The following is a 239,813-nucleotide window of genomic DNA, read 5'->3' as shown; positions in this document are numbered from 1 at the left end:
CACAGCAGCTCACACCCGCCACCTTCTCTGGCCCCACGTGCCGCCGAGCTCCGGCCCTGCAGCCTGGCACCAGGAACTCAGTCCTGCCTCCTCCGTTGGCCCGGAGTGGACGTCCTACCAACCTCTCTGAGCATCCGCTTTCTGAGCAGTGAAGGGGAGTCACAGCCCTGCCTGAGATCATGCCTGAGGGACAGTAAATGGCAGCCGTGCTAATTTTATTGATAATGGCAAACTCCTCCCAGTTTCGGGTGGAATGGGAACCTCGCATCAGAAGGCCTAGATTCCACGTGGCTGTGGCGTCGCCTCTCTGGGCTTCAGTTTTCCTCTCTGTACATAGGGTCTGGCCGGTGAGGGGTGATGTTGTTGTCCTGCCCCTGCCCCCGTCTCCCCACTACCACCCCCACCCTTGGAGCCACAGAGCTGCTGTTCAGCCTTTATTGACAGAAGACAGTTACTCAACACTACGCTTACAGAGCTCAGCGTCACCCGAACACGGGGTCTGCAGGAACAGCTCAAACATCTTAACTTATTGGGGGTCCTGGCACATAAAGCAGCTGAGTGGTGCTGGTCAGACGGGCAGCCCTGGGCTGTGTTTAAAGAGAGCGATGCTCGGCAGAAAGTTCCAGAACTCAAAAGAACTTAAAGATGGTTCTTCAACACGGGGCTGAACACCATGTCTTCCAGGTGGCTGGTGGACCTGCTGATCAATCGGAAAGTTCTGGCTCTAGGGTTGGGGACTGCTCACACACAGGAACTCTTAGACACATCCAGGGGGACAAGCTGCTGCTGTTTGTCCCCGCTCAGCTGGAAGATCCCCAATCACTTTCTCTCTTCTCTGGTCCTCTCACCTGGCTCCCCTCCGACCCAACTGTCTGCAGAGCCTGCCACTTGGAAAGTCAGTAATTGGCAACAAAAGAAAAACAAACATCAAAACGGCCACAGGACAATGAAGTAGGCAACAAGTGCCGACAAACACTCTGCGCTGCAGCTTCATCAGCCGCTACGCACGGCATGGGTCACGCTTTACGTGGTTCGGTTTGCTTTCTTTCCACAGGGGAGTCTTAAATTCCAGCGCAAGAGCCCCTTCGCCTTTCCTCAATCCATCTGGTTTGCCCTTAGAAAGCCCGTGGGACCCACAACTAGGGCCCCTCCCGTCTTAGGTCCATACAGGGAGAAATTTGAATTATGACTGAGCAGCTAAAAAACTATCTGGTCCCTAACTTTAAAAAACAGGGTGCTTTGCAGTACCAAAAGTGCTTGCTTGTTCTAGAAAGCAGCCCAGGGCTGCAAAGGGAGAAAAGTCAGCCGGAAACGTGATTCACGGATGATTTTGGCATTAGGATTGTTGGGATGCAGGGATGGACCAGCAAGTCTTGTTCCAGGGACTGCAGGTTGGATTTGAAGAGGTTGGTTGGTTGGGCTCCAATAAATATAAATAAAAGTATACAGGGTCAGTGTGGCCGGCATGGCCTGGGGATCTGCTCTGTGCACTTCTAACGGACCACAGCAGGGGCGGCCTGGAGGCCGGTGGGCCAGGTACCCATGTCAGAGGTCAGCCTGCCCCAGTGCAGGAGAAGCTAGATGGGTGCCAGCTGTGCTCTGGGCCTCAGGCCTGTCCCTAGAGGCTAAGGCAGATGTTTCCTCCAAGGAGAATAAATTAAAGGGCCTCCCCTCCCCCCAGGGTGTTTCCAGGGAGTGCCAACGCATCCCCAAGAGGGCTGCAGGCCGTGGAGGGGAGCCCAGCAGGGAGGCGGGCTGGAGGCCTCACGTCTCAGGTCCCGGGGGAGGTCAGGATGCTTGTCCGCTGTCCTCTCTTTTTCTGACCTGGGAGGCCCCACAGGCTTCCCGTGGAGGCTGTCGGCTCAAAGCAGGGCTATGGGCTTGTTCCCTGGGGCCCCCAGGTACTGAGAGGAGGAGGTGGCGGCTGACGCGGCCACACTGTCCGGGGTCGGGTACGCGGTGTACAGACCCGTCACCTGCAAGTCTGGGAAGGACTGATCGCTGCTGCCAGAGACGGCGGTCAGGCCCGAGGCCCCCAGCTCGCAGCCCAGGGGGGAGTCCCCGAAGGCCCCCAGCGTGTCCAGGCTGAAGCCCTCGTCCTTCATCTCCTCCCAGAGGTTCCCTTTCAAAGACAAAAGCACGTAGGTGAGCTGGCTTCATGTCAATCAGACCCGAGTGCGAATCCCCACTTTGGGAGGAGGCCAAGACCACGTGTGGGATTTCAAGTCTCATGTTGCGGGGCGGGGCCTGGGTGGAGGTGGGCAAGGGGGGCTAAGTGGGGACCTCTGTGATAGTGTCAACAATAAAAATAAAGTTAACAAATAAAATTAGGAAAAAAAAAAGTCGCATGTTGCAGGAGAACAGCTTAGAGGAGGCAGAGGTCCAGCCCCAGCCCTCCCCCTCCCCCTGGGTCCTTGGGGACGTCACTTCCATCTCAGAGCCTCGGGCTCCCGGAATAAAGTGGAGCGATCTGAGAACCCACCCCCAACGCTTCAACTAGGGCATGTGTGGAAAGCACGTGACCCTCATTAAGTGGCACCGTTGTGGTCAGACCAGAGGCCAAACAACAGTTTTCCTTTCTCCATTACAGTTAACAACACGATTATTCACGGGGAGGAGCAGGGAGGTTCAAACGTACCCATTTCACAGCTGTAACCCGCTTACTAACTTGCCGACTGACTAACCCACTAACTTATCCGTTTTCCTCCCTAGACATGCCTTGGGGGCAGAGGCTATTGGCCTGCACGTAGTAGGTGCGCCCGAGTTAGTGAATGGATGAAGCACGAGCCTCCACTGAAACCCGAACTTCCCTCGTTCATTCGTTTGTTCCCAGGCAGCAAGGATGACCATGTGCCAGGGAGAGCGGGTCAGTGTGACCTGGCGCGAGGCTGGCACACGCAAGTGGAAGCAGTTACGTTTGGTGTCAGATGGACGTGGGTTGAACTCCTGGCTCAGCCACTTACTAGCCAGGTGACCCTTGGCCTTCTCTTTGCCCCAGTTTCCTCTTTGGCGGAACGGGGACAGGACACAGCGGCGTCCTCACAGGACTGTTGCAGGAAGAGGCGCGACACTGCCTGTGAAATGCTTGGCCAGGGGCCTGGTATACAGTGAGTGCTCATTGAATGCTTGATGTAATTTGCTGTTTCTAGGTGGTTGGGAGGTGTTCGTTGGAGGAATGAGCCGGAGGTAAACGCAGATGGCCTTCCCCTGTCTTCCTGGCCCCCCAGCCTCCCCACCCCCGGCTTCTGTTCCATCACCCAGCCCTCCGGCCTCACCCTGCAGAGCAAAGTCCATGATGCTGGGGTCCAGGGCGTCCACCTCGGCATTCATGTCGGTGCTGATGTTGACGAAGTCCACAGGAGCCCTTCCCAAGGCGGGGTGGGGGAGGGGGCCAGGGCTCAGGTCCGGCAGGGCGTGCAGGGGCGGGGTCTGGGCCGGGGCAGGAGAGTCTGGGGCCAGCTGAGCCCGCGGCTGGGCCTGGTGGTGCAGGGGGACTGACTGCAGGGACAGGGTCATCAGCGGCTGGGGAGGCAGCTGGGAGGCGGCCAGGCAGCCATGGGCCTCGGGCTCCCCCGGTTTGCCAGGGCGTCGGCAGCTCTCAGGCCGGTCTGAGATCAGCTTGTCCAGCTCCTCTGCAGGCAAGCGAGAGAGGTCACTGAGAGGTCACTGGACAGTTTCAGGGTTCAGGTCCCAGCATTGTCACTTGTGTGACTTTGCCTTTTGGCCTCTGTGAACCCCAGCCTCTTCCTCTAAGAGATGGCAGCACAGACCGTACAGGGTTACTGTGGAAACGCAACAAACCCCAAGCCGCATAGGAACTCTGAGGAATGAGGGGAGCCGCGGGTAACAACGTGGGCTCCTCTCGCGGGGACAGGGCCGTATAGGATAGTCCTGCAACTCGAGGACTTCACTTGAACCTCCTAACAGCCCTGCAAGAGGGAGCGAAGGCAGGGGTTACAAATCCCGTGAGGCCAGGACAAAATTAACACACACAGGGCCCTAGCCACTCCCTGCTACTAAAGAGACGGTAGGAAGTATTGCTGTGGGTTCAGCTGGATCCTCCTTCCTGCTGTTGGATATAAACGAGACTGAAGTTACCCTTCACTTATCTTTGGTTGTTGGCTTGTGACTGCAACACATTTTGAGCCCAGACCATGAGGGTCCCAAGATCCATCTGGGTTGCACCCATTTTAGAAACAAGAACACTTAGAATCTAGGAGTTGAAGTGGCCTGCCCAAGGTGTCACACTGTAAGTGTGTCGGGGGGGGGGGGGCCCTGGGTCTCAAGCCAGATGCCAGAGCTCTCGGTGGGGCGGGAATCGCTGGATCCTGCTGTGCTCCGCACCCCATTCTCGTCTCTGAGCCCCACCCCCCCCACAGCCACACCCCAAGCAGGACCAGAGCCACGGGACCAGGACAGACCTTCCCAAGGCTGGGTGGGCTTGGCCTCCCCTTTCCTATCCTCCCCTTTATATCCGTTAATTTTTAAAAATGCAGATGCAATATTTTTTCTAATATAAAAGTAATTCACAAACAGGGTAAATATTTGGAAAATACAGAAACATGAAGAATCTAAAATTTATCAGTAAAGATATATATATGTCATATATCGAAATCTTTACTCCATTCACAGTAGAGATTTTGGTATATTCCAGTCTCTCTCACCCTCTCTTTGCATTTAGATATAGTTATACAGGTGTTGTGTGTACACGTACATACGATACATATAAATGAGTGTGGATATGTACATAGGTGTGTGTTTATATACACACATACCTACCTGTCTTTGGTTTCTTCAGCCTACATCACCAGAAGGAGACCAACCAGACCAGTAAATGGGTACGGCGTGCGGGGCTTGGAGCTCTTGGTCTGCCCTGGAAGAGCTGAACACCTCACCTTCCTATCCATTGTCGGTGCAGGCGCCTGTTTCTCCACATCCTAGCCCACACTGGCTGTGGTTATTTTGTAAATCTGTGCCAATGTGTTAGGAAGGGGAGACAGCCACATTCTCCCGCGGTTGTTTAATTCAGCCTTTCTGAGCGAGAATCTAGGGATTGCCTAGTGAGATTCCAACAGCCCTTCACGCTTCTGACCAGGCGTCTCCGCTGACCAGCCACTGGGGAGCAGAGGCGGGGCCAGTGTGCCTCACAGGGGGAGGGGGAGAAGTTCACCAGGCGCCCGTCTGTCTGGTGCGGGGGTCCGGGTGGGGGGCGGGGGTGTGAGTGCGGGGCCCAGGCCTCACCAGGGTTAGCCATGCTCCGGTGGATGGCAGCGAGGTCCTTCCTCTTCCACTTGTGCATCTCCTCCTCCATCTTGTCGATGCGCGCCAGGTTGAGGGCCCACAGGCAGCCCTTGCGCGAGGACCCGCTCATCTTGTTCTCCACCTTCTCAAAGCACTTGTTCAGGGACAGGTTGTGCCGCACTGAGTTCTTCCAGCCATCGGGCGCCGTCTGTGGGGAGACAGGAGCGCACGGGAGAGCCCTCCTGAGACCTCCCTGTAAACCCCTCCTTCCCCTCCGGCGGGGGGATCCCAAACTCAGGCCTAGAGGCAGCAGGGGTCAGATGACGGTGTCCGACACTCAGCCTTGAGTTGGGAAGACGAGAGAGAGTGGCAGGGCCTGTGGCAAACTGGAGGGCCTCTGCCCTGATTAAAGGGACCGCTACAGTTCAACTCCCGCCTTTGGTTACTACATGAGAACAAGACCCAGAGCTGCTGGGTTTTCCACTGTTTCTCTCCCATGTAGGAAGCAAGTGAGCGAGATGATGCTAATACATGAATAACTAGTCAAGTGTATTAAATGCCAAATCTTTTTAAATGCTTTTACTTTATTGTTAGGTAACTAGAGACTGTAATGTACCTCATACCCTACCCTATTCACTCTCCTCTATCCCCACCCCCGCCCTGCCCCGCTGCCCTTCCCCGCCACGCACATGCACACCCCTATGCTACAACATTTCTGCTAAGGACACCGTCCAGGCTAGGGACCCCACAGCTTAGTACCCTCTGACCTCCTGCTCCTTTGCTGCCAACTTTGATGCCAACAAGGATAACATTGCTGACGGCCAATCACGTGCCAGGAGCTGCAGGCCCTTTACGTGCAGAATCCTCACTAACTGCGCCAGCTGGGCCTTATCCTCCTCCATCCTCCACGTGAGGAAACAGGCTCAAGAGGCAAAGGCTCTCACCAGGTCTGTGTTTCGCATCATTGTTACCTTTCATCGAGTCTGTGCTGAATAACTAGGTGGACCCCTTTGCCCCTGGGATGCCTAGTGAGCTCCTCTTCATTCATCAGAGCCCAGCTCAAAACCCCCTTCTCTTCCTGGACTTTTTGGCCCATGTCTGTGAGTGCACACATGCAAGCATCCTTCCTGCCAGGCCTGCAGGCATAGCCAGGGGCCTGAAAGGGTGGCTCAGTCCGGCCTGGCGAGGCTTCTGGGTCTGGCAGTGTTCGGGAGCGGTCAGAGCAGCCCTAGCACCCCTACCCAGGGCTGTGGTCCCTCACCTTGAAGTAGGGGAAGTGCTCCTTCATGAAGCTGTAGATCTCGCTCACAGGCAGGCTGCCAGTCTTGCTGTTCTTCAGGGCCATGGCGATCAGACAGCTGGAGGCAAAGGGTGGGCACACCAGCCATGAAGGAGGCATCTCAGGCTGACAGGCCAAGGTGGCCTCTGCCTGGAAGCCTGCCCTGCTTGCCTCTACTGGTACCAGCCCCTGCATTCATACAGGGTTAACTATAGATACCTCTTCATGGCCCTACGTCTTCCCAGGCCCTTGCCCTTTTCCTTGACCCTGAGCTCAGCTGTTGGTGTCAATTCGAGAAACCTCATCTTTTCCTTTCTTTACCCCTTTCTCCTTAATTAATAAATTAATTAATAAAGTCTATGGGCCTTTAGACTTTAACTAGGCTGTTTACCAGGCCCCCCCCATCCCACCCCATATCTTGTGAGGCACACAATGCTATTATTTTGATGACTTCAGACATCAGAGGGAACTGAAGCTCAGAGAGGCCAAGCCACTCCCCCAAGGCCACACAGCTTGTGTAGCCCTGAGCTCAGCTCCGCAGTGGATTCTCATCTCGGGGGGTGGGGGGGACTGCCCACATGATGGTCCTTCCTGAGAACATATCCCACCTGGGGGTTCCCCAGTCCCCCAACCTCCCCTTTGGGAGTCTGGGCCACCGTATCTCGCCGTCCGAGACGCTCTGAAGGCATCCTTCACCCCGCTCCTCCTCAAGCCCCTCGGCCCGGCCCACCCTGGACCTCACCTGTATGAGTAGATGGGCTTGGGGTAGTGTTTGGGGTGCAGTTCTTGAGCTGAGTGCACAGCCATGCGGGGCTGGGGGTAGGGAGGTCGTGCCCCAAACGGGGAGCCATACAGGCCCACAGGAGGGCCCTTGCCACAGGCAGGGACGGGGCACAGGTAGCAGAGAGAGAGAAGGTGAGAGAGAGCGTAAGTCACTCACAGTCACCCCGCCCCCACCCCAACCTAGAGAAGCAGATGAGACGTGGGGTTCGCAACCCCGGGAGACGGCGTTGTCTCCTCTCGCAGCAGGGCTTCAGGGAGAACCGAAGGAGGGACCCAGGCCATGGACTCAGGGACTCAGTGGAGAATGGTATCCCCATGTCCCGGGTAGGGAAACCGAGGCTCAGAGGGGTCCCCAGCTGGCCACAGTCAGGGGTGCCTGCCTCTGAGTCCCTGGTACCTGCTGGGCGCCTGGGAGGAGTGGGAACCGTGCTTGAGGAGCTGGGGGGTACATCTGCGGGGGGTCCTGCAGGCTGGAGGGGGGCTGGCCCCCCACAGGGAACTGGTTCATCTGCTGGGGCAGAGAGAGGAGGAGACAAAGGGTCAGGGGGACAGAAGAGTTGCCAGACTCACAGGCCCCCCCCCACCCCCGTCTCTCCCCGCCCCATGCAGCAGCACTTACGCTGGCTCGGTGGCCGGCCAGGGGGCCCAGGCCCAGCACGCCTGGGGGGGCCATGCCAGCAGGGCCGTGAAGCAGGGGGCCTGGGGTGGCTCCCGCGTGGAGGTCTGCCACCCCAGCCAAGGAGCCTGCAGGAGGGAAACCGGGAGAGGCCGCTGAGCTGGAGGAACTGTGGCCGTGGGCGCCTCCGGAGCACGGAGCGCGGCCACACCGCGGGGGCCAGGCACGCAGCAGGGGCCTGGCAGGTCGCTTCCTTCGGGTGTCGTTGTGAAAAATGGGCTCCTACTGGCTCTGCAACCTTGGACCAGCCTCAGTTTCCCCAACCATACAATAGGGCTACTGACATTACCTACCTATAGAGCTGTTGTGAGGGTTAAATGAAACAATGTCTATAAAATGCTTAGCACGTTGCTGAGCATGTGGCAATATCTTAGTAAATATGAGTCACAAATAATAATCATGGTACTAATACAATTAATACCTTGGTTTCTGTCCTTCATGAAGCTAAAACATCAATTCATTGCTCATTTTTCTCCCTCCAAAGCGTGCCTCGGTTCCCCAGCGCCTCTAGGTTTAGGTCCACGTGCTTTCATGCCTCCTCACCCCTTTGCCAAGCCCTGCTCCTCTGCTGAGGGTCAGCTCAGGAGTAGCAGGTGTGCACCCCCGTCCTAGGCTGGGCCTGTGCAGACATTGCTAATCTATCACAGATTTGCACTGCACCAGCCACCTGCAGTCAAGCAAAGCCCAATTATTGACATATTGTCAGTGGCTGGTTTTGAACTGCAATGGCCGTATGACCTATAGATTCTAAAATATTTGCTACCTGGTCCTTTTTGGAAAAAGTTTGCTGACCTTTGCTACAGATATTTTGGCCAAGAACAATTTGTCCTTGAAAGAAATACTCCTAAATGTTCATTTTTCAACTATTAACACTTTCAGTGTACTGGGATGATTGCTTTTGTTGATTGTTTTTGTTCAGCACTTTCTGTGTCTCAGGCATTTAATCCACTCACTATAAGTGCACCCAGCTGTCATTTATTGAGGGCACCTCCTGGGTGGGGGTTAGGGCCGGTGCTTAGTGCTCTCCGTTTCTTAATCTCTAGATGGACAGGTCAGTCAACTTCTCTAAGGGGTCAGGTAGCAAATATTTTAGACTTTGCCGGCCATATCGTTTTTGTCGTCGTCGTCTTTTTTTTTTTTTTAACAACATTTGAAAAATGTAAGCACCATTCTTAACATAAAGGTTGTATGAAAAGAGGCTGCAGGCTGCACTGGACCTGCGGGACATAGTTTGCAGGAGTGGCCACTGGTAGGGGTGGCTCTGCCTATTTTCCACTGAAACCTGAGGGGGTCTGGCACATAGCGGTGAGCAAAAGAATGAACCACATCCCTCTGAAGAAGACAGGATTAGTCGCCTCCGACAGCGGTAGGGACAGGCCCAGGGAGAGTGACCTGGCCACGGCCGCACAGTGGCTGGGTGGCATTCCTGGGTATCGCCCCGCCCAGGCCCACCCTCACGCTGTCCCACCTTGCCCCTGAGCCTACCTGGGTGTGGGTGGGGCGCACTGGGGCTGCCCAGGTCCATGCGGCCACTCGCCATCTGCTGTAGCCGAGGCACGTCCACAGCCGTGAGCCACGACAGTGATTGCAGGTCCCCGGGAAGGTCTTCATCGCTGGTGGTGGCCAGGAGCCTGCGGGAGGGGCAGGGGCTCGGGAGGGGTGGGGAGCTCAGGCTGGCTCCAGGGGTCTCCCCTACCTCTGGAGTCGCCCCCTTAGCCCCTCCCCTCCCCAGCCACCCTGACTCTCCGATCCGCCCCTCCCGGCCCCAGGGTCCCCTCTTTAACAGCCAGACCACTCTTCCTCAAATCATCCCTTCATTCACTCTTTAAACATATGTTCCTTAGCCCCTACCCCAAAATAACAAACACTGATGTTTGTTGAACACTTACTATGTGCCAAGCACCATATAAGAGGTATTAACCCATTTAACATTCCCAGTTGACCCATAAGGTAAGTATTAGTATTACTCCCGCTTCACAGATGGGGAAACTGAGGCACTGGGCGCAGTGCCCAGAAAGCACAGTCCCATTCGATCCCCCGAGCCACCCTGAGAGGGAGGGGACACCCATATGCCCCCTTCACAGACAGGGAAACTGCGCTCAGAGCACCGAGCCCCTGGCCCACGGCCGCCGCACGGAACAGGAGGTGGCGGGGCTGGAACCCAGGCCACGTGGCCTGAAGCCCAGGCTCTTCACTGCAAGCCCAGGCGGCCCCTGGAGGCTCCATGCAGGGTCGTGCCCCCCACGCTGAACAGATTCACGAGCAAACATCACTTTCCATGGAAGGAAAAAGGCTGCCCACGGAGGGTGCCAGGCAGGTGCCCCGATCTGCGAGAGCACTGGGCCCCCAACAGCATCTCGTCCAGGTTATAAGGGGGCTGCCAACCGGCCCAGTGCCCACACTGCACCCCACCTCGCCTGCCACCGCCCCCTCCACCCGGGGCTGTTGGGTTTGCTGCCCTGAGGCCCGTGGTCCAAATTCTAAGCTCCAACTTTTAAAAACAGGTGCCTTGGGGCCTTGGAGAGCTGAGAGGGGGAGAGGGAAAGAGAAGAAACACAGCCTCTGGCTTTGCGCTTGCGCTCGGGGGCCCCAGAAGGGCATTCACCTCTCCCCTCCCGCCATTGGGGCCCCTCAACCCGGGGTTCTCCCTCCTCTCTCTCCCTTTCTTTCTTCCCCCTCTTCTCCCCATCTCTCCTGCTCTCTCTTTCCTTGTGTTTTAGGGCCACAATTAGCGTTGCCATGGCCACTGCTGCTCACTTGTCGCGGCGGGGCCCTCAGCCCACCAAGCTGGCGTCAGGTGACCACCCCGCTGCCCAGGCGATTGGCTGCCTTGCGGGAAAACAGGGCCTGGAAGCGATTTGAAAACTCAGCCGGCCCGTGTCCACAGCAGCAGTTGGTCCAGGCTGCGGCCCATTGTGTGACAAACGACTGTTGCCCCCATGGCACGTGGCCCCCATTGTCCTGGGGTCTCAATGCAATTGTTTCTGCAGCACCCCCCGCCCCGCCCCGGCTGCCGTCCCTTCCGCCGGCTTGTAACTCATGTGGCCAAGTGACAGCCATGGCCCAGACCCGGGCGATGCCATCTGTCCCCTCGGGCCCGTGGAGACCGTGGACGGATGAGGAGAGCCCCATGTGCCACCCGCTGTCGGGAACGCCTGTCTGGCCCCCCACCCCTCCCACTCCAAGGCCAGCCAGCCTCCCAGCACCTGGCAGTTCGAGCCCCGCTCCTGCTCAGCAACCTGCTGTCGCACCTGCTGCCCCCACCCCTCGGCCCGGTGCTGGGGCCACTCGTGGGAGTGGAGGTGAGGCCCCCACCAGAGCCCCAAATGGTGGTGGGGTGACTTGTGAACAAACCAGGTGGAACAGAACGTCTGGCAGCCGGGAATCGTACAGGCTGTGCCATGGTGGTTAAGAGCGTGGGCTCTGGGCTCTAATCCTGGTCTCCACTTCCCTGTGTGCCCTTGGGCCGCTGACTTAGCCTCTCTGAGCCTCAGTTTCTCATCTGCGAAATGGGAACAAAGGTAGTTCCTATCTCATAGAGCGTCATGAGGATTAAAGGTGTTATTGCAGGGCAAGCACTTGGAACAGTGTCTGACTTAGGTGTAGATATTTGTATCAGCATTAATGTTAACGATAACCTTAGTCAAGCCCTCAGGGGATTGGAAGAACTTGGGAGGTTTGGGCTCTGGGGTCCCATACTCCTGTCCCTGCTGCCGCCGCCACTGGTGGCTTTTACTGAGCTCCCGTTATATGCCAGATCCTGGGCCACACACTAACCCCATTTTACAGACAGAGAAGCTGAGGCCCTGAGCCATCCCGGGATGCTGAGCCCATTTCCCACAGAGCGAGGGTCACGGAAGTGACAGCGTGGCGCGCGGCTGACTCGCGGCAGGGGCTGAATACTTGGTGCTGTCCTGACTTTTTTCTCGCTATTTGTGGCTTCACCGGCTCCCCGCTGCTTCACCCCCTCCCCCTCCCAACACGCACGTGAGGAGCAGCCGACCCAACGCAGCCTGACCTCGCCCTTCATTGTACCCATGGGGAAACTGAGGCCCGGAGAAGGGAAGCGGTGTGTTCCCACTTTCATAGTTCAGCAAAGGAACAGCGCTGGAGCTCCTGGCTCCCATGTGGGCACCTCCCAGCCCAGGGACCTCCTCTGGGTGGCCTTTGCCACCCAGACCCCAAGCTCGGGGCAGCCCCTGCATCCTGACTGCTCCCCGGCGCCACTGAGCCCTGTCTGGCACCTCCCTGGCCTTGCCCTGCCTCTTGCTTCACCGAGGGCCGGCCTACCATGTCCCGCCCACAGTGGTGCTACTTAAATGTCTGCTTGCGTGACCCCAGGCCACCAACACAAGCATGGACTGACAAGGGCCGTCATGGTTAGCACTCCAGTGCTCACAGAGCTGTCCTGTCGCCTTGAGCTCTTGTGACAGCCTCAGGGGAGGCACAGGGAGTATGCAGCCCCACTTTACAGCTGGAAAAGCTGAGGCCAGACCGGTAAAAGCAAACTTGCGAGCAGGACTCAAACCGGGTCTGTCTGCTCCAGTCCCGGGGTGTTCCCACAGCACCCCTGGCGGAGATGCGGACGTCCTCCCAGGCGACGCCTGACCCCGAGCCTGGGGCTCTCGGCCAGGCCCGTGGGAGCCAGCCCTCCCCAGGAGCCAGTCCCGTGCAGGGTCCGAGGGCTGGCCCAGACTCTGGAGTCCCGCACCAGGGCTGTGAGGCCTGGGAAGCTATATTTTATTGCCTCCCAGCAGCTCTGGGGGGTGGGGCAGGGGCTTGGGCACAGCTCAGGCTCTGACTGGGCAGACCTTGGTTTAAGTCCTTGTGAGTGTGTCTCTGCGTGTTTATACATGTTCGTCTCCCTCTCTTTCTGTCTCTGGGCCTGGGGGTCCCTGAGACGAAGTCATGACCCTACTCTTCCTGTTTGGAGACGTTAAATGTGCTTCCGACCCTTCCTGAGCCTCAGCTTCCTCATCTGTAGAATGGGGGTAACAACGATGGAGGCAAAGCCCCGCAGCAGGCTCTCCGTAAACACCTCTCCTCTGATGGGCACCCGGGGCCTCTCCGCCTCCCAGACCCACCTCCATCGCACATACCGCATGTCCTGCGTCCCCCCGCCAGGCTGCCCAGAGCCACCGAGTCGGGCCTCCTTGGCAGGAGGCCAGTAGCTGCATTTAATGCGTCCCGCACCCCATCTGATTCCTCTGTGACTGGGGCTGTGGCCCCACCTGCTCAGGTGGCCCCGCGCTCTAACACCACATGACCGGCCCTGCAGCCCCAGGTGCACTGCAGGCCCCAGGCGGGGCCCAACCTGACCGCACCCCCGCCTCCACTCCCCCGGGGCCTTCCCCTCGTCTCTGCACCTCCCGCTCCCTCGCTGAGGGCGACTTCCATCCCCTCTCCCTGCACCCTTACTGTCCCCCGACCTCAGCCCCCATTTCTCTGAGCCCCGTGGAACACCCTAGTCAGACACAAAGCACCACCTTCTCAGCACAGCTAACGCCCCCAGGTGGACACGCGCTGCACCCCCAGGTCCCAGGGCCCCCCAGGTCTGGCAGGGAGGAGGCCAGGATGGGGCAGAGACCCCTCTGGGTGCAGGTGGCCCAGGACCCCTGATGCTGAAGCACCCCCTGAGGGAGGAGCCGTGCCCCAGAGCCCCACCCAGGGCTGGGCACACAGCAGGTGCTCAGGAAGTCCTCACGCTCAGAGCAAACAGTCGCAAGCCTTCCAGGTGCCCTGCCCCCCTCCTCCTCAGGGTCAGATGGGGTGAAAGCCTGTGCACAAAGCTGGGGGTGGGCGAGCCCCGGGCGTGTGGCCAGCCCTGGGCTCAAGTGGGTTACATGTTTGGTCTCATGTCAAACTCACAAGGGCCTGACCGGGCAGCTCTTGCTATCGTCGCTGCCTTCCCGTGTGCCGGAGGGAGCCATGGAGGCCGGGTGGAAGCAGGCGTGTCTAGGACGCCCCAGCCGGACACGGGGTCAGTTACAGCCCCATCTCCTTCTCCGCTGCCTGACAAGGGATGGTTGCAGATAGGTGCTCTCCAAGTTCTAGAAAATCCTAGTACTGCGCCAGCCAGTAGGTAGCCACAAGTCATGTGTGGCTATTTAAATTTAAAGTAATTAAAATGAGAGGCTCAGTCTCTGCATCGCACCAGCCACAGGTCACGTGCTCTGTGGCCCCGCATGGCCCGTGGCTGCCACAGTGGGCGGTGCCGGAAGTTCTGCTAGGTGGCTGTGCTCTAGAAAGTTCTTTTCAGTCTTTATGGAAAAAATCCTGTGGTGTGTCTGCATCGCCTTGTAACAAGTATACATCTGATTTAGGTTGGGAAATTTCAGGAGCTGATTTCTTGCTCTTCTGATTTTACTGCGTTTCCTTATAAAAGGCCCCTCGCCCACCCCGGCAGGGCAGAAGGCGCAGGGAAGGGCCCTGTAAAACTGGGGCTGTGCGCTGAGAAGATGCACAAAGCAGTGGGTGCCCTGTCCCCAGAGCATCCAAGCAGGAGCCAAGGGGCCTGTCAGGCCCCGCTGGGTGAACCATGAGCCCAAACGGTCGCCAAGGTCCCTTGTCACACAAAGGCACTGGAGCTGATGGCAGCCCGGCGCAGGTAAACCCCCTAATGGCACTTCCAAAGCTTTGTCCTCCTGGGCAAGCTCCTTTCCCTCCCCAGGCCTCAGCTTCCGTCAACAGGGCAGCGGTGGCCACGTCAGGGCGCCACTGGCTCTGGGCTCCAGGAGGCAGAGCGGCACAGCGGGTGGGCGCAGGCGCGAACCCCAAGGCAGGCCAGCCTGAACGCCTCCGGGCTGTGCGACCTGGGGCAGGTAACTTGCTTTCTCAGGCCTCAGTTGCTCCATGTGTAAAACGGGAACAATAATGGCACCTACGCTAAATTTGGCATCTAGTCTTTTGCTGAAAAAACCAGGTTAAGCTATTAGTTCAGGGTTTCAACCCCTGCCAGTGCAGCTTTCTCAAACTTAACTGGAGGATTTGTCACCAACAGAGCAGGTCCTCATCAGTGCATGGAGAGCTTTTGGGGCAAAAAGAAAAGAAAAAGACATATCGGGCGCTCCCGCGTCTCCTCCTGAATTCAGTGGTTCTCCCATGGCTCTCCCATGGCTGCACACTGGGGTGGGGGGGTGCTTCTTTCTTTTCGAAGCTCACCCACCTTTTCCTTACACACGCGCGCACACACACCCCTAGAGGGCATCACCACCCCCTTCACAGACAGGAAAGGTGAGGTCGAGCCAGGTGAACGTGCTTCTGCAGCTGCCTCCTCGCAGCGGCCGCAGGTCCCTGCCGCAGCGCCTCCCCCCTGCCCACCCTCTCCAAGACTCAGTTTCCCCATCCAGAACGCAAGGGGTTGAGCGCCATCCATCTTTGTGGGGCTGCCACCGGGACCCACCGCCTGCAGGGCTGCCCCAGGTGGGGGCTGTAGAAGCGGGCCGCCCATGTCTGCCGGAAAACGGGGGGAAGCTTAAGGGTACAGGCCATTCTGAAAGGGTCGGGGCATGGAGTACCCGGCGTGGGGGGTGGGTGCAGAACCTGGGTGGGAGCAAGATGGAAAACCAACACCGGAACGACACCCTCACCCGTGTCATAACCCAGCCGCCCTCTCCCAGTGCTTCCCATGCGCTTATCACCACGCACGCTTCCTATGTGCCCTTGCGAGTTTTGCTCAGAAGGTTCCAGGCTCATGAGAAGGCCCAGACCCTCCGCCACGTGACCTGCTGAGCTCACTGCAGCTGGGGCGCCCAGGTCACCCCCCCCCACACAATGCGCTCTCTGTGGCATTTCGGCGCAGGGGTCAGGAGCGTGGGCTCTGGGGTGGGCCAGGTCTGGGTTTGAACCCCATGCAGCCACTTAGTAGCTGTGAGCCTTGTCTGCCGTCATCTGCCTCCTGAACCTCAGCTTGATCCTCTGTAAAATGGGGTGCCAACGCCTAGGCCATCTCATGGGGTGCTGGCTTTAAGGACTGAATGAGACCATGCTGGCTGGTGCCCAGCTCGTCAATGTGCATTGCATGCTAGAGGTTTACATTCTTGCAAACATTCTCCGAAGAGGAGGGGCTCAGCATCAAGTGGCCTCCACGGGGATGGCCACCGGCATGGTGTGCGACGCTCAGAAAGCATCTGCTTCATTCCACAAATATTTCCCGAACCTCTGCTCTTGCCAAGCCCTATTCTGGGAAGGAGACAAAACTCCTTCTCTCCAGGAAGGTCATTTTCTAACTGACCTGGGAACGCAGAGGAGGGAGAACCAGCCCGTGGCACGCCACCCTCCTGCCCGTCCTCCTAGTTCTGCACCGTCTTCATCTCCCGACGGCCTGGCGGGGGCGCTCCTTCTCATACCCATTTGGCAGGTGGGGTCGCTGAGGCCCAGAGAGGGGGAAGGTTGCCCCTCAGCCAGCAAAGGAGCTGGGGTTTCAACCACATACCCTGGAGACTCCTTATTCTGCCAGTTTGGCTGAAATAAGTCAAGCCGTGAGCAAGAAGGGCTAGCCATAATCACACTAGTTTTAGAATAATCTTCTAGATGCTGCCAAGGAGACAGAGCCATGGTCAGGAGACCCTGTGGTGGCCCTGGGCGAAGTGAGACACCACTGGAATCCATGGCTGCCCTCCTACACTGACTGGGATACCAACCTGATGTTAATTAACAATGTCCTTGCTCAGTCATGTTGCCCCGGGGATGGAAGATAGGCCAGGGGAGTAGGCACTAGAGGGGTGAGCCCAGGGAGACCTGGATTCCAGGCCTGGCTCCGCTCCTAATGGTGGGGGTGGGGGGGTGCAGTGTTTGACTCAAGTGCTAGAGGAGCATTTGTGAAATACCTAGCAGCCAGCGTGGCCTTTCAACAGGGACATCAGAACCTGGCTCTGCCCTTAAAATCAATCAAGGGAGTAAGAGCCTGGCTCCTTGCCATGGCCTGGCCCTTGGCTACCTCCTTCCCATCCCCTCTGCTCTAGGAACCTGTTTATCTTTTAATTCCTCAAACATTCTGAGTTCTCTGTGCACAAGCTGTCTGTTCCTTCTGCCTGAAACTCTGTTCCATATACTCATTCCTGGCTGGCTTTTTCTCATGCTTCTGGTCTCAGCTTAAATGTCCCCTCCTCTGAGAGGCTCATCCTGGCCATCCCCCAGCCCTGGTGGTCCTTCACGCTGCAATGAGCTGTTCATTTATACCTGTCTCCTCTCTTTCACTCCAGGAGGGCAAGGATGGGAGGCCTTCCATTTCATTCAGCACCCAGAGCAAGGCCTGGCAGCCCTGTGGGCATGTATTATACACCTGCTGGAGTGGAAAAGGGAAGAAGGGTCCCCCACCCCAGCTCCAATATATCTTGCATTCCCCAATCTCTTTCCATTTGCTGCCGCACTTAGATACCACTGCCTCCAGGAAGCCCTCCCAGACCAGTCCCGCATCTCCCAGTCTCTCATCCCCTGGAATGATTTGTTCTATCAGTGTCCACACGAAGCACTGACTCCCAAGATCATCTGTTAATTTTACTCCTGGAAGACAGGGATAACTTTGCCTTACACCTGGATGCAGACTCAGAGCGACCAATCCAGACTTCTATTCTTTTGTGTGACAAATACTTGTCCACTCATGATGAACTGGACACCACGGCCACTACCCTATTTGCAGAGGTGAGATGCGACGATGTGCCTGCCAAGGAGCTCGGCAGGGGCCTGCACAGGGCCACGCATATTTGTGGATGGATTACAGTGTCTGTGGGCATCTGCCCACAGAGCTGAAGTCTGGAGACCGCACTGAACCCTGCAGATCTTGGGGTTCCTTAAAGTTGATATAGCCATTGAGCAGTGGAAGGAACTGTTGTTTGGGGTTTGAATCCCATCGGACCCTGGGCAAGTCACTTCACCCCTCTGCACCTCAGTCTCCCCATCTGTAGAATGGATTAATAATGATGATTACGGCGGCAGAGGGCAGACAAACTGTAAGACAGTACCAAGCATACAGCAGGTGCTCACACTGGTTCATTCTTCCTTCCCACTGCGCTCTCTCCCCTTGCCTTGCACAGTCACAGGGGGGTCAGATAGCCACCCCAGCAGAGCAGCAACACGTCTGGCCCTCCCTGGGAGGTCACCTCCACTGATGTTACAAGAGGAAGTCTCACCTGCCTTCTCCAGATGTGGTTGGCAAGAAACTGTTACATCCCCACAAACTGTTCTTGTTGTTAATCCACCCTTCACACAAAAGGGATTAAGCATTTCATGGAGGTGTTTATTTGGCTGATGTATCTTTTGTAACCGTTTCCAGGACAAAGAAAATCAAAAGCAATTTAGCAAGCTCAGAAATGCCCAGCTGGGCCAAGGGTGAGCATGATGTGAAGTGATTCTACTGGAATTTGGAAAAGAGGATCTTCCCTTTCTAGAACTTGGTTTAGGACTCTGTGTGTGTGTGTGTGTCTGTCTGTCTGGGGGTGGAGCCACAAGACGCGGAAGTGGGGCCAGAGCTCAGAAAGCCTGCCCCTCTCCCCAGCCCGCAGTGTGGCAGAGGGGCTGTTCTGGCACCATGAGGGCGAAGGATTGTAAGGAAGTTGGGACGGTCCCCATCCCTGACAGATGGAGCCCCCACACCCCCTGCAAGGAGGTTACAACTGAAGGGCGGAGCCACGCTGACGTGGGGGTGCAGCCATCCCCACGCACAGCTCAGGGGGAGGCTTGGAGGGAAGGCAGGCAGTGTCTGCCTGTCCTGGTCCACATGAGAGGGCTTTGTCATCATTTGAGCATATAGCCCCTGCATTTCCGTGGACGTGTTACATCTCACGTGCTAGTCACCCAGCCGTCCATCCCCCCAGTGAATACATTATCTACCGGGTGTCCCGCGCTGTGGCTCACAGGTGAGAAGACCACCGTCCAGAGAGGAGAAGGGGTTTTGCCCAAGGCCGCTTAATTTCTTAGAGGAGGGACGGAGGGTCTGGCACAAGGGTCGTGAGGAGAAGCACTGAGCTGCGTGGCTCTGGGAGGCGGGGAGGATCCGAGGAGCCAGGAGCCAGCCTGCTCCCGCCTCTCTGGGACTCAGTTTCCCACTCTATAAAAGGAGGTTACGGGACTTGACCCCTAGCATAAATTCCTGAAGTTGAGGCAGGTGGTTAGAATCTGCAGTCTGCGCTTCCTGCACACGTGCCTCCGGGCAAGGCCTGGCTCTTGGCTGCTGCACCCTTGTCTATAAACTGGGGCCCTCACGGCTGTTGCCATAGAGGTGAAATGGGATGGCGCACCTGCTGAGCTCAGCAGGTGCCTGGCACACAGTAGGTGCTTAATAACGCTCGTTCTCAGCACTTCCAAGAATGGACTTGCCTCTGAGCCTTTGACACAAGAGGAAAGCAGCTAACAGCTCACGTTGAGCGCGCACTGTTTGCCTTTGCCGTTGCCGGAGGTCAGGGTCGCCCCACCCCCTGGCCCCCGGCCCCCCGCCGCCCCCGCACTGCGGGCGGGGAGACTGCTGCCAATTTGCTGTCTGGACCCAGCCACTGACTCCTGACAGCCCCCTGGGGACAGGGCAGCCTCCTCCAGCTGCTGCCCACGCCCCCACCTCCCCGAACACAGTCATTGAAAGTTAACGGCCAAGCTCGGCCCCTGGGGATGGAGGGACAGGCGGCCGCGGCGAGGGCCGCGTGGGGGCTGGAGCCCGGCTGGACCAGCAGCCCGAGTGGTTCCCGGAGGCGAGGGGTGGGGAGGAGAAGCCCCGAAACTTCTCCAGCGCTGTGATGCAGGCAGGAAAAGTGGGATTGGTTGCAGGGGACGTGGGATTTGCTGTATGAGCATAAAACCTCCTCCACGTGCTCTGTCCCAGGCCCGGCTAAACCCTTTTTCCAAATGGAGGCTCAGAGGCCTCCCAACAGCCTGCGAACTGGGTTCTCTCACTGCTGCTTTGCACAGATGGGGAAACTGAGGAAGAGAGAGGGGCAGCGACTTGGGCGGGGTGGCACAGCTGGGAGGTGGTAGGGCAACTTAACTCTGTTCCAGTGCCTGAGCTCTTCACCAGTGGGGCGGGGGCAGGGTGGCAGCGACAATACTCTCTGGGTGCAGTCGCCTCAGGTTCAAATCCTCGCCGTACCCACGCCTATAGCTGCACATTCTTGTGAAGCCATTTAACCTGGTTGAGGCTTGGTTTCCTCATCTGCCAACCAGGCGCAATAGTGCCACTCATGGGTGGTTGTGGCACAGGTCAGGCAGGACATAAAGAGTTAAGAAACCACAAGTGATGATGACTAGGATGATGATATTCTGCCTCCTGGATATGCTGGCCGTTTAACACAAGAACAGCCCTGATCCCCCGTGAATAAGAAAGGCCAGACATCTGCCTTCCCAGGGCCCAACAGCTGGCAAGTAGCAGAGGCAGAAATTGTTACTTAATCTTCATAACATCGCCATGTGGCAGGTGCCATTTCTATCCCCACTTAATGGATGAGGAAACTGAGGCTCAGAGAGCCCCCCAGAGCCAGAGCAGCTGGGATCCTGGCCGACAGCAGAGCCCAAGCACTGAGCCCTTAGGCTGTCCCCGCCCTGCCTTTTGTATGATCTCGGGAGGAGACGTTTCACTTCCCTGAGCCTCAGTTTCCCCACCTGTACAACAGAACTCATCAGAGCCACCTCCCAGGTGGAGGTGAGGGGCTGGCATACAGTAGGGGCGCACAAATTGCCTTGTGCAGGCCCACATCTGGGGTCCCAGCTGCACACACAGCAGGTTCTCGGCAAACGTGTGTTGGAGTTTGTGCCTCCTGGGGTCTCAGAAGGCAGCCTCCCTCTCACGGGGGTCTGCAGTCTCCCCCCTGTCCTGTCCCCACTCCATCACTGGGGCTGTCCCCTCTACCCTACTCATCCATGGACATGGCGCTTGCCATGGGAGTGGGGCTGGGGACATGTCAGGCCCTCCCACAGCTCAAGGTGGGGTAGGCGGGGAGGGGACTCCAAATCCTTCCTTTTTCCTTCTGACCCCTCCCATTTGCTGTGTAACCTGGACCAAGCCCCTTCTCTCTTAGCCTCAGTTTCCCCAGCAGTAAAAGAAGGGGGCTGGGCTAACTGGCCCACCTCAGGGCCTTTCTAGGTCTGAGGTTGGAAGACAAAAGGTGAAGTCCCACCCACCCACCCACTTGCATTTCACATCATTCTGTATCAAGAAGTCATTTCTTTTGGCCTCGGTCTCTCTCTAATTTATTCTTTAAATACGTGAGACCTAGAAGGGACCTTAAGACCGTTTCACTCAAGAGCATCATTTAACTGACAAGGGAACGAGGCCCGGAGGGGGCACAGGGCTTGCTCAAAGCCGAACAGCTGGGCCCAGAGCCCAGGAGTTCACCCAGGGAGTGCGGAAGCCACCCCCCAGCTTTCGGGGGACATTTCCTGGAATGCTGCTGGGGCCCCGGAGGGGAAGCAATAGCTGCTTTTGTTATCGTAACATTCACCAGGGTGCCCAGTCGCTAACTCAGGACAGGACTTCTCTTGGAAAGGACAAAAGACTACAGACGTTTCGTGGCCCCACTGCCCCAGGCCCCCAGCCGGACACCCTCAGAGAGCCCAGCTTTGAGACTGAGACTCCCTAGCGCTCCTACAAAGTCACCGAATTTAACGTAATGGTAGTTTTCATAGACCTCGCGCAGAACGTATACACTTGAAACAATCCCCAAACCGTCGTTTGTCATTGCTGACGCTCTCACCTGTACTCCTGGGGAGCGGGGTGGCAGCGTTGCCCCGAGTTTCGAATAATTCCGGACATGGATGAGATGTCACTTTCTATCATCTCCTTGGAGAGAAGACAAGCAGGAAACAAAGCTGCCGTGAGCACCGGCGTGGACAGGGCAGCAGCCCTCAGCTTTCCCACAGTTCGGGAGGACCAGCTCAAACAACCAGCAGTACGCCGAGAAAAGAAAAAAGCAAAGAAAAAAAAGGAAGAAAGAAAAAAGTACGAGAGGATTCCTGGGTGTCACAGGTCACTTTCCCAGGCCAGTTCTACAGGGTCTTCGAAGTGAATGGAGAGAAAGGAATGAAATTCCAGGTTCTTTCGGATTCAGGGGGGGGAAGGGCAAAGGAAGACTCTAGAATCTAAATGTCAAGGCTGGGACATTGTGGACTCGCAAAATAGAAATCAGAAAAACGCGATTCCCTGCCAAGCCTAATGTTTTCAACCGCAGTTCAGTTTTGATCACTTTGAAAATAAAAATATCATAATCATAATAAAAGGAGAGCTCGATGTGTGGTGCACGCTTCTCTGGGGGAGCCAAATTCCCACTCGCAAAAGGAATAATCCCCGCGTGGCTCCCGCCCTGGAAATGCCGTCAGAAATGCCACACGCCCTTGTCGGAAAACCGATCCGGCCCCCCGCCCCCCGGCCGCCGCACACACAGCCTTAAAAAAAGGAATCTTCCCTAAGTTTCTCAAACTCCAAGCCTGAAAAGTACCCAGAAACCCACCAGAGACTCTCAGATCCGCCCCAAAAGTCATTCAGGGATTCCCAGGAAGAAAAAAAAAATGGAGCAGAGTAAGGGAGCCCTCGCAGCCCTTGCGCCGGGGTCCCCAGCCCGGTAACGCGACGCGGGGCACTCGCCGGGGAAGGGAGGAGGGAGCAAAGCCGACCTCGCAAGGCGGTACCTGGAGCCGATCCTCGCCGGGCCGCCGCTCCCGTGCTCCCGGGGCGGGCGGGGGCTTCGGAGGGGGGACTCCCTCGCGCTCGCCCCTCGCGTTCTGCAATTTGGCCGCCGTCGCTGCAAGAACCGTTTTTAAATTTCCCTCTCTGGAGCTGTCCAGCTCAGAGCATGCGCAGTAGCCGTGCGGGGGGCTTTTCCCGAGGGTCAGTTACCGGGCAGGGTCAAGGGGATCGCTGCGGGCGTTTCCCAGCAGCAGCTGCGAGCCTCGCCCGCCCCGGGGCTGCAGGTGGGGTGGGGCGCAGGCATAGGGACACCCCTCTTCAAACTTTGCCCACGGTGGCAGCAACCACAAGTCCGCGAGCCTGCGCTAAGGAGCAGTGGGAGGGCGATTTAGGCCAGAAGAATTAAATTGCAAAAGGATACTGGGTGCATTAAAACTTGCAATCCGTCACTGCCCATCAGGGTAGGAGGTGGGTGGGTGGGAGGATCTGTTGCAAACCCTTCTATCCCCTAATCGGGGGACGGGTCAGGAGGCCGAGTCGGGGCCCCAGGTAGCTGCGGATTCCGGCCACCTGTCCCTTTAAGAAAGTTGCGCCCGCGCGGGCTGGCGCGCGGCGCCGGGCGGGAGGGGACCGCGGGCCGGGAGCGCTCGCGCCGGGCGCCTCCACCTGCTGGGGCCGCGAAGGGGGGCCGGGCTGAGCGCGGCGGCCGGGCGCGGGGGGCGCCCCGGGTCTGCGCGCTGAGCCCCCCTGGCCCGCGAGGAGATTGAGTAGGCCCTGAGCTAGCGCCGCGGCTCGGCGGCGGCCGGGGCTGGCAGCTGCGGTAGAGGCTGCGGTGCTCGGGGTCCGGAGCTGCGATACGAGCCGACCGAGCCGTTGGGGGCTGCGGCCCGCCGGTGCGCCCGCGCTCCCGCCTTCCCGACCGCCGGGCCCGCGCCGCCGGGCGCCCCGCCCTGCCCGGCAGCCGCCGCGGGAAAGGTGGCGCGGACCGCGGACCGCGGACCGCGGGCGGCGGGCGGGGCCGAGCGCGGACAAAGGTCTCCCCAGCCCCCCTTGGAAGGCTTGATTAGTTTGATCCCCTGAGAAAGTTTGCGTTTCCGGCCCCCTCCGTCTTGAGCCTCTGTTGGAATAATTTGCCATGGTCGCACAAAAATGTCAGTCTTTATTTATTTACTTATTTCTGCGGCCTCGTTTATTCTTCGCACCAGCCCCTTGGGAGCCAGGATGGCCCCCTTTTTGCCGATGGAGAAATGGAAGCGTGGAGCCATCATGAGTGGGCTAAGGGTGCCCGGCCAGGAGCCACAAGGGTGGAGGCGGGTGGTCTCCAACCGAGGGGACGGCCGGGCCGTGCGCCTGCGTGTGGACATCAGGCCTCAGCACCCACGGCATCTAGAGTTTTCTGAGGCTGTCCTCACGTCCTGTATCCCCTGGCGGGCAGGGGAACGTGTCTCCGCATCTGTGGTTGGGAAGCCTTCTCTGGCCAGTGTTTAAGTTCAGGCAGGAGCTGGGGATACCTGGGTTTAATTTTTCATCCAGGTGGGCCGTTCCCTTGGCACAGGTCCATGCCCTGAACGGTTTCCTTGTAGCACCTGGGCGCCCTTACCCCTTTCTTCCTGGCCAGGAGTAAATAGATCAGCGCCCTTCTCTCGGAGGGGTGGGGTGAGGGAAGTCATTTACAGATGTTAATGACAGCTTTCTCAGTTTTTCGCTCTCTCTGACCTGCATGTATTTAAGTTTGTAATTCGATCCATTATAAAGGTAGTTTACAATGCTTCGAATGGCCCTGCATGACCTATAATTAATGCACCGGTGTCAACATACAAATTCAAAGCATTGGGTTTATTTCTTTTAATCTTTAATGGAGTTGTAAGTAAATGGGATGACTTGACAACCTCCTTTTGAAGTAACAGCCCTTTTCATTACGGGATCATTTTGTATCTTTAGAGTGGTTTGGAAAGAAAGTCTTTCTTCTGAAAGCTGACGGATTCCATAAAGCTTTCAAAATAAAAGGCATTCTGCCTGTGCGTTCTGTAGACACATGTGCTATGGAAAAGAATAGTTAGGACCTTTCACTAAAAGACAATTTAAAAAAAAAAACAACAGAGTCAGGATGTCCCAGGCAGCCCTTAAAAGCCGCCTTTTCCATGTGAATTTTTCTTCTCTGCATGGATTTTTGGCTGGCGAGTGTGACCATTTCACTACAGATTGAGATTTTGACTGCTTTGCTTCAGGGTCAGGTGGTGAAAATATTGCTACTCAAGCATCTTCTCTTAGAGTTACTCAGAAAACCCAGGCATCTTGGCAGAAGCCCTTCTTTCGTAGATTACGTGCCACCTTTCCCCTCTTTTATTAATGTATGGAGTTCTCAAGCCTGCTGAATTACAAATCACCTGGGGCGAAATCAGAACCATTCCAGGCGAGAGCTGAGAACCCTTATTTATTTATTTCTTCTCATTCATTTGCAGCCTGCTGGTTGTGCAGGAGTAGCCGGTTCAGAGGTAAACTATCCGTGTCCAGAGGTAGACACTCTAATCCCTTTTCAGGGGCAGGTTGATCAAAACAATCAATCACATTTAAAAGGCTTTTCGGCAAAAACATGGCAAAGTAAGACAATACAAACCCCCAAACGTCATTTGGCGCACACCGCCGTTTCCTGGTAGGGACTGGCATGAGGCGTCACCCGGCCCACGATTAGGAAAACACAGCCGTCGCGGCAGGAGCAATCGACAAAAGGGCACTTGGTGCCAGGATGAGTCGTCATCCAAAATCCTGCAACTTGTGTCTCCTGGTTGTCGACATAAGAAACATCCAAACCTGGAGAGAATTGTTATGAGTTTATGGGAGCCAAACTGATGACAGTTGCTGGGAAGCAAGATCTCGGATGCTCCACCGAGATCCATGGTCATTTAACAAGCGTCTCAGGTGATTCTAGGGCCAAGGACGTGGGGGCACCTGTACCAGGAGATCCCCTTACTGAGGCAAACATGGCCAACACCTTTTTTTCTTTTTGAAATTAAAGAAGGTGGAGTTCACCTGTTTCCATAGCTAAATAGCACCTTAACATTTGCTGCTAGCAGGGGAGAGTCTCAGACGGGCCCTGATTTTGTAGAAGCAGCTGCTGGCCTGCCAGCAAGGTGTCTGCAAGGCTGCGTAGGAATCCCAGTCTCCAGGCCTCAGCCAGAGGAAGCGAAAGCAGTAAGTATTCGGCTTTTCTGTTCGCTCTGTGGTTCGATGTAGCAGAAAATGCTCTCATCTGGGCCTGTGTTTCTGAAGTTTTGATAGCTGAGCGGTGCAGTTACCTCCGCATTCTGCTCAGAGCTAGGCTATCTGTGGTTTGGTAAGAAGGATTTGTTTATGATGATGAGGATGAGCTTAAAACAACTCAGCTATAAGTGGGAGGACCAGCGCATTGTGTCGGCTCAGTGTTTGTATTGCAAGGTTAACAACGATTATACTAACTCGCTTAGCAAGTTTCAAGCAGGGTTTGTTTGATAAGAAGCTTGATTTTATCAGAGACCTGAACCATTTCTTTTTCCAAAGTCCCTGACTTGGGCTTTGCTTATTGTTCTGATATTCTGGTAATGAGGATGGGACGAGAATAATGGGGTCAGGAATATATGATTTGCGGCAATAAACGAACCAGTCTCTCTCTCTCTTCATTCTGACCGCTGGCTGGCGTAGTGAATGGAAGGCCATGGCGATGAAGCAGAACTATCAGAGTGCTTTTTCGTGAATGATTGTACGAGAGCACACGTCTGTGTCTGGCATAGACTAGAGCCTCTGGAGACTAACAGGCTTAAAACAGTTTTTTTTCTTGCTCTGTCAATTGCTAGAAACCAGTGAAGTGGCATTTTTTTCTAAGAAAGCTCTCAGCAGAAAGCTTACCAACCGTTCACTCTCCAAAGTTCACGCCACCTCTAAGCGGAATTTCTGGTTCTGGTTTCATAAGCTGTGAGATCAGAAGCACCGTAAAGCCACTGCGGGGTGTCAGACGCAGCTTCTGGAGAGGGGGCGTGGACTGCGTCCTTTCCTGTGGGAGAGCATGAAAGGGTGCTGGGTGCTGGGTGCTGGCCGCTGGCCGCCTTTGCTCCAGCTAGCATGACTGATAAGTGTGCTATGGTTCTCCTTGGGAGTGCATTTGTAGAGGAACTGCCACTTAAAATTGCCCGACATCTTATTTAATAAAAGGATGCTAAACCCTTGGATATTACCGAGAAGGGAACGCCATCATGTTTTTGATTCCTGATGCTCCCCCACTGCCGCTGCCCACATCCAGTTCGAACGCTGTCTCACCCTCAGAAAAAGGTGGTTAGGAGACTGATGAAATTAAACCTGTTACAGAGCATGACCCATGAATGTGCACGAGCAGGTTGGAGGAGCTTTTGTTTTCTTTCCAAATTGTCTTTCTCTGTCCATTTATAAAAACCTCATTTTGTTGTCAGTTTGGGCAGTATGTCCAGGCATTTCTTTATGAAAAGATGTTTTTTTCTTTTGTGGATTTTTTTCTTTTTTAGTAGAGAAAGAATAAAGACCAGAGGCTTATTTTGGTCTGTGACTCCACAAAACAGGATTAAGTTCACCAGGTTGTAGATTCTGGCACTTATTCTCGTTAATATCAGGAGCACCTTTCTAACAGAGCAAATCCTGGGCTGGCCTGTCTCCTCTGAAGGTAGAAAGTGCCCTTGACCAGCGGAGAATGTGCACAGGTGAGGGGGGTCAGGGGGGACAAGCCGGAGGCAAGCTGGTCCCCTCTGAGGCCCACCCGGTGCGGGAGTTCCATGGTCTACAGCTCATCCTTGAACTTCAATGCCAAGCCCGTGTGTATAAATAGCAAACTCTCTTTATAAAAGCTTTACATCTTACTTACACTTGACATCCAATATTTCATATGAGTTTCAGGCGTAAAACACAGCGATTGGACATTTATGTAATTTGTGAAGTGACGCTCCCTGGCCCCGCACATGGCTGCCGCAGCGTCACTGCCTGTGCCCTCTGCGCTGCCCTTTGCATCCTCGCGATGGTTCCGTGGCTGCCGATCTGTACCTCTCAATCCCTTCGCCTTTTCCCCCTGCCCCGCAGCTCCCTCCCCTCTGACAGCCACCAGCTTGTTCTTTGCATCTATGAGTCTTTCTGTCTTGCTTGCTCATTAATTTTGTTCTTTAGATTCCCCATAGAAGTGATACCCTATATTTGCCTTTTTCTGACTTACTGCACTTAGCATATTACCCCCCTAGGTCCATCTGTGCTGTCGCAAATGGTAAGGTTTCGTTCTTTTTCATGGCCAATATTCCATTTTATATATGTCGCACCTTCTCTGTCCATTCAGCTATTGGAGGACACCTAGGTTGCTTCTCTATCTTGACTATTGTAAACAATGCTGCAATCAACATAGGGGTGCATCCACCTTTCTGAGTTAGTTGAGTGTTGTGGATTTCTTTGGATATATACCCAGAAGTGGAATTCTTGGGTCGTAAGGTAGCTCTAGTTTTAATTTTTTGAGGAACCCGCCGGGGCTCAAGCCTCAGCATCCTCCCTCCCTCCCCCGCCTTGGCCGGGGAGCTCTGAGCGCGCCGCTCCCCGCCCCTCTGTCTTCTCCTCTCCAGAAAAGGAACAGCAGCAGCATCTTTCAGGCTGCGGGAGGTGCAGGGGTAGCGCCGCCACAGGCTGTGTTTCAGGGGGGCGTGCGCTGCTAAAGGCTCTTCTCCCTGTTCTGTAGGGAGATTCTCCTGGGGAAAATAAGGACCCAATCTACTTTGCGAAGCTGTCCCGACCTTTTAGACCAGTAGACTTTGGGTTCACCAAACAACTCCCTAGCCGTCGGGCAGGTTTGAGGGAGCCTTTTCCTGGCATCCGGGGAGAAGGGAGCTTCTGCCCGCCGCCCCCGCCCCAGATGGTGCAGTTTTGTGTGAAATCAATATTCAACGTCCTTATCCTCTGCCCCAGTCCACAGCTGTTCTTAATCTAAGCTTCCCTTTGCCCACCAGGAAATGCCGCTCAGCAGTCCCCGTTTGGGGAAAGCAGTCTCACCCCCGCATTCTGTAACGGACTTCCCCCGGCTGTCACGTGTACAGGCAGCCCTCGTCTGGGTGCGCCTTGCTTTTTCCTGCTCCGCAGATGTTGCATGTTTTACCAGTGGACGGCGAGAGCCTTCATCAGCAGAAAGGGTGCGGCTGGCTTTACGCAGAGCGCATCGTTCCAGCCTCAGACCTGTGCTGTGGGCACAATGTACATATAATTCCACATCTAACCTGAGTCTGCATTGTGAAACAGAACAGGGGCTATCAATCTATTCTATATTCTGCTTTCCTTGTATCTTTTTCTATTGGTTTCCTCTTCTTTTTTAATTGATGAAACACACACACACACACACACACACACACACACACACACAGATGGATCTGTTGTCCTGCTTGTCTTTGCGTTCATTGGTTACTTCCCGCATGTGCTCTGATGGGGACGGAGCCCGCAACCCGGGCGCACCCAGACGACGCTCCAGCCAACTGATCGACCCGGCCAGGGCCCTTTTTGCCTTGGTTTCTATCAGGAATCCTGAACCGGGGTCTGCAGGCCCCACGCAGCCACTGACAGGCTTCGTGTGGCTCAGGGGCTCAGACAAGCAAAAACCTTGAATTAGAAAAAGCATTTAAAAATCCTTTGAACTTGGATTTTCCCCAAAATGTACAAATTTGCCCGCGCCAGGCCTGCCCTCCTGTGGCAGCCATCGCGGGGACTGACGCAGCTGCCTGGGGAGGGACTGTCCTGCCCTCCTGTGTGTCATGGGCCCCACCGCCCCTTCTCACCCAATCCTGGTGCCTCAGGCTCCACCGCTTTGTCTTTGAACGTGCCTTGAATTGGTGTTTGTGTTCTTCCCATAATAGAATGAAGACAAAAGTAAAGTTTTTATGCCTCTGTTGCTAGCAAAACCTCAGAAAGATCGTAGGTAGCTAATACAAATAGTAACAATCCTTTTGGACAATTTACTCTGTTCCACAGGGTCCTAAGCGCTTTGCACATCTTGCCCAGTTCTTACCACGCCCTGAGGCTGGCGTTGCTGCGCCTATTGGAGAGAGGAGGCACCTCGGACGTGGCTCACTTGCCTTTCCACCTGGTGGCATCAGGGGGTGGGGCAGAGCGGTGTGGGGGGGCCTCCCTCCTGGGTTCCTGCCCTGAGTGGCTTCAGACAGGCAGGACACTTGAGGCATCTTGTTTTATGGTGCATGGCTTGGGACAAGGTGGGTCCCACTGACAAGGATGCAGCTCTGTTCCAAGGAGTCATCGCCTCCCGCATTGGCCTTGTAGAAGTCCCACGTTTAGTTCCTGGGGTAGATTATCATTTTAAAAATGGAGTTGAACAAACTGGCCTGGGCAGACCACTTTAAAACTCTTAAGTAACCAGATCTAACATCTCAAGCATCTGATCCGTGAAAAGGAGCATTTGAACCCCTCATAAAAAAGTTGGGAAAATAAAATTGCTGTATTTGTTTTCATCCAATAGTAAGGCTTCATTCTTAGTAAAGTAGGTGAAAATGTCTTAGTGTTTGGTATCCTTTGTTATGTTGGAGTTGGTTTCAAATAAAAAATACTCTTTTTGGATATTATGTTTTGAAATTCACACAGTTAAAACTTTTGATTATAGTGATATCTTCTGTGGCATAAACTAAGATGTGTGATGAGAAAACATTTCTGAGATGCTCTACATCCTGGTGGCCTTAGCCAGGTAGGTAGTGTCATTGCTTAGAATACCATCTGACACACCATGGCTGTGGGTTCAATCCCTGATCAGGGCTTGTGCGAGAATGAACCAATGATGCAGAAACAAGTGGAGCAAGACATTGATGTCTCCGTCGCTCCCTCTTCCTCTCTCAAATCAATAAATTAAAAAAAATTTAAAAATTCCATTAGCCGGAGAGTGAGAGAAAGAGACAGAACAGTTAGCCTGTTAATAGCTGTAGACCAGCTCTGACAAAAGACCACTCACATTCCTGTAAATCTGTTGGAATTTAGGATTAACTTCTCGGTGGCTATTTCAATGATTCCAAAAGAGAGAACAGCCAGGCAAGCTGGAACCCCAGAAGCCTGACCCATCCCCACCCCGGGAGCCTCTGCTTCTTATTTGCACATGAATTTTCCAATCTGCTGCCCACAGCGAATTCATAGACGTAGACACGTCTTTGCTGACTCTGTGCCTACCCCAGACCTGGCCCCACTTCACCTGCTCCCACCTCCTTTGTCTAGAGCCAGTATAAATTCTTTTAGAACGGCTTACATCTCCCCCCCATCTCGCTCCCTCCTGGTGTATAAAAATCCTGTACAATTCCAGGACGACAGATTCATCTTTTTACCTAGCCATGTTGCTGGAAGTTCAGGCTTCATGCTCTTGGACCTGAACTTTTCCTGCCTAACCAATCCTTTCTTTTAGAAAGAGACGTTTAGCGGTGGAAGTTAATTTTTGTGTAATACGTGTAGAAGAAGAGTGCCTTATGATAAGGAATAAATTCTTTGCATGCTTCAAGCTGCAGAGTCTGGTTTGGGGGGCTCCTCATTTGTCCACAAAAAGGCTTTTAACAGTTCTTTGGTCAACAAAGTATCTGAACTCAGATTTTTCACTGCAAGCAGCTTTATCCTGCAAACCCCAGCCAGCCAACCAGGAGTGGTTTCAAAACACCACTCAGAGAACTCTGTCTTATCACCATTGCACTTTGAGATCCTGTTCCTCAGTAACAAAAAGCAACTTGTTTGCTCACTAAGACCCCTCCTCAAGGTTCTGGACTCTTTTTTTTGTCTTCTTTTTTTCTCTGCAAAACAGTAATACAAACTTGTTTCAGTGTAACGTTCCCTGGATACTTGCCCTTTGCAAGGTAAAGATGCAGGCTGTTTGTTTTAGAAATGGTAATGTTGTATCATTGTAACAAATGATACTTAAAAATCATTCAGTGTGAAATTGCAGATTAATCCCATAGGGACGGGGTATTAACAATCACCCAGCCTTTTGGAGCGTACAGATGGTGAATCTGGGACTCACAATAGGAACAATCCCTGATTACATGCCTGGGTGTAACGGACAAAAAGACCTCCCCAACTTCAGCTGGAGAATACAGTGGAGGTCCTAGTGCCTGACTTGTTTGAGCCGCTCAGGGCCCTAAGAATGCCTATATTTCACCCCCTACCCTCTATGAGATCCTGCAGTGCCTTCGGTGGGCTTTGAAACCTACCAAGGGATGTGCAGGACGTGTATCCTCAGTGTACTTAGCTGACCCCTTCCAAATTCCACGAGACTTTGTTTCCGAGGGCAGCTTCCCAGCGGTGCAGGCGGTGCGGGTGCAGCAGCTGTGCCCAGTGCAGAGCACTACTTAGCAAAACCAGTATCTGCTGTTCACTAATCACCAACAAGAAAGGTAGTCGCTGGCTGGGGGGCTGGAGAGGTCTTTGCGAATTAGAAGTTAATTTGCACCTGAAATGAACAATACAATGCCCCTGATTTTGAAACTCATTCCTGGAAGCCACAAACCCCCAGGCCGTGCTTGACTTGGAGAACGAAAATCGAATTCGGACCAGGTCACAGCAAGGGAGCAGCCAGCGTGGGCCTGGGGCTCTGAACGAAGCAAACAAGGCTTTTCTCTTTATGTTTTTAAGTAACTGTTCAGTGAAATTTTAAATCAAAGAATAGCCATTTCGATGGTAATTTAGACATACGTGCAGCTTCTCTCTACATCCAAAGGTCTTCCTCCAATCAGTGGCTTGATTTCAGATGTAAATTAGGTGAGAATAAATTGTCTTGAAAGAGAACCAAAAAGCTAGGCTGTTTCAACGAATTTAATGCAATTGTCTTGGCTTTTTAGGGCATATTTCTCACAAGCAAAGCAATCTTTACCTACATGAACTGTTTACCCTGAATACCCCCTTTGCAAACACTGCTTTGCTGTAGAGCTCACACATGCACAGGGGGCGGGTCTGACTGCAGACACTGCCTTGCTTTCAGCGTACACAGACTGCCCTGACTTTGTGCGTCCTAAACCCAGGGACCTGGGACAGCGATGGGCCAGCTGAGTGACAATGATCATGTCCTCTCTGTTGGATCAGTTAATTACCCTCCCGGAAGGGCTTCACAGTCCTGTCCTGAGGGGTGCGTGTAAGCTTCTCAGGATTCTTCCAGAGGTGGTTTGTGACTGGGCCTTATGTCTGTCTTCTCCCTCAGGTGTTAGGATATATACGTGTATTTCAACTTGTTTATTTTTGCACTTGTGACCTTTGCTTTTGGTGTCAAATCCAAAAAAAGTCCTTGCTAAGACCAGTGTCAAGGAGCTGGTCCTCTCTCCCCCAACCCCTGGCCCAGGAGTTTTATGGTTTCACATCTGATGTTCAAGTCTTTACCTATTTTGAGTTGATTTTTGTGTATGGGCAAGATAATGGTCCATTTTCTTTTCTTTTTCTTTCTTTCCTTCTTTTTTCTTTTTTTTTTTGCATGTGACTGTCCAGTTTTCTCAGCACCATTTATTGAAGAGACTATCCTTTCCTGTTATATGTTCTTGTCTCCTTTGTCATATATTAATTGGCTCCCTTGTTGCAAATTATTTAGGCACGACTTTCTGGGCTCTCTATTCTGTTCCATTGACGTATGTGTCTGTTTTTATGCCAATACCATTCTGATTTGATTACCATTGCTTTGTAATATAGTTTGAAATCAGGACCTGTGAATTTTTTGGCTTTGTTGTTCTTTCTCTCTCTCTATCTATATATATTTTTGGCTATTTGAGGTCATTTTGGATGCATGCAAATTTTAGGATTTTTTTTGTATGTCTGTGAAAAATGTCTTTGGAATTTTGATATGGGTTGCATTGAATCTCTTGATTGCTTTAGATAGTATGAACATTTTAACAATATCTAATTCTTCCAATCCATGGGTATGGAATATCTTTCCATTTGTGTCTTCTTCGATTTCCTTCATCAATGCCATATTTTTCAGCATACAGATCTTTCACTTCCTTGGTTAGATTTATTATTTTATCCTTTTGATGCAATTGTAAATGGGATTGATTTTTAATTTCTTTTTCTGATCATTGTTGAAAAACCAGAAAAGTTAATTTTTTAAAAATTTATTTTATTCGTTTTAATTTATTGCTTTCGGGGGTCGAGGGGGGGGGAGAGCGTGATGTATTCCACTTATTCATGCATTCTTTTGGGTGATTCTCATCTGCGCCCTGACCTGGGACCAAACCCACAATGTTGGCGTATCAGGACGATGCTCTAACTAACTGACCTACCCAGTCAGAGCTTACAAATGTTTAAAAGTCTCAAAAAAAAAAAAAGACAAGTAAATGGAGAGATTTTGTGCGTGTGTGTAGATGAACTAATTTTCTATGGCGGTAAAATATGCGGAACATAACACTTGCCATCTTAACCATTTTTAAACATGCAGTCCGTAGCGTTAGGGGCATGCACAGGGTCGGCCGCCACCCCCACGCCCCACCTGCAGAACCGCCCCTCTCCCCCAGCGGGCGCTCTGCGCCCTCGTGGGCTGGCTCCCACGCCCCTCCCCTCCCAGCTCCTGGGAATCGCCGCTCTCCTTTCCGCCCCACCGTTGCCTGGAGAGGCTCAGCAGCCTGCGTGGGCACGGCCTGCCCGCCTGCCTCTGCCTCTGCCTCTGCCTCTGCCTGTGCCTGTGCCTGTCCCGCTGAGCAGTTCCGTCACCGTTCTGGCCGCCCAGAGCCCCGCACAGGGTCTGTTCCTGCGTCACTTCGTGCCGCCTCCGTCCCCGCCACCGCCTCGATTCCATCGCACACTCCTGGTCTCTCTCCGCCCATTCCCAGGCTCATCATCTGAGCGGAGAGTAATGTCAGCTTCATTTCTTAGTTGTGACAAGTGTGCCAGGTTATACGTAAGACGTTAACACTCGGGGAAACTGAATGAGGGGCACATGGGATCTCTGTACTGTCCCAGCAACTTTTTGGTAAGTCTAAAGTTATTTCAACTAAAAAGCATGTACACACACACACACACACACACACCCCCGTGAAGTCAGCCACACCTCTTCTCCAGTGTCTTTTAAAACAATCGTTTATGTGCTATGGCCATTATTAGACCGTTTAATAGTAATACACAGTGTGGCTGAGAGCGCGTGTCTGAATGGGGCCGAGAGTAAGTGGCTGGCGGGCAAACGTCTCGCGGGGTTATTCCTACTTCCTTATTTAATAACTGGGCTCGTAAGGGTTTCTTAAGCCTGAGTGACCCAGGCGGTGTCGCCAGGCCTATCCCAATGACCCTTCCAGGACCCCTGTCCCAATTCGTCTATCAGAGAAAAATGAATCTATTTCAGGAGCTATCAGTCCTCATTCCCTCTAATTGGGTCTGGCGGCTGGAGACAGGCCTCATTATTTTTAATTGGGGCCCATCGTTCTAGAACAAAACGCCACCCAGTTTCATGCAGATCATGCCTGGGTATTTGCTTGCAAGTTCAAAGCGAAATTGCATGGTGGGATTTCCAGGAAATCCCACTGCAGGCTCTCCTCTCGTTTCACCGAGCTTCATGGGCACAGTCTTGGGTTGTGAAACCACAAATAATCGTTGATTTGGGCCTGTCCGTGTTTATGTCAGAGGGTGTTTGTTAGCGTGTGAGTAATACTTGTATGTTTTTCTTTCAAAATGAATGAATATTATAACACTGGACATAATTCAACAGATTGCTCCCTTAGGAATCATTTAAATATGGCTTTGGCCATGGCGTTAAGCCATGGATCAATTTTCCTTGTTTAAAGGGACTCATGTTTGCTAATGATTCTCATTTCCTCTAACACAGATAATGTCACAGATCATATTCTTGTGTGTTCCTTTATTGGCAGCCTCATGTTTCCAAATCATCAGTTCTGTCCCCACCTTCCTGAGTAGAAAGTCCATTTTGGGAAATTAATCATTAGAGCATCCATCTCTGCTTTTGGTTTTTAAGATTTTCAGTTGCCCCAGATTTCATAAGGGAAACATCATTGCTTCTTTGACAAGCCTGAATGCCTTGCAAGGCTCTTCAAGAACGTTCCACTCGCGCCAGGAATCCTGAGATCCAGCAGGGCCACATCCTCAGGGCGAGTGTGCCCATGCGGGTGGGGTCTCCTCGGACTTGACAAGCATTTAGATGCAAAGTCTGGGCTCTACTTCGAGGCAAGACCTTGTCAAGAAAGCAGAGCTTCCTGGAAGGAGAATTCTAGAAGCTGCTGCTACTTGCTTGGCCCCCTCAGGGAAACTTTTTAGACCTTTCAGAAAAGAAGAAAAGGACACGGGCAGGTGCGCCACAGAATGTGAAAGGCTCCACAAGTCGGGGTCAGCTGCTTCAGCTCCCGGGCAACGATGTCTCCCTCCCGCACTCAGCTTCTAAAAATTAAATGTATTGGGGTGACACTGGTCAATGAGGTTGCATAAGTTTCCAGTGTGCCGTCTGTAGTACGTCGTCTGCATAGTGCGCTGTGCGTTCACCATGCGAAGCCCAGTCTCCTTCCGCCACCGTTCGTTGGGCCCCCTCTGCCCTCTTCCTCCTCCGTCCTGACCCCGCTTTTCTTTGGGGGCTCCCGTTCAGTTGTCTGTATTTATGAGTTTTTCGGTCTGTCTTGTTGGTTCATTTGTTGCTTTTTGTTTTATGTCTCACATATAAGTGGAACCATACGGTTCTTGTCCTTTTCCGTTGGAGTTATTTAGCACGATGTTCCCAAGCTCATCCGTGCTGTCACGGTGCCAGGATGTCGTCCTTTTACCAGCGAGTAGCACTGCATTGTACACACGCGCCACATGTTCTCTGCACTTAGGTTGTTTCCATGTCTTGGCTACTAGGGGTAAAGCTACAATGAACATCGGGGTTCAGTATGTATATCTTTATGAATAAATGCTTTCAAATTTTTCAAGTCGCCCTCATTTTTACAGTGTAGCTCCTGCATTATAGCTGGAAATGCATTGCTTTTGTTTCATTTTCTCTTAATGCTTCCCTATTGAGTAGCACACTAATCTAGCAGGGATTTGTCTACCCGCCCCTGCCCCCCTCCCCCATCATTGTCTGTGGTTGGGTTGAGATTTCTTCCAAGATAAATATATATATTTTGTTTCTAGTCAAGATGTCAGAATCAGTGCTGTCTTCGATGACGGATTCCCCACATACAGTACAGGGATGTCTCGCAGGTCTCCCCCAGTTACTCCTGGGCAGCGGTGGGCTTCTCCCCGACCTTCTCACGCAGGACAGCCCTGTGTCTGCGGCGCCTTTGCCTCGCGGCCGCTCCGGCAGCATTTACTGAGGAAGAGGAGGCGGATGTCCGAGAGGCAGTCCTGAGCTTCGTAGCGCAGGCGCTGCCCCCGCAGCGTGTCTACGACATGTTTATGGTTCTAAAAATAAGCTCGACGTGCCTCTTGACCCCTCCTTGAAGGAGGAAATTTGCCCCCTTTCAGGGCGTTAAGGCCAGTATCTGTGACCTTGTGAACCCTCCTGCCAACTTGGTTCATTGTTGTTGGGGAGAGAACTTGGGCGGGGGGGTGGCAATCGTGTTTTTGTCGTAGTGTGTATGTTTGTAGGAGGCTTTCAAAATCTTGTATATTTTTCTCTAAAAGAGTGGTTTGTTCGTAACACCTCATTGTTTCCAATGTAAATTTTCAGGGGAAGGCAGGCAGCCACTTGCCCATCCTCCTACAGCCAACAGGGGGCGCAGTTGGGGTACTCGCCAGCCAATGGGCTCTTAACCATGACCTCATCGCAGAGGCAGGCTCAGGTTGGGGGCTCGTGGCTGACAACGAGGGGTGGGTGGTTAAAGGGGAGGCGTTGTGAAGAGAAAGAATACAATTTGACAAGCACAAGTTAGTTCCTGTTCTGGAAGGGGCCAGCTCTGAGCCACCTGCTGTTATACCGCCTCCAATGGACATTTTTTTTCCCCTTTAATCTACTGATTTTAGAAAGAAAGGAAGGGGGTAGGGGGGAGAAGAAAGGGGAGGTGGGGGGGGAGAGAGAGAGAAAGAGAAAGAGAAAGAAACATCGATTTGTTGTTCCACTTACTGATGACTTCATTGATTGACTCTCCTATGTGCCCTGACCGGACGGAAACCGCACCCTCAGGGACGACGTTCTAACCGACTGAGCTACCCAGCCAGGTCATGCTGTAATTTTTTAATGAGTAAGAACACATGTGCTATTTTTGCATCTGAAAATTAACAATAAAAAATGAAGGAAACCTCAGAAAGCAGAGCGTTTATATTACAAACCTTGAAGTTGCCAGTCGATTTGCTTTCCTGCCGTTTGAGGCTGTAAAGTTTTCCAAAGGGACCCACAGGATGATCCCAGGAGGCATTCCGCTGAGCTGGGTCTTGGCTGAGTGGTCAAGAGAATTTTAATTTTTTTGTGCATAGCTCACAGAGGGTCCTGGCTTTAATAGATGGTGACCGGTCATGAATGTAAGTGACTAATCAAAGATCAGCAGTGACTGTAACGTAATCTTGTGGGAGGTCCGGTTTCCAGTTCTTCTCGCTACCAAGCGGCCCCCAGCGCCCACAGGTGGGAGGCCGTAGGATGCAGTGACTGCCTCCCTGGATGAATTTTTAATGCTGCCCCGCCCAGCGGGCTAGAATTGCCTCACACCTGGCTGCTGAGCGTCCTGCATCGCAGGATCATAAGCCAGTGAGAAGCAGGTTTTAAAGGGCTCAAGTGGAATAATTATTAGCAACGCACTCTCTCTCCACGTGCGATGGAATCCAAGGTAATGTGACTCGAAGGTGGCCTCCCTCTGGCATCTTCTCTTCTACCTGGAGGCTCTCAGTGATCCCAGCAGCTGAGCCGCTGGTAGGCCCCGACAGAGAACTGGGCTCGTGGATAAGATTCTGAATTTGGGCAAAGTTTTACTTAAGATGATTTTTAGGTGCCTCCCTTTTTACTGGTTGGAGACAGTGTGATCTTTAGAACAAAGCTGTGGGGTGGTCACAGTTCATTTCGAGATGGTCTAGAGCAGCGTTCTCAGTGAAGCGCTCTGTGACTCCGGTCTGTAGCCTCAGTGTCCCGTGCAGCTGCTGCAGGACACAGGTGACTACTGAGTGCTTGACCTGCAGCCCGTGAGACCGGGGAACCGAACTTTAAATTTTACTTAATTGGGCTTAATTGCAACAGCTCCTTGTGGCTAGTGGCTGCGGTGCTGGGCGGCGCAGGCAGAACCTTAAATAATAGATGGTGACCTAATGGGAAAGAAAATCGTAGGTAGTTTTTGCCCTTTGATGTAAGACTATTTGTAAATTGTCTTTTATTTTTTTAAAGTCCCAAATAGAGTGAGTTTACTTTTAGATGCGGTAGCTCCAAAGTGACCCTGGCAAAGCTCGCCTTAGGAAGCTAAAATGGAGGAATTTTTTACGGACATATTGACAATGACAAAATTCTCTGGGGCCGCGGAAGACAGATTTCAGCGTCAAAGCTGGTGTCTTTTCCCAGGAGGTGATTAAAGGCGTAAAGAGCAAGGACAATTGTTTTCTGTTTTATTTATTTTTAGCATAACCATCTCATGTGCGATCTATTTAGAAAACATTATTAATTGGAGGGTCCTCTCTCCTCCTCTAGATAGCTGAGAGGTTACAGAAGCATTTATATGTGTAGTTGCTGGAATAATTTAGCAGTCAGCCACAGAAACCTCGGGCACCATGAAGAAACTCTAGCTACGGCTTGTCATCGATCCATTCAGCCAATTATCCATTTCTAGAGCACCTTGGCAACCGATAACTCAAAGTGGCACTGCTCTTGACAGAAATGCTTTTGAGCACCCAGAGGTGTAGGTTTTACTTGCCATTCCTGCATTACATCCCAAAATAGTGACTCTAGGAAGCAGGACTCACTGGGAGGAATGAATCCGGTATCTGACGGAGAGGAGCGGTCACATGGCGCCAGCCTTGCAGAGGAAATGCAACGGGTAGGCCTGTCCTCAAGCAAGGTCTCACGTGGCATTTTCTTGTCATCGTGGTGACATGCAATTTATGTAGAAGTATGCATGCATATTTATCTGTATGTAGTTATCCTTTTTTTAAAAAGGAAGGGAGCTGTTCTTGCTTAACTTGTGAATAATTCCCAGATTGCCTTGGTAAAACATTATCTGAATGGAATACGACTCTAGAACATAAAAGAACAAACTACAGACACAGCCAACAACCTGAAAGAGTCTCAAGGGCATTATTTTAGTGAAGAGAGATGTCTAAAGGATATATACTGTATGACTCCATGTGATTATAGAAATAAAGAGCAGATCCCTGGTCGCCAGGAGTTAGAGGGTGGTTGGTGAGGCTAGAAAAGGTAGCATCCTTAGGAATGAGGGGGGCGATTCTGCATCTTGATTGCCATGGTGGTTACATGAATCCATACACATGGTGAAATTACATGGAAACACACATACACAGGTGTGCATGTAAAAAAAAACTAGTGAAATTTGAATCAAGTCTGGAGATTGTCTCAATGTCAATCCTGTGGAATTGTAGTTGTGTTACTTTGGGGAGAAGCTGAGTGAAGAATGTCTGGGACCCCCTGTGCTATTTTTTTACAACTTCTTGTGAGTGTATGATTATCTCAAAATAAAGTTTTTTTAAAACCCCTATTTGGAAACATCAGAAATGGAGCCATTTAGAAATAACCTTCAGAGGGAGCTGGGATTGATGAATGAAGCAAAATGAAGACTGAAAGCCACACACATAATGATCCCGATATTAACTGAGTACTTCCTGCCACTTGATTGGGCATCATCTGCATGTTGGCATAGTTGGTTCGAGGGTGATTCATTCAAAAGCTCACTTGATGCAGATCATCCAGGCAGTTGCCTTTTTTCTCCAAGTTAGTTGGAGAAAGTAGGGTCTTGGTCAAAACCAGAAAGCTCCTGTCCTAGATAATGAGGAAGAAAGTCCTGATTTGTATCCATGTTCAGTGTTTACAGAGGATGGCTTCCACCATGTTTCAAATATGTACTTTGCCATGGTTCAAACATATTTTCATGACTTTGTTTTTGTGACTTTATAACACACCAAAGAGTCAAAAAAGCAATAGATAACTAAAAATATTCTAAATAATTTTACACTCAAAAAGCTGCAAAAATAGTACAATGATGTCCCATTACCCTTCACCCGGTGTCCTTCAATGGTTACATCTTACACAGCTGTGGTACAATATTTATGTCAGGACATGTGACGCTGATGTGATGTGTGTGCGTAGTCCCATGTCATTTTATCACATCTGTAGATTATGGAACAACCACCATAGTTGAGAGTAATTATTTTCACCGAGTGTCTTAAGTGCTAATTAATTAAGCTCATTAAGCCTTTAATTGTCTTATTCTCATGTTCGGTAAAGAGGCAGTTTCACTAAATATAGGTGAAGTGGCTTTCAAGTCACATATATGTTGGATTCAGAGAATAATTGGGTTAGATAAGCTGCCTCTTGGATCTCACTTCCAATACCTTCATTTTTAATTTTGCAATTGATTTTTAGTATGACTAATTATTTTAATCCTCACCTGAGGATATGTTTATTGATTTTTAGAGAAGTGGTGAGGAGGAGAGAAAAAAAAATCAATGTAAGAGAGAAGTGTTGATTGGTTGCCTCCTGTTCACACCCCGACCAGGGATCGAACCTGCAACTTAGGCATGTGCTCTATCTGGGGATCGAACCCACAAACTTTTGGTGTACAGGACAACAACCAACTGAACCACCCAGTTAGGGCTAATTCTTTTATAATCATTAAAAAAAAGAAGTGATACCATTTTAAAGAGCTATAGGCATGGAGAAAGACAGAAACTGTATGATCTTACTTATACAGGAAACTAAAAATAATAATTGTAACCAAGCTTGTAAATATTAGAGAATAGGTTGCTTGGTGGTTGATTTGAGGTGGGGGGTGGGATGGGGTAGCAGTGGGGCAAAACTGAGTGAAGGGTCCAAAGGTAAAAAAGTCTAGTGAAAAAATAAATAAACTCTGGGGCTGTAACGGGCAGCTTGGTGATTATAGTTAATAATATCATTCTGTATATTTGAAAATTGCTAAGAGTAGAGTTTTAAAGTTCTCATCACAAGAAATTTGTGATTATGTGTGGTGAGGAATCTTAACTAGACTTATTGGGGTGATCATTTCACAATATATGCAAAAATGGAATCATTACGTTGTACCCCTGAAACTAAGATAATGTTACATGGTCAATTTTTAAAAATATGTATGAGGGGGCAAAGACTAAAAACTTCCTAAGATCTTTTTTCCTAACATTTATTTATTTAACATATTTATTGTTGGAATGTAGTGAGAGAAGTCTAAGCCTTGTGTTTAATATTTTTTAGTCCTTGCTTATGCTGAAAAATACGGCCATGTAACCGCAAAGCTTTTTCTCCACCTGCAACTCCCATGGGGCATGTAAGACGCCATGAACTGCTCTAACTCTTATGAGGAGACCATCTAATCCCTAAGGTCGTTTAGAAGCATCATTCTGCCTGCTGATATTCATAATTCTACTCATTCAGCAGTGATTAAGAGGCCGCAGTTGGATAATAAAATGCCAACGGTTTTGCTGTTGTTAAATGAAAAGATAGTCCCTCTGTCCAAGTGCTGGGCTGTCAGTGCCGAACAAATCAGACACTTGAAAACTTGCAATGTGATAAAGCTCATATAGTTCAAGTTCAGCCCTTGTCAGTTCCACAGCTAAGACCACTTCAGTCACAGTAATCAGACCATGCTCGCTTGCCTGATGTACGTTCGGTTTAAATTTTAGCTGCTCCTGGGTACTGTCGCGGAACTGGGGACGGCACCTTGGGAAGGGCTTTCCTGGAGAGCCAGACGGGTCTGTGGAGCAGACTCTGGTTACATTCTGTAGGACCAACTGCTGCCGGCTGTTCGCATGGGTCCGTTTTGGTTCGGGTTGGGTGAGCAGGGAAACAGCCATGGGTCTGGAAAGATAACGTCCCAACTCAAGTTCTAAACGACCTTATTTTTCAATACTTCACAATGCTGGGGATAAAGACGATCTTAATGAAGAAGTGTCCTGACTTCAAATTCAAGGAATGTATCATATAACATAAACCATTTGACATTTTGGAAAGGGTTACATTTGAAATCCCATTGTGCATCTCTTGGTGCATGCGGGTTTTAAACAGCATTGATTCAGAAGTCTGGGTCCTAAGGAAAAGAGAAATAGGTGCTAAACAGGATGTAGAGCAGAGGTCGGCAAACCTGTTCTGTTAAGGTCCAGGTAATAAGCCTTTTAGGGTTCATGGGCTGTGAGGCCTCTGTTGCAGCTGCTGGTCCCCGCTGCAGGGGGAAAGCAGCCGCAGACATCCGTAAATAACAAGCACGCTGTGTTCCAGTAAGTATTTATGGACACAGATTTGGATATCATTTGATTTTCTCATGTCACAAAATAATAACATTATAATATATTATTATATAGTAACACATAATTTTGTTATACATTAACATTAATAATATTAATATAACAATAATTTTTTTTAACTTGTAACAAAAACGTGCAGCTGTCTGGACTCAGTGTGCAGGCCACTTGCTGTTCCGTGACACAGAACACAAAACTGTTGGTCTCAGCCCTGGCTGGTGTGGCTCGGCTGGGCATCGTGCCGCAAACTGAAAGGTCAGGGGTCCCATTCCCAGTCCGGGCACATGCCTGAGCTGCAGGTTTGGCTCCGGTCTACGTATCTCTCACAGCGATCTTTCCCTCCCTCTCTTCCCCTCTCTCTAAAAATCCATAAGCATGTGTCTGGGTGAGGATTAAAAAAAAAAAAAAAAAAAAGGTTTGCTTTTAGAATCCTGTTGACTGCTGACCGAGCTCCTACCGCTGGCTCCGTTATGAATTCTGCTTCCTGCCCCAGAACCCACTGATCTCCCTGCTTCTGGCGCCGTGACACACCGCGGCGATCACAGAAGCAGGTGTGAACGCGCAAGCATGAGGACTGCTGTCATGGCAGTAATGACGATGCAGTGTGACATAGCAACCCTTTTTGAGAATCTATGCAAGCCAGCACCGATTTGTGGCCACTGTTTTTGTTGTTGTTGTTGTTTTTGTTTTTTTTAAGAAACCAGGGTGTTCTGGAAGCAGCTAGGCGGTGTGTATGCTCCGCCTCATACAGTGTACCAACTGGAAACCATACCAGCAGTGTTTCTCTGAACATATTTGAGCATGCTCACTTGCATCCTTTAATCTGGCCGGACGTTCACGAATGTTTTCCCCACCACTTTAAGGAAGGAGCCTCTGGTGTTAATTTCATTTACCCTGCTGAGAATGTCTTTAAAAATGGCGCTATAACAACGATTTCCCAACCTTTCCTACTAGTAGGCTTCTAGGTCTTTGGGTCTGAGTTTTCAGCTAAATTTTAACATGAAGGTAGTAAAGGAATGTGCATAGAGCCCACTGGGAGTCGGCCTGTGGCCCCTTGCTGATGTAGCAAACGTTGCGAACTGTTGCTATGCAGGATGGTTTTTGGTGTGTGTGCCCTGGAGGTGGCCTTTGCTCCAGGAGGGTGGGAGGTGGCTGGGGAGCTGCCCCGAGAGCTAACCGAACTGCGGGCCGGATTTCTGGCCTGAACCCAGACGTTTGAGATCCTCGTAGCTCCTAGGGAACCTGACAGGCAATTGTATTATGAGAGCTGACATGCTGAATGGACCGCTTTTAACGATATTCTTTACCTGTCTCTTTGTGTTAAAGTGGGAACAAGCCAAGTAGCAGCAGAGAGAGTCGGCGAAGGCGGGAGGGAGATGGCAGGTGGGATGAAATCCTCTGGCGGCTTCATGCGCGGAGCTGATGTAGACTGCGTAACAAGAAAGGGGTGCACAGAACAAATCTCTTTTGTTCGCTGTCATCTTTAAATGAGTGTCAAAGTAGGCAGGGGGGCTTTGACCGTTAACCGCACAATTTAGCCAGCCTGTTGTGTGCTGCGGCCCCACCTCCGCGGAGTTTCTCAGATTAGAAAAGAAGGCCCCAGCCTCTTATAAATGGGCCATCTCTTGTTCTTTGTGTCCAGACTGCCCAGTGTGAAATCCACAGTGACGTTAAATGTTTTCTAATGAATAATTACTGAAAGGAAATGGAGGACTATATGTGTAATGGATTGTACCGCATTAAAATGTTTTATTTTGGGCACAAAAATGTTGTCCTTCACAAGCACCGTGATTGTTGCAAAAAGGCCTTTGTGCGGGACCTGTTTCAATGGATTATCTGCAAGCGCTCCCATCCCCAAAGGGGCTCAAAGGCCGCCTTCGGCAAACTAATGTTTTTCAAGATGGCAGCCATGAGACACATTCAGTATTTCAAGTTGCGGGGTTTAAAGGAATGTTTGAACTCGGGAGATTTTCTCACTTACTTTGCCCCCTTTTGATTTGGGAAAGTGAAGCAGCTCCCCCCGACCTCTGTCCTGTTCCAGCGGCCGGAGGGTCAGCCTTTACAAGACTCTAGGAGCGCATTTCTTAGAAGGAATCAAGGGGTCCCAGGAATGGATGGTTGGCACTTTCTCTTGGCTAAACTTCATCTTTCTTTCTTTCTTTTTTTTTTTTTGGTCTGAATGTGTGTATATAAATATGAGCGTGCAGAGAATTTTGAATGTCACCTTGTCGTTTGCCAGTGAGTTTTATTGGGAACACCGCTGGGGTTTGAGGGGCTATTCAGCATCTCTAAGTACTGAGACCCTTGGGTTTGTGTGCCAGCTCTCATCAGTTTGTGACAAAACAAATGGGTGTTTCTGTGCTTCTTGGATCCGCGCAGAGATGTCAGCTTCAGAGTTCAATGCTGTTTTGTTGCCAGTTAGACAGCCACCATAGCAAAGTGCACGCATGTGCTCTCTCTCTCTCACTCACCTTACTAATAATGTTAGGTACCCGAACACAAAAATAGCCGTGATTTGCTGATGCTCGTAGGCTAAAGTTTCCTGGAAAGTGTCGTTCTCCAAATTCTTGGTCATCTGCCTTCATGGGTTAGAGGGTAAATGTGTTTGTTCCCTGGAAAAAGTCTCTTTGGTCCTTGCGGAGGATGTGTGAACTGTCGCTAAAAATACCCACAATCTTGGGTTTTGTCACAGGAATAATCATATCGAAGTATTGCACTAAGAAAAAAAATCAGATAAACATTTCTCGTCCGTGAATTCGAGCTGTTGACAGTCCTGCTTGCAGGAGTCGGCCTGAAATCCTTGCTGGTTTTCAAGCTTCAGAAGTGAGACAATGGCAGGATTCTGCGTTAGAGGAGAAACAGAAACGAAAATCAACACTTTCTTTTTTTAATCCTTGCCCAAGGATATGTTTATTGATTTTAGAGAGAGAGGGGAGGAGGGAGGAAGGAGGGGAGAGAGAAACGTCAGTGTGAGAGACAAACATTGATCGGCTGCCTTCTGTAGGTGCCCCAACCAGGGATCAAACCCGCAGCACTTTGGTGCACAGGACAACATTCCCACCAACGGAGCCCCCTGGCCAGGGCTGCGTTTCTTTCATCCCTTGTAACATACATGTTCCCTTGCAGTTTTCTTTAACAGAGTCTTGATCAGATAGGATTGACTTGTTTTGGGAAAAAAAAAAACTTCATAGACAGTATAGTATACGAGGTCTGTCAGGAATTAAGTCCAACCATTGTTAATATAAGGAGAATGGTTTGCACAACATCAGTGTAAGCTGGCAGCCAAGGCGAGTGGACTGGAATGCGCATGCGTGAACAATGACGACTTCACTGTACTAGTCAGTGGGGGTGGCAGATGCCATTGAGTGAGCATCTGTACTGTGTGGCCCTCGCATTCAAAATGACTGAGCAAGTAAAGCGACAAATCTGCATCACATTTTGCATTAAGCTTGAACGTTCCTCCATGGAAACTGCTGGGATGATTCAGAAGGCTGCAGCCATGGGCAGCTGGTGATTGGCAGCTTCATCACGACAACGCACCTGCTCATGCATCATGTCTTATGCAGAGGTTTTTGGCGAAACATCAAATCCCCCAGGTGACTCAGCCCTGCTACAGCCCAGATTTGGTGCCCTGTGGCTTCTGGCTTTGCCCGAAAGTAAAACTGGCTTTGAAAGGGAAGAGATTTCAGACCATTGATGAGATTCAGGAAAACATGATGGGGCAGCTGCTGGTGATCGGAAGAACTGTGTGAGGTCCCACAGTGCCTACTTTGAAAGGGACTAAGGCGTTATTGTCCTATGTACTACGTTTCTTGTATCTTGTATCTTCTTCAGTAAATGTCTCTGTTTTTCATATTACATGACTGGATTCCTTCTGGACAGACCTCGTGCTTCCAGCAGGAGATACACGGGTCTGGCTGTCTTTTCAAATGTCAATGTTCTTATACAGGAGTTTGCAAAAATGATAATATTCTAGTTCTATTATTCCCTACTCACAGATTAGCTGGGACCTTTCTATAAAAAGAAGCTTTCCTTAGCAACTATTTAGTTGCCCTGAGATAGAGTTTGGAAAGGAAAGGCAAGGTATATGCTTGATTTACCGGTTTTCAGAATTTAGAATTGTTTCCGTAGTATCCTCCGAGGGCAACAATGAGTTTTTAATATAATGAGCTCAGGTTTAAATATGTCTGTTTTATTCCATGGTAATTATCATTCTTATTGATACTCAAACTATCCCATTTTTTTGGCCAGTGGGACCCTATTAAGTGGGGCTCTTGAGTCCTTTTGACATGGCCTTCATAGTCTTTGATAGCTTCCCTCCTGATCAGGGTACCAAGCCGTCTCTGGTTTATCGTATATATTCTCAACCTGGACCGTGAATTGGCACAGTGAGCCTTGGTTTCTTTCATGAAAGGGTGCTAGGTGCCACAGTGTGACAGTAGGGTGCTCATTACTAACGGGCTGGTCATGGTTTCAAAGCCTTTTGGTGGAGAGCTCAAGAAAGTATGTTTTATGGAATCATTTTATTCATTCTTTTTCCAGATAATTTGTTGTTAATGTATAGAAATGCTGCTGACTTTTGTGGGTTAACTTTCTATTCCGCAACTTTACTTACTGTGTTGGTTAGATCTAACAGTTTTGGGGGGAGTCTAACATTTTCTCTATATGTCATGTCAGCTGCAAATAGGGCCAGTCTTACTTCTTTCTTCCCAACTATGAAGCCTTCTCTTCCTTTTCCTTGCCTTACTGTTCTGGCTAGAACTTCCAGTACTACATGGAGTACGAGTGGGGAGAGTGGGCACGCCTGTCTTGTTCTTGATCATAAAGGTAGGAAGAAGGTAGTCTTTAAATAAGATATATCATGAGTTTATTCTGATCTATCAATTCAAATACATAACTAAGGAGGTTTGTACTTAACCTTGTTTTTCTTACATCTCTTTCTTTTTCTCCTATCCAGAAATTCCAGTTCAATAACACAAGCAATTCTTCATTTGCTTAATTCCACAGGACACACACAATAGTCTCCAAATAGCAATATCAACACTATCACCAACATAATTACTGAAAACAGTTAGAAATTTTTTGAATTGTCCTCAAAGTGTACTTCACTTGGGTAGTATAGGCACATTATTGTGTTTTTAAGGTCTCTTGAAATAGTTGATCTCTATGTGGCTATACCAGCAACTAAATAATGTATTTAGGTTCATTTCTTTCATTTTACTCCTTATTTGCAGGGATTAAATTTTAAATTTTATTTTATCTTATGATTATGTAAAATATTTAATGGTTCTAAAGAACAAAATAAGGCATCTTCAAAGAACTACTAGCTTTATTTCTGTCCCTTCTACCCTACTCCCTTCCTCCTTCTATAAATAGCCATTTAAAATGTTACAGTGCTAAAATTGTTTCATTTCTTAAGTATAAGCATATACACATATAGATGTGTTTCACTCCTTTTTGCACATTTGCACCCTCTACATACAATTTTTCACCTTGTCTTTTTACTGGGAAATCCATCCTGGACGTGACTTCGGAGTCATTTATAGCAACACTTCCTCATTCCTTTTTGCAGTTGCAAAGAATTCCATTGTATGTACATATGGTGCTGTAATTATTTTATGACAGTTTCATAGTGGGAGATCTTAAACTAGCCTCTCTTAGAAACTGACAGGCAGCAATGGCAAAAAAAAAAGATCAGTAGGGCATAGAAAATTTAGACAACACAATTAACTAATACAAGCATAACCTTGTACCCAACAGTCACAGAGTTTACATTTTGTCTCAGATGCACACAGGGCATTTACCAAAATCGACCACAGCCTGGGCTGTAAAATGAACCTGAAATTTCAGAGGATTTAAATCATGCACAGCCACATCAAGCTTGTAGGCCAGTGCTTCAGTATGACCTTCCAAGGTCATGCAAGTGTGGTTTCATTGTCTGATACAGCAGCCACCACCCACATATGTTTACTGATTTTCAAGAAATCCAGGAGAAAAAAGAACATGTTAAATGATCCCACAAGAATGCAAGCAGAGTCTGGAATGTGGGAAATTCTGTAGGACAAATTGTTCAATTTCTTCAACAAATAAATTACAAGGAAAAAAGAAAAGAGAGGGAACCTATAGAACAAAAGAGACTTGAGAGAGACATCAGCTAAATGCAATGTCTGGGCCTTGTTTGGGCCTGATGTGAGCACACGAAGTGTAAAAAATGTTGTAAGATAATTAGGGAAAATTTGATTGGGTATGATCATTAATAATAAAGAAGTATTGTGAAGTTCCTAATGTGTGGCAATGGGGTTGTGTACATATATTTGGAAAAGGGTTCTCATCTTTTAGAGGTGCCTACTGAAGTATTTGTAAAGTGACAGGATGTTAGGGACTTGCCTTGAGGGACGCAGGGCAGGGAGCAGGGGAGCACAGCTGAGACGGGAGATGCCACAGCTCGGGGCTTTGGAAGCTCGGTGACGGGTACATTCGGTTTCTTGTGCTCTTGATGCTTTTGTGTGTGAACATTTTTCATAATACAGTATCTCACTGTATGTATTCATGGGAAAAAGTTACTTGAAGAAACATAGTAAGTTAGTAATGGTACAAGTGGCTGCACAGATATGGTTCTGAATGTAAACGAAATACAGAAATCGTGAAGCTTGGGGAACTTGATTCAGGGAAGGCGCCGCGGTTGGCAAGCCCTCCTTGCCTGAGGGCTTTGCTGGACTCTTCCATGTGTCTGTGGGCAACCCAGTGAGATTTTCACCTTTCCTTTAATCAGGAAGGCTCTGCTCTCCTTAATTTTGTATATTGAAGCTTCTTATGATTTCATTGTTGCATTCCTTAATGTAGGCGGCTTTGTCAGCTCACTCTGGGCTGCAAGCGGCCTAAGGCCCTGGGCTGCCTGCAGGGCTCTCGCTCTGGCCAGTCAGCAGTCAGTGGGCACACCGCACGCGCCCCCGCCCCCCCCCCCCACCCTCCTGCTTCCAGGGGAGGCTCTGTTCCTCTCTACACCCCCCGCCTGCAGAGACCTGACGCAGGGGCTGTAGCTCTAGATACTATTTCAGACTCCAGCCTGCTCCCAATGGGAGCTTGTTGACTGCTAACCAACAGGTTTTTTGCTGTATTATATTCTTGTTTCTGATAATCGTGTTATTAATATGAGGACAGAGGCAAGTGCTGACATTGTGTCTGACACTGTTCCAAGTGCTTTCCATGGTTCTGTTCAAACCAACAACCCTGTGAAGTAGGCACAATGGGTTCCATTTTATGGACAAGGAGCAGAGATGGGGACTCAGACAGACGGAGAGACTTTCCCAAGGTTGTGCCGCCAGGAAGAGACAGAAGTGGGATTTGAACGTGGACAGGTTCGTGTGCCAAAGTCCTTGTGCTTAGTCGCTGTGCTATACCATCTCTCTTATAAAAACCAAAAGGAACAGAACAAAACTTTAAAATGGGGGTATTTGGAATCACTAAAATAGTGTTTGATCTAAATGCATTGTTTCCAACCTAAGAGAGCAAGTGATTGTTTGTTCTTGCTCCATTTGGCTAGTGTAGGGAGACACCTGGTGGCCATTCTGTTTTTTTAAAAACGTTTATTATGGGAAATTTCAATTATATACAAAGTAAACAGAATAATAGTATGATAAATCCCTACTGTACACAGCTTCAACAATCAACCCCGCCATTCAGTTTTCATTTATACCTCCACCCACTCTCCGTCCCCTCCCCAACTGTTTATTTTTAGGGTTCTTTTTAAAATAAAGTTTACATGTGTCAAAATACACACAATCTCAACAAGTATCTTGACAAATAGATACACCCGTAATTCACAGCCCTATGGAGTTAGCGAATGTTTCCTTCGCTCCGAAAGATGTCCTTTGCCGGCCAGTCCCCTCTAACCAGGCAACAATTGTTCTGATTTTCACTGTAGATTAGTTTTGCTTGTCCTAGAGTTTATATAAACGGAATCATATGGCGTGCAGTCTTTTGTGTCTGAGTTCTTTCACTCGGCATAATGTCCGTGAGAGTCATCCGTGTCATTGTGCGTTCCAGCCACTTCCTCGTATCGCCGTACCCATTCTATTGTATAGATGGCCCACATCCATTCTCCAGTTGATGGAAATTTGGATTGTGTCCAGTTTGGGGCCACGACAAATAAAGTTGATGTAAACCCTTATGTTCAAGCCTTTTTGTGTGGGCATATGTTTACATTTGTCTTATGTAAACACCTAGGAATGGAATTGCTGGATCAAAGGGGAGGGGCATGGTTAACTTCATTAGAAACGCCAAACTTTCTCCCCAAGTGCTTCCATGGCTCTGCGTTCCTGCTGGCAGCGCGTGAGTGTCATCTGCTCCACATCCTTGCTACTATTTGATGATGTCCGTCTGCTATATTGGAACTATTCTGGTGGTATCTTGTTGTGGTTTTAATTCACATTTTCCTCATGTCTAATGATGTTGAGCACTTTTCTCTGTGCTTCTTGATCATTTGTCTATTTTCCTTTGTGAACTATTAAGGTTTTTTGCCCAATTTTTATTGAGTTTGACTTTTAATTATTGAGCTGAAGGAGTCTTTCATTCTGGATATAGATCCTTTACGGGTATATATTTTGTGAGTATTTTCTGCCAATGAAACCTGTGGCTTGCCTGTTCATTTTTTTTAACAGTATCTTCTGATGGAAAGTTATATATTTGATGAAGTCTAATTTTTAATTTTTTTCTTTTATACTTTCTTCCTGTGTTCTAAGAAAATTTGCCTTCCTCTGGGTGCAAAGATATTTTGCTCTGTTTTCTTATGATAGTTTTATATGGATTTTGCCTTTACATTTAGATCTGAGATCCATTTCAAGTTAATATATATAAACTACACATAATATAATGTACATATAAAATTATACATTATATAACCACTATGGATAATACATTACATATTTAATATATAATATATGTTATGTGTGTAGTGTGAGGTAGAGGTTCAAAGGCAGTTTTTTCCTTATGGATATCTACTTGTTCTTGTGCTATTGGTTGAAAAGATTTTTCCTTTCTGCACTGAATTGTTTTGACAATTGTCAGTTGTCAAAAATCAGTTGACACACACTTGGTTTCCTAAAGTGTGAGTCCTCTTTTTCTTCTTCAACTATTCTGGAGCCTTTGCCTATCCGAATATGCCAACTGTTAATTTGTCCTTTCTCAAATCCAAATTCACCCTTCAGTGCTCACCCTGTGATAACGAGCGCCCTCACCCCGCCCCAAGCATTTCTCCCTGATGCGAGAACTGTCAGTAGAGGGCGCTGCAGGGACAGTGCAAGAGCAGGAGGTTTCTCTTCGTGGCTCCCTTTGCTTTGTTTTGCTTTTCCCTGCTTTCCAGCCGCACAGTGTACACGGGTGGGACATGCACTGTGTGCCCCGAGCACAGCGTCCCTTGGGGACCTCAGAGCCGTGACCAGACATTGGTGGCTACCTTGCCGCGGTCCTCCCAACACAGACATCGCACTCTCTGGGCCTCTTACTGTCGCTGTGACCCCATTCCCGCTGCACGGGCTCCAGCCTCCAGCCTCAGGTGGCCTGAGTCCTGGAGAGCTGTCTCCCAGGGTCTTCCCAGCTCGGATGGTGCAGCGCCAGGTCCCCTGCCCGGCAGTGGCCTGACTCCCTTTGCTCGCCTGTGCCCGGGAGAGTTGTTCTGTCTGGTGACCGTGGACCGTGGGCCCTGGTAACCCAGCGACATCCTCCGCCATGCAGTGGGATGCGACCACACCTTCTCCACAGAGGTCTGAAGCCCAGCCTTGGGGAGGGGACAGTCCAAATTTGTCCTTCTTTTGAATACTTGTCTGTAGCAAGAAAATCCCTTTCTGACCAGACTCCTCAGCACTCGTCTAGGAAGTAACTTCTGGGGCCACCGTGGTTCTGCCTTTGGCAGGTCTTACACATGTTTTATAACCTCTCTGTCCCGAGTTCCCTCATCTGTGGAATGGGCATGGTAAGAATACTTACGTCCAACGGTCAAAGTGAGGATCAAAGGAAATAACACTGTCAACCGTTTAGTGCCTAATACAGTAAACGCTCAGTTCCCAGCAGCACCTGCTGCTGTTACTGCTGTTCCTGCTTTTACCATCATCCTCTGTACCCCTAACCAGGTGTAAGCTCTTAATGACAACAGCATGATGCCATCTTGGCTCCCTCCTGACCCCAGGGCTTAGCATCTTGCTATTCCACATTAGACGTGCAAAACAGTTCAGAGTAAGTGAGCTGCTGAGGCATGTTCTGTTTCCTGCAGAAAGAAGCGAGGAGGAGGCACATTCGTCTGCACATGGAAGGTGCGCTGACCGCCCGGGACAAGGTCGGGGTGCAGGATTTCGTGCTCTTGGACGCGTACACCAGCGAGTCTGCTTTTCTGGACAACCTTCGGAAGCGCTTCAGCGAGAACCTCATCTATGTAATGTAGCCCATTTCTCAGCTGTTCTCCTCCAGGGGTGCTTCCCTCCCTGACCTCACAGCTTTGACGATTGTGAACAATATCACTGTATTAGGTTAGCCAGTAAAGGGAGGTGTGGAGGGGCCGCTACCCGATGCACTTTGACCCTTTGGGTTTGAGACCTTCATGGCAGCCAGTGACAGAAACCCAACTGAAACCAGCCTTAGCACCAAAAGGGAATATACCGACCTATGTAATTTTAAGGTCTGTGGATAGATCTAGCGTCTTGGGTAATGTCTTGAGGACTCTTTCTCCATCTTGAAGGGTCTTTTCCACCTCTCTGCTTTCTTTTGTCTCAGTTCCCTTCTGGGGCAGTCTCTCTACAAGGTGATAAGATAGCTGCCAGCAGAACCAGGCTGACATCACCTTAGTGTTGTTCCCAAGAAGAAAGCAAATCTTCCCAGAGACACAGATATTGGTTGACCAGCTTGGGTCATGTGCCTTCCTCTGAACCAATCCCAATGGCTAGGAATGAGGAATATTCTGATTGGACAGACTACTCCCCCAAGCCCACCCCTGGGGACTAGGGGTGAGGCCAGGGCTCTTCTCTCCCTGTGATGTGGACAGAGAGCTGGAGAAGAGGGTTCCTTAGAGGAATTGGTTGGAGGAAGAGGACCTAGATAGCAAGGAGGCAAAAATAAGAGAGATCCACCACATCCCCTGGATCTTCAAGGGTCAGGGACAGTTCCGATTGGTCTGTTGCTTCTAGTGGTGGCCAGTTGTTATTAAGTTCTCCATTTATCACCCCACCCTAATTTGATGGGTCAATTTTCAGGTAAATTCTTTTAGGGTAAACTCTACAGTGTCTCTGTGTACTTGTATATGATGGAGTATCATTAAGTTTAACTTTACAGAGATTTTATTAGCTTTTGCTCTGAGTACATTAGATGATCAGAAGCAGCTTTAAAATACTAAAAAAGTGAAAACAAATTTGTCTTGTAGTTATTTTGTTTGTAATGGTGCCTGTGACTTAATCTACATGTTGAAACCAAGATTATCAGAAGAAGTAAGCCAGGTGCTTCTCAGACTATGTGTTTTTAATCATGGAAATGGATTTTATATATAAATTGCTTTTATGTATAAGCAAAGTGGGATGATAGGATCATCATGAGTAAATGTTTTCAATGTGAACAGATACATTTCAGAAATTACATTCTATTCCTGAAACTTTCTACTGATTGAAGCAAAGCATAATTTTAGTCAACATAATCTCTGTTTTGGTCCTCTGTTGGACTTTGTCCTAGAGACTGGAAACAATAGTAGGAATGATTTTAGCATACCTTAATGTAGGCTTGAGGGCCTCCAGTATTCGAGACCCTTAAATGAAAAGCAACAGCAAACCCAGAATCTGAAAGTACCTGGTGTATTTTCATAGGAACCAAATATGTATTTTTTCTGCGCAGGCTTAGAGCTTTGTTTATTCACAGTTGTATGCCCAGCAATTTTGCCTTCGTGGTTATATTACAAATATAAGTCCTTCCAAAACGTGACTATCCATAGAATCCAATGTTGAAATCTAGTGAAGTAAATGCCAGCGGTGGGGGCGTTTCCCCGGGGGAGGTGGCTGCCGTGAGCGCTTGCCCTGCCGTCCCAGTCTCGACGGCGGGAGAGACAGGATGAAACTCAGTCAGGGCGTGGCGCTTCCCTCTTACAGTCATTCCCATGTTTTACCTAACGCTGCAGGGCAGGCGTCTCTTTCTGGCAGGGAGAGAGGCGGTTCTGCCACCCATTACGTTTGGAAATAATCCTCCAATGCCTCCTGCTCTGTGTGACCTGAACTCGCTCCCTCTCCAGCATCACCTCTCACCTCTCCCTCCTCCCTCCATCTGCCATTGGTGGCCTCTGTGGCCTGAGTGGCCTCCAGCCCGCCACGCCCACGCTGGTTCCCTCCGCCTGCCACGCCCTTCCTGCTGACTTTTTCAAGGCTTCATTCCCTGTCCCTCAAGTCTCAGCTCAGAAGTCACCTCCTTAAAGAAGGCTTCCCTAAACCCTCTAGCTGAAGTGGCCTTCCTGAGTCATTCACTCTCTAATTACCCTATTTTTACCTTTCTTATCAGTTATCTCTAACTGAAACAGTCTTGATCCCTTGGTTGTTTATCTACCCCTCCCCACCTGCCTTAGTCACTGTGTGTATCCCCAGCGCTGACTGAACGCCTGGGGACTGGCCCGTAGCAGGTGACGGCCTGCCTTTCCCCGCGGCCACTGGCACCCCGGAATCCTCACTAGCACTTTGGTCTCTTCCTCTAGACTTACATCGGCACCCTCCTTGTGTCTGTGAATCCGTACCAGGAGCTCGGCATCTACACCCTGAGCCAGATGGAACTTTACCAAAGGGTCAATTTCTTTGAACTCCCACCACATGTGTAAGTAGCACCCATCGAGTCATCAACATATTTTTCTATCTTTTTGTCTCTTTTCCCCCCCTCCCTCTCTCCCTTCTGAACACCTACCCGCACGCCCACCCGTGCATTCATTCATCCATCTGTCCTTCTGTCCATCCCCCCTCCCGTCCATGCATCCAAATCCTTGACGCATACCCGTTAGGTTCTGTATCTCGCTTATACTGCTGTTGCCCTGCAAAATAAGCCTTTCAACACCGTTGAAAACAACAGCAAACCATTGTCGAATCTCAGCTTAGATATGATGAGAGGTGGAATCTGTTGAAGTTGCTGAGCAGTCTCAGAGTGGCTAGAGGCATCTTCTCTGGGAAGTGGGCAGTTGTTCCATCCCCCGGGGCCTGGTGCCATGGCAGCTACGGGGAAGCCCCATTGGCAGAAAACTTACCAGGGCGCAGGTCCATTAAAGACAAGCGATTTCCTGTATGATATGAGCTTTGCTAAATTTCCCAGTTCTCCTTCCTGGTTGATTTCTGGGCTGGGATTTCTGTTCTCCCTCCATTGTTCTTGGTGACTCATCTTTTCACCTCCCAAGGCATTTTATAACCCTTTCTGCACCACTACCACTCATGACATCTGATGTAATTAGCTTGCCAGCTCAGCCACGTGCACAGGTTATAAACTTCATGCTTTGGTTTCTGCCCGTGGAGATAAATCCCTCGTGAGTTTTAGCTGTTGTCCTAAAGCTATCACAGAGGTTTGAAAATCCTTTTTGGTTTCCTGTCTACATTTTCAATACCCTAGGTTTTGAGAGGAAATGTGAGATCTCATTGTATCTATTGAATTATTTAATATTTAGACAAGATGTTATTTCCACCTACAACTCATAGAACATCTCTTAGGGATGTAATTTAGTACCTGGATTATTTAATAAGAAACATCGATAGATTTTAAAGATAAATGTGTTAAATTAAAAATTATTTCTGTGACTGCTCAAATTCTTCTTCATCTCACGTACTATTTGAGCTTTGCTATCTGGTACACTCTGTGTGCGATCCAGGACCGGGTCATTGTGGGGTTTGATCTCTGTCTGAGCTCACTGTCCTCGTACCACGCTCTGGACATGGCTTCCTGGAGGCAGGGCACTTTGTCCTTCTGTTCCTGTGAGTGTCAGAGCCTCTCCCCGCCCCATTGCTTCCCTCCCGCCTCGGCAGCTACGCCATAGCGGACAACGCGTACCGCATGATGTGCTCGGAGCTGAATAACCACCTCATCCTCATCTCTGGAGAGAGCGGGGCAGGGAAAACCGAGGCCTCCAAGAAGATTCTCCAGTACCTTGCAATGACCTGCCCGATGACTGACTCCCTAGAAATAGCCCGGGACAGGCTGCTGCTCTCCAATCCGGTGCTGGAGGTAAGCAACCTTTCAGGACCTGCGAAGGCGAGTCCAGGATGGCCTCTGAGTGACAAGGGTCCTCTGTTTGGGCAGGTCAGTCACTGTCTGGCAGTAACGAAGAGGGTTCTTCAGGGCGGTATTGCAGTTAAGGGCACGACCTTCAAGTCCAGCAGGCATGACGATCGTTCCAGGCAGCGTGGCGCCAGCTCCTTTCAGCGAGTCGCCTCGCGCCTGGGGCGCGTTTTTCCCTCTGTGCCCTGGGCCTGCCCACGGTGCCTGCCTCTTGGGAGGCTTCGAAGGTTAAACAGGATGGACACATTAAAAGCACACAGCAAAATTAAGAAGCACTAAAATAATGCTCGATTATTTGTTAATGTTTTTATTGTTAATTAAAATCATTTGGATGGTTATTTCTACTCTTGAAATTCACTGACTTGCTGGGTAATTTTGAACAAGTTGTTTTCTCCTGTGCTTTTGTTGCCCTTTGTGTAAAAGATGTTTAACATTGAAGGAATTTTTCCCAGTGGACCTTTGGGCGGAACAATTTATCTCTGTGATGTAAAATGAAGGGGCCTGGTTAGGTGGGCCCTCAACTGTGCCTTCGAGAACAGCAAGGAAGGGCCAAGGGTCCCATGTACCCTCCTTAGGCCATTTCCTATCTATTCCTGAAGTGGATTCCAGGGAGAAGATGCTTTCCCTTTTTTTTTCCTTTAGGTCCAACCTCTGTAGTTAGTGATTCTTTCTTAGGAGATAAAGTATAGCTTTCATCCCTGGCTCCCCCTCCCTCCTGTTTTCATAATATGCATGTCACTTGGGGTCAGGAATATAGTGAGTTTAAACGACAGGTAATGACAATTTGGTTCAGTCCCTCTCCTCTCCCCTACTTTGTGTTCCAAGGCTTTTGGAAACGCCAGAACACTCCGGAATGACAACTCCAGCAGATTTGGGAAATACATGGACATACAATTCGACTTCCAGGTACACTGAAGTTCCTAGTGCTGGTTCACGGGGGCCCCTTCACTCAGCAGCGACAGAAACCCAATCCAAGTCACCTCAAGGGAGGGAAGGCATTTATTGGCTCAAATAGCTGGAAACTCCAGGATCAGTCCTCATTTTAGGAAATGCAAATAAAGACCCCACTGAAATAACCTTTTATACCTTCAAGATGGGTAGAAATGAGGAAGCCTGAGAATACCAGGTGTTGGCAAAGATGTGGACCACTAGGAACCCTTACACATAGCTGGCTAGGGGGACCTTGGCACAACCCATTTGGAAAGCAGTGTACAGCGCGGGGCAAAAGTAGGCGTACAGTTGTTCATATGGATAACCATACAATAACTAACAATAATACAAGAATGAACTCTGCGTTTCATGTCCCCACAACTGCCACCTCCTTTTGCCCCACCCTGTATCATCTTGTGAAGCTGAAGTCACACAATCTAAGGCAGGGACGTTCCTCCTGGAGCTGGCCCCACAGATGCGCAAGCACGCCCACCGCAGCGCTGGTCAGGACGGCCGAAGCACCGGGAGCAACCGACGCAGCTGGCGAGGACCGGACGCCTGTCCGCAGGAGGACGGCTAGCTGTGTTGTGGGCTGTTTCCACGAGGAGGGCTGTGCGGCCGTGAGAGCCCCTGACTGACAGCGACACGGGGGCGGGTCTTGGGACCGTGTAGCAGTGCGATGCCGGTTCTTCCAGAGCTTGAAAACGTTCACAAGCAAACCGTGTGTTGCTTAGGCACGTGTAGTTACGTAGCTGACAGACTTTTCAGATAGGGCCAAGCAGTCTCGGTGGCAACCCCTCAGCTCTGCTGTTTAATGTGACAGTGGCCAGAGATAATAGGTAGCGAACGAGGGTGGTTGTGTTTGGCCCAGATTTAAATGGGGCTAATGCAAGTGCAAGTTCTCAAGGACATATAATTCGAAGTGACAAAGTGACACCGAGCCTGGAGGCCAGGCCCCAGCTGAACCCTGAATGTAACAATGAGGACGGACTGTCTCCAGGTTTTCCAGAGGCTGGTGCTTAGACTGCTGGTGATGTGTGCATACACTTTGAAAAAAAATTTAATCGCTATGTATATTTTTAAACTTTTTTTGAAATTTAACACATGTCCTGGAAAGGATACAAATCATGACTACAACTCAATGAACTTTTACCTTATGCCTCTTCCTGCGTAACCACCCCTCAGATCAAGATATAAAAATGTCGAGCATCTAGAAGGTTCTCCCAGCCTTCTCTGGCAATGCATATCCCCCTTCCCAAAGGTGATCACTGTTCTCACTTCTCTGATCACATTAATTTTGCCGGTTCTTGGGCTTCACGTACATGGGATTATATAGCACATGCTGTCTGTTAAGTTCATTCATGTTGCTGCATGTGGCGGTAGTTCAGTTTTGATTGTATGACTTTGTCACCATTTGGCTGTTCTCCTGTTGATGGGCCTTTGGGTTGTTTCCCGTTTGGAGCTGTTGCAGACGGTGCTCTGGATATCCCTGTACACGTCTTTCAGTAGATGCAGGCACCCATTTGTGTTGGCCATATGCCAGAGGTGGCATTGCTGGGTTCCTGCTGCCAAGGTCACGGGAAGTGATAACAGCCCCAGTTGCTCCACACCTTTGCCACCGCTTGGTATGCCAGTCCTTTCAGCTGTAGGCGTTCTGTGGGGTACAGAGCTCACTGTGATTTGAGTTTGTATCTTCCCGGTGATGAATGACATTTTGGTCATTGGTATGTTGGTCCTTTCAGTTCAGGGTTATAGTGCTTTCTCACTGTGATTTAAGTTTGTAGCTTCCTGATTATTGATGAAGTTTTGGAAATTGTTAAAGTCTTTTGCTCATTTTTAATTGGGCTTTTTTTTTCTCATTGATTTGCGAGAGTTCTATATATGTTCTGGAATACAAATCCTTTGTGGGATGTAATATTAAAAATAATAATTAAGACATTGTGATATTGGCACAAGAATATATAAACAGAACAATGGACCAGGACAGAGTCCAGAAAGACCCCATGTATAGGTCACTTGACTTACAAAAGAAATGCCACAGTGGTTTAGCAGGGATAGGATTTTTAATAAATGGTGCCAATCAATTGGCAGTTCGTATGGATAAAAAGACCTTTGACCCCTTACTTCACTTCATATACGAAAATTAAATAGTAATCAATTATAGACCTAAACATGAATGGTAAAACAATCACGCTGCTAGATGAAAACATAGAAAACTTCTTCATGGCCTTGGGGCAAAAATCATTTTAAACAGAGCCCAGGAAAAAAAAACACTGATCGCAGAAGGCTGATAGACCCGACTTCATTCACCTTCAGAATTTCTGTCCCACAGAAAACACCAATAGGAGAGTGGCTTGGTTATTGCTGTGTTGCCGCATTTTTTTTGTCCTGTTTTGAAGGGCATCCCCATAGGAGGGCATATCATCAGTTACTTGATAGAAAAGTCTCGAGTTGTTTATCAGAACCAGGGGGAGCGGAATTTCCACATCTTCTACCAGCTTCTAGAAGGTGGCGAAGAGGAGCTCCTTGCTTACCTAGGATTGGAGCGAGACCCCCAGCTGTACAGATACCTCTCACAGGTTGGAAGAACCAGCCCCTGGCTTTGGTGACCGCATGGAGGGGGGATCAGGGGTGTTTGTGGGGCCTTGTGGGATGTCCTAAGAACTTTCTCATACCATTTGGGAGGTATCCTGCTGACAGGTTTCTTGACACGTACCAAAACCTCTCCTTTTGTGTCTGGCAGGCATATCATCTCAGTAAACTCTCCAATATCTAGATGGATGGTTCTCAGCCCTGGCTGAAATTAGAATCACCCAAAGAGCTTTATTTAAAAAAAACTTATTTTGCCCTGGCTGGTGTGGCTCAGTGGATTGAGTGCCAGCCTGGCAACCAAAGAGTGGCCGTTCAATTCCCATTCAGGGCACATGCCTGGGTTGCAGGCCAGGTCTCTAGTAGGGGATGTGTAAGAGGCAACCACACATTGATGTTTCTCTCTCTTTATTCTTCCTTTCCCCTCTTTCTACAAATAAATAAACTCTTTAAAAAAATAAAAAATTTTTTTAATCCTCACTCAAGGAACCACATACACAATGGTGTATTTATTGGTTTTTAGAGAGAGAGGGGGAAGGGGCAGGGGAGAGAAATAGACATCCATTAATGTGAGAGAGAGACATCGTGATCGGTTGCCTCCCACACTTGCCCTGACCTGGGATCAAACCAACAACGTACGGCGTGTGGGGTGATGTTCCCACCAGCTGTGCCACGCAGCCAGGGCACCCAAGGAGCTTTTTAAATGCCCGGGTTCTCTACCCTCCAGGGGTTCAGATTTAATCGGTCTGGGGTGGGACCTGGACATCAGGGTTGTTTTAAACACCTCCCTGTTATCATAAATGTTATTAAATTAATCCCCTGATGATTTCAGTGCTCAGCCAGGTGAGAACTGCTGGTCGAGGTGTGATGGAAACTTGCTGACAATCTGTCCCCACAGCTGATGCTACCTTGTCTGCTTCCAAATCTAGTTTGGAAAAGACTTCTTGCACCTTCTTGCCGTCCATTCTGAAGGTTGTTAGCTACAAAATGAATATGCTCCCTTAAAAAAACAATAGTTCAGACCATTCCTATAGGCAATCTTGAGATCTGGTGTTATAAAACTGACTCAGAATTTAACTTCCCAACACTGATTTTTTTTTTTTTTTCAGCCAGCACCTAGGATTCCTGAATGCCCAGAATGCATAGCACCTGTCAGTATTTATGTCACTAGCACTTTTTTGCCCCCAAGTGCTTCTTACAGGGCTTGGCTTTGTCTTCTTACAGGGCCTGGCTTTGACTGGAGGAGGTCACTTGGCGGGGGGCATATAGTGATGTCATCTGAGAAAGTAAACGTGGTCTTACAAAATGAATCCTGTAAAACAAGCAACATTTCATAGTAAATCATAGCAGGAAAGATGATAGACATTTATCTTGAAAAATAAACCTAAATAATGATGATAAAAGAATCTTCCAAGCTTTTTAACAAGCTTTGCACTAATTCTTAGAACAAAGAATAAATTAAAAAATTCTCTTTCTGAGGGCCTAATTTTTCCAACAAAGCTGTTTAGTAGCATTGCATTTCGCTTTTCCTAGCATGGTCAAAGAGGATCAATTGTAAAAATATTGAAGAGTTTCATTCATGTTCCTAGGGCTTCTCCCAACCTTTGACAATCCAATTATTCTCCTTCGGAGTATAGTATCATGTGTTTATCCTTTTAAATTTTTTCTGACCAGGTTAATTTGGCCAGTTCCTGCACACCACAGTGGCTTTTGACAGTTCAAGAATTTGCATTATCTTGATTCATTTCATGATCTCTGTAACTTTGGCAAACTGTGGCTTTACTTTGCAGTCTATTTGCATTGCTCCCAAACCTCTAGGTGTCCTTGAAGGACTCACTCCACAGGCCCTGTCCTTTAGGGGAGGGGAGTGGAGCAGAGGCTGCTGGGTGCGTGAGAAGGGATATTTGAGGGTCTGTAGGTTTCACACTCGCCAGTTCCCTGGGGAATATTTTCATTGTATGAGACCTTTGGTTTCCCTTTGCAACTAGGAAATCTTTTAAAATAATGAATCTTCAGATAACCAGGAAGCTAAGAATACCCTGTTCTCCAAAGCCAAAATAATCAAGAAACCCCCACCTAGAATGCTTTCTCTTTAAATTGTGATGTTGATCTGATACTTACTTAAAAGACAGCTTCCAGAGTTAGTGGGTGAAGTCTTATCACACTTCCGCTGTGATCATTCTCATACAATCTGTGTTTCTCTCTAAATGCCAAACATTCCTTGAGTGACGGCCTCCTTGCATCAAGTTTCGGCTGGCGGTTGCTAAGCGTGTCCAGATTGTTTTCTGAATTTAAGGAGTCATTTCCTCCGTGTTTCAGCAGATATTTATTGAGCTATATCTCCAATTTTTTTAAGCAAAAATGGGAAGAAAATCTCTTTTTAGAAATATACAAAAAGATATACCACTAATATGTAACTTTGAAAGTTTTTCCAGGACAGAGCTTTTTAAATAAACTTCCAAGTAAATTTGGATAAAATGGCAGTTGGCGAATCATCCTAGGCTAGATGATTGGAGTAAAATATATTTTTTCCACAATTCAGAACATCATATAGAACTGGCTCGTGCATGCTTGCGGAGAAAACCATTGTGATTTAGCAATAGGTATTCCCATGACCCGCTGTCCTTACAGAAATTCCAGTAAGCAACCCAATTTTGTGTCAATAGGGTCATGGTGCCAAAGAGTCGTCTATTAATGACAAGAACGACTGGAAAACCGTTTCCAATGCCTTTTCTGTCATCGATTTTACAGAAGATGACCTGGAGGTACGGGCCCCGAGGGCAGAAGTGCCAGTGAAGCCTGGAATCGAGCAGACAACCCTGGTGTTTTGTTTTGTTTTCAAGGAATTCATTTATTTATTTGAGAAAGGGGAGGAGGGGGAGAAAGAGCAGGAGAGAAACACCATCAATTGGTTGCCTTTCGTAAGAGCCCCTACCGGGAATTGAACCTGCGACCCTTCTGTGTGCAGGACACCGCCCAGCCAGTCCCAGGGCTACTCCTGGTGTCTTGGTGATTGCGTGGTGGGGTTGCTAGATTCAGCCAACAAAAATGCAGGGCGCCTAGTTCTATTTTAATTTCAAATAAGCAATGACTGATTTTTTTTTTTTTTTTTTTTTTTAGTATATTCTAACGTGGCACGAGACCGATTGCCACTAAAACGTTAGTCGTTGCTTATTTGAAATTCAAATGTTAACTGGGTGCTCTGCATGTTCCTGGCAGCCCTGGTTTTGCCAGGGTTGTACGGAATGAGGAGATGGTGTTTATTCTTCCCCTCAAGTCCAATCTTTAGGATCTTATTGGTAATGCATTTCTGTGGAATTATTTACTCTTCTATTTTGAAACAAACTGGAACAAATTGTAGGATTTGTAAACATTGTTTTTACATCCTTTGGTCTTTTTTAAATTATTAAACTATTGACCTTTCTAGAACAACAATATGATTCATATGTGTGTGTGTGTGTGTATGCATACACGTACATACACACACACACATTTACACATCTGGGACCGTGGCATTTGAACATTAAATGGTTCATTGGGTGCGGGCAATATAAAAACAAGAGTGTCCTGTGCAGGAGATTGAGTGAGACATTTCCCCCACCCCGAACCCCAGTATCTGAAGTGAATAAGAGAAAGTCGGACCTGTGAGCTCAGGGCTGGAACGGGGGTGGGGGGCGGCTCTCCCTCGAGGATCCCCTCTGATGACACCTGTCAATGAGGCGGCTGCCGTCTTCTCTCCCTGTCTTCCTCACCGCTTCCCACATTCCCAGAATCTCTTTGGAATTATTGCCAGCATCCTCCACCTGGGGAACATTTGCTTTAGAGAGAACCACCAAGGCTGTGCGACTATACCCGTCATCCAGGAGATCAAATGGATCGCCAAGGTGATGTTTACTTTCAGAGGCAGCCATGGGGTCAGGGGGTGGAGGGCAGAGTTGGGGGGAGAGGGGAGCGAGACCGCTGGATGCTCACATCCCAAAATGGCTGGCACCACGTTCTCCCTGCTTAGGAGCTGTGAAGAGTGTAGGGGCAGAGGAGGGCGTGGGTAAAAGCCAGTTGGTTGAAAGATCTAATGTGGTCTGTTTTGCATTAAAGCACAACTGTCAGCCAGGACAGATAATGCCTGAGCCTGGAAACTCCACGAACTCTTCATAAGCCAGCGAGGAAAATCCAGTCACTGAATGGCATTTTGGTTTTCATTTCTGCAGCTCCTGGGGTTCCAACCATCAGTGCTTCTGGAAGCTCTCACCCATAGAAAGATTGAAGCCAAAGCTGAGGAGGTAAAAATGGCTCTGGGTGGAAATGCGCCTGTCACCCCCACCCCTGCTGCCAGCAGGGAGGTGGCCCTGGGACGGGCAAGCCCCCAAACGCTGCCCACCTGGCCCCGCATGGCCCAGCTGCTGCCAGTGCCTCCTGCCGTGACTCCCTCATCCCCCAGCATCGCACCATCACTTGCTCTCCGTGCCTCCCGGCCGCCGTGCCTCCCTCCACAGGGCCTTTGCATATGCTGTTCCCTCTGCTTGAACACTCTTCCCTCTGTTTCATCTACTTGTTCTTTGTCCTTCAGTTCCCACCATCCCTTCCTCAAGGAGCCTCCCCATTCACTTAACCCCTCCCCTATAGCATGTGCATCTTCGTACAGCACTTGTCACTCTCAGCTTGAGAACAGCATGACTCTTCTTTGTGTGACTTACTGAATGTCTCACCACCGCTCCAGATGTGAGCCCAGCCCACAAAGGTTGGGACTCTGTGTCTTTTTTTTTTAGATTGAAAGAGACACATGATTTGTTGTTCCACTTATTTATGCGTGCATTGTTCGCTTCTTGTACGTGCCCTGACAGGGGATCGAACTCGCAACCTTGGCCTGTTGGGACGGCCAGCTGAGCTACCAGCAAGGGGCAGAACTGTTTGTCTTGGTCATGGTTGTATCTCATTAGCTCAGCACAGTGCCTGGCACTCAAGAAAGAGCTACTCTGTGCACAGGTGCAGGGGAGAAAGTAGCATCTTCCCAAGGAGTCATCATTAAAGGGTAATTTGAAAACTCAGGAGACATTTTTTTTAATCTCTGTAATGGCGCACCTGTTCTTTTCAGGTGATGTGTCCACTGACGCTAGAACTCTCTCTCTACGCTAGAGATGCAATGGCAAAAGCTGTTTATGGACGAACATTCACTTGGCTGGTCAACAAAATCAATTCCTCCTTAGTGAACAAGGTTAGTCCACACACTTTGGATGACTTGCTCTCACTAACATGGTTTTATAATTCACATGTTATTCTGAACAACTTGTGAAAATTAACCATAAGCTCCTGATGGGTAGGCTCACAAAAATGCCTGCTAACTGATTCTCCCAGCACGCCCCAAAGCATTCAAAGTATCCCAGCTGGCTTTAAGTACACACAGAAACTTGTAATATTCACAGGAGTATATTTAATGTGTAGCAAACAAAATACGACTCCTTCGAACTCACCCTATGGACACATTTTCTTTTTAAGTGGAATTATTTAGACAGAAGGAGAATTTACTCAAAGCTAGAAATTAAAGAAATGATTCAAGGACTCCAGTTACGTGGATGTGGTGGAGCTCATGAAGGTAGCGTGCAAAGGGCAGGTTTGGGAGACATCAGCTCAGCGCGGGCGCAACCTCGGAAGCACTGCGGGTTCATTCTAGACCACAGTAAAGTGAAGCAAGCTGTAATCTTTTTGCTGGCTGATGGTCTTGCCTTCAATTTGTAAAAACGCAACATTTGTGAAGTGCAATAATGCTAAGCACAATAAAATGAAGTATGCCTGTACACCATACATAATGTTAAATTTTGTCCCTTTTTCAAAATAGGGAGACGCTCTTTAAACATCCACCCTTGCCTGACAGCACTTGGCCCTTTACTTAAAATGATATCCGTCGCACCCTCTCTCCTGGATAAATGTCTCCTTGGCTGGCTGTCTATAAGTTCCCTTCCTCCCTCCCTCCCTTCCTCCCTTCTTTTCTTCCTTCCAGATTGAACGTGGGCGTGGGAGGCTGAGGAGGGTGAAGCAAGGGAGTGAAGCAGGAGGGGAAGGTCTGGCCACTCGGGAGGAGGGCATGGGAGCTGGATGGGATGGGGCAGGCGGAAGGCGGAAGGCGGAAGGCGGAAGGTGCGGCCTGGGGAAATTGTTTCCACCCCCAGGTCCTTCTGCGAGCCCTTGCTGGAGAGAGAGGGCATGAACTTTGTAGCCAAGGCCCCGCTTCGGGGGCAGCTACCAGATTTCGAGTGTCACAAAGTGAAAGAGCTAACAATGAACACTGTGCGTTATTTTGACTAGGAGTTCACCAAGAAAACTGTGATTGGACTGCTGGATATCTACGGGTTTGAAGTCTTCGACAAGAATGGGTGAGGCCGTTTGTTCAGCTTTAAGATCTGAGTTTAGTGCGCAGCGTCTCTCATATTGTTGGAGTTGATTTTCCCATTCCCAGAAAGTCTCCAGAATTGCATAGATTGTTTTAGAAGTTGAATAACCAGAAAAAAGGCAAACATCTTTTAGCTTGATTTTGTGATCTATTTAGTAAATTATTTGCTTAATAAAGATTTTGATTTTTCTATGTTAAAAAACATCCTTAAAAATTAGTAAATATACTAGAACTGAAAGCAACAAATGAGCAAATAAAACCAACAAGCTTTTTGACACAGGCAACAGTATGGTGATTACCAGAGGGGAATGGGGGCTTGGGGGAGGGTGAGGAGGGTAGAGGGGGGCCAATATACGGTGACAGAGGAGACTAGACTTTGGGTGGTGAGCACACAATGCAACATACAGATGACGTATTATAGACTTGTACACTTGAAACATAATTAACCAATGTTATTCCAATAAATTTAAATAAATGAATACAATTTCGAAAAAATTTAGAAAAGATTTTATATATTTTTTTTAGAGAAAGGGGAAGGGAGGGAGAAAAAGAGGGAGATAAATGTCAGCCAGCTGCCTCTCCCACGCCCTCCTGGCCTGCGGCGCAGGCATGCGCCTCGGCTGAGGCCGCGCGGGCGGCGTCTCGTTGGGCGGGCTGTGCTCACGCCGCAGGCCCCCAGGGGCCAGGGCATCATAAAGGGAAAAAAGTAAATACAATTTTTTTAAAAATTGATCTACTTGCATAGCTTTAGCTATTTAAATCTTTTGCATCTCTAGTTTTGAACAGTTCTGTATAAATTACTGCAATGAGAAACTTCAGCAACTCTTAATTGAGAGAACTCTAAAAGCGGAACAGGCAGAATATGAAATGGAAGGTATAGAGGTAAACATTTTGATGTTTTATCCTCATTTGACTTCTTAATCTAGTGAAAGATATTTACCTGAGAGATATGATTTCATTGGTGATTTTCCCTGATTAGTACTAAGAATTGTTTTTACTCCTTCTCTGCTTATTTCCTGGGAAATTATTTTGATATTCATAAAGTATTTTTTTTAATGTTAGAGATAAAAATCAAATTTTGGAAAAGATGTTGGAAAATCCTTTTAAAAGAAATATATTTTCTGTTCATCAAAACCCTTCTTGGAGAAATCTTTCCTCTTTGTCATTTTAGTGGGAGCCGATTCAGTATTTCAACAACAAGATCATCTGCGATTTGGTTGAAGAAAGACACAAAGGAATCATTTCTATTCTGGTGAGAAAGTTAATGTTGACTTTAGAGCCCATTCATACGGTATTTAGGACGCGTGGAAGAACTTTTCCCGAGGTTAGAAAGGGCTGGGAGTAGAATCCAGTAATGGTTGAAATATACAGATTGAGCTCTTTTGCCAAATTCTTGCTTGGAGTCTTAGGCTGTGCTTCCCCTCTCATTTCAGTTTGGAGACCTGTATGATAGGCCGCGGGGAGAGGGCCAGGAAAGGCCTTTGAAATGAGGGCATGCGTATCTATCTTCCACAGACATGGAGGGATGAGCTGGAAACCCGGGGACCCAGTGGGGGTGGGTGTCTGGTGGCAGCTGAGGAGGGGCTGCTTTCATGCTTAGCACTGAGCAGGAAGCCAGAAAAACATAAAGGAAGGCTTGATTAAAAAAAAAAAAAAAAATCCATTGAGTCCGAGCTGAGGCCATGGGGTGGGCCTGTGGCCTTGTTTTGGACTATTGGGTCTTCTGAGAACATCAGCGTCCTCAAATCCACAATTGTTCCAATTTCCAAATACCAATTTTTAAACCAAATTCTGCAGGCCAATGAGAAATGATTTTCTTGCCTTGCTTTTCATTCAGGACTGTCTACTCCACTCGTTGCCTCCCTTTTAATGAAATAACTGGCTCCCTTACCCCCCATTGCCCCACCTAAGTGCTGTGTGAACCCAGCATGGAAAGGTACAGCAGGGACATCAATGAATGGTGACTCTAGTTGCCAGGAACATGGGCACCACCTGGGTTCAAATCCCAGCCCCATTGCTTACTACCTGTGGAAGCTTAGGCAGTTCTTAACCTCTCTGAGCCCCGATTTTATCATCTTGAAGTGGGTAGAGTGATAACAGCGCTTACCTCAGAGAGGAGCTGCACGGACAAGTTCAGTGAGATGATGTACGCAGAGGGCTCAGCGCTATGCCCACTCCGTGGTACGCATTCAGACTGCATCCAACAAATACCAATGGAAATTACTTTGTGCCAGGATTGTGCGCGGTGCTTTGGGACACAGCAGTGCACCAAATGGATCAAAACACTCACACTCGGGAGGCTTTAAATCTAGCGTGGAGAGGCTGGCAGCAAATAGGTGAATGGGAAAAATCTGTAGGCTTGAGCAATGGAGAAAGAAGATAATATCAGATGTGCTGGGGAGGGGGCTCCATTTCAGATCAGATGGCCTAGGGAGGGCTCACTGAAAAGGAAAAGACCTGAAGAAAGCGAAGGCACCTGCCACATGCGCATCTGGGAAAGCGCCTTCCAGGAAGCGTGGGTGGAGATAAGCTGGTAACTGTGCACTCGATGCTCATATGGATTGCTAGGCTAGCCTTTTAAGATATTTAAGTAAAAAAAAAAATGCTTATTTCCATTGAATTTTCCACAGATGAAATCAGAAAGCATAGAAATACTATTTTATAAGAGTTGTCTCACCAACTTTAACCAGGTTTTTGTTGTTTTTATTGTTTCAATGAAAGCTACAGGCTTGATTTATCCTTAACTTTTTAAAGATGGTCAATTAAATATCATCGCTCTTGAGGACCCCAAACAGGAAATAGAAAGGCATAGCTGGTTGTATAGCAGGCTCTCCATGAAGGCTTTGCTCCAAGTAAAAGGGGGTATGTCCTTGGCCAGCAATGTGTAGTTAAGGCAAAAGGAGGCTGAGTGTTCGATTCAGCTGGGCCTGGAAGCTGTGAGTGTCCCTGGGAAGGCTTTGGAAATAGGCATCAGGTGGGCGACAGAGTTGAATTTTTTACATGGCGTTTCCAGGCTCTCTGGTTCCGTGGGGCCGTTGCCAAACCTGGAAAGCCGAGCACTTGTGATGGGTTAGGCGCCCTGCCCGGAAGTGTGTGCCTGCACTTGTGTGAGATGACAATATTTTGAGAGCCCAGTACACTCTGCCACAGCTGGTGAAAGCAGTTAGGCTTGGATGTGGAGGAGTCAGGGGCTATGGGTCGAGGCTTCTCTCTTTCCTTTGAAGGATGAGGAATGTATTCGTCCTGGTCCTGCTACAGACTTGAGTTTCCTGGAGAAACTGGAAGAGAAAGTGGGGAAGCACGCGCACTTCCAGACGTACGTATCTCATTGGCCAAGCTGTTGCGTGGAGGAAGATCGTTGCGTAGCCATAGCCATTTACCTGGGTATGTGGACAGTGCCCCAAGAGTCCAGCTCCGTCTTCATAATAGAAATACTGTTACGATGCACCATATCACGTGTAACAGGTCTCTGAATAACGTCATTTTGTTATAAGGTTGATGAGATGCCTTAGGAAGTTGACTCATTTGTATCAATTCGCCTACGGTAAAATCGGTTTTAGTGTATGTTGTTTTGCCACCATTCCAAGAAGCTATTCATTATGTTAAGTGAGGGCTTCCTGTATATGCATACCTTCTGTTAGTAAAAATCAAACCCAGATTCCAAGTCAAATCTTAAAAAGATTTTTGTATCTTGCTGTATTCATGATCATTTCATTTGGGATATAGCCATATGCATATGAAATAGTCTTTTTAAAAAAAAAATCAGGTATAACATACATATAGTGACGTATGTAGATCTGAAGTATACAAGCTGATGGATTTTTATATTTGTGTACCCACATATCAGCTACACAGATCCAAATGTAGAGCATTTGCAGCATCCCAGAAAATCATCTAGAAATTTAAGGTAGCCTTTGAGATGCGGAGAGCATTTCGGACGTATACTCTGGAGTCACAAAGGCCTTGCTTTGAATCCCAGTTCAGCCATTTATTAGACACTTGACCTTGGGCCAAGTAACACTCCTGCGTCTGTGTTTCGCGTCCTGCAAGGTGGGAATGTTAGGATTCCTACCGTGTAGAATTATAAATGATGGCACAAGTCACCTTGTGCAATTTCTGGCCGGATAGCTGGACTTCAGTAAATGGCAGTGGCTTTATCAAACCTGTTCTAGAAGGTTGAAAGGATACGTATGTGGAATTGGATAAGTAAATGAATCAAGAATGGAAAAGTAAACTATGGTATATTCACAAATGCAATCAAATATGGCCGTTAGAATGGCGATAACAATCTATAACTCCCCGCAATGATGTGTAAGAGGAATCATTGAGCTGTATATACTTAGGATATGTGTGTGTCAATGTACATATAGACATTTCAGGAGAACATTATTTAAAAATTCTGAATAACCAGAATCTGAACAATAATATTTCATGACTCTTTTCATCTCTTGACACCATAACAATGTGAGGGCGTAAGAGTGTTTCTTAGTTGTCACCTAGAAAATTGGAAGTTACTTCACAGTAAAAATAAACATGTTTCTGTGGTTCACGTATGGTTTTTTTCCCTCAGTGTTTTTCAGAAGAAGGGTCTAATTTTGGACCTTGGTCCCTAACCCGTGTGAGACAGGCAGCCAGGCTTCCCGGCCGCTGCCCCACGCACTCGGCCTTCAGGGCCGGCCCCCAGCTGACTGTTAGGGTCCTGCCCACCTGCCAAAGGCTCCTCTCTCTTTGCTCCATATTTTGGTGCATTTTGTGGCCGTGAAGTAGAAAGGTTCAGCTCGTGTCTGTTTCTGTCTCGCTGTAGCCGGAAGCTGGCGGGTGCAAGGGGCCGAAAGCGGATTGGCTGGATGGAGTTCCGCCTGTTCCACTACGCGGGAGAGGTCACATACTGCACCAAAGGTGAGTGCCCGTGGGGCGCAGGTCAGAGCCATGCAGTTGCCTCCGCGTCCGCTGAAGAAATGCCGCACACCCGTCTCACTATTCCCTAGCCCCATGTGCAGGCATGCTGCGTGAGAAGTCTTTTTTAAATTTATTTACTACACATATTACTATACACACACACACGCACACACACACACACACATCCACTTTGTCATAATTCACACATCATATATTCCACCCGTTTTAAGTGTACAGTTCAGTGGTTTTTAGTGTATTCATTTTGTGCAACTAGCACCACAGTCGATTTTAGAACATTCCACGCCCCGCAAAAGAAACCCCACACACAGTAGTGATCACTCCCATTTTCCCTGAGCCCCACCTCCCCGCGGCCCCAGACAGCAAACTAATCTGTTGTATTTTGTATCTCTGTATATTTTGCCTATTCTGGACATTTCATATAAATGGCATCACACGATACGTAGTCTTTTGTGTCTGTCTTCTTTCACAGAGCACAGCAATTGTCAACATTTTTCATCTCCGGGCACACATAAACTAATTAGTAAGATTCTCCAGCACACCAAAAAATACGTTTTTTTGCCAACCTGGCCACAATAATGTGACTGTACTTATGCCCCTGGACCATGTACTGAAAAATAGTTAAAACGGTAAATTTTATGTTATGTATGTTCTGTCACACTGAAGATGTTAGTTTTGATACCTCCCAATTGTCACCTAAAAAGGTTGTATCTTAGACATTTTTGATGCATGTCTTTTTTCTGATGCATGTCTTTTCAAGCTGATTTGGGCTTTACAATGACTCTTAGTTACTAATTAAATTATTAACTGATTAGGTTTTAAGTGACCCATGCCAACTTTTAAAACCGGAAGTGACATGTCTTCCTTCATATGAAGATGCCATTGGGCACCACAAGCCCTGGTGTTTGGGCTTTGATTTTTCTCAGTGGTGGAGCCGATTTTCATCCTTCTACGTAGTCTCCCCGGCAGCCCTTGAAGTTCAGTGCCCCTCCACTGTTTCAAGGTCATTCATCGTTTGCGCTGCTCTTTACTGCGAGACTAGGATGCGCATACAAGGCGGCACATTCATGTAGCTCATCAGGATTTAGAGTGTAGCCTGTGTGCTGTCAGCTCAGTTCTGAACACCGAGTTGTCCCGATGTCTCCCACAGGGACATCTGGCAGTGCCTAGAGACATATTTGTCACAACTGGAGAAGATGCTGCTGGCATCTTCTGTGGGTAGAGGCCAGGATGCTGCTTAATATCCAGGAATTGTCCAGCCTCAAATATCACAACGCCAAGGCTGAGAACTCTTGTTTAATCTTGAGGTTATTTTTAGGATTTCCTTTTTTTTAACCAATTAGGATGGAATTGCATTTTTACATATTGACTCAAAAAAAAACTTCTACTTGATATTTTGTAGGATTCGTGGAAAAAAACAGTGATATCCTCTACAGACACCTGAAAGAGGTAAGTCTGAAACGTAACTATATGTTTCTGATAGGAATGAACTATCACCTGTGGCACTGATTTTGGGTTGGTGTGTTCTGGATTTTCCTCTCCAGGCACTGTGTTAGAGCTCCATCATGCCATGGCTGGAACAGGCATTTAAGATCATCCATGTGAACCTTTCTCTTAATAAACCCATCCAAGTGTGTGTGGAGCCCTCCTGTGAGCCAGGCACGGTGCTAGGTCCGGAGTTTCAGGCTGGGAGGGGGAACAGTGGCCAAGAATAAATGCATATGTACGCCAATAAGTTACCCATCAGTGGCAAGTGCTGTGAAGAAAATAACCAAGGAACTGTGATTGAAGGGGCATTTTTAATTTCGTTCAGAGGATCAGAGAAAACCCCCTGTGGAGGTGACTTTGAGATGAAACCTGACCTTTGCCATGGAAAGATCGGGGTCACTCCAGGCAGTGGGACCGGCATGTGCAAAGGCCCTGAGGCCCAGGCAGCCTCAGTGCGTTTGGTGAGGGGTAACGCTAGGAGAGGGGGCTGAGAGCTCAGCAGGCTGAGGTCCCCACGGAGGAGCAGAGATTTTGTTCTGGTGCCATGGTAATACACTGGGGTGACATGAACTGCAGATGAGGAAACTGAGACCCAGAGAAGCAGTGACTTGCTCCAGGTCGCATCCCGAGGTGGGACTAGAGCCAGGAGTAGCCCCTGGGGCTAAGCCCAGTCTCCTTCCATATACCCTACCAGTAAGAAAAGCCTTGGGTTTTTAAAGCCTTTATTTTATGTTGAAATAGTTAACTATTTTGTACCGAAGTATATTTTAATACAAAATGAATTGTATTATATTTAATGAGCTTGGTTTATAAAAACCTTAGAGCTAGGGGCAACATCATTTGTGTGAACATGGAAATGGTTCGTCAGGGGAGTGTTTTCTGCCCTTCCCGTTCTTTCTCGACCACTTCTAGGATCCCCTGTTCCAACCTCAGGGATTCAGGATGGAGAAGCAATCCCTAACTTCGGATCTCTGCTCCAGGCAGGTCTCTCTGGGTCTAAATGTCAGCCCAACACTGTCCTGGCTGGAGGTCTCATGACAGATGGACCTGCCAGTGAAGTGGGTCCGATGGCGCCTTCCTCTAGAAGTCCCCTTAAATGACACAGGAAGGAAGGGCCTGGCTGACAGATGGAAGATATAATTTCTCTCCCAATTTCCCCCTGTGGGCCGGGCCTCCTCTCTGCATGAGCCCGTCCACAGAGGCGCTGCTACGGGAAGAACCACGGAGTCTGAAACTCCACCAGCCAGACAGGTGCTCCTTGTACTTTTTGTTTTTAAAGATTTTATTTATTTACTTTTTAGAGGAGAAGGGAAGGAGAAACAGAGGGAGAGAAGCATCAATGTGACAGAGATACATCAATCGGTTGCCTCTTGTAGGCCAGGAATCCAACCGTCGACCTTTTGGTTTGCAGGCTGGCACCCAATCCACTGAGCCACACCAGCCAGGGCTTCTTATTTTTTTCTTTTTTCAAAATTTTGAGATGGGTCACTTCTACTTTTTTCTCTTCTCTGCAGTTTACTATTTCATGACGTTGTAAGATTAGAGTTGGAATTAAACAAGAGAATATATTTTTTATTTAAAAACTTTTTAAATTGTGACAAATCATATACAGGGTGGGCAAAAGTTGGTTAATTATGATACTAAATACAATAATTAATCATATAATAATGTAAGAATAAACTGTGTTTTGTGTAACTGTAAACCTACTTCTGCCTAACCCAGTATAACAAAGTTTACCATCTCGACCATTTCAATTGAGATATAATTGATGTATAAGAGTGCACTAGCTTTAGAGGTACAACAGAATAATTTGCTATTTGTGTTTATTGAGAAATGATCACCACAAATTTAGTCAGCATCCATCACCTCACATTGTTACAATTTTTTTTTCTGTGAGAAGGGCTTTTAAGATTGACTCTCTCATAGCAACTTTATATACGCAATGCAGTTGTTTTAACTGTGGTCACCCTGCTTTAATGTCACGTCCCCGGGACTTCCTTGTCCTAGGACTGACGTCTGCACCTTCGACCCCCTTCATCCTGTTCACCCACCTCTGCACCACTCCCTGCTGTGGGCGGCCTCCAAGCTGTTCTCTGTGTCTGTGAGTTTGGGTTTCTTTTTTTTTTTTTTTTTTAGAGTCCACATATAACTTAGATCATCTTAGCATTTTTAAGCGGTCAGTAATGTTAAACACATTCACACTGTTGTGCAAACATCACCACCGTCTGTCTCTAGAACTCCCTTTATCTTGCAAAACTGAAGCTCTGCACCCATGGAACCCTAACGCCCCGTTTCCTGCGCCCGCCCCCGGGGGCCCACCCTTGCGCTGTCTGACTCTATCGGTCTGACCGAAGTGGAACCGTTCAGTGTTCGTCCTCTTGTGAATGGCTCACTGAGCACAATGTCCTCAAGGTTCATCCATGTTGCAGCACGTGTTAAAATTTTCTTCCTTTTTAAGGCTGAATGATATTCCATTGTATGAATGTAAGGAACACGGTTTTTCGTGTTGAATGAAATCCTTTAAAAATTAAAGACTTTTGGTAATAGAAATTATTTTGAAATAGGGAAAATAATACAGATTATGTTGCACAGGGGGAAAAAAACCAAACAGAACAAAAGCCGGTGTCCTTGGCCCCGCGCCACCACGTGGGTCTCCCGGAAGCCAGCTGGTTGTGTGCTCTTCCAGAGCTGGTACTGTGTGTGTGCGTGTGCGTGTGCATGTGCGTGTGCGTGTGCGTGAGCGTGAGAGAGAGTATCTCTCCCATCTCCATTTCTCCTCCTCTTCACACAATAGCCGCACACCGTGCATGTGGTCCTACACCTTGCTTTTTTCACCTAACACCATGCCTTTTTTAAAAATTAACTTTATTTGGGCCACATTGGTTAGTGACATATATACACATTTCAGGGGTACAACTTTATAACGCAGTATCTGTCGCCGCTATCGTGTGCTTGCCACCCGAGGTCCCGTCTCCTTTCGTCACCGTCGTTTCGACCCTCTGTGTCCTCTTCATACCCCCCCCCCTTCCCTCTGGTGACCACCATGGTATTGCCTGTGTCTTCAAGTTTGGTTTTTTTGTTTGTTTTCTTTATTCATGTATTGTTTTTGTTTGTTTTATATTCCACACATGCATGAAGTTACACGGTTCTTGTCCTTTTCTGACTTATGTCACTTATAATGATACTCTCCGGATCCATCCCTGCTGTTGCAAATGGCAGTGTTTCATTGTATAGACGTATATACCACGTCGTTTATCCACTCATAAGTTGAAAGACATGTAAGTTATTTTCCGGTCTTGGCCACTGTGAATAACGCCGCAACGAACATAGGGGCGCATATATCTTTACAAATAACTGGTTTCCACTTTTTTCAGATGGACACCCAGAAGGGGGATTGCTGGGCCATACGGGAGCTCTGTTCTTAATTTTTTGGGGCAGCCCATACTGCTCTCCATAGCGGCTGCCCCACCAGCACCGTGAGAGGCTCCTCTTTCTCCACATCCCCCAAACGCTCGTTATTTCCTGTCTTGTTGATAATGGCCATTCTAACCGGCGTGAGGGGGCATTGCGTTGCAGTTTTGATGTGCATTTCCCTAACTAGCGCCATGGGGCATCTTTTCCCATGTGTCATCTGTATGTCTTTGGCAACCATTCTTAAAGAGCCCACTTATCCCGGAGCAGCGGGCTGGACTGGGAACAACTATGGCTTCATTGTGTCAGAGGAAAAACAGCCAGAGGCCTCGCCCAGTAGGAGGAGCAGTGGCTATAGTATGGGCACATTTCCTTCCCCACTTGATTGTGTTTTTCCCCCTCTTCTTCAAGCATTCCCGAAGCACATGGCTCCGGTCCGCCGTGCACACTTACGTGAGCTTTTCGGAAGGCCCCGTAGTGATTTCTGAAGCAATGCACATGGTACTCACCTTTCTTTGCTGACAGGTGCTGTGCAGGTCCAAAAACAGCATCCTGAAGGAATGCTTCCGGGTGGCCGAGTTGGAAAACCGGAGAAGGTCGCCAACGGTGAGTAGGAAAAATGCGCACGTGAAATTGGAAAGATAGCAAAAATCACCCAGAGGGTGCATGCAATTCTTTCCGCTACCTACCCCTTTGAACGCCTCCCCTTTTTCTGGAAGCATCACTCTTCAGCAGGTTCTATTAAATATTATTTTCCAAGGTCAGCGATCATTTGCAGACTTTCACCGATCACCTGCTGGGTGAGACACTGGGCAGAGCACAAGGGACACAGCAGGAACAAAGCACACTAGGTCCCCGAGCTCATGGGGCTTACGATCTAGTGGAGGAGGGTGTGGGAAAGTGCCAGCTTAAGTAGGGTGAGTGTCCCAGAGGAAGCTCCGAAACAAGGGAACAGGAATCGGGGCGGGGCTTGGCAGTGCGGCTGGCTCCTGCGAGGCGCTAACTGTCGTACTTGCTGAGTGAGTGAAGCATTCTGGGTAGATGCTTGTCCAACCTCTGCTTACCCAGATGGAGCTTGGACTTCTCAGGCCAGGACATCCAAGGCCTTCTCTTAATGGGTGAAAATCTAACAGGTAGAACAGTCTGTTGAGAGTTTGGGTCTAAAGGGCCAGAGTCTTGTGCCCTAACCAGTCTCTTTGGTATTAATTGGGAGCAGCAATGTCTATTCAGCTCATTCTCTCTCCTTGCAGGTGGGGACTCAGTTTAAAAACAGCCTGAGCAGCCTTCTGGAAATTCTCATCTCCAAGGAGCCTTCGTACATCCGCTGCATCAAGCCCAATGAGAAGAAGGAGCCCAGTGAGTTGTGAATCGTTCTGAACACTGAGCTCAGGGACATGAGGCTGAGAGGAAAACCGAGACGGCGGTGGGTTAAAATCCTGAAAACCCCCACAGGCTCATCCTTGTCCTGTGGACATAACTTGTTTTCATTTTTAATGATAAAAAGTAAATAAATGGGGGTGGAGGGGTGATTCTGAGTAGGCACCGCTCAGATTTTGGCCCATTTCAGGTGCAGCACAGCTGAGTCAGCTAGTGAACAGTGTTACAAAACCGTCTATGACTCGGCTGTTTTCTAAACTCATGCCATGGTCTCTAACAGAGTCGTATAGTCAGAGGCTTACAGGGGCCAGGCAGGCAGAGCAAATGAGTGAAGCCGACTGGGCATGAGGCGATAGGGAGTGGAGGGAACTGCGGCAAACTGGAGAGGGCACACTGTTAAAGAGGCAGCACTGTTCCTTCCAGCTCTTGTCATGTGGGTCTCTAGGCCAAAAATAGCCAGATCTTAAGTTTTTCAAGAGAAACCAGAAGCCCAGGTTTTCCTGTAAATCCCCCATTAAATAAATCTCAATTAGGGCCTGACAAAACCCGCCGTGGCTAGACCCAGCTCACAGGTCGTCAGCCTGTAGCCTCTCTTCTGGCCTCTCTCGGTTGAAATGGACCCCTGGAGGGGGGGGTGTCCTTCACTGCCACTCTCCCTTCTGTGTTTCCAAAGGCAAGTTTGACGACTTCCTCATAAGGCACCAGATCAAGTACCTGGGGCTGATGGAACACCTGCGTGTAAGACGGGCCGGCTTCGCGTACCGGCGGAAATATGAGCATTTCTTGCAAAGGTGAAGTTTGTTTTGGTGATTTGAAGCCAGTAAAGTCAAACACCTGGGGTTGTCCCTCCTTATCCGTGGAGGATACATTCCAAGACCCCCAGCGGATGCCTGCAACCACAGATAGTGCCAAATTTTATGTATATGCTGTTTTTTCCTAGACATACATACCTATGATAAAGTTTACTTTATAAATTAGGCACAGTGAGAGATGAATGATGATAACTAATAATAAAATAGAACAATTAGAGTAATATACACAATAAAAGATATGTGAATGGGGTCTCTCTCAAAATACCTTATTATACTGTACACATCCTTCTCCCTGTGACAATGTGAGATGATAAAATGTCCTAAGTTAAGAACTTCCACGTTTTCACTTAAAGGAAGCTTTTTGTGGCTTCCCTTTGGCACATCCGAATTGCCATCGACACTCCCCTTGAACAAAAGCACTGCAACGCTGTGACGGTGATGTCATAGCTTAGAGGGCTACTAAGTGACTAATGGTCAGATAGCGTATACAGCCTAGAGACAAAGGGATGATTCACATCCTGGCTTTCTGGGTGTGCCTGTCCTCCCTCCAGGTACAAGTCCTTGTGTCCAGACACCTGGCCGCACTGGCGGGGGCCTCCAGCAGAGGGCGTAGAGCGGCTGATCAAATACATTGGCTACAAACCGGAAGAGTACAAGTTAGGGAGGTAAGTGGCTGGGAAATCCCTGTCACAGTATTTCAGTTGTTGAGCCATATCCATCTAGAGCCCAGAGATTCACTTTTCAGGAAATTGTGTAGATATATAAGCAGATACGTCCATCCACTCAATTTAAATGCAACTCTTTTAAAGAGAGAAACTCTCCTGTGTGTGTCTCCCTCAGTCGCAGGATTTAACCTACTCAGCACACCCTGCAACACTTCTGACACCAGCTGGTGTCGCGTTTAACTCAGCTCTGACACTGTCCACCCGGAGATAGTGTCCGAGCCCACAGGTGATGGCCCAGACCTGTCAGACAGCTCCTTCCCCACAGCCACAGCAGAAGCCTATCCCAAGTCCAGGCTGCTACCTATGCTTCTGACTGAAGGCTGCTACCTATGCTTCTGAGTTGGAGGTTCCCACCGGTCCCTCCTTGGGTTTGGATAATTTGCTGGAGCAGCTGACAGAACGGAGGAAAGCATTTCACTTAGTACATTACTGACTTATTGTAAAGGGGTGTAACTGAGGAATGGCCAGATGGAAGAGATGCACAGGGCAAGGCCTGTGGGAAGGGGCGGAGCTTCCACACCCTCTCCAGGTGCACCCAGCAGCTCTCCAAACCATGTCCTTGTGGGGTTTTTATAACAAGGGTTTTGCGAGCTGTGACACTGGTTTGGGGCAAAGATCAAATATGCACTTCTTATAATCTCTAATATCATAGACTCGAAATGCTCAGAAGGGCAATATTGTCACCTGTTGGAGAAGATTAAGTTATTATACAGGAGCCCTGTGTTCTAAACCTCACAGAGGCCTGGAGTGAACCTCTGCTTGAAAAATGAGGAGGGGATCAGGGTGGTACCCTAACCTTTGCATGTTAGAGTCTCACTGTTCACATTAGAACAGAGCTTCTTGGAGGGGATATTAGAACTTCTGTGACATGGAGGTTCCTCCAGCTGGGATTGTCCCGAGCAGGGTAGCTTCTGCACACATTGAAAGCTTCGAGGTAAAGCGCATCAGGGTGAACCGGGAAGATTTGCGCCTGTTCTCTTAGTCATTTTGGTTCATTTGGTTGCAGGAACAGTGCCCAAGCATGAAGAGGGTCCATTCCCAGGCCACTGAGATTCCAGCTTCAGGGGTCTCTCTCTGCCTTTGAATGTACCAATAGGCTTTCCCGGTCACCATCAACATCCACTTGCACAAGGCTGTCTGCGGCCACTCTGGCCCCTCTCCATCTTCACACGTCTGTTCTGGACCCTGCTCCAAGAAGCAGTTGTTTTTTCCAAGCCAGATCCCCGAGAGGAATGGGGCTTAGCACATCCTGAGGGAGGCAGGCCAGGGAGGTCAGAGGGCGGGATCAATCCTGGTCTGTAACTGAGATGGTGAGGTGGGATCCTGTGGCTTGGCAAGCTGCTGCCCCCAGTGGCTGTCCTGGGAAGTTTCCCTCCAAGGGTAGGTGGGTGAGGCAGGCATTGCAGGTCCCTGTCTACAATTGATCTCTGCTCATTAGATCCATATTCTTTGTCATCACTTTAAAGCTCAGGAAAGTAACCGCAGGTGAGGATGATGTATTAGTTTTCTAGGGCTACAGAAAAAATGAGCACAAACTAGCCAGCTTAAACCAAAAGAAATTCATTCTTTCGCCGTTAATTCTACAAGCCCAAACTCAAGGTGTTGGCAGGGCCCTGCTCCCTCTGAAGACTTTGTGGGAGGATACTTCCCTTCTCTCAGCTTCCAGTGGCTCCTACATTCCTTGGCTCGTGGCCACATCCCTCTAGTCTCTGCCTCCACCTTCACATGGCCTTCTCCCACGGGCCTCTCTGTGTGTGCTTTCCTGTCTCCTTTAAGGACGCTCTTGGATTTAGAGTCCACCCTAATGATCTCATCTCAGTCCTTCCCTTGATTACATCTGCAAAGACCATATTTCCAAACAAGAATCATCACATTCTGAAGTTCTGAGTGGACATGAATTTGGGAGAAACACTATTCAACCCACTACACATGTTAACTGACCAATTAATAATTAAAACTCTTCTTTTTTCACTTCTAGAACCAAAATATTCATTCGTTTCTCCAGAACCATATTTGCTACTGAAGATGCCTTTGAATTTAGTAAACATCAATTAGGTATGGTTTGTTTTTTCTCTGGCCTGACTTTAATAGAATGTGAAATGAACAAGATTAGCTTGGGATACATCTTACACATGGTGTTTGCTCTAATGTTAGGAGCATTGGCTTTGGAAAGCAAGGACAAGATACGGGATTATGATAAAGATACATGTGAATTTATGCGTTAGTGAGTGTTTGGAGGTCGTCGTGGATGCACATGGAAACAAACACTGTAGTGTCGCCCAATTCTAGTTTGGATGGAACTCTGTTGTCCCGTGGGAGTCTGTCCCCCTTAAATGAAGGATTTAAAAACTTCATTTGTACAACTCTCTGATGTTGGATGGTGTAACTTCAAAGCCTACAGCCAGGGTGTTTGTTGTGAACGGTAGCTGAGAAAAGTTAGATGATGGGAAAATGCAAACAGTGAAAAAGTAAAACTGCCGGGGTGAGGGGGGGCCAGGGCTTCTTCCTTGAAACTGGCCTGGTGAGGAAGGCGCCGCATGAGCAGTCTGGGCGCTCGCTGTGAGCCGGTGCGTACTGAGTCCTTCATGCTCATGATCTTGCCGTATCCTCAGAACACATCTAGGGACTGAGACGATCACCTCCACTTCCCAGTCAGGGTCACTGGGGCCCAGCGGGGTCGGTCCCTTGCTAGAGGCCACACAGCTAGTTAGCAGCAGAGCTGGGGTTTGAACGTGGGTGTCTGGCTTCAGAACCTAGACTCTGAACTGCTGTGCTGAATGGTCTCTTTTCTTGACCCTTACACAGCAGTGGGCCCCGATCGCTGGGATCTGGTTGGTGGGCAGGTGCTGGCTGCGGGGGGCCTGAGCCAGCGTGTCGCACCGGCTCCCCGGGGATGGGACAGGAACGGTTTGTGCGACCCTGGAGGAGCTTGGCCCGCGGTGGGACCTGTCACTGGGAGGAGGTGGGTGGAGAGAGGAGGAGCTACAGGAGGAGGGTGTGTGGTCCTGCAGCCCTGGGGTCATACCCTGCTGTAGTAGCTGCATTGCCTTGGCAGCTAGCAAGTTAGCAAGTTAGCAAGTTTCTTCGCTGCTTGACCTGCATGCCCGTTAGTAAAACATGCTGGTACCCGCCTTGCGGGGAGGTGTGGAGCGGTTGCGGTGAGGATAAAATGTCACTCCTGACATGGAACCAGGGTGCTCTAGATGGTGGCTCTGGCTCTTCCCTGGGGGGACCCAAGAGGAAGGAAGAGGACACTCCAGTTACTGGACAGCTCTGGCAGCCAGGCTTAAGGTGACCCTGCTGAATCGGCTTCCTGTCCCCTCAGCGCTGCGTGCCCTGAAGGTCACTTTTGACATCCCCCATCGAGGTCACAACTGCAACAATGCCCATGAAAAGTCATTTCACCAAAACTTTTGTTTTATTTTAAGTTGCAAGAATTCAGGCCACATACAAAGCCTGCCTGGAAAGAAGAGCCTATGTGAAAAAAAGACAAGCAGGTAAGAATTAAACAGAAACTTCCCAGCTTGCAGTGGGCCCCGCAAGTTCTCTCCTTTGGCCCCCGTTGTCCTGGAAACACAGTTCCCTTGCGCCTCCGCTCCCCCAGCCCGTCCTTGGGACCTTGGTGTGGGGCGGCCTCGGGATCCAGTTCTGGTGCCTCTTCTCATAGAAATGGACCGGAGACTCTCTCGACCAGAGATTATAGCGTAGTGGTCTGTATTTGTTCCATGGACATGTTTTATTTGACCCACAATATATGCATATTTAAAGAAAACGTTTTTAAAGTTTACCAACACCATGAGTGCCCTTGGGGTCTCCTTTTCTCTGCCCCTTCCCAACCACTTCTCATCCGCCCCCTCCAGTCTTCTGAATGCTGCATTTATAATTACCTTGGGTTTTTTAAAATAGTTTTCCCATCCATGGATGCACCGCTCAATGTAATTATAGGCTGGCATGATTTGACCCTAATAAAATTATACTGTATTTTTTGCAACATTTTTGTGCTCTAACCTGTTTTGCAGATTGAATCAGTAAATGTTTAGTTATTCATTTTCATAGTTGCATCGTCGTCCACTATATCAGAGGTCTGTGAAGTTTTTTCTTCAAGGGCCAGATAGAATTTCAGACCTGTGGGTCATACGGTTTCTCTTACAGCTCTCTCAGCTCTGCTATCGTAGAATGACAGTAGCTCTACACAAACACATAAATGAACGGGCAGAGAAGTGTTGCAGTTAAACGTCATTTCTAAACAGGTGGTCACCCCGAGGGCCATAACCTGCTTTCCCCTGTGCGTGTAAACGAGTATATACAATTTAGCTGTTCTGTTGGTAGACATTTGGGTTGTTTCCTGTGGGTGGGTTTGTTTTTGGAAAAAATGAGGAAAAAAAAAGCATGCAAAAAAATCTGGATTAACTGAGAATAATATGAAAAGCATTTAAAAATTGGGCAACAAGCCAGAAATCACATTTTTGAGTCCCAATTTGTTTATGTATCCCAATTTTTAAATGTGGACAACTAAATCAAAGTAAACATGGAGAAACAAACCACACACAGTGGTAAGACAAACGTATGCCGTCACAAGCACCAGGCCCTCGTCCCTGAGAAGGACCTTGGGAAACGAGGGCGCCTTCGTGTAACTTCGGCCTTCCCTCGAAGCTTCCCATAGCGCCCCGTGGCCTTCTGCCTTCCTAGTGCAGGGTCCCTCTGAGCAGCCCCAGGTTAAGACCTGATGACGTTCACCGGGCTCGCCGAGGGCCATGGCGGGCGTGTGGACGTCTGTGCCATGGATGGCTAACTCTGAAACAGCCTTTTGCATTTAAATACGAGTGCACCCACCTTCTAATGCTGGCAGTGAACTCTTTCAGCCATCAAACTGGAAACCCACTGGCGTGCAGCCCTGGCTCGGAAGGAGATGGAAAGGAGAAAGTGGGCCGTGCACACTATAAGAAGGTAAGTTCTTGGGTACAGCGCTGGGGTGCTGCAGAGCGTTTTTGGATTTGTGCAGAAACCTTCCTTTGGGGCGGTCAGCCCTCAGGAATTGAGTTCTTTCCTCTGTGCATCCTAAGTTGATGGCCATCACAACTCAGTGCATTTGTAGTTTCTTTTAGTTGAGTTCAAAGGTCACAGAGTCAAATGCCTTCTGATGCCAGGCAGGCAGAGTAAGTGAGCCTCATGAGCTGGAATAGTAAGGCTCAATGGGGACCGCAGCAAACTGGAAAGCTCGCTGCACCTCGGGTGACAGCCTCCGGGGAGAAAGGCCAGGCAGCATTGCCAGATCTTCTGATTTTCCAAGGAAAGCTGGAAATCTGGCTTCCATGTAAACCTACTTTTTGTTGTTGGCAACTAATTGAAGCTCTTCAAAACAAAACCAGAAATAGTATGGGTGGAACAGAACAAATCCTTGGGGCAGATTTGGCCTGTGGGCAACATTACGGGCTCTGGCCGACAGGACCACCTAAGGCAGGGCGTCCAGCCTTTTGGCGTCTCTGGGCCACACTGGGGGAACAGTTGTCTTGGGCCACACATAAAGTACACAAACACTAATGAAAAGAAATGAGGGGGAAAAAAAAGGTTTTAAGTAAATTTATGATTTTTGTGTTGGGCTGTATGTACAGCCATCCTGGGCTGCATGCGGCCCGTGGGCTGCGGGTTGGACACATACTCTCCACCATTTGCCATCCTCTGAATCAGGTGAATGAAGAGAACCCGGTGATGAAATAGGTTGGAAAAGTAACAAAACACTTTCCTGTGTAGGTTCATAAAGGGATTCATCAATCGAGACAAGCCCCTCTGTCCTGACAATGAGTTGTTTATCGTGTTCATGCGGAAGAATTACATCTTGAATCTTCGGTATCACGTCCCAAAGAATGTCTTGGACAAGAGCTGGCTGATGCCTCCCGGCATCTTGAGAAACGTAAGCACTCCACGGGGACTCCCGTTGCAAGTGACGTGGGCGCTGATGGAGCTTTTGCGCTTCTTTGCGCTGCCGCCCTTGGCCTGAAAGGGCCGCCTTAACCAAGCACTGCCTCGCAAGGGCGTTGCACGAGAAATTTCTCTCAGAACCCACAGTAGCCTTACTGCGAGTATAAAGCCGCCATTGCAGGTCTCTACATGGAGCACTTTTCAGTGGTGTCTAGCCTTCCAGAAGGGTTAGGTGACTGTCACCGATAGCAGTGTTTCTCTAAAGATGGCCCGAGGACCCCCTGTGTACTGTATGATTCTCGGGCCCTGACCTGGCCCCACTGAGTCAGCATCACAGGAATCTCATTGCAGACAGCTGCCGGTGACTCAAAGACACCCAAGAACCACTAGCTTAGCAGTAGCAAAAAGCTAGCACACAAATGGAACTGAATTCAGCTATGCTTGGAAAGCTTCTGTTTGGGTGGCCACAGCCTAAGGCAGGGTGTGAGCGGGGCAGGTGGAAAAGCAGCGCATGCTCCACGCAGGCATCGGATCTGCTCAGGAAGATGTGCACGAGGAACCTGGTTCGGAAGTACTGCCGTGGGATCACCGCCGAGAGGAAGGCGCTGGTAGGGACGTGGGCTGCGTGTGGCGGCAGATGGCTGAGGGGCGGGCGCCGGACTAGTAGTTAGCAGGCCCAGCCACCATTCCACCTGTAAGCCAGGGGTCCCGCCAGGCCCATGCCTTGTGCACACACTGACGATGAAACACGTAGGCCACTCAGCACAGAGCCGGTTAAATAGCATCGCTCACGTCACCACCACCGTGGGAAACTATTCAGATGGCCCCTGCAGGGCAAACACAGGACCCGTCAGCTGGAGGTCTGGTTTTGTATATGCTTGTCTGCAGGTCAGCAGGCTTTTCCCAAACAGAGCTAGAGAGTAAACACCGCAGGCTTTGCAGGTCACAGGACCTCTGTGTTACAATTACTCAATGCTGCTGTTACAGCCCTCGAGCAGCCAGAGACAACGTATGCTGAGCAGCATAGCTGTGCTCCAATAAAACTTTACTTACACACAACCAGACAGGATGCTCGAGTTGGCTCGTGGGCTGTAGTTGGCCGATCCCTGACCTAGAAACTGCTCCCTGAAATTTTGAAAATCCCACTCCCAGAAGGCCATTGCAAATAGGAAAAAAACAAGCATTAAGTATCAACTCCGTTTAGGGCATTGGGCCAAAGCCAAGATTATGTTCTGTTTTCCGTGTGGAAGTACAACAAAGTTCCCAGACCTCACCCAGGAAAGTGTGCAATGCTTGGGCCTCCAAGCCCTGCTGTCCCAAAGTCCTCTGGCTACCATTTCTGTGCCGGAATTCATCTGAATTATGTGTCACCAGATGCAGCAGAAGGTGGTCACCAGTGCAGTGTTCCGGGGGAAGAAAGAAGGCTATGCAGAAAGTTTAAATCGACCCTTCGCCAACAGTCGGATAGGTGAGCACATGTTTCCATCTGTGTACTCCTGTTCCTATTTTTTAAAAAAGTCAAAGGAACAATGTTGAGCTCTGTAGCACTTCCTGATGGCTCTTCCCCAGCTGAGGTCTTGGTCACAGAGGGGCACAAAGCCAGCAGATGCCGGTGGCCTTTGCCTTGGGTGGTATGGGGCGATGACTCACTGTGCCCTGGTTCTCTCCCTAGATGAAGGAGACATTAATCCCAAAGTGCTGCAGCTCCTCAGCAACGAGAAGATCCAGGTAAGGGAGTGTGGGTCCAGGGGCCGACAGGGGTCCCCCGCGGCGTCAGCACAGGGTCTGCCCTCAGCGTGGAGTCGGGGAACGCTGCGTGCCTGCAGGGGTGCGTGTGCGTGCGCCGGGCTCGTGACTGAGACACTCTGGGTACTAGCTAAGGTTTGGGGGCCACGACTGTTCGATCCCCGTTGCTGTTCTCATGGTCCTCATCAGTCCCCCAGGACCTGTTTGGTTTTCTGGGAAGCTGAGGGAACGACGGCCAGGAGCTTGATCATTACGTGGGCCCTCATAATGGGCCATACGGCAGGGCGCCCGGGAGCTGATTGGGCTTTGTCACGGAGTAGCTGTGTGATCCGGAGAGGTCAGGGAAGCTCTAGGTGGCAATCCTGGCTGCTCTGTCACTTTTGGTCCCCTGGAGAACAGAAACCTGAGTGGGATCAGCCTCGGGCTGAGGTCTCTGTGAATGCCCACAGAACGTTCTAGGGAGGTCATCTTTGTTGCCCTCGCAGAGGAGACCTGTGAGGCAGGTGGCCGTCACCGGGACCCCCTCAGAAGGGCAACACCAGAGGCAGAGCTAGGGATCAAAACCTACCTGGCAGGGGGCCGGGGTGCCAGAAAAAAACGTTTATGCAGAATGTGGCCAAGCCTCGGAGCGCAAGGGTTGCCCGTGTTGCCGTTGGAGTGACCAGGAGCTCCGGGCTTTGCCCCACCCCCCAGGAGGGACCCTTCCCCTCGTAGTGACCGTAACCTCCTTGCAGTACGGCATCCCGGTCATTAAATATGACAGGAAAGGCTTCAAGGCGCGACCGCGGCAACTCATTCTCACTCAGAAAGCAGCTTATGTGGTGGAGCTGGCCAAAATCAAGCAGAAAATAGAGTACTCAACGCTCAAAGGTAAGATGCAGGGCATCTTCAGGCAATTCGCTGGGCTGACGTAGGTCCTGGGCATGCCCCCCGCCCCCGTGACACCGCCCTTAACTGGGAGACATCAGCATCGGGGGGCTGCCAGGGGAAGTATCCGTGTCCCCCTCACTCAGGTACCCAGGCTGGACAGCAGTCACCTTTTACAGTGACCTGGTTTTTATTCAGGGCACGACCTCTACTGCCCAGCAGCACGCGGGCTGTTGGGGCGGCCCTTCACCCCACTGGGGCCCAACGGGGAGGGGAGCATGTGGGGCGGGGGAGCCTCGGTGCCCCTCCTCTTTTAGCTGTATCAATGTCAAGTTGTCCGGCTCCTGGCTCCTAACTCTGCGTCTGTCTTCAGGTATCTCTACTAGCAATCTGAGTGACGGAATCTTAGTCATTCACGTGTCACCAGGAGCCAACAAGCAGAAGGTAATTGACAGCCACCTGTCTCTGCTACTGCATGTTGCGTGGATTACTGTGCAACCGCAACACTGGAAACATGTTCCTTTAAGTCGCCACCTCTGAAACTGTCCCGTCCTGTCCTTCCCACCTCAGGGGGACGCCGTCTTACAGTGTGAACACGTGTTTGAAGCGGTTACTAAGCTTGTCATGCTGGTTAAAAAGGAGAACATTGTAAATGTTGTTCAAGGAAGGTAGGTGATTTCACCTTCAGCCAAGGAAGTTAACTCACTGTTAAAGCGTTTATTAACGAGCCAAGGAACATGGGAACATGCATTGTCTTACCCATGCCTGCCTCCCAGTAGGGGGCGGGGAAGGAGCCTCTAGTGGTGTCCCCTTGCCCTGCTGAGGAGGAACTTCCTCCTTCACCCCATGACTGGGATTCCGGAGACGTGGAGAAGATGGTGCTCACTCTCCAATCTGAGGGAGCAGTGGTTTACCATCCCCAAAGGAGGGGCTCGTGTGCTGGAGGGAACTGCCACAAGTGAAGGCTGGACCTTGGGGCCAGGGCAGGTGACAGCCGCACCTTTGCCGTCGAAGCCTGTTTTTTGGGGACAGGTGGTTAAGCACAGCGGGGCCTCCCTTTTGCAGGCCGCATACAGGCTGATTAGGGAAAAGCGCTAACATTTCTTCAGGATACAAAAGAAAAATACCAGGCACATAGAGTACTTAATGCCGTTCCCTCAACAGCTCTGAAGCAGGTGGCACCTTGGCCACTTCACAGGCCCCAGGTGGCTAACCAGCATGTGGACTGTCACACAGCTGGTCAGGGACGGTGCACCATGTCCTAAGGCCACGCTTCTCCTTCGGGGGCTGAGTCAGGCACTGCGCCCCCAGCCCTGCTTCCAGAGCCCCAGGAAAGCAGGCTGCTCCCTCAGACTCCTGCTCCTATTACATCCTGGTCTTTACAGCCTGATGAGTGAATTCCCACGTGGAACAGGGAGCGCTGCCTACGCCGGAAAGTGGTATCTGTGTTTTATTCTACCTCTGGCGGCAGACCTGGCCCCCTACGAGAGCTGCAGAGTGAGGATGGATACATAGTTATTCAGGCATCAAACTGGCCCTTGGACTGAATGTGCCATATGCAATAGAACAGGAATTCAATCCTGAGTCTAGTAGAACTTCGTTAAGTAAGTCCCTTTTTGCAGACCAAAGGCTGAGAGGAAAAGAAAAAAATAGACTCTGTCAGTAATTCATTGTTTTGTGTATTTTAAGTTTACAGTTTTATATTAGTCCTGGAAAAGAAGGCACAATAGTTTTCGACACCGGACCAGAAGAACAAATCCATAAAGATAAAAATGGACAGCTAACAGTGGTGAGTGGCCGTGTTTGGGGACGGGGTCAGCAGTACGAGACGAGAATAAAGGTTCAAACTCCACAATCTCAGTCCTTCTACAGACTGACTAAAATCATAAGCTACTTCCTCTCTTTCTGGTCCTGATTTTACATCTGGAAAACAGGAAGGAATAGAGTCAAACACCGAGTGAAAAGGGAGAAAAAGTTGACTCACATTTCACATGAACCAGAAGATGGCATGAAATCCTCCTTGGTTTCCAGTGACAAAGCAGACTTGTCACTGGACGGTGAGGGCGTTATGCCCCATCACCGTGATTCTCAGACTCCCAATTGGAGCTTCCTGTTTGCATCTCACCCCCAGACACTGCGATGAGTTGGCAGGGGGCGGGGCCTGGGTTTTGGAACATAAGCACTGCGTGGTCCGAGGAGCCGAGGCCCGGGCGCCGCTGCCATCCGAGGAGGAGGTCGAGTGCCTGTGCTTGGCCCTCGCTGGCCAGTGGGGCACAGAGCTGGTTCCAATCCAAGCCCGAAGATCAAGTCTCTGAGGCACCGAGCCCGCCTTCCTGCCTGACCGTCTCGGGCTGAAAAGCCTAACAGGCCTCAGTGAGCCCATTTCTAAATGTGGCTTCTCGAAGCGCCTCCAAACCTACCTGGATGAGGTCGGGGTAATAACCGCTTCCTTCTGAGTGAGGCAGGTGAGAGGCCTCAGATCCTAAGCGTGGACTCTCTTCCAGGTGTCTGTCTGCATGAAGTCCTGATAGAGGAGGACGTCTGGTGGAGGAAAGCACCCCGGAGGCGGGGATTTGATCCAGGAGGCTACCTACACCTTCCAGGAAAGGTGACAGCAGCTCTAGGAGAAGGGGCCTCTCCGCTGAAGGCATAGAGGGACGGCTTATGCCAGAGCTGCCCCCGCCTCTCGGGCGCCCTGGGCCCTGAACTGAAACGTCTTCTCCAGGGAGTCACGCCACCCATGAGGGTGATTTGAAATGTCCTCAGTAGGATATACACTCGATGGCACTTGAACCTGTCATTGTAAGGTAGGCAACAGATCTCTACCTTTGTCAAGCTGCCTCCAAGGCACAGTGCAGTGTTATATGTGGTCTGAGAGTAAGTCAAATTTCATAAAGCTGTAAAATTTGAATTTTGCTTTACATGAATGGAATTTAGAAATGGACCCAATTCCTTAATGTTTCTGACGAGCTTTTTAGGTCCCAGGTGGTGAGCTGTGTCTCCCCGTACACCACCTCCCCAACATTCAATCGGTGGCACCGGCTGATTTTCAGACGCTCAGCGGCGTTTCCGTCCAAGACTTCCTTTCAGTGTTTAAATTCAAGCGCTACATACACGACTCATCTTTTCCACCCTGAGCAACTTCAAAGCAATAAAGCAGAAGGTAGGCTCTGCCTCGCTCTCCTGCTGAAAACCGCACTGCAGTGGCTTGCATTTTAGTTTTTGAAAAGACCCAGAACACAGGTTTAGGTAGAAGCATTATATAACTTTTATTTTACATATGTCCACAAATGCTTGTACAACACACAGCAACTACTTCTAAAGCTCGTAGCATTCTTTTTCTCCTCGTAGCACAAAGAAAGGTCAGTGACACACAGAGGGATGGGCAGTCAGGGCTGAGTGCTCACACCGGGCCCCGAAGAGTGTTCTCAGGTGCAGACACACCGAACCCACGGGAGGGCTGGGGACCTGCCCGGCGGCCGACCTGCGAGGCCACCGCGGGAGGGCGAGAGGCGGCTCGGCCAGAACCGTCTCGGGCACAGGCCCCAGTCACCACCGTCAGACAGTATTTGAAAAAACATGATTACAAGGGACCAAAGCTGTTCCACTTTTTTAATTGTAAGCTATTACAATGAAATAAAATTTTACTCTTTACCAAATCTTAGGCCAGTGTTTACTTGGGTGGTTCCGAAGGGTAATACTGACTGTTGTTTAGCGCTAGCGTAAGAAAAGTCAGTTCCTTGCGGACTATGTCTAATGACGGCGGGACCAGCCGCTGCTTCCCGTCAGCCCAGGGCTAAATGCAGCCTCGTCAGCCTGGAATGTTTCAGGACCAGGGAGGCAAAGACTCACAGCTACAAGTGCAGCACTGGAAGAAAAGTGAAGGGAGAGGGGGAGACTGCCAGAGACATTAGCTCATAAGGTGTAGAAGCCCAGACAAATCAGATTGTTCCACAAACGTACTCTTCGTGTAAACATTTAAAAAAACAAGTATTTGATGGCTTTTCCATTCCTACAGAAAACATCAGAACTGACATTCACTTTAACTTTCTAAAAAAGTTCAACCCAAACAGCAGGGTTGGTGTTTGAAACTCAAACAGTATAAAATATTTTAAGAAACATTTTTTTAAGCCCCCCATTTCCTTTGCAGTTAATAAAATCCAAATGGCCTCATATGAAAATTAACCACACAGCAGTTTAAAAAGCATCTACCCAATTTCTGGGTTCCATCCTGATTGTTTTAAAGGTTTATTGGAGGCTTTGCTGCTGGATACAAAATAAAGGCATACAACTGTCACAAGGAGGGCAGTACGTACACAGTCGAAGCCATAAAAACCATTTCTAAATATAAACTCGTTTTTTTGGAATACACTGTGTCAGACGCTGCCCATATTAATACCTTTGGTATGAACAGTAACATTTCCCTTGAAAAGCAGACAAGATCCATCCATTACCATATACACATTCATATCGCTTTGTAACTACTCTACCTAGTCTAGTCTCAACCACGCATATTAGTCACAACTCACTTCTGTCCCTTGACAGGCGCAGAAGAGACTGGGAGGTAGGTAACTGAGAACATCCATCCCTCACGAGCACCTGCGAGCTCCCAAGCACACATCCCCGTCAACAGTCACACACGTCCCTTAAACACTCGAACATGGACACTAACTGGACCCCAAAGGACCTGCACAGCCTCTCACTGCTCACTGATGGCCACCCGATAGTGGGGCAAAGACAGCAAGGCGATCTCTCGGTGCCGGCTCCGCTTCCAGCAGGCAAGCTGCCCGAGGCTGCTGGGGGCGGGGGCGGGGGCGGTCCTGCGCAGACGCCCGCCGGGAGGACAGTCAGGCCACCCAGGGTTTCTGAGCGAAGGGCAGGGCATCCCCTTGCAGCAGTAAGAGCGGCTTAACAGGGAAGAAGGCCGAGGGGGAACTGGATGCCTCGGTTTGGCGAGCCACCCCGTACCCAGGCCAGACGAACTTCCTGGAATGCAGTGAGTCAACAAGGGGGGCTGCTGGAAGGGGCAGGAGTCAGGGAAGGAGCCAGGCACGGAGCTGAGCGCTCACCACCAGGGGCAGCTCTGCCCTCCGCCCAACATGTGGCGGGCCCAACAAGCACCAGACCCAGACCAGCCAAGGCGGCAATAGGCTTGCCCCCTACATAGAGCGAGGCACCCAGATACACACAGGAACAACAATTTGGAGGCACAAAGCACACCAGGTGCCACCTCCAGTGCTACAAGCTGCAATTAGTTACCAATAAGCCCTAGCACAGAATCCTGCTGCAGGATGGACTCCAGCAAAGCCAGCGCGGGAACCGAGCTGGCGGCGCACTGGAGCCGGGGCCAGCGTGCAGGCTGGAGGAGGGGGAGGAGATACGGAGCCTGAAGACACCGGGGCAGCCACCAGCTGCAGGGTCCCTCTCCGAGCGGTCAAACCGAATCCCAAAGGCAACACCACCCAGGAAGCTCAAGTAGGTAGTCAACATCCACAAAAATAAATACTGCAAACGAAAGTTCTCATGTACACTGCACACGCATTTGTCCTTTTCCTGTGAGAACCAACAAGCTTGGCTCCAAGGCCTCTCACAGAAAGGAGGGCTCTTGGACACAGCTTATCAACAACAGGGGAGCATTCACCTGGGTAAAAACCAATTCACCTTGTTGAGAAATATCAAAATAATAATCTGGCTTATTACAAAAGTATCTCCAGACTCGAGGGGAAGTGGAAGGTGCCCGGAGCCTGCAGATGATCTGAGTGAAGAACGGGGAGGGGGAGGGGAGGAGGGCAGAGGCGGCGCGTCCACCTGCCGGCTCACTGGTGCAGGTGGGCACGGTCGTCAGGCCGCTTGATGTGGATCCGCCGCACGCGCTCGATCCGCTCCCGCTCCCGCTCCTCATCTTCATCCAGGTGGTGGGAGCGCCCGGCCGCCCCGCCTGTGGCCTCCAGGAGCGCGTTGTCAGGTCCCCGCCCATCCTGGGCCTCATACAGCAGGATATTCAGGGTCTCCTCATAAATCCGAGCTTCAGGGAACTCCACCTGCATCCCCACGACATACAGGGCCGGTAAGTTAGCCTCAAACGCAGCCTACCACCTCCACCGCCACCCGGACCCCTGGGATTCCACTGAAAGCCCGCGGGGAACAAGTAAATAGATCTAATGGCCGCACAGTTCAATTAACGGGACCAGGTCCGTGACAGCACTTGGCAGCGTGACTTAGCTCTGTGTAACGGCGGAGACAGAAGTTGAGAGAGAGAGAGATCAGGTGTGTTGATCTGGGCCCACAGAGTCCAGATCATTCAGGGAGTCATGTGCTTGGAAGGAAGCCAACAAGGGCAGGTGCTAAGGAATGCCACGCGGGCCCGGGAGGGTGCAGGGCCGCTCTACGTCAGTGGGTAGAAAGAGGAGGACGGGCAGATGGCAGTGAGTGAGAGGTACTGAAAGCATGTACCTTGACCTAGAAAGTCAAGGTCAAGATCCTGAAAGTAGCACTGCCCCTCTGACGATCAAGACAGGATGGGGCCATGCTGGTGGGGAACGATGTTGCGTGGAAGGCCAGGAAGCACCCAGCATGGGTCCCATTGCTGAAGACAGGAGGGAACGCCGGCAGCCGGCAACACGCGGGAATAAGGCGCTGTCTGAATCCACATTTAGGGCAAAGAACTTGGATGCAGTGTGAGTATCTCTCCTTGCTGAGCGTCACAAAGGGAATGCCATTCTGACTCTGAGGCCTACATTTGGACCTTACCAAGGCCTGAAAGGCAGCGAAAGCTGTCCCAGTACAGATGTCAGGCTGCCACCCAGAGCGTCTGCTCAAAGCCCTCACCTTGGTCTGTTTCTTCTCAGTGGCGTAGACGATGGAGGTACAACAGACTTCGGCAATCTTTCGGCCCTGACCATAAAAGGACCAGCAGCAGATTTCGTCCCCGATGACGTCCTTTATGAATAGGACCCTTCCGTTAAAGCGCAGAGAGAGCTTATCAAAAAGTTCAATGTTTTTCAACATATTGTCGTCAGAGTTGCTGCAAGAGAGCATTTGACAAGGTGACCACAAGCTGGGAATGACTGCCGCCCCTGAATGACTGTTTCCACGGGCTGGCCTGTTTCTCCTCCACGACCCCACCCCAACCTCACCATCATCCCGTGGGAGATGGGCCACTGTCCCCACCGCTCAGAGAAGGAAAGTGAGGGTCAGACACATCAGGTAATTGCCTGAGGCCAAAAATGAATAAACGGCAGAGCTAAGGCCTCAAAAAGGCAGCTCTCGCCGCTCAGCCTCTGCCCCCGAACCAGGCGCTGCAGTGGCTGCTCTACAGTGTGCTATGCGGAGGCGGCAGGCTGGGGACAGGGGGCCTGCGCGTGCAGGGCCCCAGGTGGGGGCAGGGAGGAGCGCCCCGCTAGCCACCAGAGCGGTGGGACGGAACTGCCTGAGGGGAATTTTTATCCTGGTCAGATTACAGGTCTTCGGTAATTTTACCAAGTCCCCCTACATCCCTCATGCTCCTGGTTTAGAGTTGAAAATTCCCAAGAGCCACAAGGCATCCCAGACACCAGCACAGGACGCTGGTGGAGATGTGAAATGGCGCAGCCAGCACGGAAACCAGTTTGGCGGTTCCTGGAATGCTTAAACCTAAGTCAACACAGGACCCAACAGTTCCACTCCTAGGTGTATATCCAAAAGAAAGAAAAGCACATGTTCACAGAACCATGGACACGAACGTTCACGGCAACATTATTCATAATGGCCCCAAAGTGGAAACAACTCTAACTGTCCATCAACTGGTGAATGGATTAAAAAAAAAAAAAAAAAAAAAAAAGATGAAGTCCTGACCCACGCTCCAACATGGATGCACCGTGAAACACTACACTACGTGAGAGAAGCCGGTCCCAGAAGGCCGCACATTGCATGATTCAACTTCTACGAAATGTCCAGTGCAGGCGAATCCAGAGACAGAAAGCAAAACAGGGCTGCACAGGGCTGCGGGGAGGGGGAGTGAGAGGGAAAAGCAGAGTGACTGCCAGTGGATGCAGGGCGGCTTCTGGAGGCGATGGAAAAGTTCACAAGTTCAGTGATGGCCGCGCAGCTCTGGAAATGCACTAGAAACTGCTGAATTATATACTGGACAAGGGTGAATTTTATGGGGCACATGAATTCCATCGCCTGTCATCTGCCTTTCTCCCTCCAACCCACGTGGGCACCCTCCTCTGAAAGGAGCGGGAGGGGCAGATTTCCCAGCGAGCACAGGGGTCTTTTCCAGCTGATGCCTTACCTGGTATATGAGTATTTGTTGTTACTTCTGTTGTAGAGCAACTTCACGGCTGGCTGTGGGTTGTTTTGGAAAGAGAAGAGGGTTACTTGGAGTGCAGATGCAGGAAGCCACTGATTTCCCATCGGTTCGGCCCGCCACCAGGCCGAACGGGCGGACGGTGTAGCTTGCTGGCAGGGGCGGGGCTTAGGATGGAGACTGCATGACCCAACAGCAGGGACAAGAGATGAGCCAGGGTTCCCATTCTAAACCCCTTCTCAGGTCATCTCCAGTTTTCATTTCAAAACCTATTCAGAAGAACCACTATCATCTCTGATAGCAAAAAGAATGCCACAAGGGTGCCTCCGACATACCTTATTTGACGTTGCTATAAGTTTCTGTTCTTCTTTGGATGAGGTGATAACAGGAACTTTGCAGAAAGGCTCATAAGCATCTTTGTTCTGCTGGAACAAAACATGCTTTCAGCCTGGGAGGCGTGCCCTGCACCAGGTTGTTGAAACAGGGCTGCCGGGCAAAGGCAGGCTCTGGCGAGGGCAGACGGGCAGCCATGGATGGGAAGAGAGGAGGATTCTTACCACCTGTGAATTAGGGTGGGGGGACGGCCAGGAGTCGAGTTCTCCAATATGCCAGGTGCTCAGTAAATACTAACAACGATGACACATTTCCACAGCCTAAGGAGCCACTCAAAAATAGACCCTAAACATGGTAGATGAAATATGATTGCATCAAAGCTCCCAAAACCCCATGGCAATGACTATAGAGGAACAAAAAAGTGTAAGCCCAAGAGGGGAAAAAAAAAAAAGAGAGAGACGTGAAGTCAGAAGACAAAACACATCAAAACATTCAAGGCTGGAGAAGAGGCTGCAGAAGAGTGATAGCCCAAGTGGAGGAGGAAGCTGGAGGCTGGGACCTAAGTCAGCAGCTGGGAAAGAACCCGGGGGATTTTCAAGGAGCAGCCGCCAAGGCTGGTGGGCGCAGGGCAAGAGGAGAGGATCGCCTGCCAAGTGGCAGGAGCGCGGGAGAGACTCCCAGCTGGACTCCTTCCCCGCGGACGCCCACTGGATGACAAGGGCCACCCCCCGCACAGCTCTTCAGAGCCTACATTTCAACAAGCCGACAACCATCAGATGATATGTAGACAGTTTCTGAAACGTGAGACAAACAAAGAAAAGTAAGGGAAAGAGTCAGACGATGAGGGCAGCAGAAAGAAAACGTCAGATGCCGGCATCATCAGAGAGACGAGAGCGGGTATCGCAATCCATGAAACAAGATCGGCCTGCGACACCAAAAAGGCGCTCAGAGAGCAAGGAAAGGCTCTGGGGGTCAGAACTATGATAGCAGAAGTCAAAAATGCAATGCAAGGGTTGAAAAGATAAAACAGAAAAAAAGAAAAGAACAACATACTTCTGAGGAAATAGAATAGGAAGAAAAAGTGATACAAACTGGGAGAAGGTCTTGGAAGTTTAACTCAGACTGACAGAAACCACAGAAAGGTAACCCAAAGGGCACGTCTCCAAGACAAAGATGAATCAGAGGTCCAGTGACGTGTCGAACCTACCAGCAGGAGACTGGCCTTTCTGAGAATTTAGGCCTTTATTAGGGATATGTACTTAGAAAACAAAATAACGTACAAACAAAAACAATGAAGCAATCCCTAATTCTGGCAAACTGAAAAGTTACATAAGAAAGAAAATAGATGCCTTGACTGGTGTGGCTCAGTGGGTTGGACATCATCCTGCGAACTGGAAGGTCACCAGTTTGATTCCCGGTCAGGGCACATGCCTGGGTTGCCAGCCAGATCCCCAGCTGGGGTGCGTATGAAAGGCAACTGATCGATGTTTCCCTTCCCCCCCTTCTCCTAAACATAAATAAAATCTTTAAAAGAAAGAAAGTAGTCATTGTACACTCTGTGGCTCAACTGGTCACATCCCATTGTAAACCCTGAATACCGATTTACCAAACCTGTGATAACCTACGTGGGGCGAACAGAAGAAATATGTGTGAGCTTGGCAGTGGCTGGGGATGGTGGTAGTGCATGAGCTACAATTTAAATTTTCTATAATAATCCCATAGATAATGTCGAGACTGAAATGTCAATAAATAGTAGTATAATAACTATGAAAGTAAGTGGGTGCTGAAAGACAAAAGAGGCTGCCTGGGGGGGGGGGGTGGGGAGAGGGCAGAGTGCGGTATTTTTGACACCAACCTTGTAATAGTATTATGCCTGGCTTCTTAAATGGTATATGTGTATTTTCTTAATAACCATAAAAAATGAAAGAAAAACACTGCAGTAAAGGCTACAACATTGGGCTAGATGTTCAGTGAGTTCACGGACTCTCAGGGTAGAGGCGCTGTGCGCGAAGAGCTCCCCGAGGAGCTAGGCGTCGTGCGTGCTGCTCCAGCAGACGGCCCGAAGGACACGCGTCTTGGGAGAGGCCCAAACAGGAGCTTCACGTGTACAGACCCAACTCCTGAGATGACCCAAAGGGACTCCCCTGGTCCTCTGCCGTGCTGGAACTTGTCTGACGTGGATGGCCCCTGGCTATGTCTAGAAGCATTTTGGTTTTAGGGATTTTGCTGTCACCAGACTGGACTCTGGGGTCCCTGCCCCAGGTCCAGCTGAGGAGGGAGGGGTGTCTGAGTCTGCAGAGACTATGCCAGGCTCCCAAGGATGACTCGTGGGGTGAGAGTAGGCCCCAAGGTGAGTTAGGAAACTGCTGCACTACTGGGACCCGTGGTTCAGCACTGAAGGTTTCACCCTACACGTGAGATGACCCGACACCACGGAGATGGAAAGAAGCCAGAAAGGAGTTAGGTGGCTTACACATGACAGAAAAGCCCTTCAGGGGCCACTCTGACCACAGGGGAGGGGCTCCAGGGCTGGCTCGTTCCCTCTCATGAGGGGTCAGGCAGGGAGGGGAGCCCGCGGGGGCGGAGGGGGCGAGGGAGGCAGGCGGGCGGAAGGGCGATGCCTACTTGCAGGGCGGCCTGGCACTCCTCCACCAGGCCCTGGACCAGGTAGTACTTGGCTTCTGCCAGCAGCTCCTCGATCTCCCGGCGGCTCTCGGGCAAGGGGACGGCCCCGTCCCGCAGGTAGTTGAGTATCGTACCAAAGTGCTTCCCGCAGCGGTCAATGAGGATCCAGCCTGCAGTGGGAGGAGGAGGCGGGGAAGGCTCGTTCCACGGGCACACCTCTCTCGGAAGGCCCTGGCGAGAGCGGGCCCACAGAGAGTCACCAGCAAAGGGCTGACCCGGCCCGGCCTGAGCAGCACTGTCGCAGCCTCCGGGCCCTGTGGCTGGAAACCACCACACCCCGGAATCAGCTGGTCTCAGGCTCTTTGGGACGCCAGGGCCCCTTCGGCTAAGGCGTGTTTCTGAAGTGCCCTCAGAATCCCTCGGACAAGATTATCTGGAGGCCTAGCCCACCACACCTGGATAAACCACATCCAAATGACCCCAATAACAGGGAAAGGCCTCTGAAGGAAAACCGTCTACGCCCTCCTTCTTCAAGGCGTCTTCAGACTTCAAAATAACAGCCATTTCTAAGGAAGCAGAAGGCTCCTCCCACAGACTTTGTTTGACCCCCGGTTCCTGAGGGTGGCCCCCAGGCACTCGCCAGCACCGCCAGGGGGCATTCCATCCCTAACTCCCCAAACATGCACTTATTGGCTACCGACAGCGATCAGCTGGAGATAAAATGCCGAAGGAGATAGCAATCGAAGGAGAGGCAGACCCTGCCCGCAAGCAGCTCCGTCTAACTGGGAGAAATGGAACTTGCTTTGATTAAACATGCGAATACCCCTGCTGACCAGAACCAGGCACAGGAAAGAATTCTCAGGTGTGGGGCCAGGAAGACAAGCCCTCCCAGCGCTCGGTGCCCTCCCCAGTCTCAGCACCGGCCTGCGACTCCTCCGGCTCCTCCACTAGAGACGCGATGGGGCTTCAAAATCCCTCTCCTGAAAGAGCGTCCCTGGGAGTGGTGTTTGGAGGAGGAAACAGGACGGGAACCTGGGCATAGAAGATGGTGCCGATGAGGGAGGTAAGAACGGGACAAAGACCATGTGTGTCTGGATAGAAAATGGGAAGCGCTAGAAGGAAGCCAGAGAGTCCTGGCCTTCCCGACCAGCAAGGCCTCCTCGGGGGAAGGGCTTCCCCAGGTCTCCCGTCCCACGTTACAGGTGAGAAAACTTCAGTGCACAGGGCCATTGGGGGGTTCAAACACGAATCAGCAATCTTATGCCCCCATTTCCACTCCTAACACCACGTGCCCTGCCCCATTCCCCCTTGGACACCCCCCCACCCCGGTCCCTGGGTCGGCAGCAGAGGGCGACCAAAGCCGAGAATAACGAATGTACCTCTTTCGCATCCGGAGTCACACGTCCGCTCACCTCCCATGCCCCCTTGTGCCCCAGCCCCAGCCCCGCCAAAGCCCCTCGGGGGCTACACTGGACAGGTTGGTGTTCTCTGCAAGGCGCACCAGGAGGAGGGTGGATGAGAAGGCCGTTTCTCTTCTCCCCGCCTGCAACCACTCCTCAGCCCCCGCTTCCTAGGCCTTGGTCTCGTCTCTCCAGAGCCTTCCACGTGGCACTTCCTCACAGCTATGGCTTTCCAGGTGGGAAGAGTAACTCCCAATCAGGGCAGACACAACGCGAACGTGCAGCCTGGAGCCACACCCCGGCTCGGAGGAAGGGGCGGTATATTCCGTGACCCTGCCAGTGTCTGCTGGCCCTCATCCCACCGCTTCTTTCTACGATGAAGACAACAAAGTAGGGGCTTGGTATCTGTTATGTAGCTCAGATGCCCACAGGGGCCATGAGCAGGCTGGATGAACGCGTGCAGGTGGGCTGGGGTGCTGGGGAAGGAAGGGAGGGTCTTCCCGTTCTTGCCAAGGGCGGCCAGGCAGAAATATGGGTCTAGGGCTGTGTAAGCATCTGATGTTCTCAACAAAGCCAAAAATGCAAAGATTTATGAAATCTCCTGATTTTTAAAGAATGGTAAATTAATTCTTTAAAAAACTTGTCATCAACTCACTACAGGGCACCCAAAACGGATCTGCAGGCTGCACCGGACCTTGCGGGCCACCGGCTTGCACCCCTGTGAGACCTTGCATCTAGTGCTTTTCTCCCAACAAGCGGACAAGGTATGGAGCGGCAGTACTCTCTTCCCAACAGTTCTTATGCAGGGGGTCTCATCCACTGAATTTTCCACCGATGAACACAGAAGCTCAGAGAGGTTCGGTGACATTCCCAATTTGGGAAGGCAGAACTGGACCACAAAGAACAAGAAAAAACTTAGGGAGACAACTTTCACGGGAACTGAGAAGAGGGGAGAAAAGACAAGCAGAACCTCAGTCTTTAGAAGAAACAGCAACCACCTCCGCACAGCTGCTCTGGGAAGAAAATGTCCACATTCTGTCTCTGACGCATAGACAACTCAGCTGCCTGGAAGGAGCAAGGGCTCCTGAAATCAATTATTCAAGTGATTCCAATTACCCTGGACTGTTGCAGAGTTTCCATCCGTGAACAGGCGGACCGTGACACTGGGCTCCAGCTCAAGAATGCTGTCAGGAAATGCTTGCGGCGAAGGAATCATGCTTTGGACAAATAAGGGCAAAGGAGCCAGGAGGACTTTCCATGAGGTTTCAATTAGCATTTTGACTTTAAAGTCTTTCAGTTGCTTTCAAAGCAGGAATCTATCCCTTTGAAACAGCTTTGCATGTAGAAAAGCAAATGGAAGTCAAGCTCGTGGGGCATCTTTCCTGCTGCCGCAGAGCGCATTCAGGAAAGCTGTACACGGCAGGGCAGCATGGAGGGGGGGCTGGTCCCTTCAACAGGCAGGAGAGAGCAGGCAGGGTGCAGAGCAGACGCTCAGGGGCGGTGTGAGGCGCAGCACAGCACAGGGGTTACAGTGTGGGCCTGTGCTGGAAGCCCAGCTTTGCCTACGTACTGGACAACGTTAGCGTTTCACTCAACCTCTCTGTCCAGCAGCTTCCTCTTCTAAAGATGGTGCCTCACAGGGCCGGCATATAGGCACAAAGAGAGAATTACGGGAAGCATGTATAGCACAATGCGGAGTCTACTGGCAGAGCTCAAATTAGGTCTTTGACGATGAGCCCCTTCAGCAATACTGCTTGAGAAGGAAGCCACAGTAGCATCCAGGAGGCACGTCCCAGCCCCCAGGAAGGAATCTGGGTGACTTGCAGGGTACCACGGAGGTTTCTCTCAGGGTTAGAGGGGCTGGGCCGCCAGGCTGGCCTTAGAGGAAGGCCACAGGCACACGACGTACTTCCTCTCCCCGTCCCCAGCTTCCTACAGGGAGCTGTCACTGACCTCTCCTCACCATACGAAGGTATTTGCAATCTGTATTTTTGTGGTTCCCAGACTTTCCTGATCATAAGTGACCGGAGGTACTTGTTACTAGTCCAGATACCAGGAAGCTGCCTCGTTCCTGAATCACAATCTCTAGGGCAGGACTTCCAAGAGCCTCAGCACTCCTGGTATTTTGGGTTGGGTAATTCTTTGTTATAAAGGGACTGTCCCGTGCATTACAGGGTATTCACCAACATCCCCGGCCTCTACCCACTGGTTGCCAATCCCACTCCCACCCCCTAACTGTGGCAACCAGAAATATCTCTGGACAGTGCCAAGTGTCCCCGGGGGAGCCAAGCCATCCCTGGTTGAACACCACCGAGGTAGCTAGGAGACCAAAATCGAAAAAACAACATGAAAACTGAGGCACCATTAAAAAGGCTATAACAAGTTGGGCTTATGCTGTTTATATTTACAACATAAAAAACCATAAAGGAATAAAATCTAGAACAGATACTTCTTTCTACAAAGCAAAAACGGGAAAATGCATGAGATGCAATCAGGCACCTATGCAATGAAACACAAAGATAAAAAGATGCTCAACCTACCAGAAATAACAAGAGTACCACATGATAACCACCAAACTGGCAATAATGGAAAGGTTTGATAGTGCCCAGTATTACACCTCTGTGGGGTGTGTAAACTGACACAGCTGCTAGTATCTGATCAAGCTGAAGATGCCACCCCCAGCTCCTCTCCAGGGAACAAACTCTGGGCTAGAGCACCCGAAGGTGTGTGAGCTCTTAATGCCGCAGCCCAGGCAGCTCAGCAGGGGCTGGGGAGCCAGAGCCCCTTCATTTACCACAGCAGAAACATGACTTTTGGGGCGAGCCATGATGTGCCACAGACTGGGAAGCTCCACCCTAGAGAAACACACACGCCAGGGACGGTTTTCCAGAATGACTGATATTCCTAATGGCGAACACCATCCGCAGAATATGAATCCAAAAACTGCGGTATATTCCTAGAATGGGACACTCTGGGTCAGTGACCTGTTTGAACTAGAACTGTTTACTAATGGCTTGATCTTACCAGCATAGTGCTAAGTAAAACAAAAGCAAAAAGGCTACAAACAGGGTAACACCATTTATATGATGTTTAAAAGTACACCAACACTGGAAAACATAGCAGATCTACCTAATACACATAAACTAATAAAGAGAGGCAGCCAAAATGGGGAGACAAAGAAACATCCCTCCAAATGAAAGAACAGGAGAAAACTGCAGAAGAAGCAGTAAATGAAATGCAGGCAAGCAATCTACCAGATACAAGTTTGAAAACAATGGATACTCAAGAAACTTAGAGGAAAAATGAATGAACTCAGTGATAACTTCAACAAGGAGATAGTAAACAAAAAAAAAAAAATAGAAACCATTTTAAAAAAACAGTCAGAAATGAAGAACACAATATCTGAAATGAAGATTATACCAGAAGGAATCAACAGCAGATTAGACGAAGCAGAGTACTGAATCAACAATTTGGAAAACAAGGTAGCAGAAAACACCCAATCAGAGCAGCAAAAAGAAAAAAGAAATTAAAAAAAAAAAAAAAAGAGAGGATAATTTAAGGGACCTCTGGGTACCAGCAGGAGAAGAGAAAGCAAGAGACTGAGAAGTTATTTGAAGAAATAATGATTGAAATCTTCCCTTATCGGGTGATGAAAAAAGACACACAAGTCCAGGAGGCGCAGAGAGTCCCAAACAAGGTGAACCCAAACAGGCTCACACTAAGACACATCATAATAAAAATGGCAAAGGTTAAAGACAAAGAGAGAATCTTAAAAGTAGCAAGAGAAAGACAGTTGCCTACAAGGGAACTTTCATAAGACTGTCAGCTAATTTCTCATCAGAAACATTTCAGGCCAGAAGGGATTCGCACAAAACATTCAAAGTGATGAAAAGCAAGGACCTACAACCAAGACTACTCTATCCATCAAGGATATCATTTAAAATTGAAGGAGAAAAAAAGAACTTCCCAGTTAAGAAAAACAAAAAACTAAAGGTGTTTATCACCACCAAATCAGGGTTATGAGAGATGTTAAAGGGACTTCAAGAAAAAAAATATGAATAATAAAATGGCAATAAATATGTACCTATCAATAATCACTTTAAATGAAAAGGATTAAATGCTCTAATCAAAAGACATAGGATAAGTAAATGGATAAGAAAACAAGATGCGTTTACTCGCATATGTTGTCTACAAGCAACCCATTTCAGATCAAAAGACAAACATAGATTGCAAGTACAGGGATGGAAAAAAATATTTCATGCAAATGTAAATTTATAAAAGAAAAAGCTAGGTAGCAATTCTTAAATCAGACAAAATACACTTTAAAACAAAGGCTATATAAGAGACAAAGGAGGACACTACATAATGATAAAGGGATCAATCCAACAAAAGGATACAACCCTTGTAAACATTTATGCACCCAATGAAGGAGCACCTAAATATTGTGTTGGCCAAAAAGTCCTTTCGGCTCTTCCGTAAGATGGCTCTAGCAGCACTTAGTTGTCTTTAACTTCACTCAAAACAATTTTGTTAGATTGTATTGTAACAGCTGTCATATCAGCATGCATTTTTTAAAAAACTTATCAAAATTGGTAAACTTTTGTGCAGCCATTTTAATATTGAAGATGGAAGAAAATACACATTTCCGGCATATTATGCTTCATTATTTCAAAAATGTAAAAACGCAATTGAAACACAAAACAAAAAGATTTGTGCATTGTATAGAGAAGGTGCTGTGACTGATCGAACATGTGAAAAGTCATTTTGTGAAGTTTCATGTTGGAGATTTCTTGCTGGAAGATGCTTCATGGTTGGTTAAACCAGTTGAAGTTGATTGAATCAAGACGTTAACTGAGAACCATCAACATTCTGCCATGCAGGAGATAGCCAAATCAAGAAAGTTATTGGTGAAAATGAAAAATGTGTCTTTTATTTTACGGGAAACACCATACAGACTTTTTGGCCAACCCAATATATAAAGTGAATATTGATGAACATGAAGGGACCAACAGTCATAGTAGGGGCCTTGGCATCAGTGGGTAGATCCGCCAGACAGAAAGTCAACAAGGAAACAGAGGCCTTCAATGACACATGAGACCACATGGACTTAATTGATACTTTCAGAACATTTCACCCCAAAGCAGTAGACTACGCATTCATTTCAAGTGCACATGGAACGTTTTCCAGGACACACCATGTTAGGCCACAAACCAAGTCACAACAAATTTAAAAAGAATGAAATCGTAGCAAGCAAGCCCTTCCTCCATCCACAATGGTATAAAAAATAGAAATTAGTTTCAAGGAAAGAGCTGAGAAACACACAAATACATGGAGGCTAAATAACATGTCACTCAATAAAGAACGGGTTAACAACAAGATCAGGGAAGTAACCAAAAAGTACCCTGAGACAAATGTAAACGAAAGCACAACCACCCAGGATCTGTGGGACACAGGGACACCGGTCTGAAGAGGGACACTCACAGCAATGCAGGCCTGCCTCGCAAAGCACGCTGGGATCCCCTGAAGAGCTCTCAGAAGCCCCAGCGCCCCACCCGCCCTGCCCACGGTGGTGGCTTCAGGGTGGCTTTGCGCCGCCACGGCTGCAGTGTCACCTACAGCCCAGAGTCAGGCCCACGGTCACCTCTGGAAGGGAGCACAGCAAATGGAGGGTAAAGAGAGGCCTCATTGGTCCAGGTAATGTTTTATTCCCTGCATGTGCAGGGCACAGGGGAGTTTGTCACATTATCAACATTTTGAAGCTATCAGCGTATTCAGGATTTTATAAAAGGCAGGAGGCCTGGAGCCCTTGGGGGAACCCCCGGGCACTGCACTTCTCACAGCGCCCCGGCTTCCCTGCGGGGTTTCTGGGAAACATGTGCTGTAAGACTGACGACTCTCTTCTTCCATCCAGTTTATATACTCCCTTATTCCAAAAACATTCGCAAGAGCCCAGAAACCATTTTCGAGGGGAAGTACTGTACCAAGCAACAGGGATGACACGGGCAACTACAGGCGAGAGGCACGCAGGACTCTTATTCAGAAAAGCGACCCGTAAACCATTGGCCGATGGCGACACTGACAAGAGCTCAGGGAAAAGTTCTTGCTTTGCGAGAACTGAGCCTTTCCGGGAAGGAGCCTGGTGAAGGAAGGCCTGCTCACTGCCACTGTGTCCCTGGCTTCTCCGGAAAGCCACCCCGGGGGAGCGCCATGGCACTGCAGCTCACTGCTTGCTCACGGCCCAGGTGCCCACCTCTCCCCTACACCCTGCTAAGGCCGGCCTCACCCCACTCCTCCCAGCGCCCTCCGCCCCGCCCCGCCCCGCCCCGCCCCGCCCCGGCAGGACCACAGCCACAATGAACACTTCCCATTTTTTGAGTCTCCCCATGTGTCAGACACTCTATCAAGTGCATTTTAATTTCCTCATTTAATCCCCATAACAATCTGAAAGGTATTAACCTAAATCACAACTTCGCAAAGAGGAAACAGGTTCAGAGGGAAAAAAAAAGCACTCACCCATGGCCACATTACCAGTGAACAGCGAACAAGTCTAAATTAACACAATGCTCGATACACAGAAATCACTCCGTACACGTCAGCTGTGGCTGTTAGCAGGACTCAAGCGCAGGCCCGTCTCGCTCCAACGCCTGGGTTCTTTTCTGTTTAGGAGTTACCCGCGCATGGTACAAAACTCCAACGGGCAAAAGGGCACGGGGCACAGGGGAGCCTGCCAGCACCCTGGGCTCCAGGCCCTCTCCCCAGACGCAACCAGTTTCTCAGGCACCCTTTCGAGATTTCTAGCAACAGCAACACAATTGATCTGATCCTTCAGAGCCCCTGCCCTTGAGCCAGAGGCTCTGCTGCCGGATTCACTTGCCTGGCTGAGCCGCACTCGGTGTTTCGGCCCGTCTGTGGCAGACTTCACTGCGGCTGACAGCCGTCCTGGGTGAAGCTGTGAGATGCAGGACATCCCGCATCTGTGGGCACACCTGTCTTCCTGAGGCAACGTGCGGGCCCCGGGCCAGGCCATGCAGCGCACTCACCAGCAGGACCGCTCTGCCAGGCGTGGCGCAGGCCGGAGGACAAGGCTCCCAGCCTGGCAGCCCGGGCCCTCGCAGGGCACCCAAAGGGCCGCCGCCCCAAGCCAGCAGTCGAACCCTAACGCTGCCATGCTCAGGCAACCTGGACAGGGCTGTGGGGCCACATCAAACCGCAGAGAGCAGATGGTGAGAGACAGCAAGTCCTGGGTTCGGTAGCTTTTGAAAAAGCATTTCACTTGAGATGTGGATTTCTTCTCAAACTGTAACAATGGAACAGTACCCACCCCTCAAAGGGTTAAAGTGAGGCATAAATGAAATAACACCCATCAACTGACACACTGGGGACTTTTCATAGGATGTAAAGGCTGCCGGAGCCCGAGCAAAGGGAAAGCGGCCGAGGTTCGGAGCGTCGCAGCCAGCGCCGCGTCCCCCAGACAGGCTGGGCTTTCCAGGACGGAGGTCTCCAGCAGCAATTTAGAAGCCTCAGCAGCCCCCTGGTACCGCTCTAAGTTTGGGGACATGGGAGTTTGAGGACTCTGTCTCTTCTGGGACAAGCGTTAAGCCACCAAGGCGAAGGCTTTTAAGGTCCGTCTTTGCTTTCAAAGCGACGCAGGGCTTTTCCTGAGCCCCACCGGAGACTGGGCAGGGCGGAAGCAAAACCCCAACAACCCTGGGTTCTCAGATAAGGTCTGCTTCTTCCTGCAGCTGGGGTGCCATTGTCTTGATTTCCACAAATACTCTGGGCAATGCTGGGTGTGGCGCAGCAAAGGAGATCCTCCCACTCATAAAAAGCTTTTTTTTTTGGTAAGGCAGAAGGCAGCTCTGGAAGCCGAGTTCACAGGAAGCCCAAAGAAGTGGAACTGCAGCCCTGCAGCCTGGCCTTCTCCAGGACACAGAGGGCAACACCCCAGCTACGACAGTCCCCTGAGGATCACAGAATGCACTGTGCGCGCCAGGCCTAGCAACCCCACACCTACCCGCCGCGTCAAATCCAGGGAGCGCCGTCCCTGGAAGGCCGGGCACCGGCCCCGAGGCCAGCCTCAGCAGCAGGGAAGCTGGGTCAAGGCGGGCCACGGTCCGGCCCGGCCTCAAACAATCTCGGACCAAGGAACGTAGGACGGGGCCCCTTCCAAACCTCCTGTGACCTGCCCCCTAACCCCAGCCAGGTGAGGACGTTCTCCTCTGTCAGGGGCTCTTTGTTCCAGGTAGGTAGGAAGTAGTTATAATATGACTTTAAACAATTCTTTGCCTTTTACTGACATGCCTTTCCACAAGAAAAAGGGAGAAAAAGCACTGAGTATACACATGCTGAAACGCACTATGTGCCAAGAGCCCCATGAGGTGGGGGTCACGGTGCCCCTTTCAGCAGATGGGAAAATGAGAGTCAACAGGATAAACAACTTGCTTAGGATCACCAGCTACTACTCGGGGAGCTGTGGCTCGGTTCCACGTCTGTGAGTCTTTGTCGGGACCCCGTCCTAAGAGGACAACTGTCCAGAGAAAATGCTGGGACTCACACAAGTTTCACTCTGAAGTCAGAGGCTCGTTGCTGAGAGACCACAAAGGGTAGATAGATAATCCAGCCTCCATTTTCCAGAGCTGATGCCCAGAGTGGGAAAGTGACTTTCTCAAAGTTACAGCAAATCCACAACATCACACAGCAAAATCAACAAAGTCAAGACTGTGAGTCCCTGTCCAGCTGACTCCTACTTGTCTTCAGGTCTCAGCGTAAATGTCACCTACTCCAGGAAGCCCTCCTTGACCACACACCCCAGACCAGATCCAGTCTCCCAGTTATTCATTCTTGGGGTTTCTGCACACCATGAGGACACCGAGCACAACGGGGGATCTGTAGCTGTGGGGGCAGCTGCGCATTTCATGGCGGTCTTCTGAGCTCAGTGAAGCCCCCGGCCACAAGCATGTCCCCAGTGCCTTGGGGGCGGGCTTACCTTCACTGTCGGTGAGCACTTCCATGCGCCCACTGAACATGGCTTTCAGCATGGTGTCCTGCTTGGTCAGCGTCTGCATGGTGGTGTAGTAGAGGGCGCCGCCCACGTTCAGCTTCACATACTTGGAGCTGGGGCTCGTGCCCTTGAACGAAGTGGTGCGGGTAGCAGCCGCTGGCACCGCTGAGCTCACCACACTTTCTCCTGACATCTCTTCCTGCCAGGGAGAAGACACAGGGTCACCAGGGTCACAACACCCGGCCTGCTTTACTTCCTACAGCCTCTGGGCTGAATCTGGCCTCCAGATCTGTTTGGCTTAGTCCAAGTATCTACTGCATTTAAAACAAGCTTCACTCTCAATGTTGACAACTCAGGAGAGTGCACAGAAAAATCTCGATTTCTGGCGTCTCTTAAAACCAGAGGCCAACTTGGCCAGCAGGGCAACAACTGGTAGAATCTGGAGTATAGGCTGTCCCGTGGCTGTCCCCTGGTGAGGGGCATGCATTCCCCAGTCTGCTCCCCACTACACCCAGAGGGGCTCATACACTGACCTCACCTATTGATCCCGCAGGTACAACTTTGCCACTGACTCCTGCGTTACGAGGACTTCCTCTCTGCCCACTACCCATGTAAACAAACTCCTTGGCTGCAGCCTGAAGCGCTGCCCCGGCTTCCTTATTGCCATGTACACTGAACAGCTAATAAAAGTGACACCTTTTCGCTTAATTACAGACGGAGGAAGCTTTTATGAAAGTAAAATCCCAACTACCATTCCTAATACTTCCTATAGGAAAAAAGTGTTTATGAGAACTAAGCAGCAGATGTAAAAACTACGGGAAGCAAGCCTTTGCAAAATTAGAGGCTTCCTGTACGAACATGGCCCAAAACAGCAAGATGTGATGTCTCCGACACTTATCACAGCTAACTGACAACACTGCGACACCGCCAGCTGTCACGCACACATCCGAGGAAGGAATGTGGTGTGCAGATTTGAGCAGGTGCGGGAAAGGAGACTCGTGCCTGGCACGTGCGTATTTATTGATTTTAGAAGGAGAAGGGGAGGGAGGGGGCGGGAGGGAGGGAGAAGGGAGAGGAGGGGAGAAGGGGAAAGCGGGGAATAGAGATAGAGAGAGGGACAGAGAAACATAGATTGGTTGCGTTTCGTATTTGCCCTGACTGGAATCAAACCCGCAATGTTTTGGTGTCCAAGATGACGCTTCAATCAACTGAGCCATCCAGCCGTGGTGAAAATCATTTCTTGAATTAGTAAGCAGAATTCTGTAGCGGGAGGAGATGCCCAAGAGTGGGCTGAACCTTTACTGAATCTGCGACTCAGCACTGAGAAGGCGGCCCCTGACAGCCAGGGCCTGGCCTGGTGTCACGTGAATGTGAGTAATTCCACAGCCCCGACAAGGCCACTCGGCAGCTGATGGATCAAAGACACAAATAAGACCGCTCCGTAACTGTCTGAACACAGAGAAAAACAAAAACATTGTCCAAAACACAAAAATCACTAGACGTCCCCCCTTCCTGGCTCATATCCTGCTACCTCCTTCCCATTGAGAGCTTTAGTCCCATTCCATTCTTCCCTCCTTCAAAACAGGAATTACAGATGCCCAGTCACAGAACTAGCCCTGCTTCCTGAGCAGAGCAAAGCCCCACTTCTCTGAATCCTCCGCAGAACCGCTCAAGGCAAGGCCAGATGCTCGGCGATGCCCCGCAGTTGTCCCTCGATGCATCAAGGAAATAAACAGCTCTGACTACAGGTATGCTCCTGGTGGTACTGGCCACGGCACGGAACTTTTAAAAATACCAACATGGAAAGAGAATTGTTTTTTATGAATAAATTCTTTATGCCTTTCTGTCTTTTGTAGATCTCCCACAGTGAACTTGTGTTACACTTACAATTGTTAAAACACAAATGTTATGTTTTCACTGGAATAAGGAACTAATGGGTGGCAACCTGCCTAACTGACCGGCAAGAGCAGAGGCAATGGCCAGTCCTCTCAAGCTCGGCCCGCTTGAGAGTGGCCTGGGAATCAGCCACCGGGAGACTCACGTATGAGCCCTGCAGAGTCGGAGCCTTGCAGAGCGGCAAAGAATGGCTTCGGGAAAGACAAGTGGTTCCTCAAGAAACAGTTTCCGGTTCATCCAGGAAAAATGTCACAAGAAGGTAAGTTTTCAAAAGCTCAGGCTCAGCTTACCTGGGGTCTCTGTGGCCTGAGGGCAGACATAAAAGAGGCCACGAGGAAGTGGTGACCTCGGCTCTAGTTCCCCTTTGCAATCAGTCCCCAGAGACCAGACACCAACCATATCACCAACTTTCCCCCCTGAAAGTCTCTTTGTTCACTGGAAGTTAGAAGTAACTTATCCCCCCCAAAAATAAGTTTTGGGGGTATGGTCTAGCATTTGTAAGGCACCTACCACGAAACAGACAAAAAAGGCACAAAGTACACATTATGTACTTTTTTGCTTTTGCTATCCAGTACCTTTTTCGAGATAATTTGCATACAATAACATTAAGTGCACAGTTTGATGAGTGTTGGTTAACAGCTGCAGCCGCGCAGCCCACTCCAATCGGGAGAGCACTTCTGAGGCTCTGGGAGCCGTTGCCTGTCCCCTTCCCACTCCTCCCTCCCAGGAGATACCAATCTTTTCATTTCTACCTCCACACACAACCCCTCAAACTCCAAACGACGCCCGGAGACGGCTATGGTGATTCCCATTTTGTGAATTCGGACACCATGGCCCACAGCTCAGTCGCTTCCCAAAGTGAGTTAGTGACAGAGCAAGTGAAGGACGTGGGCAAGTCTTGCCTGGAGCCCAGGATTCTATCAACGGTCGTGCTTCATATGTACAGAGCTTTGGCATACAAACGGACAGCGGAGGGCCCCGCCCCCTTCTTTAAAAAGTACAAGCAGCAGCTCTGAAAAGACAGGAGGCAACGTGTGGCTATGGGCTTGGGTTTGGAAGTCAGACCCAAATGAAGTCCCCAGCCTTGCCATTTCCCAGAGAGGGGAGCCTGGGGGAGTTACCTGTCTGAATTCAGCCCCGTCTATCAAATGGGGACAACACCGGCACCTGCCTCCGGGACTGCTGTGAGGTATGCCACAGGACACTCAGCACGGTCCCTGGCTCAGCGCAAACACTCAAACATGAAACGTGCAAATGATGACTACTTGAGAATGCTCTCAAAGTCTCAGGTTATCTTCTCTTTACCTACGGATTCCAGCTCTATTGACACCGACTGAATTGCTAAGCGATAAAGGCAGAAACCATCCTGATCGGCACTGAGACTCCAGAACAGACAAAGCGAGCTCTCACCCTTTCTGGACCCTGCTCCTGCAAAGGTCAGTCACCTCACTACTGGGAGAGGTCCCAAGGAAAAAAGTTCTGGCTGTGTTCACGTCCCAGAGCCCAAGTTACAGTGAGCTGAGGACACAAAGCAGGAGACAATAAGTCTCTCTCAGCGAACCTCTCCACAGAGGACTCCCCAGCCATCCTGCTTTTTAACTTGTTTCAAAGGTTTGATCCCACTTTTAATGAAGTTAGGGACATGGGACAGAAGAGAGCAAAATCAGGTACAAGAAAGAGAGGTGATTAATAGTGGAGGTATGGTTGCTGATTCCATTCAATCAGGAAGAGAAGTTTATTCCAGTTGGATGGACGGGTAAGTCAGGGCTCCTCCCTTCCACTTCCCGAGTATACTGCTGCTGATTCTGAACGGTGGCCTTCTGCTCGGTCGCCCACCGGAGTCCCCAGGGGAGCTGAAGGTAACACTGGTGCCTGGGTCCTAGCCATGGAAATTCTGATGTAACTCGTCTGGAGTTGTGGCACAGGCGACAGAATTTTTAGAAGTCCCCCAGGTAATTACAATGTGCAGCCAGGACAGCAACCCACTGTTCAAAAAAGTTCAGTGCGCCTTAATTAGGCTACAATTAACATCATGGCCTTGGCGAACTTCCCGGACCTTTTGCTCTATTGGCCCAGTGAATTCCTGACCATACATAAAAACAAAGCATCAAAAATAAAAGCAAGCCCCTGCTTCCCAGCGTCCCAGCCACAAACGGGAAGCTATTGTATGCACGCTTAAAAAAATGAAAGTCAGCTGAAGGGGGTAAAATGCTGAGTGGAAAGGGGACCCAGGCAAATACAGTGGGGAAAAAAGGCACCACATCCCTCACCCCTAGATGTTTTCTATACAACCCTCGGAAGAACTGCCTCCTCTGTATGTGTGTTGGGGGAGGTTTGATCAAGAGTTTGGTAGACTACAGTCCAGATTCACTACTGCTTATGTGATTCTTAGACAAGCTATTTCATTGGGCCTCAGTTTCCTAATCTGTAAAATGAAGTTAAAACCATACTCATAATGACCCCCAGGAATGAATGCTAAAGTACTTGCCACCTGGTTCTCAGTGTAGTTTTTCTTCTGCCCCTCAAGGTCTCCTTAAGGCCAAAGATCATGGCCCTGGCTATATTGGAAGCACCTGTGAATGTTTAACAAGCACCAATACCTGGGCTTCGCCCCAGAATCAGTAATCGAATTTGGGGAGGGGCAAGGAGGAGCATGGCAACTCAGAAGCCAGTTTAAAAAAAAAAAAGCTCTTCAGCCCTGGCTAGTGTGGTTCAGTGGGTTGAGTACCAGCCTACAGACCAAAAGGTCGCCAGTTCGATTCCCAGTCAGGGCACGTGCCTGGGTTGCGGGGACAGGTCTCCAGTTGGGGGCATGCGAGAGGCAGCCAATCGATGCTTCTCTGTTACGTTTCTCTCCCTCTTTCTTTCTCCCTCCCTTATCCACTCTCACAAACAAACAAACCTCCTCAAGTGATTGTAAAGTGTGGCCAGGGCTGAGAGTCACAAAGCTGTGTTTTTGTTTTTGTTTATTTAACCAGTTATATCTAAGAGTCACTGCCTTGAGGCTAATTATACAACTTCCCCTAAACTGAGGGCATTTCTACAACTCAAAAGTCTGTGATTCCACTGCAACCAAACTACTATATTTTGCCGTGTTTACTGCACACCTTTTGGCCCAAATTTTAGAGGGGAAAAAAAGGACGTTCATTATATGTGGGTGTAATGATTACATATCATGGTTATAATCCAGTGTATAATGTAAACAAAACTATCGGTGTGCATTATACACGGGAGTGCATTATACATGGCAAAATATGGTAAATTCAATTAGCCACCCAAGTGTAGCATTATTTTGCACACAAAACCTATAGAACAGCTACTGCTATTTCCTAGTGTTCTGCCGAATTACATTCTCTCCCTGTGTTTAGCAAGCAAACTATTGGCCTATTTCTCCCCACAGTCTAGAGAGAAAAATGTTGTCATCAATCCCACTACTTAGGGGAGAAAATTAAGAATCAGAACTATTATGGTCCTCTGACGCCCATTCTCCTTTTCATTATATAGCCCAAATCAAGAAATCCTCGTTCTAATCCCCTGCAGGGCTTATTAAAATAGACTGCTGTGCCCCACCCCATACTGATTCAACGTCACAGGACTGAAAATTTGGCTGAAAAAGTTTCAGCTGATGCTGCTGGTCTGGGGGACCACAGTTTCAGAACCACTAGTTTGTGCTTTCTTCCCTAGGTGGTCCTTATTTTACACAAAATGGAGCACACGAAACTCAGCTACAGGTTGACTCATTTTTCTTCAGCAGTGTTCTTGGGACTGATCTTCCCTAAAGGCCGTGCTTTCCAGGGAAGAGACACTGGCAAACAAGTAAAAAGAGGGTATGGGCTGAACTTTGCTCATTCTTTCTTATCCAAGAACAAAGAATTGTTCAAGGAACAAACTTTTGAAGAAACCCCAAACACACCGAAACTTCCCACAGTTGGGAGGCTGTATGTGAGATATCCCCCAGCTCCTTAGGTGTGGCTACCTTGGGCCGCAACGGAAGTAACTAGATAGGTACCCACACCAGTTCAGGCGCTGGTCCGCGGCGAAGGTACCCTGACCCCAGGCCCCTGGCATCCCTCCGCGGAGTTCTACGCACGGAACGCACACCCGCCGGCCGGCTTCTTCTATCACTTTCGTCCAATCGCCTGTGTGTTCAGACGCACCTGGAAGCAAGCCGCTCCCCCTTCCCCGAAACCCAGCGACTCCAGTTACAACTTCCAAAAGCCCCAAACTCTCCGTCCCAAGGAATGCCACTTCGCCCTCTCATAGCTTACTCATTCTCCTTAACAACTCCCCAGATCCTAATTTTCTACCTCAAATGCCCGTCTTCAATGACATCTCTTTGTTCTTTTCACAATCACCAATTTCCATTTCTAACAAGCACTCAAGACTCAGAGACAACCACCCCCGTCTCGCCCATCCACATACGTATCTACTCTCCGAGCCCAAATGCCCCTTCCTGGATTACCAACAGCCAGGGTCCTCCCCCCCACCCCGCCCCGTCCTCAAATTCTCCACTTAATGCCCTTCCCCCACCGTCGGCCTCGCCCCCATCCTATCCCCCAAATGCCTTTTCCCTATCGCGACAGCCGCTATCGCACCCCTTCTTGTTGGCCCCTTCCCCCTCTACTTTGGCTGTGCCCTGCTCTCTCGGCCGCCCGGAGCCCCCGATCAGCGGGCACCGCCGTCCCTACCATGAAAAGTTGGAGAACGCCGGAGCCTCCAAACCCGGACTGAAAGAGGCAGGAAACACCCAGCTCGCGTGAGCCAGGGGCGGAGGCGGGGCAGGGGCGGGAACTTCCGCCAGCCGAACCCCACTTCCGCCCCGCAGAGGGCACCTTCCTAATGGATCCGTTGTGTTCCTAGACGTTAGCCTCTCTCCTTCCAACATGCCTGGCTGGAATGGTCGCATCTCCGCTGTGCTCTGTCAGGCATTTATCCTTCTCCTGAATGCTCAGCTTTTGCAGCTTCCAGAAAGGAGGAAAAGATTCATGGAGGTTGTCATTCCCCGGCGGAGAAGCTCTGCGGAACTCTCACTGGCCGGAACTGGATAGTTGTTTCCCGGCGGAGGTATGAGAAAGAACACCCCGGGGCAAAATGGCGTTGGAGTCTCGATCGCTGCCCCGGGTCTTGCAGAGCTCAGGTGTATTGGGTTAAGGCGGCAGTACCTTCGGCTCCGACCCCGAGCGCTGGGGCTTCTAGCGGAAAAAGGTCTACATCCTACGGGTAGCGAGTGGGAACACGGTTGTGGGTTCACAGGGTGGTGGGGCCGGGGACTTGGAGAGGTGGCCCTGGGGCCGGGTCCCTGCCTCACCTGGTCGGAGGTGCAGGTGCTAGCGGCTGGCATTTACGTTTAAGGGTAGGCTCTCCGTAGCCTTTTCCACCTCTTTTCATTTCTGGGCCTTTATAAACGTACTAACTACGGGTGGAAAATATTTGTTATTGTGGTTGTTGATACCAAGGCAAGACGCCGGGTCTTAGGAGCCACCGAAACCGGAGTTCGAATCCTGTTTTCTCGCTGTGCGACCTTGGGTGAGTTCCCTCGCCTCACTGAGCCTCAGTTTCCTCCTCTGTGAAATGGCGTAATTATCTCGTTCCACAGAGGATACTGTATAATGCAAGTTTTAGTACCGTGCCAGACACTCAGCTGTCAATAAAGGCAGCTGGAGTTAGTGATAGCAGTAAAGAAAAGCCTGTTCGAAATTTGACTGTAACTCAGCTTCACGGGCAGCCTTGCATTCTCAGCTTTTCTTTGCTGTTCTCTGAGTGAGGGACTCTCTGGGTCTTGTGTGTTTCACTTACAAACAAGTCATTGCTTTGGAATTAGACTTGAGTTCAAATTCATGAACCTAGTGACTTCTGGCAAGTCCTGTCCCCTCTCGGTCATTTTTTCCCTGTGAAGGTGGCATTGATAATAGCGCGTACCTAGGTGGAGGTGGTCGGTAAACCTGGCTGCCCACCTATTCCCATCATATAGGGAGAATCCTTTTGGGCTCAGTCAGCAGTTGGTATTTATGTTGCTTGACCTTTGAACAATACTCTTTGGAATCTCTTGCCCTTTCTTAGTTCTTCATGGAGTTGGCCTTATCCAGAAAAGACTGATTTTTGAGCAGGTCTCGTGGGAATATTTAAGTAAAGGAAAGACTGAGGGCTGTCTCTTCTAATTAAAATCATGGCTCTGACCCTTACTAGTGATCTAACCTGGGCTATGGAGATACTAAACGATCTCACAGGGTTACTATTCTTATGGGAGGAGTTCACTTAGAAAGGATTTGGCCCATAGTGGGTACTGAAACATGTTTTCCTTTTGCTTTTCATAGGATCTTGATCATTACCAACCTCTTGTTTCCTATTCTTCCCACCTTTATCATGGTTGTTTCCCTAACTGGATTGTAAGCTGTTCAAGGACAGTACAGTAAAACTCGCTTATACACTATTTGCTTCCAGATGCTTTTATTAGTATTTTCCCATTTAATGCTAATTTCAGTGTCATGATAAGTAAATTGAGGTATAAGAAGGGTAAAAGTTTCATTTAATTCTTTTAATTCTTAATCCTTTCAGCAACCCTAGGAAGTATTAATTATTACATTATTAATATTATACTCAATTTACACATAAGAAAACTGAGGCCCAAAGAGGGTAATTTGGCCAAATGAGGTAGAATCAGAACTAAATAGAACCAAGGACTGTTTTCTCTGATCCAAAACTTTCTCTGTGACAACCTTTTCTTTGATTCTCCATGGTATTTAGCAGAGTAAGCACTTAATAAGTACTTCATGATGTGTTTTGTTTTATTGATGAATTGTATTATAGGAGATACAATACAGGTAAAAAGGTATATAAGAATTAGAAAAACTGCAAAGTATAGACTCTTGTTTTGGTAAACAGAAACCAACATATAGTATTGCTGAGGGGATGGTAATCTCAAGGAAGAGATCTTATCCTGAGAGGTATCCTGGGAGAAGTGAAAGTTTGAGATACAGCAGGTCCTCAAATAACTTTGTTTTATTCAATGTTGATTCATTTTTAACATTGATGAGTTGCTATAAGATCTTAACTCTTGCTTATATCAATTAGCCTATGGTAAAATTGGTTTCATTATGTGTCATTCTGCGTAGGTTCCAATAACCTATAGAAGATGTTAACCAAGGGCTTGCTACAGTCCTACAGGTACTTACAGTTTGCGTGCAGCACCCTATTTTTCCATTGGGACTAGGCTCCCTTTTCTGCTTCTCTCCTCCTCTACATATGAGGGACTCTGCATGTTAAGGAAGGAGCATACCACTGTGCTCATGGCGTGGCCCCAGCTCTTTTGCAGCTCTCAGGGGCTCAAAGCAGTTAGCCAACCTAAACAGGGCCGGGGTTCATCGCCCACATGACAGCTGTGGTGAATCTTAGTGCACCCAGGGGTAGGAAAAAAATCTAACCTGTAAGGAATGTAAGGGCCCCAATATTATTTTGTATCCCAAGAGCCTCACTGATAACAGAAGCAATTGAGGAACACATTTTTGTATGTTTTATATACTGTGTTCCTACAATAAAGTAAGCTAGAGAAAAATGTTGAGAAAATCCTAAAGAAGAGGAAATACATTTACAGTATTTATTGAAAAAAAATTCATGTAGAAGTAGACCTATGCAGTTTAAACCCATCTTCAAGGGCCAGCTGTATTTTAAACAATTCCCTTTAAACTGTGAGGACTGTGGAGATAAAGTTTAGCATTTAGACCAGGCATTAATGAAAGAGAACACAGTGTTGTTGAAACCTGAGACACTTTGTTTATTACCTTTACTCAATGAGGCGGATGTATGGTGCCCTACCTATAAAACTTAACCTCACCTTGGGTGGTGTGGCTCGGCTGGTTGGAGCATCATGCCATACACTGAAAGGTCAAGAGTCAATTTGCAGTCAGGGCACCCGCCTACGTTACAGATGCCGTCCACAATTGGGTGCATACAGGAGGCAACCAATCTGTTTTCCTCTCACGTCTATGTTTCTCTCTCCTCCGCCCCTACCCTTCTGCTTTCTCTAGAATCAATAAATATATCCTTCGGTGAGGATTGTAAAAAAAACTTTAACCCTAAATCTGAATTTTTTTTCTTCTGCTTCTGCCAGAGAAGACAGGCACCTCTGGAGTGAGAAGCTGCCCTTGGCAATGAGTCCTCTGCCAGATCACTAATGGTTACTTGGCATTTCTGCGACACAAGCAGGTCCTCAGGTGAGCTCTCTGGGCTTCCACCGCTGGGGCTGACAGAGTGAGTGATTCCGAAGACCACTTCATCTCCAGTCTTCTTACCCTCTTCCTGCGGTCGGGCGGACTCTGCTCATTTGTTTTGAGAATTATTGATGAGAGACGCACGTGTTGGAAAAGACTTGCCGTTTAACAAATGTGGGACAGTGATGAAAAGAGGCCACAGAGGTCCTCCATATGTCGACATGGGAGGAACCTCCCATGAGCCTTTGTTGTAGGTGATGTTTTCATGTGGGTGCTGCTCTGAGTGAAGTAACCTAGTGAAGAAGTCATTTTCCAGAAGTCTGGATTTATGACTAACATTTCAGCGCTTGCATCAGCTGGACTGATTGCATACTTGGGATAGAACGACAGAGTTAACAAGCACCTAAAGAAATCATCTCAGTACCAGAGGTTCCATGGACCAGTACTGTGTGCTCTAGGCTGCTAGCCAAAGTTATCCCTTTGGGAAGAGTTACTGGTGATCAAGATAAAAGCGTCTGATGGATGATGTGTAGCCTCTTCCCCAAAACATACCAGTCAGTGAACGGGAGCAGTTCTGCTCTGAAGGCTTCATTGCTCCTTGAAGAATAGGGTCAGTAAGAACAACAGAATGAGTTACACATAAAACAAAACCTATTCCACTTAATGGATTACCTTGCATTCTAGAATCAGGTACCATTAGCTTTTTTAGTGTTAAAATGATCCTTTGAAAAATGGAAGGCTTTTTTTTTTCTGTGCTGGACACAAGGTAGGTACCAGCTATCAGTAAATATTTGTTAAATATTACTGAATAATATTTACTGAATAAATATTTACTGAATAAAATAATGGTGACAGTAAATACTCAAGTTTAGTTTTTGCCTCAAATCTTGGCTTGGTAAAATAAAAGTGGCCTGCTTGGTGCTGGCTTCCCAATATTGTGGACTTCTCCAAAAATTCAAATATCTAGGAACTTTGACTTAGAGGGTGCCTGGTTTGCATCAGAGGTTTACGGATGGGATTGAGGCATGCTTTGTTCATTCCTTAAATAATCAAAGAACCCATACCCTATGCCAGGTGCAGTGCTGTTTCTCTTCAGAAAATGTGATTATTTAATACAAGAAAAAAATCTCTGCTTTTGGTGAGTTGCATGAAAAGAGCCGACAGGAAGTTGGGACTTGTGCCAGGAGAGCTCTTAGCACTTTGGAAGGTGCTGGAGGGCCCTGAGGAGCGCTCTGCTGCTGCCCATATCCCTGCCCACGCTTTGCTCTTGAGCCTGCTTTCTCTGTGTGTTTTGGTATAGTAATCTGCACTAACCAGTCGCCATTTTCCTTGCAGGGTTTGTGCACGTCTGCAAACATGTTCACCGTTTCTCAGACCTCGAGAGCATGGTTCATCGATAGAGCCCGGCAGGCTCGAGAGGAAAGGCTTGTGCAGAAAGAGCGGGAGCGCGCAGCCGTCGGGATTCAGGCCCACGTCCGGAGTTTCCTTTGTCGGAGCCGACTGCAGAGAGAGATCAGGTAGGCGCCAGGGATCCTCAGCACGTTTTCTCCTGTTCCCAATTTATAGCAAGAAAAGATGGCATTTTCTCTTACAGTTCTTAAAAAGCCTTCGAGCTGCTCTGAGCTCCTAATTAAAAATGTCTTTTTTTTACCCTTCCCTTCCTTAGGAGAGAGATCGATGAGTTTTTTAAAGCAGATGATTCTGGGTCCAGTAAAAGAAGTGCACTATGTATTTTTAAGATTGCCAGGAAACTGCTGTTCTTGTTCAGAATTAAAGAGGATAATGAGGTAAAATAATAATAGCAAATATCCATCGTACGTACTGTCTGCCAGGTCTTTTGTAAATATGAAGTCATCGGTCCTTACAGCAACTCTCTGGTACTCCCGCACCCTGCCCTCTTGTCTCCTTGGGGCCTGTCTTGCAGGGATCATGCCCAGTGCTTTGGGGCCGCCTCACAGTTTTTTTCTCACCAAATATTACAAGCACTTGTTGGACTCAGATGCATACAGGAGCCAGGCAAGTTACGTAAACGAGTGAGAGAAGCCATTTATGAGGCAAAACGTAACACAAGTCCTAACAGCTGGTAGCGCACAGTGACGGTCAGAGCATCAGAGGGAGTGACGGGGTCCAGGTGCGCCCGTCCAGAGGGGGCGGCCGCGACCCGGCTTCAGCTGGTGGCGGACTCTGGTTTTTTTTAAAGAGATGCCGCACTTCTTTATGCTCAGTTTTCAAATTTCTTTTAAATCCTGCAAACCAAAGGAAACGTGTTGGTTGTACGTTTGGGATTAGAATTAGCCCAGAAAATATAAATCCCAGGAAACAGCTAGTTACTTGTAATAGTACTAGCGGTCCCACTGAGGCATGCCTCTGGGTGGTCAGGGGTTATGCGTTCGTTGCTGCTGAGTCCCACATCGGGCCAGGCCCTGTGTTAGGCACTGGGGCTCCAGGAGGAAACAAGGTGGGCAAGGTCTCTACTCGAGAGAGCTGGGAGCCCAGCAGCAGGTGGGGGAGTGCACCAGCAGTGACGACAGGGTCACGCAGATGAGGACAGACAGGCTCGGCGCAGTGGGCCCCTGTTCACAGGGGAAGAAACTGTGGTTGGCAGCAATGGGGTGGCCGCCCAGGGCCACGCCCCTTTTAGGGGTAGGTCTGCGATTGGCATTGCTGCCGCGTAGCCTGATTTCCAGCTTCCACTTTTCTTCCTTTTGCATTTCAAGGTAAAAAGTGATGATACAACAGTCTGTGAGGCGAAAGTCAGTATCCATGATGCTCACAAAATGGCAGGCGAGAGCCCGATTCAGGAGATAGCAGCCCGTCCACAGGAATCCCAGCCAAGCTGCCAAATTGTGTTTTTCAAAAGGAGCCCCAAGCTGCATTTTTATATGAAATATACCAGTTCCTAAAATAAATGTAGGGCTCATCGAGCCGCTGGGCTACCAGTTTGAAAGCCTCTCTTTAACCTTTTTGATCCTCTGTTCCCCTACCTGTAAGTAGGACTTTAAAATGATCCTGGGTGTGAGTCTGCTGGAACAGCAGGCATGCCTGTGCCAGGGCCCACCGAACGTTTGCTGCTTTCCCGTTCTTCACTAGTCGCAGGAACTTACAGCCCCCATTCTGCCTCTTTCCAGAGATTTGAAAAGTTGTGTCGATGCATCCTGAGCAGCATGGATGCTGAGAATGAACCCAAGGTAAGTGGGGTGGGTTTAGTGTTCGAGTAAGTGTCATTGGCCGCTTATTTGTCCCTTGAGCCTCGCTGCCTTACCCGGCACTGAACTGAGCTCATTGGCCCATGCCAGTCGCTAGAACTTATGTACTTTGTTTGATCCCTTTAACTGCCCATTACATTTCTTTTCCTCCTCCTTGTAGGTGTGGTATGTGTCCCTGGCTCTTTCTAAGGATCTCACCCTCTTGTGGATTAAACAGATCAAGGACATTCTCTGGTATTGCTGTGAGTTTCTTAAGCGGCTCAAGGTAAAAGTGAAGCACTGTAAATGTATCCTCCCCATTTGGGGCCTTTAGTATGTATTTGCAGAGTCCTCATGCTTCCCTTCATAGGTTATACCTGTGGAGATTTGTCAGTCAAACCAGTGAAGAATTATCAGAGCCCTTGTTCTAGGAGAGAGCTAGTTAGATACTGTTATCAACATGAGCTCTCCTTTGATTTACGCATTTAGAACATTGACCTGTGTTTGCCACAGTCGCAATGCCAGGGAATCTGTCATCTTTCTTCCCATACTTTTGATATAATGGATACTTTATCATTTATATTATTAGACTAGTCAGGCTTCTTGTTATAAGTGCAGAAACCCGACAGGAGCACAGCTAATAATATACACAAGCGAAGCAAGGAAGAGAATATTTTGTTAGAGAATATGTTCTGCAGCATGGTAGCTGGGGGTGGCTAGAGCCAGAGGCTTCTGGATTCTCCCCTTCATTCTTTTCTCTCATCTCTAGAGCCTGGGGAGTCGCCTTGTCTTTTGCTGCTATAATCCTGGCAGCCAGCACTTCTGGCCTAACATTCTTACTCTGTCTTGACCAAAGAGAAAAGGGTGACTCCCCGACCTGTTAAAAATCTGGGAGACCTCAGTGACCCCATGGGATCCTGGTCTCAACCCTTACCTGGTCTCAGTGGTGAGCAGGATGGGACACTGCCGCTGGCCCAGCCCAGTCTTGTGCCCACCCTTGTGTTGTGAGAAGGCGGGCAGAGGTGTGAGTAGGTGCAAACAGCAGCCATGTCCACTTTGTGCCTAAGGAGGGAGAAGTTTGGGGGACAGAGGCTTGGCAGGGGCTCAGGTAGCAGCTGAGTGAAGGAGCGATGGTCAGCAGAGCTCCCAGTGGCTCCTCACGGCCATCTCTCCCGAGGTCCTGCTTACCAGCTCTCTTGGCTGCCCCGGCTGCAAGCCACAGCCCAGCTTGTCAGGGGAGGGAGGCCCTGTGACACAGAGCAGCCGTCATCTCTCCTGTCTGCCTTCTGTGTCTGCCTTCCACAGCAGGTCGCTCTTCGAGAAGAGGCTCTTCTGCTTTGGAAAAAAAAAAGGTTTTAAGTTTATGCAAAGAAACACACATTAGGAAACAAGAACACTGGATCTGGAGCCAGGAAGATCTAAATTTAGTCCTGATTCTGCTGCTGATTTCTCGTGTGGCCTTAAACAAGTCCCTTCCCCTCTCTCACTCTCTTTGAGCTTCGGGGTTTGAACTAAACGGTCTCCGGGGTCCCTTGCAGGGGTGCATGCTAAAAGGTCTCCAAGCCAAAAAGGAATTGGGCCTTTTCCCCAGCTGGCTCCTGTGAAACAATGTATAATAATAGCCAGTATTACAAAGAGTTATCTTTGTGCTGGACACTGTTCTTAGTGCTTTATGGACATAGGTTGTTTATCCTTACAACAACCATACTAGCTGTAGTCAACAGATGAGGAAACTAAGGCACAGAAAGGTTAAGAAGCTTGCCCAAGGTCACACAGCTAGTAAGTGGTAAAGACAGAAGTCTGAAACCATAGTGCTTGTTAGGCTCAATTGCAGTTTCATTCAATTGCTCCAGTGCCATATGAATATACCTGTATTCTTCAGTGTACACAAAATCAGCACACCAGCTCTGGTCATCTTGTTTTCCAGAATTCTCAATTCATTTTTTTTTTTTTTTTTTTTAAGATTTTACTTATTTTTAGAGGGAAGAGGGAGAAAGAGAAACATCAGTGTGTGGCTGCCTCTTGTGCGCCCCCTACTGAGGACCCCAGCCCTAAACCCAGGCATGTGCCCTGACTGGGAATTGAACCAGCAACCCTTTGGTTCACTGGCCAGTGCTCAATCCACTGAGCCACGCCAGCCAGGGTCAGAATTCTCAATTCTCTATTCCCAGAAGTACTTTAGACTCTATAGTCAATGACTAGTGGGTCAAAATCCGTGTCATTTAACTCCTAAAAGGGGTCATTTCCCAAGAGAAAAAAATCCTTGCTTGTAACCCTGACTCACTTATTGGAGCCTAAGAACACTCAGAAAAGTTATAAAATATCTCTGGGACTGGAGGGTGTGTGTCTTATTTTACTCTCCTCATTGTTTCCAGCCCGAAATCTTACAAGACTCCAGACTCGTCACGCTGTACCTCACGATGCTTGTCACCTTCACAGACACTTCAACATGGAAAATTCTCCGGGGAAAAGGTCTGTGGGACCTGCTTCAAAGTCTTTCCAAAGTAGCAGAGCTTGGCACCTTTTTGCCTTTTAATTTTTTTTTAAACTTTTTAGATTTATTCATTTGAGAGAGAGAGGCATCAATGTTGTTCCACTTATTTATGCATTCATTCATTATTTCTCATATGTGCGTGACTGGAGCTCCAACCCACAACCTTGGCACATCGGGACGATGCTCTAACCAACTGAGCTCCCCAGCCAGGGCCCTTTTCACCTTTTTAAGGAGCAGTTTCCCCATCACAAGCCTCGGGGAAGGCCTGAGACCACGTGAACAGTGGTGCCCTTGGCGCTTTGCACCAGGTTGCACTGTGTTCAGAATCGTGTGTTACAGTCTCTCCCTTTTTGGAATTCATGTTTAAAGCCTTGGTCCCTCTGATCTTATTTTTTACTACTCCCACAGCACCAAGTGACAATATTTGCTTATATTAAACCCTGCTGTTTCATTTGGTGAATCATTCAGCAGCAAATAATTCTCTTTTGGCTGTGAAATTTGCATTGCGAAGCTGCCTCCTTCCCTGAATGTTACACTTAGCTTTATGTTTTTCATACGGTCACTTCATCCGTCCATTCAGCAAGCAGCCTACTCTGTGCCATGCTCTGTGCAGACAATGCTCTGTGCCCCCCCCGCCCCGAACTTAGAGTCTCCTGGAGGAGGCAGACACTAAAGACAAATCACATGCCTGTCCTCTACCATGGTAATAGTGTGAGAAGTGGTGCTCGGAAGGAAGAGTACAAGAGAAATGAGGGCCAGGTGGGGTAGGGACAGCCTTGCCTTGCTCGTGCCGGCGGTCAGGCCTCCCTGGAGAAGTTCTGTCTGAGCTTAGAGCAGGGGGAGAGTTAGAGTCGCAGAAGGAAGAGGAGAGACAACTCGGAAAGCAGAGGAAACCGGGTGTCTAAAGGCCCCCGGTTAGGAGGAGGGCTTATTTTAAGGCATTATCCTGGATTCTGGGCAGGATTTAACATGTGGTGAGTTCTGGGTCTACCAGGGAGCTTTTCTCTTTGGAGAGAGGAGGCAGCGTCAGAGAATAGAAAGAGCCAGGCCCTGTTCCTGGGGGAGGGGTGGGCCCATCACCTGAGGGTGACACTTGAGCCGGGCCTCCCAGGAGACAGAGGATTCCGGATATGCAATATCTCTGTGACTCTGCTCCCAGACCTAAGGGAGGGAGGAAGGCAAGCCAGAAAGTATCTCATTTCCGGTCGCCCTGGGCATGGGGCATGATTTTCTGTCCCACCTAAATAGTTCACATGATGGCCCGAGATTTTTTTTTCCTCAGACTTTTTTCTTTGTTTAGGTGAGAACCTTCGACCAGCCATGAACCACATTTGTGCAAATATAATGGGACACCTCAACCAGCGTGGATTTTATTCTGTGCTGCAGGTTGGCGACCCAGTGCCCTAGCATGTCACCTTACTCTCCGAACCTGAACCGGGATTTTTGTGTTTGGTTTTGGCGTATCTGGTGCCCTCCTCACAGAGACACTTTGCAGAAAGAGTTGAATGCCCAGTGTCCTCCCCTGCACCCCCCACCCCGGGCCTTGGGTCACTAGTGGTTTGTGTAAAGGGAGGCATGGCACTGGCATCCCTTTAACGTGCCGCATCTTTGGCTCCAAGTGTAATCCAGTCACTTGAAATTGAAACTCGCAGGGGTTGGGGAGGCCTCGGGGCATGTTCTCTCTGGTTCCTTCTCGGTTGGTATCTGGAATGAATTTTCTAGCTCTGTGTCCTCAAATAGCCTTCTGTCCCCACCGCTCCGTTAGTACCAGCCCCTACAGCTTGCAAATGGTCAGGAGCCTAAGTTGCTGTTTAGAAGGAGTACTTTGGAATTCCTCAGTGTGGGAAGCAGCGTTGATAGGGCCCTTCCTCCTGCCGGCCCTGAGGTGGGCTCTGTCCGGACGTGGCTCGTGCTCCCCTCAGCCCTGCGAGTCGTGTGCCGGCCAGAGCCCGTCTCCAAGAGGAGGCGTCTGAGCGTCTGTGTGGCCCCACGGCTCAGCACTGCTTCTCCTGAAATTTTAAGTCTGGTGTTTTTACCAGCTGTTAATTTTTTAACTTTATTATTTTAACAATTAAACGTACCATTGAAAGGTGAGAGAGGGTATAATGAATCTCCTTCCCCATCACTTTTCTCTCCCCTCGTTTTTAAAAACATTCCAATTTAGTTTTTTTATCTGAGGGGGCCCATTTTACTTTTATGTTTCTTTCTTTCTTTTTTTTAATGAACAAATGAATGCAAGGTTGTCATCGTCCCCTGACCAGTTAAAATGTTTTTTCAGATACTGTTAACCCGTGGCCTGGCGAGACCTCGGCCTTGTCTGTCCAAAAGCACTTTAACAGCAGCCTTTTCTCTAGCGCTGCGGTAAGTCGGCAGCCGTAGCTGAGGGCTTCCTCCCTGGCTTCTCTTTCCTCTTGTTGCTCGTGTCAGGCGGGCTTGCCCGCTCGCTCAGTGTCGACAGGAAGTCCTGGTCTTGCTGAAAGGGGCGCGTCTGTGGCTGTCCTTTTGCTCACCTTCTGTCTAGCTCCCTGAATGTTTTTCCTCTCAGTCAGCCAGGGGTCAAGATAAAATCCCTTCTCCCTTTGAAGTTTTAGTTGATAAAGGAAACCTAGGAGCTGGAGGGGGGCCAGCAGAGGGTGGCATCAACAGATGGAATAGTGTTACAAACACAGGTTTAGCATGTTTGAGGGCCAGCCCTGACCGGTGTGGCGCAGTGGGTCGTGCGTCATCCCGCAAAGGTCGCCGGTTCGATCCCCCTTGTTTTCATCTCTCCCAGTCACTGCCCTTGTACTTCTTCCCATGTAGTTTTTTAATCTGCCTTTTCTTTTTAAGTTTACTATGTACCTTGGGCATTCTTATGTCAGTAAAACTTCAAAGCGGATTTTTCATAGCTGTGTCACGTGACTGTACTGCCCTCGGCTCAACCCTTTCCTTAGGAGGTGGCCCCATTTTCATTCTTTAGTCTTTCCAGAAGTCCAGTGACACATACTCTCAGGGGGCCTGGGGCGCGGGTGGGGCGGCTCTTCGGTTCCAGGCTCACAGGCAGACCTCCCTGAGTGAGGTGACCTGTCTCTGCCTAGCCCTGTGGTTGCTGCGCAGTTTTCAGACAATCTGCTTCGGCCGTTCCTGATCCACATCATGTCTGTGCCTGCTCTCGTGACTCATCTTGGCACAGTGACCCCCGAGGTAAGTGTGCTCTGTGAGCCCCCCCCGCCCGCAATTCCATTGCTGCCTTTCTTCTTAGAAATTAGACCGTAAAGTGTTTTCTCTGTTAATTCCCACCTCTTCCCCTGATTTTTCTTCTAAATCAGTAGCCGCTGTGGACACACTTCTGTTAATAGCCCAAAAAAACAAGTTCTCATCTTTGTTCCTTTTCTTTCGGGAGATCAATGGCGTGTTGGGCTACTTGGGGGTGACCTGCAGGTGGTCACGTTCATGCTCTAGTGGGAAATTCTCCTGTCAGCTCTCACTCTAACAGTCTGCAATTGTTTGCAGCGCCTTGCTGTTCTGGAATCTCATGACATGCTTCGTAAATTCATCACATTTTTGAGAGAGAAGGATCGATGCCGTGATGTCTGTGAAAGTTTAGAAGGATGCCATACGCTTTGTCTAATGGGTGAGTGTCTGCGGCTGGAATGCGATTGTGTTCCGGGCGGCAGGAAAAGCCCAAGTGTTTGATTCGCACCGTTCCGGTGACTCTGGGCTGTTTTCAGTAACGACTAGCAGTGCTTACAGTAAGAAACATGCCATCAGATGGACAGTTAAAGTAGACGTGTGAAATTGAAAATCACACGGAAAATAAATCAACTTGGCAAACTGGTTGAGTGACTGTAAGTGAATGTTTAATTTCAGCCCTTAGCTCCCCGGCAGCCCAGGGAAAATTGAAAACGTGATGAGTGGCCTGGATAATTCTCATCTTGGGAGAAGGGAGGGCACGGTTGGGTGGGGCTCTGAGTAGGGCCTGCATCGTCTGCTCTACTGTGTTTTCATTATAAATGAAAGGGTTTGTGGGTAGAAGCATTTGAAAACAGCAGGCATACATAATTCTCATTGCCTAATTTATTTTACATAGAAAAAGGTTCTTGGGGCTATATTTTAAGGGAGTCTTCACCAAGACATGTTAAATAACTTTGGTGAACTTTGGCTATCTGATTGCTAGGAAATTCAGATATTCCTCAAAAGATTATTTCTTATGTTAACCCTTAGTTTTAAAATATTTAAAACGCTGAGTTTTATCATCATAATAAAATGTCACGCTACCTAAATACCACATACCTGTGTGCCTGATACTTTTTTTTTCTTTTTTAAGATTTTACTTATTTTTAGAGAGAAGGGAAGGGGGGAAGAAGGAGAGGGAGAAAAACATTGATGTGCGAGAAAAACATCAATCATTTGCCTCTCGCACAGGCGCAGCCAGGGACCTGGCCTGCGACCCAGCCATGTGCCCTGACCTGGAGTCGAACCAGCGACCTTTCAGTTTGCAGGCCAGTGCTCAACACACTGAACCCCACCAGCAAGGGAGGGCTCAGATAGTCTCCATGTTACTTCATACAACCTTCACATCAGGGCAGGGGTCGTTATTCCAGCCTTACAGTTGAGGAAACAAGATTCAGGAGGCGGGCTAAGGGTCACACCACTGGTCTGTGGCAGAACCAGACTGGAAGCCACGTCAGCCTATTTCCGAGCCCTGCATCGCCCTGCAGCCCCAGCACTGACGAATGCCCCTCGGCGCGGCCTTTCTTGCTACACACGGACATGGCTGCCTGGGCCCCAGGCAGGGAGCAGGGCTGGGCGCTGACGGAGCGTGTCTGTCTGGCGCACTCAACCTTGTTATCTCTTCGCAGGCAACCTCCTGCACGTGGGCTCCCTCAGCCCCAGGGTGCTGGAGGAGGAGACAGACGGCTTTGTGAGTCTGCTCACCCAGATGCTGTGCTACTGCCAGAAGTATGTGTCCCAGAAGAAGTCCAACCTGACCCACTGGCACCCTGTCCTTGGCTGGTTCTCCCAGTCTGTGGACTACGGGTGAGTCCCGGAGGCAAGTCATTGTCTCTCCTGCCTCCTGCTGCCCCCTCCTCTCACCTCTCCCTTCTTCCCTTATTTTGGCTTATGTCGTTTTGTTTCTTAGTACAAAACTAACGTATATTCATCGTATAAAGTACAGATAGGAACAAAAGAGAGTAAAAACCATCTCGTAAGGTCATTATCCAAAGATAACCTGGACTCCCATCCTTTCAGTCTCGTTTTCTACCCGTTTTTTTGCAAAAATGAGATCATGTTAATTTGTATTTTGTTCTTTTCATGTAGTAAGTTATGAATCTTATCTATTAATGTTCTCTTTTCTTCACCAATATCATTTTTTTTAAATTGTCTGGACTGCCATATTTTGGAGATCCTAAAATAAGACGCATGATTCAAAGGGAATAGAAGTCACCCCAGATCCTTTTCAAGAGGTGGAATATAAATTTTAAAATTTTTAATCAGAACTTAAAAATACTAAAAAAAAAACACAAACCACTGGGCTAAAAGAGAGAGATTAAGCTAGGTGGCGTCGCAAAGGTAAAAACGTGCACCCCGGGCTGAGGTGAGGCGGGCCTCGGGATGCAGGGCGGCTGTGCGGCTCGGCCCTTCTGGGGCCCCTGGCAGGTGCTCCTGAGGCAGGAAACTGAGGGCCAGGGAAGGAAATCCCCAGATTTTCTCCCTTTTCCTTGAACCTGGGTGACACGCAGTTAAAAAGGCCCCTGGCCAGCCGATGGCCAGTGGGCCGGCCCGGACTGAGGAGGCTGGGGGAGCGTGCGCCGGCCCCGGGCTGGCGCGGGCAGAAAGCACAGTGGTGAGTGGCCTGGCCTCGCTCGGGGGGCCTTGGACAAGTCGCTTCACCTCACTTGCTTCGTCTGAAATATGGGGGTAGGGGCACCTCTACGGATTGAGTGCACGTCAGCGCCTGCCTTAGGCCGGCCGTGCTCAGTGGGCAGGGGGCGGGTGGGGGACGAGGTGCTGGACAGCAGTGGGAGCCGAGACAGCGTCCCGAGCAGGGAGGCGATGAAGGCGGACTTCAGGGCGTGAGTCGAGGCTGCGGTTGCGGTGGAGGCGTGCGGGCCAGGCCTGAAGGCTGGCTGTGAAGGGGAGGGCAACGCAGCAGGCGTGAGGTGGCTCTTGTCTTAGCAGTAAACAGGATGGAATTGGGATGAAGCGCGGGTGACGGCTGCCCGGGAGATGGCGGTGACGTGCGGAGCCTGGGGACCGAGGGAGGGCAGTCGTTCTGTGGGCAGCGCAGGAAGTCTGGGTGGAAGTGCCTCCCACGTCCAGGCCTCGGCAGCAGTTTGTGGAGCCCCTTTTAAATTATTACTGTCTTCTGACCATGGTGGGGGGCAGATCCTAGCTACACTTGCAAGCAGGAGACCACTAGGGAGCCGCAGGGACTCTCCCGGGCCGTGCGCCGGGTGGAGCTGACGCGCCCGGTCTCCTTTTCTCCCCCAGCCTTAACGAGTCCATGCCCTTGATCACCAAACAGCTGCAGTTCCTGTGGGGGGTGCCTCTGATCCGGATCTTCTTCAGCGACATCCTGAGCAAGAAGCTGCTGGAGAACCAGGAGCCGGCGGCCCACGCGCAGCCGGCATCCCCACAGAACGTGCTTCCCGTGAAAAGTGAGTGGCTGCGGCAGGCCTGGCCCGTGGCCCTGCCGGGCTGAAGTGCACCTCCTGGGCGTGCCAGGGTGCCAGTCCCCTCTGTCGGGGGGTGTCCTGACCTCTCCCGCAAAGAGCTTGAGACTACTGAAGTAATTTTACTCTTAGCAAAACAGCGACAAAGTCCTAAGGGATATAATAAAGAAGGAGCTGGGAAATAGATAGAGGTGAGTGAAGTCGAGGTCACGTAGAGAGAATGTCCACTGATACATGTTCCACGAGGGCTGCTATGGTTTTCTTGGAACTTCCGCTTGGCTCTGGATTTCTAATAGCCAACATGAAAAGGGACTTGTGGCCCTTCCTTCTCAGAAATGGGAAGACCTGTTTCTTAGGGGAAGTGGAGGTTTTCTGAGTGCCTAATCATAAAAGAAGTCTCCCAGGTGGGCTTCTGATAAACGGGACGCTGGGCCACCAGCTCAGCGGAGACCCATTGCAGGGGCAGTAATGCGTTCTGTGGAGAGGTTTCTCGTTGCCCACGCTGATAAAAGTTAAGGAAATGCCGCTAACACATAAATCAGTAGAGTTAAGGGCCCGTGGCAGGGTTCAGGTTCAGGGTGGCTTTTCCCCTGCTAGCCAGCATGCTGCAAAGTCCCATCCTGTAGCTGTCAGTGAGCATGGGCTCAGTGAGTACCATTTCAGCAGGATGCAAATGGGGAAGTTCATAACAAAAATAGAGCACGACCCCATGCTGAATATCAGTACTTGAGATTCACACTCCTTCTTCCATCTAAAAGCACAGAGAATTGGGGATCAACCAGACCTCCCCAGCTTTTCCCCCCTTTCTCCTAATATAGTCCTTAGAATTTTCACCTTTGTGAGTTCTGAAGTTAAGTGATATGTAAAAGGATCCCATGTAAGAATTGGATTGCTTGGCTTCTCCTTAGAAATTTTCTGATTCTGAAGATGTCTTTGGGTTTTACCCAATAACCTATTATTAACGCACTTCTCATTTATCCCAAAGAAATGGCTTGAATCAGGCAGCAGCCGCACTGTCAGGTTGTGGCTGTAAATTAGGAACTTGATTGAAATGCTCTTCTAGTTATAGGGTGGGAGTTGGCAGACGGCTGAGCTTCTGCTTACATGTTCCTCCTTCTCTCCACCGCCAGATCTCCTGAAGCGCGCATTTCAGAAGTCTGCGTCAGTGCGGAATATTCTCAAGCCTGTCGGGGGTAAACGTGTTGACTCTGCGGAGGTACAGAAGGTTTGCAACATCTGTGTCCTCTATCAGACCTCACTGACAACTCTGACCCAGATCCGGCTGCAGATTCTCACAGGTTTGGAAGCCTGAGGCATCCTCTGTCTCTCACGTTTGGCTGACAATCTTGCTTGGAACAAGCTGATTTTCTTCTGGCTTCCTTGAAGAGGAGTAGGGTATTTTGGAGCCATTCTTAGAGACCGATTAGTCAGACAGCTCAAACTAACCTCAGTCCTAGCACTTCCAGTTCGTTCCTGTGACCTGGCCCTTTATTTTAATTATGAAGTACAATTTGCTTTTTAAAAGTTACTGGTTTTTCTGAACAGAAAAGTAGGAAAGACAAGGAAGCAGAAAAAAGAAAACTTAAGCCGCTCTTAATTCCACAATCCAAACACAACTACCGGTGCCTGGGTGTGCTACTGGTGTATATATTTACATTAGCTGAGCAAGGAAGAAAGTCCCCTCTCTGAGCAAAGAGCTGGGCGTTGGGGACTTTTAAGTGGCAGTGCAGGAGGTAGTATGAATTGGTACTGGTGTTATGGCCCATGTGTCTGAGGCCTTGTAGCCATCAGGAAGCTGACTTGAAATGTCCTCACCCGAGGTGAGACTTCTGTGTGACACCGGAGAGTGTCTCTGCTATGAGCATTCGTTGCTTTCCCATTTTTTAACATAGAATAATGGAAGTGGATGAGAAGAAAGCTTGGCTAAATGTGGGTGAGAGTGTAAGATAGTTTAAAGAAGGGCTTGGTAAACTACTGCCCGTGGACCAGATCCAGCCCACCACTTGTTTTTGTAAATAAAGTTTTATTTGAACAAAGCCACATTCATATTGTCTATAAATTGCTTTTGTGCTACAGTGGTGGCATTGAGTAGTTGTGACAGAAATTAACCTACAAAGCCTAAAAAATACTGACTCTGGCCCTTTCCAGAAAAAAGTTGCTGATCTCTGATTTAAAACATAAACGCTGAGTCAGACGGGCCTGGGTTCCATTCCTGGTTTTGACACTTATTGGCTGTGTGATTTTGAGCCAGTTAACCTCTCTGGTCTCTAGTTTCCTCACTCCAAAGGTGTTGATAACATTGGGTTTCACATTGGAAAGGAGATGCAAATACAGGTCAAGTGTTAGGTTAGCCAAAATGTTCGTTTGGTTTTTTTTCCCATAAAATGAAAGGCACTTTTCATTTTCACCAATTACTATTGGCTTGGACATTTTGAGTATGACAGTTATCCCCCGCATGGTATAACACTGATTGTTCTCAATTATTGTCTCAATTTGATCATTATCAACTTCTGCTGGTCTGTGCAACTGTGGAGCATCATCCAGTGAGAAATCTCCAGCATGGTACTTCGCAAACCACTTTTGATGCATTTGATCAGTCACAGCACCTTTTCCATACACTGCACAATCTTTTTTTGCATTTCAGTTGTGTTTTTATTTTTCTGGAAATAATAAAGCATAAAGTGACAAAAGTGTTGCTTATATTCTTCCATCTTCAATATTAAAATGGCTACACAAAAATTCACCAATTTTGATTTTTTTTTTTAATGCATGCTGATATGACAGCTATCATAATACAGTCTAACAAAATCGTTTTCAAATGAAGTTAAAAGACAACTAAGTGCTACTAGAGCCATCTTACAGAAAAAACCAAGCGGACGTTTTGGCCAACCCAATACTTGAAATAGTATCTGGCATATAGGACGCACCCATTAAATGTTATCTATTATCATTATTCCCATGGTGATAATGATTTTCTTAGTAATTGCACCTTCTCTCTCTCACACATTAAATGTTCACTAGTAGGTGTGCTTTGTTTTCCTGGTGGGTAGGGAAATGATGGGCCAGATGGAGCCCCCTTCCGAAGCTTGGGTTTCTCTGTCCTTTTCCAGGTCTCACTTACCTTGATGACCTGCTGCCCAAACTGTGGGCGTTTATCTGTGAGCTGGGGCCCCACGGAGGATTGAAGCTCTTCTTGGAATGCCTCAGCAATGACACCGAAGAGTCTAAGCAGCTCTTGGCCATGCTGATGCTGTTCTGTGACTGCTCCCGGCACCTCATCACGTAGGTTGACTGCAGCGGTCCTGAGTTCCTTTCCTAGGACGTGGAGAAACCAAATTACAGTGTCAGTAAGGAAGCAGTTACTGATGTGATAACTGCTAATGTTTGGGTGGCAGCACCCACCGCTTACTTTTGTAAGTAATGTCTTAGAAGTCGATGAGGAACCACTTACCAAGCAGGTGGCATGTAATAGGGGTTCAGCAATTGTTAGTTCCCATCCTTTCAGGGCAGCTGGGTCAGTACCACTGAATGTGGGCTTTGGGGTTTCCTGGTTCTGGGTCCAAATTACTTCAGCCATTTACTCTCTGTGCTCGATGGTTTACTAGAAAATTTCAGAGCCAGGGAGCCAAGGTACAAGACTTGGCTCCTCCACTTACTGAGATACCATGGGCAGTGGGGCAAGAGGCCATGCCTCTCTGAGCCTCAGGTTCCACCTTAGTAGAACGGAGATAACATTGCCAATGTGATAGGAAGTAAATGAGAAAAGGGACAAGTACTTAGTACTGTGCCTGACAGTGAGAATTAACAAATGTTAGTCCCATTCAGTTCCTTTGTTCTCTAAGCTTATGTGTCTACTTGTGCATTTGGTGTTCTTTTAATTCCACTTATTCCCCTTCTATCTTATGAAGAATCATAAGATAGAATGGACCTCAGGTAGTTATGCTCAGGCTAGAAGACGTTGGCCGGAGGGCGTCGGCCTCGTAGGCGGCAGGTGGGTGAGACAGAGGGAAGGGCTCAGTGAGCAGTGGAGGGGGGTGCAGCGGTCAGTAGCTGCTGGTGCTGATGCTCTGAGTTGCTGGGTCAAGGGTGATCCAAGAGTGAGTCAGATTCTAAGGTGATTGGAGCAGCATTAGGATATTTTCAGATAGAGCTGTATCTTAAATATTTCATTTGTTCATCAGTTCTTCCGGACATTACTCGTTCTCTCAGAAGTGCTTCTCAGGTACCCACTGAGGGCCACTAGTGTCTGTTGTAGATGCAGAGTAAGAGCCCACAGCTCTCTTCAGTAGACACAGACTCAGTCAGGATTCCTTGATATTGGGGCGTGGTTTCAGGCATGAATGAAGAAAGTGTCACAATCAAACCCTTAGGAGTAAAAAAAGTACATAGAGTAGAGCTCATTGTTTTTTCTTAACTGTATATTTTAACTTTTTACTCTGGACAATTTCAAATGAAGTGAAAGTAGAGAGAATACAGTACAGTGAGCCCTAGTGTGCCCATCCCCAGCCTCAGAGCGGCTCCCGGCCAGTCTTGCTTCCTCTGCAGCCCCATCCACTCTCCTCTCGCTCCTTATTTTGAAGCACATCCTAGACTTTTGCCACCTTATCTGTAAATTTTACAATAAGTATCTGTAAATGGTAGAGCTTATTTCTTAACCTTATTTTGTCTTTTAAGAAGTAGATCTCGCTTTTTTTTCTTTTCTCAGTGGACAGTTGTGAATAGTTTTCTGTTTGATTTAGGATCCTTGATGACATTGAAGTTTATGAAGAACAAATTTCATTCAAACTGGAAGAGCTGGTCACCATCTCCTCCTTTCTGAATTCCTTCGTGTTTAAGATGATCTGGGATGGAATCGTAGGTAAGGTAAAGGTGGCAGCCGTTGTTCAGTTGACGCTATAGGCAGGGAGGCCAGAGTCAATAGCAGCAGCTGGTTCTGAGCCTTACTATCTATCAGCGTTAACTGAAAATGCACATTTCTTCACCTAATTACAACTTTTATTTCTTCATTTTCTATCTGTAACTTCTTAAGACAATGGTGTGGTTAAAGAAGTCTTATTCTCCCACATGTTTTTCAAGATTTGCTTGTGTGTGTCAAGAATGATCAGTGATGGTCATGGCTGGTGTAGCTCAGTGGATTAAGTGCCGGCCTGTGAGCCAAAAGGTCGCTGGTTTGATTACCAGTCAGGGCACGTGGCTGGGTTGCAGGCCAGGTCCCCAGTGGGGGGCATGTGAGAGGCAACCACACATGAATGTTTCTCTCCCTCTCTTTCTCCCTCCCTTCCCCTCTCTCTAAAAATAACTAATAAAATCTTTAAAAAAAAAAAAAAAAGAATTACTAATGATGATTAATTATGCTCCCAATTTCCTTTTGAATCTTTGAGTTGATTTTATTTTTGCAAAGATAAAACATGGGCCAGGTCACACGTCCGAGTAGAGTCCACCCCCTGAAGTGTTTCCAGGGGTTCAGTACAAAGCTTCTTAGATTAAAAAGGTCCTGGAATGACCTGCTAGTAGGGGGCAGCGTGAATCATTGTGTCTAAGGTAAGCGTGGGTCCTTTAGACACTTCAAACACACGCAGGGTGCCTTTTAGTTCTGTTGGTTCCCTGTAAAGTTCAGAGTGAGGGAGAGCTGTCCTGCCAACTCCCCTCCAGTGCCAATCAGCTTCGTGAGTGTGACTCCTCCTCGTGTGCCCCACAGAGAACGCCAAGGGCGAGACCTTGGAGCTGTTCCAGTCCGTCCACGGGTGGCTGATGGTGCTGTATGAGCGCGACTGTCGGCGGCGCTTCGCCCCCGAGGACCACTGGTTGCGAAAGTGAGTACGGGGGTGGGGAAGTGGGTTTGTGGAGCCAGATTCTCCTCCGCCAGGCTGCCCGCGGAGAGCTGCCCGAGTGCTCTGTGCCTTTGTGCCAGGGCAGAGAGGAACCAGTCCCTCTCCTTTGTCCTTCATCTGCGTGAGGAGAACTGGTGTTCTGGCGAAGCACCTGTCGGGATGGATCACCTAGCAGTTGCTTCTGTTAAAATATGCTTACATTAGAGATGAGTAGAGCTTGTTATAGCAGCAAAGCCAGGTCACATTGATTGAGTTGGCCAAAAAGTCCATATGGTTTTTTCTGTAAAATAAAAGACACATTTTTCATTTTCCCAATAACTTTATTGATTTGGATGTTTTCAGTGTGTCGGCTGCCTCCTGCTATTGGCTTCTAGTGGGCGGAGGCCAGGGCTGCTGCTAAACCTCTTCTAATGCAGAAGACAGCCCCAGAGGAAATAATTATTTGGCCAAAAGGTCAATAATACCAAGAAACTTCGCAAACCACTTTTGACAACGTTCACAGCACCTTCTTCATACACTGCATAAATCTTTTTTGCATTTTAATTGTGTTTTTACCTTTCTTGAAATAATAAAGCATAATTTGCTGAAATGTTGCATATTTTCTTCCATCTTCAATATTAAAATGGCTGCACAAAAATTCACCAGCTTTGATAAGTTTTATTTTAATGCACGCTGATATGACAGCTGTCACAATACAAGCTAACAAAATTGTTTTGAATGAAATTAAAGACAACTAAGCACTACTAGAGCCATCTTTGGGAAAATCTAAATGAACTTTTCTGGCCAACCCAATAGCAAATATTTCCTATCCAAACTGGGAAAAAGAAAAGTTTTCAGCTGAACTGAGCAACAGGTTGTGTTAAGGGGCAGTTTTTAAAACTCAGAATTATCAGGGTGAAAACTACAGCTAGGTCTTTTTGGGGATAGGGTTGGGGAATCCTCTTGCAACAACTAAACAAGATCATGTCCAAATGTTTTTTATCAATGACATGTCAACTCTTGTGTAACTCTCGAAGTTGTGGCCCTAGAGCAGGACTGGCAAACTTTCTGTAAAGGCCCAGACAGTAAATATTTTAGGCTTTGAGTACTAGACTGTCTCTATTGCAGCTGCTCAACTCTGCTGTTGTAGCGTGAAAGCAGCCAAATACGGATGAATCGGTGTGGTTGTGTTCCATTAAAACTTTATTTACAAAAATGGGTGGTAGGCTGGATTTAGCTCACAGGGTGTAGTTTGCCAAGAATGGGTTCTCTGTTTGTTTTAATTATTTCAAACCCATGTCTTTTTAAGGGATCTCAAACCTAGTGTGCTCTTCCAAGAGCTGGACAAGGACAGAAAACGGGCACAGCTGATCCTGCAGTACATCCCTCATGTCATTCCACACAAAAACGTGAGTCGCACTCAGAGCTGGGCTCCTTATGCATCTTTCTGTTCCACCGCATGATTCCTGAATTTCCATCTCTGTTGCAGAGATTGGAAGTAAATAAATGAGATCATTCAGCTGGCAAATGCACATCGTGATTGGGTCTTACACTGTGCTGATTACGAAGCTAAGTAATGGGGATACAGAGGTGGAAAGCGATGCGAACGGGCAGTTCCGGTAGAGTGGGGTGGATGTCGCAGGGGTGGATGCTGTGGGAGCCCCGCCGGGGGTCAGGAGCCCAGGCAGCGGTGGCAGCGTTTGAAGGCCTCAGGCGAGAGTGAATGCAGTGCTGTTGGAGAGCCAGGCGTACAGTCTGGCTGGGGAGGATCTAAGGGGGGAGTGAAGAAGCCAAGGAGGTTCATAGGAATTGGAGTAAGAAGGGCCTTGTCTACCAAGGGCAGAGACTTGGATTTGGTCCAAAGCCACTGGAGCGCTCTCAGCTTTGGAGGTACCTGGTGAGAGCCATGCTTTGGGAAGTCCTCGTGGGTGTGGACTGGGGCCCTGGCTAGAGGCAGGAGTGGTTAGGCATCTGGCCTGGACTCGGTGGGGCCACAGAAGTAGAAAGACAACAGGTTGAGAGATTTTGAAGGAGGGAGCACCTGCAGGCCTTGCAGAATGATGCTGTTTGGAGAAGGAAAGGAGGGATCCCTGTGATTCTCCGATGTCGGCCTGGGGTGCCTGGGGGAGCCCTTCCCTAAGGTGCAAACATGGCGAGAACAGGTCTGGGAAGTGCTGGTGGGGTCCGCTTTGAGCAGGTAACACGGAGGTGTCTGTGACTCCTTGGGGCCATTGGACAAGTCACGTTTTTACAAGTTAAATCTTACTCCTCGCTGCCCTCTGATGCTGTTTTGACCTTGATGGTAACACTTAACGGTAGTCATTCTTTGCCCTCCAGCAGTGGTTCATAAGTGGACGTTCCTGTTTAAATTCTTACTGCACTTGGCAGCAGAGCCTCTCAGAAATGAGGGACCTCGTGGCGATGGCGTCGTCACAAGTGCCCTCTGTGAGAGGGCCCTTCAGCAGCCTCCCTGCCCTTGCCTCAGAGAGAGCACCCGCAGTGGGGCACGCAGGCCGCCTTCGGCTGCCTCCGCCCGGGGCTGGGGTGCTCTTCCTCGCCTTCACCTGACCGGCTTCTCTGTAACTTCTTCCCTTTGGCTGCTGAAGGTGGAATCTCTGCTCTTCGGAGATTTGCCTTCTGAGTCTACTGTTTCCAAGGGTTGGCAGCCTTCTCCAACTGTTATTCTTCATTGAAGCGGTTTTTAGCCCTTCGTCTCCTGGGCCCAGTCCAGTTTGGTAGAGTCTAACTTCAAATACAGCACCGCTTCCTGGACCTGTGTGTCTGTGAATTTGGCCCCGGACCGTAGCATTCCCATACCTCAGAGCCTGCGATCTCCACTCTGTCTTGTAGCTCACAGCCTGTGGGCTGGGGCACCCTAGGTTGTCACAGGCGATTTTAAGTTTTATGGGGAACACAATGAAATCTCTTGGGCACTGTATGAAGTACTAGCTCAAGGTCACAGTTTCAGCATTCTTTTCAATGTCATGCTGCTAAGCTGGCTTTTCAAAATGAAATTTAAAAATCTTTTATTTCAATATATGTGTATTTTTAAAATATAACTATTAATCGCTTAGCACGTAAATACTTTAGTTGTTAACTAGTGAGTGCATGGAACCGAGTGTTGCCTCTGACCCAGGAGTGCTGTGAGATAATGCTGAGCCGTGAGGAGCAAGAAGGCTTGGGGACCGCCGCGAGTACTGGGTGTGGCCTGTGCGTCCAGGCTGTATTCTCATCCTCACTGTGGGTTTTGGTTTTTTTTTTCTTTTGGGAATTTTGCTTAAGATTATCATCAAGTCTTTTTGCCCTTGACTCCTAAAATCTCTCTTTTTCCCTCCATTGGGAAAATAAGGCCCTCTTCATTATTGTTTGAACGCTATTACAGCAGTAATTCTCAAAGCCAGGATGGGCCACAGGGGCAGGGCTCGCCTAAAGGGAATTATGAGAGTCTTGAGAAAGGAGAGAGAAGGTTCTTTTCAAACAATAATTGGGAAATATTACCACTGGGACCTCTGTGTGCCTGAGGGCACAGAGGAAGCACATAAAAGGTCAGGAATCTTTATTTTGTAGGATCATTTAAAAAAGATTCTGACAGTGAAAAAAATCACCTTTGAAATGCTTCTGTTTTTTTAAATTTATAATATTGATTTCCTTTAAAGCAGGCACAGCTACAAACAGCCGCCTCTGCAGCCTGTCTCGCTGGCAGGCTTTTGTGGTGGAGGATTGGCTGAACAAGGAGAACGGCTTCTCCTCGGCTACTTTCAGCTGGGCTCTGGCTGCAGCCAGGTCGCTCTTCCTGGAACTTTTTTCCCTTGGTGCGAATTCAGCTATATTGCTGACTCAGAAGTGTTGTGGGGAATGTTGACTGTTGTCCCAAGTCACTTCTACCCAGTAGCTCATGTGGAAACATCCCATTCTGGTTGCATATGATGTGACTTCCATTTCATTAATTTCATACAGTGCGCTTTCAGGAAGCACCAGCTATTGACCCTGATCCTGGTCTTACCTTTTTTCATTTCAGAGGGTTCTCCTGTTCCGAAACATGGTTACCAAGGAGAAGGAGAAACTGGGGCTTGTGGAAACCAGCTCCGCCTCCCCTCATGTCACTCACATTACTATCCGCCGGTCCCGGATGTTGGAGGTGAGAAGCACGAAGACCTGTGCTCTGTGAAACTTAGGAGTTTTAGTGGTTGACCTGTCGCCTCTGACATGTTCTTGTCACTCCTTGATCTAATGACACTGAAATCAAAGCTCTGGGAGCAGGAAAGTGTCCATTTGTCCTGTTTGCTGCTCCGAGAGCTGCTTGATTAAACATGTCCTCAGTGCCGGGGACCACAGTGTAACATTCCTTTTCCTTTTCACCGGGCTGCCCTGGGTTACAGTATCAAACACTTCATACCTCTCTGAACTGAGGACAGGAAGTACAATATGCAGATACTCTCATGTCTCTGCAAACTCCATTTGTCATGGCCGGCACTCTGCCCAGACTCCCAGCTGTGAATGTGGAGGCTGGAGGGTGGGAGTTAGGGTGGGAGCCATACTGGGACATGCATGTATCACAGAGCTAGAAGTTCTTTGTAGACATACAGTTATGAGATGCAAGGGAAGTGGCCCACCGGAGCCAAAGCTAGTATCCAGGGTTACCATTCTGGGGTGACTTCATGTGAATTAGAAATAGGTGCCTGTTCTCAGAACACTTCACCTCCATGTGTCAGAAGATTGCCATAATATATTGATTTTGTTGGAACAAAACCCTGCCTACCCTCTGCTGGAACATTGTCATAGTAAATGTGTGTGCCTGCGGTGTCCGCCTTGGGCCTGCCTCACCCTTTGGAGCCCAGGGTTGTGCAGTGTGCATCCTGCCTGCACCTGCCAGTCTTGCCGGCGGTAGTATTGGTGGCTGGGCCCCAAGAACCCGTTCCCGGGGTGTTTGGCCTGATTCATCCACCTGTGCTTGCTCCTTAGACCTTTCATCACACTCCAGCCTCAGTTCATGAGAAGGCTGGGCAGTGCAGGGCCGTTGTGGGATCCCAGGGCAGCACATGGCCCGATGGCCAGCAGATGGCCACGGCTGCAGCCTTTCCGCCCTGCGTGCGTTTGTTTTCTCCTTTGGGGCCTTCACAGTCTTTCCTGGAGAGCTCGCCTTAGTTCCTCTGACCACTGGCGAAGGATGCCAAAGTCTGCTGGGGAAAGGCGGCCTGGGATAAACGGATGAGGTGTTTGACATTGTTAAAAGTGGGGACAAGAAATGAAAGTGCCCACAGGGACCCTGCGGGCCACGGGAATGAGTAAAGCTGGCTAAGTGTGGCTCAGCGCAGGAGCACCTTCTTTGCATGCTGAACAAACAGAAATATTCACTCCCACTGCTGCCTCCTGCTATTCCTGAAACACAGCCCTCGGTCTAGGTGAGTCTGCTTTAGAGAAACGCCCCCACAAATGAGCTGATAAATGACAACGGACATCCAGCCTCAGTGTCGGGAAGCAGCGGGGAGCGGGCGGGCGGAGAACACATGCCCCCCTGAAGCACTCAGCTCCAGCTGACTGTTGGAGACTTGGGCTCCCTGATGCTCTCGTTGTTTAAGAGAAGACCGAAATTTAGGATTTTGTGTAACATCCCCAGGATTTTTATGTTGGGAACTACTGAAATTTTATAGTACCTGAAAGGTCAGCTAACACTTGTCTTCCAACCAGATTCAGCCTGTGGGTCACCAGTTTGCATCCTCTGCTTTGACCAAAGAGAAAAAGCCCAATTGCTATATAAAAGCTCACTTCTCCAGCATTTTCTTCAGACGCACCTGGCCCGTCTCTTAAAGTTCTCGGTTCCACCACCCATCATACCCCCTCCAGTGTGACTGGCACCCACAGGAACTCTGGGTTGGTCGAGACTCTGATGTCACCCAAGAGTGACAGTGTCCCCAACTCCCTTCTCATGCGTCATTGCTTATAGGAAAGTCGCTTGATATCCTGGTTACCCAAGCCTGCTTTTTAAAACAGGGACATTCAGGATCAAAGGCAGGGTGTCTATCTTAGGTTCCAGTCTGTTCTCTTCTTTATATCCAATTAGAAATATCTTGTCGTGAAACTGATCACTGGTGTTCCTATTGAACTAGGAGAGGAAGAGGGTCATTTATTCACTTATCAGTATAATGATCTGGTGGTTTGATGATTAGAACAGGAGAGCCCAGGGGCCTTTGCTTGATTTGGACACAAGGGGGCATCCAAAAGCTGGTGTTGGAGTCAGACTATCCAAGGCTTTTGTTCCGATTCCCCTTCTCTGGTCCGTGTTGAAGGCGGGGCTCCTGTACCAGGGAAGCGCCGTGGGAAGGCACCCCCCACAGAGGGCACACCGGGGCTGGAGCGTTGGCACTGAGGACTGGAGGGGCCTTAGGCACTCTCCTGCCCAGCCCTTCCCCTCACCCTGTCAGAAGTAGGACAAAGGCCGAGGAAGGTCAGGTTCTCCATCAGGGTCACTCGGACATCAGGCTTGAAGCTCAACACCAGCTCTCCCGTCCCCAGGTCAGGGCTCCGCCTCTGCTCCATGAGGCAGCAGCAAAGAGGAACGCCTCCCTCCTGCCTCCCTCCCCGAGGGGAGGTTCCGGTCCTTGCGCCACACCGCCAGTGCCAGCCACGCAGTGGGGCGCAGCGGGGACGCCGTCAGGGGAGGCAGGTGGCAGATTCCTCTTTACGACTTTTCAAAGAGGAGACTATTACAGGGCCGGTGATGCCAAATGGAAATGTCCAGCAAACGTTCCTCGGGCACCTGCTGTGTGCTTTCACATACACCTTGCCATTCAGTCTATGGAGCCCCAACACCTGCTGACGTCTGTAACGGTCAGGGAGGCACCGTTTCAAAGCAGAATGGAGAGGTCCTGCAGGCACACAGGATGGGTTTGTATTCTCCACCGGTCCCCGATGCAGTGCCAAGACAATTATCTTAAATTCAGGCAGAACGGTTTAAATGCTGCAGCGGCTGCATGGCGACTTCCTGTGTCTCCCTTCTTTTCATCTAACTTAATTGTTCTCAAACTTCATATGCATAAAAGTGCTTTTCAGGATTATGCACTCAAATCGTCTTTCTGTGCCTTCAGATAACTTTTTTCATGGTCGCTAACTTTGGAGCCCTGCGTAAGATTGGGGGCCACAGTAGGACGGTCTTTTGGATCGCTAGGCGAGCACAAGGGAAGTGTGATCCACAGGGAGCCAGCAAGGGTTCCCCGAAGCAGCTCTTGCCAGACTGGTCTCATTTGCTTTGTGACAAGAGGCCGGAGTGGCAGATGGGTGGATGCTGTGGAGATGGTGTCTCCAGTGTCAGCAGAACATCTGAGAACACTCCCCTTGTGACTGTGAGGGAGAAATGTGGGGTGGCCTCGGTAGGGTGCTGTGGGTGGTTTGCTATTTACATGACAGTATCTGAGGCCCAGGAGAATGGGCCTCACGCTGAGGAAAAGGGCTCCTCCCTGGGCCCTGTCCTGTTTGGCATTGGGTTTTATAGTCACTGAAATGAAAACCTAAGCAGCTTGCTTATCAGCATCCACATGCCAGAAATACGTCCGTTAGATGACAGAATCAGGAGTCAGTAAGACCTCGGCAGATTATAGTCCAGAGGCAAACCGAACGAGATGATTCAGCAGAACTCGAAGTCGTGTCCGAGGATTCTGGGCAGGGGAGATGTGCTGACTGGCTGCGTGTCTTGAAAGAGCTGGACGGAGGCAGAGGAATGGCTGAGGCTTCTCCACCCACGCCTCTGCCCTCATCCAGGCCCGGCGTCACTCCTGCACCCCGTCTCCCTGCTTCCTGCCTGGTCCCCTGCCACCTGTCTGCTCTGCTGCCAACAGAAAGATCTTTCTAAGACTGAAAGCCAGCCGTGATGCCCCTTGCGCAAACTTCTTTAACTTCCTATTGCCCTTGGGATATAACTTAAATTCCTCAGCGTGACTTGGAAGGCCTTTCCTGATCTGGGGGAAGGTACTAGGAGTTGAGGGTGGAGGGTATTTTTAGTTTTCATCTTCTAGCAGTCTGTAAGTTTGATTGATTGATTTTTACCATGAGTGAAAAGGTACTCTCAGCATTAAAATAGGGTGAGATCCTGTCCAGGTTTCATCCCTTGTCTGATGACGAGAGCTTATCGTGACTTACCTTGCCTAATTTCCTGTCTTGATGCTCTACATCCTCTTGAGGGCCGTCTCCCCTTGCCAAAGAGTGGCAGAGTCACATCCCCCAAAATGGATTTTCTTTTTAACAAGCTGTCATTTAAAAACAGGTGAGAACTGCTCTTCTCCTGCACTCTCACGTTTGCTGCGCTGCACGTGGGGAGGGAGCCTTGAGTTGGGCCTCGGGCCTCGGGTTCTAACGGGCTGTCATTCTGCCCGGGGCAGGATGGCTACGAGCAGCTCCGGCAGCTCTCCCAGCACGCCATGAAGGGCGTGATCCGCGTGAAGTTCGTTAATGACCTCGGGGTGGACGAGGCAGGGATTGACCAAGACGGCGTTTTCAAGGAGTTCTTGGAAGAGATCATCAAGAGGGTATTTGACCCGGCACTCAACCTGTTCAAGGTATTTAAGGGGAGCGGGAGCGGGGTTGACAGCAGCCAAATTTGAGGTGACAAATGAGAAATGAAGAACTGGATTTACTCGTTACAAGGCCTTTAACCTCTCTGCCTCTCTGTCTTTTTGCCTTGCAGACAACCAATGGGGACGAGAGACTCTACCCTTCGCCCACATCCTACATTCATGAGAATTACCTGCAGCTCTTTGAGTTTGTGGGCAAGATGCTGGGGAAGGCTGTGTATGAGGTAGGCACATAAGGGAGTATTGAACTAGAAAGGAAAATAAAACATGAATAGTACCTTGGGCTTTGTACACATTTATATAATCAGGCCTAGCCATGTAGACTACTTTTTGTTAGGATAAAGTCAAGAAAATAGGCACAGGAACCAAGATTACTATGCAGAAGCACTGGGTGCTTTCCACGTGTTACCTCGTTCCGTTCTCTCAACCCTCTTGTGGCATGGCAGCAGCTGTCCTGTTTCTACAAGGGTAAGAGGACAGTGGCTTCATAGTCACTTATCTAGAGTCCCATCTCTAGTTAGTGGTAGAATCCAAATTTGAACCCAGGCCAGCCTGAGCCCTGAATCAGACTCTGCTTCCCTGAGGGTCGGGGGTAGTGCGCCAGAGCCAGGTCTCCACGGCTGTAGGCGAGCAGTGTTTCGTGATGAAATCTTTTGTTATTTGAGTGAGTGCTTCGAAGTAGGCCAGAGGTATCTGGGACATGCCTACAGACAAGATAGAACATGAAGGTAGGATGTAGCCCACAGCAGCTGGTCGAGATTGGTCTTCCCCAGCTAGCTACAGCACTGCACATTTCTTTAGGTTGCTGTTTTCATCAGTAAGGTGGGGTTAATAGAAACTATGTTACTGGGTTACTGTAGATGGTAAATGAGGTAATACAGATAAAACACCTGTGTTGCCTGTCACCTGGCCATGGGGGAAGTGGAGCCGCCATCCCTGCTGTTACTGAGAGGAAGGGGTTCTGGAGTTTCTGCTCCCAGGGTCCCAGGGTCAGGGCAGGGCGGACTTCTGCAGGGCCTGCTGAGGCCCGGGCCCTCTCCCTTGAGCTCCCTCTGCAGCACTTGACCCCACAGCCTGCAAGTCCCACTCCTCAGGAAGAAAGTAAAGCTACAGCACAAGCTTGTCAGTGGCTAGTCTCCGCGGCCTTCGCTGTGGGCCCCAGAGCAGCAGGGGACCCACCTGGAGCCCAGGCAGCAAGGACGTGAGCCACCTGCGCAGCACTGGCTCACACGCTGTCAGAGCCCTGGAGAAGCCAGCATGCCTCCAAAGGCAAAGAGGCGGGAGCTGGGGCAGGTGAGGGGAAGAGGCCATTGGGGGGCAAACATCCTTTGACTCTTACATAAGCTGTCACCATCTCTGTGTGACCAGCCTTTGCCTGCGGCCTTGGTCCCTGACCATGGTGAAGCCAGGGGCCCCAGCTGAGTCCCTGCCCACCCTCCCTCCAGTCCTCCTCCTGCTTAGGACCGGCTGGGGAGCCCGGGCTTGTTCTCCGTGCTTGTTTTCATATCTTCAAAATGGAGACACTTTTCAGTTCATTCCCATTAAAAAAAAAAAAATACTCCCATGAGGACCCACCTGGGCATATGCTTTGTTTTTCCTTTGAACGTGTAGCTGTGATGAGACCCAGAAGAGTCTAGGCCAGCTGAAAAGCATGACTTCCTAGCTGTTGTGAACGTCTTCCCCTCTTCCCTGGGCCTTGTGTTTGCCTCCTCCCTCTTCGACATCAATAACAACAGTGCAGATGAAAGAAATTTGGATGTACTGGGCCTCGTGTGCGGAGCAGTACATGTTAACTCATGTAACCTCCCTGCTCCTCTGTGACAGGCCAGCATGGAGTTTCATTGACTCCTGTCCAGATCTTTTTCCACCCTTTCAGCCACAGCCCTGGTATGCCCTGTAGGCAGTTCTCCCTGGTGCCACAAATACGGCACCTCTCTGCTTTCGGCCCTCCCAGCACTCCCTGCTGCCCTCAGGGAGGATCTGGACACCAGGAGGCTTAGGAGGCCCTTTCTGATCCGGCCCTGCCTGCCTCTCTGGCCCCTTCCCTCACCTCCCTTCCCTCTCACACTGCTGTGACCACACGGGTCTGTGTTCATGCCTGAGGACGTCGTACTAAAGGCCTTGTGCTCCTTTAGGTCTAGCTTGAGTGGCCCCTCCTCCTGGGTTTCCCCCGCTCTGCCTCTGGGTGACGGCCTGTCATCTGTGCTCCCCTACATCCTACTCCTTTAATTCTTAAGGCTGAGAGACTGCGCTGTTACCCATTCACAGATGGAAAAACTGAGGCCCTGTGGCCAGGCAGCAGCAGAGCTGGGATAGCTCCAAAGCCTATGCCCTTGACCACTATGCTGCCATGTCCCTGTGAGGTACTCAGTTGTGGTTGATCCCTGATGGGGAGGTATTGTCATTCAGACTGAAAATTTAGCAAGTGCCTCAGGATGCTCTTGGCTCCCTCTGCAGCCTGAGCTGCCCCAATGCAGTTATTGAGGCAGAATCCCATCCAGAGAGCTATGGTGAGCCTCAGTCTCCTCTCTCCCAGGGAATTGTGGTGGACGTGCCCTTCGCATCCTTCTTCCTGAGCCAGCTGCTTGGGCACCACCACAGTGTCTTCTACAGCTCTGTGGACGAACTGCCTTCCCTGGACTCCGAGTTCTATAAAAACCTCACTTCCATTAAGGTCAGCATACAAAGGTGGGAGGGCTTGGCTGGGTGCTAGCAGAAAGGCATAGAGAAGGAAAGCCCCGCAGCGGGTGGTGTGGTGTGGCATGAGGTTTCCTGCTGTGGTAAAGACACCCACTTTATGGCCACTGCAGGTCCCCATGTGCCCTCAGGGAGCTGCCCCTCAGGGCTGACTCTCATGGCATCTTTCCTCGAGGTGATCAGTGGCCTTTGCCTTTGCTTCAGGCTGCACAGCAGCCATGACAGTTAGTATGCAAGCAGACTTCATAGGCAGGAGTGTTCAGTTCTCCACGGACATAGACCTTCTTGGGCCTAACACTTTCCCCTTCTCTGTTGTATTAGCGCTACGACGGGGACATCGCTGACCTGGGCCTAACACTGTCCTATGATGAGGACGTCATGGGTCAGGTAGGTCGGCTTCTATCTGGGCTCTTCTTTTTCTTCCCTCTGTGGGCTTCCCGAGGCCTGCCCTACTCTTGGTGCTGTCCCCAACAGGTCCGTAAATGCAGGGTCTATCTGTCCAGCCTCTCTTCCCTCTGGCTCTTGTGCCCATCCCATCCCTCCCCTTTCCAGGAGGGAGGGCAGTCCTCCTCCTGCCCCCAGTTAACCTGGCCTTTCCCTGCTCGGTCCTCACTCTGCTGAGATCCCTTGCTTTGCTGAAGTCACACTCTGGGTCATTCCTGATGGAAGCCATACCTCCCTGTTTGCAACATTGCTCTTCGTTACCATGGTGAGGATCATTGGTCACACCACAGGATTATGACTTAGAAAGGGGAAAGAAGGCGTTGAGAAGTACCCTTAACAGAATCCTGTCTCTGTTCCAACTCTTCACAAAGAGCAGAGCAGAAAGAAAAGACCCTTGGTATCAGGGCGGCAGAGCTGTTGCCTCCTAAAGTTTTCCTTTCGGCTTTTCTCAGAAGTACCCTTTGTCCCTTCCATTTGGGTCCCAGTGGACACCTGAACGACGTCTGTGTGCACATGGCCTAAGGGCTGCTCTGGAGAAGCCATGCAATGAGCTCGGTAGTGCAGGGCTGGCTTCTCAGAGCCCTGACTGTGTCGCCCCAGAGAGGTCACTCGGTCTCCCAAGCCACAGTTTCCTCATCTCAAAAAGGTACCATTGGCCGAATGTGAGCCCTTGATGGGACCAGTGTCACCGGATGCTCTGTACATGCCTGCATGCCCTACTGTCCTCCAGAAGAGCCACCAAGCACACTGGCCTGAGGGCTCTGAGAAACCTGGGAAAGAAAAACCGAGTGTTACGTAATCTCAGCTTCCCCAACTCATTTGATCACAGAACTCCTCTCACAGAATGACCCTCAAGATCATAGCTCACAGACGAGGCGTTCCTGGGAACCCCTTATGGGAAACACCGGACTGGGTGACTCCTAAGGGCCCTTTTAGCTTTAAAATCCTCTGGTGTGCTCCGTGATGTACACAGCAGTAGCACTAGGGGTCACTGTTTTTCAAGTTCTCTGCATCTTTACAGTTACAGTAATAGAATTCCATTAAAATTAGCTTTAAAACAGTGAATGCACTCTTTGATTTTTTTAGGTGGGCCACAGAAGTTCTTGAAGATGGGGAAAGCAGTTAATTCTATAGAGCTTCCAAATTTTTAATTGGATTTTGAGCCTTCCTCCTGACGTCCTTAATTTTCTCTCCTAACTATACAAATGATGCAAACTCCTAACCACGTATCAGCTATAATATGAGCATAAAGATAACAACGAAAACCACCTATAATGCTGGTGGTGCCTGGAGGGTGCCACTGTTAATGCAGCTGTGTCCTTCCAGGTTTTCCTCTCTGGGCACGCATATCAGTTTTGGGGGTTTTTTTTGTTTTTTGTTTTTTTGCAGAAGTGAAAATGCCATGCATGCTTTTCCCCCCACTGTCTCAGTAGTATATATTTTCTTCATAGCTGCACAGTATTTGGGGTAGGAGTATACCAACATTTATCTAATCATCCTGCTGTGCTCTTAAATGCTAATACATTACCCTCCATACCATCCCATAGCCTTGATACAGGTGTTTGAACAAGAATCAGATGGGAAGAAACCTTTCATATTGATCATTCAGGGTCAGCTTGCTGATATTTAAGTCCAGGCTTTTGTGAAAGTGATTGTTAGCAAACATGTCCCATCTTAATTCTGTCATGATTACGGATGTTGGTGTTGGGCCCTTTCATCTGTAGGAAGCTTTATTCCCCCGTTAGAATGCTCTCGAGTAATTGTTCCCATCTTCTCCCCCAGCTCGTTTGCCATGAACTGGTTCCTGGGGGGAAGACCATTCCTGTTACAAATGAAAATAAGTGAGTATAGCAATTCGATTTTTAAGGTCACCACTTGAAAAGACTTCATTCTGGCTCTCCGGGCTTACTTTGAGAATTTATTAAGATAGATTGAAGTAGAAAGAGGCCATAAATATCATAATGGAATTTACTGGTTACAGTTCATAGGCCAAAATTGTATTAAATTCGATTTGCAAAATAAGAGTTGACGATTTATTTTTTGCAGTAGCACTTCTAAGGCCAGAGGCACCCAGGCCGCGGCGTTCCCAGGAATTAAATGATGGCTCCAGCTGCGGACGGATGGGTCCTGAGCCGTGCAGGCGCGCTGTCCTGGTCCCAGAGGGCACTGGGGCAGAAAGGCGCCTCAGAGGGGCAGGTCATTTTGGAATGATAGCATGTGGCAGTTGTATAAAACACTGTTCTTGAGAACACACAGTGATGAATTCAGATGCAGCAGACAGGTCTTTAGACGTGGGGAGCTTCAGAGGCCAGGCAGCTATTGTCATAGATAACAGGCTTTTAGGAATCTATCATAAATGTCAGCCTCTTTGGGCTCTAGAAGCAAAACCCTTCAGTGCGCTGTCTCTGCCTGGGCCTATTCTCACCTAATTAAAACAGCAGAACCTGGCATGAGGAGTAGGTATTGGCCCTTTTGTCAATCTGTCAATCTTCTACTGCCAGGCTCAGCTGAGCATCTGATCTGTAATCTGTGTGTCACTCTCTTCGATGACAAGTGAGAGCTCAGTCCTGCCCAGTGAGTCATTCAGATCAGATGCACGTTAGAGCCCAGTGTTCCTGAGCATTATGTCTCTCTTGGGTTGGGTGGTTCGGTCAGTCTGCCTGCTTGGGAGCTTTTATTCCGACTGTCTGAGTAGTCAGAAGAACTGACCCAGTTCTCATCAGGATTGAAATACATCAGTTTGACTCTTGGCCCCGAAGCGTTAGTTTGACAGCTGAGAAAGAACAGAGAGCCTGGTTGGGAGGAACTGACTGGAGGCTCAGAGCCAGTGGATCCGGTTCTGCTAGCCATGTGCCCTCTAGCCAGCCTTTGGAGGGCTTCTCGTGAGATAAGGCACGTAAAATACCTTCCAGGATGTCTGGCTGGAAGGAAGGCCATAATAAATGAGAGCAGTGGTTGCCGCCATCATCGAATATGTGACCAGTCACATACAGCCAGCCACCCTCAGATGGGCATGTTTTGCCAGACATGATGGCACAGGGTGACGGTAGGAGCTGTGTGTGTAACAGCCAGAGGAGGTGGGGCAGTGCAGCCTGTGTTGAGTGGGATTCCTGCCCTACTTGGAAGCCTCCTGTATAGAAACTCTAACATGACCTCAGCATGAAACCTCAGCAGAAGAGGAAGGGTACCCAGTTATGCAGGCTTTTCAAAAGCCTGGCAATGCCTGTGTCTCCCTCCTTCAGGTTGATACTTGGTCTTGCACTTCCTAGGTGTTTAAATGGGACAGTCCCTTTCTTTCTTTTGGTAAAATGGAGCAGTATTAGTCACCGGCTTCAGAGAGTATAGGAAAGGAATAAAAATAATAGAAAAAGTCAAGTTGAATTGTATTAAAGTGCAAGTTTTCTCCTGGATAATTTGTTAAAATAGGGATATTTCCAGGGTCAGTAGCTCAGATCTGCGTGTTGTGGGATATAGCAGACTTATTTGGACTGTACTAATTTGGAATTTTTTGAGAGGTGTACCTGGCCTGGGCTAAGGTTCTTTCATCTCTGAGTATTAAAGGGTGTGCTAAGAAATCAGCGATGCTCGCACACCTGTTGGAATGTATTTAACCTGTTCCAAAGAATTGTAGTGTATTATACTGTTGTAGATGCGATCATTGTGTTCATAAAAACAGACCCAGAAGACTGTCTGCTTGGAACCATTGTTAGTGCTTTGACTTTCTACTTGAAACTAAACATAATCCAGCTGCATTTGACGAGAACTTTCTACGGGCTCACCTTTTCATTGGCCTAGCCAGCGGTGTCCAATCTTTTGGCGTCTCTGGGCCGCACTGGAAGAAGAAGAGTTGTCTTGGGCCACACATTAAATACATAGTGACATGCAATCACCAAAAAAAAAAAAAATATCATGTTTTAAGTAAACGTACGATTTGGTGTTGGGCCTCATCGGTAGCCCCCCGGGCCCCATGCGGCCCCCGGGCCCCAGGTCGGACACCTCCGGTAGACTCTGGGTCCGGATTAGCAAGGTTTTGATTGACGTTTCAACATGAAGCAGTTTTTCTCTGCTTTAAAGCTTATCGAAGGACTCAATTATATCTTAATTGTTATATGAGGGGGACCCCAGAAAAAACGGAATTGTTTTCTGGAGGGCGGGCCCCTTGTAGAAGGCTTCTCCTGCCAGGTGAGTGTTTTAGAAACCCATTTGTACCAGTGTATCAGCTGGTATTGTGAGAGGCTGCATTCGGCTTCAGTGAATTTTGGGGGGAGACTTTCAGTACATTCGCCCATTTCACGACGGGTGACTTACAAGCACACTTGCCCACCCTGCACTGAGTGTTCAGCAGACCAAAAACGCCATGACCTCTATGCCCCGCCCTCCCTGTTCACCCAGCCTCAGCCCAGGCGATGTTTTTTTGTTTCCCCGAATGAAAAAACTCCTCAAAGGGAGATGTTTTGCTGATGTGGAAGAGGGTAAAACAAAAAACAGCAGAAGCACTAAAAGGTATCAATCGACAAGTTAAAGAACTGCTTTGAGCAGTGGAAAAAACGTCTCGATAGGCATATCGCATCAAATGGGGGGAGTCTTTGAAGGTGACTGAAGTTTAAATGTGTAAGAATAAATACACAGTTTTTTATAAAAATAAATTCTGGGGTTTTTTGGGGTCCCCCCTCATATGCCCCAAAAAATGAAATTAAATACAAATCCAAAAAATACCGTTTGTACGAAGAAGGACCCTCTCCTTACCTGGAGGATGTCTTGCATTGATTCTTGACGCATCCGGGTATTATCCTGATGTATGACCCGCCACGTTTTTTGTTTCTGAGGACTGATGAGGTAATGCCCTTGAACGTTTAACGCCTTTGCAGCGGCACACGGTGTACTACTGTTCAGGAGAGCTATCATCATGGTCATTTCCGTTGTTCTGGGGAAATGTTCTGGTTCTATTTGTGTTTTTGTAAAATGGTTCAGAAATGACTGAACTCATCTTCCAGCCCATTGGGAACAGCCTGCCCTGTCCTGTTAATTTCCATTGTTTTCTTTTCTTGGCAACAGAATTAGCTACATCCATCTGATGGCACATTTTCGAATGCACACTCAAATAAAAAACCAGACAGCTGCCCTCATTAGCGGATTCCGTTCTATTATCAAACCCGAGTGGATCCGGATGTTCTCAACCCCTGAGCTACAGCGTCTCATCTCCGGTGACAATGCTGAGATTGATCTGGAAGATTTAAAGTAAGGAGTGAGTGAGAGGGCAAGGGTGAAATTCTTAGGCCTCCTTCAAAGCAAGCTGCTCCCTTGCTGGGTTCCTTTTGGAGAGTTATTTCAGGAGCTCATCATCAAATGCACTCCTTTTGGATCACGGGGTGAATGGCTTTGGAATGAAAGCTCAACCACTTGTCTGCCTAGAGACTGAAGTGGGAGCAGGTCTTGAGGACTGCAGAGTTTTCTAAAGTTCTAGGAAATAGTGTCGCAGGATCTTCTGTTGGCTTGTGCTTGGGAACAGAATGGCCAGCTCTTGAACTCTCTGCCCATATACCTTCCAGGTGCATGGGGTTATTAAGGCATAGACTCCTGGCTGTAAGAGAACTTAGTAGTGCCACTTGTCTAAGTTTGGTGCTTATCTGTGTCTGTGTGTGCCTGAACCCATGATCTCGTTTGTTTTCAGGAAGCACACAGTGTACTACGGTGGTTTTCATGGAAGTCACAGGGTCATTATCTGGCTCTGGGATATTCTGGCCTCCGACTTCACGCCCAACGAGAGAGCCATGTTTCTGAAGGTATTGTATATGTTACCTATACATCGTCTGTGCGTATGTAGAATGCCTCATAAATCTGGAAGGCTAGTGATGTAATAATTTATACTGAAAAAAATGAATTATCAGGAGGACCTCATCCCATCAGCATACCCTGACCCGTGGTGGACCTAGACAGTAAGTTGGGCAGTAAGCAGAGGGGGCCTTGGGGCGAGGCCTGCGTGCTGCGCCCAGCGCTCCCTGCCCTGCCCGAGCCGGCCTCACTGATACCTCGGTCTTGCTTCCTTGTCATTGGAGAAGTGAATGGGGTTTATTACCTCACCTTAAGAAAATAGAAACAGGCAGACTTGTAGACAATCTCTGTATCTACAGTGTAGGATTTAAAGAATCTCCATTTCTACTCACCAGGGACCACCTCTGTGTGTCCTTTTAATCAAGAGTGTGAACATCATTTCCATACATACAGTGTCCCAGTAAAATACACACAGTCAGGTAGGCGGATGTTGATGTCATTTGCAAACATTAACCAGGACCCCTGTACTGGTATCTTTCAAGTTGTAATGTTCAAAACGTTCCCCCAGTGCCCACTGGGCTGTTTTTGTTACTCACACTGGCAAAGAGTTTTAAAGGACACCGGATGACACACTTTTCTGTATGTGTGTCACGTATGTACTAATTTTTATAACTATGGAATCATATCACTTGGCCACCTGCTCTTCTATTTGCTGTTTCACCATGAACATTTTGCCATATTCTGGGGGTAGATTTAAGTGCCTTGAAATACTTTCCTTTGGACATTTCGGTTTCTGGAATGGTCTCACCTGGCCTCATGGACAGTGTCATCACCAGTTGAAATCGCAGTGAGTTTTCTTTCTCCTTGGAGAAAAGGAGAAGGAGAAGCCATTCCCATAGGGGAAGCCCGCCCTTCAGTCCACAGGCACAGACATGCTCAGGTCGTCCCCACAGACCTCGGGACACTGGGCAGGCAGACAGACAAAATCCCACAAGCTGAGTCTTAAGAATCGTTTCACTTTTCCGGCAGTGTCTCTTGCAGGCAAAGCTGCCTCTGCCTCTCTTGGAGGAGGAAAGCCAGTGTCTCCTACTCGTGCAGCCCGGGCCCCACGCAGCCGGCAGGTGTCTTTGGAGAGCCTGTCCCCAAACCTGCCATTGCTGTCATGAGCCTGCCCTTTTCTGTGGCTGCAGACAGGCCCCAGAGCCAGGTGGAAGCCACCGAACTGTTGTATGGAGTGGGTGTGCCGTGCTTTCTTTAAATGTAACGATAGCAGATTTGGGGCTTCCCGTGCCCTGCGTTCCTCCCCGTGCCCTGCGTTCCTCCCCGTCCTGGGGCCGGGGGGAGAGCGCCCTCCCTCCCGGGGCTGTCTCCTCCTCCTCCTCTGGCCAGGTCCAGTCACACGGCATCGTGGAGGGAGGAGATGAGGCCAGGTGCTTGGGCGCTCCGCAGTGCGGAGACTCCGTGGGGCTTTCTGTGCAGGAACTGTTCTGCGGTTTTTATGGTGGAAAAGAAAATACATCAGCACAGTAATCTGTCCTTTTGCTATCTTTTGTAAAAACTGTTTTTGAGGCATGACACACAAACTGCCTTTGGGTGGTCTCAGGATCTCACATGCAGTTATAGCGCTGGGGGAGTGTTCATGTCAAGGCCCATGCCCTGAGCGTGCCAGAATTCTGAAGCAGGCTTGCCATAAGTAGCAGGGCCCTGTGTCCTCCAGAGAAGGAGGGCAGTTTTGGCTAAAGTTGACATAAAGGAAGCACATGGTTTGTTAGGACTTGGCTGTGCGGGTTATCACTTGGGTCTCCAGGCTGGTCAGGTGTCTCTGCCCGGGCGCGAGCCAGCAGTGTATGTGGGGAAGTGGCACAGGTGCTGCCATCTGGAAGACACAGGGGTTCCAGGAGTGTGGCGGGGGTGTGGCTGGCTGTGCCCGGCGCTGCGGCCCGCCCCTCCGCCTCGCTGACCCCGAGGCCTGGTTTTGGTCAGCATGCTGAGAGCAGGTCAGTCTGTCAGAGAGGCCCCCAGAGCCAAGCTCTCAGGCCGTCCTGTAAACCAGCCGGCCGGAGGGGGCGGGGGCGCTCCTGTGCAGCCCCCTGCGGGGCTAAGAAGCCGAGTGCACCAGGGCTCCCTGCGCCCCTGCTCCGGGCCCTGAGCGCTTGGCTCCGCCCTCTCTACCCCATCCAAGCTTCTTCCCACTTCTCCCTGCGCCTTTCTGGCTGAGGTCTCTGAGGAAGGGTGTCGGTCTGCAGGGATTCCCGCTGCCTGCATGACAGTCCCCCTGGAGGCCAGTCGCCTGGTGGGAGTTTGCATTATTCCTGATTCGGGGGCCCCCACCGGACACCGACAAATGAGGAGTCGTGTCTGCTGGCGTGGAGTTCGTGTGCTTTAGCCCCAGCGAGCAGCCCTTCAGAGACTTGAGGGGTGTCCAGGTCCTGGGCCAAATGTGCCCTCTGTGACCCGCCCTGCCGGCCAGGCAGCAGTCAGTGATCCCGTGACTGGAGAAAGAAGAGAGCGCAGCCAACTGCAAGGGCTGTCTCTGCGAGAGCCCCACGCTGTCCCCTGACCCTGTCTTGTGTTGCAGTTTGTGACCAGCTGCTCCAGGCCCCCGCTCCTGGGATTCGCCTACCTCAAGCCTCCTTTCTCCATTCGCTGTGTCGAAGTGTCAGATGACCAGGTACCACTGCTGGGGGGGCAGGGGCGCTGTCTGCCAGGCCCGCCCCCGCAGGGCAGGCAGCTGGGCTCCTTGGAGCCAGGGAGGAGGGTCCCGCAGGTCTCCAGCAGCCGGGGCAGCAGGCTGGCCCTGCCTTCTCAGCTCCCTCGGTCCCTTTTTCATCCCTGCCTTGGGGAGGAGTGGCTAGGGGCGTTTGAGCAGCTGCTGGTCTGGCCAGTGTGGAAGGGAGGGGTGAGGACGTGGGCCTGGGGACTGAACAGGCACTGGCTCGAATGCCAAACCCTCCACCTGCTGGCGCACACCTGGGCAGCTGCTTCGGTCCATCGTTTCAAAGGGTTAACCCTGCCGCAGAGTTATCATGCTCTGTGGGGCTCGTGCTCAAATAGTAGCCCCTGTTAAAACTGCCTCCCCCCCCCACCAACAGCCTAGCGGCCTCCGCGTGTCCCTGCATTTCAGGAGGCTGCAGCCTGGGATCCAGGTCCCTCCCCTTGTGGGACACTTAATCTGGGAAGGCTGTCCACATTGCAGTCTGCTGCAGGCCACCGCACTGGCAAGGTCAGAGGGCGTTGTCAGGCAGCACTCAGAAATGTTTTGAGACCTATGTGTTTCGACAGTATTTTGGCTCTGAAAGTTGGTTACTTGATAGTTAATGATTAACCAGAAGACCCATTTCCTAGGGCACACTTGATAAAAGGTTCCCCTGTGCGGGGCCCGAGGACCCAGGGTTGCTCCGGTGCACTCCCTTCTTGGGGCTCGTCCTCGGTCTGGGGGCCGGCCTGGGCAGTGGGGTGTGCGCTCACAGGCCCAGCCACTCCCGGGCGGTGCGCCACACTCAGCTCACGCCCACGTGCTCGCCAGGGCCTCGCCCCAAGCCTCCTGTTTTGGCGCCTGCCCAGGCTCCCGTGCCAGGCATCTCCCAACCTGAGGCTGTGATGTGTGCTTACAGGACACCGGGGACACCCTGGGCAGCGTCCTCCGGGGCTTCTTCACCATCCGCAAGCGGGAGCCAGGTGGCCGTCTGCCCACCTCCTCCACCTGCTTCAACCTGCTCAAGCTGCCCAACTACAGCAAGAAAAGCGTCCTCCGGGAGAAGCTGCGCTACGCCATCAGCATGAACACGGGCTTCGAGCTGTCCTAGCTCCCAGTCGTGGCTGCCTGCCCTCACAGACGCCTGGCCTACCAGGGACCTTCAGCTCTAGGCGGCGGCGTTCCCCTGAGAGTGTGGGTGGCAGTGGCCCCCAGATCCTCTCTGTAGCCATGAGACTCCCCTGTGGCCTCAAGAACTTTGGACACACATGGTGACTCTGCACAACATTCTCCAGGTGACACTAACGGGAAGTGGGTGTCGGAAATAAACCGCCAGGTTCCGCCAGCATTGGTCTTTTCCTACATCCCGGTGGCCTGAAGCCCAGGTCTGTGATTGCAGAAGGGCCTCTCTTTTTGATAGTTTGGTCTTTGTGTGAGTCTCTCTTTCCTTAACGTTCTGAGTGAGCTGTGTGTGAACCAGGCCCAGGCACGCCAAGGCTCCAGAGAGGTTTTCGTGACATGGGCCTGAGGGACAAAGCCTAGTATGTGTGAGACGCTCTCCTTCCGTTTCTGAAAACTACTCAGGTAAGGCCTTGCCAAGCCTCTATGCACCCAGCACAGCCTCTGCCTCCACCCCGTCCCCAGCAGCCTCTCTCCAGACAGCCAAGTCCACCTGCTCCCCAGGGAAGCCGAGGAGCCTGCTGGGAGGTCAGGAGCACAGGAAGTTCGGGGCTGCTCCCCCGGGAAGCCACGTGGCAGCCCCCCCTGCAGCCCTCGCCTCAGAGGCTCTGGGTCCCCCGCAGGCCGGGCTGCCGGGGAGCTCCACTGGCTCGCCTCTGCGTTCACACAGGCGCCCTGGGTTTGCCGGGAGAAACCTCTTGGCTCACAGAGCAGCTCCACTTCTCGAAGGCGTGGGCTGTGGCCCGGAGCCTGCAGATCCCAAGGAGCAGCTGCCTTTCTCCTGCTCGTTTGCCCGCTCGTTATGTAGGCAGGAACAAACATGAGCTGACGGTAGCTGTCCCATCAGCCATAGATTGTAAAAATCCCAAGAAACTTGGGTCTCGCGCCCGTCCTTCTTCAGCACAGGGACCCCGGGAGCCCTTTGCACTGACTCAGCTCACGAGGCTCAGGAAACTCATGGCCCTCTGGGTTGGTTTTCTTTGTTGTGGTTTTTTTTGTTGTTTTTTCATTTTCTCTTTCAACCCATTGCGCTCCTCTGTCCTCATTCTTCATCTTTACCACGAGAACTTGACTCTAGATCCAGGGAATCGAGGCAAAGGCCGTGTTCATGGTCTGTGTTGACAACCATCCACCCTCGCCCACCTCATCACACCTTTCAGCCTCCCCACCAGGAGACTGAGCCAGACAGGAGCCAGGGGTGCCGGTCCCTCCTCCGCTCTATGGAGCGTCTCTCTCCCAAGCAGCAGAACGCCTTCCAGCCAGAACCTTCCTGTTGGCACAAAGTGGGCAGGCCCTGTCCCTGGGGCGCCTGTCAGAGGGCTCTGGCCGGGTGCCAGTGTCCAGTCCGCACCCAGGCCTGGCCGCGGGAGCGCCCCTGCTTCTGGAGAACAGGCTGTGTGTTATTTTGATGAAAAGACAGGAATTTATTATTTAAGATTTATTAGTAACCTCTGATTCTGTGGATTTGTTACTTTCTGTAAAAGCTCAATTCCTATGAAGATCTCTTCTGCGCATGTATGTGTACACCGAGCAGGTTTGTACATTTGTGCTGGGGCCTATGGCATTGTCAACCTGCACAAAGAAATGCGATCCCATCTTGATTATCACCTGAGAACCGTATGTGGGATTGGGGAGAGGGTGGTTTCGAAGCACCGACATCAACTTTGTTTTTGTTTTTTTGACAAGGAGGGGTAGTTTGTAATTTCATTTAAATTCTCTTCAACAGCTGGAAATATTGCACTATCTAAAACACTAAATCTGTACTTTCATAGCTGGTGTTCAGTGACACCCCGATGGCTCTTGATGGCTCTAAAAGTTGTGGGTTTTTGTGTTCACAGATAACTTATGAACTAAAACGTGATCAAAGGCTTTATTAAATTTGTACTTCAGCACATGATGGCTTTGTCCTGCTTTTTACCTGAAGGAGCGCTTTCCCACCACGTGCCTGGATAGCTCCAGGCGGGGCGGCCAGGGCATACGCAGTAAGCGGGCTCCCGCAGCGGAAGGAAGGCACAGAGGATAACGCGGCAGCTCCGAGCCCCGCTGCCTACCCAGAGTTGGGAGCGGCCGACGGTGTGTCACGCTGGCTTCCGATTTTGTCGTAAGAAGCCGCGCATTTCAGGTAGAGCTCAAGTCGCCTCTGTGCCGTCCACGCTCCCGCCCCGTCACCCACGTCCCAGAAGCAGCCATAGGCCCGCATTGCACATTTTAGGAAGTCGTGTCTAAAGGTGATAGAGGGACTGGTGAAAAAGAATCCAGACAATTCAGAAGTGTATGAAGTCAAGTCCGGACACACTCGGCTCTCCTCCGGTAGTGAGGATCGGACTTGCGGAACGCACAGCCCTGTCTCATTCTGTTAAACACACCAGCATTATACTCAGCAGAAAATCCATCTCAAAACTGCCCGTTTTTCCATCTCCGCCTTGGATGGCTTTTCCCCTCATCTGGGGGTTCTTGGTGCCTCCTCCCCTGGCCTGCGGGCACCTGGGGGTCAGAGCAGGACACTGGCCTGTCAAAATGCAGGGATCCAGGACAGAAGTGTTGGGAGCCTGACAGGCCCTTTTATAACAGTTGGAACCCAGCCTGGGCGCCCAAGAGGAATTCATGCACCGCAGTCCTCACGTGGAGCGTCCACACTGCCAAAGGGGGAAGTACAGCAGAGTCCCCGAATCATGGGCAGCCTCCAGGCTGAGACATGCCCACCTAAAAATCTAAAGCCTTACCCTGTGACATTTTGGCTATTAATTACAAGCTATCGCTCCGAAGATAAAATTTATAACTATGAAAAAAATAATTAAAATGACAATTTTTTAACACAGTGACAACTTGCAAGGGCCTTGAAATGTTTAGGTGGAGCACAGCTGGAGACACACTGGTGTCTGCTGTTCTGTCTGCACTAACGCTATGGGCCTGCCTTTGTCCTGTTAACTTAGCAGATGTCACATGCTAGAAGTGTGTGATAGCCAGAAGTGCATACGGCCAGATAAATTATCTCTTAAGTTTGGTTAATGTGTAGATCCAGGCCTCCCTTAGGCCGCAGACTTATTTCCTGGAACTTACTAAATTGGTAACAGTGACTGAGGAACTGCGGAACGTAGGTCGTTCAGTGCACTGGGCACCTGTACCGGACATCAGGGTCCAAGATCCTTTCCCAACAGGGACTGGCCCCTCTGACTCCCCACAACCTGCTCATGCCCCACCCAGGGACACTGGCCAGGGAAGGGAGCATTACCCTGCATGGGACAGAGAGGGGCCGCGTGGAGTCTGCTGTGCAGCCTGGATGGCTTTGTCACTATCACAGATGGTGCCAGATGGGCCTGGCAGCTGGCAGGTGTCCCAGCCAGGAGCTGGCCCGGGAAGCCAGACTGCCAGGAAGTTGAGGCTCACATCCATTCATCCAGTAAATAGACGTGCGGGAGCTACCTATGCTCCAGGCTGGACCGGGAGCTGGGGGCACAGGCGGGAGGAACACGGGCACCGCCCTGCCCTACAGAGAGCTCACCACGGCTGGGGGGTGGGGGTGGGTAGGGGAGGAGGTAGAACTAATCCAAGGAGATCTATGATCACGTACTGATCACTTGCCCCCTGTGCTTAGTGCCATGCTGTTAGGGCAGTCACTTCATAGCTGGGAAAACTAAAGTTCCCAGATGGTAAGCCCCTTATCCAAGGCCCCAGAGTCGGTACACGGAGAGCCAAGATCTGCACCCTGGTCTGCACATTCCAGAGCCTTCCCCAGCACTCAGAGCTGGGAGAGCCTTCCAGGCAAAGGGGCCAACCGCGAGCAAAGCCGCAGAGGCTGCTCTGTCCCCTGACCAGAGCCCGCTGCACGTGCCGCTCATCCTGTCCCACTGCACCCACTTGGCTAACAAGGCCCTGCAGCATTTTTAAGGACTTGTCGAGGACCCCAGAGCTCTTGTCTCCCCCAGTCCTGGCGAAGCCAGGAAAGGTGACAATCTGCAGGACAGCACGGCTCCCCGGCTACAGAGCCAAAAGCAGAGGTTTGGGGGTCGGGTACCTGAGCAAAAGATGGCCCGCTCTGCTTTATCGCCACCCCCCCCCAACCTTGTCGAAGCTCCACAGGTGGAAGAAGGCTGCAGGAGTTTTGGGACCCCCACCACTTCCTTAGCTCAGCACTTCTGTCCCAACAAGCCACAGCCCCTCCCTCTCCGCACCACTGAGGCTGAAACCCAAGTGGGACAAGATCCTTCAGGAACTGCTCCTTCGTGCCTCTGGGTACGTGAGCCATCCGGGACTGCCATGTCTTCTTTAGGAAGGCCTTGACCCTTGGCCCCCAAACTGTCTTAATCATGACAGTGAACTTGGCACTGCTTCCACAGCAATGGCCAGAGTTCTTGGTCATCCCTCCTGTTTCGCTGTAACCGTGGCCCCAGGTGAAAAAGCTGGGTGGCCTGTCCCCAGTGTTCACACTGATGCTGGAAGGTTGGAAGCTGCCCACCTCCAACCACCATCAGCTGGGGTTCCTGAGCTGTAAGCTGTCGAAGCCGGTTGTACTTCATGTGGACAGGATAGGAATTTGCTAGCAGGTACTGAGCACCGGAGGGCCAGGCCTGAGGCAGAACTGAATGCCAAGCATCCTTGAAACCTGCAAAGAGCTGGTGTGATGGACACCAAGTGACCATGTTCAGGCTGCCTGGGGGCAACACTCACGATAGCCAGCAGTCTCCAGCAGAACCCACACAGGGTGCGTTCTCTGGGCGTCTAGACTTCGGAGAGCTTTGGCTCCGGGAGGACACTCCTCTTGGCCCCAAATATCCCAAGGGAGGCAGATGATTTATCACAGGCAGGGAAAGCACTTGTGAGTTTCTTTTCTCTGTTTTACCAATGTTTATTACACAAATAAGCCTTTGTCAAATCCAACCCGAACTTACTGTTTAAAAAACATGGAAAATACAAACAAAAAATGAAAATTAAAACACCCTCTAACCCCATGATTTAGAGATAAGTATTATTAACATATGGAATGGCTCCATGTGTTTTTTCCTGTGGTATATACACACATATATCTCTTTTACAGGATTTGGATCCATTATGTACCATTTAAATTTTTTTAATTGTTCAATTATGGTTGTCCCCATTTTCCCCCCATTACTCTCCCCTGCCCCGCCCACCCCCACCTCCCACCTCCACCTCCCACATTCAATCCTCACCCTGCCCATTGTCTTTTTATAACGTGGTGTTTTCTTTTTGTTACGATTTTATTTATTTATTTTTAGAGAGAGGGTAAGGGAGGGAGAAAGAGAGAGAGAAACAGACATGTGAGAGAAACATTGATCACTTGCTCTCCCCACACCTCAAACAGGGACCTGACCCACAACCCAGGAAAGTGACCCAACCAGGAATCAAACCTGTGACCTTTTGGTTTGCAGGATGATGCCCAATCCACTGAGCCACACCAGTCAGAGCTAACTTTGGTGTTTCTTTTTTTACTTGATAGTTTATGAACAGTTTTCCATAGTGATAAATCTATAGGTACCATCATTTTCAGTAGCTTTATGATATTTCCTATAGTCCCTTATTGTTAAATATTTTACTTAATAATTAGCTCTTTATTGTTAGACAATTGTTCCAGAATTTTCACTGTAATGAGCAGCACCGCACTGAAAATTTTAAAAAATCTTAATGGCTCCACCGACATATCTATTTCCTTTGGAGAAATTCTCAGTCGTGGAAATGCTGGCCCGTAAGGATGCACGTTTCTAGGACTTGCGTCTGCATTGCCAGATTGCCCTCCTGCAAGGTCGTACCTACCTCCAATCCCCCCAGCAGCCGAGAATCAACGTTTCCCTCTCGCAGCTGAAGTCTGCGGGCGGAGAGTGTCAGGCTTGGAACCCTCTCCAGCTGCCGGTCCTGTGGCAGGACCCCTGGGGGCCGTCTGCATCACATTCCTCCTCTCCCAGTCCCCAACCCAAAGTCCCCTGACAGAGCCCATTGCCAGGTGGGGGCAGGATCCCAATGCCACCTGGCGTGGTCACTGGCAGACCCTAACCTGCGTTCCCACGCAGGCACCTGGATGTCTTTTCCCGAGGCCTGCCGCCCACACCTGTGACGGGACAGCGAGCTTCTGAGTTATCATCCGCCTTATTTCCCTCTACAGCTCCTACAGAGTTAACAGATGTACGCACGTCGGAGGCAGTCATGCGGCAAGAGACTTTGGGGCCAATCCTTCCCGTTTTGACAGTGTGTAATCGAGGTGAAGCCATAAATTTTATAAACAAGAATAAACGACCCTTAGCAACATATGTCTGTTCGACCCTTCCAAGGTGATCGTAAATAAAGGCACCTGCTCTTTGGGGAGGGCTGTGGGCTGAAGGGTTCATGCGTTGGGAGCCTCCAGTGGGGAGAGGTCCCCCAGCCACCCCGAGGTCCTGAGTCAGCTGGATGCCCTTCTGCCATTTATCGGGTCAGTTCTGGCTGCCCCCGCCCCTGTGTCCCCTGAACCGACACCTGCCTCTCACCCCTCGGCAGAGAGGTGGCGTGTAGCGGGGACACGAGGGTCCTCTGGGGTTTGTGGTGCCTTCTCCCCTGCCCCACCTACTTGTCAATCACGTCCTCATCACCACTGTCCCTAGATGGCCACCCCTGTGGGAATCTGAAGACCAGTGTCCTTGTCCTGGCTCTGCTGCCGCCGACAGGGAGATGTCGTGAAGTCTGCATCTCTGTGCAGGGGTAAGTGCTGGAGGTAGACAGACTTGAGTTCAAATCCAAGTTTGGCTTCTTTCCCACTGTGGGACATGGGCCAAGGTGTCGTCTCCCTCTGCCTCAGTTTCTGCAGCTGAAACAGATTCTGATACCCATCCGATGGGGTTGCTGTGGGAGTAAATGCTAACTAAGTGCACGTGGAGGTTGCCCCCACGTTGCCATGGTGATGCGGTTTCAACATTGAACGTCAGTGAGTTATGACATCGTTATAACCATCATTAGCCTCCCAGTGGGTGCTGTGTGGTCCTGAGCAAGACTTCACCCCCCTGAACCTCAGTTTCCTCACCTGTGAAATGGGGAGAACTTTATGTACCTCATAGGGTTCTGAGAACTAAGGAGATGTAAAAAGCCTGGCATCGTGGCACCGCTGAGCATGTAGCTTCGTGTTGAGTAAATGCTAGCCATGGGGTTTGGAGGCACAGGGCCCGGATTTAAAGCCTAGCTCTCCCTCCCAGAGACATGTGGCCTTGAGCAAGTCATTTCTCCTCTCTGGGCCTCAGTTTTCTCATCTGTAAGTTGGGGATGATAATAACTGTACCACCGTTATGGGCTGTTGAAAGAATAAAATGAGCTATTACTGCATGTGAGGTGCTTAGCAAGACGCCTGGACCCAGCCAGTGGTCAAATTGTGGTCATTACTAACATTTACTTACTAATTTCTCCTCTCTCAGCCTCAGTGCCCTCATCTGTAAAATGAGGCAATGACCTGAGATCCCTTCCAGCTCTCATACTCTGTGACCGTCACCTCTCCCTTTCCCTTTGGCACGGAGTGCCTAGAGCCATGGCCACCTGTCTGACTGGGACCCTCCGGAGGCCCCTGGCCTCCCCTGCCCTCAGCAAGTCTAGATGAGCCAGAGGCACTGCTCAGTGGCCCTCCAGGCTTCACCTGGGCCTGAGCTATTCAAAGTGCTTTGAAAAGGATAAAATGTGATTCAACAATAGCTACTTTTTTTTTGGAGCTGCTACCATGTGCCAGGCCTGTCGACTTATTCCCTGAACCCTTGGAAGCTGATATCATCACCAGTTATAAGAGGTGAGGATTGAAGCTCAGAGTGGTTAAACAATTCACTCAAGGTGACTCAGCAAAGAAGTGGCAGGGCCAGAACTTGAATTTTAATGATGATAGTAATAATAAACAACAATAATAATAGCCATTCACTTATGCCAGGGGGTGTGCCAAGCCCCTTTAAATACTGCCTCATCGAGCTTTCCCAGGGGCCTTATTGGGTGGATATTACAGCAGTCCCCCCTTATCTGCGGTTTTGCCTTCCATGGTTTCAGTTACTCATGATCCAAAAACATGAAATGGAAAATTCCAGCTATAATTCACAAATTATAAATCGCACGTCATTCTGAGCAGCGTGATGAAACCGTGTGCCACCTCTCTCTGTCCCGCCTGGGACATGAATCAGCCTTTTGTCCAGCATTGCGCACACCGCGGACACTCCCTGCCCATTAGTCACTTAGTAGGCATCTCCATTATCAGGGAGAAGGAGACAGAGAGACCGCATTCACATCCCTTTTATTGCAGTATATTACTGTAACTCTTCTTTTATTAGTCATTATCAATCTCTTACTGTGCCTAATTTATAAATTAACCTTCATTATAAATACGTGTGCATAGAAAAAAAACATGGCACACGTAAGGCTCGGTACAACCGTGGTTTCAGGCACCCCTGGGGGCCTTGGCACCCATCTCCATGGATAAGGGGGACAACTGTATTATCATTCCCACTTTCCAGATGAAGCAGCAGGCCCAAGAAAGATGGGACGACCTGCCCCGAGTCACGAAGCTAGGAAGGGACGGAACTAGTCTTGAACTGCCTGAGGCTGTTGTTCACTGCTCTGCAGTCTTATAAGCATCGAAGGTCATCCAACCGCCTCCCCTGCCAGCCCCAAATGCTCCCCTCTCACTTCAAGGCCAGGGCAGGCAGCCTTGTGAGCCTGATTCGCTCTTGAAGAGGGGGCTCCCCTGGTTATTCTAGAACACGGATTCTTATCTAGGGCTTCCATGGACTTCCTCCCATGGTGCGCAAACTGTGGGCACGTGTGTGCATCTCTCCAGGGAGAGTGTAGCCTTCATTAGAAGTTTTGGATTTTGTGGAGTGGGAGGACACAAGGGACATCCCCAAAGTTCCTGGGTGTCCCTGGCCTGCCCGTTCCTTGTCTCTGCTTGGGCTCGACCACTGTCTTCCCTGAGGGACTCCCAGTGGGCAAGCCTGGGGTCCGTCTTGCCAGTGAGAAGACAAGCAATGGGCCAAGGCAAATCAAAGATGCGCCCCGGTTGGGCTGCAAAGGCGAATTTGGCTCCCTTGGTGAGGAAGGCTGGGCCAGCCTGGGTCCCGTCTTGCCAGTGAGATTCCCGGGCCTGATGTGAGGGGAGAGGGGTCCACAAACCCTCCCCGGCACTGACTTATGCAGCATTCATGCAGAATTTATTATATGAAGAATTTTATTCAATTAAACTTGAAATGCATCTGGATTCTTAAAGGTTCAGCAGTGATAACCGGGACAGGGGGATCATAAAACTGGATGGGCTGTCGGAGGAAGGTGTCGGGGAGGAGGCGAGGGTGACATTGCACCTGATGGGGGATTCGGGACCGGAGACGTTTGTCATCGGGATGTGTTACAAGTTCAGGCGGTGAAAATTACTCAGTGATAAATGCGCATTAACAATAGCCATGAAAAATATCAGTTAAGGGAAACTAGGTTGAGAAATGAGACAGCAGAATCTATTAGTGCCTGACATTGTTCTTGGCAGCCATGATTAAAACGGCTGTCACGTGGCGGTTGGGGGGAGGCCAGGAGCACTGGGTCGGGAGTCACAAGGCCACATCCTGGGCCCACGTTTTGGTGCCGACTCCCCGAGACAAGTGGGTTCCTCTCCCCTGAGCTTCAGTCTCCTCGCCTATAAAGCAAGAGTAGATGGACAGAGCCCCCTTTAAGGCTGCGGTGAGGCTCAGGGCCTGGCCGGGACAGGTGGGTCTCTCCGATGGGCTGTCCACCCACCAGCTCACGTCCAAGGACGGTACTAAATGCGTTCCTGGGAGCTGGGCTGGAACTGGGGTGAGGCAGGGAGACGCTTTCTTGGGGACAAAATGTATGGCAGTGCCGAAAACCCCAGTAAGCAAGTAATATTTTCACGCAATATTTTAAAAAATTATGCAAAAACAAAAGAAGTATGATCAACAAGGTACCAGTTTTAAATAAGCCTGCGCTCCTCTACTAGCCCTGCTTTACTGGGCAATGGGGACAATCATTCATGAGGGCTGACAGTGGTGTGCAAACAGCCGGCGACATGGGGCTTTCTGTAGAGTCACTAACTGCGTCGCTCTCACGAACTCTTCCGACTGGGGGTGAGACCAGGCAGGGCATCTCGATAAGTGTGTGCAAGGTGTACTTTTGCCTATTGCCTCTGGCTCCAATATGGCCTCGTAAGGCACTGCAGGTGTGTAGAGGTTTCAAGCCACCCCATCCTCCAAGCCCCCAGGGCAGAATTCCTGCTTCTCCCAGGTTGGTGGCGCAGGGCGCACCTCCAGAGATGCCAAGTGCTGGTTCTCGGGGAACATTTGCTGATGGAGGGCAGATACGGAGGGTGTCCTGGGAACCCAGGTTAACATCTGGCCTGTGACAGTCCCTCCCAGCAAGGGCCAATGGGGACAGGATTTGGTAACAGGCAAACCGCCTTGTTCCAAGAGTGTCACTTTAGGATGTTGTATTTACTCAGAGGGCTTCTCTTGTCCTTTGCGGGGTTTGTTTCGCCATGGCTAGGAACGCGATGCGGGACTGTTGCTTTACTATACCCGTCCTGCTCCTTCCCGGAAGGTTTTGAGGAGCGGGCAGGACTGAGGGCAATGAGCTGTTTGCGGCACGCTCTTCGAACAAAATCCTCCGCGGCACAGCCTGATGCCTGCATGGTGGGGCAGTGGACCACCGCAGGTCTCACGGGAAATGTTCATGCTTTTACTGTTCTCAGTTCTGCTCACAAACACTGCGCACCTGCTATGTACCAGACCTGGCGCGTGCTGCTGGGCCCCAAGGAGAGCCAGATGGGGCTGTGTCTGGGAGACCTTTCACTTTAACTTATGGTGCGGCCACCGCAGCCTGCTGGGAGCAAAAAGACCCAGGAGGGACAGCGTGTGCCTGTTCCTCCAGCAAAATTAGCAGGCGACGTGGTGAGAAGGAAAGCAAATGAAAGCAAAAACATGCACGTGATGGACGGTTTTCACACCAGCTGATATGCCAGCAAAAAGGACTGCGGAGTGACCAGCCTTCCTGAGCCTCGCTAGTGCCTCACACTAAGCAGGCAGTCGGGAGAAAAAGGATGGCTGCCTGGAGTTCACCGGGCAGTTCGGCCGACAGTGAGCAAGAGCCTGCCTTTCTGAAGTCATTTCCTACAATTAGCAGCATGGGACCTTCAGGGTCTCAGGGCCGCCTCCGCGCACTTCATAAATATCCCCCTTCCCAAGGACACAGCTGGCACCCGCAGCGTCGTTTCATAGCAGGAGGGAGCAGAGGTGACAAGTGAAATAAAATACAGCCGTGGCACGGATCTCAGGCGTAAACCAGCCAAGTGCAGCACCAGGGAAGTAAGGTTCGTCTGTGCTGGCCTCGCTGGAAACTGAAGGTCCTGCTCTCTCTCTCTCAGGCTGACGATGTCCCACCTCAGCCTCTTGCCACCATCTGCCTGGGCAGGACAAGCCCTCCTTTAAGTGGCGGGGCTTCTCTGTCCAGGGCCCCCCTCTGAGAGGGTTCTCCAGGCTGCACCCGCGCCGCGCACGCCACGCAAAGTGCTTCTGAGGCCCCACCTGTCAATCTGCCGCTGTCCTTCCCCCACGTTTAGGCGGTGATGGGTGGCTCAGAGCTGACTCAACTTGCAGATCCTGTTTGTCTTCCCCTTTATAAATGTGACATTTGAAGACCCTTTGGCTCAAGTAAGTCACAATGACATGTCCAAGGGCCTTGGGTCCCACTCCAAACCCTTGAACAAGCCAAGCTGGCCGTGGACGTGCCCCGCCCCCCCCCCCCCCGCCAACCACCCTCTCTCTCTCTCACGCACACTCAGTTCAAACCTTCCCCACCTTTATTCTTTTTTCTGTGCAGCTCCTTCTCATTACAACAATCACTTTACCTTTCTTTTCTGCAATACTGAATTCAAGCCCACTCCCTCTGAGACCAAGGCGAGCCCGCGGGTGGGGGGTGCAGAATTCTCCAGCAGCCACAGCTCCTTGAGGGAAGTGGCAGGGGGTCTGAAAGGCAGCTGAGTTTGGACAAAAGGCCAGCTTCCAGCCCCTCTGGGTGAGATCGTCAGGAACCAGGACACAAAGGGCAAACTCTTTTCCCTGTGAGTCACCATCAAAGGGTTTACAAGGCTCCCCCTTTCCATTATTTCCAAGTGCCTCAGATTCAGTCCGACGGGTCATTTTTCTTGTATATTTTTTCTTGGTTCCCCTCCTTCATGGCTGCATATCTGGCTAACGTGAAGAGATAGTCGCTGAGTCTGGAGGGGCAGAGAGAAGCAGACAGAATGATCTGAAAGGAGCAATCAATGCTAACTGGGTCCTTCCCATATTAGCCTTCAAGGAGGAAATATAAATCACGTGGCCCCATGAGCATCGGGTGGGACAATAAGCAGCAGCCAACTGGGGCGTGATGGATGGCACTTGGAGCCAGCTTCCATGAGAACAAGGCGGGGCCTCTGGCCCCAGTACTGGGTGGTTCCTACAGGACAAGGACACCACTCCTCCTGAGACTGGAGAACACTCCTCCCAAGACCAGAGAACGAGTAGCTTAAACCACCCTCATCAGGGAGGCAGATAACAGAGCCCCAGCGGGTGCCACGAGCGGGCCAAACCCCAGAATGGATGAAGTCAGGGGAATGAATAACAAAAAAGCCCAATTAGAACCAGGCAAATCCAAGACACAAGCAAAGCTGACCAGAGAATGATCCCAAACTCCCATTCACTCATTTTGACACATCATATGGGAGGACACACCCGGAAAGCTGTTGATATTCTGTTGAGACCCTCCCCGGAGACCCCCCCGCTAAAATGCCTGCCTTTAGAAAACAGATAAAAACCCTTAAGACAAAGGATGCCAGCCCCCTCTTCCTCAGGCATGTACTTTCGCTTGCTTTCTCCTAAGCTGGAAGGGCCCCCACAGCACTTGCAACCAGAGGAGCAGCGGGCGGCGGCAGCTCCTCCGGGGCTCACCCCTGCACCCATCTCTAAGGGCTCTCCTTTGCCTCTGTAACTTGTTTCCTGCGTCCACACAGCCCAGCGTGGCTCACTTCTGCTACTGCAACTTCCTTTCCCAAGCCCATGCAGCCCCGCCTGGGCTCGCTCCTCTCGCTGTGACCTTGCCTCTTCTGTCCTAAGCCTTTCCTTTGTTCCACTGTCCCCAGCTTTAACAAATGTCCTCTCAAAATTACCTGGAAAATCTCTCCCACGTGAAGTCAAGGCCCCACACATTCCGGACCACGCTGGGGCAGACCCGCCTTAGCCTGGGTCCCTTTCCAGCGACAAGGGCTCCCCCAAGGAGTCGCTGCTGCGACCATGAATGCAACATTCCTCACCCCGCTGAGGCCCACTCCCCTCACAGGAGGGAAGGAGTTGGTCAGGAACCATCGAAGTCTAGGCCATGTCCCTGTGGGAGGGGTGACCACAACAAGGGGCCAGATCCTGGCTGTGAGGCCACTTTCTGGACACGCAGGACAGCTCCCAGGGATCCCCAGCTCTTGGCCTGCCCCAGGGCACTGGCCTTGCCCGCACTAAAACTGCATGAGCCCAGGCCGGAGTGGAACCCAGGGGAGCAGGCCTTGGGCAGCCGTGGCCCTGGCTGTGGACGCCAAGTGCGGGGCGATGGGGGCCCTCCCTGGGCCAGCCCGCTCACCAGGTCCCGGGCCGGGGTCCTGAGCCGGGTGGTCCTGAGCTCGCTGTGCCTGGCTGTCTCTTTAGAGCTCACACTGCTCAGGGGCCTTGCAGGGAGGGGACAGGATGTGAGAGGGTCTGACTCTGGCCGGGGCCCTGCCGTGACACATTTCAAGGTCTCCCTGGTTACCCAGCCTCAACGCTGGCACCTTGCTACTGCACTGTCCTCTTGTTCTGAAGTTTCTCTTTGCTGGTTTTTATAGCAGCCTCTCCCAACAAAATCTTTGCCTCACTGGGGATGGGACCGGCACCCGCCTTGTTTTCGGCTGCATCCTTGTGCCCGACACAGTGCCTGGCACACAGCACGTCCTCAGGGATACGAAGCGAATGAGTGAGGTTCATTCCATTGTTCCTACTTCCTGCACGCGTCTCATCTTTCAGAGAGAGATATCCAAGTTCCATCTAAGTACCTGTTTAAGAACTTGGCCACGTTTGCATCCGTCTCACCCATCTGGACAAGAGGCACCACCCTGGAAAGGGAGGATACATGGCATCACACGGGATGACCACACTGCAGGACCCAGGGCTGCATCCCAAGCCAGCGCGTCACAGCCGCTGCAGCTTGACCTGGTGTCCGTGCCAGTCTATGTGGACATTCTGAACAGGGGACTGCCGTCTGCCAGGCACCAACAATGGGGCAGGCCCTTCGTGCACGTCACCTCTGCCACATGACCCTTACCAGGAGACGCTGTCCCCAAAAAGAGGCTCTGGGGTTGGGTCCCCTGCCTGGGGGGGGATTTTTCTCCTGGTGGTGTCCCACATGCCCGTCTCCGGCCTGCTGAACCGCAGACCCATCCTCTGCTCGGCCGTTCCCCACGTCGGGCCCCTGGGTGGTCTCCAACTGTTTGCTACTATAAGCATGGCTGTGTGGATGGCTTTCTACAAATGACCACTTTTTTCTTTTGAAGCCAGAGCTCTTTCTGTTACCCAGAATCCCTTTAGGAACAAGGTGGGCCCAAGAGCCTTTCATGAAGGATGAAACCTTTATGATGTAGGGCTGTGGACAGAGCTTGGGTTTGGACCAGGCACCCCTGGACTCCACTCCACACTCCTGCCATGAACCACTCCGGGGACCCGGGCCCTAAAATCATCTCTCTGAGCCCCAATTTCCTGACAGCTGTAAAGTGGGAGCTGCCACCACCTCTCTCCCAGGCCCCTCATGAGGAATCGATGAAAGGATGAATATAGTGTCCGGCACAGCCTGGCTGCTGTATCAGAGTAAGGCTTTATTTCCATTTCTCTGTAAAGCTGAGGGGCAGCCTGGTCTAGGAAGGGTGTAAATGGAGATTTTGTAATAACTTTCAGTGTCACTGAAAAGGCTGTCAGTAGCTCTGGGGGTCCCTCCGCTCCTAGGCTCTGAGTTGAGGGGTCTGTTGAGGGCTTCTACCTGCACCCGACAGCCACGCGGGTCCTCTGGGCCCTTCTCTATCAGCAGGGGCCTTTCATGTCACTTTGTGGCCTAAATAAAACCCGTCAATGGCTTTCTGTCGCTCTCAGGACAAAGGCAGAGCCCTGAGGGCCTAGCGGGCCTGGCCTGGCGCAGCCTCTGGCCTCGCTGGGCCGCGTGCCCCTCGCTCTGGTTCCGGACACCGGGCCTCCCTCTGTCCTCTCGGTGCAGGCTGCTGCCTCTGCCCTCGCTGCCCCCTCGCCTGGACTCTCTGTCTCCCCCACCAACCCTTCAACTCTTGGCTCCCACAGCATGACTGAGAGAGAGGCTCCCTGTGCCCGGCCCGCGCCACCCGGCCCCGATCACAGGGTGGGCTCTGCAGTCATTTCCGCTCAGCTCAGGCTGCCCCCTTAAATTAGCCCCCAGGAACGGGGAGCTGGGGCGCAGGAGAGCATTTCACTGAATACCCTGTGGAATTTCACACCGTATTATAATAAATGACCAAATAAATCCACTAGGCCTCCCCCTCCCCCCGTAAGTGCTTGTTTCTCCACATGCTCTGATCTTGATGTGCACGACGTCACGTGTCATTTGTCTGGTCACAGGTCATCGTCTCCCCTGCACAATGCAGGGCTCTGACGGCAGAGGCTTGGTCTGGCCTGGCGTCCGCCTGGCCCCGTGAAGGAGCCAGGAGGCCTGCTGATGGGTGGTTGGGTGGCACGGAGGTCGCCCCGCTGGCCTGCCTCCTGCTCTGGCCAGGCCCCGGCTCCCTCTCCCCGGGCCCCTTACCGTCTCTCCGCTCGGCGACACACGGCCCGGCAGAAGTGCAGTGCGGAGCTGCTCTTGCCTCCCGACTGAAAGGGGAAAGTGAGCGTTGGCTGGAGCCGAGGGGTGGGCGGGTGCGTCCACTGCAACGGGGAGCAGCTCAGACAGACAGACAGGGAGGTGGCCCTGTCCCCAAGCAGGCAGTGCTCTGCAGGCAGGGTGCCCTGCCAGGGCCACCTACTGGCCCCCCACCCCCAGAATGGGCATGGCTGGGAGGGACCAGAGAGGGTCTCAGGGGACTTGGGGGAGAGCTCTGTCACTATAAGAAATTAAAGAGGGGGACATTCAATGCCCACATGGTGTTGTCAGGACACTTGGCCTGCCATGCCCCCACCCCCCTGCTGAGGCTCCCCGTACCTACAGGCAGAATGAAAGCCGTGAGAGGGGGCAGCTGACTAGAATATCTGTCGATCCACTGCTCCAGCTCCAGGATGGGGCCCGGGGCAAACGCCGTGTGTCCTGGGGAGTTGAGGAGAGGGCGTGGCCAGGAGGCCCACAGCAGCAGGATGGGCAAGGAGCCTCCCCCTGCTCCTGGGTCCCAAGGCTTTCTGGGCCACTTCCACTGTCTTGAGAGGCTCCTTCGCTCTCAGGGGCTGTGGGCCAAGCTGACAGGGTCCCAGGTGGCCCCCAGGAGAGCCCTCGCCCTCGGTTCCAGCCCCCGCAGGGCCCTCTGAATGCACACACGGCGGGTTTGGAAGGAATTACTTAAGTGAGCCTCCCTGGCCGAGGAGCGCGGTGTTGCCAGGGCGGAGCCGACGTCCTGCAGGGAGCACTGGATCTGGGGAGGCAACAGAGGGCGAGGATGAGGGCCTGTTGATGGGGGCCAAGTAGAGACCACGTGGTTCCCTGTGCAAAGGTGCAGCCTGGCTGAGCAGGCACGCAGGGGTAGGTCTGTTGGGGGCTGTCAGAACCTTTCGTTAGCTGGCATTTAAAGGCTAATTAGCAAACTCTGTCTGGACACCAGCCCTTTTGACAGGGGACCTGGCTCCCTTGGGGACAGCTGGGTTATGCTGGGTTACAAAGACAGGGAGCGTCAAGTGCCCAGCGATGGTCAAGAAGAATCTTCTCACCCCCATCCTCGACCCCCATGTGCCTGGGCCCGGTGAGGTTTCTTTCTTTTCTCTAAAGTGACAGCTTTGGTTTTCCAACCTGTAATAGTCGTGCCCCGAGACCACGCCTGACAGTGCTTCCTCGGTGATGAAGGACGGGGCCAGCGAGAGCATGGCCCGCATAAGGGTGCGGAGCGCGCCGGGGGCAGGAAGCCGGCTGGGCGAGGTGCGCAGGGGCCTGCGCTCCGCGGGGGGATGGGGGCTGCTTACAACGGCGGTGGCCTGTGGAGCTCTGCCGAAAGGACTCCAGGCCCCCAGGCCCCCGTGTGACAAATGCCTAATGGGCTCCCGCGCCAACGAGACCCACACACACCCCCGCACTGTGCCTGGCCAGGGTCTGCTCGAGCTGGGGGGTGGACTGTGGGGAGTAGAGATCTGTGACCTCTGATGAGAGGGCCACTGTGACAGTGTCACAGGAGCAGGACACAGCCGATTAGCACAGGCCTTCCCACCCAGCACTGGACAAGAGCCTCCCGAGGCCGCCGGCCCGCAGACCCTGGGTGAGTCCCTGGCTGGCTGTGGCTTTGGCGGAAGGGGAGCAACGGTACCACGCACTGGCTGGCAGCTGCAGCCATCACCGCAGGTAACGCCGGGCACGGCTGCCCCTGGTGTGGGAGTCAGACCCCAGCCTCACTGATCTCTGGCTGTGGGGTTTTGGGCCCGTCGCTCTTTCTGGGCTCCTGGATCAAATGGGACCCAGGCTGCCTGGCGATCTCCCACAGGTCCAGCCAGCAGCCCCTGGGGGCCAGGCTGGGCCCGCAGGTGAACAGGTTGCAGGTGGCCCAGCTGGGAGCCGGCGGTTTGACACCTCTGGTGATGCCTGCCATTAGAAGGGAAGCAGAGGAGCTGCGGACGCCTGGGAAGGGCACCGGGCCCAGCTGGAGGCAGAGGAGGCCAGGGGAGCTGCTGGGGGAGGTGACCTTGGAACCGTGGCTCAAAGGACAGGGGCCTAAAGCCTGAGGGTCCTTATTACATCACTGCCCCAGCTCTCCCTCTGCCAGCCCCGCTCGGAGACACGCACAGCCAGCGGGAGCGACCCCTGGGGGCGCGAGCAGTTCCCCGTGACGAGGCTGAAAACACTCCTCCATCACACAGGGGTGCCTCGTTCACAGAAGGTTCCAGCAGCTGAGGCCTCCCACCCTCCTGCAGTCCCCTCATTGCCCTCCGCCTGCTCCAGCCTGGAAGACAGATGGGGGCTGAGGGCGGACCCTCCCAGGAGCAATTTCTAAAAATGCAGGTCAGCACATGGACTGAAACCTTGGAGACACGTCTTGTGTGTTCTAGGGAGGGCGTCCCTGCCTCCATTTCTGACTCCCTCTCTGTGGATCAGAGCCTCCGGTGCCTGAGGAGCAGAGCAGCTATGCTGACGACCGTAAGCTGCCGTGGCTGAGGGCTCACTGCGGCCCACTTCTGCCTTTCTCGATCTCGGTGCTACCGACATTTGGGCAGTGTCATTCTCTGTTTTGGGGACTGTCCTGTGCACTGTAGGGTGTCCAGCAGCATCCCTGGCCTCTACCCACTGGAACCTCCACCTCCAGCTGTGACAACCACACATGTCTCCAGACATGGCCAAGTGTCCCCTGTGGGGCAGAGACTGCGACCCTTTACATTTCCCTCTCTTGCCTGTAAGGGAGGATTATCTGTGTCCCCATTTTACAGATGGAGAAACTGAGGCTCAGAGGAAGAGTACTAGTCCCAGGTGACACAGAGAAGAAGTGATAATCAAATGGCAAATCCAGTTACAGTCGCCAGGCATCAGGGATGAAAAAAAAAAAAAAATCCCACCTTGAAGCGAGACAATGTTACTCACTTTCTCGAGCTCTTCAGCAAATGGGTGACCCTTTTCTGCAATTAATTCCATTGCAAACCTATGAGGAAAAAGGATAAAGAATTTGCCTCTGGAATAACACCCCCCAGGCCCTGCCCTGCTTGTCAAGGGTTGGCAACCTGAGAGACTAGCCAGCATCTCAAGCTTCGTGTTAATTATATTCACTGATGCCCAATTCAAACCCAGCCACAAGACCAACCCATCTTCCTTACCCAATGGCTGAACTTAATTCATCTGTAGTTCCCAAGGCTTCAAATACTTGGTCGTCTTTGGATCTCCTTTCTCCAGTGAAGGTGCTAGAAAACCCTGTGGAAAAAATGTTCAGCTGCCTTAAAATAAGACTTTTTTCCTGATAAGCACTTTTTAGAAAACTTTGTATTTCAACTATAACGTATAAACAGAAAAGTGCTCCAATCACAAGTGTACAAGTTGATGGATTGCTGCTAACTAAATACACTTCTGTGATGGGCACTCATGTCAAGAAACAGAACATGATCAGCACCCTAGAAGCCCACATGCACCCCCTTTCAGTCACAACCACTCAAGGGTAACCACTATTCTCACTTCTTTCTTGATATGCTTTTAAACTTAACAGTCAGGTATTAACCATGCTGCTAAAGAAGAAAGACATATATATGCATGTTACATATACATTATAGTTCTATTTCACAAAATCAAAGAGCTCTGTATCTCTGCCTAGGTCACATTTCCCACTTTTCCCCCCCAACCATCAGGGAAGACAAAGCCTGCTCCAGACAGCCAGGAGCCAGACTGGCAACTTCACACAGGCTTTGGCGCTGCCAGGCGCTGGCCTGGCACTCACAGGTAGGCTGCGGCGTTCTCCTGTTGAACACAACACCGTCAGATGGGCCACTCTACGATTATGACAGATCAAGACCCAAACTGGATGACTACTATCACATGTGAGCAGGGAACACTGTCTGAACTATCAAAATGCCCACACACCCTCCTTTCCTGGCTAATGTGACTGTTGCTTCTTTATTACTGCTTTAGCCCCTCTTTTCCCCTCTCCTCTTCTAGATAAAAATGACTAAGATACCTAATCACAGAATTATCCTTGTTTCTGACATCATCCAATCCAGAGCAAAGCCCCACTTGCTCGAACTCTCTCCAAATTACCTAACACAAGTCCGATCCTAAAGCCCTGTCTAGCTTCCTCTTACTGACCTGCCTGCAGTTGCCATGGCGTGCGATCTCCCTGGATGTAAGGAGCTGACTGACCAACTTTATTTGGCTAGATTGTCCCTGGAGGTCTTTGGCTGGAGGGCATCAACACTAATAATGTTGTTTGTCATTCCTATGCATATTTTTTTAAACTGTGGTAACATATACATAACATAAAATTTACCGTTTTAGCCATTTTTGTGTATAGTTCATTGGCAGAAAGTACATCCTATGCTTGCGTTTTATATGTTTATTATGTAAGTGTACAGTAAGCTGTCACTTAACATAGTTGATAGGTTCTTGACACTGTGGAAACCATGTATAACAAAACCAGGTTCACCATAGGCTAAATACTATACACAAGAGTTAAGGTCCACTGCATCTCATCAACATAACAGTGAACAATAACAATGATATCTGAGGATATGCTGTGCCTACTAGTGATGTGCATGTTTTTAATGTTAGAAAATGGTACTCTACTGATAAATTCTTTTTTACTGTACAGCATTATGTTCTCGTACTTTTTATGTTATCAAAGTGATATATGCTCATTAGAAAATAAAATAGAACACAGGTAGGTAAACAATGAAAGCCCTTCTGTCCATCCCCCTCTCCCAAGTAACAGTCCAAGGCGCAAACTTTCAGACTGTTGTATGCATGCCTGCGTGCGCGCGCACACACACACACACACAACACACACACACACACCACTTTATGCAAATGATTCTGAGTGGGTTGTACTGCAACTTATTATCACTTAATGGATTTTGGGCCTCTTTCTTATCACATCACATCCTGGTGACATATACTAAGATCTGCCACATACTTTTTATGGCTGCCAAGAATTTGCAAGAACTTTAAAATGGAGTCTGCCATGTTTCTCTTTGCATCTTTCACCTGTCCCCACCCTACCTTTGTCTCCTGTTTTGGTGTAAATCTTGGGAATCTTGGGTGTTTTTGAGGAAGGCTGTGGCCTAATGAGAAAACAGACATCAAGACGTGGTGAGTAGGGATGGTTTACAGAGGGGGGCACCTCCATCCGGGGGTCCCAGCTTGCTGCTCGTGGCCTCAGAGCAACACTTACTGCCCCCTCGCCCCTATGCTCCCTCGGGTTGACATCTTGCCCCTCCAGTCCCTCTTAGTTGTAAGCCCTTTGTGGGCAAGTTCTGTGTCTTGCCCACATCCATATCTCCAGAGTAGCTGATGTAGTGCATTGCTCAGAGCAGAAGCTCAATACTCACTGAAAGAATTTATCAGTCACTTTTCCACAGTCCCTGCACTGCACTAAGTAGATTACTGGCATTATCTCCTGAAACTCTCCCTGGTGTTTTCCCACAAACCAAAGGTAGGCACTACCTATGCTCTTCACTTTACTGTTAAGGAAACTGCAGCTCACAAGACAACACCCGTCTTCCTAGTCACCCAGGGAAGGAGAGGTAGGGCTGGGACTAATGCCCAAGACCATCTTACTCCAGACCCAAACTGTTGCTTCTACTCGACCCAAACTCCTACCGTCTATTCCACCAAGTCAGAGCCTTTTGTAGGAAAAGAAACATAGGCCACTTCCATTCTATGAAACTTCAAGATACTCAGAAATAAAGAATTGCCAAAACAAGGTTCAAACACTGGCATTTTCAAATAGCAGAAATTCAGAGTTCAATATTAAAATATGACATTACAAGGTCATTCAAAGGTTAAATGACTGGGTCCACGAAAAATATACAACTCCGTTATTAATTCATGGTACTCTACAGGTTCTTAAGTCAGGGAATGAGGTGCAAGTTTTGAGGTGTATGATGACGGCCATGTTTAGATCATGTGGTGAATCTCGGTGTCTGAGAGTATAGATGGCTTTGGCGAAAGGTGAAAATCGGAATTGAGGCCCCTTCCGACTGTGAAGCGAGGCAAGGCGGCCCTCCTGGCCCCCATGGGATATGCTCTGCCTCGAGCTTCGTTTGGACTTTTCTTGTGCAAAGAAATCTTGTTCTCTGGCTTCTACGGTGGCTACTACACTGGCACGGTGACGTCAGGACAGAGGTCGTCACCTGGCAGGTGCCTGGGTGAGCTCACATTGGTGTGATGTAACTATGGCGACAACACCACAGTTCTAGGTGTTCAAGGTACCCTCCCAGCCAGGCACTTACCTGTCCCCGTCTTCCACGCCCGGGGAACCGCGGCTCTGGAAACGGGGACAAAGTAGCCTGCCTGCCCCAAGGCATCCGCGAAGGCCCAGGCGGCCTCCCAGGACCCACACAGCCATGTGTCAAGCCCCTAGTCAGGATTGACCCCGCCAGACTCCCGTACAGGTCCCGAGGCGACTCCACCTACCGCCGTCCGCACCACCTCTTAACCACTATTTTCCATTGGTCCGTGGCTCTCGGCCCAGGGAGGGACACTCCCAGGGTGTCGTTTCTCATTGGTTTACGGAAGGAGCTGGGCGGGGAAACTTGTGACGCTCTGATTGGCTGGGCGGAAGGAAGAGGCTCGTACGTTCGGGAACCGAGTCTAGGAGTGGCTCAGACTGGAAGCTGAGTGGCTGCCGAGGCGGCAGGTGAGAGGCCGGGCTTGCGGGGTCGGGCTGTGCGAGCTCCTAGCCTACCTTCAGGACGACCCTAGGCCGGGTTCCCGACTTCTCTGGCTGTTTTCTCCAAATCTGAGAATCTGTCCTGAAGGGTCGGGACCTCGAATCTGACAGACGTGATTCTGAGCTTCGGATAAGCGATAGGTTTCCCGCCCTGAGCCTCAGTTTCCTCTGCGAAGAAATGGAAATTACGGTAGTACTTATCTCATAGTGATGTTCTGGTCTCATTATATCGAGGTAATTAATGCACGTAAGGCCTCGAATAGAGGGTAATTTAGCATTTTTTATAAAAATCTAAAATGCGGGCATACCCGTAGACCTTGCCTGACTCTGCTTGTGGCCAGGCAGGGGGGACAGTGTATGCAAGAGTAATTTGGAGTTTGTGCCAGCTCGAGCCATCTTATTCGGTGGCTGGATACGTTGCATTACTTCAACATTCTCCTGAAAGAAAAAAAAAATAATAAATGAATAAATAAAATGCACACACCCGTAGACCCAGCAAGTCACTTTCTGGGACTCTGTTTTAGAGATCCTCGCTTTAGTGTGCAAAAAGGAGTGTAATAGCTGTTTTTCTGCAGCCTATTTGTAGTTGTGATACATTGAAAACAGCCTAAATGTCCAGGAAAGAGTTCTTGGTGGTCCATGATTTCATTTAAGTCTCCGCCTTTTATTGCAACAGTAAGAAAACCCGGAAGCAAGAACAGAGCCAATAATAAGTAGCTGTCAGTAATCAAGTGATTATGAACTGCCAGACACTGCCAAGTGTTTCTCTTGCATTATTTAAGTTAACCTGCCCCAAACTTATTGAGGTGAGTGCATTTATTGTCCCCATGTAACGTGTGAGGAAACAGGTTCAAGGCCAGTTCAGTGAGTTAGCTAAGGTGACATCACTGGGGAGTAGAAGAGCTTGGGTTTGAGCCCAGATCTTTCTGATGTATCCAGTCAATAGTTAACTGTTGCACTGCAGCTGTGCTTATTATTGCTTATTATTATTATTGTTATTATTGTAATGATGAGAGTGAACTAGGCATTTTATAAGACCTCTGAGATTTGGGAACCATCCAACCTCTGGCTCTCCTTTTCAGGATTCCCAGGAGCCATGTTGTCAGAAGTCCTGCTGGTGTCTGCGCCAGGGAAGGTCATCCTTCATGGAGAGCATGCCGTGGTCCACGGAAAGGTAAGAGGGCCTCAGAGCCGCTGAGGCTTAGACACCATTTCTCCCTGACACTAGTCTTTAAAGAAGCTAAAAGGAAGCCTTCAGGCAGCGCTTGATAGTAGATCAGAGAGGAAGTCAGGCAAGGAAAAGACAGGCCTCATGGCCACGGAAGGCTTCTCTGGCTTCCCGAGTGAGAGAGCAAAGAGTCGACGTGCGCAGCCCCGCGAGTGGAGTAAGATCACAAGCGGTGAGCGTAGGTGCAGAAGAAAAGAAGTTTGAGGATTGAATTCTGGGATACTTCAACATTGAGAAGTTGGCAAGATGAGTAGGATCCAGCAAAGGAGTCTGAAGCATGCATTACCTCATTTAACTCTTACAATTATCCTCTGGGGTCAAACGTTTCTTGTCCTATTTTACCAGTGTGCAAGCTGAGGCCCAGGAGAGGATTGGTGACTTGACCAAGGTCCTGTATACCTTGGTAGAGCTGGGAGTGAACCTAGGTCTGTCTGAACCCAAAGCCCATACTTTTTCCATCCCTCTTTGTCATTCTTGATGTTGTTAACGTTGAAAACATGGTGATTATGGGAAGCCTTTTCTTGGTACTGCAACCCTCTGAAGCTTTGCATGGAGAAGAAAAACATAAGTGGATATTAACTCCTAATTGATTGGTAGTGGTTGTGCCGAGGTTTAGCAGGAAGGCATGCCAGGGTTGATTAGCAGTGCCTGCCAAAGCCCTGTGTGGGTGTGGCCTGTGTGTTAGTATTTGCTCTTCCCTCTTAGCACGGTGACATTTTCCCCTTTTCCTTAAGACAGGAGCCAGGGTTTTTGCCACTCACCCTCAGGCTAATTGCCTTTGCCCTTTGTTCTATAGGTAGCCCTGGCTGTGGCCTTGAACTTGAGAACATTTCTCCAGCTTCAGCCCCATAGCAATGGGAGAGTGGGCCTCAATTTACCAAACATTGGCGTCAAGAGGGCCTGGGATGTGGCCAGGCTTCAGCTGCTGGACATGAGCTTTCTGGGTAAGTGCAGGAAGGAGGAACCATGTGTGCGTAGAGCCTAGGGCCTGAAGGGAGGAGGAAAGAAGAGGCTGGGCAGTTATTCTGAGCTGTTCCGAGGGAGCCAGAGGCCAGCCACTCCAGAGGTGTGTTCTCTCCAGGCCCCATGACATTAACGTCACTAATTAATTTTTTAAAATTCAAAAGAGTAAAATGATGCACTAGATAGATATATGTGGGCTATTGTTGACAGATCATCAGGACCTCCTATTGAATGAAAAAACACAAGTGACAGCACAGAAGGTACAGTCCGATGAGGAATGACGCAGATTATGTACAGGTGCATATGGAAATGCATGGGCAAAGGCTGGGAGGATGCCCATCCTCTGACAGTGGTGACAGTTACCTCTAGGGGGGTCCTAAGGTCCAGGAGTGGGCAAGCATTGTTTTACCAAGGAGAATCAGTTGGCATTTTGTAAAATTAAAAATCACTTAAAAAGTAGTCACTTAAAAGTAACTTAAGCATATTATTGGAATAAACAGTCAATACTGGAACATTTCAAGGAAAAAAAAAAAAGTCACCAGTTACCTCCACCCCTCCAGGACGACTCTTAAGCATTTTTGTGTTCATCCTTCTGGATTATTTTCTGCTGATAGATAAATTGATTGAGATAGGGCATCGGGGCTGTCTCCCGGCACACACAGGCCCCGTGCTGACCTCTGAGAGCTGCGGGAATGTCCTGTCCACCCGTGTGCGGGTGGGGTCTTTTCATCTGCACAGTCACTGCTTGCATCAGAGCTGGGGCATGTGTTCTGCTCTCAGGTTGCTATCTCTCTGGACTGATGCCTTATTGTTTGGGACAATTTCTCAGCCAAAGTGGGGCAAATGAGAATCCTCCAGGAGTTCATCCCAGACTGTTTCTGTCCCTTGTCAGTATCAGTCCACAGCAAGCCACTCAGCCACTCTCAAATACCAGAGGGAGACAAAGTAAGAGAAACCCTATTTTTGAGTAACTATTTTTCAACCCCAGTCCTGCCTTGAGATCCTCTGGGGACGTTTTTTGTTGTTTGTAACAGTACACATGGATTCCTGGCTCTGCCCCCTTCCATTGAGAGTCAGTAGTGTCAGGTAATGGTGGTAGGAGAACAGGCATGTGTGTTTTGAAAGAGGTTCCCCCGGGTGATCTCAGGGACACTTCAGTTAGGAGACACCACTTTGGAGCATGTCTCAGAAACCAGCCATCCAGAGCAACCTGGACCTTGCTTTTCATGGTGCACGGTGCCGCCCAGCCAGGCTGGCAGTGTACCCTGAGAACTGGCTGCTCCTTCTCTATGTCTGCAGCACGGACAGAAGCAGCTGGGTGTGTTGGGACGTGTCTCAGACTGCTCCCACCTCCCTGCGTGAGCCTGGGCAGGTCGCGGGATGCTCTGAGCAGAGCCCTGCTGCCTGGGAGGGTTGCTGTGAGGATCCAGCAGGATCAGAGGTGGGCCTATGGCTGTGGTGCAGAGTGCAGTACATACCGTGAGGGCTTGTTAGTTAAATCTCCAAGGAGACAAAAAGAATCAGAACCTTTCTGTTTGGTTGCAAGATTGCCATGTTTTTCTTTCAGCGTTCTTTAGTTCCTTCCGAATAGTAATAAACACAGTGAATATTTGCGGGGCCTGTGTGTGTGCCAGGCACAGGACTAGGTATGTTAGTGCTCTTAGAATCCCAGCCTTCCCTGCAAGTAGGGGGTGTTATTCATTCCCATTTTAGGGATGAGAACATTGAGGTTCGGGTCCAACTGGCTGAGGTCACACAGCTTGTTTGTGATACGGAAAGGATTCAGACCCAGATCTTCCTAAAATCCAAAGCCTCGGCTCTCAATGAACATTTCTTCTCCATTGTAGAGCTCTGAAGGGCCTGGGCTCTTTGTACCACTGTCACCGGCTTGGCTGCCTTTAATATGTAATTAATTTCGTCAACACACACTTAGTATGTGCCCCACCCTGACACAGGCACACCCCGCTTCACTCCCTCTTAGAAGCTGACTCTCAGCTCAGGGAGCGAATTGTAAAGATTAGCTTGTCGGACTCGCTCTGCATCCTCAGCCCCTGACTGCAAGCTCCGCAGCTGCTCCCTGGCCTTTCCCTCCCCGCCCAAGCAAGGCTCCATGTTTTGTGTTCGCCAGTTTTATTTGAGTGTCCCATTCTCACTAATTTTGTTTTGGGAGAGGGAAATATGTTGGGAATAATGTAATACTGCCTTTGGTACTGGTTTTATGCAGTGGAGATCAAACCTAGGCCTTCAGGTGGATGAGCTAGCTTCTGCTTTCCGTGTGTATGTGTTTTAAAACTACTATTAATGAAGCACTTACTATGTGCTGAAAGCTGTATTGAGAATTTTACAGACCTTATTTTACTTTATTTTATGACAATCTTGTGCGGAGGTTCTGTTGTTTTCCCTATTCACCGAGGAGGGAAATCGAGGTTCAGAGAGGTTAAGTCACAGAAAGCCAGTCAGGACCAAAACCCAAGCCTGCCTGTCTCCAGAGCCTGAAGGCCACTGACAGGCTAAGTTGTGGTGCAGGATCGTGAATCCCCATCCATGCAGATTCCGACTGCTGGGACCGCAAAGTCCTTTGTTCTGTTGTCTCTAAAAGCATCTGACACAGTCTCACCTGTCTGTGTGTACTTGTTTGCTCGTGGGACAGAGCAAGGAGACGTCATGGCACCTACGCCAGAGAAAGTGGAGAAGCTGAAGGAGGTGGCAGACTTCCCTGAGGACTGTACCAACCACGAGCGCCTGGCTGTGCTGGCCTTCCTGCACTTGTACCTGTCCATCTGCCGGAAGCAGAGGTGTGTGCCTGGCCTGGGGAAGGAGTCCCGGTTCAGCTTCCCCTGGAAAATGGGTGAGGGTTTCTCTAGTTTTGGCTGCTGGAAAATGCACGTGCTCCCTCCCAGGTTTCTGACAACAGCAGCCACCAGCTGCCCCGCCACGTGCCAGGCACTGTGCTAGACACCATATATGTGGTCTGCTTTTAATAATCACAGCAGCCCTGCGAGAGAGGCACTGTCCTCATTTTGCCCAGGGAGAAACAGACGCAGAGAGACGCAAGGCCATGCAGCTAGTTAATAAGTGGTTGAGCTGGCGCTCAACTCAGTTCACTCTAATCCTGACGCTGACTTTAAAATTTAAAAAAAAAAAATAAAAAAGATTTTATTTATTTATTTTAGGGGGAAAGGGAAGGAAGAGGAGAGAAACATTGATGTGCGAGAGAAACGTCGATCGGTTGCCTCTCGAACACCCCCAACTGGGGACCTGGCCTGCAACCCAGGCATGTGCCCCAATTGGGGATCAAACCAGCGACCTTTTGGTTTGCAGGCTGGCACTCAGTCCACTGAGCCACATCAACCAGGGCACATGGATTTTTTTTTCCAGTAAACATATAGTCAGCCCTTAGGTTTCACATCCATGGATTTGGAGGGCAGACTTAATTCATATGCAGATTTTCAACTTCGGGGGAGGTGGCGGGGGGGACCAGTGCCCCTAACCCTCTCATTGTTCAAGGGTTGACTGTAGAGGAAATGGGCCTCGCATGGGATCTGACACACAGTGAGTTGTCACGATGATTTTTTTGGTCCAGAACCCAAAGGGAAAGCCTCAGGGGACATCCTCCACTCATGCAGCAGATGCAACCGAAGCAGGCACTGGGTGGCCCTGGGTGCCAGGCGCCTTGCTGAGGACACATTTATAAATGTCTCAGCACTTGCTGTCCATTGCCTGGATTTTCAACTTGAAGGGGGTGTGTCCCCTTCCGGAGGGGGAGGGCGCCTTTCAGAATCTCCTGATGGGGCGGCCCCCCCCCCCCGTGCAGTTTGAAAAGGCAGCTTGAGCCTGACCTCCAGGTGTCCTTCCAGGGGAGGCCTCCCAGTGGGAATGACATCCAAGAAGCGTCTTGCGGGATGGGTAGGAATTTCCCTCGGGGGTAGAGAGGTGCAAAGCTACCAGGGGCAGGGGACCGACCTGTGCTATGAGCAGGGCCCCGAAAGAGCCTGGCTTGTGTGGGGAGCAGGAGGAATTTAGAGGAATGGTGGTTCCCCAGACACTTTCAGGAAGAGCTCTGGTTGGACAACATAGTGTTTTAAATGAATATTGCGCCCGCCCTTCAAGAGAGTCACGCTGAACGCCCTGCGGTGTGTGTTTCAGGGCCCTGCCCAGCCTGGACATCACGGTGTGCTCGGAGCTGCCCGCTGGGGCCGGCTTGGGCTCCAGCGCCGCCTACTCCGTGTGCCTGGCAGCTGCCCTCCTGACCTTGTGCGAGGAGATTCCAAACCCTCTGAAGGACGGCGAGGCCACCGGCAGGTATTCATGGCCCTTTCCCCGCGCAGCGTCCCTCCTGTGGGCTGTGTCCTGAGCGTGGGTTCTCCTGCCAAGGACTCACTGCCGCCCTGTGAGTTGAGAGGTGCCATGTGCCATTTCCCAGAAGGTGAGGGACAGAGAGGCTTGGCCCAGGCACACAGCTGGTGATGGCAGGGTGGGATGTGACCCCAGGCATCCTGAGTCCAGCGCCTGAGCTCTTCGCCCCAACCACTACCCCTCACAACTCGCCTCTTTTGGGTCCGAGTGCCCAGAAAGAACCTGAGCCCAGATGTGGAGGGCAACTGGCTAGATGAGGCGTTGGGCCACCCCCGCCACTGACTCGTTGTGGGACCTTGGTGTCCCCCTCTGTGAACGGTGACACTGCCCCTGAGGTGGGCAGTGCCAGGCCACAGCGGATGGCTAGGGAAAAAGTGACGACGTGTCCAGAAGCAAGCACAGGAGGTGTGTGTGTCAGATGAGGGCATCTCCCCTGCAGCAGGTCCTTGACCCTGTCTCCACGGACGGTGCTTTGTCTCTCACTGTGCGTCCGTGAGGCTTGTCAGGACAGGGCCGCCGGTAGGCACTGCTGAGCTTGGGGACTGCGCCCTGAGAAAGCACCTCAGCACAGGGTGATGCAGTTTGCTCTGGGCCTCACCGCAGGAACTGGAGATAAGACCGCAGAAGGCAGCTCGGCAGCTTCTTGTTGAGGCTTGTCCCTGGACCTCTGTGGCTTGAGGGAGCCCTGCCGCTGAGGGCCTCCGGGCCCGGCTGGGCTGGGCTGGGCTGGGTGGCCTGCCGTCTGTGTTCGGCGCTCGGGGCAGCCGGCCGGAGGGAAGGCTGCTCAGACAGGGCTGGCTGCCAGGAGGGACACAGCTGTGTCCCTCCACCCAGAGCAGCTTTCCCGCGCCCCCGTGCCAGATGCGGGGTGCTGGCCCGTGGCCGAAGAACTTCCTCCTCTTCCTGCTTCTGGCTTTGAATTGGGGTTTTCTTCCTCTTTCATGAAAGCACTGTGCCTGTTTGAGTTCTGTGATGGCCAGGAATCCCTCTTCTGAGACAGGGAGGTTAAAATATACTTGAATTCACACTGAGCCCAAAGAGTGCTTTGGTCCTCGTGGCCGCAGCGGGTCTGGGGGCTGCTGATGTCTCATCTCTGGCAGCATTTCCCAGAGTTGCATCGAGTGGCTCCTGCGTGTGGGGAGAAGGTGGAAGAGTGGGTAGCAGTGGCTGTTTGTCAGGGAAGAATCCAGCAGGAAGTGAGGCGTTGCCCCTGTAGGTGACAGGAAGTGGTTTTCAGGCATGTCAGTGAGGTTTGCCCGCTTACCCGCTGTTGGCCTTGGGCGACCCCTTTTTCTCTCCGGGGCTCTGTTCCCTTACCTGGAAGTGTGGGGCTGCATCGTATGATCCCTTGGGGGGCCTTCCAGCCTTGACATTTGGTGATCCTGTGGTAAGATAGTGACTCAGGACAGAGGCTTCAAGAAAGTGCTCTTTACTGTGTGCTAATCATTGATTATAACCCAGATCAATGAAGCCCTGGTTGTCCTGGGTCTTCTACATAGACACTTGCCCATAGGCCAACAGACTGGAAGGTGACTTATTTGTGTCACGAGTCTGTATTTATTGGGGAGCTGCAGATGAGGAGAGTCACTCGGCTAGTAGGTGGCAAAGTAGGCCTTTGTGAACCCCAGACTGGGGCTCACTCCACCGCACCGGGCAGGAGGGCTTTGGAGGGAAGGGAAAGAATGGCATGTGCTTTAGCTGGAGAGGTTCTGAGCGGTTTTCCTCTTCTTTCCGAGCTTGACGGCCCAAGCCCTTTTGCCTTTTGGTCTCCACCAAGCCCGGCCTGTGGCCCCTGCCTCTGCCCCCCGTGGGGACCCCGGCCCCTACTCATCACTGTTAAAGACGAACTTCTGTGTCTCCTCCAGGTGGACAGCGGAGGACCTGGAGTTAATTAACACGTGGGCCTTCCAGGGGGAGAGTGTGATTCACGGAAACCCGTCCGGAGTGGACAACGCTATCAGCACCTGGGGTAGGTGCTGCCTTGGGCTTGTTTTCTTTATTTTCATCATTTTTAAGATTCTTATGACACTTGTAGATGCCCAGAGTCTGTTGGTTGGAAATGAATACAATTAGTGGGTTGTAGGGGGGAAAAAATTCCCTGTTTTGAAGGGAATGGATTTCAGCCTTGCACCCCCTAGATGCAGGTCTCTGGGGGTTGGGGTCAGGGCCTAGGAAGCCACAGTTCCTGTGAGGTCCCCAGGGGCGTCCAAAAGTAAAGCTGCAGAACTGTAGCAGTGGACGCACTGCCGACCCCACGAACTGAGCTCCTCCCTGGTGAGGATGCTTGCCTGTGGGACCGAGACACAGCCCTGTGCCCCAACTTCACCCCGTCACCCTGTGCTGTCAGAGTGCAGCTGGGCACCTTGGGGGCAAGGGAGTGGCCCCGCCGCCTGGGGCCTGGCACGAGCTGCCTGGCAGAGCGTGGAGTGCCTTCGTGCCCTCCTGGGCCTGTGTGGCTGAGCTGAGATGATCGTTATGGTATTTAGTCTGTTCCCTGGATGGGGCAAAACCGAAACCCACCGCCCAAATCTAACACCTTTCCCAAGAGGCAAAGATCTGCTTTTCAGACCTGCTGGTTTTCCTCTTTAGGAGGAGTACTCCGATACCAACAAGGGAAGATGTCAGCCTTGAAGAGGTAATGCAGGGGTGGAACAGCACCTCGGGCCCCGTGGGGGAGCTCTGTTTCTTTGTTTTGTAATATGTGGCGCAGGTGGCGCTGGGCTTTCTCCTGCCCCGAGTGGCCCTTACAAGCCATCACCATGAGAACGCCCTGCTCTTTTGAGTCAGCTCTTAAATTGCGAAGAGATCAAAAGGGAAGTCATGCATGGCTGTGCCATTTACTTTCCAGAATGGGGCCACTCATTTAGTTACTCCTTCACTTGGCAAACAAGAATTGATATCTTCTGTGTTCCTGACGACACTGTACTAGGAACTCGGATATAAAGATGAATCTGGGACACAGCTTTGGACTGGTGGGGACAGGTACGGACACACAAGCCACCCTAAGACAACATGAGAGTTGCCATAACGAAGACACGCAAGGCAGAGCCAGGACAGGAGCCGGGGGGAGCTTGTGAGGGGCTTAGAACACGGGTGACATTTGGGAATTTGCAGCCTATTTTATATGTTGCTTTATACCCTCCCCCTGGAGTAACTGGAATTACCAGCGTGCATGTTACATTTCAGCATCCTCGCTTCTGTTTGCACTTAGTGGCACTGTCAGGTTCAGGGAGTGTGATGCGGGGCAGGCCGGTGCCGGCGCTCTTTGGCTGTTCCCGGAGCCCTCGAAAGTCGGGCCGGGTGTTTGTCCCAGGGCATGTGGCTGCCCCGGTGGGCGTTTCGTGGCTGTGAGCGTCCCAGGGCTGGCTGTCACCGTCGTTACCCAGGGCTGACTTCTCTGCGGATGGGCAGCAGGCCCTGGACCCCGGCCCTCGCCAGCTGCGCCACTGCGTTAGTGGCACAATGACCTGGGGTGTCATGGGGCTGCCCTCCTGCATCTCTGGGATCTTCCTGGAGAAGCCATGTTGGCTTCTGGGAGCCAAGCCAGCCTTTCTGAGACTCTTCATTGAGGTTTCTTAACCTCACATTGCTGGCATTGTGCGCTGGATAATTCTTTTTCTAATCCTCATCTAAGGACATGCTTATTGACTTTAGAAAGAGAAGGGAAGGGAGGGAAAGGAAAACATCGATGTGAGAGAGAAACATTGATTGGTTGCTGACTAGGGAATAAACCCACAACCCAGGCATGTGCCCCGACTGGAAATTGAACCGCGACCTTTCAGTTTACGGGACGATGCCCACACCACCTGAGCCGCACCGGCCAGGGCTGGGCAATTCTTTAAACAGGGCTGCCCTTTGCAGTGCGGGATGCTGAGTAGCAGCCCTGGGCTCTGCCCACTAGATGCCAGCAGCACCTCCCCATCTCCCAGCGCTGACAACCCAAAATATTTCCTGACATTGCCACATGTCCCCTGGAGGACGGAATCCCCCTAGGTGACTGCCTCTGCTCTACACAGAGGCGGAGCAGAGCCATCTGGGAGCAGGGAGCAGGGCGCAGCTTCCTCTGGCTGCCCGTGGGGTCGAGGCGATGGAGCCTCCGGGCCCAGGGGCCAGCTCTGCCAGGCCTGCCGAATCCGCGTGCAGTGAGAGCAGGGCCGAGGGGGGATTCGGAGGTATCTGGGCCCGGCTCCCCGCATCAGGGCTCACAGTCTATCGGAGGAGGCAGTCACGTCATAATCTTTAGAACGAAGGCATCCAGAAGGTTCTCGGTCTGCTGTGCGTGACAGTGAGGGGTGTTACAAGTCAGGCTGCGGGAGTGGGGCTCCTTCATGAGGGCAGTGGCATTGCATTCTCTCAACATTTCTGGCCCAGGGATCGAAAACCAAGAGTGAGCCTGTGCCCGTGCACAGCCTCCGGAGGGAAGCGGGGTGAGGCTGGGGTGTCTCCAAGGCAGAGGAGAGGCCCCGGCGCGCCCGGGCCAGTTGGTGGCGGGGAGGTGGACAGAGACTCTGGGGTTCGAAGGCCTGGGTTTGAGTCCAGCCCTGTCACCTGCTAGCTAGGCACCCTTGGCTTGAGTCCTGTCTCATGAGGCCTTCATCTCATTTATGCAGTGGATCCTGAGCATGACATCAGAAATAGCACCTATGAAGTTCTCCGCTCTTTGCTGACCAGTTATTCATTCACGCCACAAATTATTATTGAGGCACTGCCATGCGGGGTGCGGGGGCCTCAGCAGGAAGCAAAAGGTCCTGCCTTCGGGGAACTCACATTTTGTGGGGGGAGACAACCAACAAATAGGTGGCTCTTGGTGAGTGTGTCCGGCAGTCCTAGGTGCCCCTGGGAAACAAAACAGGGTGAGGGGCTCGAGGTGAAGGAGGGAGCTGGTTGGGTGAGGTGCTCAGGGGCGGCCTCTGATGAGATGACCTCTGAGCAGATACCTGGATGAAGTAAACACAGGCTTGAGCCATGGGACCACCCAGGACGCGGCGGGGTCCCGGCAGAGACTCGCAGGTGTGAAGGTCCCGCAGCAGGGTGCAGTGTGCCTGGGGTGCTGAGCAGCAGCCAGGGGACCAGAGTGGCTGAGTGGAGTGAGCAGCCAGGGAGAACAGAGACGAGGCTGGGCAGGGAGCCCGGCCAAGGTCGCACAAGCATCTACAGGGCGTAGCCCTGGTGGGTGGCCACAGATTTCACAGGAACCCTGAGTTTTGTGGGGCTGGCAGGAGGCCGTTTATAGAGAGAGGACTTATCTAAGAAAGATGATAAGGCAGTACCCAAACTCCTCCCGCCCCAATGGATGGGGACTCAGAGCAAGCTGACCTTCGCTGCTGGCTGTAGAATGCCGTGGCGAGCAGATGGCTGATTCTCTGAGAAGCAGAGGGGCTGGACCACATTAATCCCGCCGGCGGCTCACAGAGAAGCCCTTTGCACCAAACCCGCGCATGGCGCTTCTCTATTAAAAAATGCATTGTTTGCGAAGTGGATCAAGATGCGGCCTCCCAGAATGCTGCCTGTGTGAGGAACGGCTTGTCTTTAAAGGGAGGAGAAAAGCCAAATAGAATGTTCATCTTTTGTAAAGTTAAAAAAAATAAATAAAAGGGCCAGCCTCCAAGGCTGAGAATCGATATTAATTTCATGGGCTTATGGGCGGTGAGATCAAGCAGGTTTCTGGCAGCCTTTTCTAGCCCTATTGGATTTTACAATCTTGAGCTGTGAAAAGAAAAGTGAATAAAGGTATCAAGGGGTCTGCCCATCTCCAGCTGTCTCCAGCCAGAGCTCTCCCAAATTCTCCACCCTCTGCCCCTGGGCAGCAGTGCTCTAAAAGGCAGGTTAGGATGACAGAAAATGGGGGCTTGGTCCCCAAAGGCAGCCAACCACAAGGACAATTGGGGTCGTGGCTCTAGGAGGGATTATAAAGCTCAGAGGGCAGGAGAGGACAGCAGGGCCATGCTGGAGAACTGGCTTACCAGGGCCTCCCTCACCCAGGGCAGCCAGGCGGGGGCGGCCGATGCCCTCTCAACGCATGTGGTTTTGGAGCAGGGCAGGAGTGGGTGCAGCATGCTGGGAACCGCTCCTCCGCAAGCCTACCCTCTCTTGCACTCCTGTGTTGACTGAACCAGCTACCTGGGCACCTTCCCTCCCTGCTCACCCTCCATGCAATCCATCCTAGGACCTGTTGCTCTTTCTTTCTAAATCTCTGGCACCCTCCACCCCAGCTCCCTGGAATGGCTCATGGGACAGAACCTCTGCCCCTTCTTGTACTCTTCCCTGTAGAGACTTTGAACCTCTGACTCCATGCATGTGCCACGCTCTACCACCCCCAGGCTGGGTAGGCCCTCATGTGTGCGTAGCACATACAGGTGCCCAGTCAAACTCAAATGCATGAATGAGTGAGTGAGTGGTGAGCCAAGGGAAGTGTCCCTCTGTCCCTGGGCTGAAGCAAAGATGCAGCTGTGGTTGGTGGCAGACACTCTGGGCTGGGTGTCAGGAACCTGTGCTCCGCCAGCCCGTCTCCAGCCTGCTGTTGATGTCACCTCCCTGGGCCTCTGCTTCCTCCTCTGTATGGGGGAGGGGGAGCCCAGGATTGCCCCCAGCCCTGACCCAGCTCCTGCACCCGGAGCTCACTGTGGTCCCTCTGTACCCTGCAGGCCGCCAGCTCTGAAGATCCTACTCACCAACACCAAAGTCCCTCGCAGCACCAGGGATCTTGTGCTCAGGGTCAGGAACAGACTGCTCAAGGTACTTCTTGTTCCACCCATGGGCAGGTATCCAGCAGGGTCGCTGTTTACGCGTTGGAGCCCTCCCTCTGCCTCATGGGTTCATGGAGGCGTGGGATGGGGAAATGGAGATTTGAAGGCAGTTGTGGCAGAAAAGGAAGCACTGTGTGTTCACCCTCCAGCTGGGAGGTGGGACAGGGATCGTCAGTCTTGCTGGGTTTGCAGCAACAATCCCGTGCATATACTGGGCACCTGGGCAAGGCAGAGACCAGTCTGGAAGGAGAGGAGGATCCCTCAGAGGGTGGGTGTGGGCAGTGAGGACACCTCCTCTCGCTACGCCGTTGCCGGGGCATCCGTCCAGTGCCTACTTGCCCACAAGCTTCACAGGCCTTTACCTCTTTTCCCTCCAGTTCCCAGAGATCGTGGCCCCGCTCCTGACCTCCATAGACGCCATTTCCCTGGAGTGCGAGCAGGTGCTGAGAGAGATGGCGGCAGCGGCCCCGACCCCGGAGCACTACCTCTTGCTGGAAGTAAGAACCCGTCTGCGGGATGCGGGGTTGCTCGCCACAGCACTGTCTGAGGTGGGGCTCCCCAGTCTGGTCGCACTCAGAATCCCCGGGGGCCAGGCCTGGGCCCGGGGTCCTGTGTGTGCACACGCCAGCAGGCGTCCCTTATTTTTTAAACCTCTTCCCAGGTGGTTGGAATAACTAAGCGAGAGGATACACAGAAAACGCTGAGGGCAAGTGCCCGGCGTGGGCTAAACACGACAGGCCATGTTTACGTGAGGGCACCGGGATATTACTGACACGGTCCATGGGTCCAGGAGAGAGTTCTTACCTGGCTGCTGCTTTCCTGCTATTTTTGTAACTGTGTTGGTTCATTCAGTGCTGTTTATCACCTGCATGCTCGGCTCAGACATAGTCTAATATTGTTCTTTGGCCATTGTTACGCCAGCCCACCACCTTTTGCATAATTCTACTGTAGAGGTTAAGACCTCACACTTGGGATTTAATCTGGCTTGGGGCTGCAGCCCGGCCCCACCCCCTGGACTCTCTTAAGAATGCAGTGCGTTTTCATGGGTGACGCACAAGGACAATGCCTGATGAGCCACCAGCTCAGTAAGCCAGAGGGCCGGGGCTCATCCTCAGACACGGTCCGTCTGGCCTGGTGTGTGTGGGCTGGCAGGAAAAAGCCATCTGGCTTCCTTGAAGAATCACAGGTTCAGGCGGCCGCAGCTGACGTGGTTAGAGGTGCGGAGGGCCTCCTGTGGCGTCCATTTCTCTGCAGTCCCCACCGCTCCCTGCGCTCCCCACAGCCGCCGTGGTCTCTGCTGGTGCCTCCCTGTCCCGCCGTAAGCATTTGAGTCCGCAGCCCCTGTAATGAATGGAAACTGCTCCTCCATGAGTCTCTTCACAAATGACTCCTCATTTGATCCCCATTTATAACCTACCTGTGAAGCAGGTGTGTTGCTCCCATTTCACAGGTATTAAAACTGAGGCCTGGAGGGAGCAACTTCTCCAGGGTTCCCAGCTGGGGGTGGCGGGACCGGGGGCCACACTGACTTACTCATTTCTTTAGTCAGCAGATCTTTGATGAGCACCTACTGTGTGCCAGGCGCAAGGACTTCATCTGCTCGCTGTGCTTCTGCCCTCATTCCCTCAGCCTTTGCCTGGCTGGCTCTCAATTCCTTTCACGTAGAAAGGAGGGAACACAGTCCTCCTGAGTAGGAAATTAATAATGATAGAGTACTGCCTAAAATACACCCCGCTGAGCCCCTGGAGAATGCCCCAGAACAGCATAGCACGTTGATTATACATTGTGTATATTTTTGGCTGTGGCAGCCGCTGAAATGTGTAGCTCGGCTCCCGGACAGCTTTGCGCTCAAACCAGCGAGCTGTTCTCCTGTGTCACAACCTGTCATCCAATCCTTGACAGATTTTGGATCAGAATGTGACAGGTGTCTGGAACCTGCCTCGGCGACATGACGCCTGGAGCTCAGGCACAGGGAGCGGCCCCCAGAAGTTTTCCCTCGCACCCAGCCCTCGGGCCCGGTGAAAAGCGCCCGGGGCTGCCACCCAGCCATCACGCCTGCCTGCTCCTTTGTCAGAAGTGCTGGGGCCTGTGAGGGGGGCTGCGGGGGAGGGCTGGCCCCACCTGCCGGACAGCCCTGGGCAGGAGAACCAGGTGGGTCTCCACGGACGGCTGGTGATTGGCAGTCTTCACAGGCGCCCCCGGCACCCTGGAGTGGAGCTGCGTGCCCCAGCCGCGCCCTGCGAGTGGGTGACGGCCAGGGCACTGTCTGAGGCGGGGCAGACCCATCTCCTGGGGCCAGCTCAGGGCCTTCCTAGCTCAGTGACCTCCGGCAAGTCGCTTTCCTCTCTGGGCCTCAGTTTGCCCCTTCGGAAAATGGGGGTGATGGTGCTGTGACTGTAAAAGTACCAATGGCTGCTGGTGTTTGCCGAGCACCGACCTCGTGCCAGCTGTGGTATGAAAGTCTCACCTCATTTCTTGCTCGTGGCAACAGGGCAGCTCTGCTTCCCGTCCTGTTTTAGAAGGGAAACGGAGGCTCAGCGTAAGAGACCTCACCCACGTGCACACGACCACGAAGGGGCAGGGCTGACGCTTAGACCCAGGCCCGCCTGACTCCAGCTCCCACTTTCAGACTCCCGGCAACCAGGAGCGCAGCTGGGTGCTCGTTCTCAGGGCCCCCGCACCCAGCACAGAGCCCAGCGCGTCGTCTATTTGTTGAACACTCATGGAGTAAATGGAATGTAAATAGGGGACGCCTGGGCAGTGGTAGCTGTTAGTTTTGTTATTTCCTCAGCCTGCATCTCCTTTGGTCCTCATAAGAGAAGGAAGTTTAGCATGTGTAATCAAAGGAAGTGGAACTGTTTCCCCCACCCGAGGGAGGCCTGCTGCAACGGCAACCAGGTTTTACTCTGAATATCAGTACCTGAGGCCGCTGGAGGTTGGCCTACTACTCTAGACATCTGTAAATGACAGAACTCCCTCTCAGCCAGGCTTTAGCAGAAAAGGAGTTTCTGGGAAGGCCGGAGGCGTCCGTGCCCGGGCATGTGCTCCCTCCCAGTGCCATCCCAGACCCAGGGGACATCCTGCAGGAAGGAGAGGCTCTCTTACCAGCAGAGAGGGACTGCGTGCTGGGTAGTCAAAGCCGTTTGGCCGAATGCGAACAGACTGAATCTTCTCCAGGAGCTCGTGGATATGAACCAGCACCAACTGAATGCCCTCGGTGTGGGCCACGCCTCCCTGGACCAGCTCTGCCAGGTGACCATGGCCCACGGGCTGCACAGCAAACTCACTGGCGCCGGTGGCGGTGGCTGTGGCATCACACTCCTCAGACCAGGTACCAGGGGTGGGTGGGGTTGCCAGGTGGGCTCACACAAAGGTTCTACCTGGGCATTTCCCTTGGGAGGAGGAAGAGGCCTGTACACAAGTCTCACCTCTGCTGTGTGGCGTTGGGCAAGTTGATTAACCTCTCTGGATCTTTGTTGTCACATTGGTCAGCGAAGGATGCTAATATCTGGTTTATACAAATCCATGAAAGAATGCATTTAGAGGGCTGGGCTCACATGGTGAGGGCTGTTTCTTCCACCTTTTTACCTGTCAAGCCTCCCACAAGCTTGAAAAATAACCAAGACGTTGTTACCACCCATGTTAGCTTTATGCCCCCACCACCATCACATTTTGATGTGTCTGGTATGGCGATGACCCTGCTACAAACAAAAGGGCTTCTTTCCCCTTAGTCTTTGGGGAAAGAGCAAGGCAAAGTTATGGGCTTCCGGAAGTCTTCGCACCGGTGACCAGGGCCGGCGAGGGGCTCCTGGTGGTGGTCAGCCACCCACACCCCGCGCTGCCCTCAGGACCTGGAATAAACGCTCCTGCCCGCCTCAGTTTCGCTGTCACCCTCAGTAGGGCTCCCAGGCCCCATGAGGCCACCGTGTCCTAACCAGCCGACCTTAACTGTTGGTTCCTTGTTCAGGGTCGGTGATGATGGTGAGAGAATATTTCTTGAGCTTGTAGGGCACCAGGTTCTGTGCCAGGCACTTTACCTGCATTATCCCATGGAAGCCTCACAGTGACCCCTTGAGGAGAAGGTATTATTAGCGCCATTACCAGACGAGGAGACAGTTGCTCAGAAGTCACATCCAACACATGACAAGGCCAGGCCTGTGTGATTCGAAAGCCCGCCGTTTTCTTGGACGGGGCAGACGTTCTCCACGCGGGCAGACACTTGTTCCAGAGATGACCTGCTGCTGTCCCTCCCCTTAGATGTGGAGGAGCCGGTGGTGGAGGCCACGAAGCAGGCACTGTCCGGCTGCGGGTTTGACTGCTGGAAAACCAGCATTGGTGCCCCCGGCATCTCCATCCACTCGGCCGCCTCCCTGGACACCGCCGTCCGGCAAGCCCTGGGTGGCCTCTGAGATGAGCCCACACTGCTGCGGCCCTGCCAAGAAGCCTCTTCCTGAGTTATTCTGGGGGCTGGAGTGGGCCTCTGCTGGCCAGTGGGTGCCCAGCTCCTGACACTGACAGAGGGGCCTCCAACCCCCGTGACGTCCCTTCCGCTGGCCCACCAGTGGGACCTGGAACCTGCACCCGGCTGGGCTGCCCAGGAGACGCGGCCTGCGCTCTGCATTCCCTCAAGCCGGCTGGACAGTGGGGCCGTGCTCGGCCCTCTGAGGCTGCCAACCTAAGACTCGAGGTGCTCTTTCTTATCCTCCCTGAGTCTCCCCGAGACCCGTCTGCTTTGGGGCCGCTGCCTTCGCCTCGAGCTCCCTGGCTGACCTGGCGGGAGGAACGCTCAGACGCGGAGGCCTGGCTCCTGCAGCGGCATGCCTTGTCCCTCCTCCACCTCTGTACTCCCACCCGTCCCTCGGGGCCAGGCCCCTCCCGCCGCCTCCAGGAAGCCTTCCCTGGCCCTGGCAGGCTGACCCTCATCCCTCCCCCCTCCTTTCACACTTCCAGTCTTTTACTTCAGGTTTACTTCAGCACTTTGGGAGGCCTGCTCCTCTCTCCAGCCAGACTGTGAGCTCCCCTAGGGAGTGCCCGGGTGGTGGGCTTTGCCTTCTGTCTTGCGGCCCAGGGGTTGACCAAAGGCAGGGTCAATGTGCAGTTTCTTCCAGTCTGTATCCGAGGGGTCTGCAGAAAAGATGACAAAAGACGGAATAAAACGTTTCTGAGTAAACAGCGCGTCACTCTGTGTCTGGAAGAGAAGATGAGGTTCTGGTGGTCTCTAGGCCACCCACACCTGCCTCTGCTGTCCCAGCCCCTTCTCCAGGCGCTTTCTCAGTGGAGCCCTTCAGGAGGTGACAGAAGAGGGGCTCTGGGCCGCTGGGTTGGGTGTTTTGGCAGGTGTTGGGGGGGGGTCCCCAAACAGCCCTGGACAGGGATGGGTGCTGGGACGCTGGGCTCTCCACCCACTGGCGCAGCTCCGTTCTGCTTTTCCTAAACAGGGAAGTGTAAGCTTCCCAGCTCCTAGAATCACAAGCACCCATTAATTCACAGGCTTTTGTAAACATTGGAAACAAAAACCTGCTGTAGGACCTGGAATATTCCTTTCTTTCTGAAATTAACGGGAAAACAGATTGAAGGCCTTAGAGCCCAGTGCCTGGCACCCACCTGGCTGGATTTGAACTTTATATTACCAGGCAAGGCTCTTTCTGAAATGCAGAATCCATCAAAACTCCATGTAGCTAGCGCATTGCCAACAGAGACGCTTCAGGAGTCCCAGACCTGAGAGAGCGACTCTCAACAGGAAACTGGGGCTTAAGGCCGGCCGAGGGGCAGCTACTGGCTCAGTGCGCTTCTGCCCTCGACCACTAGGGGGCAGCTGGCTCCTTTTCCCAGCATCTGCACAGAGGGTGAGTGGGAGCTGGCCTGAAGAGCAGATTCTGAGCCTCCCTTCCCCAGCCCTCACTCCAGGCTCCTTGGGGCTCTGCCAGGAACATTGGGGTGATAGGAAGGGCACCTGCCCCAGCTTAACTTGTAAAAATGGCCCCAGCATTGCTGATGGGGAGTTCCCTGCCCCGACCCTTTAAAACAATTGCTTAAAACAATATTATTAATACTGAGCACTTACCGTGTGCTGGGCACTGTTATGAGCACGGTACATACATCATCTCTTGATCTACCCCAGCCTTGGATTGTGGCTGCTAGTCTCAGCCCCGTTTTACAGATGAGGAAACTGGAGCTCAGAGAGGTTGAGTAACTCATCCAAGGCCACACAGCTCTATTCAGCATCAGAGGCGGGATCCCAGCTCAGACGCCTGCCTCCAGCACCTGCCGTCCGCCCCTACGTGCTTCTGCCTGGACTGAGGTTTGTGGTGGTTCTTGCTGTTCTCCATACTCGGGCTCGTTACTTCCTCTGGTTGATACACTTGGTTAGAGTGGGCCCTGGACCGGGGTGTGTTTTTTAAAGCTCCACACATGATTTGAAGGAGCAGCCAGGGCTGAAAGGTGCTGTCTTAAGGACAGTGCTGGTTAACAGTGTTTCCGGCCTGTAGGAGGTGGGGCCTGGGAGCCTTCCTGGGGCTCCCATAGGCACCCGTGGCAGGTATGGAATCCAGGGCAGGGGGTGGCCAGAGGCTCGGGCCCCCAGAACCTATAAGCTCACCGAGATCCTCTTCCTGACTCCCTGGGGCCTGGGCATCACCTGGAGCAGAGGCCAACCTGTACCTTGCCCCATAAAGCAGCCACGCATGCCGTGGCCAGCGGAGCCACTCATGCTGGCCGCTGCCGCCAGCCACCTGCCTTTGATAGTAAGTAGATTTGCAGGCAGTTTGCATTTGCAGCACCACCCCTTCCCATTGCCTCCTCGGTGGTCCCTACTCCCAGCTGCACGTCAGAACCACCCGTAAATGCCTGGCCTACCAGAGATAGTCTGACTTAACCGATCTCAGCTGGACTCCCAGCTCCCAGGTGATCTATGATCTAACGTGCAGCCAGGACTGAGGACGCTGAGCTAGGTGAACCTGAAGGTCATTTCTGCATGTCATTATGGTGCTTGAGAGCGCACCTCTGCCTGGGCTCTCACTCAGCTCTGCCATCCACCCCTGGAGGCTGAAGTCTCTACATTGGAAGATAGAAATAATACTACCACCTACCTTATAGAGGTTTCATGAAGGCTGAGTGACAGAATGCACGTAAAGCCCTTGGCACAATGCCTGGCACATAATAAGTACTCAATAGATGCTCAGTTTTATACCTGCCCTGTGCTGAAATATTATGTGTCTCTAAGAGCCCAGACATTTCAGGATGGCGCACAGAGCCGTTACAAGCACCCAGCCCAGTTTACCTAAACCCCTCTGGGTTGGGATCCCTAGGATCAGTCAATATTTGAGAAACACACCTAATGCCCACTGGCTCTCCAGCCTCCCAGCTTCCTCTCCAAAGAGGTGGCCACATAGCTCTGGTGCCCTCTGTGCCAGCTGGAGGACGGCAGTTCCTCACATGGGCATTTGGAGCCGCTCCCAGCCTCTGCAGCCCGTGGTGGATTTAACAACCACCCTCACAGCCTGAAGTTCACAGAAAATTTCGCCAGTCTGGCAGAGGTCTCGTGTTAGAAGACAGGCGGCGAAAATTGTGATCCTTTCCAAACAGAGTAGCTGCTGTAGTTACACCAGTGTTCTTCCTGCTGGTGAGGACTTTTTCTCTCCGAGACCATCTCCCATGGACCGCTGGCTGCAGGTCAGCAGGCATGGCCGAAGTCCAGCCCTGCCCAGCTTCCAGCTAAGTTTGGACGAGCTCCTAGGCTGTCTCTTAGCACCTACTGTATACCAGGCCCAGTCATTGTCTTAGATGAGGAGACTGAGGCCCAGAGAGGTTAAGCAACATGACTGTAATACGTTTTCGTGTGTAATGCCCAGGGCAACATGAGGTTTCACCCCAGTTGTCCCCAAAGTGTCCAGAATCCCATTCAGGACCTTATATCTGGCTTTCATAGCCCTGAATTCTCTTTTAATCTAGCACAGCAGCCCTACACCTGTATGCATACACACCATTTTTTCACCATTACGTTGCTTACACAAAGGGTCTGGCCAGTCATCCTGCAGGATGTGCTGCCTTCTGTGCTGGTTGTTCAGTCAGACCATCCCTGTGGCTTTGCCAGCTCTTGAATTGCCAACAGCCCACTTTCCTGAGCACCTGCTTACGCCCCCAGCGTGGCACCGAGTGCCTTCTCCCTGTGAACGTGCTCAGTTCAGTGAGATGGATATCATTCTGATGCCCATTCTGTTGATGAGTAAACTGAGGCCCAGGGAAGGGAAGGAACTTGCCTAAGGTCACAAGGCAAGTAAGCCGCAGAGTGGAGTTTGAACCCAGGTCTGGGTGATTTCAGAGCCCTGCTCCCAGTCACTATTTTGTACTATTTGGGAGGTGGCTGGTGACCTCCCAAAGCCCCCTCTCCAATCCCTGCCTGCTTGTCATAATTGAGTTGTCACATCCATCCCAGTGACGCCTGCCCAGCTCACCCCTCCCGCTCCTTCCATCCTCATTGCTGCCCACACCTTGGACCCCTGTGGCCCCGCCAGCACAGCAGACAGGCGGACCGATCGAACTGCCGAAGGTCACAGGCTGCCTGAGCCACTGTCTCCCCACTTCAGAGAAAAACCTTGATGCTGGGTTGAACGAGCGCCGCACCCCATGTCTTCTCGAAACTGAAACGGGCAAGGGCAGTTGTCTCCAAAGTCAACCAGACAGATGTCTCAGTTGCTTATAATTAGAATCCAAACAGATTAGGATGAGGACCCTCGGAGAACACACAGCCCAACATCTCATTTGCTGTTGATGGGGAAACTGAGGCCCAGGGACGTCACACAGCCTAAGGTCACACGGTGAGCCACCTCTGGGTTTTCTCACAACTATGGTGTCACCAAATGAGCACTGTCCTCAGCCCAGAGAGCCATCCCAGAGCATGGCTTCTGCACCTGCTGACTGCATGGCCTGGGGCAGGGAATTCCTCCTGGGCCTCAGTTTCCTCAAACGGACAATGCCAGCAGGGTGCCCAACACCTCAGGCATCATCACATTTAATTCCCACAACAGCTCTGGTGCAGGTAGGACAGAACCACAGCACCTCATCTGAAACTCTGGGGGCCAGCTGCGATTTGGAATTCAGAAGTGTGCAGTTTTATGGACAGAGACCCAGTGTTCAGGGGCAGCACCACGCCAGACTCTGCAGTGAAAGGTGTAAAGATTGTACATACAATATCATCCAAGCTCCTGGGTTACAGAGAGTCTTGGATTTTGGGCCTGAATGATTCTCCCATTTTGCAGAGAAGCAGACAGTTGCTGCTCTGAGAAGTTAGGGATTCGTCCAACACCACAGAGCTAAGAGGGGCTGAAGCCCAGGCTCGAACCCCAGCCATCAGGCGGGACGCGACCTCCCATGCTGCCGGGGCTGACGGGGCCTGTCTTTGCCCACTGGGGCGGGAAGGTTCCGCAACCGCCACTTGGGCCCGGACGCTGTCCTACACGGTGCAGGCTGAAGGCAATGGGCCCTGGGGCCCTGGAAACACTGGCTCAAACTGGTAAGGCAAACCAGAACCATCCGTCTTATTTATTTATTTTCCAGCCATAAAACTTGTCATGTGGCAAGACTGTAGGAAAATGGCCCAGTGAGTCCCCCACACCTCCAGCTACTGGACCCTCTTGGGGGTTTTCAACTTCGTTCTGAAAACCGGGGCAGGAATGGGGAGCCTCGGCCCAAAAGAGAGAGAAAGGGCCTCCTCCTTCCCCTCCTGCCTGCCCCACTCCCTCCAAGCAGCCAGAAGGGGCTGCGAGCCCACAGGCGTCAGTTCCCACCACATTCACGGCCTAACAGGAGGGGCGGTCACCAGATGACACCCGCACATGGAGGAGACGGAAGGGGCCTCTCCCAGTCCGCTCTCCCAAACCGCCCTGGCTCAGGTGAGCTGGCTGTCCTCACACAAGGTTTAAATCTGATGAGAAAAACATCCTTTCCCAGGCATTTGCATAATGTACTGGCTGAGGTCAGGGTTACCCCCCCGAGTGCTGACCGGCTCGGAGGCTTCGCTGCGATGCTTGTGGCCTCCTGGGTGTCCTCCCTGCCCAGAAAGAAAGGAGCTGCTGTCCTCCCCACAACTGCCAACGGCTGCAGGCAGACCCTGGCCCCGCAGCTCCTGGTCACTGTTCGTTCAGCAGATATTAAATATGTGGCACCTGCATATCAGGGACTGGGCTGGACCCTGAGGAAGTGCGCGGGCTGGTGGGGCTGCTTACCCTTGTGGGCTCACTGCCCTGTGCTCTTGATGCTTCCACACCCCTGCGCTCTCCCCGCAGCAAGCCCGGGGGGACTGTGTGCTAAGCCCTATTTGACAGATGAGGAAACCGAAGCCCAGAGGGTAGTCCCTGCTCCGGGCCACACAACCAGCAGGTGCAGAAGCCAGGCCCTGAGATGGGCCTCTGGACTCCAAATACAGTGCTGTCCGTGTGGCACCCCAACTATGAGGAGAAAACCAAAGGCAGCTTACTGCGCGGCCTTAGGCCGGTCTCCTGCCCTCTCTGGGCCTTGGTTTCCGCATCCATAGAAATACTAGCGCCCTGCACTGTGCCAGAAGCTAGCCTTTGTGCCCTCATTTCATCTTCCCAGTGGTCGCTGTCCTGTGGGTTTTGGGGTCCGAGCTGCGATGGGAACCAGCAGCATCTGACTCAAAAACCTGGGCCCCTCCCCTCTCAGCAGGTAGCGCTGGGCTTTGCAGACTCATCTGCCTGGCCCAGGAGGGAGAAGAAGATAGGGTGAGACTTCGGGAGATGAGGTGGATTTGGCTGGCTGCTTCAGACACTGGTCCCCAAGTGCATGGTGCCAGCCCATGATTTGCACGGGTCTGGGAGTTGGGGGATGTGACCCTGGAGGAGGAAGCTCCCCTGGAGCTGGGCACCTGCCGGCCGTTGCCAAGCTGGCCACATCTGCAGAGAGGTCTGCCGCAGCCGGGCTGGCGAGGGTGTGTGTAGTGGCCCTGCTGCAGGCCCACGGCGGCACCCGCCTGTGCACGCACTGGCCTCGTCCTCGTAGGCGCTGGAGGGCTCTCACTCGCCCCAGGTCCCCAGGTCCTGCCATCTGCCTCAGAAAGGCCAGTCCACCGTTGAGGAAGGGATGTTCTTCCATCAAAAGCATTCCCTGGTAGTGCCACAAAGATCTACGCCCTGCAGATGGGGAAACTGAGGCACAGAGAAGGAAAGCGACCTGCCAGTGGCCACACAGCCTGTTTGCGGCAGAGCTAGCATACGGGCTCAGTCCCCACAGCCTGCTGAGGGGCCGGGTGGAGTCGGGGCACTCCAAGGCCAGGAAGGGAGGCGCTAGTGTGTCTGCCGACGCCCTCAGGGAGCTCGCGCGCCAGCCTGCTCCCAGGACAGGTGATGGCGCGTGCGGAGGCAGGAGCCCAGGGGAGCGGAGGGGACGGCAGGGCTGCACAGGCTGGGGGTGGGAGGAGGCAGCGCCACGCCTCCCTCTGAAGCTCAGGCCAGCTGTTGCCCTGTGGGGTGCTGGACCCACTAGCCCCCAACTTTTTCTATCCACTTTTAAAAGAGCATTCAGCAATCTGGGTATTTTGGTAAAATATCACGGTTCTTAAATACTGTCGATCCATAAAGAAAAATCAATTTTTAAAAAAATAGCCAAATCAGGCTCTTCTGCAGACAGAGAACCGCCCAGGGTTGAGACTCTTTCGGAGCCATCTCCCTGGCTCTGGAGAGTGAGCGCGGGGGTGGGGGGCGCCACCTGTGGGAGGGCACCCTGCTCCTGGGAATCCGATTACCCCTGGGCGCCCCTTGCACTGGCAGCGGGGGCCGGCGGGGGTGGCGCCAGAGGTTGGGTTGAGAGCTCTTCCCTGTGAGGCACAGATGGGGTTTTTTTTTGTTGTTTTTTTTTAATCAGTGTCAGCATTGGCTTCTTTCCGCTCTGATGAATAGATTCTAAAGAGGCAGTGACATTATTCAAGATAACAGAACAGAGAAAGGGTCAGCGATGGAGAGAAAATGGCAGGGCCCACAATGAAGCGGAGGCCAAAGTGGGTGAAGTGCCCTGGCTCGGGTGCACCCCAAGCCCGGATCCCGGTGGCAGGGGCCGGGTGCCCCGTGGACCAGGGCAGGGGAGGCCCAGACAGCTGCCCGCAGCACCTGCTCGCTCCAGCATCCCGCCTCCTCGGCCAGGCTGCCCATTCCGCCTTTTCAGTTCGATTCAATTAGGCCTCCCCACGCTCGGAAGCTTGTCTCCTCTGATATCCAGTTTAACTGACAGGGGATTAGAGCTGTTTGTATTACACACACACTCTCGGGCTGCTAAACTGCCAGCAGGGCCCAGGGACCCATGTTATTTATGGAGCCCGCAGTGCTGTCCTTCTTGACCTGCCTCCTTTGGGCGGTGCTGGGGGCCCTGCTGTCTGCTGCACCCCCACCCACCTCCCAACCCCACTTTGGGCCTGGGCAGTGAAGCAAAAGAGCCCAGAGCACCTGAGTTTGAATCCTGGGTCTGCCACTTGCTGGCTGTGTGGCCTTGGGCAAGTGACTTCACCTCTCTGAGCCTCAGTTCCTTCATCCGGAACATGGAGACAACTAACTTGTAAGGTGATTGTGGGGATTAAATGAGGTAACAAATGTAGGGCATTTAGCCCAGTGTCTGGGTATTCGTTCTGCCTATTCACTCAACAACTATGATTGGGTGACAGCTCTGTGCCAGGCGCTGGTCTAAGTCACCGAGGAAGTAATGGGGGGCCAAGCAGACTTGGTGGCTGCCTTCAGTCAGGAAGCTTACCCCCCGGGACAGGAGGCAGGGAACAAACGTGGACGCACTCCTGGCACTGCGGGAGCAGGGAGTGCAGGGCAGGTGAGAGCACAGATGATGACGATGATGGCGGTGACACCAGGCACCCTTATGCACCCTCAACGTGCCTTTGTCTCTGCTGTTCCCTCCTCCTGAAACACCCTCCCCACCTCATCTTTATTTTATTGCCTAATCATTTTTGTTACATCGCCTGTCTCCCCAGCACATCGCCAGCCCCCCGAGGGCAGGCACAATGGCTGCCTTGTTCATGATGCCGGGTCTAGCACAGAGCCTGAATGAATGAGTGAAAAAATGAATGAGAAAGAAAGTAGACAAGAAGTGGCCCCTCTGGCCGCACTTGGCTACCCTGCGCAGCTCAGGAATCCTGGCTGCCCCGAGCCCACCTTTCTGGGTTTAGGAGTGGGTGGGGGTTGGAGTCTTGGTTAGAAGACTGACCAAGAAGGTCAGTCCTTCCCTCTTTCACTTAGAGATGGAAAGGCCTCCACAGACCCTCCCCCTCTCCCAGCAACCAGTGGGCTGGCAAGACAAAGAGCATTTCTGAAGTCCTTTGAAGCAAAGCCTGGAAGGCCCCAGGCGTAGGACGTGTCCTTAACTCCATTTACCAGACCTTGGGGGGCCCTAACCCTGCAGGAGTGCATGTCTGGACGTTTGTAAAATGCAGTGCAGTAAAATAACCACCACGTATTGCAGGGCATGCCTGACGTTACCCAGCCCAGAAGGAGTGGAGCTGGGCTGGAACCCAGGACCCTGCAGTTAAATCCAGCTCATTCATCTAACGTCTCCTCTGGGCCAGGCCCCTTTGCATACATTGCTCCTGACATCCTGACAGTGGATTTTCTGTCCCCGATTTTGCAGAAGGGGAGAGAACTGTACTCAGAGGTGAAGTGGCTGGCCCTCGGTCTCAGCCTGTTAGAGGAAGAGCCACGTGGGAGCACAGGTGTGCCCAACTCCGAATCCAGGGTGCAATCTCTGCCCCAAAGTTTGCTCCTCAACTCAAGTGCCCAGATTGTTTCAGGTTTTTATGAGGCCCTGAGTGGGCAGTGAGGGGTCAGATCACCCAGCCAGCACTTGTGAGGTTCCTCAGGAGCCCCTGCAGTATGACGTGGTCCCTCATTGTAAGGGAGATGTTATCCAGCTGGATGGTTGATATATTAATATGTAAAGAGTTACAAGAATTAAATGACAAACAGAAACTTTGAGCACTCTCACAAGGTGCTTGTATGATCCACGATTCTGAGGAACGGGTCAGGGGAGCTGGCTTTGAAACACATGGGTTTTGGAAACAGAAATCCACATGATAATTATTACAATGAATCGATTGTCATAACAACAAAAACTATTAATAATGACTACCATTAGACCCCATGTTGTTGTAGGTTTTCCTGTTCCCATTTCACAAATGAGGATGCTGAGGCCCAGGGGGATGAAGTGATGTCCCAAGACCAGCCAGCTGGTCAGTGAGACTCAAGCCCGGATAATTCGACCCCACCAACACCAGTTCCTGCTCCCTGACCCCGGGCAGTCTCACAGAGTGGCACGAGGAGGCGGCTGGCCCAGGTCTCGATGCCTGAGCCAGCGTTTGTTTTCAGAGCCAGCCTCTGCCAAGGCCTGAGTTTGACTGGGGCGAGGTAGCAAGTGAACATGCTGCCTGTGCTTGAACTCTGCACTGGGGTCACGGGGACACAAAATCTGACCCTGCCCTCCAGGGCTTACAGGGCAGAGCCAGCTAAGCAAACTGACAGTGGCAGCAAAGGACTGCTGGTTCCCAATTTCCATGGGAGCCCAGGGAGGGCGTGGTGCATATCGCGGCCTGGAGTGTCGGAAGGCAACCAGAGAAGGCTTCCTGGAGGAGGAAGTGCTCGGGTAAGATTTTGGCTGAGCCAGGAGGTAGATGAGAGCATTCTGGGCAGCAAAGGCACTGCAGTGGGCAGTGCTGGAGCAGGTGCAGGGAAGCCACAGCCGGCGCCGATTGTATGAGGCGGAGCCTGGGCCGACATGAAACAAGGTTTATCCCTGGGGCCCTGGGGAGCCAGAGAAGGTGGTAGGCACATGAGGACAGGTCACAGCTGTGCTTGAGAAAGTCCTCCAGCTGTGGCATGGTGGATGGAGGGAGAGGTGAGAGTGGCAATGGCTGGCATGGGACAGTGGCACTAGGGATGGATGGAGAGAAGGCAGCAGGTTGGAGGATTACGCAGGAGCTGGGAGGGGCCTTTCAGCTTTGGAGTTGAGCTTGCCTCCCAGTTCAGGGACCAAGCATGCTCCCTTCTCAGGAGTCCCCTGCCAGGGGCGGGGCTTCGTGGTGGGGCTTCTCAGTCGACTCCCTAGATGGTGTGAAGGCCCTTGTATTAGCTCCTCCAGCTGCTGTGACATAGTACCGCAAACTGGGAGGAGGCTCAGAACAAAAGAAACGTGTTCCCTCGCAGTCCTGGGGGCTAGAGGTCTGCGATCAGAAGATCAGCAGAGCCACCCTGGTCCCAAGACTCTGAGTGGAACCCTCCCTCGCCCCTCCAGTTCTGGTGGCGACCGGCGGTCCTTGATATTCCTTGGTTCACAGCCACATCCCTCCCATCTCTGCCTCTGTTGTCACCTGGCCACCGTCTCCCCATGTGTCTCTGTCTCCACATGGCATTTCCTGTGCATATACGTCATGTTGGGTTAGAGTCCACCTAATGACCTCATCTTAACTTGCTGACATCCACAAAGACCCTCTTTCCAAGTAAGATCACATTCACAGGTACCAGGGATTAGAATTTCAACATCTCCTTTGCGGGGACACATCAGAATTCATAACACTCTTAAGGGCACAAGTTTTCCTGGTTCGCTGCTGCACCTGTGGCCCCCAGCGCAGAGCCTGGCCTCCACCAGCGCTCGGAGGGGAGCCTTGGGATGAACAGGTGAGCGGATCGAGTCCGGGTGTCCTGCCTCTCCACCCGGCTGACCCCGGCGCCCCTGACGACCATAGCAACCCTGGCCCAAATGGCACCTGGGCGAGGCAGGTCTCCAGGGCCGTCTCCCCCGCGGTTCTTCTCCGAAAGAAGTGGTGTTGATGTCAGCAGATGCCTGTCACTTTCCTTCCCCAGCAAAATCTCAACTGTCAGAGTAAGTGAAATAGTCATTGCCTATCCTTGCGTTTGAGATTTTATTGACAGTTTCATTGTCACCCAAAAAAACCTCTTCTCCGTTGGCGTTCTCACTCATCAGGCGAGTCTGGGGGCAGGAGGAGGATGCAGGGCTGGCTCCTGGAAACAGGTTTTGGCAAGTGGTGGGCGCTGGCTCTGCTGGCCTGGGGTCGGCAGGGTGGACACCCCGTGGTGAGCCCCACCAGGCCGCGGCTCCGGCCCTGCTCGGCACTCCCTGCAGCGGGCAAGCGGGCGATGAGAGACAGAAGAGGATGGTGGCCGTGCGGGGCAGCCCACATCCCACCCTGGACCCTCGGGCCCCTCCCCCACCCTCCCTGGGGGCCATCAGGGTGCTGAGAGGAGAGCATGAGCTGTGGGATTGGACCACCCGGGTGCCGTTCGCAGCTCAGCAATATGCGCCTCGGGGCAAGCACTTTGCCCTGCAGAGCCTCAGTGGCCCCATCTGTCGAATGGGGTGGTGACAGGCAGCTTCCACTGGTCGAGGCTTCATCTGGGCCGAGCACCCATTTTCCTGTCAGACCCCGGAGATCTGGCGCGGTCGGGGTCCTCACACTAATGACATGGAAACTGAGGCTCCGAGAGGGGAGGCAGCCCGGCCAAGGCCACCACGGCCTGGAAATGGCAGAACTGGTTTGAGCACAGGCTTGCTACTCCGAGCCTGGCTGTGAGCCTCCCTCGTAAGGTCTGGGGGAGAGCACAGGCAGCAAAGTGTCGCACGGCCCTAGCACCAGGGAGAAGCTGTTGTTGCAGAACCGCGCCCCCTGGCAGCCCCGGGTCCCAAGCACTCTCGAGGGGTCACAGAGGGCCTCCGAGGGCGTGGAGCGGCTGGGGCTGCACAGGGGCCGAGCACCTACGCGGGGCCCTATCCTGCTCCACGCCGCAGCTTCCTCTCCGTCCCCCTGCCTGGCCCCCAACGGGGCTGCCGGTGGGGCGCCGTTACCCAGTGGGCAAGGGCAAGGCGACAGTACCGGGCTGAGGCCTTGCCAAGCTGCTCCAGCCTGTCCAAACCGCCCTGACGGGAAGCAAGCCCCAGGAGTCACCCCGGCCCAGAGCTGCTGAGCCAGGCTGGTGAGTATAGCCGTTAAGGCCAGGGATTCTGGAGGCAACCCGGTCAGAGTCTGAGTTCTGGGGTGACCACCAGCTGGCCGGTGACAAGTGGCCGAGCCTTACTAAGTCTCAGTTTCAGCCTCTGTTCAATGTGATAATGAAAGAAGACGCGCCCTCAGAGGGTCAAGTGGCTACATGTGGAAAGCGCTAGAGCAGGGTCTGACCAAGAGAGGCAAAAAGAATGTCAGCGCATAAAAGCTCCTTGAAGGTCTCAGACTCTACACCACCCCACCCCACCCCCGCCCCAGAGGCACAGGAGGAAACTGAGGCCCAGAGAGGGGGAGGTTTCCCTCTCAGCCACCCTGCAGAGCCGGGGCTCACTCCGCAGCCTCTGGACTCCTGGTGCAGTGCTCCGGCTGCCTCCCGCCGGCTTGTCTGATGAGCTCCCCCGGGTCCCTCGCCTGCTCTTTCCCTGTGTCTCTGGCCCCCGTGGCTCTGAGCGCCTGAGCCCCGGGCCCCCAGCTACCGATGCCATTCTCCCTCTCCCTGGCACACGGAAGGTTTTGAAAGTTAAAGTATTACCGTCGGCTTTGTTGTTGCCTAACTACGACAGACAAATTGAGAACCAGTTGTCAAAATGTCAGTGCACAACAAATCAACATGCAAAACGAGTCACAGTGCTCTGTGGTGTATAATTAAACAAAAAATCCCTTTTAGAAATTTCAGCGCGCGTTGGTTCCACTTTATATTTGTCTGTGTGATTAATAAAGGCAGCTAATTTTCAGACTTTAAAAACAGCTAGAAAATAGCTCCTAATTACATATTAGGCTCCTAGCGGCCCCCGCTGAGCTCCGCTGGCATTGGTGGGCCGAAGAATTTGGCAGGGCCTTAATTGCATTCTGAGCATCATCTAATTTTAGTTAAATGTAATGTAATCAGCAGCAGATGTCTGAAATAAAATATGAATTATGAATATGATGAAATTTCATTCTTGAATAAAAAAGTAATTTGCTATTTAGTTCATTAAAGTGTAGAGGTTTATTAGGAGCAGGTATATACAGCCCGGCAAGGTGATATATTAAATGATATCTGGGAGAAAGGGAGAAACCCCAAAGGGACATCCAGTCTTGATTAATTACAGTGGGGCCTGGGGGAAGGCCCTGGGAGCCCCGAGTGCACCCCAGCCCAGCGACTCCTTCGGGCCCTTCGAGGTGGGCCCAGGGTTTGGCGCGAGAGTGTGGGGGCGGGGGGAAGCCGCCATGCCTGTGCGGTGTGGGCCATTCCCAGCACTGTGCCCCCACCCCCTTCCCACCCTGTGCTAGTGTCCCCTGGCTTCTGAAGTGAGCACGTGAAGGGCCTGTTCCTGGTGACACAGCCCTGTGCCGGGCAGTGTGCTGGGCTCAGGGACACCCCATGAGGCGGAGATGCACAGGCAGGGTGCTGAGCAGGGACTTAGTCACCGCCTCTCGCTGTCTGCTCAACTGCAGTTCAGTGCCTCAATTTCACCTTCTGTAAAGTGGGAATAATGATAGCACCATCAGACATGCCGGACAGTACCTGGAATGGGGCAGAACCCTTGTTCAGTGTTGGTGGTTGTTGTCAGAGTCGTTCCCATAGCCATAGAGGTCATAGTCAATCAGTGTCCAAATGCCTTCTTTTGTTTTTAGTTGCAGCCAGTGAGGCAGAGATTGTAAGCTCTATGTTGTCTTTTATCTGAGGTGCAGAGAAGTTCAGCAGCTCACCCAAGGTTGCACAGCTAGTAATTGCCAGAGCTGGGATTTGAACCTGGGACCAGTGTTTCCCCTTGCATTCCAGAGCAGTAGGAGAACCGGCCTGGTGTGAGTCCTGGACTGAGGACGCCGGAAGGGGGCTGGGCAGGGGACAGGAGGAAGCAGGGCTCATCTGCCCTAGATTCCAGGAAGAGGGAGCCGGGTGAGGGCGGGAGGCTGGGCCGAGGCTCTGCCAGGAGCTGCTCCAGGCAGGTGGGGGAACGGAGGGCTGCCTCTCCATCCCCGTTTCACACCAACCAATAATTTCCTGCAATTATCTGGAAAAGATTAATTAGCAAAGTGCACCATATTGACTTGAGGCTGCCCTGGCAATCGATAAACTTGGGAAGGTCTCCCCGGTACCTGCAGGGAGGGCAAGAGCTTGAGAGTGGGGGAGGAAGCCCAGCATTGGCCGGTCTGAGCCCCGTTCTCCAGCCCTGAGAAAGGCTGGCCAGCTGCCTGGGTCGGGGCCAGCTCTGCGGGACATGCTGTTGGCGCTGGGCACATCCCTCTGCCCCTCTGAGCCTCAGCTTCCCTATTTGTAAAATGGGGGCTGGGCTGCCCTGGGCTAGGGGTCTTCCTTCTGCTCCTGTAAGTTCCAGGAGGAGAGCAGCCTCCCTGGGGGTGGGGGGGCCTGTGGGGCAGCTGCTGTGGGGGGGGGATCCCCTCTTCTCTTGGGCTTGACGGCCCTTTGCTGACGTGGCAGCCTGCTAGGGGCCGAGGAAGCGTGAAGGATTCACCCTGGCTGCCTTTCAAGGGCACAGAAGAACATCTGCTCTTTCTAAAGCATCCTCAGCGCACAGCCCCACATGGCTCTCTGCTGGCCCTGGTTTCTGGTCGGGCAAGGAGTTGAGTGTGCGCAGCGTGGGGGCTGGGGATCAGGTGAACAAAGGTTCGAATCCTAACACCCTCTCCTCCCCAGTGGGTACCCCGGCTAATCTCTTGGGCTCTCTGAGCCTCATTGCTCTCCTCTGGAGGTTGTACGCCCCACTGAGCGGTCGGGAGTTTCCAGCGGGCCTGCGGCCCAGCCCAGGGCCAGGCACAGAGCGGGGTGCGGGACGGAAGCTGCTGCCACCATGAGCTCCCGGGTTCCCACTCCACCCGCATCCGCATCCGCCAGCCTCCTGCAGGGCCCAGCACTCCACTGGGACGCTACAAGTGGCGACAGTGCAGTTAAGGGAGTTGTAGAGACGGGTAAGCCAGCCAGGGACGTGAAGGCCTTAGACTGGAAATGGCGCTAGGAGAGCCCCGTAAGCAGGGAGCTTGGGAAGAAGCACCTCCAGGCGGGAGCCGTGGGCTTGAAGGGACCCCGGCTGCTGCCGGCAGTGCCACGCTGTGGCAGGCAGAGCTGGACACAGGTGCCCCAGCCCCCGCCTCCTGCTCCACCTCCCATTGGAGGATGGCCCCTTTGGAAGCCAGGGCTGGGGCAGCTTGTGGAGGTCAGCTTCCCAGGGCTCAGGGCCGGGCTGGGAGGTGAGGCCTGGACAGGTGGCAGTAACAGGGACAAATCCACCACAGCCCCTATTCCCAGGATTTTGGATAGGTGTGCGGGGCGGGGGGTGGGGGGCTGCTCTGTGGGAATGGGGGAAAGAGGGTCTTAAACAGGCATGGACTTCACCCCATGTTGCCAACCACACGTCCGCACTCCCCAAGCTTCTCCTCTCTCTTCACGGAGACTCACTCTGCCCATAAGAATCTCATTTTGCACGTAGCGCTCCCCAAACAGTGCTTCTTGGGAGTTGCAGAGCACAGCCAGGCAGCCTGGGTTCGCCAGTCCCCGACGTGGTTCTGTCCTGGACTTCGCGGCTTCACCTCTGAGATTCGACGAGGCCACCACAGCAAAGCCCCTAGCGCAGCGCTTGACACGTAATAGGTGCTCCGTAAGGCATTTGCTTCGCCTCCTCTCCACCTCTTTCTAGTAAGCCTCCCGTGGCGTCGCCCATTCATCCAGCAGTGACTGGGCTCCTGCCGTGGGCCAGGCCTGCGCCAGGCCCCAACCCAAGGTGCAGCGAAGCTGAGGATCATTTGTCCTACAACGAGAACTGACAGAGCGTCGCCACCGAGCTGGGCTCTGGGGACGCAGTGGTGACACAACAGTGCTGGACTCTGTTCTCGTGAAGTCCACGGTGTCTCAGGGAGGCAGGCTCAAAGCTGGAGTTTCCAGAGGTTTGGGTGCCAGGGCGACGGGGGCCCAGGAAGCTGCACGGTGAAAAATCACGCCCTCCTGTATTCTCAGCTCAGCACCTGGAGAGCTGTCGGCTCCATAAGGGGGCTCAGTGTGCAAAGCCCCAGGAGGTGGGTCCACGCAGCCCTAAGTCCTGGACATGGGGGAGCTGGGACGGCTGGATTGCTGAGGTGCCTCCCTGCCCACCCACCTCCTGGTCTCCCCCGCCCTGCCCCCCTCACCACCTTACCTCCTGCCAGGCCCCAAGGCCACCTGCCTGTCGCCCCCTGGCCACTCCCCTGGCTCAGGTCAGCTGCTTGTCCCTGCTCTATTCATCAAGGGCATGACAGCTAAAATTCATTTGAAGATGAAGAAAGTGCCCGCTAATCCGTTCTGCAAGACATTGATAGACTAGCAGCTCAGGGAGAATTGCACAGCAGTAATGAAATTAGGCTAAAACTGCTGGCGGATTGCAGATAATTGCCCTTGTCTGTCACTAGGAATAACATCTCCCAAATCCAACACAAGGATTGTTCAACTTGCAGGAATTTCTTTTCTTTATTTCCTTTTTTAAAAAAAATCTTTTTTTTTTTTTTTTTTTTTTTTTTTTTTTAGAGAGGCAAAGCCAATCTGGGGCTTGGAATCTTTATCTGGGCAGTGGCCTGGGGTCGGGGGGAGCAGGTGTCACCATGGTGACTGCCTCCCCTGGCTCTGGAGGTTCCCTGGGGAGCCACAGGCACAGCCAGAAGGACCAGGGGCAGGAGGAGGGGGCCGAGCCCCAGTCCCAGGACATTCCTCCCATGGCACTTTGTGGGTCCTGCCCGGAGCTCTGATTTCTCCTCGATGTCCTTTCCCCCCACCAGCATGCGCCAGCCTGCGAGGCCCTGGGTGGAAAGCGGGGGCCAGGGATATCGCGGGGAACTGGGACTGCAGCCGTGATGCTCTGGATTTTGGGGGCAGAATCTGCTTGGAAAAAGGATCGTAGGACTGTGTTAAAGCTGCGTTTGCACTATGTTCAGGCTACATCAGTCCTTCATATAAGAGACTTTGGGGGATAGGACAGGTGAGGTCCCTAAGCCACTCTTTGGTGCCACCAGAGGAGTCTAGATTCCTAGAAAGGAGAGTTTTGAGAAGGGATGGTGTATGGACTCAGGTTTACCGGGCTGTTGGCACATGACACAGCCCAGAGCTGGCACTCAGTTAACACTGATGTCATAGAGCGTTCCGTGTCAGCAACGGCACGTTTGAACGTCAGCATAATGAGTCTCTTCACATGTTAGTGTTACAGACTGATATCAATGTCATTGGATGATGTCAGAGAACATTTGAGTGTCAACATCAATCCGTGATCAAATGTCAGTGGACTGGAAAGCTAGGATGTTCCTCTCATAGGAAGTCAGAATGTCAACATCATGGACCATTAGCTTGTGAATAGCATTGACTGTTACAATTTGGGAGCTGTAAGGAGTATTAGAGATTGGTCCCAGCCCTTCAGTGGATGGATGAAGAAACTGAGGCCCAGAGAGGTGAAGCAATTTGCTAAAGGTAACGCAGCAAGAAGGACCCTGAATGTAAGTTTCATCAAGGTCACAGTTTATCTAGATCAGTCTTCCGAGAACTTGTAGCCCCTTCCTCTTCTGTAGGCCCCACCTGTCCCAGTGCCCCGGGGGTGCTGGTGTCTGGTGCTGAGCTCTTGGGGTTATGCTCACGTTCTGGGATCCGTAGCAGGATCTCCTAGAACCCTCCGGCCTGCTAACTGGTCAGCCAGCATCAGCGATCAGCCACAGCCATTGACCAAGTCACACTCTCCATCTCGTTCCTTTGGATCCACCTGGCTCTGTTGAGGGCTTATTGTGTCTGAGTCAGGGTGCTGGGTGTGAAGCGAGGTTGGAAGCGGGGACTGAGTGGACAGGAGCTGCAGAGGAAGGAGACGGGTCCCTGCTCAGAGTTTACGTTCAGGAAAGCTTCTGGAAGGAGTCGCCTTGGAGCAGGTTTTCAAGGAGCCAGAGGGTTTTCATCGCACCCTCAGGTCGAGTTGGGATTAGGGGAGGAGCTGAGCCTAGGGACGGGGACATTTGTCCCCGAATGGGGAGGAGGCCCTAGATGTTGGGGGTAGGCACGGCGGTACCTGATGATATAGAGCAATTTATTATAGTCCTCACACATCAGATTTCACCTGCGCCTTCCAGCACCCCTGGGACGATCACCCTGGGGCAGTGGCTCTCACACTGCACCACAGAGACCTCTGGGGGGTCCCCGGACCTTTCAGGGAGTTGGGGAGATTCAAGCTGCTTTCATAATAACACTGAAACATGATCGGCCTTCTTCACTGTGACGCTGATGGGGTAAAAGTAACGGGCGAGTAACGCTGCTGGCCTTGGAGCATGAGTCACAGCAGCGGCACCAAACTCTCACAGAGCTGGTTGCATTCTTTTGCATCCTTTACCTTAAACACTCTCTCAGCAAAAAATTTATTTAATTTTTTTCCTTTTTTCTGGCCTGCAACCCAGGCATGTGCCTTGACTAGGAATTGAACCTGCAATGCTTTGCTTTACAGTCCAGCACTCAATCCACTGAGCCACACCAGCCAGGGCTCAGTGAAAAATTTAAAAGCCAGTTTCACTTAAGGGAGTTCTTAATAGAAAGTAAAAATCATGAATTAAAAAAAAAAAACTCAACCTTTGAGTACACATCTTTTAAATATTCCGGGTAACCAAATGGGAAGCACATACATAAAGGTCCCCAGCTGTACCATTCATTGCATCAGAAAAACACCATGTGGCCCTGGCCGGGTAGTCCTGTTGGTTAGATCGTTGCCCTGATATGACAAGGTTGTGGGTTTGATCCCCAGTCAGGGCACATACAACCAATGAATCTATAAATAGGTGGAAAAACAAATCCATCTCCCTCTTTCTCTCTTTCTCTCTGTCCATTCTTCTCTCTCTCTCTCTCTCAAATACATTTTTTTAAAAAGTTTTTTAAAAAGAAGGACAGACAGTAAAACACCATGTGACTGAATTGCGAGCTGCACCAGCCACTCTTTTCACGAAACACCATTTTACTTGAAATAACAGCTGACAGACTGACGATAGCCTTTCAGCCTTGGCTACTGGCAGATATTTTCTCAAAAATGAACAAAGTTGCCTGTCAACTGACAGGAAATGTTTCTGATGATCAAATTTGACTTGAGCAAAAGTTTGAATTTTGGAGAACTTGAATCTGCCACTGTGAGTTTGACAGCTTCCTACTTAAAGACTTTCCTGAAGAGATTGGTAGTAATATTAGTGAATGTGACTTTTTTTTTTGATGTTGTATAATGAAATATGTCAACATTTGGAAGAGCTGCATAACTCAGTAAACCAATATTTTCCCCAAGACCAATGCATAATATTACAAAATGAGTAAAAGATCCATTCAAAGTGCAGAATAGACTGATGGGTTTTAAATTAACAGAGTAAGAAAGCTAATTGACATGGTTTCAGGTACCGTATTGTAGCTGTTAGCAAACAGCCACATGTGGATTTGGGTATGGTATCAAAGAAGCATATCTATAGTGATCTGAGAAGGTGATTAGACTTGTCTTCCCTTCTCTAGGTACATATTTGTGAGGCCATCTATTCTTCATCTACTTCAGCCAAAACATGTCGCAACAGATTGAGTGCAGAAGCAGATGTGAGAATCCAGATGTCTTCTCTTACGCTAGACATTAAAGAGATGTGCAAAAATGGAAAACAGTGAACAAATCCCCATTTTAAAGATGCAGAAACTGAGGCTCAGGGGCCTTGGACCAAATCCCATTCCCTGCCTAGGCCTCCATCTCCCCATGGCAAGCCTCTGTGAATCCTCCGGGCAAGGGTCTTGTCATGTCTCTTGCCCAGGCACCTGGGAGGCTGGGTAGCAACAAAGCCAGGCCCAGCCTCCTCCGTCCGCTTCCCAGGCTGCTGCACAGGGTGGGCGGGGCCAGGCCTGGGCAGCTGGCAGTGGCCCCACATCCCTGGGGCTGCTGAGGAGGTGACCAGGGCTGTTTGCCGTTATGGATTGCAGGCGGGTGGCGGCCCGGTGAAGGAGTGCGCCGGCCACGGCCTGTAATGCCTCACGAGCCAGCTCTGGCACGGGTAATTTACTGCTGCCGACAATAACATATTTCACTTCCCGTCGCCCCGATGAAGATTAGTTGTGTTTGAAAGTGGCTGAGTACACAGTCAATTCCGCTTAAACGTTTACAGTCAACTGAGCACAGATAATGCCCCCTCAGAACATGTGTCTGGGCCTCCTGCGGCTTGGGGAGGGGCTCGGAGCAGGGTCCGCGGCCAGGGAGGGGCTGCAGCTGTGAGGAGGGAGGGGTTCAGGAGCTAGGAGGTGGGCAGAGATACGTGGCTTCCTTTGGCCCCTCTTTTTAGATTGTTTTGAACTATAGTCCATTCAATGAATGCTTCCCCGGGACTGGCTAAAGACACCTGTGTAGTCTTGGAGTACAGGGGAGAATTCAAAGCCACAATTAGACTTGATCCCAGCAACATCCCTAGGAAGCAGGTCTTATCCCCAGTTTTCAAAAGAATGGGAGCTCAAGCTGCGAGAGTCTCAATGGCTTTCCAGGTGTCACACAGCTGGTATCAGAGTCAGGATCTGAACCCAGGCCAGACAACCGCAGAGGCGCCAGTTGTTCCTGGTGACCCCGCCTGGATGAGCCTGGGCGCGTGGCTGGCGGGACTGTCCGCTCAGTCCGGGGCTCAGGCTGCAATGCCTGGGCCCGGAAGGGGGCCCTATGGCAGAGCTGGGCTGCCACGAGCCTGACGGCATTTGAGGCTGGACGGCGTCCCAGAGCCTAGATCAGGGTGTAAACAGAGGCCCAGCGCCAGACCGCCAGGGCCTCTCTACTCAGCATGGGCCAACGGGAAGGGCCTTACACATACACCTTGGTTACCAGCCTGCCCGGCCAAACTCAGCCCTCGCCAATGCCCTCTGTGGCCACCCCTCGACCCCTGGGGCCTCTGGCTGCTCAGAGGGGTGGCAGGTTTCACCTGGAGGATGGACCTCAGATGGACTTTGAGAAGGGGTCCCCCAGGCCTTGGAAGTGACGCAGGCTGTTGGAGGAGGGGACTCGGGATTCTGGCTTCCAGAGCATGGCCAGGACAGGGGTGAGCTCCCAGAGAACACGCCCCCTGGCCTGGGCAGATTCCCCCTCAGGTAGACGCTTCCCCCTCCAGGGAGGGGCATGGTACGCCAGCTGATGCCATGGTCACTGTGTCTATGGCGGTCACGTGGTCCTGGTTACACTCTCTTAATCCATGACCCTAGGACAAGCTGCATGGCTCCAAGTTGTATGTGTGATGCCATCGGTGTCTCATGACACAGTCTGTGTGACCTGTCCATCCCTGTCCTGTGTCACCATCTGAGTCACCTGTGCGTGTCTTTGTGACCCTATCTCTCTGTGTCTTACGACCTGTCGGGTAACCTTGTAGTGTCCAGGTGGCGCTTCCCCTGAGAGCGGCTGTATCGGAGTGGAAGGGACTTGGGACAGGACCTGTGAGTCTGACGGTGACCCTTCGCTCTGTGACCACAGATATGTTATTAAGTTCCCTGGCTGAGACCTGAGATGACCTGAGAAGGGGCCAGAGGACGTGGGAGGGCAGCGGAAACAGCAGCAGGCCCGCGTGACCCCAAGCTCTGCCGTGGTCAGAGGATACGCCGTCACCACAGCCGGTGACGGAAACGGCAGCTCCGCCTCGGGGTCAGGCACGTCCACGCTCTGTCTCCTTGGGGGCAGCCTTTTACTTTCTTTTATTCTGACTTTGCAGATGTGAAAGCAGGTTCAGAGAGGGCAAACGACTTGCTCAAGGCCACACAGCATGAGACTAACTGAGTTAGGACCAGGCCTGTACTCAGAACGACCCCGACATCCCCTGCCATTGTCTCCATACAGATGAAGCGTGGCGGGAGTGACTTTCCCTTTTACAGATGAGGAAACCGAGGCTCAAAGAGGATACGTGATGTTTTGGGGGTCTCCGGACTCACTAGCCAGAGCTCTCTCCCAGCCCTCCCTAACCTCTCCACCATCCCGGGTGCAGATCACTAAGGCTGGGGTGGGGGAGGGCCAGGCAGGCGGAGAGAAAGAGCCCATCCGAGACAAAGGGCTGCTGTGGCCACACAATGGTGACAGCCCAAGTCAGATGTCCGGCGCTGGGCTTCAGGAGCAGCTTGGAGCCCACCTGCAGCCTCCTCCAGACAATGGGGCGCCTGTGCTACAGGGAGGGGTGCAATGGGAGCCCTGCGTTTGGGGGCCTGCCTCTCCCTGCACCACTGTGCGGCCAAGACAGGGCCCTGGCAGCCAGCGCCCCGCTTAGGAACCAGGGGAGGGGGGCTGGGGGAGGGGGGGAGGGGCCCACCCACATGGGAGGATCTGGATGGGTGGCCCAAATTCTCCATCATAGGCGGTCCATCACCATCCCTAGAAGCTTATAACTAGCTCTTTATTCCCTTGCCTTCGGGCAAGCAATTTAAACATCTCCGAGCCTCAGTTTCTCCATCTGTAAAATGGAGATGATAGACCTTACTTGGCAGAGGTGCTAGGAGAATTCCACGAGGGAGACACATAGACTGACATAGTAATGGCTTGAGGTAAATTAGGAATTTTTTTTCTTTCTGGATGGTTGTTTGGGTGGATGGATGGTGGATGGATGGATGGATGGATGAATCAATAGATGAGTGGAAGGATGGGTAGGTGGGTGGATGACTATGAGACGAGGGTCCGGGGAGCAGGTACAAAGAGGACTAGAAGATGGAAGGAGGAGTGGTGGCTGGTGTAAGCAGGGGAGGCTTCCAGGAGGAGGTGAGCTGCAGATAAACAGAGAAAAGGATGCTGCGTGTTCCTCAGGCACAGGCCACGTGCCGCTCTCAGCTGTGAATCCCCAGCTCCCAGCCTGGCTTCCCACACAGGTCAGGTGCCCAGGGGCCCCTCCCCCCGGATCCCACATCTGTGCCCATCCAGGCCCCAGGGCGTGCTGTCCCTCGCCAGGCCCTTCCAGGGGAGGGAGAGGACCCCAATCCTGTTCCGTTCTTGGCGGGGGGGCCAAAGGCAGGGGACCTGGAGCCAGCTGGCCCTGGATCTGAGTTCCAGCTCCACCACATATGTGCTGTGCAACATCAGGCCTGGCCTTTCCCTCTCTGAGGCTCAGTTTCTCCTTCTCTGTAAACTGAGCATCCTCGTCCAGACCACTCGCTGGTATTGAGGGGGGTAAAAGAGACGACGGAGCGGGAAGCCCCAGCACGCAGCAAGTGCACAGTAGTGGGGCTGGCTGAAGCGTGGGGCTGCGGAGGGACGGGGTGGCAGCGAGGGGCCTCCGGGCCCAGACACCTCCCTAGGCCAGGCCTGCGGCCTCATGAATTCTTATAGACCCTGCCTCCCACGCTCAGCCCCTGAAACCCGACGGGGCTGCCGGAACAGTTCATAATTCAAAGAGAACGAGCAAGAGACTCACAAACCACAGCCGCCTCTTAATGGAATTACTGAAAAGGGCTTTTTAATTAAAAGCAAGAAGTTGGGGACAGGTTCATATCCATAACTCAGGGCCCCAGCACTGCGGCCGCCCATGGTTTCATTTCCCTCTATTTATGTCTCTCTCTCGGCGTGATCTATATTGTTAAAATCCTGGATGAAAAATGGGCCCGACTTTCCAGGTGGCGAGCAGTAAATATTGACCCGGCCTGACGTGGGCCCCCTGCCATGGGGAGCTTAGGGGCTTTTCGATGCAGCTTAGGACATCCCAGAGATGACGCAGGGAAATTTAGTCTCTCCTTTCCGTCTGCTACGATTAAGGCTCACAGGGCGTGGGCGAGGGGTGGAGGGTGGGCAAGGGGGCGAGGGCGGCTCTAGCTATACGGGGGGGGGGGCCTGGATGCCCTCCTTTTGGGGTTTCAGGCAGCCCTGCCTGAGAAAGGGCAACAGGACGGGGCAGGGGGCCTGGAGTTGGCTCTGCCTCTGGGAAGCGGATACTCAGAGGCCAGGAATGGCCTGTGGGCTGCTCTCTTTCACCCCTTCCCAGGCCCCTCTTCCCAGAGGCAGGGGATTGTCCTGAGTCCCTTCCTCCCTCTGTCCTCCCTTTTTGCCTCTGAATACGCCACACTCTCTTGAGCCTCTCAGCCTTCGCACCTGTTGCTCCCTCTGCCTGAAATACTTTTTGGCCTCAAGTTGCTTTATTTCTTCTCCTGAGCTGGGTCGGGGGTCCTCCCTCTCTGCTTGCCCCGATTGCAGCTATGTCACGCTGGGCTGTCAGTTCTGCCCAGTTGTCAGCCCCCACCCTCATCTGTGGCTTCCTGGAGTGGGGCGCGGTTCTTGCTCCCCGGAGACCTCCAGGGCAGGGCCCGAAACATTGAATGGATTTTGACTGGCAGACAAGGTTCAGGGTTGGTCTCCAGTGGTGGTTCCCTATGTTACTTCCTGGGCTGGGCTGTGTGGCCCTGCCCAGCTTTCATGGGGCTTTGAAAGGCCTGGGTGCACCCCAGCTGGGCTCTGTCCTCAGCACGGGGCAGAGGGTCGGTCACAGAGACTTACTCACCAGTGCATAATGGTTTTTGTTTTTTGCAACAATTTTAGTGAGATGTAATTCACAGTCCATATAATTCACACTTTTGAAATGGATCATTCAGTGTTTTTTAGTATATTCACAGAGTTTTGCAACCAGGACAACAATTTTAGAACATTTTTATCATTTTCCTGCGAGAGGAAACTCCCTTCTCATCAGTGCGCGCGCGCGCGCGCACACACACACACACACACAGTCCCTGGCAACCACTAATTTTTCTGTCTCAAGGATTTGGCTATTCTGAGCATTTTATATGAATGGAATCACACTATGTGGTCTTTGGTGTCTGGCTTCTTTCACTTAGCATAACGTTTTCTGAATTCATCCAACACGTATCAGTGCTCGGTTCCTTTTGAACGCTGAGTAATATTCCAGTGTATGGATAGACCACATTTTGTTCATCCGTTCCTCTGGGGACAGACATCTGAGCCGTCCACTTTAGAGGCCTTTAAGAATAATGACACGATGAGTGTTCAAATGCAAAACGCTCGCTGCGGACACACGTTTTCATTTCTCGAGGTAGATACTGAGGAGGGGAGTTGCTGGGTCATGCGCTTAGGTGTCATGATGGCCTTTGGCAGTTTTCCTGGTTGGCAAGGGCGGGGCCTGCGCTGAGAGACAGTGTCGGGGGGACAGTAGGAAAAAACTGCATTTCTGGGCTACATGGCACCTGGGCAAGTTGCTCCATCTTTGAGCCTTGGCCTCCCCATCTGTCAAACAGGGACAGCTTTCCAGAGTTGCAGGGAGTCCCCGTGAGATGACAAGGCTGAAGGGAGAAGACGCCCTAGGAATCGTTCTCCATCGCTGGCAATGCCGTGTGAACTGTCCAGTCCTGCCGTCCCTGCCCGCGGTGGTTGGAGGGGGAACAGTCAGGCTATATAAGCAATGACTTTGTTGCCCTGGGAAGGAGCAGTTATAAGGCACCCCCTTTGCAGATGAGGAAACAGGCCTTGGGAAACAAAGTTTCTTACAAAGGTGGCGTTAGGGCGGGGAGACCAGCCCCCACCTGAGTCTGGGGCTCCTGGGGAGAGACAGAGGTGACAGTCACAGTCTGTGGCAGGTCCTGCCCTCGCAGACTTTGCCAGGGCACCTGGCCCTCTCCTGTTGCCCTGTGTGTCTTTCCAGCCCCGGTGTTGTCAAACAACCCCTGCACACCTCTGTGGGGGTCTCGGCCCCCCTGTCCCGCCCGTCCAGTGGGGGCCACGTGAGTGTCTCTTCCGCACAGAGTTGCCCTCACTCATTTCCAGCCGACAGGGCCCATTAAAGGGGCCAGGAGGGCCTCCCACCTGTGAGTCCATTATGACGGCTGGATTTCAAAAGGCCAGCTACGAGGTGCCCGGCGTCGCCCCTTGCTCTCCCAGAAATGGCAGCAGAGGGAAGAGTGTCCACAAGGTGAGGGTGCGCAGAGTCCTGGCTTGGAGACGGCCATGGCTTCTCTCGCCCATCCTCAGGGACTGGCCCCTGCCCTCTGTGGGCTGTGGGCTAGTGAGGGGGGAGGGGCGCGAGGTCTCCCCACTCCCCACCGCTTGCCTTTCCTCCTCCAGCTCACATAGCCCTCACTGCGGCAGCGGCAGCACAGTTGCTTGTGGAGCTGAAATTCCCCTGGGGCTGCCAGACTCAGAGCCCATGCTTTGTCAACCTCAATGACAGGTCACGGCTGTTACTGTGTTATTATTATTGTCAACATCCCCACACATGCACTTTGCAAATTGCTGCCCTGGTCATGGAGTGGGAGTGAAGGGTCTGGGTCCCAGCCCCTATCTGCTGTGGGTGGCCCGGTGACCTCAGCAAGCCCCACCCCCCTGGGCCTTGCACTGCCATCTGTACAGTGGCCCAGGGCCAGGCTGGGAGCCGGTTGCCTGCTGCGCCCTTCACAGGCGGGTGACCTGGGACAGGTGACTTAAACTCTCAGGTCCTCCATTTCATCATCTGCAAAACGGGAGCAAAATAGCTGTCCCCGGCTGGGTTGCAGTGAGGTTCTGGGTCAGGGTCACGTGTGCATGGTCTGACTCAGAGTGGGACTTGGTAAATATTAGCAAATATTTGCTTCAGCCTTGAGGCCTCTGGTGGGAGCCGGGCATGAAACCATAGGAGACCCCAGCGCAGAGGTTGGGGAGGGCTGGTGCACCTCCCCGACGGGCCCCCTGGCCTGTGACAACCACACAGGTGTATACATGTGTGAGGGGGTGGCCCACACATGTCACCCAAGAGCTGCGGTTACGCCACCGTTTGTGTCATTTTCTAATCTGCCACAAGGAATCAAGGCTCTGACGGGCCTGTTAGCGCCCATTCTCCCGGGATCACTCAGACAATTTCCCCAGCGCTGCGTGACAATGGGCCCTAATTAAGGTGTCAGCATATCATTTAGCCCTTTCAGTGCGAAGCCCAGAGACAGGCTGGGCGATCTTCAGCCTCCTTAATGAGAGATGCGCAGAGGGAGTGGGAGGGTGGGAGCAGAGAGGTGTGTGGGAGCGAGGGCGGTGCAGGCCTGCAGAGGCTGTCACTGGCCCACGGCCGGGCTGTCCCGCAGGCAGGCGGGTGATGGGTAGCGGAGGTGGGCAGGGAACAAGACGTCCTGAGTGGTGCAGAGGGGCACAGAAGAGCAAGGACACGCTGTGAGCCTCGGCAAAGCCCTCATGAGGTCGCTCGGCCAGTGAGCTGTGCAGCCTCACTCTCCCTTCTAGACGGCGAGCGCCTTGGGGACAGGGACTATGCATGTCACCTTTGTCTCTGTGTCTCCAGTTCCCCAGGACAGAGCTTGGCAGAGAGTAAAGCTTAGTAAATGCGTTAGAGATGCAAGAAAGAAAGAATGCAGAGACAGACAGACAAAGTGAGAGGTAACCAGAGGCCAACATTTCATAGCACAAGGAATGGGGTATGAGAATGATACAAGCCCGAGAGCAAGGTGCAGAGAAACAGACGAGTGCGCGTATGCGCGCTGCAGTTTGCACTGTGTCTCCTCCCACCGCCGGAAAAAAGAAATGTGAAGTCCTAACCCTGGTACCTGTGAATGTGACCTCATTTGGAAATAGTCTTTGCAGATGTAGCCAAGTTAAGATGAGGTCATTACGGTGGGCCCTAAACCACCCTACGTGTCGTTCTAAGAAGAGCAGAAACACAGGGAAAAGGCCACGTGGTAACAGAGGCAGAGACTGGAGGGATGCAGCTGTAAGCCAAGGGATGCCGTGGGCTGCCCCTACCACCAGAAGCGAGGAAGGATTCCACCCCGTGTCTCCAAGGGAGGGTGGCGCCGTTGATGTCTGATTTCAGACATCTGATCTCCAGGACTGTGAGAGAACCTATTTCTGATATTTTAAGCCTCCGAGTTTGTGGTACTCTGTATGGGAGACCTAGAAAACTAGTGTGTAGAGACATATGTATATGTGAAAGAAAGAAGAAAGATGAGAAAAGAGAAACGGAAATGCAGAAACATGGTGGGCCTAGTGCATGGAACGGGGAAATCGGAGGCTTCAGCAAAGCCTGGCCTAGCTCACTGTCTGTGCGCAGAGCATCTCCTAACAGCAGCAAAACATCTCCACAGCCGTCGCCACCACCGCCAGCATCATCGCCACCATCCGCACCGTCATCGCTGTCATCATCGCCGTCGTCACTGCCATCGCCACCCCCCTACTGTCATGGCCACCGTCCCGACCGCCCCCGTGTGTGGGAGGAGAAGCAAAGACAGGGAAGAGCAGGGCCCTGGGGAACACCTGCATTCGAGGGACCAGCAGCGAAGGAGGAGGCCGCCCATGAGAAAGCCAAGCCAGCGTGTTGAGGGCGGTAGGAGGAGAGGAGGCATCCCAGTCCCGGCCTGGAGGGGAGGAGAGGGCCGCAGTGAGGGAGTCAGAACTGCGGCGGACGCCCCAGAGAGGCCTGTGAGGTGCGGCTGGGGCCCGTCCAGGGTCGGGGAGGATGAGGCCATCCTCGGGGATGGCAGGACAGGGCAGATTGCAGTGGGCTGAGGAGGGAATGGGAGGTGAGAGTGGAGCGAAGGCACCAGGTGGGGAGTAGGGAAGATGCCCCTGCTCGCTTGGTGGAGAACAGGTAGAGGGGACCCGTCTGAGCCAGGGAGGCTAGGGAGGGGCTGGTGCAGGCCTCTGGGTGGGGGACGGGGGCAGACCCACCTGGGGCAGAGGCCGGGGAAGAAGACTTGGGGGGTCTCAAAGGGGGAACCCTTGGCCGACTGGCCAGCTGGACAACGCACCCTCATTGCCACGACATTAGTTTCTAGGGCTGCCATAACAATGGGTCACAAAGCGGGTGGCTTATAACACAACAGAAGTGTGTTGCCTCAAAGTTCTAGAGGCCAGGAGTCTGAAATCAAGGTGTCAACATTGCTGGTTCCTTTTGGAGGGGCTGAGGCCAAAACCATTCCATGCCTTTCTCCTAGTTTCTGGTGGCTGCTATAAACCATTGTCCCTTGCTGCGTAGATGCACCACTCCTGTCCCTGCCTGTCACCACATGGCGCTCTCCTCTCTGTGTCTGTGTCCAGACTTCCCTCAGCTTATAAGGACACCAGTCCCTGCACGAGTGCCCACTCTGGTCCAGCAGGATCTCAGCTCAATTTGGTCACATCTGCAAAGGCCCCTTTTTCCACATCCGGTCACATTCACAGGTGCTGAGGGTAGGGCTCCAGCAGACATTTGTTGATGGGCACAGTTCTCCCCACTACAGCCAGTCATCCTGCCTGTCATCCCATTACTTTAGTAAGCTCCTCATCGCCTGTAGAGCCCGCCCAGGGATGGGGCTCCTGGTCACACGGGGCTTGCAGTCTATGACCACCCGAAACTCACGGCCTCAGCTCTGGAGCATAGGGCTGGGGCTCAGCAAGGCCGGCGAGCGTTTTAGGGGAAAGAGCGCATGCTGGGGTGCCGTCCTCCGGCCTGGGATGGGAAAAGGAGGCAGGCTCGGGGGAGGGCTCTGCAGCCCCCCGCCCCTCCCCTTCCTTCCCTGGCATTTGGATAAACCCGCAGAGGAGCCCGTGACATCTGGAGCCTGTGTAAACGGAGCATAAATTAGCTCTAACAATCACATCTGGAACCGCCACGCTGCAGTCTGTTTCCTGCGGAACCCTGGGTGGGCTTGGGGTGGGTGGGGGGCCGAAGCTCGTCCCATACGTCCGAAACCCCCAGCCTTAGCATCCCTGTGCTTAGAAGCTTCTGTTAAAGTGTGTTTGTGTTCATGACACATGGGACCTGGGCACCTTTTCCGAGACAGTGGAATCAGGCGTTAAGAGATGTGCACATGGAAGGGACAGCATTGCAAGGTGGCAGAGTAGCAGTGGGGCAGCTCCTGGGGGTGAAGGAAAGTGAGGACAGCGCCAAGGGCCAGAGGGCATGGGGAGGCTCACAAGCCAGAGTCTGTGTGGCCACGGAGCCAGCTTCACAGGCTTCCCCATGCTCCCTCCTTCCCCGCACCAGCTTGGGAGCCCCAGAGCCAGCAGCGGGCTGGGGGTGGGGTGGGAAGGGAGCAAGGGGTCATACATTATCTCCTTGCACTTTGTCGGGTCTTGACCATGTCCTTCTGAGGGTGGTGTGTATAAATATTATACCCATTTTACAGATGGGGTAAACTGAGGGACTGAGACCATACCATTAACAGGACCCAAGCCAGCTGCTTTGCCTCTCTTCTCTCTCCTTGTCTCACCTTACACCTGATCAACAAAGGGTGTTGAACATGTGTGCACACATGTATATGTGTGTGAGCATGTGTGTGTGAATAAGTGTGTAAGGGCACGTGTGTGTGTGTGTGTGTGTGTCTGTGTGGGAGCATGTATGTGAACCCAGCGTCAAAATGTAGGAACCAGGGCCTCCTCCCCGGCTTCTGACCCAATCAGCAGGGCCGCTGTGGATTGGAGTCACCCAGTATTGAGCACCTACTGTATATTGGACCGGCATGTTCACCCTCACCCACTCATTCATTCGATTGAGCAGGCCATTTCTTAAGCACCTACTATACGCCAGGCCCCACATCAGGCAATGGGGACATGAGCAGAGGGAGACACTGCCCCTGACACCCAGGTGCTCGCTGTCCAGGGCGCAGGCAGCCGTGGAACAGCCAGACCTAGCAGCAGGCAGTGGGTAGGCGTCCTAGGAGGTTACAGCGGCCTCGCTGGGAGGCAGGTTTTGTGGTGGAGGTGGCATTTGGGTACTTGCTTCCTGAGCACAGGGACGGTGTCCGTGTGGCTCATGCTGAGCCCCCACTCCCAGCAGTGACAGGCACGCAGCAGTTGTACCATTCACGTTTGCTGACTGGCGGGTGAGAGAGGGGCCGGGGAAGTGGACGGCCATCCTCCCTGAGGGTCAGAGGACAGAGGCGGGGAAGCGCTGCGGCACTGAGGCGAACCGCTTTCCGAGGGGGCTTGACTAAGAGAACAAGAATATCCCTGAGAATCAGGTGGCCTGGGGGGTCCTGGCGGGTCCTGGCTGCAGTGTCTGGGTGTTTGCTGGGCGAGTGTAGGCAGCCCTCTCAACCTCTCTGGTCCTCTGCAGTCCCGTCCCCAGGAGGGAGCCTCAACTAACGTATGTTGGCAGGTTTATTTGGGGGGAGGGTTTTTTTTTCTTTTCATTATGGAAACTTCAAATACACGAAAAAGTGGAAAGATTACAATGGACTTCCACGAGCCCATCATCCAGCCTCAACGCTTACCAACACTGCACCATTCTGGTTGGACAATAGTTAAAATGGTGATTAAACTCAGTAGCCGAAAGACACTAGCAATAGCTGTGACCAAGTTAGGGCGACAAAACCCCCACCAGAACTGCCACCTGGCTGGGGAGACTGGAGGGAACTGCTTTGAAGAGGCAGAACTCCAGGGCTCCCCCGGAGATTCTATTTTAGTGAATCCAGTTAGGGCCCGAGACCCTGCTATTCAAGCCCCCAAGCCAGCTCTGAGTTTCTGAGGCGTGACAGCCACCGTCTGCACTCTGCAGCTTGTAAGGGTAAGAGCTGTAGGGCCCGGGACCCAGAAGTTTGAAAGCACGACTCACCGGGACTCTGCCTCCCTGAGAGTGGCCGCTCCCCCTCCAGGCCTGACGGGGACTTGGGCTTCTGCCTCTGCCCCCTTCCCTCCGCCCAGGCTGCTGCCAGCGAGCGAAGCTCTGCTGGTAAAGTCTTTATCGGGAATGTCGCCTAATGCATTCATATCAAACAATAGCGCCTCATACATCATCCCTGCCAGAGGCCACCTCCACGAGGACAAGCACAGTCCATTACCCTGACGGGCGCAGGCCGTGTGCAAAACAGATAACAGGTCCCGGCTGTGTGTGGGGGGGTGTGGGATGTAGGGCGGGGAGTTGTCACAGGCCCTGGCGAGCACCAAGGGGGCCCTGGGCAGCTGCCACCCCAGGGAAGTTGGGACAAAGGGCGTCTGAGGTCCCAGCCTTACAGGACAGCAGATAGATAGAATATTGGCAGAGAGCCTGGCTTGGCATCCTCAGGGAAGTGACTTACCTTCTCTGTGCCTCGTTTTCCCCATCTGTAACAAGGAACTAAGAATAGTACCTGCTCCATGTAGAGCTGCTGGCGAGGCTTACGCAGAGGAAACACTTTATCAATGGGAGCTACGATTATTGCGCTATTGCCCTCTCGCCGTTCCCGCCGGCCTGCGCCTTCCCCGGGACAGCCTTCAGCAGTCTTCATTATCTTCAGGCTTCACGGGGGACGAGTCATCTGTTTCCAACCGCTGGTTTCCCCAGAGCGAACCCTGGGACAAGGGTTTGAGTGCAAGTCTGCAGGTGTCTGTTTTGGAGATGAAGATGCCACACCAGGAGGAGAGCGGAGCCGTGAGGCAGGGAGGGAGGCAGCCAACAGAAGGAACGCACTTCAGCTCAAGATGCTAGGGGTGGGGTATCTCCAGACGACTCTCGCGGCCATTGAGGTTGGCCCAGGGGCACGAACCCATCGGCACTTCCGGCTTGGGTGCTGGTGGCAAAACCGGCTTCAGAGAAAGCCCCGGACACAGAAATGTGGGTGCTGGCAGCTAGTGGCTGGACTCGTGCGTACCCAGCTGGTAAGTGTGAGAGGCTATGGGTGTGGCGCCATGAGGGGCTGAATTGCAGGCCCCCTCAAGTTTGCAGGTGGGCGTCCTAACCCCCAGTGCCTCAGAATGTGACTGTATGCGGAGTCAGTCTTTAATGACGTAACTAGGGGAAAACGAGTTATATGGGTGGGGCCTGCTCCAATACGGCTGGTGTCCTTACAAGAATGATTAGGACACAGACATGCCAAGCGGGGAGCCCGTGGGAAAACAGGGAGGAGAAGACTGCTCTCCACAGACCAAAGGGAGAGTTTCCAAAGAAACCGAACCTGCCAGCTGGGACTTCCAGCCTCCAGAGCTGTGAGGGAAAATAAAAACGTTTCTGTTGTTAAAGCCACCCAGTCTGCTCGACTTTGTTGCGGCAGCCTGAGCAGACTAACGTAGGCACCGCAGAGTATGCCACGCCGGCCTCCCCCTCCTTTCCCTCAGTCCCGGCCATTTGCCCTCTTTACTGGCAAGGCTCACAAGGCCAGTCCAAGGGACAACGGACTGTGCTTGTCCCCTGCTCTTGACCCAGCCACCCCGGCCCTCTCTTGGTTCTCCAAGCTCCCCCGGGGCCTTTCCGCCGCAAGATCTTCACTGTTCCCTCCGCCTGGAACGCTGTTCCTCTGGACTTCCCTAGGGCTGGCTTCTCATCCTTCATGTCTCTGCTCACGGTCCTGTCCTTGCAGGGGTCCCTCCTGACCTCTTCATCACTCTCTGTCACATAGAGCTGTTGGGAGGCTTAAGAAGACGAAGCCAGTAAAGTGTTTTATTTTCCTCTGTGCCCCGCACTGGCCTTTCTCTGTGTGTGTGTGTGTGTGTGTGTGTGTGTGTGTGTGTGTGTGTGTGTGTGTGTGTGTTGTCATCTCCTTCCACTGAAGGCAGGAACCTTGTCTATCTTGTTTTCTGCTGTGGCCTTAAAGAGGTGCCACGTTCCTTTCAGGGGCCCTGCGCAATGTTGGTGAATCAGCATGAATCCAGGAATGGAATCCGAGCCCCCAATTCCCCACATGAGAGTTTTGTCTCCTGGGCACACGGTGCTGCTGTTGGCTGAATTGCCCACCCCTAGGGTCCTCTGTCAAAGCCCTAACTCCCATGATGTCATTTGAGGATGATGCCCTCAGGCTGGGGTTAATGCTTTTAGATGAAGACACCAAAGTGTGCTCTCTCTTTCTCTGCCTTGTGAGGACACAGTGAGAAAGGGGAGCTGGCAAGCCAGAGAGAGGTCTCCCACCAGAACCTGGCCCTGCTGGCACCTTGACCTTGGATCTCTAGCCTCCAGAACTAGTGAAAAAATAAATCTCTGTTGTTTAAACCACTTAGGTTATGGTATTTTGTTTTGGCAGCACTGGCTGACAAAGACACACTGTAAGTTCTTGAGAGCATTTCAGAGCTGTTTGCACTTCCTTCTTCCCTTCAGCAGAGTAAAGGCACATAGTAGGTGCTCAAGAAATCATTGCAAAGGAGGAGCAGGGTCTGTGGGGGCTTCTGTCTTTATTGGCCTACAAGCCTGGTAGGGTTTCCTTGCTTTTCCACCTGCAAAGTTTAAAGCTGTGGCAACGCTTTTTCCCATCTCCCCCTCTTCTAGGAAGGGGTGACTAGGTGGGTGCCTGAGGGCTGAGGCAGCAGGTCCCCCACAGTTCAGGACCCAGAAGCACAAAGGGCCACCTGATTCTACCAGAGGAGCCGGAGGGGGAGAAATAGGCTACGTAGCTGAGGAGAGAGATGGGGATTCTGCTGGTGCGCCCGAGAGGGGCTGGGGATGCGGGGGCTCAGGCTGGGAGCAGGAGGAGACCTCTCTGCCTGCTAGTTCCCACCGGGTCATCACCCAGGCTCTGGGAGGCAGCCTGGGGCAGGGGCGAGAGCAGGGACTCCGAGTTCTGTCTCCTGGATTCAAGTCCCAGCCCTGCAGCTTCCCGGCTGTGCGTCTTTGGGCAAGTTTGTGAAACTTTGCAGGCCTCAGTCTACCTTGTCTGTGAAAAGGGCTACTAATGGTAACTACCTCAAATGGCTGCTGCAAGGACCAAACGTAAAACCTGGCGGTGTGAGCCTGAGTGAAACAGAATCTGTTCCCTGTTGGCTGGCCCCAGGCGTTTGGTTAATATCACGTGTAACTTTGTACTGTATGCCGTTGAGTAGTTTGGCCCCAGTTTTAAATTTTATGGCAGGGGTTTTACTGCCTACGAAGCGTTTGCACAGTGCTATGTAAGTGTTAGCTATTACTATTGTTAGTCCCATGTTAGAGATGACAAACCTGGTGCCGAGCTGGCAGGTGGCAGAAGCCCCAGGGCTGGAGAGGGCATTTTGGTGCCACGTGAGGTGTGAGGACAGGGTCTCCTCTCTGTGGACCCAGAAGCTGAGCGTCCGACGGCCACAGCCCATGCAGCCCCCAGAGCCCCGGGATAATCCGGGAGGGCTTACCTAGACCCAGCAGGAGCCACGCAGCACTGGCTGGGGGTTGCACAGCAGCCCAGGGAGCGGCGGAGTGGGCCAGGCAAACGGCATGTGATGAAAGACCCTAGTAATTGTGTCTGACGGGGGACTCATCCCCACGGCTGGACGCGGGGGGGGACCCCAAAGCCCAGATGTGGCCCAGGGTCGGAAGCTGATGGGGGTGGGGGAGCAGCCCCTCAGAGCTCCTGAGCAGCGAGTCCTGTGGTTCTAGAAGATGGTGCCATATATCACCCGACACGCCTTTCCGTGGGACCGGCCTGGCTGACAGCAGCCATTTATCTGAATGTCATTGGCAGTAAACTGGCGAGGGAGCGGGTGTTGAGAAAGAAGGGGACCAGGGAGGGGTGGGGGTCTCTTTGGGAATTTCCCCGAGGCCAGTCCAGGCCTCAGACTTGGGTGGGAGGGGTGAGGCAGTTCCCTATGAGGGGCAGGGCGCTATCCATGGTGCTGAACTCCACCGACCCCCTTTTTTTTCCACGGAGGACAATGAGGGTGAAGATGGGGAAGGCGGACGAACTCAGCACAACCCTAAGAGTCGTATGGGAGCGGGGGGCAGCTCCACTGGTGAGCCATCCTGGCAGGGGAGGGAGGGGATAGTTGCAGACCCTTGTGGTTATGGACATGGCATTTGAAGCCATGATCCTGGTGTGTTCATTCATTTAAAAGATATTTATTTATCAAGAACAGGTTCCCCATGACATGGTTCCTGCAGATGTCAATCAAATAATCACACAGTCTAAAGTGAAAAATCCAACAGCAGCCACTAGCTGTGTGACCTTGGGCAGTTAACCTAATCTCTCTGTGCCTCAGTGCCCTGATCTGTAAACGGGGGGTAGTAACCACAGCCACTTCAGAGAGTTGTGAGGGGATTAAGTGAGTTAATGCAATTAAAGTGCTTGGAACAGTGCCTGGCTGGTGGAAAGTGCTCAATAAGTCTTAGCTAGCCTTACTGTCATGGTGAGTCCTAGGAAGTGCACGGGGCACCCTGAGACAATAACATAGGCAGACTTCGTCCAGAGAGCCAGGGAAAACCTGAAGGGTGAGGAAGACTTGCATGGGTGAGGGGACAGCATGAGCAAAGACCCTGTGGTAGGAAAGAGGCAGGACACCATCAAAGAGCCAAAAGGAAGCCAGAGGTCCTGGACCATGGAGGCTGATGGGAAAGTCTCAGCTTCTTAACCTGTTAAATGGGCACAGTAGTAGAACCTACCTCCTGTGAAGTTGGGAGAGTCAAGTGAGATGGTGCATTTAAAGCTCCCAGCACAGAGCCTGAGTGCTGAGTCGCGCTGGCTTGCGTGATGATTGATTAGATTCCTGCTTCCAACCCAAGGGAGGCCAAATTCAATTTGCCGCACCCCACGTTTAAGCTGAAAAGGACTTCAGAGGTCATTCATTTTACAGATAGGAGCACTGGGGGCTTTAGAGAGACCCACAGTCAGGGGGGCCGCGGAGGCTGCCCGGCCTGGCCTCCTTGAGTGGGAGAGGGCGCACGGCAGTGGGAACAACAGGGCTTTGGGGGCGGAGACGCGGGCTAGGTCCTGACTCCAGTGCTTATCCATTGTGGGATTTGGTGCGACGGACGCAACATAGGGGCTCGCAGTTCCTTCATCAGCAAAATGGGGATAATAACACCTACCCAGAAGACATTCATGGTGATAAGAGGGAGTGGACACTCGGGGACCCTCAGGGGCCCACAAGGGCCAGGCAGGTGATGTAAAGGAGGCGAGGGCTGGGGGGACTCTGGGACTGGGACAACCAGAGCCCCACGCAGAGAGGTAGCCACGCCCCCAGCGCCATGTGGGGCAGGCGGCTCAGTGCTGCCTGGTAGTCCAGCTTCTCAAGAGAACCCCCAATCCTGATTTCATGTAGGAGTTACCTACGTGTGTGTGTTAGTAAGTTAAGCCCTTTAAAACTACAAGGCTGGTCAAAGAGACCATGTGGGTGGCCTGAACTTGATCTGTGGGCTATCAGTTCTCAGTCTCTGGTGTAAGGTAATGCACTTAGTAAGTGTCCAATAAATGAAGTCCCTTTTGCCCAGGGAGCTGCTCTCTGCCCTGTCCCCAAAACCTCTCCCTCATCTGTATGCTGCCACCTGCCTGCTTCGAGTTCAGACCTTCCTAGGCGAGGCTGGGATCTAGGACTCAAGGCCCAGAACCCTCGAGTTCCGGGAGGTGCTGAGCGCTACCCAGATCCGAGCCTCCGGCCATCCTCACCCCTCCTCTGTCCCCAGCCTTGGCGGTCCCGTCTCGCTAGGAAGGTTCTACCTGAGTGGGGGTCCAGGACCCCAAAGCAAGCAGGTGGCTGGTGTGGGAGGCTCTTGGTGCAGCCCTGTCACCACGTGCTGCTCCCTCCTCCTGCCTGTGGAGTCAGGAAACCCTGGGGATGAGGTGACACAAATTCCTGGGGTCTGCACCTGCCCCAGGGAGGGGCAGCTGTGACACAGAGGGGCCGCCAGGCTCGGATGCTGGTAGATGCACTGGTAGAACCGGCAGAGAAGGAGCGATAGCAGGTCAGAGCAGCATGGGGCTGGGGAGGGCAGCCCAACAGTATTCAGTGGGGAAACTGAGGCCCAGAGAAAGGAAGGGCACGCAACAAAGTGGTGGGATCCATGTTCGCACCAACTCGCAGCTGAACGCTCTTTCCGTGACACCTTCCTGCCAGACCAAGGTGCGGAGCAGGGACGTCGGGGACCTTCCATATCCCCTGGGTCACGGGAAGAGGATGGTGCTGGAGGCTTCCAGACTGTGCTTCCGTCCTGGTTCTGCCCCTTGAGCATGTCACACAGACGCTCCAGGCCTCGGTTCCATCATCTATAAAGTGGGAATAAACCCTTGGCCACGATTAGATTAGAACCTGTGTAAAATGCCCGGTTCATAATGGATGTTTCAAAGTCTTAAAAGGTACTTTCATCTGAACTCATTTCAAAATGGCTTAGAAGAGGCTTACACATATGCACCACGATGCCAAAGCAGGGAGGCCCTGCCTGCGGAACCCGGACGCGGGGCGGTGGGGTGAGTTCCTGTACGGTGGGGAGCAGTGGGCGGCTTGTTGGGCCCCGCGTTTCCCACAGCCAGAACAAACAAAAATGTGCCCGTTATGTGACTCCTTGTGTCTATAAGCCGAGAAACTCCTAGTTTCCTAAGGAGGAAAAAGAAAAAAAGGCTTTTCTTGGTAATGAGACGTGAGCTATTTCTCATGTGATTTTTCAAAAATGGGCCCTGTGGGAAGAAATGTTCATTTTTTTTTCTCCTCTTTCTACTCCCTCAGCCCCTTCGCTAGCTACTATGTGGAGTCAGCCAAACCCTATCACCATGAATGATGGCGTAAAGGTTAAAAGGCCCAGCCCTAAGACAAAACCAGTCTCTACCGCTGTGCAGCCTTGGGCTAGGGCCCTCCCCTCTCTGGGCCTCAGCTTCCTCTGTGAAAAGGGGGCAGGGAATAAGGATAACCACCTCATCAGACTGTCTGGAGGACTGAGGAGGTACCTTCTGTAAAGAGCTTGGAGCGGTGTCTGACATGCAGTAGGAGCTCAATAAATGCTGGCTGCTCTTCTTACAGCAGGAACTCAATACCTGCTCAGTGAATGAACGTCCCAGGGTCACAAAAGCATTTTATCTCCCAAGCCGTCCCTTCAGTGCCTGTCAGCAGCAGGCTTTCTCCCCAACCCAACTGAAACTGTGCGTGTGTTTTAATCAATTCCACGGTTTGTGGGAGGCAAAAAGCCCAGGTTAATGGAACACGGCTGAATCCCCCGTGAATTTCAAACCCTCCTTGAAAGACCTTTGCTTTATCCTGCTCAGCCACCGGGAAGCCGCTGCCTCCACTCGGGGAGGAGAAATTGAATAATTGATGCAATTTGAATAACACTAGGATTTGTAATGATATTGAAATGTAAAGATAAAAAGGGGCGTGAACGGGTCCTGATAGCGGAAGGGAAAAGTTGTTAATAGGCACTTAGGGGTTCTTGGGGGGGGCTCCACTGGGAAGTCCTGCTGAAAAGGCATTTAAGAGAGGAGGCTGGGAGGGGGTGGGTCACCAAACCTCCACCGATGAGGAGAAAACCATATTCATAAATAAGATGCGGAAATTTCTCCCGACTCAGCAGCACTAACAGTTAGAGAGTGGATAATTATTTAAATGCCAAATCATCCCATTCGTTAGAATCCCAAATCATAGCCCCAGAGACTGATTGCCCTGGGCAGGACTGGGGAGGGGGTGGGAGAGGAGGGCGGTGGCTGGGAAAGCAGGAAATTGGAGTGGGGGAACTCCCCAACTTCTGGTCCAAGCCAAGAAGATGGAGGAGAAAGGAGGGCAAGATAGTAGGGAAGGTAAGAACACGTGCTCACAATTCAGGCAGACCTGGGTTCAAGTCCAGGATCTGATGCTT

At 51.3% G+C, this 239,813-nt stretch overlaps 6 protein-coding genes and 1 non-coding gene across 14 annotated transcripts; 4 read left to right on the top strand and 3 right to left on the bottom strand.

The window, feature by feature from the left end:
• Nucleotides 1-1,862: 1,862 nt before the first annotated feature.
• FOXN4 (forkhead box N4) lies at nt 1,863-21,738 on the bottom strand. The gene is made up of 9 exons (XM_054594054.1): nt 21,656-21,738; nt 9,465-9,610; nt 7,923-8,047; nt 7,701-7,811; nt 7,263-7,390; nt 6,503-6,599; nt 5,242-5,449; nt 3,276-3,632; nt 1,863-2,122 (listed from the first exon to the last, which is right to left on the bottom strand). The coding sequence occupies exons 1-9, from the start codon at nt 21,736-21,738 to the stop codon at nt 1,863-1,865; spliced, it is 1,515 nt and encodes a 504-aa protein (XP_054450029.1).
• A 31,468-nt stretch (nt 21,739-53,206) lies between these two features.
• Nucleotides 53,207-90,676, top strand: MYO1H (myosin IH). Its single transcript, XM_054594028.1, has 31 exons — nt 53,207-53,353; nt 55,640-55,755; nt 56,943-57,141; nt 58,021-58,101; nt 60,525-60,704; nt 63,381-63,479; nt 64,485-64,598; nt 64,923-64,994; nt 65,807-65,926; nt 67,015-67,082; nt 67,876-67,981; nt 68,271-68,351; nt 70,324-70,415; nt 71,904-71,998; nt 73,419-73,465; nt 77,441-77,521; nt 78,166-78,271; nt 78,966-79,083; nt 79,656-79,769; nt 81,808-81,884; nt 83,258-83,326; nt 84,692-84,776; nt 85,581-85,740; nt 86,273-86,356; nt 87,123-87,216; nt 87,421-87,476; nt 88,229-88,364; nt 88,735-88,805; nt 88,932-89,029; nt 90,051-90,182; nt 90,493-90,676. Exons 1-31 carry the CDS (start codon nt 53,228-53,230, stop codon nt 90,674-90,676), a joined length of 3,261 nt encoding a protein of 1,086 aa, XP_054450003.1. The 5' UTR covers nt 53,207-53,227.
• Nucleotides 90,677-91,632: 956 nt separating this feature from the next.
• Nucleotides 91,633-116,658, bottom strand: KCTD10 (potassium channel tetramerization domain containing 10). Of its 2 annotated transcripts, none has more exons than XM_054593946.1 (7): nt 116,592-116,658; nt 109,993-110,206; nt 99,607-99,776; nt 96,984-97,073; nt 96,634-96,686; nt 95,190-95,385; nt 91,633-94,402 (listed from the first exon to the last, which is right to left on the bottom strand). In XM_054593946.1, the coding sequence occupies exons 1-7, from the start codon at nt 116,592-116,594 to the stop codon at nt 94,178-94,180; spliced, it is 951 nt and encodes a 316-aa protein (XP_054449921.1). In that variant the 5' UTR covers nt 116,595-116,658; the 3' UTR covers nt 91,633-94,177. The 2 variants fall into 2 exon arrangements, with proteins under 2 accessions (XP_054449921.1, XP_054449922.1); XM_054593947.1 differs by having other exon boundaries at nt 96,984-97,070.
• A 319-nt stretch (nt 116,659-116,977) lies between these two features.
• On the top strand, nt 116,978-161,493 carry UBE3B (ubiquitin protein ligase E3B). Of its 6 annotated transcripts, none has more exons than XM_054594242.1 (29): nt 116,978-117,108; nt 117,360-117,429; nt 120,011-120,113; nt 121,446-121,627; nt 121,777-121,897; nt 123,239-123,298; nt 123,477-123,581; nt 125,671-125,767; nt 127,090-127,175; nt 128,068-128,150; nt 128,867-128,972; nt 129,282-129,402; nt 130,631-130,808; nt 132,264-132,430; nt 133,576-133,743; nt 135,556-135,727; nt 137,185-137,303; nt 138,144-138,258; nt 139,565-139,664; nt 142,274-142,393; nt 146,628-146,804; nt 146,933-147,043; nt 149,356-149,493; nt 149,838-149,903; nt 151,743-151,801; nt 155,016-155,198; nt 155,632-155,743; nt 158,311-158,403; nt 159,347-161,493. In XM_054594242.1, exons 4-29 carry the CDS (start codon nt 121,467-121,469, stop codon nt 159,536-159,538), a joined length of 3,210 nt encoding a protein of 1,069 aa, XP_054450217.1. In that variant the 5' UTR covers nt 116,978-117,108; nt 117,360-117,429; nt 120,011-120,113; nt 121,446-121,466; the 3' UTR covers nt 159,539-161,493. The 6 variants fall into 6 exon arrangements, with proteins under 6 accessions (XP_054450217.1, XP_054450220.1, XP_054450216.1 ...); XM_054594245.1 differs by lacking the exon at nt 117,360-117,429 and adding an exon at nt 119,016-119,067 and having other exon boundaries at nt 116,978-117,123; XM_054594241.1 differs by adding an exon at nt 119,016-119,067 and having other exon boundaries at nt 116,978-117,429.
• A 9,913-nt stretch (nt 161,494-171,406) lies between these two features.
• On the bottom strand, nt 171,407-181,912 carry MMAB (metabolism of cobalamin associated B). 2 transcript variants are annotated; one of them, XM_054594413.1, is made up of 9 exons: nt 181,734-181,912; nt 180,502-180,563; nt 178,617-178,710; nt 178,387-178,444; nt 176,173-176,245; nt 175,825-175,926; nt 175,432-175,496; nt 173,666-173,725; nt 171,407-171,826 (listed from the first exon to the last, which is right to left on the bottom strand). In XM_054594413.1, the coding sequence occupies exons 1-8, from the start codon at nt 181,847-181,849 to the stop codon at nt 173,699-173,701; spliced, it is 597 nt and encodes a 198-aa protein (XP_054450388.1). In that variant the 5' UTR covers nt 181,850-181,912; the 3' UTR covers nt 171,407-171,826; nt 173,666-173,698. The 2 variants fall into 2 exon arrangements, with proteins under 2 accessions (XP_054450388.1, XP_054450387.1); XM_054594412.1 differs by having other exon boundaries at nt 175,829-175,926.
• A 244-nt stretch (nt 181,913-182,156) lies between these two features.
• MVK (mevalonate kinase) lies at nt 182,157-200,105 on the top strand. Its single transcript, XM_054593979.1, has 12 exons — nt 182,157-182,363; nt 182,850-182,979; nt 183,256-183,347; nt 184,198-184,345; nt 187,015-187,159; nt 188,511-188,666; nt 190,586-190,689; nt 191,310-191,355; nt 195,365-195,455; nt 195,844-195,963; nt 198,644-198,797; nt 199,724-200,105. Exons 3-12 carry the CDS (start codon nt 183,270-183,272, stop codon nt 199,873-199,875), a joined length of 1,194 nt encoding a protein of 397 aa, XP_054449954.1. The 5' UTR covers nt 182,157-182,363; nt 182,850-182,979; nt 183,256-183,269; the 3' UTR covers nt 199,876-200,105.
• Nucleotides 182,474-182,609, top strand: LOC129087531 (small nucleolar RNA SNORA58). The gene has a single exon (XR_008530913.1). It is a non-coding gene; the product is annotated as a small nucleolar RNA SNORA58 (small nucleolar RNA).
• Nucleotides 200,106-239,813: the final 39,708 nt, after the last annotated feature.

Source organism: Pteronotus mesoamericanus, unplaced genomic scaffold (assembly GCF_021234165.1).
Source record: "Pteronotus mesoamericanus isolate MK-2021 breed Mesoamerican mustached bat unplaced genomic scaffold, CSHL_Meso_final scaffold_507, whole genome shotgun sequence".
In the NCBI taxonomy this organism is placed as follows: Eukaryota; Metazoa; Chordata; class Mammalia; order Chiroptera; family Mormoopidae; genus Pteronotus; species Pteronotus mesoamericanus.
Note: the sequence above shows the minus strand (reverse complement) of the source record. Positions and strands in the feature narration are given on the sequence as shown.

Excerpts from the sequence above, each read along its gene's own strand:
- FOXN4 (XM_054594054.1), bottom strand. The coding sequence starts at position 21,738 with ATGATAGAAAGTGACATCTCATCCATGTCCGGAATTATTCGAAACTCG. Across the intron at positions 9,611-21,655 it reads CCCGCTCCCCAGGAGTACAG|GCTCCTGGCCACCACCAGCG; the intron begins GTGAGAGCGTCA and ends CCCCTCCCGCAG. Across the intron at positions 8,048-9,464 it reads TGCGCCCCACCCACACCCAG|GCTCCTTGGCTGGGGTGGCA; the intron begins GTAGGCTCAGGG and ends TCCCTCCTGCAG.
- MYO1H (XM_054594028.1), top strand. The coding sequence starts at position 53,228 with ATGGAAGGTGCGCTGACCGCCCGGGACAAGGTCGGGGTGCAGGATTTC. Across the intron at positions 64,599-64,922 it reads AGATCAAATGGATCGCCAAG|CTCCTGGGGTTCCAACCATC; the intron begins GTGATGTTTACT and ends TCATTTCTGCAG. Across the intron at positions 71,999-73,418 it reads GGTCACATACTGCACCAAAG|GATTCGTGGAAAAAAACAGT; the intron begins GTGAGTGCCCGT and ends GATATTTTGTAG.
- KCTD10 (XM_054593946.1), bottom strand. Across the intron at positions 96,687-96,983 it reads TTATAGCAACGTCAAATAAG|CCAGCCGTGAAGTTGCTCTA; the intron begins GTATGTCGGAGG and ends AACAACCCACAG. Across the intron at positions 94,403-95,189 it reads CTGAGAAGAAACAGACCAAG|GTGGAGTTCCCTGAAGCTCG; the intron begins GTGAGGGCTTTG and ends GTGGGGATGCAG.
- UBE3B (XM_054594243.1), top strand. The coding sequence starts at position 121,467 with ATGTTCACCGTTTCTCAGACCTCGAGAGCATGGTTCATCGATAGAGCC. Across the intron at positions 155,199-155,631 it reads ATTGATCTGGAAGATTTAAA|GAAGCACACAGTGTACTACG; the intron begins GTAAGGAGTGAG and ends GTTTGTTTTCAG. Across the intron at positions 158,404-159,346 it reads TCGAAGTGTCAGATGACCAG|GACACCGGGGACACCCTGGG; the intron begins GTACCACTGCTG and ends GTGTGCTTACAG.
- MMAB (XM_054594412.1), bottom strand. The coding sequence starts at position 181,849 with ATGGCTGTGTGGGTCCTGGGAGGCCGCCTGGGCCTTCGCGGATGCCTT. Across the intron at positions 178,711-180,501 it reads CACCAAAACAGGAGACAAAG|GGTTTTCTAGCACCTTCACT; the intron begins GTAGGGTGGGGA and ends TTTTTTCCACAG. Across the intron at positions 175,497-175,828 it reads TCACGGCTTTCATTCTGCCT|TCGGGAGGCAAGAGCAGCTC; the intron begins GTAGGTACGGGG and ends TTCCCCTTTCAG.
- MVK (XM_054593979.1), top strand. The coding sequence starts at position 183,270 with ATGTTGTCAGAAGTCCTGCTGGTGTCTGCGCCAGGGAAGGTCATCCTT. Across the intron at positions 191,356-195,364 it reads AAGATGTCAGCCTTGAAGAG|GCCGCCAGCTCTGAAGATCC; the intron begins GTAATGCAGGGG and ends TGTACCCTGCAG. Across the intron at positions 198,798-199,723 it reads CATCACACTCCTCAGACCAG|ATGTGGAGGAGCCGGTGGTG; the intron begins GTACCAGGGGTG and ends CCCTCCCCTTAG.